The sequence below is a fragment of the Leopardus geoffroyi genome, chromosome A1, assembly GCF_018350155.1.
Source record: "Leopardus geoffroyi isolate Oge1 chromosome A1, O.geoffroyi_Oge1_pat1.0, whole genome shotgun sequence".
Taxonomy (NCBI): Eukaryota; Metazoa; Chordata; class Mammalia; order Carnivora; family Felidae; genus Leopardus; species Leopardus geoffroyi.
The window spans coordinates 101,049,242-101,305,433 of NC_059326.1; the positions used below are offsets into that span (position 1 = coordinate 101,049,242).

At 43.9% G+C, this 256,192-nt stretch overlaps 1 protein-coding gene across 2 annotated transcripts; it reads left to right on the forward strand.

The window, feature by feature from the left end:
- Positions 1–15,259: 15,259 nt before the first annotated feature.
- Positions 15,260–123,396, forward strand: PRDM6 (PR/SET domain 6). 2 transcript variants are annotated; one of them, XM_045486975.1, is made up of 8 exons: positions 15,260–16,216; positions 16,707–17,328; positions 26,302–26,609; positions 89,297–89,424; positions 93,005–93,129; positions 105,568–105,910; positions 114,369–114,545; positions 122,366–123,396. In XM_045486975.1, the coding sequence occupies exons 2-8, from the start codon at positions 16,722–16,724 to the stop codon at positions 122,478–122,480; spliced, it is 1,803 nt and encodes a 600-aa protein (XP_045342931.1). In that variant the 5' UTR covers positions 15,260–16,216; positions 16,707–16,721; the 3' UTR covers positions 122,481–123,396. The 2 variants fall into 2 exon arrangements, with proteins under 2 accessions (XP_045342931.1, XP_045342936.1); XM_045486980.1 differs by lacking the exon at positions 15,260–16,216 and having other exon boundaries at positions 16,613–17,328.
- Positions 123,397–256,192: the final 132,796 nt, after the last annotated feature.

Below are 256,192 nucleotides of genomic sequence, written 5' to 3' on the forward strand. Positions count from 1 at the left end.
GACGCGGGGCTCGAACCCACGGACCGCGAGATCGTGACCTGGCTGAAGTCGGACGCTTAACCGACTGCGCCACCCAGGCGCCCCACAATTAATAATTATAATAACAAATCCCACAATCTAAAGGCAAAGGATATAAACCGAGTTCTTTCTAAAGAACATTTAAAACTAATGTAAAAAGATGTCTGTTTTCAATAACAAGTGGTGTAAGTAATACAACTTCATTGAGAAGCCCATTTCCCGGATCAAATTGGCAAAGATCAATAATTTTGATAACACCGTTAATGAGAATTCAGGAATAACTTTTATACATTGCTGGTAGAAACCCATGAAGGGCATTTGGCAATATATATACATCAAGATGGCAAGTGTTACACACCCTTTGAATTAGCAATTCCACTATTGGAAATGTGTTCATTGAAAACTGTACATACTTAACAACCAACTCTCTACCCAAAATAAGGAAATGCCTTTTATGTGTAGATATTGCCAGATTTTTTTTTTAACTTATTTCTTTTGAATGAGAGAGAGAGAGAGAGAGAGAGAGAGAGAGAGAGAGAGAGAGATTGAACGTAGTCAGGAGAGGGGCAGAGAGAGAGGGAGGGAGTGAATCCCAAGCAGGCTGCATACTGTCAGCTCAGAGCCTGTCGCAGGGCTCAATCTAACCAACCAAGAGATCATGACCTGAGCTGAAGTCAAGAGTCAGATGCTTAACAGAGCCACGCGGGTGCCCTGATATTGCCAGTTTTATTCTTTTATTCTTTAAAATATATTGTTAAATTGGCTTACATACAACACCCAGTGCTCATCCCAACAAATGCCCTCCTCAGTGCCCATCATCCACTTTCCCCTCTCCCCCACCCCATCCACCCTACGTTGTTCTCTGTATTTTAAGAGTCTCATGGTTTGCCTCCCTCTCTCTGTTTGTATCTATGTTTGTTCCCTTCCCTTCCCCCATGGTCTTCTGTTAAGTTTCTCAAGATCCACATATGAATGAAAACATATGGTATCTGTCTTTCTCTGCCTGACTTATTTCACTCAGCCTAATACTCTCTGGTTCCGTCCACATTGCTACAAATGGCCAGGTTTCATTCTTTCTCATTGCCAAGTAGTATTCCATTGCATATATAAACCACATCTTCTTTATCTATTCGTCAGTTGATGGACATTTAGGCTCGTTCCATCATTTGGATATTGCCATTTTTAATGGTATATAAATACTTCTATCAAGGTTAATTTCCAACTACTCTCCTACCATCAACCAGAGCTCAGAGTTCCTGAAATTGTAACAAATGGCCCTCAAAAGCCTATGCGAGCCTGCAACACTACACCAGTAAATATTCATCAGAATATGCAAAAGAATATGTGCAAAATTGTGCCATTATGTGTAATAACAAAGATTTGAAACAGTCTAAATGGCCATCAGCAGAGAACAGCTTAACTAATGATCAGATCGTAACATTATTTTAAAAAATTGAGACAGCTCTTTATTCATAGATACGGAACAATCTCTAAGCTGTATTTCTTAAGTTAAAAAAACCTAAGGTACAAAGCAGTGTGCGTTATTTAACATTTGACCAAAAAGTGGGGGGTACATATGAATAGGATGTCTTCAGGAACGGTATTTAAGAAACTAGAAACATTGATTTCCTCAGGAGAGGGGAAACTGGTCACACACACACACACACACACACGCACACACACACACTGATCAGGACTCTGCTGAACACTCTAGGGGGCTCTCTGCAGATTTCTGTGCCTTCTCTATGCAGTTGTCTTTTGAGCCCTCTGTTCTGCAGATTCCAGCTACCTTGGACTCCCCCACATCTTGGCTCTGTCTCCTCAACTCCGCAGGTGTGCTGGTCTTCACCTCATTGACTCCTTTGTCAAGGCAGTAGGCTGGGGCAATTGTAGACCTTAACTCTTCTGCTTTCCACTTCTGAAGGATCACAGTCCTTCACTGCCTGGTGTTCAACGTGTTGACAACTATTGTTGTACATATTTTGTTGAGTTTCTTAGTTGTGTTGACAGAAGGGTAAACTCAGTCCCTGCTATTCTGTGATGGCTGGAAATAGAAGTCCAATAATATTTTTAGAAAGAAATATATAGAAGAATATATTTGTGACCTCGGGATAGGGAAAGATTCCTTAATGAAGCATTAAGCATAGATCATACAAAAATGATTAAGATTTTGTATTTAAGGGGCACCTGGGTGACTCCATCTGTTGAGTGTCCAACTTTGGTTCAGGTAATGATCTCATGGTTCATGGGTTCAAGCCCTGTGGCAGAACCTGTGCTGACAACTTGGAGCCTGGAGCCTGCTTCAGATTCTGTCTCCCTCTCTCTCTGCCCTTCCCCTGCTCATGCCCCCCACCTCTCAAAAATGAATACACTTCAAAAAAATTTTTTAATAAAATAAAAATTTGTATTAAAATAAGGCCCCATCAAGAAAGTGGAACTGTGAGTCACAGAAGGGAAGAAGGTATCTGCAGTGCATACAGTAAACAAACGACTCATAAGCAGACCAAATAAGAGGGAGAAAAAAAGGAGGCTTGCAAATCAAGATCTAAAAATCAGATAACCCCAGACAAAAGTCTTGCAAAAGTCATTAATGGGCACCACTCAAAAGAGAAACTCTAAAGAGCCAGTGACCATACAGAGTGGTGCTCAACTCATTAGTGATCAAGGAAATGCAAGTTAATATCAAAATGTCAAAATTTGCCAATGTAGACCAAAAGAAATGTAAAAACTAACAACTCCAAGGGTTAACAAAATATGGTATAGCAAGAAATTTCTTTCTTTGCTTGCAGGAGTACAAATTAATGTAACCGTTTTGGAAAAGAGTTTGGTACTTTCTAGCAAAGTTTAAGATATATAAACCTCAGGATCCAGCCTGTCCACTCATGGGTCTATACCATACAGAACCTCAAGCATACATGTAACAAGATACAGGTTTGGCAATGTTCATAGCACCATCTTTCAAAATAGTCATATAATGAAAACCATTCGCAAGTCCATCAATCTAAAATGGATAAATTATGGTGTATATTTTTATGATACGTGACATTAAAAATCAGTGAGCTAAGTCACATACAACAATGTGAATAAAGCTTAACTTTATAGCTTTGAGCAAAAGAGGCAAGGTTCTAGAGAAAGCATTTGGTATGATTCTATTCACAAAATTCACAAAAATTCAAAAAATCAAAAATTATTTAGAGATACACTCATTTTTTAATGTTTATTTATTTATTTATTTATTTATTTATTTATTTTGAGAGAGAGAGAGAGAGAGAGCAGGAGGGAGGGAGGGGCAGACAGAGAGGGAGAGAGAGAATCCCAAGCAGGCTCTGTACTGTCAGCATGGAGCCCGACATAGGGCTTGATCTCATGAACCATGAGATTTAGACATGCACTCTTAGGTGGTAAAACTGTAAATAAAATAACCTAAATGTTTCCCTTAAAAGGTAACTCATATCAAAATGAATACTCCGCGAAATGATACCTGAGAAGCATTTAACCCATTACTTGGTGCATAATCTATGCTCAGTAAGTTTTAGCCAAAAGTATTTACCTCTGTGCTAAAACCCAGTCCTTTTCCTGGCAAACAGCATGTACTTGAGTTGGGGGTGAGGATGTGTTCAGGTAGCCAATTAAGTCCAAGATGAGTGGCCTCATGATCAAGACGGTGACCTACTACTTAGCCTACTTGTTATAGACTCTACAATGGCATCCATTTCTCCTGAGGCATTTCTTTTTGTATGAAATATAAGTATTCTCAATCATGATTATTGATTTCATATCCAGATGCTTCTTACAGTCAATGAGAAAACATATTCAGCCAAGGCAAGTAAATGTGCATTTAAGAGATCAGCCCAAACACTGGAATGAGTATCTCAGGAGCAACTAGGGTCAAGGTGCAAGAGAAAGGATGAGATCTCTGGTGGAGGGGAACTCACAGGTGCCACAGTCTTGACCACAGAGTCTCCGTATGGCTAGGGTTGCGGTTCATAAATAGTTAACCATAGTGTCTCCACACCATGTGCTCATTCCTGAGCGATATGGTTTTTTTTTAATTAATTTATTATTATTTTTTAATGTTTATTAAAAATAAAGAGAGAGAGCATGAGCAGGGGAGGGGCAGAGAGAGAGGGGGACAGAGGATCTGAAGCCGACTCTGTGTTGACAGCAGTAAGCCCAATGCTGGGGTTTGAACTCACCAACTGTGAGATCATGACTTGAGCCAAAGTCAGACACTCAGCCGACTGAGCCACCCGGCCACCCCTGAGCCTTATGTATTAACTGGAGTTACCCCTAGGATACCAAAACACAGAAGCCACAAAATTATACATAGGTTTTTAAAAAGCGATGCGCATTGTAAGCTATAACATATAGAGAGTGCTTTCTGTGTCCTAAACATTTTTCCAGGACTAAGGTATTGAATGCTCATGACACTAAGAAACTACAGATGGGGTCCTTGAGGTACAAAAATGTTTCAATAACCTATCAGAGGTCACACAGTTGCCAATTTTAGTGTCAGAGCCACGTTGGAGTCCAAATGCCACTAACTCTGCTGTCCAGGTATACTGCCTATGTAGACACTGTATGTCTTCCTAAAGCATGAAAACCCTGGCCTCGGCACCGAGGTATCGACAATAGTTAACAAAAATTGAGAGTCCCCAGGTACGCCTAATTAATCAACCCTTCCGTAAACCACACTGTGAATCACACTGTGATGATTTGGAGGTTTGTGTATGAGGTGAGATTGCATTTGGCTGCAAGCAGAGGGTTTTTTGTCTTGCTTAACAAGAAAGCTAGGGGCAGACAGTCTAAGGCTCGGATTGTAGCTCAGGGATACCACACGGGACCTGGGCTCCTTCTGCATCCTGGCTTTTCCCTGTTTTGCTCGTAGCTTTCTTCTTCAGCAGGGATACACCTGTACCTCCACTCATTATATTTGTGCTTGAGGACAGAGGAAATGGGGAAGAGCAACAGACAAAAGTCAGAAGTCTAAAAGGCGTGGCAGCTCAAACTCTTGTCTTTTTTTTTTTTTTTTTTTTTAAAGTTTTTTTTTTAACGTTTATTTATTTTTGAGACAGAGAGAGACAGAGCATGAACGGGGGAGGGGCAGAGAGAGAGGGAGACACAGAATTGGAAACAGGCTCCAGGCTCTGAGCCATCAGCCCAGAGCCCGACGCGGGGCTCAAACTCACGGACCGCGAGATCGTGACCTGGCTGAGGTCGGACGCTTAACCGACTGCGCCACCCAGGCGCCCCATTGTCTTTTTTTTTTTAATTTAATTTTATTTTTTTTTAATTTTTGAGAGAGAGGGAGAGAGAGGGATAGAGTGTGAGTAGGGGAGGGGCAGAGAGACAGGGAGACACAGAATCCAAAGTGGGCTCCAGGCTCCTAGCTATCAATCAGCACAGAGCCTCAACACGGGGCTTGAACCCACAAACTGTAAGAACATGACCTGAACCGAAGTCAGACGATGAACCACCTGAGTCACCCAGGCATTCCTGAAGCTTTTTCTTCTTAAAAGCATTCTTAAGAGCTCTTTGGTGGCTCAGTCAGTTAGGCATCTGACTTCGGCTCGGGTCACGATCTCATGGTTCGTGGGTTCAGCCCTTGTGGGGCTCTGTGCTGACAGCATGGAGTATGGAGCCTGCTCCGGATTCTGTGTCTCCCTCTCTCTCTGCCCCTACTCCCCCCTCCCCTCAAAAATAAATAAGCATTGAAAGAAATTTTAAGAATTCTTAGAAGTTTTACCCAAGGATTTCTGCTTGGGTCGACTCAACTGCCTCTAAGTCAACCCTAGAAGGTGAATAGGGAAAAAAGCGTTGTGCAGATTGCACATGGGAGCTGGGTTGGTCAACCACTGGTGTGGGTCACACAGATTACTTGGCTCTCAGAGCCAAACTCGTTCATTACAGCTCTGCTCCTAGTAGACATTTATGGTGGTTTCAAGACAGAAGGCCAAGTACAACAAGGAACGAATACAGATTTGCTGTAACAACTGTGGGCTTTTCAACGGCAATATTCCCTATAAAAAGGGACCTGTAGCTATTAGTAGGCAAAGCCTTCCTAGGGGAGGGGCCACCTACTTTAACTTGTTCAGCATTCATTCATTCATAAATCTTCTAGTAATAGCACCCGGTTTTCTTTGGAAAACGATTCCTGTCCCAGTCTCAGTCTCTGGATTTAGTTAGGACTACTGTCCACGCTTGGACAGTCAGTACACTCCATTTTCCTGGCTGCAGTGATCATTAATTCAGGGTCAGCTGGGTGACTCAAATCAGCCCATGTTAAGACGTTAATACCAGAACTCTTGTTGGAACAATTGGAAGGAGTGAACTTTTCCCCTGGGATTGCTATCTGGAAGATTAAATAAGGTGAACTTGGAGTTGCTGGGGGCAACCACATGGCAGGTTTTACATGAAATTAAAATCACAACAGAGGAAGCCAGAGCCAAGAGATAAAGAGAAAGACCTAGACTTCATGTTGTTGTTTGAACCCCTGAATCCATCTAGACCTGAAAACCCATAACTGGACTTTGGTTTTTAAGGTTATTTATTTATTTCGAGAGAGAAAGGCAGAGAGACAGAGAAAGAATCCCAAGCAGCTCCTCCCTCAGCAAGGAGCATCAATGTGGGGCTCGATCTCACAACTGTGTGATCATGACTTAAGTCTAAATCAAGAGTTGGAAACTCAACCGACTGAGCCACCCAGGCGCCCCAAACAGGCTTTTCATATGTAACCATCAAATACTCCGTTGTTTTTTTTTTTTAGGTTTATTTATTTATTTATTTTGAGAGAGAGAGAGAGAGCAAGCACAGGAGAGGGTCAGAGAGAGAGGGAGAGAGAGAATCTCAAGCAGGCTCTGCGTTGTCAGCACAGAGCTTAATGCAGGGCTTGATCCCACAAATGGTGAGATCATGACCTAAGAGCCTCAGTGGCTCAGTTGATTGAGCTTCTGACTCTTGATTTCAGCACAAGGCTTGATTCCAGGGTCATGGGATCGAGCACCGCGTCGGGCTCTGCGCTCAGTAGGGAGCCTGCTTAGGATTGTTTTTCTCTCTCCCTCTGCCCCTCTCCCCTGTTTGCATGCTCTCTTTGTCTCCAATTGAAAAATGAATGAACGAATGAATAAATAATCAAACAAGTAAGTAAATAAATAAATAAAAAGAAATATATAGCCAGACTATATCATCGGAGATTCTTCAAATCCCAGTGGTCCTCTGTCTTCACACACACAGCACACGGTCACTCAGAGAGTCATGTGAGGTTCATCCTCTCCTTTTTGTCTGGGAGGAGGGAGCAGAGGGACCCATGCCAACCACTTTCACAACTCTGTATCTGGAAGTCAGAAGACCAGTAGTGCCAATAATCAAATCACAAGTAGAATGGCATCAACACAGATGAAACACTGCTAAACGGGTGTGTACTTCCTTCCATTCCCTTTCAACAAAGAAAAATGTCATCTTGAAAATGCTTGCACTTGCCATACAAAGCTTTTTGAGGGCTGGCCTTGCGAAGCAACCCTTTGAAAATCCGTAAGAGGATGTGACCAATAGAAGATCTTGTAGGTGACAAAATAATAGTGATGAGCGTATTGAAGAGATTTATTGGAATGCTTGGCTGCCTCTGCCGGCTCCAAGATAAACATTTGTTTGAGGAAACAATGGTGAGAAATGCTTCTGTTTGAAAAATGGTTGCTTATGGAGCAAACATTTGATGTTGAAATCTATACTTAAACTGTTAGGTTGCTGCCAAATAAAATACTTGTCCACCCAAACATATGTTTGAATTGAAAAATGCTTGCCAGTGTAGACAGACAAAAAGGAAATGCCCGAACCTTGGCCATACTTAACAATATGTTTAAAAGTCACGTTGTTAATTACTGATTTTTTCAAAATGTTAATTTTCCAATCAATGTTCCAGTGTTACCTGTCAATTACTATATTATAAAGATGAGCTAAGAATGTATTCCATGTTCGTGCTTAGCCTTTTAAAAGTTTCACTTAAGAATCTGGGAGTTTTGCCAATAAAAAAATGGTTATTTTTCTTTGAGTCTCAAGAATCTTGTCATTTTTGTGTAATATATTTCTTTGTTTTCTTTTTGCCGAGGAATTAGCCATAATTAGTCTGTAAGGATCCTTGGGAAATGTATCTGCATATTCTAAAATATTTTCAGGGCCCCTGAGTGGCTCAGTCCATTAATTGTCCAATTCTTGATTTCAGCTCAGGTCACGATCTCGTGGTTCGTGGGGTCAAACCCCACATCAGGCTGACGGTGAGGAGCCTCCTTGGGACTCTCTCTCTCTCTGTCTTTCCGCCCCTCCCCAGCTCTCTCTTTCTCTCAATAAGTAAATAAGTAAATAAATAAATATTTTGAAACATTTTCCTACATGATTTTTTACTTCAGAAGTATCTTTTAAACTTACCTCAGGCCTAATATCCTAATATATATATATATATATATATACATATATATATATACATATATATGTATATATGTATATATATATATAATATTTATATATTTATTATTGTACTATTATATTAAGTTATATATATATATTTTTTTTTCTAAAGCTTATTTATTTTGAGAGAGACAGAGACAGTGCAAGTGGGGAGGGGGCAGAGAGAGAGAGGGGGACAGAGAATCCCAAGCAGGCTCCGCATTGTCCACGCGGAACCCAATGCGGGGCTCGAACTCTCAAAACTGTGAGATCATGACCTGAGTCGAAACCAAGAGTCGACCAAGAGTTGAAGGAGTGGGTTGGAGAGTCATGGACTGTACCATCCAGAGCCTGGAAATAGCATTGCTGAACTTACTGAACTATGGTCCCGTGCACCTTCTGTGCCGATGGCTGTATACTGGAGCTCTCAACAGTTTTCACTTACCGTACTTGTGAGATGATTGTCAGATTTAAACCTGAGCATATTAGGTCAGGAGATTCTCATAAAACCATTTTTCTGAATCTGGACTAGGACTTCAGCGCCCCCAAGGAGGTGGTGCTTGGCCCTTGAAGGAGGGCAGTCAGTCATTCCATTGTTATTCTCCTGAATGGATGAAGGAAAGACAGAGGAGCCTCCCAGTTTATTTTTGGTGGGTCCTTTCCTTGGGCGGCTTGGCTCAGGCAGTTCTCCTGTCCTATAATGCTTTTCCTCACTTCCTCTCCCTGCTAGCCAGAATGCAGGCGGTCCTCATAGTCCTTCTCGTTTGCGAAACTTTGCTTGATCATCTCCTGGCCTCAAGCAATGATGGCTTCCTCTCCTGAACTCTTATGTCACCCACTGGCTCCAGATCCTGGAGATCAGAGAAGGAAAGTGGGGACTCCGAAAGTTATCCCCGGAACATTGAAGGTAGGGGCACTGCAGATTTATACTTTTTTTTTTTTTTCTTTTAAGATTTTTAAAATTGTTTACTTTTGAGAGAGAAAGAGCACCAGCAGGGGAGGGCAGAGAGAGGGAGAGACACAGAATCTGAAGCAGGCTCCAGGCTCTGAGCTGTCAGCACAGAGTCTGATGTGGGGCTTGAACCCACAAACTGCAAGATCATGACCTGAGCCAAAGTTGGACGCTTAACCCAACTGAGCCACCCAGGAGCCCCAGAAACCTGCACAGGTTGCTTTATCTTGGTCTAAAGGCAAGTTTTTCTGGTTCCAAAAAGGAAACTGAGAGTAAGTTTTATGTATCTAGCTAGCTAGCTAGCTATCATCTGTTTATCTATCTATTTATCTATTTACTTATTTGCTGGGAGGCTCTTATACAGAGAACATAGACTCGCCAGAAATAATACAAGAGCACACTTTAGTGTCATCCTTTGACCCCCTAACTCAGAAGAGGGCAAGAACACCAGTCCATCCAGGAGAGAGTATGATGAGGGGGCAGACAGGACTCCCAGGGCTCCCACAGGGGTGTGTGTGTATGTGTGTGTGTGTATACACATATACATATATACATATATATATATGTAATCCCCTAAGGTGTGGGTCCGATTTCCTCAGGCTGCTCTGGGACAAAATCTCCAGGGCTCCTCATGAACAGGGCTAACTAGAAGCCATCCTGGTTCCTAGACCGCCGCCAGGCATTTAGGGGGACCCAGCAGGCACTAGGAAGCACCGACCCTCAGAATGCCAATCAACCAAAGCATATGTTCCTAATTTCAAACAGATGCGCTGCAATATGCTTGCCTCGTCCTGATTAGAACTTAAGGCCTACGGGCTTCAACCAGTTGAGGCAATGCTCTGGTGACCCAAAGCAGCCCGTGTTAGAACCAGGTAGCATTTGCTAGAAGAAATCAGAGGAGATTGTCCCAAAGATCCCTGCCCGTAGTCTCTTGCACATAGTAGGTGTCCATTAGACAGTAGGTATAGCTGTTAATTTGTAGCTAACTTCAATTGGTCTTATCCTTAACAGATTCTGGGGAAGAGGGAAGAGCAAATTGGGGGAAATGGGTGAAAAGTAGATAAAGAAGGAGACAGTAAAGGAGATACATGAGTTTCTGAAGGGACAGTTCTCCGTGTCTAATTATTTCTCTTTTACTCGTCAAGACTTGAAAGAGGGGCTGGTTTTCATTCCTTGGCTATTCATGAAATCTTTAGGGGACCGAACTTCCCCAATATGTTTTAAACTTACGAGGCCTTTGTAAATAATAATAGCTGACTTCCCCACAAGCAGAAGGGATATCTTTAAAGGCTTTCCCGGGAGAATGATCCGGCCCTGGGGGACTGGTAATGGACGGGAGAGCCTTTCACCTCGAGGTCAGCAGGTCAAATCCAAATCAGGCCTGGGGTGGCTGCGAGGCATTGTTTGAGTGACAGCTGTTGGGAAACCCTGGTGAAAGGCGCTGGAGGGTTCGGCTGCATTTCAAGTGAAGTGAACAGGTGCTGTCTGCAGTAATTTTGGCAGAGGATAAAAGAGAGTGGTCAGAAATAGGCCAAGCTTGGGCTCCTGGCCCCAGAGGCCATCTCTGACCTGGCAAAGCGAGGCGCTTGCTTTCCCAACGCAGTCATGACAGGAGGCAAGCTGAGGAGGCAATGGGTCTGAATTGCCAAGGCCTCAGAGGAACAGACAGTTTCAGGCTTCAGCATTTCAGGAGAGAGCTGGCTTCCTCCTGGGGAGTTTTCCAGTCCCTTCCACTCCCCACCCGCCACCAACTCTAGCCCTGTGTCTTCCCTCTCACACCCTTTCTTTCCAACACACTGTTTGCTATCACTGAGTAAGGACAAACCAGCCAAGATGCAAAGGGGTCAGTGGGAAGATGGCAGTGATTCACATAAGTGGCGTCCATTTCCTTGTTTTCAGTTTCTCTGTACATTTTACGCACCATACATCTTAGACTCACAGAGGTGGGGTATGAAATAGGTAGTAGAGAGGACATCAGAATTGGGTAGCTCCTTTATGAGAATCCTTAGGATGGAAAGCCACAGGAGCCCCATCCTTTTGTTTGATGTTGAAGAAACTGAGGCCCAGGGGGGTTGGGGCAGGCCACTGTGTAAGGCTCTAAGTGGCCAGCAACAGAGGGGACTTGCACTGATGTAAACAATGAGCAGATGTATTTGAAAGGACACTGAGGCGCTCACAGCATCTCGGGGGTGGGGGTGGGGGGGCAGGTGGGAACAGAGAGAAGCAGGGGGAGCCAAGTGTGGCCAGAAGCTGACAAGGCAGAATCCTTGGCGGTTCTTTAGAGGAGGCCCCTTTTACCAAGTTAGCCCTGGGGCCCTGAGGATAGGGCCAGGAATGCCCCACTCCACACACAAAGCAGTCATCCCCTTACCTTTAAGTATCTATTCAAATTTCACCTTGGAAGGGGTGCCTTCCCATACCACCCTATTTCAAATATTAACACCCTTTATTGATCTTCATTGCCCTTATTAGCATCTCACAACTCCTTTACTTGACCATAAACTTCATGCAGATGTGGACTTTGTGATTTGGTTTTGTTTGAATGCCGCATTTCAGAAATCCCCATTTCTGAAGGGGTAGTGCCCATGGGAAGCTGCCTGTGCCCCTAGGAATGGAGCTTCCTCTGGGCCGGTTGCAAAGTTCCTCTGGGAACTTCACAGGGCCAGGGGAGGGGGTTGGCTAGTCTCTATCCAGAGATTTCCCCCTTTTGCCTGCATTCCCGGGTCCTCAGAAGGTTCTTCCGATGTTAAAGCGGGGAGGAATGGGGCTTTCTGAATAAGGGCGAGTGAACGGATGTAGACACAGGCAAAGGAATGTTGGAGGCCACGGTCCCTGGGCTCTTCGGATGCCACATTTTCTACCAAGTTTTTGTCAGCACGCTAGAGGGACCTGTCCGTGAATCTGGCCGAACAAAGATTCCTCCTAGCTGTGTCCAGCTCTCTCCATTTCCCTTTTCCTCCTCCTTCCTTTCACCTGCAGCTGGATAGTTCCCCCCTCCCTGCCATTTCCCAGGAAAATAAATCTCTGGGAGGAGGCGGGAGAGCGGGTCTCAGAGAACCCTTCTGAATAAATGTCTATATTAATGAATTATTAACTCAGCCATCCATGACCTTAAACCTAGAAGCGGGAGCGCCGAGGGCAGAGAGCTGCTGAATCCTTTATTGGAGTCCTGTCAAAGGCAACCGACCATTTGTCCCCCTCCTCCATCACGAAAAAAATAATTAATATGAGAGGCAAACTTTAAAATTGTGTGTCAAACGAAATCAGATAGAGGGTCTCCCTGACCCAATCCTCTTGTCGCTTTCCTGCCCCTTCCTGGCACTCCCTCCCTACTCTCCCCTCGAGCTCCCCTCTTCCCCTCCCAGCGAAGGGTACAATGGGCTTCCCGAGAATAATTTTCAGGAAGAAAAAAAAAAAATTGCTGGAGAAAATGATGAATTTGGGTAGTTAATTTATCGATCCCGGCTCCTCTTCCCACTTGTTTTATTTTAGAGGTCATTAATCAATGAAGAAAAACACCACCGTGTCCCCCCGTTTGCATTTAATACACTCACGCTCCTTATTTATTCCTCTGGAACAAATTCCCAGCAAATATTCACCCATCGATTTGGGAGCGATGGATTTTTATAAAGGTTTGATCGCTTCCTAAGTGGTCCAAGTGATTTGTTTCCGCGGTCTTCTTCTAAATAATGAAGAGGAGGGGGGCGGATTTGGGGGGTGCATGTCCTGGCGACGGGTGGCCTCACTTTCTAAACACCCCCACCCCCCACCGACGAGATGGGCCAGGGCGAGCCGCGGGCCCAGGATCAGCCGGTGGGTAGGGGGTGGGGTGGCGGCCTCCGCAGCACTTAGTACCCCGGGGCCACGGGCGGTCGGGACTACACAGCTCGGCGCCGGGGGGTGGGGGGACCGCGCTGACCTCTGTCCCAGCCCAGCCCCTCGGGCCTCCTCTGCGTGAGGGCAGGGCCCCGCCCCGCGTCGTGGGCCCACTAGGGAGGCACAGGATTCCCGCCACACTCCCCTCCAGACCTTTGTGTGAGCTCCTGGATTCCCGGGCCTTCTGAGCGCTCGCTCTAACTTCCAGTCACCTCCTTCACGCAAGTTCCCTAAGGCCTCTGGGCCCTAGGGTCCCTTCGCCCTGAGACCCGCCTACTCCCAGGGCCGCAGGGGGGCGGGGGCGAACCTGATGAGTCAGGGACTCCACACTCTGGCCTAGGAAGAGGCTGAGGCTCCGCTCCAGTCCCTGCTTCTCCCCTTGGCCCTCACAGCAAGGGAAGCCCAACCTCCCTGGAGGTGCCCCTACACCCCTCTGGCCTCGGTCTCGAAGGTGAGGGTAGAGGTTTGACTAGGGTGGGCAGGAAAATACACGTGTCGCCTCACTGACGCGGTTTCCATCACGCACTAGTGGCGGGACCTTAGGCAACCTACTTTCCGAGCCTCAGTGTCCCCATCTGTAATATGGGGTTAATGATAATGTGTTCTCCGCGCGGTTCCTAGGCGGAATGAACTTGAAGCGCCTACCCGCGCCTGGCCAATCCGAAGCTCTCCCTGACCGATCAGCTAATCTTGCTACGAAGGGGACCCCCCCCCCCCCCCCGGCTTCCCAGGGTGTGGGCGGCAGGAGGCCTGGGGGCGGGACGACAGTTGTTGCAACTAACTAGCGTCTCAAAATCTCGAGATTTTCAAGTTTGTTTGGAGGGCGGTATGGGGAGGAGTTCTCCGAGACGGCCAGCCCTGGGGACCAAACAGTCGAGCGTAGCCGGCGTGGCCCCAAACAAGGAGGCGGCGGGGCCGCTGCCGCAGCGTCCGGGCTCCCCGTCTCTCCCAGAGAACAGAGAAGCCTCCTCGTTCCTCAGCAATGAACCGGGAGAGTGTCAGAGAGAGACAGCTTGCCCCTTCTCCCGAGGGCCGGCAGCTACTCTTCGGCAGTTCTTCCAGCAAATTAATTGAAACGGGCCTGGAACTTCGTAGTCTCCTTCCGATGGGGTTGTTCAAAGCCCGCGCTCAGAGTGCTCGGTTAGCCTCGGGGGTCCACAGCACGTGGGTTTTCCCTCGTGGTGTTGGCCTTAAACTTGGATACCATCAATCTGTCCAAGAATGACTGATGACCTTGTCACAACGACGCCAGTCAAAACATTTTCGGTCCAACTGTGTTCCAATCAGCGTCGAGGCATCCTCCGTGAGACCCGGACAAAGTCTAAACAGCGCGGTTCCCAGGCTCAGGCGACAGGAGTGGTGGGAAGACAAAAAGAAACCAGAAGAAATCAGTAAGGAGTGGCTATTAATTGTTCAGAGTGGCGGGTGCTAAATAAGTTGGCTTGTTTGGGGAAAGACAAATGTCATTTCTTCCCTCTGAGTGTGGACAGAACTCCGGCGCCCGAGCGGGTCATTTTCACACACCCTGTCCGTGCCCTACCCCCACCGAGCACTGCCACTGCCTGGAAGGGCAGGGGGCTGGTGCCCAAATCGTGGAGATGAGAGCGCGCAGGGAAGGGCAGCGGGGCATTCCAAGGCACCTGGAATGGTCAGAGTGGGGGTGGGGCTGCTCTCCCAGCCTGCACCGCCGACGCCACGTTTGGGGCAAGAGACTTCTGCACGACCCCCCGGGGCAGCCCCTAGCAGCAAAGGCAAAAAGCTTCGCCGGTGACCGGGAGCAGTTTAACCAAGTGTAACACAGCCCGGGATACTTGTCACCGCTGCCCACAAGGAGAAGGAGCGAGTTCCCCAGGCAGACCACTCGAGAGTGGGTGGGCTTAGCGCTAAGCCGTGTGACACTCCACTGCGGCCGCCTCCCAGCTCCGCGGCCAGACTTGAGTCCCGCCAGGACTAGCTGCCCTTTAGAGACCCTCGGCCTCACGCCCACCAGCTCACCAAAGCCTGCCTTCTCCGCTGCAAACTGAGCGTTTCGTACCAGTGCGCAACCCGCCCCGCCCCTGCCTCCCCCGGCCAGGATATCTGCTGAGAGTTGCGTGTCGGGCTAGTCGAGCAGTTACTCCTGGAAAAACTGAGCCGGACAAAAGCGCAAACCCGGTACTGGGACTTGGTCCACTCGCCGGCTGGGCGCGCCTACTCCGATGCGGACACCCGAGCGCGTGAGGAGATGCATTCCGGTTTTCGTGTTTCCCCTGCTTTCAGGATCAGGGCAGTGAGCTGGTACCTAGAAAAGACTTATCATGGGCAGGAAGAGACAACAGGAGAGCGGGAGACGTCACGCCAAAAAACGAGCGGGGGGTGGGTGGGTGGGAAGGCGTTGGAGGTATCTGTGCTGGAGAGGGGCACAGGCCGTGTGTGGATCCAACCGAGTTAGAACTTCCTTCTCTCCCTCTCCCCTCCCCTTCGTTATTCTGGCCTGCCTACCGCCTCCCCCCACTCTCCATCTCCACCTCTCTCTCTCTCTCTCTCTCTCTCTCTCTCTCTCTCTCACACACACACACACACACACACACACACACACACACACACACACACTTGTATTTTGTGCTGTCGTAAAACCCACGTGTCCAGCCGGGAGGCTGCCAGAGCGTGGAGCCGAGGAACCGGGACGCGGCGGCAGCCGAGCGCAGCAGCCCACCGCGGCTCCGATCCGCGCCGGATCGGCCCGCGCTCCCGGCTGAACTGCTCTAGCGCGTTCCGCGGGCCTCCACGCCCATCTCTCACAGCCCGGGAGGGTTCCGGGCGGTCAGATCACATCTTGGGCTCTCCCCTCCGCGGCCCAGGGGCATGTAGCGCACCCGGGGACGCACACTCTCCCCCACGCCCACCGAGACACACGCACGCACGCACCCGCCGGCGGCTCGGAGTTTCCAGGTAAGGCGAGGCTCGTCTGGGGCCGGTGGTCTTGGGCCCCGGGGATAGGAGGCTGGAGGTCCCGGGCTGGGGGCGGGGGGCGAGACTGTCCCGCCTCCTGGCGCCGGAGGCCAAAGCCGCTCCGGCTCTGCGCCACTCCGGCTCGGGTCGGCTCCGGGCGCCTGCTGAGGGCGGGGGCTGCGTCCTGCCGCCGAGTTCTACGGGCGAGCGCCCTTGCGCCGGGCTTCAACAGTGCGCTGCGGGAGCTGGGCGCCTCGGACTGGAGGCAAGGCAGGGTGCACACAGCTCCCTTCGCGAGGCGCCGCCGCTTCAGAGTAAACTTTGCGCCCCAGCGGAGTTGGAAAGAGGGAGCTGGGGAACCGGGCTGCCGCAGGCGGAGCCCAGGGCTGAGCCCTTGCTCCACGGTCTTGGCGGTCATCCTCCCCGCCCCTCTCGCACCCAGCCCTGGGCCCGGCTCAAGCGCACCCTCCTCTCTGCCCTCTGCCCCCAGCTTGAGAGGTCGGACATGCTGAAGCCCGGAGACCCCGGCGGCTCGGCCTTCCTCAAAGTGGATCCAGCCTATTTGCAGCACTGGCAGCAACTCTTCCCGCACGGCGGCAGCGGCGGCCCGCTCAAGGGCGGCGGCGCCGCGGGTCCCCTGGGCGCGCCGCAGCCCCTCCAGCCCCCGCCGCCGCCGCCGCCGCCGCCGCCCCCGGAGCGCGCAGAGCCGCCGCCGGACAGCTTGCGCCCGCGGCCCGCTTCGCTCTCCTCCGCCTCCTCCACTCCGGCTTCCTCCTCCAACTCGGCCTCCTCTGCCTCCTCCTGCGCCGCCGCTGCCGCCGCCGCCGCCGCCGCCGCGCTGGCGGGTCTCTCGGCCCTGCCTGTGGCGCAGCTGCCGGTGTTCGCCCCTCTGGCCGCCGCTGCCGTCGCCGCGGAGCCGCTGCCCCCCAAAGACCTGTGCCTCGGCGCCGCCTCGGGCCCGGGGCCTTCCAAGTGCGGCGGAGGCAGCGGCGTGGACGCCCGGGGCGCCCCGCGCTTCCGCTGCAGCGCGGAGGAGCTGGACTATTACCTGTACGGCCAGCAGCGCATGGAGATCATCCCGCTCAACCAGCACACCAGCGACCCCAACAACCGTATGTAGCCGCAGCCCGCGCGCGCTCTCCAGGGGCGCTGGCGCCGTCGAGCGCGGGCGCCCATCGGGGAAGCGGGTCGGATGACCGGGACTCCGGGTGGTGGGCTGGCCCAGGCCGCGGCTCTGCACGTCCCAGACCGCGGTGGCAAAATTTTCCCAACGTTAGAGAAGGAAAGAGAACGGATGGGATGCCGGGTGGCACTTCGGGGTTACCTTGTCCTCCTCCCATTCCCTGCCTCGCAGCCCCAAGCCTTTAAGACCCGCGCTGCTCGAGGACCGGACTTTCAGATCTCCGCCCTCCCGCGGGATTGTGCCCGGGGCCGGGAGGGTCCTAGCAGCGTACGCTGGGGAGTGTGGGAGACGGGCTTCGCCTGGCCTTAGCGGGACACGGGAGGGACTCTCAGCGTTTCTGGGGCGCGTGAATCCCAGGGCTTGGGTCTCCTTCTGTCTGCCTTCTCTCTGGAGTTCACTACATCAGCTCGTTTTCGGGCCGTGGGGTTGCAGGGGACCAGCCGCGAGCTGCTGGCTGGCCGGGCCTCGCTGGAGTAGGAATTTTGGACGACGCTGGGTCAGTCTCTCCCTGCAGGCAGGCATGATTCTTGGATCTTCTGTTTATTTAGAAAAGGGGAAAAAGAAAAATTGCCAACTGCTTAATGAGAAAACATTTCCGACTTCAGGGTAGGGTGGTTCCCTGCGGATCCCGCGTTCTCCGTGCACCCTTGATCGTGTAAACGTTCGCAGTCCGTAGGCATGTTTGGTGGTTTACTTCTTTCTTTCTTTTTTTAAAAATTAAGAGTGACAGTAGTTAGTTTCGTACAGTGCGCTGTCTTTGTTCCCGAGTAAATGGCAAGTGCCTAATTAAAGCTGGAAGTTCTCTTCCCCGCTTCGATCCTTCATTCAAAGTTTCAGACCTCACCAGTACAGGTCCATTGGGAGGTCTTGAAGCAAAATTCTAGATGAAGACCAAGAATGTGCATTGCTTGGGCTCTAGTTATTTTCGTAATATCAGAAGTTATGATATGCTTACACCTAAGGCAGTTGGTGTAAGTGCTAAGTGTACTTCCAGAGTCTCTGGAGAGCCTATTAAAGCAGGTTAAGAGAGTCAGGTGGAAAGCGATACAGGATTCCAGAGATCGGCACTCACTCAGCTATTTTCATCTCATTTCTTCATTTAGTTTCTGTATGAGGAAAGTGGATGATAAACATGTATTATCATTCTCCGCTGGAATAAGTCCCCTCTTGCAGAATGTCTCCCGCTCCAAGAACTTCTTAATTCGTTGTAAAAACAAAATAACTCCGGGTTTTAGCGAAAGGGCTCCTGGTGTCGCTACTTTGATGAGAAAACACTGGACACGACCCTAGCGATGGAGGTATTTTAGTCTTTTCATAAGAGATGGGGATAATTTTTCTGATGGAGATAATTACAACTAACAAAAAGATCAGTTGTATTTACTTTTTTTCCTCTCTAGAGTTTGAGGCTAAAGTACCAGTTTAAAATGAGGGTTTCAACTCGAATTTGCCCTGCAGTTAAGACTTTTGTATTTCAGAGCTTCAGAAAATTTTGGAAAATTATATTGTCCTAGTGGATTTCAAAAAAAATACTTATCTCCTACTGAATTTCTTGAATGTGTTGTTTTCAAAGCAGTTCTTTAAAAAAAAAAACAAAACTGTGAATTAAGAAAGACAAGAAATGCTTTTTGGAGAAGATATTTTCTGACCGCTAAGTAAAACATAGTGATTTTGGGCTTAGAGTGCATCATCGAGCTTGCAGTTTCTCTTCTGAATTAAACGAGTATTGGAAAAAAAATGCCAGCAGTACACCCCAAAAGCCCAGGCTGTGCCCTGAGCTCCTATACTGTTTGCAGAGCAATCTTGAGGTTCAGGGCATTTTCACCAGAGAAGAACCTAGATCAATCAGAGAAAGAACTGGGATAGATTGCTAATTAATATGTGGCTCTTGAACCAGTTTATTGCCCAGGTAACTTTTTCCTCTGGCTGGAGGAGATGATTTATGATTTATCTAAATTATTCCTATCGTGTTAATCTTCTGGTATCCCCTTTCGAGTGGACTGGACGGCTTCCCTGTGCCAAGCGCAGGGGAAAACAGAAAACACAAAGGGAAAGACAGTCAGATCGTCCTATTAGAGTTACACTTCACGTCTCTCCCTAATTAAGGGGCAATTGAGAAAGAAAATAGAAAGCTGAGGTCGTTCTGTGTAATGCTGACGGACCAGGCCTGCCATTCTATCAGAAACTTCTCTGGGCAAGAGCCCTCGCTCTTTTGAAACCTTGGGATGTGTTTTTGCAAAGATGGAGTGAGAAGTGATTGAGTTTAATCTAGCGAGCGGATCAAAACAAAACAGAAATGCAAAGAGTGGGAAACATTTTTTCCCCCCTGCCTTAGATGGGGGGAAGTTTCTCAGTTACTTGAAAGATGGTGAAAACCACAGCTTCGCCCCATTCCCAGGTTCTAAGTGGGTGGGGGTGGGGGGAGGTGGGGGGAGAGGCAGGCAGAGGGAAGCGCCTATTTATCCTGCGGCTCGTTTTCCTGGTTTCCTTGTAGCCTCTTGCCATCTTCCTCTAAAAGAATTCTGTGAAATGACCACTCAGCATTGCTTCATTTTATTACTTTATATTAAAAAGGATATTGGGACATTTTCTCTTTTTTCTTACAAGGCAAAGAAAGGGACCTCCTTACTTCCCTTATCCCTTTAGAAGAGTAACCCTTTGCCTGGGAGAAACAACCCAGTAACACATAGGAATCATTAACAGTCCTTTGACCTTGAAACTTTATTGGCATCTTTGGCAAATGCCATAGAGAAGGTCCTGTGGCTTTCTTTCACACACACACACACACACACACACACTTAAAAACAGCAGAAACTGTAAAAGCTAGCCCCCCGTAAACTCTTCCATTGTATTTCTCTTATCTAACTCTGTGGGTTATTTTATCGCACGATTGAAGTACTCTTTGAACTGACTCTCCCAATGCTTCTTTGCCGGGTTTTCTTCTCACCGTCCTCACACCGGTCGGCATTGTGTAGTAGAAAAGGAGGATAGGGTCTCTCTTCCTTTTCTTCTGTCACTGCCCGCATTTGCTGCCTGGTTGCCCGAAGCCATTGATTATGTCAGGCTCCTTCGCTTTGGCCTCTTGTGGGGTTCCGGGAGCTGGTGCGTTGCTTAAGACCCCATCACTACTCTTGCAAGGTAGCGAAAGGCGGCCACAGGGCGCCCCTGGTGTTTGTACGAATGATACTGGGCAGTCTCTTGGTCGGGCTGATTGCCTCCTCACATACCTTTCATGTGAAGATGTTCTTTTTTGTGTGGGAAGGGAGGTGGGAGCTAAGTCCGCCCCGAGTGTCTCCGCGTGGAGTAGGGCACTTTGCAACTTCCCCAGCTGGAGGTCTCTGCCTCCTTCTTTTTCAGAGGGAGCCCTGCTGCGCAGGGAACAGTAGTGGGAACAGCACTGGCAGGTGCCCAGGTGTAGGAGTAGGGTGCAAAGCATTCCAGTTGGTAGCGCCACCCTTTCCTAGCGCTTGGGGAGAGGGGCTGTGGGAGAGAAAGAAATCTGGGGTTTGTCCTGTTGAGGGGTTAGAGAGCTGAAAGAAGGGTGAGTATTTTCTGACCTTCCCCGATCTCTTCCCAACCGGTTGGGACACGTAGGTCCTGTTTTGGGGAGCTCCCGAGCCCAGTAACCCCCCCAGTGGCGTCCTCCTGCCACCCAGGCACCGGCTTCGCTACCCCCGCCCAGCGTCCCCGCTGTCAAGCGCCTGCGACTTAGATTTCAGACCTGGTCCCTGGTGGGAGGGAGGCTCGGAGTCAGTGTGTGGGCTTTTGTGTTGTTCTATTTTTCTTTTTCTCTTTTCTCTCTTCTTGTGTGCAGGCCCAGCCCCATCCCGTAACACACATGATTTAGCTATTTTACATTATTCGTTATCTAGCGCCCTGAAACCGAACATAGAGCCATATATTAGATTGAGGTTAGGAGTGGTGGCGACTGTTTATTTAAGGTGATAAAATGGTCCATCAGCAGTAATCTCCATCGATATGTGCCACCAGGAGATGAAGGATGAGGGGACAAGCCACAATTAATTGCCCTATAGTTTTGTAGGAGAGAGTGGAGTCGGCCCAGGCCCGCTTCGATCTCCTCTCCCTCCTATTCATCATCTCCGCAATGTATATGGCGGCCTCGCAGGGGCAGGGGCCGACGAGGTTTATCTCGGCCCAATATTCTCTCGCCCGCACACGCTGGCGCTCCCATTTAATTTATTAATACGGTCATCGAAAGACAAATAAAATCCACATTGCCTCCCCCCTTCTTTCTCTCCCGCCCCCTTTTGTCTCTCCCTCTTGGTCCCTGGGCCAAGCCGGCAGCCAGGCGGAACAGGGAAAGCCCAGCGCGCCCGCGATTCGCGGGGAGCTGTAAACTCCCCTCGGGAGAGTCCTCGAGAAGGTTCGGCGCGCCCACATTCGTCTCCCCTTCCCGGTGGCCGGGCTAACCGGCCTCGCCTTCTGGGTGTGCCTCTAGAGCCCCTCGGGGGAGCCTAAAAGACCCCTGCAGGGTGGAGGCACCGATCCGTGGGAGGGGCGGCAGTGGCGGCGGCCCCTTCTGGTTTTCTAGGAAAGGCCTTGGCCGGCCGGAAGGGGCAGGGGCCTGGGCCTGGGCGTTCAAGGTTCAGACTTCGGTGCGGGGAGTCCCCCGGCGGGCCTGGCCGTGCCTCCCCTCCAGGCACGGGGCTGGCGTGGGAGGACGCGCGGAGAGCGCGGGTTGGAGTCCCGGGGGCGTGCGCCCCGGCGTGGGAGGTTCCGGCCTGCAGGGCTCAGCCCGCCCCCCGCCCCGTCGCCGCACCCCGGCGACCCCGCGCCCGCACCCCGAGCTCTCGCGGAGCTGCCAGCAGGCGGCACTCCCGGGGCGCCTCCCCGGGCGGGATCGATGGGCGCCCGCCCCGCCGCGCTCGGCCTGCGGGACCGGGGGCCGCGACCTCGGCGGCGGTCGCGGAGGATTTATAGCTTAGCTGTTACCGCCGCCCAGGCGGAGAGGCCGGCTTCTCGGCGGTTCCTCCGTTTCTTTTCCAGAGGATGAGTGAGGGCGCAGGCGAAGGCGGCGGCCGAGAGGCGTCGGGGAGCCAGGGCCTAGTGTGGCGGGGGCTTCCCGCGGGTCCGCCGGCCTCTCCAGACAGCAACACAGTCCCGAAACGTGTTAAATTTCACCTTTCCTAGAACCAGAAATGAAACACCAGAGAAGAAAACCATGGCCTGCTCGGCCCCCTTTACTTACTCCATTTTCATTTGCACAAGTAGTGCACGCACTCGGAAAAAGATTCAAACAGCGTGCTAGGGTGTGAGATGAAGAGTCAGATTCTGCTCTTCATTACACTGGGCCTGGCCTTCACAAGTCAGTAGGGAGGTCTGGAACCTGGTGACACATCCTTCCCTTATTCAGGGACCCATCAACAGGAGCACTAACAGATCTATTCAAAGTAGAGGAGGGACCCTGGTCTCTTCTGTTGCCTAGTGCTAAAATGGCATTTCAGCCTATCTTGCTTGGAGAATCTGATAGTCGTTCTCACAGATGGAGAAAACACTTTGCAAATAATAATTATGAACTGTACAAAAAATTACCCTAATTCTAGGAGAAACGAGGAACATGCATTTGCTTGCTCTTTATGAATACCAATGGACTTGCATTTTATGTATTGCTTGGTAGGGAATGCTGCGTGTAATGTATATATTAAATGTATATACAGCATATAAAAAATTCATCTTGGGGGGTGCAGTTTGGGCGTCTAGCTAGCTTCTCCCTCAAACCTTTTCTAGGTGTTTATGGCTTGTCTCTAGAAAATACTCTCTGAGTACTACGTCACATGTTTTAAGCTTCTTCAGACTCTTTTGGAACTCAGAGACCTAAGCCAGGGGCCAATTATTTTCAATGGCAGAGGTTTTGTAGAGTAAAAAACAACAGCATCAGGATAGAACTGTGTTTAGATGTAATTGGTCAACTTCTCTAGCAGAATATTTTGATGCAACCTGAAGTGGTTTCTAAATTAAGACTCATGTAATTAGAGTGGATTGGCCTCCCTAGCTCTGCTGTGGACTTCACACACAGGTAGTTTTCTCAATACTGGCAGACACTCAGCTTTTGATTCAGCAAAATGCCACTACTGGGTTTTTCAACACCTGCTGGAGGCCAAGGAAACATAGCAAGTGGAGGAGAAGTAAAGCTATCTAAAGAGGACTTCTTAAAGAAAGGATTAGCCAGAGTTTTTCCATGCATCACAAATAGTGGGAGTGTGTTTGCTGTCTGTGGGGGTGGTGGCTGGAGTTGGTACTTTTCCTCCTTATTTTATTACTGATGTAGTTGGTGTGATATTGAACGTGGTGGAGACGTTGGAAGTTGACAGAATCTCTGGGGTTGGACTGATAGGGAGTGAATACCAAGAGCTCTTGCTTCTTACCCTGGTTCACTGAGCCAACCAGAAAGGAAAGTGGGTTAAGCAACTCCCTGGGGTGATTGTATTTTTATTTTTATGGGCCTGTTGCCTTTGCTCATTGTCATTGGTTTTAAGTTCTTTTTTGCTCAGGTGCTGACCGGTCATCTCTGAGGTCCGACACTAAAATTCAAAATTGTAGACATCACCTCTTCACTTTTCCGTGCTTCTCACAGCCCCAAGCCCAAGAGTGTGGGAGAGAGATCTAGAAATCTTTGTAATTGACCGGTGCTAGAGCAAATTTTGCATCTCCCAAAGAGTGCTGTCAGCGAAATAATGCTATCGATTGTGAGTTTGGGTAGACAGTTCTCCCAGCTTTTGTTGGTCTCCCTAGATGTTTAGGTCTGGAGGCTTTGGAGTCAGGCAAACCTGACTGAATCTTCCTCTACCACTTTCTAGTTTCTGAGCCTTGGTCTCATGACATTGCTCATGAAGCCTCAAACTGCATCATCTGCAAAACAGGCATCATGATAGGGTGATTGCTCGGCTCAAGATAGGTGTCTGGAACACTATGCGGCGGGTGACTTTGAGTTTTTATTGTCTTTCTTTCCATTCCGCCTTTGTCTTGAAGTTTCTGTTTTCACAATCAGAAGCTTAAGAGGATGTGTGAAGTGTATCTGGAAGGGCTGACGTATGGTAAGTGTAGGACTACCTTCCATCTAGGCCCTGAAGTCAAAAGCAGAGCCTGACGGTATTTACATTAGTGTCTGTTACTGGAAGAGGGAGCTTTTGTGCGATGGAGGTCCAGAGGCATGGACGCTTCCTGCCTGCAGGACCAGGTTGTTGCTTTTCACTTGAGAGGCCTGGGGATGCCTCCAGGGCGCTGCAGTCAGAGGGTCCTGTCATTTCCTGGGCTCTCTTGGAAGGAGTGAGGGAATAGCTGACTGAGGGGAAGGCGCAGCCAGCTGGAGCCCTTCTCCACGGAGATAGGATGCCCACATGATGGTCACCCCTCAGCTTGCTGTGAAACAAGGGGGGTTCGCTCACCATGGCTGGTTGCCATTAGGGGTTCCTTCCTTGATGATCCACTTTGTCCAAAGTTACGTGGGTGTTTCCTCTGTTTGAGCACGGAGAGGGCACACTTAGGGTGATCCACCAGGACTGGCAGCGACCAAAGCTAGGCGGAGGTGCTTTGAGACCCCAAGGATGAGCCGTCACCCAGTGCTGGCGTATCCACTGGTGCCCCAGCTCTCGCCTGAGAGCATGCTCTGATGCTCGGTGCCATAGGACTCCGTTGTGCCGGGGCGCCGCGGGTTCCCCGGGGAGGCCGGGTCGCGCAGGCGGGTGCCCAGGCTGCCTCCCTGAGGCAGGTCTGCAGGGCCCTGGGCGCAGACACCGCGGCTCCGCCAGGCCCATTAATAACCCGGAGGGCGCTGCGATCCGACAGCGCGGTCGCCGCAGGCCCTGCTTCCCGCGGCCGCCTGGCCTTTTCCCATCCAGTTTTTAGTCGAGGGACACTGGGTATCCACAGGTCCCCCGCCCAGAAGGAGGGTGAGGGATCCCCTTGGCTGCTGGCCGCCCTGGGGAACGTTGGCGAGAGACCTCTTCACAACAGCTTTCCCTTCGCTTATAACTCAAGATAGTCGCATTTAGCCTGGGGATCGGCCGTCTGGGCGGGAGTTGGGGCCCTCTCCACCGAGCCATTATTCTGATCCTTAACGGCCCATTATCTTGATCCTTAAATTTGCTCTTCGTTTCTTTTTGGCTTCTGGGAGGAGTTTGCACTCCAGGACAGGTACTCCAAACCTGCCAGAACATTCCCCTTTTCCACCCGTGCCCTTCTGGCTGGAGTGGCCAGAGCGAGTGCTGCCGGGGCTCGAGAGGGACCCCAGCGCCAGTGCGCCCTCTTTGGCGGTTGTCTGGGGTTTCGGCGCCACGGGAGCCAAGACCGGCTCCGACCTCTGGTGTGGGGGTCCCTAGGAGTAGGAAGGACGCTCTGTGCTAGGTGGGTTGCCCACCTGCCCTGGTGATTCTAGAAGTATTTTCTTTAATTGTAGAAGGTGGAAAACCAGATACGCCCGGGTGATCAAAGTGCAATCTGTTGAGACAGAAGACAGAGCAAGAGACACGCTCTTTTCGCGTATTAAACACACCTGGAAATCCGGTAGAGCGAGAACACCTGGGAACCGAGAAAGGGAAGTGGGAACTAGAGACCGACGGGAAGAGGGGGAGAGGGACAGACCTAGAGGACAAGACGCGAGCCCTGGGCTCCGCAGAGACGGCAACGCCATCCTCACCTACCTCGCAGGGCTTTGGGGGCGCCCCGGGTCTCGACTCCTACCAGGCCGATGTGGGTGCTGCGATTTCCAGGGGAGAGGTGCATATTTACTTCTCCCCCTGTTCGCAGTGGCCTCACCTCCCTCGCAGGTGGCTTACCTGGGAGGGGGATGTTGTTGTCCCCGGGGGTTTACCCGAGGCTGGGCCGCCTGGAGCGGCAGGTTAACCTTCTTCCTTCCCTCCCTCCCCTCCCGCCTGTCTCCCGGCAGGTTGCGACATGTGCGCGGACAACCGCAACGGCGAGTGTCCCATGCACGGGCCGCTGCACTCGCTGCGCCGGCTCGTGGGCACCAGCAGCGCCGCGGCCGCCGCGCCCCCGCCGGAGCTGCCCGAGTGGCTCCGGGACCTGCCGCGGGAGGTGTGCCTGTGCACCAGCACTGTGCCGGGCCTGGCCTACGGCATCTGCGCGGCGCAGAGGATCCAGCAGGGCACCTGGATCGGGCCCTTCCAGGGCGTCCTCCTGCCCCCGGAGAAGGTGCAGGCCGGCGCTGTGAGGAACACGCAGCATCTCTGGGAGGTAAGTCACTCGCCGCCCAGCACCTTGCCAACCAGCCGGAGCTCTGGCCGGCAAAGAGCCTGGCCCTTGGTGGGGGCAGGGGCGGAGGAAGGCATTTTTGGGGAGAGCCTCCCTTTTTCTCCAGAAGGTAGTGGAGAATAGATTTCTCTGGTCACCCAAATGCCCAATATCGGCAGCACCTGCAGTAAAGAGGTGCGCGCAGCCAGGAAGACAGGGGCTCCAGGTTTCTGAAGTTGGAACCCCCTTAACAGGCCTCTACTCCAGCTAGTCTCCCTGGATCTTGAGAAAACGAAAACGCAGGTGAGGTGATAGAGCAGAGGAGGGTGGACATTGGGGGTGTAAGCTAGAAGAATCTGGTGCCCCATTCTGAGCTCTTCCAGGATGTTTTTTGGGCACTGGGCAAGAAGGAACATAAGCCTGACCAGGAGGAAGAGAGCCAGGCTCCTTTTCCCAGATAAAAACAGTTTTGTAAACCCTGAATTAGACTGCAACATGTTTCGTAACTTCCCAAGTATCCGAAGGAAGCAATTCCTGTCGTGAATGAGAAATCACAAGTTCTGCTTCTTCTCTGACAAAGTACAGTTCCACAGTCTTCAACAAGACAGGAAATCAAAACATAGGAAAACTCGGAGCACTTTGATATCACCCAATTAATGGTAATACTTCAGTGGCACAATCTTATCTCACGCTATTATTTAAAAATACACAGTGTACTTGAAAAATGTTAATCTGAGATTCCTCCCCAAGCTTTATGGTTGATTATCGAGATCCAGTTCTGAAGAGGCAGATTCTTGGCCATAGGTAATCCCCCCCCCCCCCAACCAGTTGTAGCCATCTCTCACCCATGGAGTGATTTATGAAATACAAGATGCTAGAAGTTTTACTCTTAGGGCAATATGTAGATCTTACTGAGGCCAGGCAGTGCAATGGAGTGGGAACAGCCAGAAAACAAAGTCTCTCAAGTGCCAGCGGCCAAGTTGGTGTGGACTTTAAGTCCCCGTTCACGGTCATTTCTACAGCAACGTGTCTCACACGCTTGGTTCGCTGGCCTGTCAAGATGGGCATGCTCATTGTGAGAAGCCCCATGGTCAGTCACCAAAACTCGGGAGACTGAGTAATCCACTCGGATTTTTGCTGAGCACTCTGGCCAGCAGTACCTTAGGGCCTGGAGACACAGCATTGTGAAAAACAAACCCGGCCTCCAAAACTGTTACAGGGCTGTTGGCGATGGGCTGCTGGGGCCTGTGTTTGTAAAACCTCCTTGGAAGGGGGAGGAGCTAAGTGTATGAGCTCCCAGCGCACTGGCCCAGGATGACCACGTGGCAGCCATGGGTGGCCTAGACCTTAGAGTTATCTGCTAGGGCTGTGGGCCCAGGTTGCAGGTTCCATTTCACTCCTAAACTGGAAAACAGTTACACGTTTTTCATCTTTCAGACCAGGATTCTTGAACAAGGGGCAGATTTATGTTACCAAATAGTGTTTTCTTTTGTTTTGTTTTTTTTGTTTTTTAATAGAAATTTTCACAGGAAAACATGGTGGGAGAAAAATGGCTTGGTACATGGAGCCAGGTTAGGAGTTAGAGCTCTGGGGATTGGAAAAACTGACAAGTGGGAAATAATCAAAGCATCTGGTTTGGAAATATTTCCCAGTTGGTTTTTGTTTCTGACTAATTAGTTGTAACCTCCAGTGTGGTTTAAAGTTTATAAAACACTTCCAGGCACTTTTCGTGTTCCAGTAGTGTTATTAGGAGTGCTAATATCATAGAGTTAAAGGCCTGCCAGTACTTTTCTGAGATCTTAAAGCAGTTGTTCAATGGTACGGATTTGCTCTATGTGCACATGTTAAGACTGAACACTGTTATATTGCCCTCGGTTGCCTCACGTTTTGAGCTCATCTATTTTTAGAGTGCCAGGGGACAAAGCCATAAACATGAAAAAAATCCCATCGTTCATTGTTGTTTTTTTTCTCTTTTTGGTTTTTTTCTTAAAGGATTTGGATTCTTGGTATATTGGCTGGAGATCACTTCACATATAGAGTAAAATGATAAATCTTAATACTGAAAACTGTAGAGTCTTTCTCTTGTACCTTTCCTTGTACGTGAAGTTGAAATTGTTCAAATAAGGAGTGGGACTTGAGGGTTGTTGTTGTTGATCCCTCAGTCGATAGGAAGTGCGTCTTACCTGTAGCTTCAGGTATGTGAGTTGGTTCTGTGTTATAAAAAAGACTTGCTGGGAGTATGCACGCATAAATGATTTACGGGCCCCTCTTCCTAATTTCAGGACATGATCTGTTTATTTTTATCATCTGTAAGAACAGTTAGAATAAGCAAACATTGAGGGGATCGAAGGGATATTAAAACTGCAGCCGTGCAAAATATATCTGTCTCCTGGGAGATCCTATAAAATGTGACAGACTGGGGCCAGGTAACTTAGTGCCGATGTCCATTTGTAAGATACAACACTTACTTTAATGGGTTTCAGGTTTTTATTAGTATAATTTTTTTTAAGCTATAGAGTCTGAGTTTGTTAATTTTAAGCATTATGATTTATTTTTCTGAAATGTGCCGATTTGAATTTAGTGAAATTTATAACAGGAGATTCCAAATGGTGTTCCTTACATGTCAGCCTTTGCTTTCAAACCTAAATTCTACTGTGAAAAAATTTTAATCACTGTATGATTCGTATTAGGAAAGAATCAGTAATCGGGATATACGGTAGATCGATAGGAAACTTTTGGCAATAATTGTTTCATGACTCATGTAATAATTATCCATTGAAAAAAACACATTCTTTCAGATATCTTCCAGAATCTCAGGTTGACATAAAACAGATCTTTAAAAACTTAAAAGCAGTTGAAGCATTACCATTTCATTTTAAAAGTCAACTGAAATCATTTCTCTTCTCACATTTTTTCCAAGTCACTGGCTGATGAAGAAATGTCTTTATATTTAGAGTTCAATACTCAGGTCCTGATGGATCTTCCCAGGGTTACTTATCTTTATTTCAGTACAATAAATGGATTGCTAATCTTTTCCCGTCACTGTTTCCAAGTAGATGATGGATTTTTGTTTCAGTTTACAGTTCATTGTTTTTAGTATGGCTGTACTTTATTATACACATGAAGGCTTATTACAGAAACAATCAGATTCACCTTAGTTACTCCTTTTGTTTAATCATTAAAGCCTCCATTTTCTTTGTAGAAAATGGCTCTTTAATATTTAACATACATCAGCCATGGAGAGCTTGTCTGATTGTTTTGTCAGTGTGCTATCATCTTTTAGTTAATATTTGCTTTGTGTGTAACCCTGGTTCTTAAAAATAGAGCAATTTAAAGAAAGTTAAATATCATTCCGTTACCTTCTATATATTTTGACTCTTTGGGGTACTTACGGAAAATTCTAAGAGTTTTTCTTTTCTCTCTGTCTCTCTCTTTTTTAAGGAAGAAGTCCAAGTGATTTTTTTTTTTTTTTTTTTTTTTTTTTGGTGTGTGTGACTTAAGGAGATTAACAAACTGAAAGCCAAGTTGCTAGTCTTTTTCCTGGGGAGGGGCTGGGTACAGTTTCTTTTAGAATCAGATTTTAATGTGTTTTACCAAAAATAGTAAATTCAGATAGTTTAAAACAAAAACATTACAGGATGGCTTAAACAATCACTCACTTTGCTTATAGACATTTATTCCAGTAAGAGTTGGATACATGGTATATTTCTAGCTACTTGGCCATAATGAGAAAAATCTTTCTCAATATTTTGCAAAGAAAACATAGTCTTTCTCAGCAATTAGGTCTTATTGATGAGAGTGAGATAATTTTGCTCTAATGTGTTTTCTAATAAAGAAGTGAAAAGGCACATTTGATTCTAACATTTATGAAAACATTATCTCAATTATTAATGTGCCCTTTTTCCCTAGAGATAGATTAATCTAATTGCACATGGTTTCCCCTTTCTGCTTAACATCAGAATTTAATATGACTGGACCTGAGGAATGTACATAGTGTAAACTTGAAATTCTATTGGATATAAAATACGGAAGTTTAAAATAAAGTTACCATTTAAGATAGGCCAGAATTGCTCAGGCCTTTCAAATCAAAGTCTGATTTAACAGGAAATTTTCGTGACAATGACAAAATAGATTACACTTATTTTCACCCTGGAAAAATTGTTCTGCTCATTGAAATAAGGTAGTGACTTGTTAGGATTACAGTCAAGGAACTGGAAAGGGCTTTAATTTTATAGAACCTGTCTTTGCCTCAGTAAATTTGAGTGTCTCCTTTTCATTTACACTACGTGAAAACCTTTCATTATTTTTCTTCGGAAAATCAAGGGGGATAACATAATGCGGGTTTTTTTTTTTTTTTTTGTGGTTTGATTTTATGCCATGATATTCTAGATTTAATAAGAGGTTTGCTTTTAAGCAAATGGTCTATTTTTCATCATTACCATTTAGCTTAGGTCAAAAGACGTTGATGAAACCAATATTAAAAATATATTACATGTTGCTAAATGTTTATATTTCACAACCATCATACATAATTGGTACTAGAAGGAAATGAATTGATTTCATATTTTAAATGTATTACTTAGCTTTTTATAAATACCCAATTGCATATATAGTACTGTACTCATTTGTATATATTTAGATGTTGGAAAAAAAATCATTTCAAATGAATCATTTCAAATGAAATTAAAGTCATTTAAAAATGAAATTGAAGTCATTCTAAAGTTGTTCCGGTGATAGTACCATAATTATACGGTCCATATTTTTGCTTTATAGACTTTGACGCATTTGGCCTGATTCACCAAAGCACTAGGGGATAGAATTATGTGGCTGTTCCAGTTATAATGAAGTAGAAATTGTGTTTCTTAGTGATTTATCATTTCATGTGATAGACTGCTTGTCAGCTTGGTTTTGAATATGTCAATTTCATGAAGTCCAAATATGATTTCTCCTTAAAAATAAACTATAGTCATAGTACTGTTAGGTTTTAAATTTGCAGAGTAACAGCTGATGTATCTCTTTGGCTTTGCCTCATTTGATCCGAAGATGTCTTTTATAGTGGTGCCCATTTGATAGAGTGCGAGCATTTTGTAGTTTTACATACACTGTAAAACCATCTGCCGCCTCTTGGAATCGTTTCCAGCATTGTGCTAAAAATCAAAACTTAGGACTTAACGTTGGCTTCGAAAAGGGCCCTTACAGTCCTGGTCCGTTACATTTACATATCGCCCTGCACAGTGCCACTGGTGGTTTTCTGGGTCTGAAAATGATTCTGCTTTAAGAAAAATAAATATGTAGAGCAGCCGTTTGGAAATTCTCACACTAGTGAGGTTTAATCTAAATATGCGTGTGACACGCCAGTGATTTAACTGCAAATATTTTATGAAGAGTGATGTGTTCTGTATCCATGGGACTATATTTCTCATTAGTTCATTTTATCTGTTGTTTACAGATGGCTTTTACTGATGGCATTTTGGCTATGTGAAGAAAATAATTCATAAGTCTCTCGTGTCCACAACTGCATCTTTTCTTACATCCTGTGATTTTTTTTTTTTTTTTCCACACTGACTTAAAAACAGGGTCAAGAAGTTGAAATCCCAAGCTCAGAGGTTACTGGACAGATGAAGTCTGTCCTCCCCAGTGGTAGCAAGTGAGCTGATGAAAATGTGGCTATGGTAACATTGGGCTGAAGGAAGCTTGCTGGGGAGCCTCTGTCTTTTACTGTGTCACTTACGGCACTTTTAATTATTTGAGTAAGTCTGTTTTGCTCCCCAGAAATCACTTAGAGTGGTAGTATAACCTTATGGATTTGTTAGCTGAGGAACCACATCCACAATATCCAAAACCTCTCGTTCTGCCGATCTGAAGAACGCCATGCCTAGATCCACTGCTGGATTGCACCCCCCCCCCCCCCGTCTCCCTCTCTCTCCCTTTCTCCCCCTCCCTTTCTTTTTTAGAATCTCGTAGACTCCAAGATTTCATGGGTCCCGACATTCCTTGTGTATTTACACAAGAAGTACAGACTCCGGTACAACTACTTAGCATAAAAGCCAGAGAAAGCAGAGCAGGGTAGACTTTTCCTTGTAAGCATTAGCCACCTCGCTCAGATAAGTTACAGAATTCCATTATCCAAATTGTTACACATGTGTGACAGAGGTTGACCTTTCGTCATGTCAATCCTTTTTGCGTGGGCCCCAGGCTCCAGCCTAATGGCTCAAACCCTGATTTACTCACTGTAATCAGGGCAGGAGGTCGAGCAGTTGTCAGGCTGCCTGTTCGTACTCTTCTCGGAGCCCGGTTGAAGGCTGTTAACACAAAGCTTTTCAAAGTGAATTTACAACCCGCACCACTGACAGAGGCCAATCAGTGCACCATAAATGTCAGGTTAGTGAGATTGAGCAGTAAGTGAAGTACTGACAGCACACTATTGGCTGGAATCAATTGGCCAAGGTTTGACTGAGGAGCGCGAGCTACGTGCCTTGGCGGGCGCAGGGCAGGGGCTCAAGTGCGGAGCCTGGCTTTCCAGGTGGGAGTCCGTAGAGGTACCTGGGAGCAGGTGCGTGAGGGTTGAGACGCCGCCCCGTTTGTTGGGGGCGTAGGGGTGTAGCCAGCCTCGTCCGTGTTGATGGGCTGCGCGGTGTCTGAGTTCACGGCGGCCCCCGCCTGCTGACTCTGAGGCTTGGAGGAGAAGGGCCCGGCGTTAGACACAAAGGGGCAAGAGGAGAACGATCACGGTGTGGTGCCTTCAGAACCAGGGGACGCGTGCAGTGCGGTCCTGTGCGGCTAAAAGGTAACGTGTTCAGACTCCACAACCCTAACAGGGATTTCCACCAAGGCGCCGACCCACACACGAGCCGCCTCTTCTGCCCTTCTGGAGGCTGAGGGATGTGCAACTTTCACGGAAGTCACTAATGAATGATTATGGGTTGAGGGCCTGAATATCCATGAGGTGTGGTTTCCCCACCACACGGAATGTTTTTATCATTTTGTGTAATGACAGCCTGGACAACAATTCATTTAGCTCTGAAGGCATCAGCATTAAAATGGAGGAATCCATTAAAATGCTGTACGCAAGGATTTATAAATTAGGCAATTTCCTTGATTATTGCAATCATTTACAAAATTGATTGTTGCAGTGTGGTATAGACAGATTTCAGCAACTGTCATTGACAACAAGCACATTCTCTGATATCTATGGTTACTGGTCACTAAACCAGGTCACTGTCCCTCACTACTCCCTCTCTCCCGCTCCCCCCCCCCCCCTTGTTGTGTTTGGTCACAAGGTCAGGCAGACTTGCAGAGAACCTTAAAACTCTAAAGTTTGAGTTGCCTTCAGAAGAGACCCACTTGGGCTGTGAGGGTGGGTGCAGGTTGTTGTGATGGTCGTAGCATTGTTTGCACGTGTGAATTCTAGTTTTGGAGCCGCACCAGGATGATTCTCATGTGCCTCAGGTCAGTAGTGGAGATTTTGAATTGAGGCCAACCCAAAAGGAGATAATTTTTGCAAATTGCAGCTGTAAATATTTGTTTGATTGAAGATCTAAAAGTCAATAATGTGTTTTATTTGTTGGTCCTTAGAGTTCTAATTATCCGATAGATATATCGTAGAGTCACTGGATTTTAGGTCAATTAATTCTGGAAGGCATAATAAAGACATTGTTACAAGCGTGAAACGCTCAAAATGCTGCAGATTTTCCTGTACGAGGACACACACAAAACAAGTCGACTTGGTGCTTAATCACTAACCACAAACCACAGAGTTGCCTTTATTCGTGCAGTCTCAGACACGGGCATGCCCAATGTGTCTGCAGAGCTCCAGCCAATGAAAGCTAGCCGTGCGGTTTATGCTTAGTACCAAATAACTGACTTCGGACATTTGTTTTTCATCATCATTTTGTTTTTAATCATAATTTTTCCCTTTTGGAACTCTAAAAGAAACCGGGGCTTGTAAAATAATAACACTTTGGAAAATTGTTTAACGCTGTTGGGAAGACAAAAACGTTTTGGTTTGTCCTGATTTGAAGACATCAGTATTTGATCTCATGGTGGTCTTTGTTTAAAAGGGAAGATGCTGTGTTTTAGGAAGTCCTATGGCTTGGTGACACCTTGCATCTATTTGGGTATTGTTGGGTCAGAAGTCAGAAGTTCCTTTTCATTTTTAATTAGTTGTACTATCCATGGCTTCAAAATTCAGCAGAGAGGCAGTATTTTCATTTCAGTGCCTCGATATGATTGCCTCGTTTTTATCCAAATGTTCTTTTCCACAGGTATTTCTGGTTTCTGTTAAGACTCAAAAGCCATGTGACTAGATCTGTTTTGGGTGAAGTGTGAACGAGGCACTCACTGTTAAAGCTGTTTCTGCCAGTGCCCTTGTACATGAATTTAATACACCAAAATCTACAGCGTGCAACTGTGAAATGATGATATGGGGCTAAGCCCATTTTATTAAAATGAACAGTGTTTTTCACTCTCTGTGATCATTTTAAATTAAAGCTGCCTCCGGTAATGAAGTGTCTTCTATGTAGAAACATTCAGTGTAATCTAATTCAGCAGAAACTTCTTAAGTGCTTTTTAATTGGAATCAAATTAAATGTAATCAAGTCATGTTTTCAGGGTCTTGTAAAGCACCGAGACCTAAGTGTTGTTAGCAGGCTTGGGAATATTAATGTTGATCACAAATTTAGTACAACACTACTAAATTCTCAGAGGTCCATGCAAACTCCAAAATGGTAGATGACCAGTACATATATGTTTGGTTAGAGTACAATGCTTTCGGAATCTATTTTGTGTGTCCCCAGGCTAATACTGAGGTTCCTCTGTGATACTAAAAAAAATACAGAAATCCTTGCTGGGAGATAAAATCCTGAAAAACTTGGGGCTCATGCAAAATGCACTTAATTTCAGTTTGTTGCAGTTAATTGCAGTTTATAATTTGACCTGCATAATCTACAAAGTGGAAAATCTGAAAATTAAGCTTTAAATGATGGAAATGAGATTTTCTACTGAAAATGTTTAATGTTCATCCTAAGCAATTCAAACTACACAAAAGTATACGCTGGCAGTAACTGTTGTTGATGGTTTTTTTTTTTTTTTTTTTCAAGATTTTATTCTTGTTTTCAAGTAATCCCTACACCCATCCGTGGGGCTTGAACTCGCAGCCTCTGAGATCAAGAGTCACGCGCTCCACTGACTGAGCCAGCCAGGTGCCCCCCCACCTTTGTCGATGATTTTTATAATGGCCTTTTGGGAGATGACTATGTAATATAATGCGTATTTATTTCATTGAAATCACAGTTTTGGTAAAAATATTTGTACACTGTCATTGATACTGCAAAACAGATCTTGAAAGCCGCCGCCAAAAGCACTGTTTTTCTCAGATCTTCTGCAGTGGTTAAATTTGGCTCAGCCATGAATAGATTTTGGTTTTGTGTCTAGTTGCGTCCTTCCCTCTGTGTATTTCTCTAGGTAGGAAATTTCCTTAACAGTCTGCCAGCCTTGCTGTATTATAGAAACACTTCTTGTGATATTTTTGTATGTTTTTAGTGCATGTCTTTAATATGACCAGAGGCTTTCTGGAGCCTGTAGGGAGGTTTTAATGGTTCTCAGAGGGGAAGAAATTTCTGTGTTCCTTTTTATACGTGGAGGTGTTAACAAAAAAGGATCGGATTGCTTTGAAATGCTTTTCTAAGTAGGAAGACTCATTAATTTACCGACTTGCATGTTAGACTTTAGGCAAACTACTAAATTTCTTTGTGTCGCCGTTTCTTGTATAAAAGAGTCCTGCACTATTGTGCCAGTTAGAAAGACCGTATGTATGGCTTTTGTATAACAAAAGGGATTTTCTGTTTCAATTGGGATTTTTATTTTATTTTTCACTTGGGATTTTAATAGTAGCCTGTAAGTTTCTACTGTACTCTGCACATAATTATAATTTCATTATTTGTTAAAGTGAAACCGTAGACTATGACACACAGTTTGAATGGATTTAGTTGCAAAATCAGGCTTAAATAATATCTAAATGCACATTTATTTAGTGCTGCTTATAAGGAAGAAAGGATTAAAGAGATGCCATACGACATGGGTGAAAAAAAAATGATTAGATGACTTTAATTTTTAAGACTACCTTTCTAATGGAGAACAAAAGGATAACTGTAAATATTGGACATGTAAAAAGAAGTTTCTAGGTGTGTGATTTCAGTAAGTCAAATGATTGCTCTTCATCCTCACAACAGAAAACTGACTTGCAGTATGAAATGTGAGGGGAAATGACTGAGAAACATCTAGAAAGATCACAAGGAAGCCCCCAGACCTGAAGGTCCTTTGACCGTGGACCTCACGCCAGGAGCAATTCATTAGGTTAGGTTTGACACTGGGTATTGAATTCCGTATAGAACAGCATCTCACTGCCTAGCATATGGTGGCTTGTCAATACATATTAAATGACAGCAAATCAACATCGTGGCACATTTGCCACTGTCCATAAAAACGTGTGTGCTGCTGTGTGTGTACTGGTGAATACTGACTTACTGGCACACCGTGCAAATTGTGAATCTGTCAGTGTTGACCCTGTGAAAAGCAAGAATTCTGAGTAGCGGTTGCAATTGGAAACTGTTATGTTTGGGGTGCCTGGGTGGCTCAGTCAGTTGAGCATCCGACTTTTGATTCATCTCAGGTCATGATCCCAGGGTCGTGGGGTCAAGCCCTGCGTGGGGCTCCATGCTGATGATGGAGCCTGCTTGGGCTTCTCTGTCTCCCTCCTTATCTCACCCTTGTCTGCTTGTGTGCACGTGCACACGTGCTCTCTTTCTCTCTCAAAATAAGTAAACACTAAAAAGACAATTTTGTTTTATTTTATTATTTTTATAAGCAGGCTCCATGCCCTAGCGTGGAGCCCAATGCAGGGCTTGAATTCATGACCCTGAGGTCAAGACCTGAGCTGCTATCAGCAGTTAGATGCTTTTTTTTTTTTTGAAATGTTTGTTTATTTTTGAGAGAGAGAGAGAGAGACAGAGATCGAGTGGGGGAGGGGCAGAGAGAGAGGGAGACACAGAATCTGAAGCAGGCTCCAGGCTCTGAGCTGTCAGCACAGAGCCTGACGATGGGCTCGAACCCATGAACCTCGAGATCATGACCTGAGCCGAAGTCGGATGCTTAACCGACTGAGCCACCTGTGCCCCAACAGTTAGATGCTTAACTGACTGAGCCACCCAGGCGCCCCAGGAAAATGTAGATGAAAAAGTCAAAATAAGATAAAAGCAGAGAGGCAGGCAAACCTTAAGAGACTCTTAAATACAGAGAATGAACTGAGGGGTGGTGGTGGGGGATGGGCTAAATAGGTGACGGGCATTTAGGAGGGAACTTGTTGGGATGAGCACCGGTGTCCTATGTAAGACATAAATCACCGGGTTCTACTCCCGAAGCCATGACAACCCTGCATGTGAACTAACTTGACTTTAAATACAAAAAAAAAAAAAAAAAAAAAACACCTCAGATGAAGAAGTAAAAATCGAAACACGCTCTGAAGAACAAAAATTTGTTCTTTAGGTTGAGATTAATATTTTTAAAAATGTATATTCGTTTTTCATGAATCATTTCTCTTACGGCGTATGGAGTTATTACTTAGATGTCACTCAGGGCAGGGGTGATGTTCAAAGTATTTGACAACCAATGCTGTCCCATAAACCTGCGTGCCTGCCACTGTATCGGTGTCTTGGGTGTGGCATAGAGGTTCTGAATCTAGCAGAGTTAGGTGGGCTTTAGCAAAGCTATTAAATACACAATCAGTGGCAATAACAATCTATTAACAGGTATAGGGTTTTTGTTTTATAAGATAAAAAGTTCAGGAGATGGGTTGCACAACTGTGTGACCATCCTTTACTAAACCGTACCCTGAAACATGGTTAAAATGGGGGCTCCTGGGTGGCTCAGTCAATTAAGCCACACACTTGATCTCGTGGGTGGTAAGTTCAAGCCCTACCTCCGCCGTCAGCGCGGAGCCTGCTTGGGATTCTCTGCCTCCCTCTCTCCCTGCCCCTTCCCACTCGCAGTAAATAAATAAAGTTTAAAAACATAGTTAAAATGGTAAATGTTATGTGGATTTTACCCCAATTAAAAACGAAGAACGATCTACATTTTCAGCGATTTTTCTTCTAGCTCTTCTTAAAGTCTAGCTTACGTAAGAGTTTTCAGGTGTAGGGAGCCAAGAAAAAGTCACCCTAGGGTCCTGCCCCTAAAAGATTCTGGTTCAGTCCTCCTGCACTGGGGACCCAGCAGTCTGTTTTCTTAACAAATGTCTCACCGGCTCGTCCAGCTGCACTTTAAGCAAACAGAAAAAGCCAGACTCCACCTTTTTCTACCTTACTCCTGGGGTTGTCCGCTTCTCTTGTTTGGGCTCCCCTTGAGCAAACCTGGTCTAGTCTCGTTTGCTCCTATGTTAATTCTAGTCTTGCTTTCATTCCTGCTGCACCTGAACTAATCTCTGGGTATTTCCCATCTCCTCCCTTACCACCCCCTCCAGATAGATAGGTGGATAGATAGGTCGATAGATACAAGTACTGCTAGACGTAACAGACAGCAAAATGGACTCCCGTGACTTTCCTCTCTTTGTATCTTTTGGAAGTCTGCCTGGCCAGGTGTAAGGAAGCGAGCAAAAAGGCAGAAAGCTTTCCACAGTGTGTAAACCGCAGTGTGTCATTAGCCCCTAGGTAATCAAGGCGTGTTTCAGAAGGACGTGGCTTCCTGGACGGCAGGCATTCGGTGCTGCTGGCTAGGGCCAGAGCTCCAGCACTGTCTGGGTCTGAGCCGTGTGTGACGGCAAGCAGACCCCCGAACTCCCTCTGCTCCTCCCATCGCTGCTTTCCTCCCCGCGTCACCTGGCAGCCCCTTCTGTGCAGTCCTCTACCACGTGGAGAGACCATATGGTCCTTGTGTGACATTTGCCATTTGCACAGTCTGTAAAGTTTCCATATGCCAACTTCATTCTCCGGGTCTGCTGATCTTTTCCCATCTTTTGCCTCCGCCTGCCGTTTCTGCCCGTTGATGGAGGGAGGTCTGTGGGCACGCAGCCTGTTGTCGGGTCTGCCCTTCTTACACTTACCTCCCCTGTTCTTACGGTTTCTTCCTTTTTGTTTTTAATTAAAAATACTTTTTTTTTTTTTTTTTTTTTTTTTTTTTTTTAGCATTTGTGTGTTGAGAGAGTGCGAGCAGGGGAGGGGCAGAGAGAGGGAGTCACAGTATCAGAAGCAGACTCCAGACTTTGTGCTGACAGCTCAGAGCCCAGTGTGGGGCTCGAACCCACAAACCGCGAGATCGTGACCTGAGCTGAAGTTGAGGCCACGCAGGCGCCCCTCTTCCCTTTTTTTTCTTTTAATGTTTATTTTTGAGAGAATGTAAGTGAGGGAAGGGCAGAGAGGGGGACAGAAGATCTGAAGCAGGCTCTGCCGACAGCAGTGAGCCCCATGCGGGGGTTTGAACTCAGGAACAAACTGTGAGATCATGACCTGAGCCAAAGTGGGTTGCTCAACTGACTGAGCCCCCCGGGTGCCTTTCACTCATTCTTACTGTTTCAGTTGCCTTCTCTGAGGGATGGCTCTCACGTTCCAGTCCCCACGCTGACCTCTCCTAAGTCCTGGATTTCTTTGAGACCTCGCTCTTTGGAGATGTAGTTACACATTGAGTGTGCTGACTGCCCTCGTCCTACATCTCCCCACAGAGGTGGCCCTTTATCCTTAACCTACAGTGTTCTCTTAGCCCTTTTTGGCCGATGAGCCCAACACTTTGGAGTCCCTCTAATGGTTTTTTTTAAATGTTTATGTTCCTGGCAACCAACAGGGTATCTAGCACACAAAAGGTACTTAGTAAACAGTGTTGTTCTGATAGCAATAATCAGAGCTAACACAGCTCCTCTGAGACTGTGAACCAGGCGCTATGCTAAAGAGCTCTGTGGAGCTGGTCTTAATTCCTCCTCAGAACATCCTGGTGAGGTAAGGACTATTGCAACTCCTTCTTCAGATGAAGGCAAAAGAAGTTAAATTACTCACCCAAGGTTGTATGTAGTGAAGGTAGGACTCCCCCTGAGGTGGTGTGGCCCGTAGAGTCCTTGCTCCAAACCATTCTGTTGTTAAACTGCCTGCTCCCTTCCACTCTGACCCCTGAACTGCCATTACGCTATGGGGCTCCAATGTCTGCCACAGACTTCTCCACACAGCTGACCCTAGCCTCTAGGTCTGCATATGAGCTTTTCCTCCTTGGTAGACAATGCTTTGGCTTCTCAGACACAGCCCAGCTGCAGCTTAACAGAGACATGGTACTTAGTCTCATGACGTGCTTGGTCCACCTTGGGTTCTAGGACCATTGGTGCCATGTTTATTATGCTAGACAATTCAAACTTCCCAGCCTTCAGAGAAATAAATTTACTGAAATAAATTTACTGAAATAAATTTACCTACATGCGTGAGGTGTCGTGCAGGTCACAAAGATGGGCAAGATGAACTCTGCCTTCAAGGGCCATAGAGTGGTAGGACCGTGAGTAATTCCCCTTGGAAACAGGAGCGAAAAGTGCTTTTTCAGAGAACAGAGGTGGCTTCCTGCTTGGAGCCTCAGGGAAGGAGGAGAATTTGACCCGGGGACATAAATGGTTAATACTAAGGGAGGCAGGTGCTTCCTGGGAGAAGATCAGCCTCCATCAATGGGTCCACAGTCCTTCCTTTCCCAGCTATGTTGCCTCTCTGTCCTTCCTCTCAATGAACTGCTTCCTGTCCTCTGGTATACCAAGATGGTATGCCAGAAGGCTTGCCCTTCTGTGGTCAGCCTGCGTCTTTCACTTTTTTTAGAGCCACAGTTCCCAGGAATTCATTTTAGCCTCGTTCTGGGTCTCCACCACCCTATTCACTTTCTCTTGCCTTCAGCCATGCCCTTAATAGGTGTTGAAGTTTTGCTTTATCACCTGATGTTACAGGTCCTCACTTGGTAAGCTCATATTTGGGACTTACTTACACTAAAAAATATTTGATTGTTTATAATTCAACTCTGATTGGGTGTTCTGTATTTTACTTGCTCACTTTGGCAATCCTATTAAGGTGACAACTGAAGAGAGACCTCATGGAAGAAGAAATGATCCTTGAGATCGTTCAGGAAGGCCAGCGTGCTAGAAGCCAAGGGGGTTTGGAGAGACATGGTGGGGGATAAAGTCAGAGGGACTATGGGAAAAGACTGCATTTTATCGTGGGTGAAGTAGATCTTGAGGCAGAAGTAGCCTGAACTGAACTGTCCTCTGTGTTATAAAAACGTTCTTCTGGGGCGCCTGGGTGGCGCAGTCGGTTAAGCGTCCGACTTCAGCCAGGTCATGATCTCGCGGTCCATGGGTTCGAGCCCCGCGTCGGGCTCTGGGCTGATGGCTCAGAGCCTGGAGCCTGTTTCCGATTCTGTGTCTCCCTCTCTCTCTGCCCCTCCCCCGTTCATGCTCTGTCTCTCTCTGTCCCAAAAATAAATAAACGTTGAAAAAAAAAATTAAAAAAAAAACACACACACAAAAAAACAAAAAACGTTCTTCTGGGTGCTGTGTGGAGAAGGCTCTGGTGGGGCAAGGCTGGCTGCTGAGGGCAGGAGCTCAGTGGACAGGGTGGAGAAGTGGATTTGGAGTTAGGGGAACATTTGGTGATTTCAATCTGTAGGGCTCCTTGAACTCAGCCGGCGAGGGTGGGAAGGCAGAGCTCTGACTGGAGGAAGGCTAGTTCTATGATTGCTAGTTCTCTATGCCTCTGTGAACTGCCTCTGTAAAAGTCTTATGTGGATTAAGGACCGTGTAGGCTGGTACAGCCACAGATGGCCTCATCTCATTTCCATCCCCTGCCATTAACGTCACAGGTCTTCACTTTTGCCCCTTTGGTGGGTGTGGCAGTGAGGCAGTAGTACAGCCAGCCTTCTTAAGCGCTTTGGAATCTGTGAACCATGAGACGCTGAGAGACTCCACTTGAGGTCTATGCAGAATACCTTCCCCAGAGGAGGGAGGGATGCTTCACCTGACTCACCCTGGCGTTGCCTCAAAACTCACCTTTAGCTCCTCTCCTGTGCAGCTGTCTGCATGCACAGGTGCGTGTGAACATGCACACGTGCTCGGTACTGTTCTCTTGGCTTTTCGCCGTGCGTCTTCTGATGTCTTCGTATTTTTTTCCGATTACAAAGGGTAATGAGCGAGAATCTGGAAAACGCAGAAAAATACTTGTGAAAACACGAGATAAAAGAGCTGTAAATAACTTGGTGTCATTCGTACTGCAGTTAGGATTTTCTTTTAATACATGGATAACAACATACTCTTTGCTCTTAGCATAAAACCATACGCACGTCCCCCATGTTGAAAATTCTTGGAGGATCACCTGAGTGGCTCCGTCGTCAAAGCATCTGACTTTGGCTCAGGTCACGATCTTTGGTTTGTGAGTTTGAGCCCTGCTTTGGGTGAGCCCCGCTTCTCTCTCTCCCTCTCTCTCTCTGCCCTTCACTCATGTTTTCTCTCTCTCTCAAAAAAAAAAAAAATCAAAGAAATAAAAACAAAATTCTTTGCATGTATATCCAATGATTTTTATGGCTGTATACTTTCAATATGGTTGAATCCAGTTGAACATTTGTGTTGATCCTTCCTCCCTCTCTGCCTCCTTCCCTTTTTTCCTCCTTCCCTTCCTCCTTCCCACCCTCTCTCCTTACTTTGAAAATATTACTGATCCTTTGGTCTCCTGAGTGTATCGGCTCAAGCTTGCCAAAATACCTGCAGGAAAACACACACATACAGAGAAACTCTTTTTTGTGCAAACAGTAAGAATCCTAAGAACGACAGCAAATATTTATCCATCACTTTGTAGTTTGAAAGAGATTTCATAACGGGCATGCTGATTTTATTGCTGTGCCCTCTGCAGCGCAGGGAGCGCTCTGTCCCGCCCGGTGCTAGTGACATGGGGAGGCTGGATCCACGAGGCCAGGCGGATCTGGCTCTTTTGACCCGTGTCAAGTGGAGCTTTCCATCTGTCCAAATGTTAGGCTGGAACTAAACGCCTCCACACAGCGATGAAATCCCTAACAAATGTAGTGACAGTGCAGAACATAAGGCCTTAATTTTTTTCAAATTGCTTGCATTTACAGTGAATTCAATTTGAACGGTAAGTCACCTCCGTGCGAATGACTCACGCGCTTGTTATTGTGAGCTTTGTTTTGCAGAGTACACAAAACAGAGAGAGAGGTGGGTTCACAGAGCGAACCCAGCCAAGGTAGTGGCGACTCGTTTCCAGCTGAGAAAGTTGTTCCGTGTCTTTATGCATGGTGCATTCTGGGACTGGAGTTGCACAAGGAAACGGAAATACCTTTTAAAAGCGCATTTGGTCCACTGTCCACAGGGGCAGTTGGAGGGGATAAATATGCAGACGAAGCTTACTTAGGTAGCAAAGTGTAAAAGTGGTTTTTTTTTGTCTTCCGGGACGTTTCACTTCAGGTCCGCTGAAACCCCTTTTCCAAATCCAGACTGTTGGGGTTCTAGAGAGGGCAGCGAGATTAGGCCTTGCAGACTGTGACAGAAGGGAGGAAATGATTTCCAAAGCAAATCACTTCCCCACTGTAGAGAAGCCTGGAGAGAAACAGTAAGGAAATGTCTAGAAAACAACCATATAAATAGCTGATTGCTAAAATATTTGGATAATTTTGAGAATAAATGCAGGCTAACATTTTTGGACAGTGAAATCAGCTTTTCATAATAACTCTGTCTCCCAGCCAGTAATTTCCTTGTTCTCCCTAATTTATTTCACTTCTCTGTAGCTGGCACATTCCTGTGTTCCGTACCTCAAATACACCAGCTTTCCAGCTACCAATTTCTGTTGTGAGACTCTTGCTTCGCTTCCTGTTTTTATGCACAAACTGGTTCTCGCACGGAGCTGGGGGTTGGGGGCGAGTCTCTAGAGCTGAAAGAGATTGGCGCTTTCTGATGACTTTCTGAGCAGTACCTCCGGGGATGCCCAGGGTCCTGACGCTTTATTTAATTCTGGACCCAGGTCTGGAGTAACTCTCGAGTTAAGCAACTTTTAACAGTCTTAGAGCTCCTGATAAGGGCAGTAGGGACTGGGAGAGGACAATAAATAGACCCAGGCCATCTCCACTGGAGGTTAATGGCACAAGTGGTCCCTGCCAGGTTTGTACGGCCCTTGAAGGCAGTGGGTCATTCAAGGTGCCTTTGGTTTTTGGCCTTTTATTTTTTCCCCTGACCAAAGGAGAGGAGCAGCGGTGACTTCTACTTCTGAAAACTCTGTTTAGCGGCCTGGCACGATGGAAATTTTCATGCTCTTGACTTTGGACCACAGCAAGTTTGTGTCTGGAAAGTTTAAAATGGGTATCTTAGAGACACATCAGAAAGGACTAGATAACCAATAGAAAATAGGGTGGATTTCATTTTGGTGCCCTGTCACCTTTCTTGTTTGGGTAGAGCCACTGATGGGTTTTTCTCAGATTCACCCTGATGGCATGGGATCACTAATGACAGACTTTCTCTATTTTAAACCTTGCTAGAGCCAGGAGTTCCATTCAGAGCAACTGCGGGCCAGGCTGCACAGGGCTGAGTGTGAAGCACGAGCAGTGTTTGCTTTGCATTGTATGCTTGGTGACCGAGAACTGGACCAGAAATTGTAGAGGTGTGCCCCAATTCTGGAGGACGAACGAGAGCCATTCGGCCCGTCCAACATAGGTTCATTTATCCAGGATGTATTGGATAAGCTTCTCTTATGTGCTGGGCTCTGCCCAGGGTCGGTGGAGGATGGTGTTGTATTTGAAAGACAGCGTTTGTGCCTGGGAGGAGCTAACTGTCTGTAAGGTGTTGAAGGGAAATAGACAAGTCAGAGGGAGTATCGGTGGGCCCCTGATGATGAAAATGCAGAGGAGACCTGGGGAGGTGAATGAAAGTCCACCTGGTGAGTGCTGTCACCTCTGGAGGCAGGTTTGCTGGCACGTTTTTCTGGGATGAGTGTACTGGGAAGCCTAACCAAGAGGAGAGACGGAATGTGAGAGGGGATGAGTAGGGACGACCGGAGGAGGAGTAAACGAACTGTTGGTGTCTGAAAGGTCGGCTTGGTCCGTGGGTCGCTCTCATGGAGGTGATAGAAAGAAACGAGGCCGTAGACGCAGGAAGGCATACGAGTGAGCTGCTTGAAAACTGGTGCGAGAGTTCAGATTTGACATGTGCATAGGAAACCACGACGTGTTAACTTGGGAAGGGGACTTGAGGCTGGCTGGTTGCAAATGAAGAGGGACATGGGTTTGACTTGACAGGTAATGTTTTCACAGGCATCGCGATAGGTAATGGAAGTCTCACCCGTATCTGAGATCTCCCCTTCATTGAGATTGATGGAGACTGCGGTAAAGCTGGGACCACCCCTTAACGGCAGCGGATTTCAGTGACTAGAGCCCAGTGTATGCTACACACAAGCCGTCAGTCCCTGTGCACGGCCCTTTTAGGGCAGTTGAGTATCGCAGTGTCTTAGATTTGGTACATAACTCTTAGTAACCTCTACTTAGATGGACAGGGAAGCAAGATGGCAGGGGAGCAAGGAGTTGTATAGCAGTGCTTGAAGGGGGAATAGGAACCCCTCTAAGGTCTAGAGAATTCTCTGGGTTAGAAGCTTTTTTTTTTCCTTCCCCTTTCTGATGGTGATTGTGGTACAATCGCTCACTGGGGTGTATGATCTTCTGTTGGAGCAAAGAAGAGTATCTTCTGCTTTGTGCCAAATGCGTGCATCTTGTTAGGTTCAGGATGGGCTTGACTCTGCCCGTCTGTGGTCCTTCAGCAAACGGCATAGACTGAACTGTAAAAATTTAAAGGAAGAAAACAAGCACAAACCTAGAAAACTCAGCTGTCTAGGAGCCCGGAGTAGAAAGATGTGTGTTGGGGGAGGAGGGGGGGTGGGGTTGGGGTGGTAGGGGAGTGTTCACATGACCCTTCCAGGAAAATTTGGATAATGGACTGAGTGACTAATGTGTAGCGGGCAGCGTTCACTGTTATTATTTCTTACACACAGAAAACAAAAAAGAGAAACCATCCTAAAGCAGCTGCAAGCTAAAAGGAGCAGTAGGAGCTATAACTTTTTGAGTGAGTGGAGATCACACTAGGGCAAACCCATATGACACGTAAAAACATGAAGGAATGAGAAAACAATGGGTGATCCAGGTTAGGTATGGGGAAAGACAGGACTTGGGCAGTGGGATCCTCTGAGAAGACAGAGCAAAGAGTGCTGTGGGGTAGGGGTGGGAGTGGGGTCCCAGGGACATCAGCTGTCACGCAGGTGCTGGGTACAGGCGGGCTCTGCAGTCCTGCCACCTTTGGGGCCACCGACTTCTTTATTCCTGCTACAGTGACCAGAAACTTCCGTGATGATGCCTGACCCTGCCCCCTCTTGGAATTAGAGGAATGCATCTGTTTGCGGGCTGGAGATTAGAGTTTGGGGCTGGGGGTGGGGGGCTACAAGGAGAGCTGTCTTTTTGGGTGGCCTCACAAGACATGCTTCAGACCCGAAGCTGATACTTCAAAACTTCCTTCTCTGATAATCTATAATATTCTGTTTTTAGAACTACACTGTCAGCGGTGTTGGAGGGACTCCTCTCAGATGATTCATCCATTTAAGACGAGCAGTAATATCTCTTGTTTGGAAATTAAGCAACAGAAAGGAATTCAAGGGGGCCAGCTAAATATGGGCATTTTAAATGAAAATATATCTGTGGTTATGCTACCAAGTTAAGTCAGATGGGTTTTATTCCAGCGTCTATATACAAGGTTAAAAGATTATGTTTGAATGGTTTCAGTTTGTTTTTCATTTGAAAAGTTTAAGTTGAGTTAAAAATTGTTAAAAGTCTGTCCTTCACAGTATCTTCTAGAGTGTCGATACACGGGAGGTACCTTGTAACGAGTTTTTGGTGAGTTTTGGGTATGTTTCGTTTTATTAGAAACCTTTGTTTATTCTCATTGCACCTTGTTCCAGAAAAGACTTGAAGCGGCTCAGTAGAAAGTCTGAGTTTAGAGATGGATACATGTTTGAGATGAAACCGAGAAGTTCTAAGGAGGAACACATGTGCATAATTTAACATATTCTAGATAACCTCTTGATGCTGGAATGTGGTATATCCAAACAGTGTTGGCGAGGTTACTTGATGAACACCTTCTCTGGGAGTTGTGTTGTTTGTTCGTGTGTGTGTGTGTGTGTGTGTGTGTGTGTGTGTGTGTGTGTAGAATGGAAATGTTACCATGATGGGATGTTTTTTGCTCCATCATCTGGACACAGTGTCACATGGGGGTAGAGGGAGATGGGCAGTCTCAGGGTGAAGTCTCCTGACAAGTTGTGTAATGCTAGATTTCTTCATTCCCCCCCCTTTTTTTTTTTGTCTTATTAAACAAGTATTTGGTTTTTATTATCAAAAATACAGGAAAAAATGTTAATTCCCACAATCTACTACCTGGAAACAAACTCTAACATTTTACATGTATTTTTTTTCTAGAAAACTTTATATGCATTTACATGTGTGCTTTCTGCTGACTTTTTTTTTTTACTTAAAATTATTACCTACACATGTCCTAGCATAATTAATACTCTGCGTAATCATCCTGTGTAACATATCGTCTATCAAATGAATGAGTCACAGTTTGCTTAACTGTTTCCTTATTGTTAGATGTTTAGTGTTTTTGTTGCATGTAGTTTTTCGTTATTTCACTGAACACATCTAGTAATGTTAATCTTTTGGAACTAGAATTTAGACTTTTATATATTGGGAATTATTTTTTCTCTTTTTGGGTTATAGTAATAATGAATATGGTAATATATGATAAATCAGGGTTTATGAAATATGGGTCCGATTTTGGTGATCTTTGGACTTCATAGGGCTGTCTTTAGTATCTGGAGTTGATGTTTATAAACATTAACTGCTGATGTTATGCAAATGCTAATTCCAAAAATGTGCAATTTCGTATTTTATGCAAGAGCGAGGTCTGGAAAAATTGCTTTAGGTCCAGTTTTACAAACCGAATCGCTTTAATCCACAAAGGGGTGGTGTCCAAGCCACTGGGATGCTTTTTACTCTCTTAAGTTTTTGTAGAATTTTAAGTATAAAGGAGTAAAGTAAGTAAAGAGAAAGAGTGTAATACATTCTCTTATTTCCAGGATGCATTTCAAATAATTTTTCTTTTTTTTCTTTTAAAATTTTTTAAACTTTTTTTTTAAGTTTATTTTTGAGAGAGAGCATGAGTGGGGGAGGGGCAGAGAGAGAGGGAGACACAGAATCCGAAGCAGGCTCCAGGCTCCGAGCTGTCTGTACAGAGCCAGCATGGGGCTTGAACTCGAACCCACAAGCCGTGAGATCATGACCTGAGCGGAAGTCGGACGCTTTACCAACTGAGCCACCCAGGCGCCCCTCAAATAAGTTTTCTTAACGTTTTTGTTTCTTCTGTTCTCTCCCACTTTTTTTTTTTTATTTTGTTATGTGTTTTTTTGTTGTTGGAATATTGTAAAGTAAATCTCAGATACAATAACGATTTACCTCCAAATACTTACCTATCTCTAAGAGATACATATTAAAAAAAAAATACAGTATAACCACGATACCATTATCCTACTCAGCAATATTAACATGTTAATATCAGCTAATTTCCATATTACATCATTTCCCCCATACATTATTTTACAGTTGGTTTGTTTGAATAACAATCAAAACAAGATCTTTACATTACATTTTGTTGACCTATGTCTCCAGCATCTTTTAATTTCTAACAGCTCATTAGTTGGGGAGCTTTTTTTTGTCTTTTCTTTTTCAATGAGAATACTTGAGTCCTCTACTAAATCAGAATCAGCTAAGCTACTAAATCAGAATCAGCAGGAACGTAGTCTGATGGTCTGCATTTTATAATAGCTCTCAAGGCGATTCTGATGGACAAACAGCTTTGAGAACCTCTATACAAGGGAACATATTTCAAGACACCTTAAGATTGAGTATTTTAATAAAGAAGTAAACTTTTTGAAATGTAAAAAATCACTCTTTGTATGTCCTAGTTTGTTTATTTTATAAATGTGAATGCTTTTTTACTGGATTTCCCCCACGTGGGACTCCCTTCTTGTACGGATGATGGTTGAGAGGCTCTATGGAGTCTTTCTACAATTTGCATCATATCTATAGTCATCTATCTTCCCTTGGCAAGAAATTTTAAAACTGAAAATACGCAGGAAATTGGGAAGAAATACAAATTACCTACAGTCTCCCTGCTTGGTGGTAACCACTGTTAGTATTTTCACTATTTTTCGTTCTAGTCTTTCCCTAGGACAGTAAAACCTTAAACCTTTTAAACCTTAAAAAACAAAGCGTAAACTCTTTGAAAATTTTTGTCACTCTCACTCATAATATATTGCGAATGCCTTTTCAATGACCATACATTCTTTATTGTACTTTGAATGGCTGCCTAGTAGTCCATGATTTAGGTGTGGTCTAATTTTGGATTTTTGTCTTCTTAAATTTTGTTATTCTGTGTGGATAATGGTCTTTTAAAATGCATATATTTTTTCTTGCACATTTGTGATTATATTCCTCATTTAAATTTCTATATTTCCGAATTAAAATGCTTGTGCATTTCAACAGCTTTTAATTTTGCCTAATGTTGCCTTCAAATGAGTTAAATCAATTTACATTCCTCTGAGTGGATGAGGGAGGATTTATTTTTCCATGCAACCATTCACATGTCCTTCTCTCTTTGGTGTTAGTGTTTTTTTGTTTGTTTGTGTTTTTAGAATGAGAGAGAGAGAGCATGCTAGAGAGAGGGGCAGAGGGAGAGAGAGAAGGAATCTCAAGCAGCTGAGCATGAAACCCAACACAGGGCTCTATCCCATGACCCTAGGATCATGACCTGAGCCAAAATCAAGAGTCGGACACATAACCGACTGAGACACCAGGCACCCCTCCTATCACTGGCTTTTAATATAGGCCCTAGCTTATGCTTTCTGAGGCACATCATATCTGATGATGTAGTATTTGGGCCTGTGACCATTGTAGTGTTAGGAGAACACTTGGAGGTCAGTTCAAAAGCCCTCAGCTCTCATTACAGGGATAAAGGATGATTGGAACCATGTAGCTGGCTAGTAATTTTTTTTTTTCATCGAGTTTGACTATTTTAGATATTGCATCATTGGCAGAGATAATGAAATGTTCAGCTTCTGCAGGTGGCTGCATTTCATGGGTAAGTAAAATGAATCCAAAATAAACAAATTTTGTCCATTATCTTTAGGATCCTTGGGGTCCAGGTCTCTAGAAAAAATATTTGACAGTTGGTTGCATGGTTTTCATTTTTGTTGCCCTTTGGTCTCTCTCTACTCTACATTTACACCGATGCTGTAGTTAGTGTATAATCCCTCTCTCCTCCTGTGCAAACTCTGATCCCGCTCTGATAGAGTTTGAAACTTTAGCCCCATTTTAATCCATACCCTTCGATGTACCTCCCGATTTCTTGTCTGGTTTTTCTGGCTGTCCCCAGTCCAGTCTCTTGCCTGAGATGGGAGCTCTGTGGGCTCGCATTGTTGCAGAGTGACTAAAAAAAGGGGTAAAGTGGAGAAGAAAGGGGCAGACAGCTGAAGTTTGGGTAGAGGAAAGGGAGAGCCGGAATATTTGAATATTTTGAAAAATGGAAGAGATCCACAGTTGTGTGTGGATTAAAGCCCCTCTACAAAGCTCGCCAGAGTGGAATGGGCAAGGTGAGGGAAGATAGGATCTTTGGCAACTTTCCGCCTGGGCAAGAGTCGGCCAACCTTGGAGACTGACCTGCCAGGCTGGGTGGCTATTCCATGTGTGTTGAGGGCAAGTTGAATGGTGCGTCTCTGTTCTGTGCTGTGATTCTCCTGAGCAGCTACACCAAAACACTTCACTTTTGCGACTGTTTGTAGAGCACAACAGGAAGAGCCAATCTGGTGGTTTTCTAAATAATTATTTCAGGGTAGATGGCCAGCAGGATAATTCAGACGCCAATGGAAATGATTTTATCTTAAATTGTCCACTTTAGGCCCTCACATTGGTAGAAAGAATGTTGCCAAATTGCAGTTTACTTTTGGGCTGTTTAGACACACTTCATATGGTGCTTTGTTTAAAAGGCCTCAGAGTATTTTTATGGAAGTATTTACAGGAAGTTTGGTCTCAAGGGCACAAAGGCAAAAATATCATTACCTCACTGGTGAATGTATTTATCCTAATCTGCTTTTTAAGACAATAGCCCAACTTTGGGCACTAAGTGGAATGGTCCTGGTCTTTGACAGAGCATCTAAGTCAGAAACTTTGCTGTTTTTGGCAATCCCACGGTCTTGATTTAGGTGGGACAGGGATCAGGGATTAAAATGGCTCTACCCAGGAGGAAAGGAGACAAGTCTGACAGCAATGAAAACCAAGGCATTTCTGCATCCAGAAAATTTATGGTTAAGACCAGGGAAGTCTGGAAAGTTAGACAACTGTGTCATTTATTAATTTATCACCCTGTGCAGCATGTTTTACTTGAGAAGAGTGATGTATGATCTCTGAAAGGGTACGTCTTCAAGCTCAGGGTTTTTTTTTTTTTCTTCATATAAAGATACTCTACTTATGTTTTTCTAAAACAGAAAACTGAAGGAAAAAATCTATTCTTTTGCCTCTAGATTTGTGAAAAAAAAAAAATGTAGTTTTTCTCTGGCCACATTGTGTATATCCCAAAATTTTGATGGCAGAACTTCATCATTGCAAATATTTCCCTGGAGACTGAGTGCAGGCAACATGTAAAACTTAAAAAAAAATTTTTTTTAATGTTTATTTTTGAGAGGGAGAGACAGAGACAGAGTGTGAATGCAGGAGGGGGCAGAGAGAGAAGGAGACACAGAATCTGAAGCAGGCTCTAGGTTCCAAGCTATCAGCACAGAGCCTGATACGGGGCTCAAACTCACAAGCTGTGAGATCATGACCTGAGCCAAAGTCGGATGCTTAACCAACTGAGCCACCCAGGAGCCCCCTGCTTTTTTTTTTTAAAGCCTTATGCTGCATTTTCCTGAAAACTCTCACTATCCTCTGCCCAATCCATGTAACTACACACACACACACGCACACACACACACACACACACACACACACACACACGTGCCCAGAGACTCTTGAGCTCTGGGTGTCTTGTGTGCTGCTCACCCAGCTGGGCTTGTAGTACATCTTAGATCTTGGTGACTCACAGTCTATTTGTTTTGTTGCCTCACTGAAGTTGTGGTGTCATCAATCACTCCATTTTTTAATCATTTGAGTAGCAAACACCCCAAAGCATTAAAGTTAAACAATGTTAATGGGGATTTACTTTGGATGCCATTGTTTTAATATGACAAATGGCCATGCATCAAGCTGCGTAGCACGGTTTATTTATGCAGACATAATGAGGCCTTTGAAATGAACTATACACTGAGCCATTTGCCAGAAATTCAAAGCCTCGTAGACATGGTCCCTTCTCCAGTCTTCGTTCTCCTATGTGCTTGATAGGTTTCAAGCAAAACGTAAGCTAGATGAACATTCCTGGTTGGGAGACATGGTAAGTGGGCTTAGGAGAGGAATCGCCTGGTGTTCAGAATGGAACACTTCCTCCTCCAAGTCTTTGGCCTTTTTCGGGACTTTCAGTAGGACAGACTTGAAAGTTAGAAAAAAAAAAAAAAAAAAGGTTTTTTGGTTCCAGACATGTGAAGAAGAGGCATTTTCCAAAAGTGGTCTCAGTGAAGAGAACGGGAGTTTCAGGCTCTGAAGAACACTGAGCTGCGCCGTGCGGGTTCTAGAGAGAGACGGCAGGAGGCCCCTTCTAGGAAAGCCTGAACAGCATGCATGTGCTCATTTTCAGGTCTTAGTGAAGGCCCTGAAGGGTCCTTGTCCCCACGATTGTACATTTACTCTGCTGTGCTTATGTTTGTGTGTGTGTGTGTGGGGGGGGGAGGGGGTGGAAGATGTAGGAGTACATTTAGTGCTGGGTAGATAGTACTTGATGTTTTTAATTGCTGACGCTTCAGCAGCCAGCAGGTGGGGACTTAGTGGGCACAGGGGACAAGTCCAGGGAGTGAGGAGCCAGCCTGCAGGGAATCTCGCAAATTCACATCAGCTTCTCAGTCTTATTCATGCATCACTAGGCCTGATCTTCCTCGTTAGTCTCAGAGGGGGTTGTGTAGTATCAACAAAGGTAGAAAAAGGGACCGTGATTCCACGAGTTACGTCGCATTTGTGGCTATTACCATGTCTCTTTCATTTTTTTTTAATGTTTATTTTTGAGAGAGACAAAGCACGAGTGGGGGAGGGGCAGAGAGAGAGGGAGACACAGAATCTGAAGCAGGATCCAGGCTCCGAGCCATCAGCCCAGAGCCTGATGCGGGGCTCGAACTCAAAAACCGTGATATCATGACGTGAGCCAAACTTGGACGCTTACTGAGTCACCCAGGGGCCCCATTATTACCATATCTCTTGCTTGGTGTGGAATGTCAAGGAGATGGGTGACTGCTTCAAAGTTGGAAATCAGGGAGTTGCTGACCCTAATCGATCGTGATTTTTCAGGTGAAGCTTTCAAGGTAGTATCTCTATATTCCTGGAGCGCTGAGATCATACTGGCGGTGATCAGGGAACTGGCACTATTTGGGATGAGCATTTTTTTCTGGGCTCTAGCTAATTAGTTATGGAAACGGTCTCGTGTCAGCCTCCACCATTGAGCAGTAAATTTCACTAAAAAGCCAGACTCCCAAAATGTCAGCCACCACCGGTGTCTTAGATTCCATTTTAGCCAAGTTTTGGCTGTTGAAGCGGGATGTATTTCCTAGAGGACAGATGATACGTATTCTTACGTTTTCTTAGAATGTCAGAAATAAGATTAATTTTAAGGGGAAAATTCCTAGCCAGTAAAGGTTTTTACTCCTGTCCCTACTTTGGTTTCCAAGAAAAAAATCTTGGAGCTGCTCATCTGATTCTACCCTCCAGAGACTTATTATGATAATCATGATCATAATCACTAATAAGCTTTTTGTGTTTTATAATGTGACACAAAGTGGCTTCTACCGTTGGTGTAAGGAAAGTTGATCGCTGTTTATTGTTTTTGTTATTTTGGGAGGGTCACTTTAACTGAAAAGCCAGACTCTCTAAATTTAGAGGTGGGGTCTTTCTTTCTCTTACTTTCCCTTACTTTCTCTTACTCCTATTTTTTTAAATCTCTTTTTCTTTTAATTTTTTAAATTTATTTTTGAAAGAGAGTGAGAACGCATGCGCATGCATGTGGTGGGGGCGAGCAGAGGAAGAGAGGGACAGAGGATCCAAAGCACGCTCTGTGCTGACAGCAGAGAGCCTCTTGTAGGGCTCGAACTCACAAACCATGAGATCATGACCTGAGCGGAAGTCAGATGCTTAACCAACTGAGCCACCTAGATGCCCCTCTCTTACTCCTGTTTGCTGGAATCACTGGGAAAATCTTGACAGTTGAGGTTGAAGGAAAAAAATCAAGAGGTTGGGAAAAAGTTCCCATGTCCAAGCCTTAGAACTGTCAAGTTGATGGGAGAGGGTCCGTGTGTCTTATCGTCATAAAAAGATGGTATGTAACCTCACTTAGAGGGAGAAGCGACTTTTGGGGGGTTGAAACAATGAAAACATGGTTAGTTATGAGACTTAATGCTTTTCAAGATTTGTTAACGTTTAAACCTATGCCTGGAAAAATCTGTGAATGAAAATAAAGCCAGGGATTTTGATCCTAAAACATTTTTGGAAAAAAGATTTTCTTAAGGGATTTCTCAGATAAAATGTTAGTATAAAGCCATTTAGCATCACGTTGAATCCAGAACTTAGTGTACAGATTATTATTAACAGCATCCTCACATGCAGGAAGGACCTCCTCGGGGTATTCACTTAAGCCATAGGTCTGCCTTAAATCTGTAGGATCAAGGTCTCTGGACAGCACCTTGCATTGTGAACAAGCACAAAAGCATTTGAGGACATTACATAAAGGTCGTGGTCGGACTTCCCATGTATCTTTCCTTGTTCAGGGCTTCACTGAGAATGCATTTGCAGGATGATACAATGAATAAGGCCTTAGTAGTCCTCCAGGTTGGATCAAACCCTGACTGCTTCACGTGACCTCAGACAAGTCGCTTTTAACTTCCCTTCCCTTTAGTTTTCTCATTTGTCACATGAAGATCACCAGTCTTTTTTTTTTTTTTTTCTTTTAACGTTTTTTTTATTTACGTTGAGAGAAAGCATGCATGCCTGTGGGAGAGGGGCAGAGAGCGAGAAAGAGAGAATCCCAAGTGGGCTCCATGCTGTCCGCGCAGGGCCTGACACGGGTTCATCCCGCAAACTGTGAGATCATGACCTGAGTCAAAATCAAGAGTTGGATGCTTAACTGACTGAGCCCCCCGGGCGCCCTGAGGTGATATCACCAGTCTTCTCTAACTTTGAGGATTTAACAAAACGGAAGTTCTATGAACTTTATAGCTTGTTGTTTCTCACCTAGTACGTTCTCTGTAAATGTTTCCTTTTCTTTATTGCATTCAAAAAGAAATCTAGAGTACGGAGTTCTCTTCCACTTAGGATCTGAGTCAGAGAGAATCAGAAAATGCAGTATTTCAAAGTAGGCAATTCCTATCTATAAAAATATCACCTGAACAAATGAATGAATGAACTGTCTGCTTCCCTTCCTTCCTTCCTTCTTTCCTTCCCTCCTCTTCTCTCCTCTGTTTCTTTCTCAATAGCAGTTAGCCCTGGCACGTATTTTGAAGTATCAGGAAATCCTCAAGCGTGGGGAATAACTAATTACTTCGTACATGATGCAGTGCTTGTGTGTTTTTGGATTCGAATCAGATACACAGGATCTCTTTTTTGTAATGGCTTTATTTAAATTGTCTCATTTATTTAGGGGTATTTTTTAAATGATAAAGTCTGTGTGTTCCATTAAAGTGTTTATAGTACTAAGAGACTAAAAATTGCATTTGAACCAGAGGATAGTCAGTAAGCAGTTACTAATTCTCTCAAGGAATGGGCTGAGAGGTTGATACAGCTACAATTCCATTTGTATTTCTTTATTTGTAATAGCACAGAATATTTCCTGCTACTCTGTTCATCATGTTAAAACTGATCGCAGTGGATGTTAACAATACTTACCATGTGCCAGTCGTTATTCTGTGTACTTTTCACACATTGTCCATCTTAACCCTTGCGTCATCCCTTTGAGGGTGGTTTAATTATTCCCATTTTGTACGTTGAAAACTGAGGCCCTGAGGGGTTGTGTCTATCATGACACCATGATGCATTTTAGTTATACGTTTTAATACCTGTCTTTCTCAGTCGACTGAATGAAGGCATCTTGAAGTCAAAGGTCCTATCTGACTCAAATGTATATCCTCAGGTTTTGATAAATATTTGCTGAAAGAACAGTGATGATAAGAGTGATTTATCGATGTTGAGTGCTTATTATGTGCCTGGGACACGATCAGACGTTGTCCATTCAGAATGATGGAAGTTTGGGGCTCAGCTTTGTTCCCTAGTAGAAGTATGTCCTGGAGTGATTTGCTTAGGCTTCCTGTGTCTCAGGTCCTTAAAACGCAACATGGGCATCATAATAGGAGCTTTTTCCATAGGGCAGTTTGGGGATTGAGTTAGTACATAAAGCACCTGGCAGCCTGTAAATATCAACTATCATTTTCATCTTAGGCACGTCTCATTCCCAAGTATGCATCCACGCTAGAAAACAGCTATCTCTCTTGAAAAAGGTTTATCTGCCTTCAAGTAAGAATTGTGTATATGTGATTCGTACTACTTGATGATTCAATGTACATAGACATAGCAAAATGATGCCTGCGTGTAATCAAGCCACTGTATCACTACCTCACATAGTTACCATTTTTTGTAGCTGTGCTGAGCACACTTGAAATCTCTCTTGGCCTGTTTCCAGCGTTAAGTAGAGTGTCATTATTAAGTCTAGTCACCATGCCTGTACATTAGCTCTCTTGGGGTCACAATTAAAAATGTTCATGCAGGGGCGCCTGGGTGGCGCAGTCGGTTAAGTGTCCGACTTCAGCCAGGTCACGATCTCGCGGTCCGTGAGTTCGAGCCCCGCATCGGGCTGTGGGCTGATGGCTCAGAGTCTGGAGCCTGTTTCTGATTCTGTGTCTCCCTCTCTCTCTGCCCCTCCCCCGTTCATGCTCTGTCTCTCTCTGTCCCAAAAATAAACGTTGAAAAAAAAATTAAAAAAAAAAATGTTCATGCAAAAAAAAAAAAAATGTTCATGCCGAGAAATCCACGCTCCCTTTGTTGAATTGCTCGAGCTAAATTCCTACATTGTGGTCTTTTCAGCGCTAAGAATCCCATCCATGAGTGCATGGGGTGCCTAAGTGTAGAGAAACACCTCAGGCCTTTGAAAATTAGAATTATTGCTGGCTCACCCTTCACATAAGTGGAATAAACACAATCCACTGTCCAAGTGACAGACGAGTTTTGTGGGTTGACTTGTTTTGTTTGCCCTTCCTTAACTGCTCAAAGAGAAGTTTCCCCATTCTGGATGTTCAGTAAGTACTTTCTAATGGGTTTTCCTTGTTTAGTTTTTCACAAGAGTAGGTAGATCATCCCCGTATCTTTGGTGGAGCGCTCTTGGAGTGTGTTGACATTTCAGGAAGCTTTGGATGTTTCTAAATGCATCTGTGTTTTGGGCTAAGCGGTTGGCCCAGACTCCGAGAAACGTGTCTGCACAAGATCCTTTCCAAGTATGATCTCTTAACATGATACAGTTGTGGCTGTTCACACACGTGTGCATATATGGGTTGGTATCCTGTACGGACCCTTCCCTTTTTCTTAACGTCCTTATTATTTTAGGGGTTTTGATTATGTACGAAGTATACTCTCTCCCAGACATAATAGCTTTCTGTTAATGTTTTTCTGTTCTTTCCCAGCATGGCAGTTTTAGAACTTCACGTTTGCTAAAGTTTGAAAAACTCTCACAGGTCATCTTTAACCAGTATTATCTAGACCATTTGCTGACGACAGATGTTTTGTCCATTCAGTTCTCCTAGAGCATGAAGTGCATGATAGTCCTGTAATTATCTCCCTCGTAAGGGGCCTTGTAAAGAGAAGGACACACTGATACTGATGACAGAATTTATGTTCTGGAAGGAAGATAGAAAGTCAGCAACCCTGGGGGCAGGAAGGCTGTGAATGTGGAAGTGAAAAGAAGACACGCCGGGGTTGCAGAAACCATATTAATCATATTTGTCATAATGTCTTTTTCCATTTAAAACAAAATAGTCTTATTAGGGGTTATGCATTTTGCCAAACTAAGAAGAGAGTGGTAGGAATCTCATAAATTCTTCCCGTATAATGTGTATTTCGCCTGTGAGAGAAATAACCATTGTTGATAGTACTACCAGGCTTCTCCTTTTGAAATGGAATCAGACTGAAAATATCCATTGTAAAAAACAGGAAAAAATTCGTTCTAGTAGTTTATTCTGCTTCCTTTTGGGCGGGGTGGGGGGGGGGGCGGTGGGAAGAAAAAAGACAAAGGAACAAAGCACAACCAAAATACTCCTTTTCATTAAAAGTCAGAATTAGCATTGCAAATACAATCCAGAACTTCAGAGCTGTCATTTTGGGTGAACCTTTTGATAAATTGGATCTTGATATTTACAAAATCTATTAAAACACAACCAATAGTGCGTGTGTTTATATGTTGACAAGATGATATACATCCTGAAGGTCAAGGGTGATGTGAACTGTTATGGTGTTCTTGTCAAAGTAGCTAAAAAAAGGGGGGGGGCTCTTTAAAGAGTTTTGATGGAATAATGGCTTCACCACAATGGGACAGCAAATGGAAAGATCATCGTGAACAAGTTGGATTGATTTGAAACAAAATCTGTGATGTTCATCAATCAAAAAAAAAAAGTTTCTCTTCCTTCTGTAGCATGTTAAAAAAACTGGCAGCTCAAATGGAAAAACAAATAGTGAAATTAAACAGAAAAGCATTGATTTAACTGCTTGGGTGGTTTATCCGAATGCCACAACGAACTTTTCATTCTGTCTTGTCATTTATTAATTAGCATGTTTTAATCAAACCAGTGAAGGATCACTTTATAAAACTTTCGGGCTACTTCTGTAGAAATAGTTCCAAAACTGAAAGTCACTTTGTCTTTTTAACAAATGTCTTTTCTCTGATTGTCAGCCAACTTGTAGTTCTTTTTCCCTTGTAAAAACTCAAAATGTATCTGAGAAGGAAATGTTAGGTTTACATAATAATATTTTTCCTAGCGTGATTTTACCACTGCCTTTGGGTCCCTTGTTCTCCTTTCTTTAGCAGTGGTAATGTCCGTAGTTGTTAGAGACTTTAGCTCCAACGTGTAACACCAGAACGAATGTAGATGCATCAACGGCAGTTAAGTTTTTCGGTAGAGATCTTGATTGGAGTGCCTCAAACTAGCATCTGTAAGAAACGGGATAAAAATTGTGTGTGTGAGCTTCAAAGCAACAGATTAAGCTTTAATGAAGAGGGTTTGTTAACAGGCTGTTGACAAAACATGAACTGATCTAAATGGGGAGATAGATTTAGACATGAGATCCCCTCCTATTTAGAGAGCATTTTAATTTTTATGTATTTTAGATTATGGAAGCACACACAGAAAGCCATTTTATGAGCGTGTTGGAATTTATTTTTGAAAGGAGCCGGACTTTTCCATGTGTCTGCCATAAAATGGATTAATTAAATGAAATTAAGCAGAAATGTACATAGACATGAAAATTATTAACCTCACATCTCCACCAATTTCAGTGTAAGTTTTCTGCAAAACGGTACGTGGTTTTGCCTCCAGGAATTAATTCTCTGAGTACTTTTCAATAAATTGGTTCATCTTCAGTTACTGCTCATGCAGAGATATGGAGTAGAATGTTACGTAAGACATCAGTGTTTTAAGAAGCTAATCATACTGCAGCACGGGTACATTTCACCTGCATCGGTTGACACATTCCATTTCCATGGGCGGTAAGGACAAACAGATCTTACAAAATAAATCCCCCCAAAATGAGAGCAGAAATAGGCTTTAAGAAGTACGAATCTGTGTTCTCCTTAAGTTAATTCAAAACTTTGGCTGAAAACACATCTCTCTGGTTGTCTTGATTTAAAAGGTCCACCCAAGGGCACCTGGGTGGCTCAGTCAGTTAAGCGTCCAACTTGGGCTCAGGTCATGATCTTGAGGTTCATGAGCTCGAGCCCCATGACAGAGTCTGTACTGACAGCTCAGAGCCTGGAGCCTGCTTTGGATTCTGTGTCTCCCTCTCTTCCTGCCCGCCCCCCACCCCTTCTCAAGAGTAAACAAACATTAAAAAAAATTAAAAATAAAGGAGATCATGGTCAACCCAGAATTAGCTATTGCTAGATGGTTTATATAGCCTGCAAGCCATAGCGAAGGTAACTACATACAATAATTTTGAAAACACAACTTGTCATTCGAACATGAACGAAGCTACCTTTGCCTGTGTGCCTTCAAAACCTATCACTCATCCTCTCCGATGAAGTACCAGCAACTCATATAAAAGCATTATTGGAAAATCTTTAAGGTAATACAGGGTTGTGAAAGGCACATGCTGAAGAAGCTAAGGCTGTTCCCCAGAAGGAAAACAAAACAAAACAGAAAGGATCACAGTCTACAAAAGCGAATGCAGAAATTTCTCCCCCAGGGTGACTCTACTCTTTGAACATGTCCCAGAGCTACAGTTCAGCTTCTTACTAAAGACCTGTGGTTTTAATAAAACTTCATGGTGTGTCCATTAATGGTTGCGATAGATGGGATGTTGGTAACGCAACATTACCTCAAACCACCCTCAGTTCCCTAGCTCAGAGTCCTAAGAACTAGATCTAAGCCACTAAACTGTTACTAAAGCTGATTAATCACCCCTGACTGCTTCGAAATAAAACAAATGATTTAAGAATTAAAGTTTCTGTATCCCATTATCAAACTCATTAAGTCATCTCAGACTGCCGAATTTTGGATGAATTTCTAAATTCCTAAGCATCTATTCATGCACATTCACCACCCTCCAAACACAGACTGTCCTCTCTCTCTCTCTCTCTCTCTCTCTCTCTCTCTCTCTCTCTCTCACACACACACACACACACACACACATTACACAGACTGTCCTCTCTCTCTCTCTCTCTCTCTCTCACACACACACACACACACACACACACCCACACCCATGTTACACAAATCTTAACAAAACCAATCCCTTTGGATAGCACAGTTCAACATAATTATTTTAGGGTTTCATTAGCTTGTTTTGTTAACGGTCACATGGCTTTGGGATATTTAAAAATTTTTAATTACTTTTCCATTCTAAGTAAAGGAAATTAAAGTATTGGGTTTGCAGTCTCTGATCATAACCAAAAAATGAAACTTTCTGGTTAGGCCAGGAAGCCTCACCGTGGAGATGGGGACACATGGGTTTTGCAAAGGTCTCTGTAAATGGTAGGGAGTAGGTTTTATCGTGAGTTTCAAGGAAGACTTAAATGAAAAGTCCATATTTTCAGCCCTGTGCTTCTCGGAAGTCAGACCTCTGTCTCCGTTTGGAAATCATTCCACTTGTATGTTTCAAGACTATGATTGTATGGCTACAGTTTTGAATGTATTCCTTGGCGCGTTGTGTGGTGTAACGTGAACCATGTAGATCCTAGTGGGAACCATGCTCCTTCTATTTCGTTTCTTCCCTGACCGTTTTTCTGTGTTTGTAGGGTTCCTGTTGGCGGAGACAGCAGGAAGCTATATGAGGCTATTCACCCGGTATAGTAGACTGTTTTAGTAAGTAGATACCTCAGAGCCCAGAGTGTTGCTAATTGTTATTATTTGCTGTTCTTTTGTAGAGAGAATGAAAGTGTAAAAAGAAAAACCAGCCTAATTAGAAACTACTTAGGTAGCCAGTAAATCTAAGAGATTACAAATATATTTTAGGACCCTCGTGCGAAGCTATTTGGAAACATTTTGGCCACAATTTAAAAAAAAATTAATCTTTTTGGTGAAAGAGGCTAGGACTATAATGCTACTTGGCTTGTGTTTTTGCTCTGGTTGTTTGTAGTGTTATTGAGAGGTTTCCTGTTGCTGACCTTACATATGCAAATTTATGCAAAGGAATACCTGTTGTAGCATATTTCCTTCTCATTTCCCAGCTCCTCTTGACTTCCCCGTGTGTGTTCTCTTTTGGTAAAGATAATGTCCCCCCCACTGCTCCACTCATACTCTCAGCCAAGTGTCCACGGGGACCTCAGCAGCTGAGGGGCACCCCAAATTTGGTGTGGTGGCAAGAGCCCACACTCTGCAGCCAGGTTCCTGGGACTCCAGTTCCCAGCTACATCACTCCCCAAACAACTCTCTCACCTTGTGCGAATTACTCCTCTTCATGCCTCAGTTTCTTATCTGTGATAGAGGTTGGCAGATGGTTGGGAGGATTAAGTGAGATAATGCATGATGTGCCTTTGGAAACTGAAGGCATGCGCTAGATTACGCGTATGCTCTCTTGCCCCATTACGCTCATTTCCAGATCACTTACACATTTGTGTGCACGGAGGGTGAGAACAAGAGAGCACCGGATCAGGAGTCCAGAAACCTGAGAGCTGGATCTGGTTCTGCTCTTGATTGACTGTGCAAGGAGACCATGCACATCACAAGAAGTCCCTGTATCATCAGGTTTTAGAATTTAGAGGGGACTTCTCAGGTTATCCAGATATTTGACTTCTGTACAGGCAAACCAGGAGATCCACAGAGGTTGAAATGGCTTGCTCTGTGACACACATACCGAGGGCAAAGCTGGCCATGGGCACTGTAATCTTTCTTTCTCTTTTTTTTTTTAATACAGTTTATTTATTTATTTAGTTTTGAGGGTGGGGGGGAGGGAGAGAGAGAGAGAGGGAGAGAGAGAGAATCCCGAGCAGGCTCAGCACTGCTAGCACGGAGCCTGATACAGGGCTCGAACTCACGAACCATGACATCATGACCCGAGCTGAGACCAAGAGTCAGACCCATAACTAAGCCACCCAGGTGCCCCTGTAATCTTATTTCTTAAGCCTTTACCAAAGTGTGGCATGTTGTATTCAAAATAATTTTAGGTAGTATGCAGAAAAGTGGCTTTTAATATACCTACTATACCAAACACCACACTTTTATACATGTTGTTGCTTTTGAGGACGCCAGTGTGAACAGACTGATGCGAAGTCATTTGAAGAAGAATACTAAGTACATAATGGTACCGGGTGTGTGAAGACAAAGCAAAACTCATACTGCTGATGCCAAAGTATTGGAAATGCTGCCTCCTCCGGGGTCAACCCCATCCCTTTCACATACTGCTTGAGGCCAGAGCTCTATGACAGCCCAATGATTTCTGTGATTTAAGTTTTTTTTTTTTTTCTCCTTCATGGTTATATATACAAAGAGAACAATCTTTAAAAATTTATTTTTAGTATTTTTTAATGTGTATTTATTTTGGAGAGAGAGAGAGAGAGAGAGCAGGGGAGGGGCAGAGAGAGAGGGAGACACAGAATCCGAAGCAGGCTCCAGGCTCTGAGCTGTCAGCACAGAGCCCGACGCATGGCTCGGACTCATGGACCGTGAGATCATGACCTGAGCTGAAGTCAGGCGCTCAACTGACTGAGCCACCTAGGAGCCCCCACAGAGAAAAATCTTTTAGGCTTGAGGAGTTTTTCCTGTTCTCTTAACTTGTTGTTTTGTTTTGTTTTAAATAAGAACATCAGCGAATATTGGCTAATGGTATGACATACTATTCTGGAATCCTAAGTGCACAGGGGAAGCGGTAGTTGTTGGCAATAGCAGCAAGCTGAGGGAAGTGTGAAACGCACTTTAGAAGGAAAAGGCAGATATGAAAACCAAAATGTCAGGAATGGCTCTGATAGAGGGTTATCTTATCACATGCATATGAACATTTACCCATTCGCTTTCAGCAAAGACTGTTAAGCACCTCCGTGGTCTCTTCTCCTTATCTCTGTGTACATACAGGTAGACCCCATTTCACACAGTGGCTGTACTTTCGAAGTGTTGTAAATACGTTGACTTGTTTCTTCTATTCGAGCCACACTTTCGGGTTCTCCGGAAATTGGATGTTGTAAGAAACACTGGGAGAGCATTTTGTCAAGCAGGATCACCCCTTTATGTCTTGTAAGTTTGGATTTTGATGCATCACATTTTCTTAAAGCAAAGCAGACAGAATCAGAATGTCCAAAGTTCGGGATATAGGAGATAACAGGTACCTGGTTTTGTTTCCATCGTTTGTGCTGTTTGCTCTTTATTTGTGAAGGCATGGAGGGAGGCCCTCGGAAATGTCAGCTGGTCCCGTGGAGAAGAGAGGCATGGCTCCTAATGACTCCTGTTAAGCACCACGCTCCCTTCCCCCCCACCCCCACCCCATCTCCACCTTTAAAATGCACTTGAAGGTCATTTTTTCAATGAACGAATATTCTAATATTAAATTGCAGTTAACTTTGGCAGATGAGAAAAAAAGGAGAAAAAGCTTATTTTCTCTCAAAGGAGAGATCTAGCCTGGCTGAAATAAGCTTGAAAGGATACTGTGGAGGGGCACCTGAGTGGCTCAGTCAGTGAAGCGTCCCACTCTTGATTTCAGCCCAGGTCCTGATGTCACTGTTCATGAGTTCGAGCCCCTCATCGGGCTCTGTGCTGACGGTGTGAAGCCTGCTTGGAATTCTGTCTCCCTTTCTCTCTGCCCTGTCCCTGCTCACTCTCTATTTCTCTCTCAAAAATAGATAAAAACTTTAAGGCTACTGTGGAATCTCTTGGTAGATGCGGAGTCCCATTCCTTTTGAAGGTGTTCTGTGGACCGATCTAATAAGGACCGTTCAGAAGGAGCCCAGCTCATAATTACAGCGAACGCCTCATGAAGGTTAGGTCCTGCTGTTGTGTTCTTAAATTAGCACCCGTTCTGTGTGTGCGTGGTTTGGCGTGCTTCAGAGCGAGGAGGACGTGGACAGTGTGGGCCATAGGACCTTTTGCTGTTCTCAAAAGGTTCCTTGGAGAATTCATTCCCTCCTCACTGCCATATGCTGCACCCATCCTTGGGGACACAGGCTTCACGCAGTGCCAGCAGGCTGTGCTCAACCTTGGTGACATATTTCTATGGAGTCACCACACCTGGTGTTTTTGGTTCCATTGACTGATCGACCCAGTGCTCAAAATGTGCAGACTTGGACTTGGGGTGCGGTATTGAATGGAAAGAAGGTAGAGATTCTGGAATCAACCTGAGCTGAACTCAGTAGGAGAGAGAAGAGTGTGAGGGATGGGCTGGGTGACAGGAGGGGGGAGGATGAAAGGGGGAAGAACGCATGGCCAAAAGGATGCTGCAGGAACGGGCTCCATTTGACATAAATGTTTTTATGATTTGTTTGTGAAAAGGTGCTGACAGAACTCTAGCCCTTATTTCAAACGGCACTAAGCCCTGCATTTGATGTTTTTTAAGAAAAAGGAACTGTGTAATTGGTAGTCATAGTTTACATTAAACCTTTAAAAATACTCTAAGCACTGTGGCAAGCTCCTAAGACTTTCTAAGTGACATCATAATTATATCATAATTACTGTGATTGATGATTGATGAAAAAAATGGGCTACGTTCTAAGATACTGTAACATCTTTAATCTCAAATTATCTGTGCTGGCCAAATTGGCTTGCCTGTATTTTCTTTCACAAAACATTTGGTCTCAATTGTAGTTTTCTTCCTTTAAAAAAAAAAAAAGTAAAAAGGTCAGAAAAAGTTCAAAATGACATGATGGAATATATATTTGTTTGGAAAAATGATCTGGTTATTGCCATGGCAGCTATATTAAATTTTTAGGGTTATGTGATATAGTTTTTATATTAATACCATCTTTGAAATTTATTTACATGATGTAACAGCTCTGATGGTTACATTACATCCTTGAAAGCAAAAATGTACAAACTAGCTAAGATTTATGCAGCTTCTTAGCAAGATAAAATTATTCCGTTTTAAGGGGAAAAAAGATACTCGTTGGGTTTTAATTATAGCGTTTAGAATATGACATGTGTTTAATTTATTGCGAAAGAAATGCAAAGATGGTTTATAGAAAGAAAATTCTTACCTAATAAAAAACGGCACATGTCTTAGTAAAGCTGTATAATTTTGCTTTGGAATGAAAGCAGTGGTCTGAGAAATGGGTTTCATGAATTGAGACGGTCTTTTGTGTTCATTCCCTCTTGTGTGTGGAATTGTTATACGTGTTTACTCTTGCTCAAGCTTTGGTTTCTAAAGAGCTTAGCGATCAAGAGAGGACACGTTGTTCTTTTTTTAACGAAATTCTAATTTGGGGGATTATTGCTTCTAAAGTTGTTTGGAGGCCTCTCTTCCTTCATCAGACATGGCTCCTCCCTTGTTTAAAAAAAATTATTTTTATTTATTTATTTTGAGAGAGAGACAGAGCCCAAGCTGGGGAGGGGCAGAGAGGAGAGACAGAGTCCCAAGTAGGCTCCACACTGTCAGCTCAGAGTTTGATGCAGGGCTTGAACTCAGAAGCTGTGAGATCATGACCTGAGTGGAGATCAGGAGGAGATGCCTGGGACGCCTGGGTGGCTCAGTCGGTTTAGCGTCTGACTTCGGCTCAGGTCATGATCTCGTAGTTCATGAGTTCAAGCCCCACATTGGGCTCTGTGCTGACAGCTCAGAGCCTGGAGCCTACTTCAGATTCTGTCTCCGTCTCTCTCTGCCCCTTCCCCACTTCCTGCTCTGTCTCTTTCTCAAATATAAATAAAACATTTAAAAAAATTTAAGAAAAAGAGCAGACGCTTAACCAACCGAGCCACCCTGGCATCCCAACATGTCTCCCCTTTGAAAGTGAAATTCAGGGGCGCCTGGGTGGCGCAGTCGGTTAAGCGTCCGACTTCAGCCAGGTCACGATCTCGCGGTCCGTGAGTTCGAGCCCCGCATCGGGCTCTGGGCTGATGGCTCAGAGCCTGGAGCCTGTTTCCGATTCTGTGTCTCCCTCTCTCTCTGCCCCTCCCCCGTTCATGCTCTGTCTCTCTCTGTCCCAAAAATAAACGTTGAAAAAAAAAAAAAAATTTTATAAAAAAAAAGAAAGTGAAATTCAGGGGCGCCTGGGTGGCGCAGTCGGTTAAGCGTCCGACTTCAGCCAGGTCACGATCTCGCGGTCTGTGAGTTCAAGCCCCGCGTCGGGCTCTGGGCTGATGGCTCAGAGCCTGGAGCCTGTTTCCGATTCTGTGTCTCCCTCTCTCTCTGCCCCTCCCCCGTTCATGCTCTGTCTCTCTCTGTCCCAAAAATAAATAAACGTTGAAAAAAAAAAATTTTTAAAAAAAAAGTGAAATTCAGAATCTGAGTCAAAACATTTTTAAAAAACGAAGTCATTTAGTTTAGGGAGTTAATTCTGAGTTATTACAATTACAAGGGTGAGTATAGAAAATTAAATATTACTGCCGAAGTAGAGAAAAGTATAAATTTTCTGAGGCTTCTCGTTATTATACTTCCTTGGTTTTATAACTCACTTTTGAGTGATTATACCCCAAGCACAGAAATTTTCTGTAAAATACATATCCAATTCTGATTGGATATGTATAGAATAGAAATAATGTTATTTTCCCCCTTTAAGCTCTTACTTTAACTTAAAAAGAAATACCATATGATCCATTGAGCTAAAACTGAGATGATTTGGAAATTCATCTTCAAGTTGGCCTGTGCCTCCATTAATACTGTAAACATTATTGAATGCCTTGGCATTTACATTTTTGATAACTGTATTTAAGTTAATAAAATTGTATAGAGGCTTTTAAAAATGGGTTAAAATTTGGTGCTTTTAATATGTAAGGTAATGGGGTCATTGAGCTATGGAAAAAAAATTTATTTTTCTAGAAATTGTCTTTGTAGTTGCATCGTGAGGCAGTACCCTAAGCCCTTTACGTGCCTTATTTTCCTTAATCCTTACACGCCCTGTGGGGTGGTTATTCTCTTTTTACACATGAGAAACAGAAATTAAGTAATGTGCCTGAAATCACCCAGCTGAGGCTCCTGATTCCTGCTCTGCCCAGTTCCACTTCATTAACACATCACACTTGGGAATTGAAAATGCTGTCATTTTCTTGTGTAGTTTTTCAGAAATATTGAAGTAGTGGACATTTGTTGTGGAAAGGAAAACCTGAGCCCACCAGTAGAAAGCAGTGAAAATGCTGCAGTTTACGGAGCACTTACTACGTGTCAGGCACTTATGTGGATTTTCTCACTTCATCCTCGCGGACACCCTTGGAGGTCGCCCGAACATCTTTCCCGTGTTACAGATGAGATCAGTGCTTTGCTCAGGATGACACTCGTGATTGCTGAATGCAAGATTCGTACCCAGGCTGTCTGATTCCACTCCTGTCGGGTCTCCTTTTCACTAAAATCGAAGAGCATCCGTTGCACGTTTGTGGAATTGAATTCACTTGCAAGTCCGTGGAAGTTAAAAGAACATAATCGTTGAAAAGTTGATTCTTGCTTGTATTCTGCCGGTTGGAAACTATAGATGGCAACTAAATTTGCACAGGTGTAATAAAAAAGCCTGGGTCTTAGGGTTAAGTTATCCTGCCCCTCTCCGGGGCTTCCAAATATTTTCATGTCTGCTTAAAATGGTTGTATTATGGCTTTTATCCTGCTGGATTCCAGCTGCCAAGTATTTATATTTAAGACACGTTTTTACATAGTTGTCATTTCACAGGATCATACGTGTTGGGCTGGGGCGTCTTCGTCTAATTTAATGTCCGTGCTTCTCAGTGGAGGCTGTGGAGGGTCAGGTTAAGTGTGACCTAGGGCACAAAGTTAGTACTGCCAGGCTTAGAATTAGAGCCCAGGCTTCCTGATCTGCAGCTCACCTAACAACAAATCCCCTAGGAAATATAAAGGCATAAGCCAAAGGAAGATAAACAGTGCTTTCATTTATAAAAATTTTACAGGTTACAAAGCAAGTGGTTCTACCGGGTGGAGTGATTTAATGTGAGCGTAGACTTTCTCCTGAGTAGGAAAAAATGGCGGCATCAAAGGGTTTGATCAAAGCCGGAAGGGAATGCTTTGGAGTATTAATAACTATTCACTCACTAAATCCAGCAACAGGCAGTGCTTAATGTTCACAGAGCTGAAACGCTGAGCTGCCTGATGTAATCTGGGCCACTCACATGATCTCTACCCTAAAAATAACTGTCTTAGGAGCTAAACCAACCTAAGGACTCTAGTCCAGCTTGCTCTTCCAGGGCTCCTGAAAATGTGATCCAAGGTTTACGCACAACCAGCACGTCAAAACACATCTGCAATCAAAGACAAAAGGAAGGTACCGTAAAAGGACCATGGGAAGGCTAGAGTCTCTAGATCTGGAAGGAAGGAAATGAGAGTCAGGTCTGGTGCTTCAGAGACTGAGAAAGCGATCAGACTCTGAAGAGAACCTCCTCAAAAGTACATAGGACACCCCAAGAATTCTAGCTCATTTATTATTGGTGTTCTGATTTCCGTCTCTCCATTCATACTGTCCTAACTGAATGTGTGGAATTTGGCAGTAGTTTGTGTGTGTGTGTGTGTGTGTGTGTGTGTGTGTGTAAACACACCCCTTTGAGAATCCCTGAAAACTCTGAGCCTTCTTCCAATAGATTCATACACACAACCAGCATCTTGCTGAGACTTCCGGGTGTTGGTAGCCTCACCTGAAACCTCTTTAAGGATTCCGTTGTGAGAGATCTCTCAACATTCATTCCTTTTGCCCACAGGTGCTTCCTGTGGAAAGAAGGAAATCCTAAGTCTTGTCTAAAAATGAGGAAGCATACAGGTTATCACAATGTGGTAATTAGACGGGTGCTTTCTTTGGGTGTTGACGTTAGTCATACCTCTGCTCACCAGAGGATTTGCAAACCTGGTGCCCCAGACATTGAGGTTTATTGGATCTCTTGGTTGGATTTCCGGGGAAGCATGCCTTGTGGACTGGACTGCCTCTCCAAGAACACAGGGCTGTCTCTTTGAGAGAAAACTCTGTGTCCCGTCCCCGGCTGCACACTTGGCGGGTCTCTGGGCCCAATGGCATCAAAGGGGCTTTATTAACAAGTCCACACCAGCGCTGTTCAGAGAGGCCTGGCCGCTTCCATTTCTTGAGGCCCTTGACGGATCGAAAAGTGAAAAAAAATGCCAAAACAGGGGTTACGAAAACAGTGGTGTACTTTAAATGTTTACCTTCAACAACTTTGTGCTTTTAATACCAGAAACATAGAATTGCACTATTCCTAAGTTAACTACAGGCTTTATAAAAGTGTCCATTTATGGCTGACTACAGAGGACGTGCATTTAGAGTGTGCAGAAGAGGCATCTCTATCCTGTTGGTCTGTTTCTGTGATTGTGTCCATAACCTCATTGGGAGGTGACTTCAAAGGTCTAAATTTGAGGCTCTTGGTGAAAGTAAGGCGGAATGGCCTGGCTGGCAGCCTCTGGAGAAAGATCCGTAGCAACCTGTTCCAGAAGGTCCTGGGTTGTTCCTGTCACCAGAATTCCTTACCGTTTCCTCTGAGATGCCTTTTTCTTTCTTTTTTTTTTTTTTTTTTAAGAAGTTTATTTATTTTTGAGAGAGAATCCCAAGCATGTCAGCGCAGAACCCAACGCGGGGCTCTGTCTCACAAAATTGAAACCGTGAGATCATGACCTGAACCAAAACCAAGAGTCAGATGCTCCGCTGACTGAGCCACCCAGGCACCCCTCCTGTGAGCTTCTTTAGATGCCTGAGCTCTTGTACTGGGGCTCCAGCTGCACAGTCAGCCCCCTTGCCCTGCATCTATAAGAGGACACACTTTGGACTAAGTGTGACAGGGGAAGGGTGTCAGGAAGGGGTATCTGTCCCCCCCCCCCCCCCCCCCCCCCGCCATGACTTCAGCCCTCGTTAGGGTATTTGAAATTCCTTTAAGAGGGCACACCTCTTTGAAGGATCACTTGGAGATAAAGCTCAAAATGCACATATTCTTTCTGGAGTAATACTTTGACCTAGGTTCACAGCTCCCAGGATCCTAGTGAGGGGAGCCCTGGGCCTGGAAGAGAGGGCTTGAAACCTGTTGGAGGGAGAGCCACAGTTACCTTGAGGGAAGAATGGGGATAGTGACAGCCCTCAGCAGGGGCCAGATATGGGGGTTGGGGTGGGAGGAAGAACCCACATTTGCAGAGAGGCAGGTATGCCCAGCTCTGGTAGCCTCTGGCCGTGCCCTTGACAGAAGTCTCCATCTAGGCAGCCTCCCCTCTGCAGAGACTGTTGGGCTGTTGTATTCTATTGTCTGTTTTCTCCCTCTCTTCCTCCCCCCTCCTTCCTTTTTGAGGGAGAGAGCCCTGTAAAAGGGGCAGAGAAAGAAGGAGAAAGAATCTTCAGCAGGTTCCATACTGTCAGCACAGAGCCCAAAATGGGGCTCACTCCCACAAACTGTGACATCATGACCTGAGCTGAAATCAAGAGTTGGATGCTTCACTGACTGAGCCACCCAGGCGCCCCTGTTGGGCATTTTTAAGAGAAATGTTAATTTTGGCCAGTGAGGCAAAAAAGCACACACTTTCAGCCTACGTTGCATCTTTTAAAATTGTCATAGTTGGGTTCAACTCTGCTTTTGCTATGTGGGTCTTCCCAAAGAACAGATAGACGTGGTCCAGCACTTAAAACTTAGTTACCTAGAAGGCATCCTGTCCTTTGACCTATATCCTTCTGACTGTGGGTTCGTCTACATACCCATCCACAAAATGGTCCACACCTCTATCGTTACATGCATCCACACCTCTGTCCGTACCTCTGTCCACACCTCCGTCCACACTTGTGTGCACACCTCCACCCACACCTCCACCCATATCTCCATCCAGCCGTCCAACCAGCTAGCCAGCCAACCCACCAACTGATATTTGTTGAACACCAGGCACTACGGTATGCCAGGCTCTGTGTTAATCACTAGGAATACTGTGGCAAATATGACAGAGTTCGTCTCTGCCTTCATTGAGGTCAGAGTCTGGCAGATTTTAATCAGATGTTTGTTCAAGGCTGCCTTCACCAGTCCAGAATTTGGTTAAATAACTACTTTGAACTCCTTTTTTTTTGCAAAATAGTAATGGATTACCCTTCCTCCCCGTAGGAACCCCATTTTATGGACATAAAATGTCCCATGGTTATGTGGCGAAATCTACAGATTGTGGTGCCAGAATAAATGTCTTCCGATTTGCTTTTTGCGTGTATGTCTCCTGTTGAACTGTAAATTCCTTGAGGGGTGGGGACCGGGCCTTAAGTTTTTCCTGCCCTGCGCCGAGCATGGTTGCTGGCACATGGTAGCTGCATACTAAATGTTGAAACAGCACTGTCTGGGAGATCAGGTGCCCACATTTGAGGCTCACTATTACATCGCCTTCTGTCCTGGGTGCCTCATCTCCTGGATACTGATGGGAAGGAGCACTGTGGCAAACCACTGTATGCATTCATTCCTTCCAGACAGATGGTTCTGAGAACCCCAGACCCTTCCCTCTCCCAGGGATGAGTCTGTCTCTTGCTCTAGGACAGACTTAGGTTTCATTCATTTTTTTTTTTTTTTTTCCTGCGAGCAGTTATCTTTGGAAGACAGCTGTCTAAGGGCCCAACCTGGGGGGCCAGGCTTGGTCTAGGCCGCTTGTGGTCTTTATACTCCCACACTTTATACTCTCGAGTACTCTCACTCTGGATATTGGCTGCATCTCTGCCATTGTCCTCTGATCCAGGGTAAGATGGTCTAAGTTGAATGTGTTGCTCAGCCCTGTCTTGACTTGACGTAAGGAATGTCTCCTAAATCATCTAAGGTCTGAAAATATGTCTTTTGCTCTGGCCGCATGGTCATTTTCCCCTTAATAAAGTGTGTCTGACAATCACACTTTATTGGTGTGGTGAGGAAAAGAATGTCGTAGACTTGGGAAAACATAATAATTTAAGGAGTGACACATTTCAGTGAAGAAATAAAGCCGTAGACTGCTCTGAAAAGAAGTAAAACCATAGGAAACCATTACGTCATTGGGACAAACATTCAGTGCCTTCAGAAAGCTCTTGACTAAAAAAAGCAGGTGAGCTCTAGGGCCTGGTGTGCGTTGGGACTACGCATACATGGAAGTAGGTTTTCTCCCAGGGACATTCCCTCTACAAACATTCCCTACTTAGTACCTTGTAAGTATTTAATGTGATTGCTAACGTCGCCGTTTGCGCCTAGGCTCTGGTCCAAGCTGCTTCTTGGAAATCATACTCCTCAGTAGCTACCATGCTGAGCTGTAAAATTAGTAATGGTTTTCACCAAGGCCTGTATGGTGTCATACTCAGTAGAATTTATAAACCAGAAATTTCTACTCCAGTAAGGGTTGAATACTACTCCTTAAGACCCACTGCACGAACCATAGCTCCTTCAGATCACACTGATAGTATTTCTGGGATTATTTTAACAACATAAAGTTCCTCTTTCTGGGGCCCTTGGGTGGCTCAGCCAGTTAAGCGTCCGACTTCGGCTCAGGTCATGATCTCATGGTTCATGGGTTCGAGCCCCGTGTTGGGCTCTCTGCTGACAGCTCAGAGCCTGGAGCCTGCTTTAGATTCTGTGTCTCCCTCTCTCTCTCTGTTTCTCCCCTGCACATGCTCTATCAGTCTCTCTCTCTCTCTCTCTCAAAATAAAAAGAGACATTAAAAAAACAGAGCAAACATTAAAACTTTGGTTATTCATACTCATTCAGAATAATGGGCATAGGTTAAAGCAAAACTATGCTTCATTGGGGCACCTGGGTGGCTCAGTTGGTTAAGCATCCGACTTCAGCTCAGATCATGATCTCAGGGTTCGTGGGTTCGAGCCCTGCATCGGGCTCTGTGCTGACAGCTCAGAGCCTGGAGCCTGCTTCAGATTCTATGCCTCCCTCTCTCTTTGTCCCTCCCCTGCTCTCTCTCTCTCTCTCTCAAAAATAAATAAATGTTAAAAAAAATTTAAAGTTCCTCTTTCCTATTTCCTTGCCCTTTTTTAACACTGATCCTTTCTCACATGTAGCACATTGTTGTGGTTGTTTATATCTTTCTCGAAATCCACCTTTCAGTTATGTGAGAAAGGAGGACGAGTAACTGAGCATGTGTCCCAGCCGGGGTCTGAGATGAGTCACACGGGTACACAGCAGGACTCTGACGCTGGGCACTGAGGTCCAGTGCTGCCGATCCCTTTCCATCTCCGCAAAATGAAAATGAGAGAGAAGAGCCGGAAAGAGAGGGTAGAGCGGGGAAGTGTGCTGTGTTACCCATTCATTTCAGTATACAGAGAAAAGCATGGTGATAACGTGTCCTGCCCTTTGTTTATAGCACGCACAGTTCATGGCAGCAGTCTGTATAACCCCCCCGCTGGCACTTAATAACTAGGAGAAGATACAGGCTTTCTTGATTGCTTAGATCTAAATGTTTATTCGAGCTTTCAGGAGCATTTTCCTTCATTTACAGAGTTCTCTCTGATGAACGAATATCCATTTAAAATGTGGGCTCTGTACATATGAAGCAGGTTTTCACAGGCTCCAAATTTACTTCATTTGTAAACATATTTAGTGGAGGTCAGGGCTTCTTATTGGTTGCTTTGATTAAAACTGGGTTTTTAGGGGCACCTGGGTGGCTCACTGGGTTGAGCCCCCGACTTCAGCTCAGGTCATGATCTCACAGTCTGTGAGTTCGAGCCCCATGTGGGACTCTGTGTGGACAGCTTGGAGCCTGGAGACTGCTTTGGACTTGCCGTCCCCCTCTCTGCGCCTACCCCACTCATGCTCTGTCTGTCTGTCTGTCTCTCTCTCAAAGATAAACATCAGAAGAAAAAAAGATTTTAAACTGAATTGAGGCAGTTTTTAAATGGGTAGATTGTGACAGTTCATCAGAGACATTCGTGCTGATACTTTAAAAAAATTTTTTTAATGTTTATTTTTGAGAGAGGGACAAAGTGTGAGCAGGGGAGGGGCAGAGAGAGAGGGAGACACAGAATCGGAAGCAGGCTCCAGCCTCTGAGCTGTCAGCACAGAGCCCGACGCGGGGCTCGAACCCACGAACCGTGAGATCATGACCTGAGCCGAAGTCAGGTGCTAAGCCAACTGAGCCACCCAGGCGCCCCATCGTGCTGATACTTTTAAAAAAGGGTCGGGGTAGGAAGAAATTGCTGCCTGAAAATATTTCCAAGGCTGTCCTCGGCACCCGAGGATTAACCATCTTTTCCTTCCTAGCGTTGATGTCGTATGGGCACTGGAGACAGCTGTGTGCTATGGATATTATTGCTGTGATGGAGGAGAGGGAGAAAGATAGGATTGCAGCAGAGCCCGTGGATGGCACCAAGCCAGTGCCCTGAAAAATGGCAGACGTGTCACAGCTAACAGCTGGATGCAGAACTATTTCTCTTTAATTTGGATGGAGAAAATTTTTTTCACAGCAGGGCGCTCTCCAAAGAGTACAACATCAAAGAGGGCGGGTCTCACCAGTCAGACATGGGCTGGCTCCAGGATGGAACAAAATGAATGAACTGTCAGGACTTTCCAGCGTAGACCGTGCTGCCAAGTGAAAAGTTAAAGGTTCAGTGGCTTGTTCAGATCACAGACAGAGTCCTGATAATGGAAGCCTGATTCCCCCGAAGTCTTCCTCTGATCAACAGACAGGGGATGTCTGAAGAAGACTCCAGATTGATGGATGGCAGGCCTCCTATCGACGGCCGCCGCTGTCCTCGGAGATAAGTGGGATTCACCCAGTGCCCTACCGCTCGGCTCCCGGGAGTTCTTGGGTCTCCGGGCGGGAATCTCCCCAGCTGCCCATTGTCTTCTTCCCGCCCGCCACTTAGCAGCGGCTGGCCCGCAGTGTGACCAAAATATCCATTTGTGTGGCTTCACATGGCCAGCTCTCGGCTGCAGGCTCCACGAACACCACCACGGGTGTTTTACAGTTTATTGACACTTTTCAACTGTTTTTCTGATTACCATATTTCAGTCTTGACGTATATGTTAGTATTATCTGCAAGCTCCACATAAACCTCTAATGATTTTCTAATATTTCTGGAACTTGATGAATGGGAATTGACAGAGTACAGTATATAGCTTTATATCAGCATTACTGAAAATACAACAACGGTGTATATAACCATTACTCATTTATTTTATGGGGCGTTTATTACTTGACCTTTGAAGCCTCGTCTTAAAATCTTGGCATTCCAGACATTCCAAAATAGGCCAAACCAAAGGGAGAGCAAAGGGTTTGCCTTTTAGAAATAACAGCACAGTAAGTTCATTCTAATGGAAGGAGGAAGGAGAAATTGTCGACATGAGAAACCCATAGTTAGATATCTGAGGTAAAAGCTGAAAAACTGAACACGAGTAGATACGGGCACACGAGCCACTTTGTGCTTGAATCAAGAATCTTTCCTTCTAAAATAGGCTTCTTCATCTGTAGACTTCAGTCTCACCCAGTTTTTTGATGTTCTGTGTCATCATTATTTTTTTTTAATTTTTTTTCATGTTTATTTTTGAGAGAGAGAGAGGCAGAGCATGAGCGGGGGAGGGGTCGAGAGAGAGAATGAGAGAGGGAGACACAGAATCCAAAACAGGCTCTAAGCTCTGAGCTTTCAGCACAGAGCCCAGCGCGGGACTCAAACTCAGTAACGGCAACATCATGACCTGAGCTAAAGTCGGGTGTCCCCCCACCCCCCACCTGCCCACCGGGTCATTATTACCCCTGGAAGGAGAGTGAGTTTTCACAGAACTGGGGAGTTGTATCTCTCCTGAATTGCATGGTGGCTTTGTGTCAGTTTTACTAACAGATTAAGTAATTCTCAGTAAAAGGGCGTTTGCTCTGAAAATAGGGGTTTGTTTCACACATGACATTATTAATTGTTATGTACATTTTTATGAGCCTCACTCGGAGAATTTCTGATGCTTTTAAAGAAAATGCTTTCCATTTCTCCCTGATAGAACAAACGGGAGATGATGGACAAAAGCCATAAGGGAGTGGCTGGCCTGTGACTCAGGGGGCATTTGTCCTGGTCACTTGTTAGTATAGATGGCATGTCTGGGGGCAAGTCCTTTAACCCTTGTTAGCCCAAGGTTTCTCGTCTGTAAAACAGAGTAATGGTCCATCCCACCTGCTAGGTCCGTTAGGAGGATCAAATAAGCTTAGGACAGTATGTTATAAACTAAAGTACCATGCAGATGTGTATAATGCAGTCATTCGCTGCTCATTTTTTGTGTTAAGGAGGATGCAGATTCACTCCTCATTTTTTTAAAAAAATTTTTAATGTTTATTTACATTTGAGAGAGACAGACAGAATGCGAGTGGGTTAGGGGCGGAGAGAGAGGGAGACCCAGAATCCGAAGCTGGCTCCAGGCTCCGAGCCATCAGCACAGAGCCCGACGTGGGGCTCAAACTCATGAGCTGTGAGATCATGACCTGAGCCGAAGTCGGTTGCTCAACTGACTGAGCCACCCAGGTGCCCTGATACTCTCTTCATGTTTAAAGCATTGCTCAGTGGACTCTTTTCTCAAGCTTTGATCTAGCTTGATTTAAAAATCTACGCTCAAAGAGGTTGGGAGCCCACAGTGCCGGGGTTCCTGCTGTCTTCCTCTCGAGACTGGGAGGCAGTGGCCCAAAGCCCTGACTCACAGAGCTCCCTGTCGATCTGATGCTCTAGGCTGCCATCCGTACATGCCCCCTGCTCCTTATCCAGTATGCTTGATTGCTCAGACGGCTCGCCTAGCTTGATTGTGTTCAGTGTTCGCAGAGGAACGAGGCGCTCGCTATACGTTGGGGCCTCCCCTGGCCAAATAATGTCACTGACTTCAGAGGTCAAGCAGTGCTACGTAGTAGGTGATGTTCGATGAGGGGGTTTTGGGGTCTCGAAGCCACAGTTAATTAAAATGCATGCAAGGACTGCCTGTTCATTATAAATAGGCTCCAGGTATGTTCTGAAGGCGGTGAGGTACCTGTGTCTTTGGGATGACATTTTTGTAACCCTGCATTAAAACCAAAGACTGAGTAAGCTTAGGAGATGGGAAATTTAGCACTGAAGAGGTACTTCCTTAGCGTTTTCTGTGTGGTGTTCTCATCCATCCAGCACTTTAAAATACTTTGTTTTATCGTTTAATGGGCTCATCTGGGAGATAAAACTAGAATATCTATTTTGGGTTTTTAAAATTAATTTTTTAATGTCTGTTTATTTTTGAGAGAGAGAGAGGGAGAGCCCGCGCGCCCACATGAGCAGGGGAGGAGTCGAGAGAGGGAGGCACAGAATCCAAAGTAGGCTCCAGGCCCCCATCTGTCCACACACATCCTGATGCAGGGCTCGAACCCACGAACCGTGAGATCGTGGCCTGAGCTGAAGTCGGACGCTTAACCAACTGAGCCACCCAGGAGCCCCTAGAATATCTGTTTTATTCATACACCTTGCTGGTGTCGTTTTGGATCCATTTCTTCTCTCTTTCTGTCTTTCAGCAGAAGTTGATTTCCTGGTCTGTGTAAAGACTCGCATAAGGTGCCTGTGGGTAAATTTAAAAAGCAATTACAGTGTATTCCTGCCCTCCGTGAGCTTACAGGCTGGTCAATCCTAGCAGCAATGAGTCTGCTTACATTATACATACTATCTTGTGGTGAGGGGCCACCATCTGGTTGGTTGGTCATGTTTGGCTGAGGTTTCTTAACTAATTATAGTGATGGCCTAAGGATAGCAGATGTTCTTATACTGAGTGCCCAGCTCTGGTTTAAGAACTTCACATACACCGGCCCATTTGATTTTTATATTCACCTGTATTTTTTTTAAGTTTATTTATTTATTTTGAGAGACAGCATGAGCGTGCATGGGAGAGGGGCAGAGAACAAGAGAATCCCAAGCAGGCTTCTTGATGTCAGCCTGATGTGGGGCTCGATCCCACAAATTGTGGGATCGTAATATGAGGTGAAACCAAGAGTCGGACACTTAGCCAGCTGAGCCACCCAGGTGCCCCTATATTAGCCCTTTGATGTAGGGACTATCATAAGCACCATTTTTTCAACGAAGGTCTCAGCATCTTCAAGAGGTTAAGTCACTGTCTAACGTCACTTGGTTACTCAAGGGGGAGCCAGGCTTAGAACTCCACATGCCCTCCCCAGTTGCTCTTAACCAGAGTGACTCCTGTGGCATGTTTTCCCTGGTAATACTTAAGAAAGTCTCCCTAACAACCATACTGTTGAAAGTAAGACTTTTGATTTAGCAGCAGAGGTATTCTGGTTTGTAAGTGTTCACGGTCAAAACAGTGAAGAATTATTCTTTGTGGCATTAGTTGTGTTAGCTCTCCCTGAGCCACAAAATACTTGCTCCCTGCCCCTCCTGACCTAGAGGAATCCCACAGTAAAACGTTATTATGCATCTTGGCAAACAATATATTTTTTCAATTGAGGCTCTCAAATCCCTAATACACTTGCTTATTGAAACCTTGCTTTTCTGAATTTTACAGAAAGAGGGGGCCAGATGAAGGCACTGTGGAGAACAGGCAGAGAAGATAAGAGAAACCATCTTTTTTTTTTTTTAATGTTTATTTATTTTTGAGACAGAGACAGAGCATGAACGGGAGGAGGGGCACAGAGCGAGGGAGGCACAGAATCCCAAAGAGGCTCCAGGCTCTGAGCTGTCAGCACAGAACCCGACGCGGGGCTTGAACTCACAGACCGTGAGATCATGACCTGAGCTGAAGTCGGACGCTCAACCGACTGAGCCACCCAGGCACCGCAAGACAAACCATCTTTGTAGCTCTTCTTCCCTGCGTCCTCTGTGTGCTTAGGTTTTCAGATCTGAACCGAAAACCCCCCAAAGACCACTTCTTGGCTCTTGTTGTAACAGTTGTTGATTACATTTTAATAATCACATGCAATGTGTCTTTGTCTTTCATAGAATTGGCAGAAGTTAGGTTCAAGGAGGATGTAATATTTTCTCTTAAAAAGCCCTGGTGGATAGTGTTCGGAACGGAGTTTAATTGCATTTAGCGGTGATTTTTTTCCCTCAGGCTTCGAGTAAAAGCTAAGATCTTTAGGAAGCGGCAGAATTATTGTGAAAATTCATTTCCGTTCATTGCAGCGTGTTTTGAGGTCCTCCTCCGGGCACGTGCCAGGCCCTGTGTTAGACGTTTGGGCATAAAATATGCTCCGTCACGTCAGCCACCCGGTAAAGACTGAAAGTGGCTGGCATTTCAGTGCACAACCAAATGCTGGTGTCTGGGGCCTGGGCACAGGGACAGGCCAAGGTGTGGAAATGAAGGAGGGGGGCCAGAGTTGTCTCCCTGCTCACTGAAAATTGGCTAATCGTTTTCCTGTAAAACCTGGGGATCTTTTTTTTTTTCCTTTCCATGCCAAAGTTCAAGGACCCAGGTTCTGGAAGGAACAGATTAGTATTTATGCTATTATAATGCATGGTCCTTTGGTCTGCAGTCACTGGCTCTTTTCAGGGTACTTGGAACAGTGGATGAGGTGACCCAGGCATGGCATCTCCCAGTGGGAAAGCAGAGGCATGGAGGCTGGAAGAAGGCCTGGAGATGAGGTCTCCATCTGCCACCGACTAGTAGTCTCGCTTTGTCTAAGCCACTAACTTTTGGAGCCCCCATTTTCTTAGGTCAAACCTGATCAGTTTGGAACAGATGGTCTCTGAGGTCCCTTCCAAATCTGATTCTCCTGGGCTTTAAATTTAGCCAAGGTACTCAGCGTCCTAGCAGAAGAATGGGCGACCGAAATCTTCACGGAGGTCTGTCCACCGTAGAAAGTGCTCTGCCTGTGGTGTTTTTTCAGACAGGTCCCCCCAGTTCACTGCGAGCCCTTGGTGATGTCCCAGCAGCCGCCTCCAAGAGCAGGGGTGAGGTTAGGTGAGCTGGCTGGGTGCTTTCTGGTGGACTTCCTTTTTATCTGTTTTTATAGTGAAATTACTTTTATAACTTCTTTGACTTCAAGGGGGTCCTTTGGTTAAAAAGATCATTGAAAGCCTCTGCTGGTAAGAATGAAAGAAATGAACCGAGCTCTCTCACTCCCTGGAAAACTACAGCACAGAAAGCTTGGATCCCAATCAGATGGGCTTCTGGGCCGCACAGGCGTAATGAATGTTTGCCGTGTTTCCAGGTTATCAGTTCAAAAGGGTTTCCTTCAGAGTGCCCCCAGCTGTCACAGACTTGATTTTTAGTTGTACCAATAATTCCTTTAGGGCTGGGATTACAGACTGAAATGCTTCATGAGGCCAAGCTGATAAGTAAATTACTGAAGTTGGGAGCATGTATGACAATAGGGAGTGGTGCAGAACCACAGAGCTGGCCTAAAGGGGGTGATCTTTTCTCCGCCTCAGTGGATTATTGCCAGAGAGTGGGGACTCACCTTCTGATTGTACTTTTTGAGAACAGTTGGAAATTTCCAAGTTTTTAAAACACGGTGGAAGAAAAACCAAGTTGGCCACGTGCCCAAGTCCAGCCCGAGAGCCCGCTGGGTTTGCAACTCTTGCTTCAGAGAAACTGATGGCTCAGAGCCACCGATATGTACGAATTACTGTCATTCAGAAGGAGGTTTTACTGCTTTTTATAAATTAAAAATGAGCCCAACTTACTTGCTTCCTTACATTGTTTCTATGATGATGATTATCATTAAATGTAAATTGGGGGGCGCCTGGGTGGCGCAGTCGGTTAAACGTCCGACTTCAGCCAGGTCACGATCTCGCGGTCCGGGAGTTCGAGCCCCGCGTCAGGCTCTGGGCTGATGGCTCAGAACCTGGAGCCTGTTTCCGATTCTGTGTCTCCCTCTCTCTCTGCCCCTCCCCTGTTCATGCTCTGTCTCTGTCCCAAACATAAATAAACGTTGAAAAAAAAAATTTAAATGTAAATTGGCAACATTCATAAATGACAGAGCCGTGGACAAACCACTCAGGATTAGGATGTATAACACAACCTGGGTGGATTTTTTTAAAAAATTTTTAAGCTTATTTATGTGTTTTGATAGAGCACGAGTCGGGGAGGGACGGGGGGGTGTGGAAATTCCAAGCAGGCTCTGTGCTGTCAGCTTGAACTCAGGAACCGGAAGATCATGAACGTGGATGCATTTTTTATTGCTCTTGTTGTCCTTTAAAGTAGACTCTTCTTCTAGGACCCTAAAGTCATGGGAGACAGTGGGTGCTTCCTGGTATCCAGGGTTGAAATAAATACACACCTTTCACACGGTGGTTTTCATTTGATGTCATGTGTGGTTTGTAATAAGCAAGAACGTGTGGTCATTCTTTCCACCATGTGTGGCATCCCAGTAAATATTACTGGATTGAAAACTGCAAAAATCCCCTTAAAAAGGTAAGAATTAGCGTTCACCCTTACTTATCTCTCCAGTCGCATTGATAAAAGAGAAAAGAGAAAGCACAGACCAAAAATAATGGTTTTAAAATAGCAACAACAAGGATCACAGAAGAAATCAGGGGCTGTTGACATAGTCGTACGTACTCCAAACATTTTCCTAGGAAGATAACACAGATAACGTTTTAACCTTGGGTAATATAGTCAGCTTCTCTATTTTAACAACACATGCAAACACCCGACTGCAAAGAAATGAATGCCTAGGTTTTCATTTATTTTTCTCTCTCTGATTTTTTGGAAAAGAATCAGAAAAGCATAAAGTATAATATAGAAATGCCAGTATGTGGGCCAGCAAAAAATAAGTGTTAAGATTTTGCCATATTGGCTTCAGATTTTTTTTTTTTTTTAAGAAAAATGAAACTTTTCAGGTAAATTCCCCTTATTTTACCTCCATTCCTTTTTCCCCAAGGCCAGTGCTCTCATAAAGTTATCATGAACCCCTCCGGTGAACCTTTTCAGAATTTTACTGTATGTATCTTTAGCTCTCACTACTTGTATATTGCAGTATACGCTTTCATGAAGTATGCTACTGAGTGTTGTATATTTTGAGATGTTAACAAACAGTATCATGTGTATCAATCTGCAGCCTGTTTTTCCTCAATCTTTCTTTGTTACTGTTTTTTATCTTATCTTTATTTATGAGAAAGAGAGACAGAGTGGGAGCAGGGGAGGAGCAGAGAGAGAGGGAGACACAGAATCCAAAGCAGGCTCCAGGCTCTGAGCTGTCAGCACAGAGCCCCATGCGGGGCTCGAACTCATGAACTGCAAGATCATGGCCTGAGCTGAAGTCAGACACTTGGCCAACTGAGCCACCCAGGTGCCTCTATATTTTTATTAGAGAGAGAGAGAGAGAGACAGACTCAGAGAGAGAGACTCAGAGAGACTCTAAAGCAGGGTCAATGCCCATTGCAGAACCCGATTCAGGACTTGATCCTACAATCCCTGGGATCACGACCTGATCCAAACTCAAGACTTGGGCACTCAACTGACTGAGCCACCCAGGTGCCCCTCAACTCTCTGTTTTTGATATTTATCCATATCAACTAGATCTGAATACAAACAGATCTAATTCATTTCCTTTAAGTGTTTTGTACTATATCATTGGGTAATTAAAGCACAGTTTGTTTTTCTGATAAAGGGTGTTTCCATTATTTCTCATTATTTACTATTACAAACAGTGCTACATTGAATGCCCTTGGACTTGTCTCCTGGGGCACTGGGATTTCAGTGGGGTAATTTCCTAGAAGTGATATTGCTGAGTCATAGGATTTACACATCATCAGCTTTATTTCAATATTGCCAGAGTGTTTTCCAATATGACTGTGCTGTCTTACACTCATTTTCAGCAAAGCTGGAGCTACCTTTCTAAAACCAATATGCCAGATACACTTGGTGTAGTTTGGAGAGTTTTCTACTTGAAAATTTTACTTCAATTCCCACCAAGTACCGTGTGTGTGTGTGTGTGTGTGTGTGTTTTACATGTATTTCCTCCACTTCCACACGGTTATTGGTTTGACTTCCTTAGAACAGAGCATGGGGCACCTGGCTGGCTCAGCCCGTTGAGCATCTGACTTTGGCTCAGGTCATGATCTCACAGTTCGTGGTTTTGAGCCCCTCATTGGGCTCTCTGCTGACAGCTCAGAGCCTGGAGTCTGTTTTTGATTCTGTGTCTCCCTCTCTCTCTCTTTCTTCCTCCCCTGCACGTGCTCTGTCAATCTCTGTCTCTCTCTCAAAACAATAAAAATAAGTGTTAAAAAATAAAAGAACAGAGCAAACATTAAAACTTTGGTTATTCATACTCATTCAGAATAATGGGCATAGGTTAAAGCAAAACTATGCTTCATTGGGGCACCTGGGTGGCTCAGTTGGTTAAGCATCCGACTTCAGCTCAGGTCATGATCTCATTGTTGATGAGTTCAAGCCCCACATCGGGCTCTGTGCTGACAGCTCAGAGCCTGGAGCCTGCTTCGGATTCTGTGTCTCCCTTTGTCTCTGGTCTTTATCCACTCATGCTCTGTCTCTCTGTCTCTCCAAAATGAATAAACATTAAAAAACAAAACAAAACACTCTGCTTTATTCAAGTGTTCTTCCAGAATGAGTCTTTCCCTTAATATAAATTTCACTCTCTTACCTTCATTCTCACTATTGGAATGAATAGAATTTGTGACCTTGTTGACATTTTCATAGATCTTGAGAGGATTGTCTAAACACTTTATGCATGGTTTCTTTTGAAATGGCATAAAAACAAAATAAATGTTGGTATCAGCATTAATTGATATCCTTAAATTCCTTAAGTTTTTTTTTTTTTTAGACCTACAGGTATCTAAATTTTCATTTTACTGTCCCCCAAATATAGATGTTAATGCAATGTCCAAGAACACCTTCTTGAACTGGGAATTGTTGCTCTAGCTTGAAACTTGTTGAAACATTTCTTCACTTCTAGTTCCTTCTGCCTTTTTTTCTTTTGATTTAACTTTTTTATTTTTTAAAATTTGCTTCCAAATTAGTATGTAGTGAAGCAATGATTTCGGTAGATTCCTTAATGCCTTTTACCCATTTAGCCCATCCCCCCTCCCACAACCCCTCCAGCCACCCTCAGTTTGTTCTCCATATTTATGAGTCTCTTTTGTTTTGTCCCCCTCCCTGTTTTTATATTATTTTTGTTTTTAGTTCCTTCTGTCTTGGAAAAAGAAAGTTGGGCCCTGCCTGATACAGTAGATGGATATAGGTTCACTGTCCTTGTATAGTTTGGTTACATGCAGAATTTTGCACATAGTGCGTCCTTTAAACAACAAGAACAACAACAACAAAAAACACCTGAGCTCTTAAACGGAAACAAAGTTGAACTGATGATGGATGGTGATGATAGGGCCCAAGTGAGTACCTAGGGCTTTTCTTAGTTCCTGCTCAGTGCTCACGTTTGGGTATCTTCGTTTTCCCGCTTGGATTCCCCTTCTACTCGAGGAATGAACAGAAATACGTGTCACTGCCTTCTGGCCCTTGTTTCTTGTTCTAGAAACACTGAGTTTAAATGTGAACTCTTGGGTGGGGGGCGGGGGGCGCCTGGGTGGCTCAGTCAGTTAAGCATCTAACTCTTGAGTTCAGCTCAGGTCATGATCTCACAGTTGGTTTCTTTGAGCCCTGCATTGGACTCTCCGCTGACAGTGTGGAGCCTGCTTGGAGATTCTCTCTCTCCCTGCCCCTTCCCCCCTCAAAACAAATACATGTTTAAAAACCTTACAAAAAAAAAAAAAAAGATAAATGTTCACATTTAACATCACAGACCAGAAGGGGTCCAGGATGATCTTGAGCCAAGTATACAGGCATACATTTTCGGCCCCTCTAAAAACTTTGGTTGGGGACCACGAACCAGGACGAGGAGGCACTGGTCATATTATGATGAGCCCCCTTGAGGAAATGCCACGTGCTGTGAATATACGTTGTTATGATGTGACATTTTGTGACATAGTCATGACATTTATTTCGGGGGGACTTAGGTGAAACAGATGGTGTCACTGAGGACTGTGGTATAGTGCACGAGGAAGGTGACTCGGGCTGATGATGGTGACGGTGGAGAGAGAGAGAGACCGTTCTTGGAAAGCATGTAGGAGGCAAGTTCAACTCCATTGGGTGATGGCTGGGCACTGGGGGCTGAGGGAGAGAACAACATCAAGGTCGAATGAGTTTCTTCAACTCTGGGGGCACGGCTATGGGATCTAACAAAGTACCTGCGATTTTCGTCACTTTTCCATTTGAATTAGCGTAAAGTCAGTATTAGCGGAAGCCGGGGAGGCACAGCCTCATGTCCTATGCTACGTTGTGTGATGTTGGGAAAAAGCCTGACAAATAGCCACCTACTTTTCCCCTCAAGGCAAGTAGCAGTTCCAATCAAGCAGGCAAAAATGATGGGATTCCTGTAGTCACACTATATTTAACTTGGGGGGATTTTTGCTAAGACGAGAGTATAGGGAGAAACCTTTTTATACCCATTTTCAAGACTGACTGGCTTGTGCCTGGTGTTCATATGAGCCAGCGTCCAAGTGACACCCGTTACACGTAAATACTAGAGTTTCATGTGCTGCTGATGAAATGGGCTAGAAGCACCAGGGAGAATTGTCCTCCTCAAAACACTTCATAATTGTTTTCACTCGCAGCTCTCAAGGGAAGTTGGTTCGTGGGGGAAAGGATAGGGTAGAGGGGCTGGGTCGTCAACATTTCTGGCTCCATTTTAGGTAAACATTGGTGTCTGAGGAACTAATGGCTTTGTTCAGCGTCCCACGGGTTGTCAACAGCAGACTCACGGTTGAGACTTTGAATCTCGGAACCAGCTTCCTAAAAAGGAAAGCAGAAACCACCGCCACATAATACAGTGGGATCTAACCTAAATGCAAAGTCCGTCTTTAGGTGGTTCAGGGAGCAGATACATCTACCTCATGAAATGATTCCATTCCCTTGCCCTCATCCTCAAACTAGGAATTGCAAGAAGTCATTAATCTTAACTATAATATAATCCAGGAGTCTCTTTATTCTTCTCAGGCGACATTGATTATCAGTTGTGATCGCCCTGCTGCGCTACCCAAAGCTTCTCCAGCAGTTGCCTCCATCAGATTGATGTCTTGTCTTTGAGGGGTGGGGGAGTTAGTGGAGAGGTTGGGGGTGGAGACAAATGAGCAAAAACAACAACAACAACAACAACAAAACCCAAAAACCAAAAAAAAAACAAGTCATCTGTTTTAAAATGACTAGAGATAATAAAAGAAACTGTCATCACTAAGCCCTTTGGCCCCCAGCACAGAAATGCTGAGCTAAATTAATCTGAATCACTGTACTAATTTTAGTCTCTAGCGTAACCAGTGAGGCTCTCTGTAAGACTTGTTCTCCATGTGTGTTTGGAAGAGAGCAGTGGAAAAGGCTGATGAGAGGGTAAGAGACATGACTTCGAGGATGCTGTGGGCAACACTTCAGCAATTACCAGGATCCCATCACTATTTTATTTGAAAAGGACCAGTCGCATCATGGTTCCTTCTGAGAACTGCACCCCTTGCTTCCCAGATGCCCCCTAGGACTGGGATTCCCTTCTGGAATGGCTGTATGTATGTAAGCCCCCAACCTCACACCCCTCGAGAGACCACATCCTCCAAGGTCCCCAGGGCTCACCTGGTTTCTGGAAACGGGAGCTGATGACCTCTGTGGTCGGCTCAGACTCTGCCTGTGCTGGGTTGGCTAGTGTTATGCATGAGACTTTTTGTCCCATTGTCCTTGCCTGGTTTGAAACAAATTTCATTTCCTTGTATGTGATCTTTAAGAAAATTTCTTTTAATGTTTATTTTTTGAGAGAGTGTGCACAAGCGAGGGGGGGCGGGGAGAGAGAGGGGAACAGAGGATCTCAAGCAGGCTCTGTGTTGACAGCAGACATCCTGATGTGGGGCTCGAACTCACGAGCTATATAAGATCATGACCTAAGCCGAAGTTGGACGCTTAATCAACTAAACGGCCCAGGCCCCCCTCCTTGAATGTGATCTTGAAAGAAGAGTTGCTTAGAATGACCTCAAGCAGTCATTAGTAGACTAACCTCAGTTAAGACATTTACAATCCCTAAGAAATAGTCATTCTCTGCCCCCCCTTTGTCTTCTTGAGGGTCTCTCTTTTTTCATGGCTGCCCTAATAGTTTCAGGTGCTGACAACAGCAGTCCCATATTCTCTGCGAGGTGAGAGTCCTTTTATTTCATCTGAATGAGAGCCTGTTGTGTTTTGTTTTAACCAGTTCTCTGCACGTCTATAACATTCCACCTGCTTTCTTCCCCGGGGTCGCCCGGCTCGTCTAACAGACGGTTACTGCATCCCGAATGCCTTCGAACAGTTACGTGTTTGAGCCCGGGGGCCTCTCGTGTGGATGTTCCAGCCATGTCAGCATGGCCTCTCCCTTCAGCTTGTTTTGTTTATCCGGCAGCTCATTACTTAGGAGTAGCCTGTCAAAATAGGTTAAATATCCTTTGGGAAACATGGTCACTCACATCCTCGAGATACCAGAAATATGTTGAATACAGGGGAAGATCGGCTTGATAAGAAAAACGGGATCGACTTGCATCACCCAAAAATATTTTCCTGCTATTCCGGTTGAGTTTCCGAGAACATCAATAAAGCTCTAGCGAACCTACAGGCCATAAATTTCTGCAGCCGACGCATAAAGACACCAAGGGAAGCAGGGAAAATGATTGCTGATGATTCGTTCTAACTACTTGACCTTCTGACCTCTTCTCTAGATATATGACCAAGATGGAACACTACAGCACTTTATTGATGGTGGGGAACCTAGTAAGTCGAGCTGGATGAGGTATATCCGATGTGCAAGGCACTGCGGAGAACAGAATCTAACAGTAGTTCAGTACAGGTAACGTATGTACCTTGATTTACCACTTCAACGTAGCTGAAGCCCTTTGGCTTGCGTGTACAAATTCAGGCTTGCTGCTGGTTTTAAAACCCTGCAGAGTCCTGCAGAACCCTGTGAGGACTGGCAGACATTGTTTTCCTAGGTTTTTGGAATCTCCTTGGTTCTTGCAACCACACTATCCCGAGAGTTCAGGAGTGAAGATGCTCCCGAAAGGGCCTCTTTTACTCGGTGCACGTGGTGTAGTTACTTCCACACCACTGCCTGAACATCCACAAGTGCCTGAATGAGCTGGGAAAACTTGCCGATGCGGGTTGATTCCCCCACAGCCGGTGTGTGCCTGCGCGTAGATAGGAGTTCAGAGATGCAGCCCAGATCCCGTGCACCCTGCCGTCTTTACTCCCTCGGGAAACAGTGTCATTTGCACAGAGACGTGGGAGGCCAAGAACTAACTCTCAGCCTGCTCCAGGCTGCTTTTCCCGAACTCTTCAGCTCAGCAGCCATGGCTGAGCCAGAATAACCCATCCCGGTCCCTCAAAAGGTGTCAGAGTGTTTGGCTTTGGCCCTTTGACCATTCAAGATACATGTCGGGTGCTCAGGCAGTTCCAGAACGTGGAGAAGCCGCCGGTTCCCTGAGAAGTTTGGGCAAAGCCCAAAGGGTAACAGACACAAAGTGGAGCCAGCCTCATTTTCCAGAATCCCGTTGGGAGGCCTGTGGCTGGGGCGGGGTGGGGGGAAGGTGGGGAGGGGCATGGGAGGGGCAGAAAAGCAAGGTGGATTCCCAGATGCCCTGCCACATCCGCTCAGTACACCTGTTGGTCAAGCATTTCCACTTAGTGCTAAAGAAGGCTGAAATGGAGATGGGAACACAAAAACAGATCACAGAGAGGGGGGGGAAAAAACCCTTTCCTCAAAATCCCTCGAAAACATGTGCCGTATAAATATATGACCTCAGTTATAAACAGCCATGTTCCCTTTAGAATCAGAAGCAACTGGTTAGCTTTATTAGGCACCACAGACACATCAAAGCAGAAGGTCCTATACTCTGCAACTTGGCTTCTTGCCTGTGGCTATTTATTTTCTTTCTTTCTCCTTCTTTTTTTTCTTTTTTAGTTTTTAAACATGAAACTTAAAAAAAAAAAAAGGGCTTTATACCCCTCGTAGGTATAAGGCTGCACAAATCTGGCTGGCTCTCCGAAGGTCTCCAGTTCAAAGGGAACATATTTGGGCAGCATGTGACTCACTGCCATGGTTTCCTGGGCAGTTATATTTCATTAAATAATGGTTTCAACGAAACCGTGCATGACGGTATTTGGTTACTTGACTGCAGCCGCATTTCTGTCATGAAGTTTTTATGAAAGCCGGAGCTAGAAAATTAGTAAAGGTTGGGTTTGTCCCTCCAGCAAGAGATAGTCTGGCCGGTTCCGTACTGAGCACCTGGGGAGCTCTTGAGGCAAATTCTGAATTTGGGGGAAACAAGAAACCCCTGAAGAGTAAGGCAGTTACCTATCTGTCAGTAGTAAGTGGATTTTACAGCTAGCCTTTCATGATAGTGCTTCACCTTCTAGATCTCTCTGCCGATCTGTTTTCGATTACTTCGGATCTTTCTAAAATGAACTACAAAAACACAATTTAAAAAACTGGCATCCATCACCAGTGACCACGTCCAAGAGTAAGAAAATAGAAAAGTTGGACCCCGAAGAGCCAGCTTAATTTTTATTGTACATGAACGTCCTCTTCACAGAAAGTCAGCTGGTTTAGATTCATTCTGTTATGATTTGTAATATCTAAATGGAATTTTCTTCAAAGCGCCCTTGATTGATTGACCCTTAGCTGAACGTTTTGTTTTTATTTTGAGGCTGACAATAATGTTTGTTGGCGTGTGCTGTGCTTCAACTGCGTTGGGACGCCATGAGGCTATCTTTATGAGTCATCCAACCACAATACTAAATACATGTCAGCAAAGGAAATATTATCTGAAGAGGGAAAAATTCCTTTGATGTGCTTCAACATGCAGAGATTTCTGCGAGTTTTGGAAGCTTTGCCCGCTTGTAAGGAACGGTGTACCCTTACACTTTTTTTTTTTCTTTTTTTTTTTTTTACCCACCCCTCCCTTTCGGCTTACTCTGTGCCTCAGAAGACCACCCATTGCTTGAAAACAGTTCTGTTCTTTCAGCGGCAAAGTGTGTCATTTGGTTTTTAGCACATTCATTTGCCGGGCGCTGTGTTTATATTAAGGGAAGCCAAACCGAGAGATGAAATGTTACAAGGGTGAAGTACAAAGTCGACTCAATTTTTCTCAAGTTAGGAGATGCCGGTGATTTATAGCTCGACTCCAATTTTGATTTTTTTATGTAGCAGTGGAAAGAATTAATAAAATGCACAGCTCTTGGAGATGCGGAGGGAGGCAGGGTGGCGAGGTCCGCACAACTGGCTGGAGTTTTTGTCAGATATTCATAGAATGTTGGGAAAAACATTCTGCTTAGTTAGCAGTGCCCTCGTGAGACAGAATGGCAGCAAGTAAGGAAAATAACAAGATAAATGAAATTTTTGCAGCTGCAAGTAAAATATTGAGAATCTGCACTTTTTTTTTTATTGATCTTTATGATCCTATTGCCAAGAGCCACTTTGTGGTGACAAAATATGTTGACAAGTGCATATCTCACTGCCATGAAAAATGTGGAGAAGGATTTGCCTTATGTCTGCAGTGTTCTACAAGGAGCCAATTGCCCTGCCAAGGCCATTCCTTACAGAAAGGCTAAATTTAAGGCCCACCAACCCTAAACACTTTTATCTTGAACTTGAGGCTAATATTTGTAGCAATTCTTCATTGAGGAAACCAGTCACGGTCTCCTCATTTTTTTTTTTTTTAATCTGTAGGTTTTTCTTTACAGTACCAAAGCTGTTTTAAAAAATGTTTATTTCTTGGTGCCTTCACTCTGTCATTTCAGAGGGTAATCTTTCAGCCAGAGTAAAGTGCTCCCCTTGTATTTAATGAATTTCCATTCGTTTTCCCCAGAAGAGGGGTTTTCTCTTCTCTTGTGTCAAACTTGAGAAGATAGGTGATGGGGAAGATTTTTACTTTCTTCCGTCCTTAAATCACAAAGCCGCTTAATTTTATTACGGATTTGGGGACTCCCATTGCCACGTTGCAAGAATACGTGTAATGCTTTTCCTTCAAAAAGGAAATCAATGATATTAATTGATAGATGAAGGTGAGGCACCAGTATCTACAATTTGCTGAGAGATGGAATTTTCTCATTAATCTGAGATGGAGTTTTTTGTTTTGTTTTTTGTTTTTAATGAGCCCCTGGCTTTATGCCAGCTCTTGGGCCCTGTATGTGTCTCTTCAGCCAAGATGTTCTGTGGAGGCACATTGTGGAAATAAACTGTAAGGTGTTTATTATACCAGGGTAGAGGGTGTAATTGGTTGCTGGGAATGATAGGGTGGGTGCAGGTTTTATTGCAAACAAATTGTTTAGATGGAGCCGGGCAGAACTTTTTCGGGGCAATGAAAATGTGGAGGGGGGGGGCACCTGAATCCTACCTATTACTAAGCTGGGTTTTCTTTTGTTTTGAATAGGTCGAATATATTCTACCGAGCCTGTATAGATATTCCCAGGGGTACCGAGCTTCTGGTGTGGTACAATGACAGCTATACGTCTTTCTTTGGGATCCCTTTACAATGCATTGCCCAGGATGAAAACTGTAAGAATTTCTTTTAGCTCTGAATTCACATCTCAAAATACTTATTTGAAAGCTAACCATTTAAGAGTGTTGCTTGAGACTCCTGAAATCCAATTCACCCTGATACGTGATGCAAATGTGCACGAGTCTGTTCCATCATTTTCTTCTCCTGCTCCTGTCCTTTGCTTTTTTACAGGGCATCTTATGTAAGCCAGTCCTTTCCTCACCTGTATTTATTGTCAAAGCCATTGTCATAGTTTTAAGTAGTTGCTGGTAGCAGTAATGAGGCAGCTGGTATTTAAAAAAAAATTTTTTTTTTTTATGTTTACTTACTTTGAGAGAGAGAGAGAGAGAGAATGGAAATGAAAATGAGAATGAGTCAGGCACAGGCAGAGAGAGAGAGGGAGACACAGGATCCGAAGCAGGCTCCAGGCTCTGAGCTGTCAGCACAGAGCCCGACTTGGGGCTCAAACTCACAAACTGGGCAATTGTGACCTGAGGCAAAGTCGGAGGCTTGACCGACTGAGCCACCCAGGTACCCCTGAAGCAGCTGGTCTTTATTGAGCACATACTCTGTGTCTGGTACTGTGCTTGCCACCGCATGGGGTTACCAGAACAGCACAAGCTGTAACTCCTGCTCTGCAGGGGTACACGATCTTGCCAGAGTCACATCATAGGCAAAAATAAGATAATAAGAAAACGGTGCTGTCTACTTAGGGGTCAAAGCCCTCTAGGCAACTGGGGGTGCTAAGTAGTCATTGGAATGAGAAACAGTAGTAAAAATCATAGACACATGACTGAGGAGTTTGTCTTTGCAAATTTCCTAGTCTAACATGAACTATTTAATTTGTATCTTTATTACCACGGTAGTCGTTATCTCTAAAAAAAAAAAAAAAAAAAAAAAAAAAAGTCTTATCTAGGCAAACAGGACCTGGGAGCCATTTTTATTAAAACTTTTATTTTTGTTTTTATCAATTCTTTGCAAATTATTATAAGGCGATTTCCAGGATTTGGAATAGAATTAGGTAATGCTGATGCATTTCAGTGAGAAACACTGGTTTCACTGACACCATTTTAATAAAAAAAATGGTGTGGCAATAAAGCCACCAAACTGATAACGGCTAATTGCAGTGAACTAATAATTTGTCATTCTGTAACAGAAAAAGGAGCAGAGAGCACAGATCTATTGAAGAAACTTCAGTTTGGAGGAAAAAAAGTGTTATTTTTCCTTTCCCACTTAATTTCTCTCTCACACACACACACACACACATACGCACACACACACACAAAGACCCCCCCCCCCAAAAAAAAAAAGTTTGTGTTACTCCTGATAAAAGTGCTGCTGGTCAGATATTTCTTTTTCATGTTGTCTTTATTTTCTTTGCCAAAAAAAAAAAAAAAAAAATAGAACCTTCGGGAAGCGTATTGCCATCAAATTTCTCTTTCTACTTTAACCCCAAACCAATCTCCAATCAAACAATGAATCTTTGGACCTATAGTACATTCCTCTTACTTCCCAAGTTTCCATTGGAAAGTTTCTTTTCTGCAGTGATACTTGGGTTTGAAGGAGTGTCTGTTTTTGTAGGAGAAAAATCTCAATGTTGGACATGGAGTGTGTGGTTGGTGTTTGAGGCAGAAATGGACAGGACACCAGAACGTTCTATCTTCTCAGGACGGCTCCATGCCCCTGCTTCCCCAGACTAGACCAAAGTCCATGTACAGAGAAACACCAGTTTCCGGCCCTCTAGCCTGCTGACATGGGCCTGTCCTGTGAACCTTGACGTAACCTCACCTTCTGAAGTGTGGAAGTTGATCCAAAAGCCTTCCAGAAATCCCGTAAGGTCTGCTGTTCGCTCCTTTACCACAGCCTGCTACAGACTCTGAAGATGTTATTGTGGTGTGTGTGTTGAGAAAGTTCTGAAGATAAGCTTATTGAAGCCTAGAGTTCTCAGGTACCTAGGCACATAGTCCAAGGATGTGTTCATTCATTGCGCAGATGCTCATTGAACACCCATAATGAGCTAGTGTCTTCGTAGGCGCTACAAATGCAGCAGCCAAAAAGCAGATGGGAATTCCTGCCCTCAGGGCACTTACATTCTAGTGGAGAGAGGCACAGTAATGAATGAATGAATGAATGAATACATGGCTTGTCAGGTGGTACATTTTGTAGAGTGGCCAAAGCAGGGGAAGGGGTGAGGCATGCCAGGAGTTGTGAGTTGTGGTTTGCAGGAGTGAGCGGGGAAGGCCCTCCTTGGAATGTGCCTTTGGGGTGAGATTGGCGAGGGAAGGATCAGCCACGTTTGCTACTTGGGAGAAGAATGTTCCAGGCGGCAAGATGAAAAGAGTAAAGGCCCCATGATGGGGATGTTTCTGGCCTGTTGGAAGAGTATCGTGGAGGTTAGCACGGGTGTTGTGGAGGGAGTGAGGTGAGGACGAGTTAACTCAGATGTGGGGTGGGACCGGAGCGGGGACCCTGTGGTGCCCAGGAGGCCCCTGTCGGAAGCCTGGCTTTTCCTCTGTTCGAGGGCCAGGCGAAGGGCGCTATGGCAGAGTTCTGAGCCGAAGAGTGAGATGTTCTGGCTGCAGTGGTAACAAGATTACGCTGGCCCTTGAGTGGAGACGAGACAGTAAGGGCGGAGGGTGGAGCAGGGAATCCAGTTCCAGGCTCCTGCAGGACTCCAGGGGAGAGGGGGTGGTAGTCTGGGCTAGTATAGACATGGTAGAGGTGGTGAGAAGTGGCTGGATTCTGGAAACGTTTTGAAAGTCAAGCCAGGAGTGCTTCCGGACACACTGGATGCTGAGCGAGAAAGAAAGGAGTCCAGGATAACTCTAAGGCTTTGGTCTGAGGAGCTTGAAGAAAGGAACGGCCAGCTACTGAGTTAGGAGTCAGAAATGGAAACCACCGTGGAATTACTTCTATTTAAAAAAAATAAATAAATAAAAAGCTTATTTACTTATTTTGAGAGAGAGAGAGAGAGAGAGCGTGCGTTCATGTGCGCAAGCAGGAGGGGGCAGGGGGAGAGAGAGAGTGTCCCAAGCAGGCTCCACACTGGTAGCGTAGAGCCGGACTCGGGGTTCACACTCAGGAACACAAGATCATGACCTGAGCAGAAACCAAGAGTTGGCGGCTCAACGAGCTGAGCTGCCCAGACGCCCCTAAGTTTTAAAAAATGGTTTCAGGTTATTTACTTGTTTTGTTGAGAAATAGTACACATGCACGTGAGGGGGAGCCATGGAATTACTCCCTAGGGAATGCATTTCTTACCCTTGATGTGATCTCTGGGGTGGCAATCACACATTTGCAACATTGCTTGCACTTGGTGTTGCTGTTACATGGATGAGACAGATGTAGGGGTTGGGCTGGAGGATGTCGGGATCTTGTGTGCCATTCACAGCCACCGACAACAGGGATCTGAGGGTGCACCCTCTGGTCTTGAGATTCATTGCCGCAGTGTCATCAAAAGGGTACTTTCTGGAAACACCGGATGCTTTGCTTTTTAATCCTTCTGTCTCATAGAGTCCGACTGTGTAAAGCACTCTTGAGGTTGCTGATTAGAGTATTACGTTAACTCCACCGGGATAGATGTTCAACCATTTATTGAAATCCTTGGAAGACAATGTGGAAAACTATAGCAGCCTGAAGTATCGCGGATTCGGTAGATAAATGAAGCGGCTCTTTTGGGTGTTGAGTTCCAAGCTCAAAGTGAGGGTGGAGGGAAGCTTCAAGAAAATTAAGTCATTGACTTAAACGCTCACCAGTGACAATCCCCTTTCCCCCTAAGGGTATTATAGGAATTTTATTTCAGTTCCTGTCTCACAGTCATATATCTGTCATGTGATTGGCCACCCAAGAAACCAGCAGAAAGCTTCATCAGATAGTGTGGGGGAGATATATGACCGTAACTCTGAGATGGATTCCCATTCCGCATGATTCACGGAGAGGGCTGGGAGTGCTTTATAATGAGGGTTCCTTATTCTGCACAGAGAAAATACTCTGTGTGATTTAAAAGCACAAATGTGTGAGAGGGCATGGGCAGATAATTTAACAGATAGCCTTCCACAGCCCTGAGTAATTTAAATCATCTCAACTGGATTAGCAATTCTAAGACCATTTTTATCCTACGGAGCGAGCCACAAAATAAATTAGGTACCTTAAAAAGCTTCTTGATACTAGAGACAAAATACCTGCACAGGGCCTCCTTCTAGTGCTCTGCACACACCAATTACTAAATGCCCACCCCCCCCCTCAGATGAATATTGACAGTTTTTTTTGCCATTATTTGAAGGGATTAAACGTTTCAGCCAGGTTTTTGTTAATGAAGTTGATACATGGCCCAAGACATTCAAGGGAAATATGATTTTACTTAGCAAATAATACTTATTAAGCCCTTTCATTTATTAAAATATCATTTTCTTCCCATGGTTCTTTCAACAATGAAAGTACACATTTCCTATTGAGCGTGTGCGGTGGGTTCAGGCCTCAGTGACTGCCCCCCTCCAGCGGCAGCTGAGAGGCAGTGGGGGCACACTCAGGTGCCCAGACAAGCCCCCGAAAGCCGCCTTGCTGCTCAAAGAGAAGGCATCGTTTGACACAGGCATTTGGGTTCTGGAAGCAATTCCTATGTTATTTTCTTTGTAAAAAACCATGGTTATAAATGTAATAGAGCTCCAAGCAGAGAGCCGCTCCATCCACCCTAGACCTTCCAGAAGAGCCCGAAGGAAAGCCTGTGTCGACAGATTGCATCCGCGAGAAGGAATGAGGCTCCCCAAAGCTTCCAGTGGGGGATTAGCTCCTGCGGAGTGTAAAGACCAGAGTGTATTCATATTCATTTCAGAGGAAGTGGAAAAAAAAAAAAAAAACAGGGAATAAATGTTAAACAAGTCTTCCTGCTGCTTTTTCTGTCTTGGCAAGGGAAGCCAAGGTAACAGAATGTGAGAGGCAGTGGCCGAGGCAGTGGGCGCACTGCCCCCTTCCGCTCCCCTCTTCCTCTTGATTTTACAGAACAGAAAACAAAAAGGGGCACCTCCGCCTCATGCCCCTTACCCTGTCACACCACCAAGAGGGAGGCGCTAGGCCCAGACTCAAGCTTACATCTGGAAACACGGAGGAGTTTCCATTCCAGTTGGGTCCCGCAGGGCCATCTGTGTGCCAAGCCCCGTGGGGAGGATTGTGACGAGGTAGAGGAGCTCAGACCCTGTCCTCAAGTCTAGAAGAAAGCACTGGAACACACAGCGTACCAACCAGATACAACACGGGAACCAGGTGATATGGCCACGGCTGTGAGCCTGAGCTCGGGGGGATTGGGCTGAGCATTCATGAGGTTGGTAGGAGTCCAGGCTCCAGGCCCTTTGATTACCATGGGCAGCTGGGATTTGCCTCTTCACTTAAGCCCGGGAACTAGAAGTTCCTGTTCTCTCCCTGACTGAGGACTAGAAAAATACTACCCACAGTCCTGGAAGCCAAGGAAACGTCCATCTCAGGCCATTGGTAAAAGCAGTGCCTGGGGTGCCTGGGTGGTTCTGTCAGTTGAGCATCCAACTTCAGCTCAGGCCACGATCCCATGGTTCTTGAGTTCGAGCCCTACAGCGGACTCTCTGCTATCGTTGCAGAGCCTGCTTCGGATCTTCTGTCCCCCTCTCTCTGCCCCTCCCCTGTTCGTGCACGCTCTCTCTCTCTCAAAAACATAAAAACAAGCAAACAATGCCACACTCTAAAAGCCAGCCCTGGCTATGGGATGTTGTGGGGTTGATTTTGTACTGCCTGCCTGGTCTGGAAACCCTGGGCCAACAGAGATTGGTCAAGAACTGGAGAAACCTGTAGGGTGCTAAAGGAAGCAAAGAGAAGTCACCCCCTAGGGATGCCTCGGTACCTGCACAGGACTCCCAACAGCAGGCAGCAGCTGCTGAGAACGCATCTGCAGCGAGAAGTGACAACACAGGGAAACCCACTGTTGTCAGAGATTTGGTCTCTTTGGGTGCTTTGGAATGCTCTGGGGGTACCACCTAGATCCCAACCTTGTTGTTAGATTGAGGCACTCATTCCCCTGGTGGGGGGGAGATTAAGGGGCTGCCGGCTGTCAGAGGAGTTTGTCTCCAGGAAGTACCTTCAGCCTAAGAGAGCCACTTTGCCCTTGGTCCTGCTCCCGCTCTGTGTAGCCCATGTTCAGTGACTGGGCATTGTGGGTGGAGGCTACCAGGGACTGGTTCCCTTGCCCCAAAACAGGACGCCTGTGAAGGACCTCCATCTCCAGAATTGTCCCGTCTCCTCCCTGGACAGAGTTCTCTTGCCTCACTTCCCTAGAGGTATTGATCCCAGGAGCACTCCTCCGGGAACCTCGTGCACACAAAACTGCAAATCTGCGTTTCAGTGCCTTTCCCCGGGGGACCCGATTTAGGTGTTCTGAGATTTGTGTCTCCAGTCCAGATCTCTGTACTGATCCCCGCATTCCTATCTAGTTGTGTGCTCCGTATCTGTCCTGGTATCGGACCGGGGTGCCCAGCTGGGCACATACCCCTGAAACCATTCTGCCCCTCCTCTAGTTCAGTAGCTCAGCCCCATTCATCCAGTTCTTTCTAGAAATCTTGGCATCTCACTTTTAGTCATCCTTCTATCTAATCACTTACAAAGCCCTGTTGATTGTATATTCTGGGGTTTTTTAAATTTAAGTTTATTTATTTACTTGTGAGAGAGAGAGGAAGACAAACAATCCCAAGCAGTCTCTGCGCTGGCAGTGGGACTCGATCCCATCAGCCATGAGATCATGAGCTGAAATCCAGAGTCAGATGCTCAACTGACAGAGCCACCCGGGCGCCCCATGGCTTGCCATTACTCTTATAATGGGTCCCCAGGTCTTTAATATGGTAGCCTAGGGGCCACATAGAGTCTCCAGAAAGTATTTCCTATGGTTCACGTCCCGTTTTACAAAATTAGAACTCGCGCGTCATTAGACTGGCCATGACCCGTTCAGTTTGTTACAGACCCTGCGTCCTCCCTTGAGCTCCTTCTCACCTCAGCCTGTCAGGTAGACCCCATAGCAGAGCTGCCCATGTTGCATCCTCTCACATTGCCTTTTGTTCCCCCTTCCCACCTGTCTGACACCTGTGTGCCTTTTGGGACTCACATTCAAGGTCACTGCCTGAGAGAAGCTGTCCCACACCCCCCTCCCCCCACCTTTCCTGGCACCTCTTCGTCTCTCTCATAGCATGCGTCACACTTGGAGCACCTGTGTCTTGTAAGTGCTCACGTACACGTGCCCCCCCGCGCCCCCCCCCCCCCCCGCCACGTTTTGTTCTTTTTCTTCCTTCTGAACCTGGGAGATGCCTTACAGTTAATGGTGCAACCTGCAGTTAATGGGATTTTAGATTTGACGAAACGGAGAACTTACTTGCAAAAACCTTTTGTTTGATAGCTCTCTCACTAGAGTGTAAGTGGTCTGAGGACAGGGGTTGGGGCTTGCTTTTCGCCCCGTACCCACGGCACCAGCAGCTCACGAAGTATTGGCGGACTGAATGAATGGACAGAGGGTGGTTGTACGGATCCTGCATGGGCCCCTCTCACTGTTGTAATTTTCCAGGGTTTGCCAAGTTCGTGTTCTTCCTTGACTCTATACCCTGTAGGGCTTTGCCAGTTTTCCCTCTACCCCCTTAATCTTTGTCTGGTAGAAGGAAGAGATTTTCCCAGCTCACTGTGTCTTCGTGTGGAAACCCCTCATTTTCTAGGCCATTTTAGTTCATCATCTCTGGGCCTTTTGCAGGCGTCTGCAAGGTCTGTCACCTTTCTGGTCATTTTGTTCATACTTTTGGATTGCCATAGCCCATGGGGCTCTAATTTAGGAAGAATAGTCTTCTGTGTCCTTTAAATCCTTCTTTAAAAAAAACTGTAATTTGTAGATACCAAGAGTCCTATGAAAGTGTGCAGGAACTCTGTGGGACAGTTTAGAGATCACATATGGTTGCTTTTGTGATAATTATTTCTTCCCGACATTACTTTCTCCTCTCTCTACGTTACGTGCTCATTTGATTCATTTGTACGGACGATTCAATTGATTCACTCGTACAATAAAGGATCCCACACCAAAAGTAGAATATAGAGTGTAGAATATAGAGTGTAGTTGCTACTTCTGTCTTGAAAGCATATTACCTATGCTTTGTGGTGTCCCAGAGAAGGAAATAATGAGACAGGGCGTAATTTTGTTCCAACCATCTTTACTGTTACTGCCTCATATTACTATCATTACCTCTGATCCCAAATGTCCTAGATTATTTTACAAACTGTTAATGCGTTTTTATCACCCTGTTGACATTGCCCATTAGAGTTAAATTCATTTGCTTACCCATTCTCGTGCTTAATATAAAGGTGAGGCAACCGTAACCATTTGTGAAAATCTATGAGGTTATTTTCCAAGAGAAGTTGGAAGTCAGAATTCATAATCTATACTTAAAGTATTCTTTATATTAATTTCCCCAGAGTGAAGTTTCTGGCTGGTTACCCTGCTCTCGTGCACACTGATGACATCTTCAATAGACAGTCTTTCCACTGTGTCTTCCTGTTAGTCTGCCATTTCCCAACCTGCAAGAACTTAGTGTTGCCTAGGAATGTGTGTGTTCCCCTGTGCCTTGTCTCTTCCGGATAAGTTATAAACAGGGAACACAAAACGAGTTCTACACTGATCTGTGACAATGCTGCTTTTATTTTTTACTAACAAAGTGCTAGAGCGCCCGGGTGGCTCAGTCGGTTAAGCGTCCGACTTCAGCTCTGGTCATGATCTCGTGGTCTGTGAGTTGGAGCCCCGCGTCGGGCTCTGTGCTGACAGCTCAGAGCCTGGAGCCTGTTTCAGATTCTGTGTCTCCCTCTTTCTCCTCCCCTGCTCGTGCTTGGTCAAAAATAAATAAACGTTAAAAAAAAAAAAAAAACTAAAACATTCCTCCTGATTTTGCAGTACCTGTTTAAAGAGTAACATTCAGGACGCCTGGGTGGCTCACTTGGTTAAGCATCTGAGTTTCGATTCAGGTCATGATCTCACAGTTTGTGGGATCCAGCCCCACATTGGAATCTGTGCTGACAGCATGACAGCACAGAGCCTGCTTGAGATTCTCTCAGTCTCCATCTCTCTCTGCTCCTTCCCTGCTTTCTCTCTCAATCTCTCTCTCTGTCTCTGTCACACACACACACACACACACACACACACACACACACGCAATAGATGAACATTAGGGGTGCCTGGCTAGCTCAGTCAGTTAAACATTTGACTTCGGCTCAGGTCATGATCTTGCAGTCCATGAGTTCGAGCCCTGCATCGGGCTCTGTGCTGACAGCTCAGAGCCTGGAGCCTGCTTTGGATTCTGGGTCTCTCCCTCTCTGCCCCTTCCCCACTCATGCTCTTTCTCTCTCAAAAATAAGTAAACATTTAAAAAATTAAATAAAAAAATAACGTTCTGTGTGCAAAGATTTTCTTTTGAAAGTCTGAAACATACGGGCAAATTTCATATTGATTATACATTTTTGCCTCAGAAGTTGAAATTATGTGTAAATATTTATATACAGAATATAGACATATAAACATGTATATGGGTATGTATCAGTATTTGTATAGTGTATATGTATATATGACATCTATGTTTATGTTTATCCTATATTTGCATACGTGCCAAACCCTATACTACCTATAAAATGTTCTTTTTAATTTTGAAACACAGCTGGTGGGTGATGAACAGTCTAGGAGTGTGTCTAGAAAAAAACGACTTGGCAGTTAGAAGGCTAAAGCTTCCAGCTCAGATGTGTCCTCTGTATGTTTGACCCTGGTCGAGTTACAGTATTGGACCTTCTGGGGCTTCAGCTTTTTTTATTTGTAATTAGAGAGGGTTGGATTAGATCAGTGATTTTGGAACCTGATTGTACATTAGAAGTACTTGAGGGAGCCTCTAAAAATGCACATGCCCAGGCCCTACCAAGAGCTTGTGATTTAATTTTTTAAGTGTATTTTATTTACTTATTTGAGAGAGAGCTGGGAGGGACAGAGAGAGAGAGGGAGAGAGAGACTCCCAAGCACTGCCAGCACACTGCCTGCACAGAGCCTGCTGTGGGTCTTGAACTGATGAACTGTGAGATCATGACCTGAGCCAAAACCAAGAGTTGGATGCTTAATGGACTGAGCCATCCTGGTGCCTATGTGATTTTAACTTTTTAAAAGCCTCCCCTGTGAGTATAAGGTGCATTCAACTACATAGACTTCTTCCCAGGTCTGTGAATCTCTTTATTTTCCCTTCCCAAGACAGGACGGGCCATGCCGACAGAGTCCTGTACACCGAGCTGTTCCTTTTATTGGATGCGTGTCACAGCTGTGATTGTACAGAACACTGTCTGGGTTGGAAGGCCCTTAGTGGCAGCCCATCATCCCCCATGAGTCTCTGCATATGGTCTCTCCCTGTCCTCTCAAGCGTGGAACCTCCCCGTGTCCACGGTCCACTACCATTTTCTCTTTGTAGTCGAGCACGCTTGAGTTTGCATGGTACGTGGGCATCTCAGTGATGGTCTGAGGGAAGGATGAGAGCCCTCACTTCGTATGTGTCCTCCCTTGTGGCCTTGAACCAGTGGCCAAGGGCCATAGGTTACTTCCCACGACCCATCTTTTTGCCTGTCAACCTCTTCAAATTTTTTGGCCTCTAATTTTCTTCTTTGGCCACCCTGTGGCTTTTTTTTTTTAATTTTATTTTAATGTTTTTATTTATTTTTGAAGGAGAGAGAGAGAGACAGAGCATGAGTGGGGGAGGAGCAGAGAGAGAGGGAGACAGAATTCGAAGCAAGCTCCAGGCTCTAAGCTGTCAGCACAGAGACTGATGTGGGGCTCGAAGCCACAAACTGTGAGATCATGACCTGAGCCGAAGCCGGACGCTCAACCGACTGAGCCACCCAGGCACCCCTCGACCATCCTGTGACTTTTAATCTCTTTGACCCCTGAAATAACCAGTTAATACATTTTATTGCCACAGTACTGACTTAATACAAGAATAATAGTTTGAAAGCATATTCCTAATCACCTTTCACCCTGTGGGTTGACCAGCGAGTGCATGATGTGGATTATTAGCACCGTAACAACTTAAAGAAAAACAGATTTCACATGTATTAGGTTTCCTTCCTCAAAAATGTGTCTTACTTTTGCTGCTTTTACCACAATTCCAGTTTACATCCATCTTCCTTCATTCCAGTGTCTTCCCTAAAATAAGAGTAATGGTGGTCATCGTTGATGGATACTTCCATTATTGCATTTCCATGTCATGACGGGGTTTAAAGATGAAGCCACTGCTCTTAGGCCTCAACATCTGTGGCGTGGCACCCGTGGCATTTTCTACATTCTGTGCATTAGCTTAAACCCTACGGGGACCATTTTACATCTTACCAAGGACGCGGTTGTAGATGTCAACGTTCTGTACTTACCACTGGTCGCAAGAGTATTAAAGAGCAGTGTGAAAATGGAGGCTGTCTCAACCCCTTAGCCCTGCTGCAGTTACTTTTAGGATTATGACTCCCACTGTCCTCATCTTACAGATGGGGAAGCTGAGGCACAGGGCGATTTTGAATAACTTAGATGAGATGACTAAGCTAATACAAGGCAGAGTCAGGATTCGAACCCAGGTCTTCCCAGTCCCAAACCCGGGTTGCCAGCACTATGCTGTGTTGCCTTCGACTCTGACCTTAGCTACTGCACCCTGTCTGTAAGTCCACCTGACTCAAACCCTTTTTTCTTGCTATTTCTGTACAGAAACGGTCTCTGTCTGTTTCCTAGACGTGACGTATTTATTTATTTATCTGGACTTTATAGAGCCTCTGAGGTTTACCTCCTCTTGCACTCCTTGTTCCCATGGGGTCGAGAACCATGCCGTTTGGTCAGCCTGTCTCCCTCACCATCCTACTAAGGTGCCAGACTATTGTCTCTAGGCATCTTTCACCTCGTTCCCTTCATCTTTCAGCCGGTTTTTCTGGAAAGTCGCATGCTGGCAAGGTTCGGTGGAAGGCCTAAAATCCTGAGAGCCCAAATCTGTCTTCTCAGACATTGCTCGGGGTTGCCTTCTGTGGGCAGAACCCCCCCCCCCGCCCCCCCGCCATTCTCTCCCCTCTCTTCTCCTTTTGCCGTTTTTGCCTTCTCGGCTCTCTCCAAGCCTAGGGTGCAGTGTGGAGCCTCATTCTGGAGTCTTTATGTCTCTACCCGTAAGTGAACTGTGAGGCAAAGACGATGTGTAAACAACCCTGAGCGTATAGTATGTGCTTAATGAAGAGGCACTGAGTGAGATAGGAATTTGTGACATTAGTGCTTTCTTTTCCCCTTCAAGTCAAGTAATTTGGAGTCCAGAAAAACGAATGTTGACAATGGTGATGTAAAGGAATTTTTAGAAGCATGTGTAATGGTGCTTCTTGGAAAGGCTCACGAAACTGATCTTCTGACACTCTTCCTGTTCTCCCAGTAAACGTCCCCTCCACGGTCATGGAGGCCATGTGCAGACAAGACGCCCTGCAGCCTTTCAGCAAGAGCAGCAAACTGCCCCCGGCCGCCCAGCAGCGTTCTGTGGTTTTCCCACAGACGCCGTGCAGCAGGAACTTCTCTCTCCTGGATAAGTCTGGGCCCATGGAGTCAGGATTTAACCAAATCAACGTGAAAAACCAGCGAGTCCTGGCGAGCCCGACCTCCACGAGCCAGCTCCACTCGGAGTTCAGTGACTGGCACCTTTGGAAGTGCGGGCAGTGCTTTAAGACTTTCACGCAGCGGATCCTCTTGCAGATGCACGTGTGCACGCAGAACCCCGACAGGTAACCCCGACTCTTGGCCGCTCCCCTCGTGTTTGCTCAGTGAGACCCACTGCCTGCCTTCCGCCAGGCCCCAGGCGCCTCCCGCGGCCGCCCACGACGGGAGGTGTGCGCGCGCGTTCTGGAAGGTCAGAGATGAGTGGCGGGGCCACTGATGGACTCTTGACTGTGTAGCCGGGCTACGGGAACGACAGAGGTCGCAGGGAGGGACCTTGCTCTCGCTTTCCAGACAGTTCTGTCCGGGTCTAAAGGGGAACAAAGCAGACGGCGCATGTATGAATATCGTAGATGGAAAAATGAGGTCAGGAGCATTAGAATCCTCTCTGTCTTCCTAAGATAATATAGTTGGCTGCCTTGCTTGCTGTCACAGGCATTTCAGGGTTCACCTCCAGTGTGCCGTGGGTATGAACTTAATTAAGTACTAAGAGGTAATGAATTGGAATTTTTTGCTTAGTACTATTTTTCTTCAGAGCGTGCAAACCCATAAATCCTGCAAAGCTGTCAAAAGGAAATACCTACTCTGCTAGTGATGTGGAGGAAAACAGATGCCACTTATTCAATAAACTAATATCCACACAGAAGAAAAATGTTGACCAGATACCTCAGAGTCAAAGTTGGTTTGAACGTTTGTCAATAAAGAATTTTATGGCCATGAACTGAGGATGAAATTTAGCTGAACAAGTGAATTAAAATTTCAGGTGCTTTGACGAGTGGCACAGTAGATATAATGGAACTATTATTTATGAATCAAAACTCGTTTATTCGACAGTCTTGAGAGCCGGGAGCGCAAAAGACAAAAATCAAAATAATTCAATAAGAAAGGACCGTGCTTTCTCTCCCTTTCACATCCTGTGAAGATGTGATTAAACCCCAAATATCTAAGAATAGCCTGGAAGAGGCACTTGGAAGATGAGATGAAATAAAACATGGAAAATGATTTTTTGGAAGGAAGATACGAGGTTGGAAGCACGTCTTCTGAATTATTTTCTTCGTTTGGCCACTGAGTAACCTTAAGCCCCTCTGTTCTCTTTGCCTTATGTGACACCCCTAGCTGTCCCCTCCCAGCTGAGCGGCATATGACAGCGTACTGGCGAACCTGGCAGGGACACAGAGGGTGGAGATGTGCTGGGAAGGGGGTGGATGTGTTCTAAAATAATAAGAAGAACCCCTTTTAGTATATAGATGCACATTTACATGTGTCTTTGTCCTTTGTGCTTTTCTAGAAACCCCTTGCCAAGCATCAAGCATCGCTGTAATTAATTAATGTTGAAATGGTTGCGTTAGGGTTGTTAAGGTAGCTGGGCCTTTCCAGTCTTTCACTTTCCAGGGAGAGATCCTGGTGAAACTGTCATCAGACCTCTGCACGTGTTAGTGCTTTGGGCTTTAGAAGTGACCACAAAAGTTGTGCAAGTGTTTTCCCCACTCAGGAAGGGTTTCCTTTGAAAGTTTCTCTGTTTTGCAAGTACGCATGTAGCTTCGAGATGCTTCTCTTCCAAGTTTGCAATGCATTTTAGGAGTTTTGAAGCCTAAAAGAGGCGTTAACTTGTGTTACTAGGAACTTGCGTTCAGACGTATGGATTCGTTAGTGGCACAGATACGTTGTTATCATAATAATTAAATGTGCAAGGTAAGATGAAATGATAGTTGAAAGTTTCTGGGTCCTGAAACACCAGGCTTAGCTTTGAGTATGATTTGATTTCATGCTGAATATCACATAAAGCAATAAGAATATGTTACAGTAAATGGATACTGAAACAGACTATTTTGTCCGACCCCAGTTACACTTGGAAAACCATATGCATATTATGGTTTAAGTCCCTGTGAAGTCTGTCCCATCAAATAATACTGTCATGATTTGTAAAACATCTATGTAAACTGTCAGAAAAACAGCTGATGAATTCAGAAAACTTAGATACACCAAATACATGTGCAGGAGGGGTTGTTGGGTGAGCGCTGATTTAAAGTGAATTGAGAGTTACTGGCAGAAATCCACATGGCATGAGTTTTCCATTCTGTGCTAGACATTGCCGGGCTTCTTTGACTCAGATGCCCAGGTGTGGTGTGGCCAGGCCTTCCCAGATGATGCACAGTGATGGGTGCTTGATGTCCAGGTACATAGCCAGGGTGGGATCAGATGACTCAAGCAGCGGGTACTTCTCTCTTCCCTGTCTTTGCTCTCTGTTCAGACATAGTCACCATCATTCACGAATAAGTTGAATTTAAGAATTAGGACTTCAAAAAAATTAGGCCCTTCATAGGCAAAGTAATCAAGTTCGTGGTTTCTTAGTAACGATGAGGCAATGCTTAAATTACTCCATCATATCCGAATTGATTATTGGAGATACGGGCAAAATTGGGGAAGATACCCACTCACTTCGATGCGCTTGTTTTAGGCACCTGATTTGCTTTTTGCCTATAGTACTGGGATAGCTCTTTTCAGTTCTAGAATCTAGAATGCGGTCTTTGCACCAGCAAGTTTGGAAGTAGAAGATACTCTCTATAATTCTTAACCACATGAGTGAATTGCCAAGAAAGAGGAAGAACTCACTTTCAGTATCAAATTTGTGTATGATGGTTGTGAAATTTGGAGCTTTTTCTCTTATTTTCCATGACTTATTTTCAGACTTAGAGCTGCTGAGTGTACATATTTTCTTCAGTTATTGACTCCATAAATCCGCCGGCTTTCCATCTTTGGCAGTTTGTGGCCATTCAGCCGTATACAGTGATAAAGCTTAGAACCTTCCAGTCAGACACCATTTCCCCTCTCTTTGAAAAACGCACACGCTTATATTTTGATAGGAAAATTGTGCTAGAAAACCAGGGGCAAAAAAGACATCGAAGACAAAGTCAGAAGGTAAACAGGTTAGAGTTTCAAACACATCCAAATTTGAAACAGGCCCCAGAATCTGAGGTCCAAAAGATTTTTCACTCAACGGACTGAATATTTGGCCATGAAACCCAACCCATCTGAACCTTCATCAAAAGAGACTGTGTGTGTCTATATCCGTGAGCTTTTCCATGGGAGAGACCATCAAAAAGTCTCTGCCTTGATATAAAGGAAAAAGATCCGGGGACGCTTAGAGTTGCCAGATCGCCCTTTTTCATGACCACGCTGTTTACACTAAATGCAGAAACAAATTCCATTTGCCCTAGCCAGGTAAGAATTAGCACTCAAGGTCAAAACACATCCGTGGGGGTCCTGGGGCCACGGAAGTGTTATTTCTCGATTCCGTTCTGTTAATACTTTGCAAACAGACTCCCAATTCTTGTCTTCCTTTTTCCCAGGCTACTAACTTTTTCTTTGCCCTGAGTGGATTCAAAAGGAAGAAGCTGTTAGCATCTACACGCCCCAAGGGTTTATTTAGGAACTTCATAAACACTAGGGGTTTTGCATTAGCTTATGACCTAGGCCAGGGCAGCTGAAATCCCTTTTGCTTGAACCAGGAGTTAGAAATCCCTTTTCTCTTCTGTTTTTCTGCTGCAGAAACCCTCAACAGTCCTACTGGGGGGGGCTCCAGAAAGGGGTAAGCAAAGCCTTCAATCTCAGTGGATTATTTTTTGATGAACCTGTCGTCTTTTTTTGTCTGCAGAAAGTATCTTTCTAATGCTTATCTTTATGTTGCCTCCTTTTTCTTTTCTCCTTGGGTTTTTTTGGGTTTTTTTTTTTTTTTTTTGGTTTTTTTTCGTGGCACGTTTGCCTTTTAGCCTCCCAGCTGAACCATCAGCTGCTCACATTTGTGTCGTTTTGAGTATCATTGTTTGTAACTGGATGTGGTGGTACCAGAGGGGAAAGTAACCCTAGAAGGTGCTCTTTGGTGGGAGGAGCCTGGAGATGATCCATCACCGTGATCGTGATCGTTTGTTTTCAGTGTGTCCATGTTCTTGTGTTCCTCTGTCCCCCTGCCCCCAAACGCGAAGCTTCTGTTCTTTTTAGGGTTTCGTGTTCTCCAGGTCCTTTTGGCTCTGAATTTTCGCCGCTTTCCTGCAATCTTTTCCTTCTTACATACAGCTGCATTTTCTTCTCACTCCGCATGGCCAGCAGTGACCTAAGTAGCACTCCCTTTGAAGTTCTGGAAGACGTGCACGTGGGCGGACTGACGTGGGGCAAGGAGAGAACGTGGCCCCAGCTGAACGAGTTTTGTCCTGGAGGCTTTCATGCCATGAAAGAAAAAAATCAAAGGATTAATATTTTAAACCAAACCACACTTAATTTTGTTAAGTGCTTCATCCTTTTTCTTTGTGTACACAAAACCGATTACAGACCCAAAGTAAATGAATTGCACATTTTACTGGGGTAATCTTTGGTGTAGATGCTGCCAGTTACAGAGAATGCCAGGGGGTGTACAAAATTTGTCTTTTTGCTTGCTTTCTGCTTAAATGTGTACCAGCATCGATAGATGCTAACTAACTTGACCCAGGCTTTGTCTGGCTTTTAGTTACTTTTTTTGTTGTTAATATTTGTTTATTTTTGGGAGAGCACGGTAGGGGAGGGGCGGAGCGGGGAGGAAGGAGGATTGGAAGCGGGCTCTGTGCTGACAGGATGACAGCAGCAAGCCTGATGTGGGGCTCAGACTCTAGAACTGGGAGATCATGACCTGAGCTGAAGTCGCATGGTCAACTCCTGAGCCACCCAGGTGCCCCTGGTTTTTAGTTAGTTTGTCACTGCGTATGGGGCACCATACTCTGGTTTTTCATGAGGCTTTGATATTTCTACGTTGAAACTCACGAGGCTATTTAAGTTTGAAGTAATCAAAATGAGGTAAAATAGTGTGTCTAGTTCTCAGTCACCCTAATCACATTTCAGGAGCTGAACAGCTCCAGGTGGCTCATGGCTCCATGTCGGACAGTGTAGATAAAGAACATTTCCACGATCGGACAACAGTGCTAGATGTCTCCAGTAGTTAAAAAAAAAAAAAAAAAAAAAAAAAGCCATAAGCCTCTTCTGGTTGTGAAATGTCATCACTTTGTGAGGAATGCTTGTTGCGTATATTTTCAGAATAATGAAATGGTGTCTGTGTATGATGACGTGGGGGGAGAATCAGAGTGCTTTCTTAGAAAGTATATTCACATTTAGCTGTTCAGTCACCTAAGATCCTGGGAAGAGGGGAGCTAAATGCGGTGCTTAATGATGTCAGTCCTTCCATGCTTCTGCCAGTAGGACACGTCATAGGGAGAAAGAACTTTGGAGTTGAAATCGATTGGATCTGCAGGTTTAGGACAGGAAGCCTAACCTTTTGGCTGCACCTTGACATGTTTACGAGGATGTTAGTTATCAGAATAAAAAACAGAGTAACGGCAATGAATCCTGTGCCCTCAAATGACTTCTGTTGTAAACTGTGAGCCTTAATTCCTCTGGCCAGTTGTTCCAAAGAAGATTCCATAGCTGTGGTCATGTTTTCGAAGGCCTGCCCTTGGACTTGGAGATTTCTTTCCGTTTTGAATGTATGCCTACATCCTTAGGTGAAACCCTTTGATGCAGTCAATGTTAAAATCACTTTTGAATCTTTTCCTTTCATTCATACTTTTTTTGTGGGAAATAGTGAAAATCCAGGAAAAGAAGGAATCTTGTCTACTTGCTATATAACTTCCAGACTTTCTGAAGGCTAACTTCCTGTAAATTTCTAGGCTGAGAGGAACAATCTGTTATTAGAGTGGCAAGTCGAGTTCACATTTTAGTCCTGAACTCTACATAAAGTCAGCTTCTGCAGAGGTGACTGTAAGCATGTGGTATAAAACCTTACTCTTCAGGATATCTTAGAATGAAGGGATATTGCTTTGTTTCTTGAGATCAGTTCAAGTAAGGTTTGGTTCTCCATCTTGGTCCTGGATTTTCTTGTTGCCCTGACTTCTCAACTGTTTACCAAATAAGATTAAATGGGTCGTATTCTAATTAGTATGTATACTCGCAAAACCATGGAAGGCTCTCCGTGCAGGGAACTGGCTGGTGCTCACAATACAAGATGGAGGTCATGTTGTTGATGCTACGTCTTGGGGGGCTGTGTCTTGGGACAGATTCTCAGGCTGCGCATGTTGGTTGATTGTCTGGAAGCAGGACCAGAGCCTGATGGGATGGTAGAGAGCAGGTAAATCACTACGTCCCTCTTAGTGGAGAGACGAGGAAACCATGAGGAAGTGGACTTATCAAAGTCTCACAGCTGACTCAGGCTAGGGGCTGAAGCAGGACTCCCCGGTGCTGCTTTCCCTGTCGTGCAGACCCTTCCATGAAGTCAAGCTAAATTCCACGAAGTTTTTAAAGTTGTGCCTTAGGTCACTGGACACCTAGCAAATGCCTCTCAGGCCATAGTATTGGGCAAAATGGATGTGTGAGAATTCTCTTTGTCTTTCCTTGGTATTACCTTGATAATAGACTTCAGGATAAGCCTCCCCATGGTCATTTCCACTCTTCTGTGTGTAAATCTTCGCAACTGTGACTATTAACATAAAAAGGATGGATTGACTCCTGACTATGGGAAATAAATCACCCCAACTTTTGACAGCAGAGTTAGAAAAAAAAGAAAAGAAAAGATTAATTGGCTTTATTTAGTGGCTTATTGTTTATTGTGATAGCTATTAAAAATAGATAACCAGAGGCTAATAACTGTTAATGGTCCCTTCACTATTAGAAAAATCAATTGTCAGTGGATATAGCATATATTAATAAATTATTTTGTTTATAATCCTCAATAGTTTAAAAAGTTCACTCCTGAGAGAATGATTTCTTGAGGAACACTTTAAGGTTAACGGTTACTATAAAGAACAGACTTGGCAGGCAGACGTTTGCATTTACATATCATTTTAATGGCTTTCAAAGCAATATTTAATAATTGTAATAAAGTGCACGTGCAATTTATCAAGATTGATAAACTCCTTTACCAAGGACGCTTATATGTATTTTTTGAAACTTGTTTGAGAGCAGTTAAATAGATTTCTAAATGTAAGTAATTAAAATTGTATAGTATTGAGTTATTGACCAATCCTGGACTATTAATCAAGCTAAAAAATTCTACAATCAGTGCTCAGCGTGCTGAAGCCTGGTAAAATAATAGTATTTGTGTTCAGTGAGGCAAGTAGCCACAATTAAGCACTTCACTTGACAAATGAGAGGGTACACTTTATTTTGCACTTAATTGAATTGTTTTACATGCTCGCTTGCCATTGTCTCCTCGTCCTTCGTTTTGGTTTCTGGTCTTTGGAGCCTACGCATTTGTGAAAGCTAGAGCAATTAAATCTGCTTTTGCCATTGGCTTTCTAAATGCAGCCAGAAACGTCTGGGCCACAAAGCAGGGCTTCGTGAGTGCCGTTAATATCGCTCATGACAGATTATTAATTTTCCTCACAAAAATTTTTATAAATTAGAGTTCCATCAAAGAAGGATGAGAACTAGTTTTGTGAGTGGGGAGAACTCCCCAGGGTTTCTATCACTCACCGGACTCTGCTTAAGTGAGCAGCAGAACTCTGGTAGAGCAGACAGAAGTCTAATGTCTTTTATGAAAACCCCAAATCGATTTACTTCTCGTGAACTGGAAAGAATGTTCTCTGATAATCTCGCTAATTATCAGGTATTTGTCACAACTTCCTTCCATTGGCTTTCCCATCACCGTCCTCCCTCTGCAGACACAGGGACATCCTGTCATTTCTGTGCTGCTCTAAATCGTTGCTTGCCACGGATTAAACTGGAGAGCTAAAGTTTAAGAAGATGACCCACAATGGACAAATATTAGTGTATGTGTGTGGGGTGTGTGGGTGTAAAGAGTACCAGTCAGGACTTTTGTCACAGACAAATTGGGGTGCACACCGGTGTTGACACACTATCAAATGTCTACGTTGTAGACCCCAAGGCAGTTGCGTATTTATTGAAACACACAAGCAGCTTGCCCACTTCTCTGCATATTTACCTCAGAATAAAGTCCTAACAGCCTGCGGTGACCTTGGCATCGAGAGTTTATTTCCCCTGAGGACAGTTGGGCCTCAGTTTTCTGAACCGACAGAGATAGTAACAGCTGCTTTCCCTGCCCCTGAGGATTATTGTAAAGATTAAACTACGTAATTGTTCGTAAAGCACTTTGAAAAGTTAAAAGTGTCACGGAATCATGAGAGACAATTCCTATCTTCTCTGGTAACGTTCCTGCTTAATCACGCCCGTACTCTCCGTGCTCCCCAGAGCGCCCTAATATTTGCCTCGGGTGGGGATAAAAAACAAGAAAGCGAGGGTTCTTGAAACGGGATGGTTGATACCCGCAAGGAATATTCGTTTGGGAATACTGATGTGTCTCAGAAGCTCCGTGAATTGTGTTCCCAGGGCCACAGGTGCAGTCTTGGGGACCCAGCCGCCAAAGCCTTGGGTGCGGTTTTAAAAACAGAGAAAATGTCAGTGGAAAGTTAAGGCCCTTGCCTCGTGACGCTGATTTTCGCCGACTTGACACAGACAGTGATGACCAGGCAGTCTCTTTATTTGTTTCAGACCTTACCAGTGTGGTCACTGCTCGCAGTCCTTTTCACAACCATCAGAGCTGAGGAACCACGTGGTCACTCACTCCAGTGACCGGCCCTTCAAGTGCGGCTACTGCGGTCGTGCCTTCGCCGGGGCCACCACCCTCAACAACCACATCCGAACCCACACTGGAGAAAAGCCCTTCAAGTGAGTAGAGCCTGACCCTTCACCCCCCCCCCCTTTTCTCCTAGCCTTTTCCAAGAGCCAGCAGACCAGCTGGCACGGTGCCGCTCAGCTCAGCCAGCGGGTGGAGAAGGTTTTGGAAGGTGAGCATCCAGGCTCTGAGAGGACTTCCTTATTTGGTGGTTGGCATTAAAAGAACGATGGGGCGTCTGGGTGGCGCAGTCGGTTAAGCGTCCGACTTCAGCCAGGTCACGATCTCGCGGTCCGTGAGTTCGAGCCCCGCGTCGGGCTCTGGGCTGATGGCTCAGAGCCTGGAGCCTGTTTCCGATTCTGTGTCTCCCTCTCTCTCTGCCCCTCCCCCGTTCATGCTCTGTCTCTCTCTGTCCCAAAAATAAATAAACGTTGAAAAAAAAAAAATTAAAAAAAAAAAAAAAAAAAAGAACGATGTCCGGAAGCCTATACCCCTGATCCTGGCTCAAGCTGTGCGGCCATGGACACAAGATGATGTTTTCTGAGTCTGCTTCCTCATCAGTAAAATAAGGGAGAAGGAGTAGGTCATTTTAAGATTCTAGTTCCTAGGGGAGCCTGGGTGGCTCAGTGGGTTGAGCGTCCGACTTCATCTCAGGCCATGATCACGCGGTTCGTGGTTTTGAGCCTTGCGTCTGGCTCTGTGCTGACAGTCCAGAGCCTGGAGCCTTTTCAGATTCTGTGTCTTTCTCTCTCTCTGCCCCTCCCCCACTCACACTCTGTCTCTCTTTCTCTCAAAAATAAACATTAAAAAAAAAGAGATTCTAGTTCCTGAGGGTCTGTGCTTCTAGAATTTAAGCAGAGAGCCCCTACAGTGTCCTCTTTTGGCCACCAGCAAGTTTATGACCGTGGGTGAGGTGACCCCAGTTTAGGACATTTAAATAGTGATCTCTTGGGGAACTTGAACGTTTTAGGATTCTGGTGAACTATTTCCTCCTCTTCCCCATCTGTTAAAGTGGTTTGACTCCGTGACAGTGGCCAACCTGTGGCCTTTCCAGTGTGTTCTTTGGATCTTAGAATTACGATATTGGTGAAATAAAACAAAACAGAACCACATACTGGGCATGTCTGAATTCTTGAGGATTCAGGCAATGTGGGAAGAGGTGAGAATGAATTCCGAGGGCTTTGGCAAGGTAAGAGCATCTGAGTGAAAGACTGTTTCTAGATACGGCACAGTCATGAAAACAGTGGACATCTGAATCATGCGAGGTGACCTGTTGGTTCACTCACTCGTTCAGTCGTTCATTTATCCATGTACGTATTCATTCATTCAGCAGATACCTACTGAACATCTTCTTTTGTACTAGGTACCCACCTAGTCATGGAAGATACAAAGGTGAATGCATCTCCACTTCCCGGTCTTTGAAGACCACATAATTTATGGGGGAAGCCCAGTTCATAAACAAGTATGATAACATAGGGTAAAGACTGCAAAAGTTAAGAGCAGGAAAATTATATATATATACATACACACACACACACACACACACACACACACATAGTGCCACAGGATAGCACAGAAATGGAGGAGTCAGTGCTGTCTGGGAGAGATGATGTTGAAGATATGTCTTAAAGGATGAATAGGAGTTTTCCAGATAGACAAAGGAAAGAGGTATTTCTGGCAGCCCAAGTAGGTGGAAAGGCTTGGGAGTGTGGACTAGCACATTGGACTTGGTCTGGTCAGTTGTCTCTAAGCAACTTCTCCTGTCTTTGTGATGAACTCTGCTGTTCATCCCTCTTTGTCTCTACTCATTTGCCATACTGGCTTTCCGTGGTTAAGAAGGAGGATTAAAAGGACTTAGACGTACAGCCTATTCATTTTCTTTACGACAAGTTCAAGCCAGAAGGGAAATAATTGAGGCAATAAGAGATGAATTTTGCTCAATCTCCGCCAAGGAGTCTTGTAGGCTCTCATTACCCATAATTTTACATTTGGACCTATTGGCATGGGATGTCATTGCCATGGTGCTCAACCCGAGGCTGAGCTTGTCTCAGGTGGCACAGTCCTGCTGGCCCGGGTCCTGCCTGCCTTGGTGTCTGCCATCGGAGGGAGGACTCATCAAAGATGGTCGTCTTTGCTTACCTCCCATGAATTAGTTACCTTTATTCATCATCCTTAACTCGTTTTCATCCTGGCTTAATTTATGATATATATTGGTAGTAAAAATAGTTTTGATTGTTGTCTGTGTACATAGGTGTAGCTTGTTGACTGTGCAAAAGCATCTGGCTAAGGGGGATAGGAAGAGATCTGAAGTCAAGCCTGCATTGCCCCAGCCAAGCTGGACCCTCTAGGGCTGTGATCGCCCAAATGGACCTCTTTTCTTCTAATCTCCCCTCAGGGCCAGTGGTTAGCACAGGTTCTAGAGTTTGGTGTACTCTTTCCTTGCCCTCAGTCCTGACCCCTCAGAGGGTTAGCACGTTCTGGCTTCATCACTGCCCTGGGTGTGGAAGATGATGGCAGCACATTTCCAGGGCCTTTGAGCAAGAGAGCTTTGCAAAAGCAAAGATGTAGGATTGACGATGCTTCCGGCCCCTTACATTAGAGAGGGCAGCCGGACAGACACAGTGCCAGGAATCAGATTGATTTTTATCTTGTTGCTGTGTAAATAGATTTTAGTAATTAATTGAAGAGGTTTCAGGGTCAAAATGCGAAATAGATTTCTATTAATGTTAAGGTGTTACTTATGTGTAACCTCGTTGACTCCAACTCAATTTTTTTTTTCTCTAACATCCTGTTTTTGTCATGTTTCCAATAGCGTTGCCATTTTAACTTACTTTGAATTCATCAGGTTAATATTTGAGGGGCTTTAATAATTGTATCATTTACCTTTCCAAGAGTGTGTTTTTGTGACCATCACGTAATTCCATCTGGAAAGCGAATTAAGAAAAGCATGAGAATTGGTTGGATTAGATTCTGTGTGTGTGTTTTAGTTCATTCTGCCTTTACTCTTATTGGGATGATAGCTACATGCTATATGTATGGTTGGGTAGTTTTTGTTTTTATGTGTGTGTGTGTGTATGTTTTTTAGTTTATCAAATATATATTCCTAGGGGAGAACTGAGTGTATGCTGTTTTTAATAGTGCAAGACTTAAACATCTTCTAGGAAATGGAAAACTAAATCCTTCAGTATATACAATCAGATCGTTCTGGATTGAACTATCCCAAGGGAGTTTTGGGAAGCTTCTCACCATTGCCCACAGATATCCATTCCACGGACATTTGTTAATATTATGAAGATACTCTTTTACAAGCTCATAAAACAAACATTCAAAAAAACCTTTGTTGCAGATTAGTCAATAAAAACGGATTTCACCTCAACAGTTAATTTTACTACTTCACCTAATGGGTATTGGCTTAAACAACGTTACAAAGAAGGAAAAGAACCTCGTAAAGCTGCAGAATCCTAAACTGTATACCTTGAGCAACTTGCACCTAGATACCTCCAGTGGCTCAGTCTCCAAATTGTCCCACCCGCCCAGGGCCCCGGAGGCTTTCACAGAATTTTCAGGAGCCTGCCATGACAGGGGAGAGCCCTTTCCAAGTTCTGAAATCTGCTGGGATGTGGGTTTAGGCAGATCAAGATTATTGCTGTCCAAAGAAGGCTGGAGAAGATACGGCGTTAAGAGATCAGAGTCTCAGTGTAGGATTTGCCTTGAAATCTGATTGGCTGAGAGCCCACTGAAATACTCCACCCCTCAAGCTGCAGGTAGATCGTGGGCCTGTTGGCAGCCAACTTGGGTATCTACTTAGAACTTCTAAAGTAAAAGAGCCCATAGGAAAAAAATACCTATCAAAGGAGCATGATGAAGGTCTTGGCTTTCAGTTTGTACGGTGACACTGGAAGTCATGGACAGTAAGGAGCAAAAGCAAGACATCATTTCATTTAACAGCATTTGCCAAGCTCTTTAGTGAAAAGAGGAAAGAAGGAAGGAAGTGAATTGGCATCTAAAACTTCTTTATAGTAAGGACTCCTTTTTCCTTCTCTATTACTAAACATTAACCATAATCTCTGAAGAATTTAGGGGGGCAGGGCTGGTTGGCTCTGCCTGGAGGACCCCATGTGAACTGCTTGATGCCCAGCTTTGGAGTCTGGGAAGACCCAAACTTCCCACAGGAAAGGTTCTTCTGTTCATGTCTGTTAGAAGCAGGGGAAAAATACTCATCCGTATGTTTTTGCCTCAAGGAAAGACAGATTGGCTCAGTATATACATTAAAAAAAAAAAAAAAAGATATTCCAAAGATCATCTAATATTTTAACAAGATTCATGCAGCAGAGCAAATAAAAAGAGCACATCAGTAAAGATGCATTGAGCACATCGTATGTACAAGCCCTGTGCAGTTCGGTCCAATCCAAGAAGCGTTTGGTGACAGTCTGTAGAGGCACGAAAGAGAGCTTCTTGGAGCTTCCATTCTGTATAACAGAACTTGACCTCATTTTGGCCTCTGTCAGTGTCAGGTCATGGTTAGGCTCCCTGTACCTGTAATCCAGTCACCTATCAGATTAAGTAAAGAATGATTTCCGATCTAAAAGGAAATCAAATATAACTAAGATACCCATATTCATAGAAAATTGGGGGTTTCTCTGTGCTGGAATATTTGGATGACTTTCCACATCATCGTTCGCGCAGTGTTTCTTTCGTGGCTGTGACATCCGCATAGTGAGGAAGACGTGTGGGCAAGAGCATTTCTTTGCTCCCAGCTCATTACCCCCATCGTGCTTTGCTACTTTTTCTGCTGCACTCCATGAAGTCCAGGGTTAGAGGTACCCGGTCTCCCATCTGTGATATAGTTCAGGGTTAATTACATGCCAACACGGATGAAGTCTGGCTTTGACTTGCCAGAACCCAGGTATTTACATGGAGTCCTTCTGATGAGTTTCATTAAACTATGAAAATAACTTGTGAATGGATTTTTTCTAAAATTAAAGGTGATGAATGTAAAATGGAGGCTCATTCCTTATTTAAAAGATTATTTTTGTATCTGATTGTCTTCATTTCCTCATTTGGTAAGGAATCAACCCACACAGATACACATATCTGCATGTATTTTCATTCACACTTGGAGCAGATGGCAGTAGAGATGATTTATTTTATTTTATTTTGTTTTATTTTACTTTATTTTGTTTTACTTTTATTTTATTTTATTTTATTTTATTTTATTTTATTTTATTTTATTTTATTTCATTTCATTTTACTTTATTTTCTTTTAGAGAGAGAGTATGTGCAAGCTGGGAAGGGGGGTGGGGAGAGAGAGATAATCTCAAGCAGGCTTCATGCTTAGCACAGAGCCTGACTTAGGGCTCAATCTCACAACCCTGGCATCATGACCTAAGCCAAAATCAAGAGTCAGATGCTCAACCGACTAAGACACCCAGGTGCCCCAAGATGATTTCACAGTGAGGATCTTGGGAGTCCTATAGACAGACTTAGATTTTCTTTTACAACAAGTTATTTCGAGAGAGTAAGTATCTAGGAGGCCAGTTAGGCACATGCTCGAGAGTAATGTAGTTCTCCTCTTAATGTTTCCGTCCAGCCTGGATATTTAATTATTACATATAGATGTACACTTGTGCCTTATATGAAGCAGTAACCTTCTCACTTGTGAATTCTTTATCTTCTCATATACAAGGTTAGAGGTGCAGAAGTGTGACCCAGGTACACGGTCTTTCCTTGCAATTTTCAAACAGTTTTCTTTGAAATGGATTCTGAAGCTTCAGAATTTTTTTTTTTAAAAGGAATATAATAATTTGAAAGTTGGTCAGCCGTGAAAGGTAGTATATTCTGACACGCTGATCCAGTAACTGATCGGTTCTCTAATAAACGATCAGCAATGCGATAACATGTCACCAGCCCTTCGGGAGCCCCGGCAGAGAGGATGAGCTAACCATGGACGCTAATGAATACACCAAAAATCATTAGCTGATCAATACTTCTGAGTTATTTTCATTGAGCTGATAGGTCTGATACATTAAAGCTGACATTATACATTTGTCAAGATCACAGTGCAGTTTTTAACAGTGGAACGGGCTGCTAAAAATATTCCCCGGAAGACAATCAAAGAAACACAACTTCTTTACCCTGACACGTTCAGATGGAACGGGAGCCCTGAAAAATCCAAGCGTGATGGTCAAGTCCCAGGCTCCCAGCATTAAAAAATGTACAAGAATCCCCAAAGTGGATGGATATGTTTTATTTATTTATTTATTTATTTATTTATTTATTTATTTATGGTAATTATCTCTGTGGCTAGTTACTTTGTATATAATGTACTAATAAAAAGAAGAGAGGACTGTCCCCCAGATAATGGGGCACATGGCATATGATGGAGCAGTGAGGGCTTTGTCTTGAGAGCTTTGCCACAATCCAGTCATGCAGGGACCTGAGACCAGTGACTACATTAGTTAAGAGAGGGACAACAGTCAGGGTGCCTGGGTGGCTCAGTCAGTTGAGCGTCCCATTTCTGCCAAGGTCATGATCTCACGGCTCGTGGGTTCAAGCCCGACTTCAGGCTCTGTGCTGACAGCTCAGCGCCTGCAGCCTGCTTGGGATTCTGTGCCTCCCTCTCTCTCTGCCCCTCCCCCGCTCGTACTCTGTCCCTCTGTCTCTCTCAAAAATAAGCATTAAAGAATTTAGAAAGAGAAGGAGGGACAACTGTCTGCGGCTCTTCTGAACAGCCTTTCCTTCAAATGATTGAGAAGAAGACACTGAGGGGATGGCTGTGGTAGCCACTGTGCCCTAATGGGTGCTCGGCCAGTGCTCCAGGCAGCCCATGCATGCAGAGTGGTGACAGAAAATCACTGTCTATGCCCAGCTTGCTGCTAGGGTTTGTGTGTGTGTATAGTCATAGACCCCAGCCAGGAATAGCAACCACCACAGAGAAACTAGAGACCACCATTGGCGGTTGTGTGTGTGTGTGTGTGTGTGTGTGTGTGTGTGTGTGTGATAGGTTTATGTAGATTGAGTGGCCATCAAGGTAGTCAGTGTGTTGCATAGGAGGTGGGTTGAGCTCAGGGTCTCTAGGTTACAATCTACTTTTAAAACTATTTTATTTTATTTTTTAACATTAAAGCCAGGAGATACTCTTGGAGCAGGATGCCACTTTGCTCCTCATCAGACACACTGACTCCTCACTATGGCCCACGGTTACCTTCTTTCTACCGTACCTTCTAGAGGGCTGAGCCTCTTGAGCCACACAAACACGGGTCGATCCTGAATTTTTCTGTCTCCCATCCCACCCGCAAACATTCTTCTCGCCCTGAGTTTGCTCGCGCTGTGATACTTCTGCCCAGAAACAACCACCCACACCCACCCCCTGCGGTCGCCGCGGACTAATATAGTGTTTCCTCCACACCCCATGTTCGGAGGTGACACGGGATCTTTGGCCGCTACGCCGAGGGGAGTAGAATCCCCGATTTTAAATTAGCAGCAGGTGAAATTCTATTTGTCATCAATTTCTCTTTGGGGTTACGGAGCAGAAAACTGCAGACAAGCTGCTGCTTTGATGGCTCACTCCTAAAAATCTCTTTTTGTTCTTTATCTATTTGAACTGACAGTGATCAGAGCTGCAGCAGGACAGGGCTCTCTGGAGAAATCACCTTCCCCCTGCCTATTGACAGGTCCCTCTGTTCTGCATCAGACGGGCTTTGTCCCGTCCCGGGCATCCAGGCCTTGGAAGGAGCCACCAATTAAACCTCTTGAGCCGGTAAAATCTGAAGCCACTTTGGAGTGTCTGTTCTCATTAGGCAGGATGAGAGGAAGCCCATCACCCTGCAGGCCCCCGCTCCCCGGTCTCAATTTTCTCTCTTGCCTCCACCAGGTGCGAGAGGTGTGAACGGAGCTTCACGCAGGCCACGCAGCTGAGCCGGCACCAGCGGATGCCCAATGAGTGCAAGCCAATAACTGAGAGCCCAGAATCAATTGAAGTGGATTAACTGATTGACTGGTTGGAATTAAACTGCAAGCAAAGTCATGATTAAATGTCATGGACACTTAAGCAAAACCAAAGATTTCCTCTGAGCAACTTTCAATCAGTCCCAGAAAACCAAAAGCAGTAATAAAATAAGTAAGATGTTAAAGAGATATTGATCCTGGCATGGAAGTCAGACCAGGAAAGAGATTATTTATTTATGACTAGGGATGAGACTTGTTTCAGTGGACCACAACCTGGGACGGTTCACGTTTCCAGTCCTCCCGTGTATTTGCTTTGTTTCTAAAAAGCTTTTTTAAACTGTAATTTAATACCAAAGGGAGGAATCGTGTGGGTTCTTCGGCTCACACTTGTGACTAAGAATGCACAGGGACTTCTTTCTCGTTGCACCTTTTTTTTTTTTTTTTTTTTTTTTTTTTTTTAGTAGCATGATTCAAGGGGACCCACGTTGTACAGCCCTCCTTCCTGCCGTTGGGGTTTGCGTGGCCCGATTTGGCCACCCCAGCAGGACCGCACAACCAGAAGCCAGAGCCTCCGCTAACTCCTTGCCACCGTCAGCCCCGCGGGTGGCCCGTGTCTGTGTTTTCCACGCTTGTTTCCAAGGCCCTTTTTACGCCACTCCTTCCGTCCATCCGTCCACCCGGCAGCCTGACCTTGAGGCAGAGGAGCCTTGAAAAGGAAGAAAACGGTTCGGTTTCAAGATTGAAGGGGGGAAAAAAAGTGGGGAACTTACTTTGTCTTGTCAAGATCTCAGAAACATTTAAAATGTACAGAGCTTCATAATACAGTATATCGTTCCGAAGCAGCTAGTGGAGAAGATTTTGTTTTCAGTAACATTTTAGCTTAAAAAAAAAAAAAAAAAAAAAAAAACACAAAAACAAAAAATAAAGTTCTTCGGTACGAAGCCGAAACATAAGGTATTAGGCTTCCAGGAATTTTTTTCATTGTGTCTATGAAAGTGTTGAATACGTGAGCAGAAAGGGTGCCCGGCCCCATTGTCAGTGCCCTCTGAGGTAGTTTTGTCTTCTTTCCTCCAGTAGAGGAAGCCCAGGAGACCCCTTTCCTCACTCCTGAGTGTCAGGGGAGCGTTGCTACAAAAATAAGGGAAAATAGCCCAGACCAGGAAGCAGTGAGTAGAGGAACCGGGGACAGGGTTGTGATTAGAACAGACCACACAAGAACAGCTCTTTTTATCAGTTGGAATTACCTGTTCATCTCTTCTGGCCCTTGATAATACTCTTCTCTCATCGCTAATCTGTTGGAAGAGCAAAGATGGTGTACATAATTTCACCCCCCTTGATTGAGCACAAGAGAAGTGAGTGAACTTGAGCTAGCCTTTTGGCAGTTCGACAGTGGTGCCTGGTCACATTGGGTCCACACCCCGCGAAACGATCCACTATCAGGAAGAGCGGGTGGCCACTGTACTCGTGTCCGTGAGCTCCCAGCCTCGTGGTGGAGCCCAAGTCTACCTTGTAGGTGTCTTGATCGCGTGGTAGCAGGACACAGCCTTTTGAGGAACTCTTTGTCTCTTAGCCCTCCCCCGGTCTTCCCTTAACAAAAACACGAGACACGGAACTGGCTGCCAGAAGGCAAGGGTACTCCTGTATCGTGCGCCTGATTCTGTCCTCATGGATTTGCTTCTCAGAAAATCTTCCTTTACTTTTAACTTTGCCTCCCCGCCCCTTAGCACCCAACTGCCACATTTAAAATGGGTGTGGAACAGGGCCTCATTGTGTTTGTAATTTATCTATATATACATGGTTAAAAAAAAAAAACAAACTGAATCGAGTAAATTTGAAGATCTGATTGGCTTTATTAAAGGATTCATGAACTGGACTGTGTCCCATCTGGCGAGCAGAGAGATGCTTCCAGGATTTGGACTAAGTAGGAGGTTTTTATAGGAAGAAAGGAGGGGGAGGAAGTTATCAGCAAAAGAAAAGGAAGGGTTCTTGCAGGTCACGACATCTTTTTTTTAGGGGGAAGGGAACTGGCAGGATTTTTATCGTGCAGGTTACTTCGCTGGTCAGGAAATTTCAGATGGACTCATAAAAGGTCACATTCGTGGGTTAGGTTGAAACTGTAGTTAAATCGTGGTTGATTCTTGTGCGGGTGCAAATGACTCCATTTCAGGCTTGTTATTTGTCTTTTTAACAATATATTTATATCTCAAAATAATCTCTAAGATTGTGGGCTCCAAGGAGGAATTTGAGCAATCCTGATCTCCATTGTCAGATAGGACCTAGGATGTTCTCTTGGTTCTTTCTGGCTTTTTGTCGAGCAACTTGTAAGCATCCTGTGCTGCCCTGTAAGTTTTGCTGATGAAAAGTATTCCCTCTGGTAGATAGGAATGTGTTTTGTCTCATAGTTTCTTGTCTTAAATGAGGGAGGCATTTGCCAAAACTGCGTGCCATTGGGCACGGTGGAAAGAACATGGAGCCTTAGTAACCTGAAACCTCTAGGAACATGTCAGATTGGCTGTACAGAGGAGGAAGCTGTTTCATTTATTAAAGATGAAACATTTGGCTGTACATTTTGAACGTGACGCGAAGGGACTCACCTGTATGTCCCCAACAATTTTTTTCCCTGAGAAAAATCGCTCTGTCATTTACCGCATTTCGCAATGAAACACACATGTGCTCTACTCAATTCCCAGGACCTCCGCATGCAAGATGGAGAAAAGTTCACTCCTCCCTTGTCTGCCATGGGAAGTTTCTCTCTCTTTTTTTTTTTTTTAAACATTTATTTATTATTTAGAGTCAGAGCATGATCATGGGAGGGGCAGAGAAAGGAGGAGACACAGAATCCAAACAAGGCTCCAGGCTCCAAGCTGTCAGCATAGAACCAGATGCGGGGCTTGAACTCACAAACTGTGAGATCATGACCTGAGCCCAAGTCGGTCGCTTAACCGACTGAGCCATCCAGGCGCCCCTGCCATGGGAAGTTTCCATAACTGTGGTCTCTGCCACTCTCAGGGTTTTCCTAGCTGACCCCGAAGTCCCACTTCATATGGCAGCAACCTTTTTAAACCAGAAGATTCTTCTAGCTTTCTGCTCCATTGAAGCCTCTTTTTCTCCTTTATTGGAAAGGGAGACGTTTGGCATGTCTTTTCCACCCAACTTGGTCAGAAAGATTTTCTCTTTAACAAATAGAAAATCGAGGACAGCCCTAATGTTCACATTGCTGAGCCGTCCTCAGTTTCTAGCAGACTAGCCCAGGCTGTCTGTTCGTAAGACAGGCCTCCACCTGTAAATTGACTTGAAGTCCTGAAGCAGGTCCAGACATTATTTGGGTTATAAATGCTTTTAATGGAGGTATGTGCCACGGAGGGGATTTCTCCCTAATATCTCCCAGCTATTGCTTGAGCGTTTGTACTTAAAAATGATAGATACTCAGGACGCTGCAAATGGGTGGCAGAAACTGCAGTCATAAATTTTGCCAGTTTCCCTTCTTAGCAACTTCCTAATTCATTACAGTGTAAAGAGCATAAAAGCTCGGAATCGCTGGGACGGGGGTGGCTGTCCGCCGAAGCGGTATTTGCCTCCTTAAGCTTTCCATGATTACCCTCTTCTATCATTGGGGGACACTTTTTATTTCCAGAATAAGATGTACTATCCTCGCACATGCTCATTTGTCTAGCTAAGAGCCTAAGCCAAGGGGAAATGCCAGGTGGGGCTGCAAAAGTAACATTTCTAGAAAAATCTCAGTAACTGGAGGTAAAGTCACATATTTTCCCCAGGAAATGTGCATGATTTTTTTTCAACCTAAGCTTTTAGTTTTGGTTGTCTTTACCTTTCAAAGTGACTTTTTTTTTTTTTCAACGTTTATTTATTTTGGGGACAGAGAGAGACAGAGCATGAACAGGGGAGGGTCAGAGAGAGAGGGAGACACAGAATCGGAAGCAGGCTCCAGGCTCTGAGCCATCAGCCCAGAGCCTGACGCGGGGCTCGAACTCACGAACCGCGAGATCGTGACCCGGCTGAAGTCGGGCGCTTAACCGACTGCGCCACCCAGGCGCCCCTCAAAGTGACTTTTTAAAAGGGGAAGATCTCCTTTTACAGAGTTATTGTGTGGATAGTTAAAGCCGTAAAACCAGATTTGTATAGTTTATATAATTTGATTCAGTTAGTAAATATTTACTGAATTTCCATTCAAGTGTAGCCTTTTGGGGGGAAAATTATGTGGATAACACGACAGAAAACATGATGACACCACTTCTGTCCTCACAGGGCTTACAGTTTATTGTAAAAACTGAAAAACTTCATTCTGATCCAGATGTACAAAGATTTACTGCCATTTACCAACTCATCTGTTTTTTCGTCAGTTGATCAGTTCCTAATGTTGTTCGTTTACTCAAGAAATATTTAGTGAACTCTTATTTTGAAGTTTAAAAAAAATTTTTTTTTAATTTATTTTGAGGGAGAGCATGAGTGTGTGGGGGAGGGACAGAGAACAAGAGAGGGAGAGACAATCCCTCCAGGCTCTACACTGTCAGTGCAGATCTCTTCCCAGGGCTCGATCCCATGAACCATGAGATTGTGACCAGAGTGGAAGTCAGACACTTAACCATCTGAGCCACCCCGGGTGCCCCAGTGAACTCTTTATTTTGTATAAATGCCCCCTTTTAGGTGTTCGCTCTAAGTGGCCTTATTTAAGTGATTATTGGTGAAAGAATACAATTTTCTCGTATTCTCCCTCATAAGTGGCTGGCTAATAGCATGGGGATTTTAGTCCTTTAGGCTGTTATTTTAGTGAAGTCACAGAGGTTGCTACAGTTGTGAGCCTCAGATGTCAGTGCAACTGGGGACCAGAGGGTAGCATATTTCAAAAGAAATTAAGATGTGCCACTACATTGTCTTTGGCTGACCCACTGGGCTACTTAGCATCCATATCGAGGTACCAGGACTGGAGTCCAGAGTCTTAGGGTTTTTACGGCCCTCTTCTAGGATAAGGGAATAAATACGGGCTGGACGTGCTCAGGCAGGGAATGCGGCGTCCCCTGCGTGCGTCTGAGCGGCCTCATTGGTGACAAGCCTTGGCAATGCAGCCCCCGTCCCCACTTTGTGGCTGTGGTGCTCTCAGAGGTGGCGACCCCTAAATGGTACCCGGGTGTCTTAGCACATCAGTATGGACACCCACCTTTGGTTTAAGAAGAGCAGTTGTTTGGTTAAATTTGGTTTTGGACCTCACTATCCATCGCTTCGTGCAGCTAATACTGGGTGGTCTTCCTCTTCCATGAAACCACTTTCCCAGGCCTCGGGTCTCTGGTGTATCATTGTGAAATTAATTGGTAGTAACGGGTTGCAAGAGTTGTTCCTGCAAGCAGCTAACATTTCATTGCGTTTTGTGGAAGAAATAGCATCATTGCTGTTATTAGAGTGCCCTGTGCTGTAAAAACTGAAACACAGGTACCTGTTGCGTTGTTTAAAATAGGAAACGTGATGCATCTAAAAAAGCAGGACATTTCTGGAACAGCCTGAGGTCAGTGGGTCCCTCGGAGGAGGCCCAGGCAGCCTTGTGTTTTAGGAGCGAATCTGTCGTTCTCTAATTGAGGCTACATATGCCTGCAGGAATCGGGCACATAGCAAACACACTTTCCGAAAAGTTCGCTTCTCTTTTCCTTCTTCGATGTGCATTTAATTTTATCTCCCATAACCTTTTCCAGTTCCTGACATCAAATCCTAAAAGATCCTGAGAGATGTGCTGCTTTGAGTGATAACAGCATGTTCCAGAAATGTCATTCATTTGTCAGGAGCCTTTCAAGGCAACGAAGTTCGGAGACGTTTTATGAAGCGACTGGATGTTTGGGTACTTATCCAGCCAAGAGTGTGAGGTTTCCCTATCACTAACACCTATCTGGACTACTACCAAATAACAACGTAGAGTCCCGGGAAGAGCCACATTTCAGACTTTCTCAAGATTCGATTCTCCAAACCCAACGATCAGCTGTCAGGAACAACTGGCCAGGGTGAACCAAACTGAGAAGGATATTGCTTTCCTTGTGGAAGGCTTGTGTCAGACGTTGAGCCTGTAATTCATGGTCGTGTTTAACAATGCCAGTATTTATTTAGTTTCTTCTTTTTAAGTAACGCGTGTCAGATAGTTCATCGGATCAATAGGAAAAATGACAAGAAACAAAAATATGTCAGAAAACAGAGCACAGACATAAAACTATTGAACTACCTTCCCTCTGTATTGAGAGGCAACCGTTGTGCTTAGAAAACAGTCTGTTGACTAAGTTTTAATAGGAAAATAAAATGAACGGGTCGCCTGGGTGGCTCACTCAGTTAAGCTGCTGACTTTGGCTAAGACCACGATCTCACAGTTTATGAGTTCGAGCCCTACATTGGGCTCTCTGCTGTCAGTGCCAAGCCACTTTGGATCCTCTGTCTTCCTCTGTCTGTCCTTTCCCTTCTTTATCTCTCTCTCCCAAAAATAAATAAACATTTAAAAAATTAATAAAATGAGCTTCTTTTCCACATGTTGACAGGAATAATGATAGCAACTTGTATTGTGCAGTCACTGGTAGGCACCATTCTAACTGCTTGACATGGATTATCTTACTTTAATCCTCAGTAACTCTGTAACAAAGACACTATCATTTTCCTCTTCTCATGTGTGCTTAATCTTAGCAGCTTCTTTACCATTTTCCCCCCTCCAAAACCACACAACAGTAATTTTCTAAGAGGGAAAACCTCTATTCAAAGCCTCTTTTTGAGAACAAGAGTTTTTTAAAATAAAAAGACACAAGTGTCATGTGTTTATAAAACGTGTTTCTAGAAACAATGCTGAGTTGCTCTTAAAATATGTGTCATTGTAGGGGCGCCTGGGTGGCTCAGTCACTTAAGCGTCCAACTCTTGATTTCTGCTCAGGTCATGATCCCAGGGTCATGGGATTGAGCCCTGAACTGGGCTCTGCATCGAGTGTAGAACCTGTCTAAGATGCTCTCTTTCCTTCTGTCTCTTGACTCGAGACTTGCACACCGCTCTCTTAAATAAAAACAGACAAAATGTGTGTGTGTGTATACACACATATATACACATATATATATACAGATATATATACACATATATATACAGATATATATATATACACATATATACATATATACACATATATATACAGATATATATACAGATAGATATATACACATATATACACACGTATATATATACAGATATATATACACATATATACAGATATATATACACATATATACAGATATACACATATATATACATATATATACACATATATACATATGTACAGATATATATACACATATGTACACATATATATACACACACACATATATATATATATGGGTGTGTCCGTGCAGGTGCTCATTTTGTAATCACCAAAGCTGTCCTGCTGAACAACAAATTTTCAAATATCCCATTGCTGGCAGGCATTGTTTTTGTTTTTCCAAACTCGCAACTAAAAGTCCGCCTTAAAAAGAATCCTCTGAAGCCTGTGATACACATTGGAAACAAATGGCATCAGGCAGGAAGGCAGGTTATGTTGGGCCGTGGCCAAAGGAGAGCTGGGCTAGAGCACTATTGACAAGCGAAGACACATCGTGAATGGGGCTAAGTGAAATCTCGTTTTCTTTCTTTGTTCTGACTAAATGCAAAGTGAGTTACTTTTCAGGCATCAATGGAGTAATTATGTAGCTGTGTCCATTAAGAATATGAGCTTGAGTGGTTAGTTTGTTGGTTTCAAGCAGCCAGGGACAAAGATGGGAGTCCTTATAGGTTTGGTTTGTCAAAGGTATAAACAATATAGGTACATGCGTGAGGTACTCAAGGAACCGGTTGACGTTCGTAGCCACAACCTAGAGACTCCTTTTGAGGTGGGTTCGAAAAGTAAGTTGACAACATTTCTCCATGAGCTGACTTTCTTACGAGGCAGTTCTTTATCACGGTATAGAAACCACAGGGTAAGCTACGTTTTTTCCAAATTCAGATTCCTATTAGAATCTTGTTGGTCAAAATGATGAACAGGTTTCCCCCATCAGTGAAACATGGTGGGTTGCAGTTGGTATTTCCTTTCGTACAAAACATCTCTATTGCTGCCTTTCTCCCCCAAAGCTTGGCGTATCACTCCTGACTGGAAACAATCTTGATAGAAACTTCAACCAACTGGAGGTATATTGCTACAGCAGAATTCTGTTTATGTTTTGTTTTTGTTTTTTTTTTTAATCTTCCTACAGTAGATGATCACCACATGTCAGGGAGAGCAGCCATGTGGACCAAATGTCCACCTACTCACACTGTGGATCCCCATGCAAGCATTTTCCAATTGTAAAAATCCACCCTTGTAGACTTACTTTCTCTGAACAATCCAGTACGCGGACTTGAGTTTTTCCCAACTTGGAGAGAATACAGTAGCAAAACCAGAGGCAAAATCCTTCTGGGAAGTTCTAAGTCCTCTGTGAAAGACGCTTCCTCCGGTATAAATTGAGTCATGTGGTGACTCCGGCATGAAGGAAAGCTTTGGCTCAGATCAGCATAATTATTTTGGAAACCTGATGTCCCCAAGGTAATTTATTTTGTTCTGTCAAGGGAAGGCATCCAGCCTGTAGCATCCTACTAGAAATGTGGTATTTAGATGCTGTCAGGGCACTGTGTAAATTTCCTTGGTATGCTAATTTTAAGTTTATTGTGAATGTTCCCCACTAGAATAGAGATCTGTCTCTCTCTCTCTCCACCTCCCCAGCAAATAAAATGGGTAGGGTTAGCATTTAATTTCAGTTGTTGTTTTTGAGGTTTGGAAAGTTTAAACAAGTGAGTCAGGAGAATGAGGAGAGAAGCTCACTGTGGTATCGAATGCTTGCTGTAAGGACTGCTCGCTTATAGGATGGATAGGACTGACTGTCTTGTAGTTAGAATGGTAAACAATTTGTTTATGCTTTTACATCTTATTAAATTCACATCTTAAAAAAAAAAAACAAGTACAAAGGACCAATGAGATCATACATTCAGCTGTATTCTTATGATAGTCTGTCCCGGGATTACATTGTGTTTAAATGAGAAGCAGGCACACATTTAGAGATAATTGACAAAGGATTGTAAATACATTGGATTCATAAGACGTGCCTGTGCTGACTTGGATGTGCCTGTGGGCTCTGCCTTTCCAGCCCCATGTTGGTCACTTCCCCAAGTGCAAGCTGTTTGATTCTAGAATCTGTCAACAAACTGATTGGGTGGTAGGCGTCAACAAATTCTTCTTGGGAGAGTGTAAGCTAGAAAATGGAATAAGGAAGCTTGTGGAACTGGCTAGCAGAACGACTGTCAAAATTCATTCCTGTGGTTACCTGGGTCTTTTAGAGGTGGCTCTGCCCCTCGCTTCTGGGCTTGGTCGCTCACTTGCTCAACCAGGTTGGGTCCACTATCAAGGAAACTTAGTATGCAGAGGCCCGGCCACAGATGTAGACTTGATTTTTTATCTCTGGCCTCCATTAGCCTCAGAGTAGCCTGGGTCTGTGATCCTTCTGAGTGTCCACGGCCTCAAGGGCTCACAATCAGAAAGCCACAGTCAGCTGTTTGATTTACCTCTTGTTGTGTTAGAGAATGAAGTTCCACTTGACTCAGAAAGAGTATGTGAACTTCAAGAAACATCCAGGAAAACACTGAGGCTGGAGTGGAGTGACAGAGGGGAAGGTGGTAAGGGGCTAAGGTCAGCGAGGTAAAGGGAAGTGGACCATGAGAGCCTTGAAGGCCACTTGGGAGATCTTGAAGACTCTTTCCCCTGAGTGAGGTGGGGCAAGGTCTGCTTGGAAAACATCACCTGGCTGCTCTTTGGACCACAGAATGTAAGGGCATATGGGCTGAAGATGGGAATTGATTATGAGGATACCTCACTAGAGGGAACAGGTGGCGGGCAGAATCTCCCGCAAGGGGAGTAGTGGTCAAGACTGCGAGAAGTCATACAATTCTGGGTCTATTGGGATGATTTGTGGATGGATTGGATGTGGAATGTTAGATAAAGAGAGGACTCAAAAATGACTCCCAGGTTTTGTGGCCTCAGCAAGTGGAAGATTGAGTTTTTCGGTTTGGGGGATTTGTGTTCCTTGTTTAGGTCGCTCATCCTTTCTGTAAGCATCAGGATGACTCCTGTATCATAAACATGGAAAGGATCGTGCACAGTAAGCAGCTGTGCCATGAGGATGCTGACTCTCTGTGCGTGGCCAGGCTCAGCAGCCAGCCCCAACCCCGGGAACTGGGTTGAAAAATAGCCTGCTTCTTCTGTCACACCACATGGATATTCCATTGGCCCAGAACGACACGCAGATGTTTCTTGAGCAAAAGATTACCTCAGAAGTAAAGATCTACTTTCAAAAGAGCAGTACCCTGCAGCTATAGGACATCTGAGTCTCCTTCTGGAGATTGTTTAAGGAAAGTGTGCTCTGGGAACACACATGGGACCATGTTTGTGCATAGCTTGCTTCTCTCGTTAGTAGGCTCAGGTCCATACCTCTTGGTGGGAGGAGGGCAGGGCCAGCTATGGGTGTGGGGGGTGCAAACTGGGTTGTGGTTTTCAGCCTCCTGGTACGAATAGTTCTAAGTAGTTTTAACTAATGGGACAACCCATGTTATTCATCTGTTCACACAGTCATTTAGCAAATTTTTTTTTTTTATTTTTTGGTTTATTTATTTTGAGAGAGAGCACAAATGGGAGGGGTAGAGAGAGAGGGAATCTCAAGCAGACTGCACTGTCAGCACAGAGCCCAATGCAGGGCTCGAACTCATAAACCATGAGATCATGATCTGAGCTGAAATCAAGAGTTGGATGCTTAATCGACTGAGCCATCCAGGTGCCCCACAAATACTTTTAAAAGATGCTTATGTATAAAATTGAATGGGACCTGGTAGGTGATAAAATCTGGAAGAGAGAGAAAGATATGTAATCAAATAAAATGGTAGGTGGTAGGAGGTCATATGAAAACTGTCAGGGACAGATTTGAGGGAGTAATCACTTCTCTTGCAGGAGACTTTCAGGAAAGTCTGAGGAGTTGCTTTCTGAGATGTGTCAAAATGGAGACAAGGGTTTGAATTCCCTACTAAACAGCTATCACAAAAACTGTTGATGTGGGCTCATGCCTAAGATCCATCACTTGCATTGATGGCTATCCACTGTTCCCTTCACTGGGACATGTGTGTCATATGTGAATCAAAGATTTTTCCTTTTATTGAATTTTTGCCATTGTTTCCATCCCCTGGGTGGGTACTACTTTTGCACATGGAAACTAGATAATTCACCAATAGTCAACAACCAACCAATGGCTCATAGCATTGAGCTGAGCTCTGGATCTTCTTACCTTTTGGGGTTGATGGATTTCTTTGAGAAAGTGACTGCTTCACAGAAAAACCCAGAAACACACCAAGCTTCACATTGAATTTCAGAGAAGGGGGGCCTGGATCTCCCAGCTTAAGGACCTGATTCTAGAATGGCGCATTCTAGTCATGAATTATATTTTCAAATGATGGAGTGAAAATAAAAATAAAAGACTCCTAGGTGATAATAGAGACATGTATTTCTTGATTCTCTACCTGAAGATTCTAGGGAATGAGGAACATCAAGCAGGGTTGATTGATTAACTCTTCTAGCAAGAGCAACAGGGAATTGGGTGTGTTTTACTGAACTCAAGAGTTCCTCTCCCTGTTTATGACTCAGTATATGGCCCATAGAGACCCAGAAAGAAAGCCAGGCCACATCAACAGGTTAGAGAGGCCATTTTGTTAACATTTAAGAGGACAACTCAAGCGAGGTAGGGTTTCTTCCCACCTGTTACCAAAGATTGTTCCCTTTTCCCATCGCCAAACTAAAACCAAATCTGTGTATACAGAAATTATGTACCACATGCATACAATTGTAAGGGAATACTAGCTATTTGGAATCCAAGTTACAACCAAAGTCAATTAGCTAGTATCTATCCGAGCATGTAAAATGCAAGTTTAAGTTTAAAATCACCGTATAATGAAGTGGGTAGTGATCTTCCTGTCAATTTTTGTTGCCTTCAGGTAGCCTGTGCATGCACACACACAAACACACACACATATACACACATAAATATTTTATAAGGGTTAACAATCTGTTTTATCTTGAACCTCCTTAATGAAAGAATTTCAAGGGGCACTTGGGTGGCTCAGTCAGCTGAGCATCTGACTCTTGATTTTGGCTCAGGTCATGATCTCATGGTTCATGGGATTGACCCCTGCGTCGGGCTCCACGCTGACTTCTCAGAGCCTGCTTGGGATTCTCTCTCTCCCTCTCTCTCTGTCCCTCCTCTGCTCATGTGCTCTATTTCTCTCAAAATAAAGTTTAAAAAATATTTTAAAAAATTAAAAAAAAAGAATTTCAAGCTACCACAGACATTCCCTTCTGAGTTTTTACCATCCTCTTTCCCATTTGTAAGGAGTTGAATGGTACATGTCCCCTAGCTCCTAACCAAAAAAAAAAAACAAAAAAAACAAAAAAAAACCACAGAAAGGTGTCCACCCACAACCTGTGAATGTGACCTTATTTTGGACAAGGTCTTCATAGATGTAATTAAGGATCTCAAGATAATCCTGGATGATCTGGGTGGGTCCTAAATTCAATGACCTGTCCTTAGAAGAAACAGAAGAGGGAAGACACATAGAGAAGGTCATGTGAAGACAGGGACAGAGATGGGAGTGATGTGTCTACAAGCCAAGGAATGCCAGGAACCCCAGACACTGAAAAAAGCAAAGAAAAATTCTCCCCTAGAGCCTTTGGAGGGAGCTCAGCTCTGCTTACACTTTCATCTCAGACCCCCCCTCCCCGCCCAAGAACCCAGATCTGTGAGAGCATAAATTTCTGTTGTTTTAAGCCACCAGGTTTGTGCTATTCTGTGGGAACCTAATATACTGTGTAGTTCATAACCCGACATCTTGCAAATAGTGAGTGATCAGATTTACTCTTGGGAAATTTTCTCACCAAGGTAATTTAATTTTCTCTTACTCTCATTGGTCAAGAAGGCTTGTCACTTCTATAATGCACAGTGACGACATTCTCTAATGATAGCCGTTCTTGACTTAGTGGAGTATCTGCTTTGATACAGAATCTGTGTTCTGCTGACTCTCAGGGTTAACAAGCTCTTGTTCAGGCTTTTACTTACCGTCCCTTGCTTTTCAAACTTGTATTGTCTGCAGAGCATATGATCGCAAAAAGCATACAAGTAGCCCATTGACTTTAGGTATATTTCAAGAGTTGTCATGTGTTTTAAATAATAAGAGTTAAAAATTCAAAAACAGTTTTTTAATGTAAACTATAGAAATAATAGCACCTAAAATTGTTCTCCGGTTTATCATCCTGAAAAGTAATCTGATCATCTGACTCCATGGTGGATAGCTTGAGGCATATTTCCTGTATCTCATCAGTTTCTTTTCTTTTTCTTTCTTTTAATTTAGCAACACTTAATTCCAGGGCCCCTGGGTGGCTCAATTGGTTGAGCATCTGACTTTGGCTCAGGTCATGATGTCACAGCTTATGAGTTTGAGCCCTGCATCAGGCTCTGTGCTGACAGCTCAGAGCCTGAAGCCTGTTTCAGATTCTGTGTCTCTCTCTTGCTCTGCCCCTCCCTTGCTCATGCTCTGTCTCTCTCTTTCTCTCTCAAGAATAAATAAAACATTTTTTAAAACCTCAGAAATACTTAATTCCAATGTTAAGTTATTGGCAGTGATAACAGGTCTTTGAAGGCTCTGTCTGAGTTGTCTACATCAGATTGTGCACAAACCTGGGAGTTAAGAATTTTCTTTTTTTTTTTTTTTTTTTTTTTTTTTTTTTTACTGAGGGGCTCTTGAGTGGCTCACTTGCTTAAGTGTTTGACTTTGGGTTATGATCTCACGGCTCATGAGTTCGAGCCTAGCCTCGGGTTTTGTGCTCACAGCTCAGAGCCTGGAGCCTATTTTGGATTCTGTGTCTCCTTCTCTCTTTCCCTCTCCCCTGCTCATGCTCTTTCTCTCGTTCTCTTTCTCTCTCAAAAATAAATACATATTAGAAAAAGTATTAAAAAAATAAAATTAAAATATATATATATATATATATATATATTTTTTTTTTTTTTACTGAAAATTACCTTTGGAATGGGGTCAAAATCTAACCTGAAGAAACTAACACTGTTTCGAAGTTGAAATGTTGAGATACCAGCTCAAGAGTTAAAAGCAAGTGGTTTCCTAATGCACTCTGGCTGTGCAGGTGGCTGTGGAAGGTACTTCTTCCTGTTCTGTTGCAGTATTTGTTTATGATTTTAAAATGTGTCCAGTCATACATCTTGAATTTTCTTCTCCAACAAATGATAACAATGATCATGTATCAGAAAAGCTCTTAGCATCAAGATGTTTGCATCCCAGTTTTGTCTTACTAAGAATTATGGTCTAGACTTAAAAATCATGATATCTTAGGACTCATTGTAGAATTAGAGTGTTTTCAAATTGCAAAGCATGTTATAAGCAGTTCATAAAAATACAGCTCACCAATTGTTTTTTTAATATCAAATTTATTGTCAAATTGGTTTCCATACAACACCCAGTGCTCATCCCAACAAGTGCCCTCCTCAATGCTCATCACCCACCCTTCCCTCCCTCCCACCCCCCATCTACCCTCAGTTTGTTCTCAGTGTTTAAGTGTCTCTTATGCTTTGGCTCTCTCCCTCTCTAACCTCTTTTTTTTTTTTTTTTTCCTTCCCCTCCCCCATGGACTTCTGTTAAGTTTTCAGGATCCACATAAGAGTGAAAACATAAGGTATCTATATTTCTCTGTATGATTTATTTCACTTAGCATAACACTCTCCAGTTCCATCCACGTTGCTACAAAAGGCCATAGTTCATTCTTTCTCATTGCCACGTAGTATTCCACTGTGTATATAAACCACAATTTCTTTATCCATTCATCAGTTGATGGACATTTAGGCTCTTTCCATAATTTGGCTATTGTTAAAGTGCTGCTATAAACATTGGGGTACAAGTGCCCCTATGCATCAGCACTCCTGTATCCCTGGGGTAAATTCCTAGCAGTGTTATTGCTAGGTCATACGGTAGGTCTAGTTTTAATTTTTTGAGGAACCTCCACACTGTTTTCCAGAGAGGCTACCCCAGTTTGCTTTCCCACCAACAGAGCAAGAGGGTTCCCGTTTCTCCATATCCTCGCCAGCATCTATAGTCTCCAGATTTGTTCATTTTAGCCACTCTGACTGGTGTGAGGTGATATCTCAGTGTGGTTTTGATTTGTATTTCCCTGATGAGGAGTGACATTGAGCATCTTTTCATGTGCCTGTTGGCCATCTGGATGTCTTTAGAGAAGTGTCTATTCATGTTTTCTGCCCATGTCTTCACTGGATTATTTGTTTTTCAGGTGTGGAGTTTGGTGAGCTCTTTATAGATTTTGGATACTAGCCCTTTGTCTGATAGGTCATTTGCAAATATCTTTTCCCATTCCGTTCCTTTCCCATTCCGTTGGTTGCCTTTTAGTTTTGTTGATTGTTTCCTTTGCCGTGCAGAAGCTTTTTATCTTCATGAAGTCCCAATAGTTCATTTTTGCTTTTAATTCCCTTAAATGCGCTAAAAAAAATGCATCCCTTGGAGGATAGATCTTGGGGGGAAATGTTGTGACTCATTTCAGTGGTCTTTCACTTTGCCTCTCCTTGTATTCATTCGCCTTGCCATGCGAGGCTGTATAGTTAACGGCCACTGAAGAGTGGATGTTTCCGCACCTCTCCAGTCTGGCTTGGGTTTTCCCTTGTTGTCAACAGCATGTGGCAGAAGTGAGCATGTGCCACTTCTGAACCTCGCCTTCAAGAAGTTTTGGGTGTTTCTGTTTGCCAAATTCAACACTGCTGCCAAGCTAATCCCCCCATGGTTCCAGCTACACGAGCAAAACATATATTATAGCAGGCCACGAAGGTTTTTGTGATTCGTCGTGATGTGGAATGACTGCGGCCAGCGATAACCGATACAGTAGCCCACGCAGCCAGTGTGGGCAATCAGGATGCCTGCATTCACCCCTTTGTTGTACAGAACATCGAAAAGACATTCAGTGGCTGTGAGTTGATTACAGTTACAATTTTCATTATTTGCTTCAGCATTTAATTAAGATTTAGAGCCATAGTTTTTGGCCACCCACTGTTCTTTGGGAATAAAGCTGGGGACGGATTGACACGTATTTGATGACTAGTATTTTACTTTTTTATTCTTGCGCACACATGGTTTAGCATGCCACCAGTACTCAAATGAGCGTGCCTTTTCTATTTATGTCATAACTCAGCACGTAATCGTTAACCAAAAACGTCTCTTCGTCTGTAGTGTTTGCTTTCTGTGTTACAGCAGAAGCCCTCCTACGTTACTCCCTTGTATATGTATATGTGTATTACATTGTACATCAATGTCTTTGTCTGACTGTAAGGTGGAATTTCTCTTAGCGCTAGCATTGTATTTACTTATCTGACAAACATTTATACAGCAGGTATCGTGCACCAGGCCCTGCCCTGAGTGCTCTCTGTTACTGGTTTACTTAATCCTCTTTTGCAGCTCTGAGGCGGTACTTTGATTATCCCTGTTTTACACATAAAGATCCTGAGGCACAGTAGGGTAAGGACCTTGCCCAAGGTCACCCTGCCAACAAGGGGCAGAACTCCGATGTGGGGTTAGGCATTTTGGCTCTGGAGTATGTGTGTGGTTTTGTTGTTTTTAAAACTTTTTTTAATGTTTATTTTTGAAAGAGAGAGACAAAGTGCAAGTAAGGGAAGGGCAGGGGGAGAGGGAGATACAGAATCCGAAGCAGGCTCCAGGCTCTGAGCTCCAAGCTGTGAGATCATGACCTGAGCCGAAGTCAGACGCTTAAGCGACTGAGCCACCCCGGCACCCCTGGAGCCTGTGTTCTTCATCGTGACCCGTGATGGTAATTGCTTCGCTGCACTTTATGTCGTGGCTGCTATGTGATGCCCACAGTGCCATTTGAAAAGGGAGCTTCTTCAATAGTTTGTTCTGCTTCCTTGCCAAACACGGTATCAATCAATGAATATATAGCGGGCTTTACAAGTTTATTGGCAATGGTGTGACTTGTTTTGCTGTAGACTGCCATTTTGAATGATGCCTCTGTACTTTTCATCTCTCCTATGCTTCAGCAGCGTGATTGTCAATTTCTTACTGCACAAAATTATTTTGCACTTGTCCTAGAAAAATTCTGTTGGTTTTTCGGATAGGTGGTTGTGCTGTGTTTAAAAGTAAGGAGAAGGCTTGAGTTGTTTCCTAACCCTATATGACAGAATTTCATTAACCTAGTGTATGAGAAATGGGTAAATGGATAAGTGATCTTACACAATTTAATTTTCAGATATTCTCTACTGGGATTCACTCATCCCGGCCCATACAGACATGTATTTGATATCGGTCCTTGAGCTCTGGTGATCATTTACATTGATGACATTATCCTGAATTATAAAATTTTATTCTTTTGGTACTTTAGCACATATGCCACTGTGGAGTGTGTGTGTGTGTGTGTGTGTGTGTGTGTGTGTGTGTGTATGAATTGGTAACAAAATGAGGCATAATGGAGAAGCAGCAGGGGTGAGAGTCATCGGACTCAAGCCAGATTGCCTGAGGTCAGATTCCAAATCCAACACTTAGGAATTGTGTGACGGTGAGCCTAGATACTTAATCTCCCTCTGACTCAGGTTTCTCGCCTATAAAATGGGAAGAGTGGTAAGAATCCCTCCTGGGATCAGTCTGAAGAGTAAATATGTTCACTCGCAACACTGTGTGGCATGCAGTAAGTGTTCTGTAAATATTTATCATGTAACAAATAAAAACGTATGTCCAGCAAAAATGAAAAACACAAATTTAGCTTTTGTAAATATTAACATGCAGATATCATGAAGGACTGGCCCCTGTTAACTGCAGGTTAAACATGACACATTGGCTGCCTGCAATCCTAATGGTGCGTGTGTAACTCTTAGGAATATAATGGTTACTGAGGACAAAAAGGGATTTTTACAAAACCGTAATCGATGTTACACTGCAAATTTGTGTCATGGGTATAAACAAAATTGTTTCCTCACCTTTTCCAGTGAAATCATCAAATTGCCAAGGGACTGCATTCCAGCTAGTATTGCTGTGTAATCACTTATCTTAAACCTCAGTGACTTAAAATGATCTTTATTTCTTCAATATTTAAATTTATTTTTGAGAGAGGGAGAGAGAGAGGGACGGAGCGAGCACACAAGCAGGGGAGGGGCAGAGAGAGAGGGGGAGACCGTCCCAAGTGGGCTCTGTGCTGTCTTGATCCCACAAACCAAACCGTAAGGTCATGACCTGAGCCAATATCCAGAGTCGGACGCTTAACCAACTGAGCCACCCAGGTGCCCCTTAAAATGATCTTTTAGTTTTGCTCACAGTTTTGTGCATAAGCAATTCGGGAAGGGCTCTCCTGAGCTTTTCTTGTTTGGGATCTCTCAAACAGTTGCAGCCAGTAGGTGCATGGGGATGGGTCATCTCAAGCTCCCCTGAGCTACGTCTGATGGCCCTGTGGTGTGGCTGGCACTTCATGCTGTCAGCTGGGAGCTTAGCTGGGGCTGTTGACCAGAGTGCCTGCACGTGGAGTCTCTAGCAAACTCTTAAGGGAGTTTGATGTGCTACATGGCGGCAGGCTTCCCCCAGAGTGATCATCCCAAGAGAACCAGCGTTGGATTCTTTTGGTTGAAGCCATTATGAATCTGCCCAGATGCAGAGGAGGGGACATTGACCCCCTACTTCTCGGGGGAATGTATAAGAATTTGGGTGCCTTGTTTTTAAAGTGACATACACCACTTAATTGAATTCCAGCAACTACAAAAACTCGCAGGAACATTCCTCTGCGATATGTATGTCTGGATTATTCAATGCCAGTTTCTTTCTTCCTTTCTTTTTTTCTTTTAAAAAAAAATTTTTTTTTTAACGTTTATTCATTTTTGAGACAGAGAGAGACAGAGCATGAATGGGGAGGGGCAGAGAGAGAGGGAGACACAGAATCGGAAACAGGCTCCAGGCTCTGAGCTGTCAGCACAGAGCCTGACGCGGGGCTCGAACTCACGGACCGCGAGATCATGACCTGAGCCGAAGTTGGCCGCCCAACCGACTGAGCCACCCAGGCGCCCCCCCCCCTTTCTTTTTTTCTTAAAGGGCTAATCTTTTCACCTTTGAGCCATTCACAGAGATTTATTCTGGGCCTTTCATAAGAGAAGTACCCTAGGGCCAAACAAAGGGAACTGGGAGATCAGCTAACTTCAAAAGTGTGAGGAGAATGCAGGGAAATTTCTTGCAAGTCATTGACAGAGTGTTCATCTCAGAGCTGGGAGCTCTCACTGGTCCTGCATCCATAGGGTGTTTAAACAGCTCCCTGTATGGACTGCATCAGAATGAATAGCGGTTTCTTGGCCTGGCCCTTCTTCAAGTGAATTTTGTATATGACTCTGGAAAAAGGATTCTTCTTCGCCCTGCATTCCATTTTGTTCCCCCTCATGTACTGCCCGCCCCTCAGTGGGCGCCGCCTGTGTGATATTTCCCTGGTTCTGAGCTTTAAAGTGCCTCTTGGCTGAGCTTTTCTTTTTTTAGGAGCAGGGAGGGACCTGACCCACTGAGTCCCAAATAGGAAGGCACCGCCCACATAACACAGGCCAGAAAGCAACTACTCGAAGAGAAATTATTCTTAGATGAATCCATATGGAAATGGGCCAAAGGCTACAGCTGGATGACTTCTGTCTTCAGGTTTAGAAATAGTTTTCCCTCTGAAAGTTGACATTGTCCATGGGACAGATATATTTGGCATCTCCCATTGCATCTGACTGAGGGTAACTTGCATACATTTGTTTTGGGCCTGAAAGTGAAAGGCCACTCATCCCTCACATGAGGAAAATAAACTGGATTCAGTGTAGAGGTTCCTTGGGTCTCATGAAGTGAGGCTAGACGCATCATGGCTAGGTTTGGTTCATTTTCTTTTAAAAGATAGTTTCCCATAATTAAGGGCTTGCCTCCTACATCCTGGTCTACCTCCCACCTTGTAGCGTGTTTTCCATTTAGGAGAATTTTTAGCGTGTTTTCCATTTTCTGGTTGGAGCTGTTTCCATGTGCATTTTAGACCCCGTTTTGTTTTGGTGGTGCATGTTTTATGCTTCCATGGGCTGCGTCTCTGTGAACGTAAGCCAGGCAACTGAGAGGCAGGGCCCAAGTCCTGGCCCCCTGCCCCCACCCCTGCTTTTGGCAAGAGAAGCCTTAAGGAGTGAGAGCTCACCCCAGCTGACTTTTCAGGTGCCCAGAATCTTCCATTCTCTAGCATTTTCTTACAGCCCTTTTCCTTTGAGCCCAGTTTTGAAAGCGCTCAAGCTCCGCAGGCTCGCTCTTTGTCCATGAACTTGAGTCTTACTGGCTCTGTGGTCTTCTGGCGAATCACAACGCCTCCTTCCATTAAAAACAAAGAATATAAGATGAGGCTAAGAGTCTCTTGCACATCAAAAAGATCTTCAAGGCAACATTTCAGAAATTGCTGATGGCTCAGCCCAGATGGAGTTCCGGTCCCTGAGAAAGACAGGAGTATCTGGAGAAGCAGGGAGTGAAGCTCGTGGAAAGCAGCGTCTTTGGATTTTCCGCATGCAGCCTCACTGCACACATCATCCGGCTTCAGCCCGCCTTCTGTCCTCACCTGTCTACTTGAACTGACACTGCGTTGCAGCACAGCCCAACTTAACCCACGAGGAGACTTCAAATTCTCTTCATTCCCCAAATGCATTTCGTTCAAAGTAAATCTTCTATTTTCTTTTCTTTTTTTTTTAAATTTTTTTTTAACGTTTATTTATTTTTGAGAGAGAGAGCATGAACGGGGAAGGGTCAGAGAGAGGGACACACAGAATCGGAAACAGGCTCCAGGCTCTGAGCCGTCAGCCCAGAGCCCGGCGTGGGGCTCGAACTCACAGACCGCGAGATTGTGACCCGAGCCGAAGTCGGACGCTTAACCGACTGAGCCACCCAGGCGCCCCTTCTTTCTTTCTTTCTTTTTTTTTTTTTACTGTGGTAAAAGATACATGATATTTACCACGTGAATCAACTTCAAATGTAGAGTTCAGAAGCATGAAGTACATTCACGTTGTTGTGCAACCATCGCTCCCATCCATCTCTGGAGCTTGTTTTCATCTCACACCGAAGCTCTGGGCACATTAAACACTAACTCCTCACTCCATTCTCCCCTTAGCCCCTGGCAACCACCATTTCACTTTTCCTCTCTATGAATTTGACTACTCTCAGCATCTCAAATGAGTGGAATCGTGCAGTGTTTTGTCCATTTGTGACCGCCTTGTTTCACATAGCATCAGGTGTTCAAGGTTCATCCGTGATGTAGCCTATGTCAGAATTTCCTTCCTTTCTGAGGCTGATAACATTCCATTGTACGCACATGTTGCTTTTTTTTTTTTTTTTTTAGTCCATTTATCCACCAATGGACACCTGGGTTGTTTCTACCTTTTGGCTCTTGGGAATGATGCTGATGGGTGAGCAAATATCTCTTGAAGATTCTGCTTTGAATTCTTTTGGGTATATACCCAGAAGTAAGTGGAAAGGTAGATCATATGGCAGTTCCATTGTAATTTTTGGATGATTTGCCGTGCTGTTTTCCATTGTGATGGCACCATTTTGCTCTTCCACCAGCAGCGCACGAGGGTTACAAACGTGCACATCCTCTCCAACACTTTCTGTTTTCTGCCTTTTTGATTTTTTTTTTATTTTATTTTTGAGACAGAGAGAGACAGAGCATGAGTGGGGAGGGAGAGAGAGAGAGGGAGACACAGAATCCAAAACAGGCTCCAGGCCCTGAGCTGTCGGCACAGAGCCCGACGCGGGGCTTGAACCCACAGGCCGTGAGATCATGACCTGAGCTGAAGTCGGATGCTTAACTGACTGAGCCACCCAGGCGCCCCAATTTTCTGCCTTTTTGATGGTAGCCATCTTACTGGTGTGAAGTGGTATCTCATTATAATTCTGATTTGCATTTATTTCCCTAATGGTCAGTGATGTTAGGGGCTTTCACATGTGTTTATTGGCTGTTTGTTGGATCTTCTTTGGAGACACATGTTTTCAAGTCCTCTGCCCATTTTTATTTTTTATTTTTTATTATTTTTTTTAATGTTTATTTATTTTTGAGAGACAGAGTGTGAGCAGGGGAGGGGCAGAGAGAGAGACAAATACACAGAATCTGAAGAGGCTCTAGGCTCTGAGCTGTCAGCACAGAGCCCCAGGCGGGGCTCGAACTCATAAGCCGTGAGATCATGACCTGAGCCGAAGTCGGATGCTTAACTGACTGAGCCACCCAGGAGCCAAAACCTCTGCCCATTTTTTAATTGGGTTAGTTTTCTTGTTGGGTGATTAGAGTTTGGGATAGTCTGGTTATTAACCCCTTATTGGATGTATGATTTGGATATATTGTCTCTCATTCCTTGGGTTGCCTTTTCATTCTGTTGATGCTTCCTGTGATGCACAAATTTTAAAAATCTTTACAAAGCCCAGTTTATCTCTTCTTTCCTTTTATGCCTATGCCTTTGGTGTCTTATTGAGGAAATCATTGCCAAATCCAATGTCATGAATCTTTCTCCTATGTTTTCTTCTAAGAGTTTCATAGTGATAGCTCTTATGTTTAGGTCTTTGATCCATGTTGAGTTAATGTTTGCTTATGGTATAGGATAAAGGTCCACATTCACTCTTTTGCATATGGATATCCATTTTCTCCAGCACCATCTGTTGAAAAGACAGCCTTTTCCCCATTGAATGGTTTGGGCACCTTCGCCAAAAATCGTTTGACCATATACGTGAGGGTTTATTTCTGGGGTTTTTTTTTTTCAATGTTTATTTATTTTCGAGAGAGAGACATAGAGAGCAAACTGGGGAGGGGCAGAGAGAGGGGGAGACAGAGAACCCCAATCAGGCCCCACATTGTCAGCACAGACCCCCAAGCAGGGCTCAAATTTGTGAACTGTGAGATCCTGAGCTGAGCTGAAATCAAGAGTTGGATGCCCAACCTTGACTGAGTCACCCAGGCACCCCTGTTTCTGGGATCTTAAAGTAACTCTTGACCCATTGGATTGTGTTGATGATCACAGAATTCCCTTCAGTGAATTCTGCTCTTTCAGAACAGAGGTCAGACGCTTCTGCCCCCAGGATGTCCTAGAATACTTGGATTCACCTCACAATCAGTTCATTCACCCATGAGTAGCGTTGGGGGGGGCATAGCACTTCTTCCTCTATGAAAGATTTATATTATATTTTCTTTTATTCTTTTCTTTTTCTTTTTGAGAGAGAGAGAGTGAATGGGGGAGAGGGGAAAGGGAGAGAATAGAGAATCTCAAGCAGGTTCCATGCTCAGCACAAAGCTCATTGTGGGGCTCGATCCCACCATCCTGGGATCATGACCTGAGCCAATATGGAGAGTCAGACGCTCAACTAGCTGAGCCACCCAGATGCTCCAATGTACTACATTTTCTAAGTAAATGAGTTAACACATCCCTGAAAATGCTGGTGGACCGAGTTAGGAGGGAGTGTAGTGACTATGCCATTATACAGGTGTCGAGTGTTAGAAGGTGGGAAACATCACATGCCTTCCTATTGGATAACGGCGCGGAGTTTGGGGAAGCCTCCCTTACCAAGCAAAGTCCAATCTGAAAGCCGAAGGACAATCAGAGTTATTGTTCTTAATTGTCTGCAGAGTTGCAGGAAAACGTGTCAGGCAAGGGAACAATATGTAACAGAGTCTTCTGTGGCCTTCTGAGTATGCTTTGATAATACAAAGGGCTGCGCAGAATTCAAATGGCATTTCCTTACGTGTCTCCCTCCCTAGGCCCAGAGTTCCCTAAGGCAGGACCGTGTGATACTCACCTGTGCATCTTCAGCGCCGAGCATGGGAACACCTGCCCTCATGGGAGTGTAGTTCATGCTTATTTATCAGTGAATACTGAGCATGTGGCTTTGGTACCTGACAGCTCTTAAGCCAGACATGACCATCTGGTAAAATCCTGACTTTTGTGGAGTCCCTGGTTTTTTTTGTCTTCATAGCTACCTTGTGAGATAGGCACCATTGTCTAGTTTAGAGACAAGAAAACCAAGGCCCATAGAAAGTTCCTCGTCTCAGATGACACAGCTGTACGTAGAGAAAGCAGGATACGGACCCAGATCTCAGGAGACTCAGAACTCATGTTCTTTCATGCTGCCTCATTTGTTTTGCTCAGACTTGTGAGGAGGGAAACTAGCTTTCACGGAGAGCCTCGATATTATGCAGGGGCTTGATATGTGTCATGATAACTACTAACTTTTACTGAGCCTTTAGTACATACTCAGCTCTTGCAAACACATGCAGGTCTTTTCTCGTGGAATTCTCGCCTCAGTCCTATAAGGTAGGGCCTTTACTTACCAGTTTTTACCAGTGAGAGAACTTGAGGCACCAAGAGTGTGGCATCATCAGACACCATGCTGGGTCTTGTCAGCAATGGTAGGAGGGTGGTTGTCATTTATTTTTATTTTATTCTATTTTATTTTATTTTATTTTATTTTATTTTATTTTATTTTATTATTTTGGGAGAGAGAGAGAGCTCAAGCAAGTGGGAGAGGGACAGAGAGAGAGGGAAAGAGAGAATCCCAAGCAGGCTCTGTACGGGGCTCGAGGTCACGTACCGCGAGATCATGACCTGAGCTGAAGTCGGACGCTCAGCTTGATTTATTTTAAAGAAGAGGGATCTCACAGGGGTTGACATTGACTGTCTTTGCTCTTGGTTTTAAGTCATTTGTATTAGATGGATTTTTTCCCCCCTGTCAGTCCCTTATCTGCCTCCAAATAATCAGAAAAATCACTCAGGATGGGGCAGAATCTCTAAGAAATCCCTCCTCTCGAGCAGAGGCTGAGTCATTTAAACCAGCAGTCCTTCTGTGGGGTCTCAGATGTTTGATGTTCATTCGGCCTTTGGAGGGTTGATTAAGAGCCCAGCAAAAAGCAAAGCTTCAGAGCTTCTGTGTTCTGAAAGGGTCCCTTGACCCCAGGCACCCCAGCGGCCGGGGCAGACACAGCGACCATGATTTATGGATCAATAAACAGAGTCCTTCCAAACCACGTTTGCCCTCCTTCAAGGGAGTGAGCCGTGAACTTTCTGCATGTAAAACTTCTTTCTCTGGAATATTTTTGTTTGTTCTCGAGAACAGCCTTCGTAACAGGGCTGGGAGGGGAGCCTGGTGGTCGTGAGAGCAAAGGATAGTGTGAGGGATTTTGACCAAAAAGAGAGACTCAGAATCCTCACAGGCACAGACACCACGCATTTGGACTCAGAAGGTTGGACCCAATCAAACACCATTTGTGTTCTTTTTGTTTTCTTACAAACGGACAGTGGCTGTTGGTTCGTGTGGTCCCCTGAGGAGAGGAATTACACATGTAGGAAATGGGATTCCCCTCCCTCCTGCCTTCCTCCCCCCCCCACACCCCCTCCCATGCTGTCGCCCCCCCACCCCCTGCCCTCTCCAAAAAACCACTAAACCTTTTTTGAGCTCCATGATGCAATGTGATTTTTTTTTTTTTTTTTTTCTGGACAGAAAAGCAACAGTTGTTTCTTTCTCAACTATTTCTTGTTCCAAGACCTCACAAGGCGTGAGGAGAATAACTTCCTGAGGGAAAAAAGCATTTGAGTGTCTGCATCTAAAGATACACAAATCTAAGAACTTAATGGGAGTGGGGTGGAGACAAGAAGGAATGAAAACAAAAGAAAGCCATTCCTGCTACAGGGAAATTAGAAACCAAAACCTTTGTTTTGTTTTCTTTTCTTCCTTTTTTCTTTCCCTTCTTTTTTCCTTTTCCTTTCCTCTCATTACCTTTCCTTTTTCCTTTCTTTTCCTTTTTCCTTTCCTCTCTCCTTCCTTGGTTTCTTTTTCTTTCTTTCTCTCTTCTTCCCTTCTTTCCTCCCTTCCTTCTTTTTCTTTCACTATTCCCTACATCTATAAATAACTCTATAGACTTTACATAAGTTCAGCTTTCTTCAGCCTGACCAACATTCCAAGGCATTCTTTTTCTTTTTCTTTTTCTTTTAAAGGTCTGGGTCACTGATTATGGAAGTTGGGATATGGAAGATTCTTAGGATATGTTATTCTCATAAATTCTAGTCTGACTTGTTGTTAAATTATAAATTCTTTTAAGGCATATTTTCCTCCAGTTTCAACTCCAGTGAGTTTTCCCTGTCTGCAGTACTCAGATTACACACAAGCGAGCCCTAAAGTGGAGACGGCAGGAGGAGGGTAGATAAGGGGTAGGCGTCACATCCAGAAAATTCCTATAGCCACGAACCTTAGGGGCGCGCAATTAGCAGCCTTCCCAGGAAGGTTATACATCATGTCTAGAGCTTTATGTTAAAATGACTTTTTACTTGAGTCATTTGTTAGTCCATTACCAGTTCTCCTATCAGATTGCATTTCATCTCGTGTTAAGTCAAGGTAAGCCGGCACTTAAAAATGGACTTCTTCATTGCCGTGCCTGTTCCAGGCAAGGTGGAGATGTCCGCAGCATTTTGCTTGATGCTTTTCCAGGAGGCTCAAGAATCACATCCTTTTGCGGAAAGTATTCCCTGTGGATTGAATCCCAGAGTCTCCCGCGAAGATGTGCAGGGTACATATTGTGTACTAAATGCTGATTTTTGTCTTCAGGGTTCAGCTCATTCTCCTCCAACTCTAGTCTTAAAAGGATCTGAAACTGAGCGACTCTGTTGTTCATCCTTCAATCGTTACAAACACAAAAAGCAGGAGAGAGATTCCGCCTTCCTTATAGAGGAGCAAAGGGAACCTGCGTTAAAAAAAACAAAAACAAACAAACAAAAAAAAACCACATGTCCTTGTACTTGGAGGCCAATTGGATCTTCCTTATATGATGACTTTGCTCCGTTTCCAAGCGGTGTGTCCTTTTATGGGGGCACAGGGGAGGGCTGGTTAATTACCAAGGCTTCACTGGTAGGAAAACTGAGGCCTCGTATAATTTGTTTTGTTTACGGCGCGAAGGTACTGTTAGGTTCTTGTGCTGCCCGGGGCGCAGATGGCCACAGTGTTGGGGTGAAATCCTGCCCTCCACAGGCCAGGACCACATGTGTCACATCAATTACGTTCCTAATGCTCTTCCTCGGTACCCCTGTGTTTCCAAAGGCTTAATGCACCTATGAGTAAATGATTTCTTTCCACGACTGCTTCAAGTGCCAGAAGGCAAGAGAAATTTAAACAGACCTAAGATCAACACTGTGAGTTTACTTGGCCTCCCCATCCACCGACACTGCCATAAATTTCTTTGGCTTCTTAGTTGGGAATTTAAAAGGCCTATAGTCTTGGCAAGGTTTATATAACAATGTTTCTTCTATATGGATTACAAACTTGCAAAATCCCAGGCAGTTGTGGGGTATCGTATTTGGTCAGTGGGTCAACCTGAAAGGCCAACAGAAAAACTCAACACCCGGTCCAGCCGCACACTTTTTCTGGCTTTGGCCTGGTTGGTGGAAACAGCTTGGTTGGCTCCTGCTCTGACAGGGTCAGGAGCCCGAGTCTTGAGGCCTTTTCTTTTGTTTTCTTTCCCCCTGCCCCCCATTGGGGTTTCCTACACCAGGACGCTGTCTTCTGTGGCCCTCACAGAGCCAGGGGCCCTGAGCAGTGCTATAGATGTAGGAGCCTGTGAGAAATGTTTTGTCGGGACGTTATACGCTCCAGTGTCATGAGGCTCTCTCAGAGAGGCACTCCTCAGAATGCAGGCATGCTCGAGAACAGGAATGGCGCCGGTTTGTGCTGAGGGTGGCCCTCGGAGGCATGGGGTTCGTCAGCCAGTCGAGTGTGCTTGGCTCTATCAAAGGAGCCTTTGTGATAAGAAGGTGCCCCTCCTTCTCTGCCTGACCACAGTTTCCTCTTCAGATGGGCCTGCTGTGGGAGTTATATATGCCTCTTGTCCCAGGTGTGGTGGTTAGCCTGGAACATTCTTGCGCAGGGCTAGTGGGTGGGTCTTGTAAATGTCTTAGCTCCAAGGGGAATGCAGGTGTCCCTCGCTAAAACCGGAGAGCATTTCATTCGTGGGAAATGATCCTTTTCAAATGAAGGCCTCTCCTCAAAACACGTATCACATTGTCTGCTTCGTGCAGGGACACTAATAGAACAGTGAGTGTCCGTGTTGAACGTGACTCCTGATGTGCAAAGAGCTGTATCTTAGGGGCAGAAGGCCGCGAGTGTCAAAGCTGACCGGCAAGCGATGAGCCTCCATATCCAAGTACCAGAGTGATGTATGTACCCATAGGAGACCCTTACCCTTTCCCTGCCCCCAGGGAAAGCACCCAACTCTGGGACTTGACTCTGGCTTTGGACGGACATTTTGAGTTTTGTACTCTTAGCTAGAAAAATTGTGAAGGTTGATCTCCTCTCATTTGTCATCCAAAATGGGCTGCAAAGGAAGTTGCCAGCCAGCCAGCCTGCCCAGCAAGAAGGGGAGGGAAGGCCAGGAAGTTCTTGGGTTGAAGAACGGAAGGAGGTGAACTTGGCATTGTACCAAGACTTACCTTAGTAGAAGAAAGCCGAAACATAAAGATACAAAAATGTTGCCGGAGACCAGTTGGAAAACCTTGGTTCACAGTACTTGGGCAGAGTGAGACGTGTCAGGAGAGAAATGACAGACACTGAAGTAATGCATGGCTGCACAGGTGTTTCTGGTTTGTTCAGTCATAATTCAAGGTCCAGACAGTGTTCAATTAAGTCAAAGGCTTCCATTGAAAATTGATTCAAGGCTATATACTCTTTATGCGTCTACATCATCCACCTGGGAAACTCATCGCCTGGGGGTTATTATTCTTTAGGTCCAAATGAGGAAGAAAAAAAACTTAGTAATTGGGACTGCAGTTTAGATCAATAACTGCTAAAAATTTTTAAATATTTTTTTAATGTTTATTTATTTTTGAGAGAGAAAGAGAGAGACAGAGCACAAGCACGGGAGGGGCAGAGAGAGAGAGAGGGAGACAGAGTCTGAAGCAGGCTCCAGGCTCCCAGCTGTCCCCACAGAGCCCGACACAGGGCTTGAACTTACCAACTGTGAGATCATGACCTGAGCTGAAGTCGGATGCTTAGCTGACTGAGCCACCCAGGCACCCCAACTTCTAATTTAAAAAAAAAAATAGTTTTTTAACTGTTTAAAAACTGAAATCTCAATAGAAAGCAGATACAAGTGGAAACGGGTTGGTTCTGGAGGGGTATTTGCATCCCCTTTGTTCCTGAGACACCCATGGCTCCATAGAAAAGAATGTGGAGATGGGTGTTTTAGATAATTATTTTACAAACTAAATTGGTAGGAGAGCCTTGGAGCACGTAAGCTCAATCAACTGGCTCCCAAGGGGCCATAGCTAGCAAAGCTTATAGCCTCAGCACTTCTGGAGAGGAAGCTTCTGGGTCTGGTTTTGGCATGCATGGTGATGTCACGAGTGAACAGGGTTAACGTGACCAGCCACCCTCATTTCCTCCCCGCCTCCCCTGCAATATGAAAGTCAGCCCGTGCACCAACACGCCAACAGCATAAAAAATGTTGAGTCTTCCTTCTCTCGAGTCTCTCCTGGGCTGGGAATACCTGTTAGGGGCACTCTCTAATTCCGCAAGTTGCTGGGGTCTAGTAGTAACCCATCTGCAAGGTATCAGAAACAGATTTTTTTTTTTTTAATTTTGCCTATTGAAGATGTCGATAATCATGCCATACCATCGTGGAACTCTTCTCACCCCAAATTCATTTAGGTCTGCGGAGACTATTAGCAAAAGAAAAAGAGGACAGTTAGGGTGATCTTCTGACTTCCTGCATACACCCTTCCTGAGGGTTGCATGTCTGTCCCCCTAATTTGGGATGCGATTAAAATGGATTGACTTTCTTTTTTAAAAAAAAATTTTTGTAATGTTTATTTTTGAGAGAGACAGAGAGACCGTGAGTGGGGGAGGGACAGAGAGAGAGGGAGACCCAGAATCTGTGCAAGCAGGCTCCAAGTTCCGTGCTGTCAGCACAGAGCCCGACGCGGGGCTCGAACCCCTGAACTGTGAGATCATGGCCTGAGCCCAAGTCGGACGCTTAACTGACTGAGCCACCTAGGTGCCCCTAAAATGGATTGATTTTCACATCGAATTCTTTTGCCCCGTGTCACCCCTCAGTTGTGTGTGCGACACCCTACTCCCCTTACCTTCTGTTCCACTTGTAACTCCATTGCTTTTGGAAGCCAGGTTCCTGTGGATTCTTGAAAATACAGATTCAGCCCTGGAATGGGGTTAGCTGGAAGTGAAATAAGCAGGTTAGCTAAGGAGGTACACATCTTATCTAAAGGTCTGTAAATCTAGTGTGCATTTCCCCTTCCTAATAAATTTGGAATCCTCTTATCTCTCCAAAGGTAGGAGAGATATCGACAAGATGACTCTGCCTTAGAGAATTGCATGATTCTTTCCTATTTAAGATTTTGTTGCACTTCACAGTTGACTGTGAAAATGTGTAATGAAGTTTCAGTATATATGGAAATTTGACTCCAAAGTCAGTATTTAAGGCAAGAAATGTTTGTAGTGTAATCATCCTTGACAACCCCTTATAATGCATATAAAGTACCATAATATGTAGGGATAAAAGTTTGCTATATAGTAAAACACAATATATGATAAAAATCACTCATGCAAGAAAAAGCCATATAATACTTCTTTTCTTTTTTTTAATATTTATTTATTTTTGAGAGAGGAAGAGTGTGAGCAGGGGAGGGGCAGAGAAAGAGGGAGACGCCGAATCCAAAGCAGGCTCCAGGCTCTGAGCTGTCAGCACAGAGCCCAACCCGGGGCTTGGACTCACGAACCGTGAGTTCATGACCTGAGCTGAAGTCAGCTGCTTAACTGATTGAGCCACCCAGGCGTCCTGAGTCATATAATATTTCTAAATGCGCGAATGGACAGACCCCATGTGAGTGCATGTGCCGAGCTGTCGAGAGGGAAATGTGGGTGCAGGTTATGCCCTGCTCTCACAGGTGTGCGTGTGTGTGGGCCACACAGGCGTTGGGGCTGGTGCTGAATAATTGCTCCGTATTCACATCCTGCCATTCCCAGTCTTTGTTTATCCATCATCCAGTCCCATTTTTATGGTCCCCATTCTTTGCAGTATCTCGTAGCTTTTTGGCGTCTGATTTACTTCCCTTGCGACGAAACCTAAGAGGATACACTCTTTTATTTAGCTTAGTTGTCAGGTTTTTAATGCTTTCTTCTGATCCAAAGGGCTCGTTTTGGTAGAGAGAGTCAGAAACCAGCCTCGTAAAAGGAAGGTGAGCACATGTTTGGACCAAATACAAATGGGTGCCAATTTCAGGGCTCTTGTCTGGCATCGGGGTGAAGGCGGGGTAGGGACAGGTCCCACCTTCCACATGAACTGGATTTAGATGTGGTTACACTCCCAGTGCTGAGAAATAGGCTGCCAGCCCTTCTCCCAGCGTGCCGGTTAAGGGGAATTACTTGAAATCTCAAATGAGCTTTTGTTTCTTGGCTCTTGAGGGCCCGACAGGTTGGAAAGGCCTGCCCACCTGCTTGTAAATGTTCTTGTTGCCTCTGGCACTGACCTCTCCAGGTTTCTGTTGCTCAGAAAGAAAGTTAAAGTTCACTACATTTACACAGTGTTTTGCAGCCCGAAAGGCACACTCACATAATTTTTCTTATTTGACTCTCCACACGACCCCGCGCAAGTCACTGTGGGCTAGGGTTGTTATCCCCACTTTACAGATGAGAAGACAGAGCCTCAGAAAGGCTGGATGGCTCCCCTAGGCTCCCACAGCCAGTGAGTGGTGGGGCTGAGGCTGGAATCCCAGCCTTCGGGTGACTTCCCACTTTCCAGGCAAACTTTTCATTTATGATCTTAGGAGGTCTGCCTCTCTCTTGTGGGTGCAGCGGGTTGTTAAGGAGAAAATGGTTTCACACGGCACTCACGGAGAAGGTGTATTTCTCAGGCTGCAAACTTGTAAGAACTGTGGGTCCATCCCTTGGATTTCTTTCTCTCTTCACCTGACAACCCAAACACAGTCTAGTTGATTCTGACGTCTGATCAGTGATGTTAAGGGTAGAGTCAATCCCTTAAGGGTTGTGTCTATCCATATTGTCTGGCTTCCGCTAAGATGTGCCATGTTCCTTGGCTCTTAGCTGGTCTTCCCCTCTTCAAGCTGGCATCTAGTACAATGAATGATGCCTCACCAGACCCCAGACTAGAAGCCCCAGACCCTCGTCCTGCATGGGCTAGTTGCCCTGGCCTCAGGACCTCCTGAACACATTGTTTTCTCCTTCTGTCTCTCATTCCCACTGTCTGCTCACTTTGACCGGCATTTAGCTCACTTTGCAGAGGCACAGAGAAAAAAGGCATTCTGTGTGGGTTGGCGTCCCCTCAGGACCCACGGTGGGAAACAGGCCCAGTTCTCTACACACAATTGCACATCCCCCAGCCTGGGCAAAGTATCCGCCCCCATCTTATGGCTACTCATGAATTTCTCAGCTCGCTCCCTCTCTCTCATCAGCTCTGAGGATCCCTATTTTGAGTAAGGGTGAGAGATTGAACCCCAAAGAGATTCGTTCGGTTTGATAGTTGTCACTTCTTTTGTCATACTCAAGGATAAGCCGCTTTTGAATTTAAAAACTCATCATTTGCCCCTTTGTTCACCCGTCCTGTCTGAAATTGTTCTCTGGTGGGGGCTAATGGTCCTCATGGGAGATGCCCGCAGGGTCGCAGGACTAAACACACACACATATGCACAAAGGAAAAAACCCGAACAGGCTTAATATATCAAATTATTATCTCACCACAGTTAGAAGTATATAGAGATTTGATACATGGCTGTTAAATAGAAAACATATACGCTCATATAACTTTAGTTCCCTTCTCCAAAAGCCAAAGACAAATGGTCCATCAAAAGGTTTGTAAAGTTACAGCTGAAACAGTCTTGCAAATAATATGTGCCCAAGGAACCTCTAAAACATGCATCACGTTAAAGGGCAGTGTAAAAAGTGGAACCCTCAGAAGTGAATTTCACATTTGGTGAAACCTTGGTATTGCAGGCTGAAAAGTGGGAAACTCCAAATGGTCAAGCTTCAGTGCTAATCACCTCTGCAATAGCCATGTTTAAAAATTGTTAGTAGTTTGTCAGTCCTGAACGTGGATTTTTAGTGTTGGGAAAGAGATTTCCCAACACCTAGAGATGAAATTTATGTTATATGTATCACTAAATAAAAAATGCAGAATGACATTTTTGAGGCATACTGGTGGATGCAAAATTGACTCCGATAAATGCAGCGTATGGCTGTCTTCCAGCAAATACTTTCAATGCTAAAGAGTTCCATACACTAGATTCCCATTTTCAAAATCGCATCATTTTACTTAGAGCGTTTCTGAAAACAGGTACAGCCACTTCCAATCAGCTGCCTGGAGATAATTTAAGATTCTCTTTCCATTAAGTTGTAAAAATTTGACCAACGCGTGGCAGAACTTCATTGCTTTGGTGTCTTGATCTAGTAAAATCCCTGTTTCCAGGACTGTCGAGGATTATGCCATCCGTTGCTGCGGGATGAAGGGGGGCGAAAAACCCACCCTGAACTTTTCCTACAGTTTGGAGCCACATCATTTGGAAAACAGAGATAGGTCTTGGGCCAAGCTCTGAAGCTCCCACGACTGCATGCTTGGAACAGGAAGCTTCTCTATGGCTGGAGAATTGATTGATTGCTTGATATTTATTGAGGACCCGTGGTGGGTTTGGTTCTCGATGAATATGAACATGTCAATAGTTTTCTTTCTCAACCAGAAACATGATGCCTCAAGATGCTGCCTTAAGTACTTTCCAGACCATTCTACCTGGAGTCCTTCCTATCAGGATGCATATAAACAATAAATTAAGTAAATTATCAGAAGTCTGTTGTCCTTCACCTGCTGACCTCAAATATGTCTTAGTCCTGAGTTCAACCCCTGACCACAATTGGAGTTGCCTTTCATCATCAGTCAGGTCTATGGGAGCCAATCCTGCCCTGACCTCCATGGCAACCATTGGTATATTTCAGAGCAAACGTCTTCTGAAATCCAAAGGAATCTTATCATTTCTACCACAGGCAGGAACAAGAGCCCCAGGCAAGGTACACCTAGCGGATGGTCTGTTCTTCCAAAATGACTTCCCAGGAGGATTGCTCTCCTGTGGGTAGATGATTTCATTAATTGGTGTTTAACTTATAAGTCTGAGTTATTTATTGTAAAACCAAATAGGGACCATATGACTTTGAAGATCTGATCAGACCGGGCTGTGTGGGCCAGATACTGAGCAGAGCAAGCTTCCCAGCATTAATCTGTCACAGCCCATTTTTCACTTGCTAAATCAGCTTTATGCAAATATTCCCCCAAGCCTGGAGGCTCACCTATTCATGGACTCTTCTCCCTCACCTCCAACATCTGTGGATCTTTTAAGATAGGGGCACATAAACTTAAGTCTTCAGATGTGCACTTAGAATTCTAGAGTAGATGGAAATATTAGCAGTCATCTTGTTTAAACCCTGATTTCACATATGGTGAAACTGAGGGGAAGTGACTTGCCCAAGATCACAGGGCCAGAATGACACCAACAGGAGAAAATTGCTATTGTGTGATTTACACCTGCGTAGTGTGAGAAAGAGCCCAAGGCCTTACCTACCCTTTGGAAAACACCCTTCTCCTCCCAGATGCTTGCCACCCCTCTCCCCCAGATCAGCTTATTGGATGGGTTATTAAGGGAAAACATAATATAAACAAACCAGTACACAAAAAGTAATACACATCTTGGGAATTGCCTATGCTTCTACTCAGAAATAACTACTGTTAGTAGTTGAATGTGTGTACTTCCACTCTATTTTTTGTAAGATTTTTAAAAAATGTTTTATTTATTTTGAGAGAGGGAGAAAGAGCATGAGTGGAGGAGGGGCAGAGAGAGGGAGAGACAGACTCCCAAGTGGGCTCTGCCCTGACAGTGCAGAGCCAGATGTGGGACTCGATCTCACAAACCGTAAGATCACGACCTGAGCCAAAATCTAGAGTCAGATGCTTAACGGACTGAGCCACCCAGGTGCCCCTCCACTCTATTTTTTTTTTTTTTTAGTTCTTTAATGTCTATTTATTTTTGAGAGAGACAGTGTGCGTGGGGGAGAGAGAGCTGGGGGAAACACAGAATCCGAAGCCGGCTCCAGGTTCCGAGCTGTCAGCAAAGAGCCTGAAGCAGGGCTCGAACTCACAGACCGTGACATCATGACCTGAGCCGAAGTCGGCCACTTAACCAACTGAGCCACCCAGGTGCCCCAGGCCTCCACTCTATTTTTAACCAGGGGATAGAAAGCATATGAATTTTTATAAAGCTTTGATTGCATGAAAAAGGGGAAAGTCATAGAATTAGTTATGAGATTACTTGCAAAGTTTTTTCAACAAATACCCCTGAGATTTTGTACTTGTTATATAGGAAACCCCAGGCTGTTTAGGACACAGTTCTGCCCCTGGCCTATGTAAACCTGGAGTTCTTATTTGAGTCCTGATTCTTTTATGATGAACTTAGGTCTCTGATTTTAGAAATAGTGTCTTTCTGTCACAAATCTTGTCCTGTGGGTATCTGCTCTACTGGTCCAGTGAGTTCTGACACCAGCTACCCAGAGTTAGACTTTACAGGTTGAAGGCACCATCCTTCACAAGACTTCTCTTGGTTTGGATAAACTCAGGGTCTCCAGGCCACCTGCACTTTTGACAAACAGACTGCAAATTTAAGGGTTTCCCCAACCCCCTCAGGTTTGATAATTTGCTGGAATAACTCACAGAACCAGGAAAGTGCTTTACTTGTGATTACGGTTTTATATGATGAAAGGATACATATCAGAACCAGCCAAGAGAAAAGATACACAGGGTGAGGTCCGGGAGGTTCCCAAATGGAAAGCTTCTGTGTTCTCAGGGAGCATTGCCCTCTGACACATTAATATATGACAACCAGGGAAATTTGCCACAGCTCTGATATCCAGAGTTTTTATTGGGGTTTCATTACACAGGCATGACTGAGTGAATCGTTCACATGGCTCAATTTCCCGTCCTTTTCCCCATTGATGGAGCTGATATCACATGCCGTAAAGCCCCACCCTTTAATCACATGGTTCATCTTTCTGGCATCAGCAGCACCGTCCTGAGGCACCTACCTCATCACCATAAACCAGAATGTAATGGGGCAAGGGCACACACCACGAATAGCGTAGATGCTCATCACTCAGGAAATCCTAAGGGTTTAGAGGCTTTCTCCCAGGAACCAGGGACAAAGGTGAGCCAGATTCCTTATTACTTGGGTCTGCATAAAGCGTCACTCCTTCCTTTCATGCCCTCACCTCCAAAGCATATTTTTAACACTGGGTCAAGAAATGGGTTTAACTGATAGGACGTAGGAGTGGGTACAAGTAGACATCAATTCTTTGGGTCATCTGAGTAGCCAGAGATCTTGAACGTTAAGTGCCCATCAGCATTATTCCCCATCTGTGGGGAGCGGAAGTGGGGTTCTTCCCAGTCAGGGTTCTTAATTCAAGACCTCTGATAGACAGACCTCAGCTAGTGATTGGGTCGCCACACCCCTGATTTTCTCAGTTGCTGGAATGCCTAAAGGCGTTGGTCTCCTTTAAAATTTGTATTCTCAGGGTGCCTAGGTGGCTCAGTCCATTGAGTGTCCGACTCTTGATTGTGGCTCAGGTCATGATCCCAGGGTCCTGAGATTGAGCCCTACATCAGACTCCATGCTCAGCGTGGAGCCTACTTAAGATCCTTTCTTTCTCTCCCTCTGCCCCTCTCCCCCATTCTCACACACACTCTCTAAAAACAAATAAAACAACAAAAATTAATCAAATCAAGTCTGTACTTCTGTCCCTCAGTGGTGATCTTGATCATGAAATTAGGCACCTGGCAAGCCCTTAGGCTGAGCCTATGGTAAGGAGAAAACTCTCTTGCAGCTTCACTCCTGAGCTGCTGTTACTATTTTTTTCTTGCTAGATGAGTGTCTCCTCATCCCACTTCCATGATGCTAAGAGAGAAGAGGTATATTTTTTAGGAAAGGGTAGTGCAGGGTAGATGCTGGAGTGGGGTGGGGGCCTGGGGAGCATCAAGAAACACACACTTCTGTTTCTGGAATCAAAGTCACCAGCAGGTCCTGGAACTTTCCATTCTTTTTGTCTAGCACTCCCTCTAGTGACACCAGAGTCCTCTCGTGTTATATAATTGGACACATGGCAGAAAGTGACAACCATCTTTAAGAAGGCATCACATGCTACAGGTTTAGAAAAAGGAGTGATTGCTTTCATTTAGAGGTAACGCATGACCTGGGATCGAAATGCCCAGAGTATAAGAGAAAGTATTACACTTGCTGGGACCTGGAAAGAAAGAGAATTAGGTTAATAAAGTGTTAACCATTGTAATTGAGATTCTGACTTTATAAAGAGGAGTCATGGAGGTTAAGTGTGAACAGGATCCAAATTTCACGATCCATGGAAGGCCAGGTCAAGGATAATGGAGAGCCAATAATCTGTGTTCTGTTCTGAGATTTAGTGCTTTGTCCTCTGACGTCTGAGGATCGTGGGCCCGACCTCATTCATCCCCCATCCACCAGGAAGGAATGTATGCAAACTGTCCTAGGCAGATGCATGTTTCTCCAGTGATCTCAAGGCTCTGTAGGAAAGAAAGTACCATTGGATCATGGGCTGCCTCCAAATCCATGCTTTGGGTCTGTATCTGAGCCTTCTTCATTTGTGCATGGGAAAAAGTTGCATAAAATTGGGCACTGATAACATGTGGCCACGCCCAAATGCCAACTTGAACATGGAAAACAAGGTTTCACAGACTTAACTCAAAATGCCTCTCATGTCTATGCAGAGAAAAACTGGCCAACTTAATTCTGTTTTGATTTTCCCTGATGTGTGACTTGATCTGTGGGCTGGATTTCCAGAGTCACAGTTATGCCAAACCCCATTAGTGCTTAAGGCATACTCATGCCCAAATATGGATGTCTCGTGTTTTGTGTTGACCATGTGCCTGGGCCCAACTGTCCAATCCAGGACAGACTCCTCGCCAGGGCTCTAACAGACACAACATAGACAAGCATTATGTGATGTATAAACAATTTTGCCTGAAATGACAGCATGTGAATAGCTCAGCTGGTAAATTTGTGAGCAGGGAGTATGATGTAGCCTGTGAATGGCAGCTCCTAAAATTGCGTTCTGGTTGTTTCCTGCAAGCTTTCATCTCAGCCTGCAGAGCAAGGATAAGGAGGTGCTGGACTCCTCTTTGGGGCTCCTCAATTCCATTGTCTTCAAGACAGAAACCAATAAGGAATAATATGATAGAAAGGAGACTAGAGACTAAAAAAGAAGATACAGAAAAGGAAGGAGGGAAGGAGAGAAGATGGGAAGGAGGGAGGGAAGAAGGGAAGGGAAGGGAAGGGAAGGGAAGGAAGGAAGGAAGGAAGGAAGGAAGGAAGGAAGGAAGGAGAAACAGACTCAGGATGAAGGAAATAGAATGGAAGTAGGAGAGAGGGAAGGGGGAATGGAGAGGAACAAAGAAGAACTTAGGTAGGAACAGAAATAAGGAAACCCCCTAGGACTTAGGTGAGTCAAGCAGGGCTCACCACCTGTTGAACGTGGCCTCCATTACAGGAGATGTTTCAGGAGAACTTTGGAGAGGCCACAAATTCCATCGCATTGAGAAAGGCTGGATGGATTGTGTTCTTCCTTCCCACCCCTCTAGTATGGTTACGTGTAAATCACTCCAATCCAATGGGATATCTGCCAGTGTTGACTTAAGAGGATCAATACCCAACACTGTGCTAAGTACGGATATTTGTACTGGGTTTAAATGCAGGGCTTCTAGAACGGCAGTCTGGATGTCTACTTCATGATGTTGCTGGCCTGGGTATAGTTCAGCTCCACAGTACCCAGAGAAATTAGTCAGAGATAGTCAATATCTATGTATTATTCGTGTGTGTGTTGGGGAGAGGGTTATTTGGATTATTTCTCCTTTCTCTAAGCCATGCCCCCCAAATGTCTCAATATGTAATGTTGCCTGATACATGTATGAGTGAAGTTTGTCTCCTGTAAAGTTTTATATCTGCCTACTAAGGTCCACATTCATTTACCCGTTTACTCAAACAAACGGTATTGACCATTGAATATTTATTTCTCTGTACTGGTTGGTCAGTGTTCATAGGGGAAAAGCTCTCAGCTTTCATAGACTTGCACGCTAGCTAGCTTGGGTTCCAGGTTGCTTCTTTCTACTTCCATTACTTAGTCATATAGACCTTTTACTACGTAGAGACCTTCCCCAAATAATTCTGTTGCATCTTTAAAATCTCGTAAAATTATTCCTTCCAGCTTCACCATGCAATATATTTGTTCATTTACAGTTTCGGTGGTGGGGGTGGGGGGAGTGGTTCAGTCAGCAGTTGGGGCTGATGATGGGCTCTCCTCACTAAGTGTGCGGTGTTTACCTCTCCAAAACTTCTTTCCTCATCTATAAAATGGGTATGAGGAAAAGGTTAAATGAAATAGGCCCCTAGGGTCCTTTGCCCATGACTGGTCCTACTAAGAATCCAAAGATACCTCCCCTCATTCCACCCGAGTGTGGGGTAGTCCCAGATGGCATAGTCATCTGAATGATGCAAGAAAAATATGGACAGGCTAGAGCACTGGGCGGAAATTACCAACAAGGACTTAAAAAGGATTGATCATAAAATCTCCTCTTAAATGAAAAATAATTATTTAAATTCCAATCGATGAAAGGGGCTCCACAGTGGTGAGAGGCTCTATGAGCATCAGTTGTCTAAAGTCAATGATCCTTGGGGGCGCCTGGGTGGCTCAGTCGGTTGAGCGTCCGACTTCGGCTCAGGTCACGATCTCACGGTCCGTGAGTTCGAGCCCCGCGTCGGGCTCTGGGCTGACGGCTCGGAGCCTGGAGCCTGCTTCCGATTCTGTGTCTCCCTCTCTCTCTGACCCTCCCCTGTTCATGCTCTGTCTCTGTCTCAAAAATAAATAAACGTTAAAAAAAAATTTAATAAAACAAAGTCAATGATCCTTGGATAAGGCTTGCCACTAATCACTGGAGAGCTCCTGGGTGCCATTCATAGATGATGATTCCAGAAAAGAGAAGTAAGTCAGGTCACGGCACCCCTAAATTATGGCATATGTTATTGTGCTGAGGTCTGAAAAAGTGCGAAAAAACTAAAAACATTCAGAGGAGGGAGAGCCAGTGGGTACAGGATCTGGAAGCCTGCTCTTCTGGAAAAAAAGTTTAGCACATTATGAATAGCATGGGCTTTGAAAGCAGAAAGATAGAAGTAGATTCTCGCCCTAGATGCCCCTCTTACTAAATGAGTCATCTTGAATAAGCTATTTAACTTCTATAATTTCTTCATCTTTACAGGGGATGTGAAATGAGATAATGTATTATATTTGTTAAGGTTAGCTCAAATGCTATTAAGGTAGGTCTACCAAGGTAAGACCTACTAACAAAAAACTCTGACTTCTCAGTGACCCACTGCAATTAAAATTCATTCCTTGTCCATATCACGGTCACGTGTAGGGTCCTGCCTTCCATGGGCTCATTCAGGGACCTGGGATCCTTCCACCTTATAGCTGCATCTGATGATGAGGAGAGAGGCCATTTTCTTTTTGACCCCTTCAGTGGGGAAGTGACACATATCATTTCCAGAAATATTCTGTTGTCAGGAATTCAATCCTGTAGCCACACCTAACTTCAACGGATTCTCAGGAGTATATATGCTCTGTGCCCAGGAGGAAAGGGAACGAAGTTTGGTGAACATGCAGTGGTGATGGTGACTGCCACAGTTCAGCCTGTGGTCACTGGTTACCCACCTCCTCCTTCTTTCACACTCCCCTGTTTCCCAAAGGAGACGACTCCAAATCCCACCCAGTGAGAGCATCTAGCTTGGAGTCCAGGATCTCTGGAATGTCTCATCCTTTCTGTCAGTTCTAGAAGAGACTCCTCATGGTCTCGTGCTCTGTGGAAACCCTCTGTGCATTGTTCTCCACTGGGGTGCTCTGGCTTCACCGTCTGAGAGCTTGCCATGCCCCTTCACCTCCATGAGCGCCCCTAAACTGGGCATTGACAAGTATCCCTTGCAGGGTATTTGGCTTCCCGGTGGTGTTAAATTCAGGGGCCTGAAGGATGTTTAATAGTTAAGCAATTCAAAGAGTTTCTACTTTTGTGTTTTGGACCCAGGCTCAGAGTTTCTTTGGCCATAGAACGATCTCAGAAGCTTATGAGGCTTGTGATCTCTTTGCTTCCTGACTGATGCTGGTAACCTTGTGCTGGTACCCACACACAGAATTTTCTTGTGTATTATTTTCAGAGTTTTGTATTTCTTCACTTTATGTCCCACGCCTCTCTTAATTAAATGGCAGCTTCACTGAAGTTTCCACATAAGTGGTGTCATATACCTTTAATCTGGCTTATGCTCTAGGACTGAGTCACTTTGTTCAACGGGGGAGTCTTGCTGGGTCCTTCTCACCAAAGCGTTCTTCAATTTAATCTCGTACCCTTTGGGACCTGGAAGCAATTGACCTTTCCAACCTTGTGAGGTCCTTGATCCCTGGACTTTCTCTATTCCCTCCAACGTTGCTTGAAAGTTGGCCGATTCCTTCCTGAGCCTTTTTCTTTCTTGCAATACCTTGCTAAAGCCAGCTAGCGGCCGATGCACGCCACCACTCTGAGCCTTTCTATCCTTTCTGGGGCCTCTAGAACTGGCTCTGAAGTCACTACCACACATTTCAGGTTTTTGTTATGGGGGCACATGACTTCCACGGTATTAGTTGGGGCAACACGGGCCGCTGTGACAGATAAAGTTCAAATTCTCAGTGGCTTCACACAGGAAAATCTATTTCTTACTCGCACCCCCAGTCTCTTGCAAGTGTCATGGTGGCTGTCTCTGCACGGGGCCACCTGCCCCCTCCGTGTTTTTTGCCCCCACCCAACCCTAGGACTTCAGAGTCCTCTCCATCGTTCAGGCAGATGGCCAAGACATCTTAGTACAACGGGGAAGACAGTCCCACTCCTGACGACACTCACAACACACAGTCCATATTGGTTGCTGTTTCAGTTACCACATCCCTTGAAAACAATTGATAAAGGACATGGTATGTAGTTTTAGCCTGAATTAAAGACTTAGGGACAACATGAGAACAGTTGTCACATGCAGTGTAAACGAGGAATCGGGCTAATTCCACGTAGCTCCAGAGGGCAAAACGGGGAGTGGCGGGCGAATGTGACAGATTTCCATGTAAGGTAAGGAGAACTTTCTTATAATTAGGGATGAGTCCCCAAAGGCAGTCCCGCTTTGAAGATAGCAGGTGCTGGGGTGCCTGGGGGGCTCAGTCGGTTGAGCCTCCGATTCTTGATTTCTGCTCAGGTCATGATCCCACGGTTCATGAGTTTGAGCCCCTTGTCAGGCTGCATGCTGACAGCACGGAGCCTGCTTGGGATTCTCTCTCCTCTCCCTACCCCTCCCCTGTTCTCACATTCTCTCTTTCTCTCTCTCTCTCTCTCAAATAAATAAACATAAAAAAATAGCAGCTGCTGGGGTCTGGGAGTGTAAAAGCAGCGGCCAGTGCCGCATACCTTGGAGGGAAGATTCCTGCTTCAGGGACCCCTTCCAATGGTAGGACTCCCGAGGCCTCTTGCAACACAAATATTTCATTTTCTGTTTCTGAGACAGTGGACAGAAGGGACTTTGATGGTTGATATCTCCAGCAGCGTGTTGGCCTCTGAGATGATCTCTCCTAAGCTAGTAACTACAGTTGCTGCCTTTGGAAGAGTCCACTCCGTCTTTGTTCATCCCCTGTTGGGAAAACGTTCTATCTGCTGTGTGTGAGGGCTGCTCAGCACCCCAGGAAATTTCCAGGCGAGCCCCTTGAATTTTTTTTTTTTCAACGTTTATTTATTCTTGGGGCAGAGAGAGACAGAGCATGAACGGGGGAGGGGCAGAGAGAGAGGGAGACACAGAATCAGAAACAGGCTCCAGGCTCTGAGCCTTCAGCCCAGAGCCTGACGCGGGGCTCGAACTCCCGGACCGCGAGATCGTGACCTGGCTGAAGTCGGACGCTTAACCGACTGCACCACCCAGGCGCCCCTCCAGGCGAGCCCCTTGAGCCCCATGGTGCATTTGGTCACGGCAGGAAATGGGTTGTATCTTATCCTCCCACCCACCCCCCCAGTCGTTGAGGCCTGGGCGGTATCCTGGAACCTTCCGTTTCACTCACTGACGCATCTGACCCATCACCAAGTACTTGCTCTTCCCTTTCCTAATGTTCTGCAAATCCATCCACTTCCATTCATTCTCGCTTTCGTCACCCTAGAACAGGCCACTGCCAGCTCTCACCAGCTTCCCTCTGATTCGGTTTTCACTCGGGAGCCAGGCTAAGCCTTTCCATACTCACCCTCAGCGTAAACCGTGGTCCCCGTCAGCAGTACGAGAACTGTTAGAGGGCTTGATTTTTCCTGACCACTTTTCTCTCCATTTCGATGGCCCATCCTTCCTGGCTGAGATAGCACCTTATCCTCAGGTATAATGCTTGAGGGTTTCCTGGCCTCCCGGAATTGGCGGTCTTAGGGCATCATACAGACGTTCTCCGGAATGAATATTGCCCACACCGCTCTGCCCTCCGGGCTCTTGCTGCTCAAAGTGTGTCCCCATATCCCCACTGTTCTAACACCTGCTAACCACCCGCTTTCTCTCCAACTCCAAAGGAATCGATTATTCTAAGCTGGAGGGACGGCCCCATCCTGATTTGCCTTCTCCCTCCAGACCCTCTAGGCTTCTTTTTACAAAGCTCCAGGCTCCGCTGAGTGCTTACTTAGGCTTTTGCCAATAAAAGCCAGAAATTTTTGCAGGGTGGATCTTCTTACTACCCTGCAACCAACCCACCTCTCCTGGTGTAACGGGAAACACAGTCAGATATCTGTCATAAAAGGAGAAGGATCAAGAGGAAAATGCTAGGAAGACGAAAGAAAGCTTAAGCTACTATTTCAAAATATTCTCAGACCCCATGTGCCAATCTGTTTGTGTCCCGTCCCCACTTAATTGATTCCTTTTGCCCTTGGGATCAATTTCAGGTGGTGTCTTATGGTCTTGGGGGCCTCTGCATGACGTCATCCCTGCCCACCTCTGTGGCTCCTCTTACCCTTGTCCCTTCTGTCCCAGGCACCCTGGCCGGTCCTCCCCGCCTGCTGTAAACCCAGCCTGGGGTCTCCCAATTCACTGGTCCCTGGCCGGAAATGCTCCCCCCTCACCTGGCCCCTCCCTCCCCTGGCCGACTGCGAGCAGGCTCCAGGCGTGGGTTACAGCACACGCTCCGACAAGATTTGATCCCTTATTCTGGGACCTCACAGCAGCCCCTGAGCTTCTCCTTCCCCTCTGCCATGTGCGAAACGATGTGTTGTGGTCCTTGTTCAATGTCAATGTAAGTTCCTAAGGCTAATGATGCTGAGCGTGGTAGCACAGGGCCTAGGGCCTGGGGGGTTGATAAGCACTCCAGTAACGCCTTAGAGAGCCATCTTACTACTAGGTAACACAGTGCACCTAAGGGCTGTAGGGTGTGTGTGTGTGTGTGTGTGTGTGTGTGTGTGTGTGTGAGAGAGAGAGAGAGAGAGAGAGAGTGAGTTTGTCTTCTGGCCTATCTGTGCCCTGCCCCCTTCTTTACCCCCTATGGAGCTATAAATCAGGGTTTACATTGAAACCAAGCCCTTTTAGGAAGCATTTTCCAGACACTGTTGGACTCATCCTTGCTAGAGACTTACTTTTCATTCAGAATACTCTCATGTTTATTCTTGGACTTCTTCCTACAAACGTCTCCACAGTCTAGTTTCTGTGGCAGCAGAGGAGGGAGGGGGGAGCCCGCATTTTTGTTCACAGAAGCCATGGACCCTAGAGTGGCAGGGCTCTGGGAGCAAGCATGTTGAAGCTCGACTATTTTTAGGGAGTGTACATTTGGTTTTAACACGTTGGGAGCCTGTTGCAGAGATCTCTGCTGTGTTAAAGGAAAAGAAAGAAAGAAAGAAAGAAAGAAAGAAAGAAAGAAAGAAAGAAAGAAAGAAAGGAAGGAAGGAAGGAAAAGAAAAGAAAGAGAAAAAAAAGAAACAGGAAATGAAAAAGTCAGCAGACAGAGGGTCAGACAAAGTTCCAAAGGCTTCCAACATCAATATTTTTTTTAAGGGAGAAAAAAGCCAACTTTTTTTAATGAAAAGAAAACCCTGTTTTATTAACTGATGATAGCTTTATGACAGTTGTGTGATCTGGTCTATAATTTCTAAGTCATTCTTGAATTTGTCCCTCCGGAATCTCCCTTACAGTTGCTCAGAAAGGAAATCTCGGAAGCATGATTTCTGGGCTGCAAAGTGCCAGCCAGGGCTGGGGGCACAGTTCTGTTCACATGGCCAAGCAGCTGTGAGACGTGTGCACGAAGACATTCCCATACCCTGGTGCCACACCCTCCTAGGGAACTCGCTAACATCATAGTGCAAAAAACAAAGTAAAATTGCTCTTGTCCCACCACATAAATAATCCTTTAATACTGTTCCAGGAGAAATTGTCTCTGTTTTTCTTTTTTCTCTTCCCGTCTTTAATGAGTTCCCTTTAGGCTGAATGAAGCCCTAGATATTTCCAAAATGGGACACTGAAAATCCTGCATTTGAAAAAGAACAATGCAGGCGTCTTAAGTTGTGGTTTTCCTAAAAATAAGGACATTTGGAAGAGAGAATCCTCTGAAATTATGAAGGTATACATTGCAACCGCGAGGTCATTTCTTCTCTGATGGCAGATGAGTGAGTGCTCTCTATGGCAGGGAGAAAATTCTACTTAAATAAAATAATTATGGATTTGAAAGAGTCTTGTATACAAAGATAAAAAGTGCACTAGGATTTTAGGGGGCGCTTGAGCGGCTCGGTCAGTTGAGCCTCCCACTCTGGCTCAGGTCATGATCTCTCCGTTTGGGAGTTCGAGCCCCACATCGGGCTTGCTGCTGTTACCCTATCAGTGCAGAGCCTGCTTCTGGATCCTCTTTCCCCCTCCCCCTCTGCCCATCTCCTGCTGGCTCGCTCTCTCTCTCTCTCTCTCTCTCTCTCTCAAAAAATAAATAAAAACATTGAAGAAAAAAAAAATGCACCAGGATTTTACTCTCACTTCTGAAAATTTATCTAATGAAAATCCTAAGGTTGGAGAAAGCTTTATTCACAAAGATACCCAATGTAATTTTATTTAAAAGAGGAAAACAATCTAATGCCTTTAGGTAAAGCATTTGCTTAATGCTATATTGTGCAACTATTTAAAATAAGGGGTATGGGGGGGCGCCTGGGTGGTGCAGTCGGTTAAGCGTCCGACTTCAGCCAGGTCACGATCTCGCGGTCCGTGAGTTCGAGCCCCGCGTCGGGCTCTGGGCTGATGGCTCAGAGCCTGGAGCCTGTTTCCGATTCTGTGTCTCCCTCTCTCTCTGCCCCTCCCCCGTTCATGCTCTGTCTCTCTCTGTCCCAAAAATAAATAAACGTTGAAAAAAAAAATTAAAAAAAAAATAAATAAAATAAGGGGTATGGGGCATTAATAAAGGCATGGGAAGTTATGTTATAATGTTAGAGTGTAAATTAAAAAAAATTTATGTATATTTAATTTTGAGAGAGAGAGAGAGAGAGAGAGAGAACATGAGCATGAGCAGGGGAGGGGCAGAGAGAGAGGGAGACACAGAATCGGAAGCAGGCTCCAGGCTGTGAGCTCTCAGCACAGAGTCCGATGCGGGACTCAAACCATGAATTGTGAGATCATGACCTGAGCCCAAGTCAGACGCTCAACTGCCTGCCACCCAGGCACCCCCAATGTAAAATTTTAAATACGGTGGGCCTGCAAACATTTACAACCCAACAATCATGAATAGTGAAAAGAACAGACCCAGATTTACTAACATCGCAATTTGTTGCTCTTTGAGGAGTTTGGACTCGAGGTACTTTTTCCTTCTGCTTCCCTGTAGTAGGTATGCAGTGTTCCAATGAAGGGGGGAAAAAAAAAACCCAAACAAGTGTGCTTTTCAGGATGCCTGGGTGGCTTAGTCAGTTCAGCGTTAGACTCTTGATTTTAGCTCAGGTCATGATTTCACTGTTGGTGAGGTCGAGCCCCACATCAGCCTCTGTGCTGGCAGTGTGCAGCCTGTTGGGATTCTCTCTCTCTCTCCCTCTCCCCCGTCTCATGCCCGCTCTCTCTCTCTGTCTCTCTCTGTCAAAATAAATAAATAAAAATTTTTAAAAAATTAAAAAACTTTACTTTTCCAATAAAGAATTATCTTAGCCTGATCTTTTCTTCCACTCATCCGCTGTAGGTACTTGGCAGTGAAGAGAAATTAAGTGAATCATTTTAAATTCTCATCTTCCGTGTATTGCTGTCTAGTTATAAAGTTAAAGGGTAAAAGTTAACAGTAGAAATATGATAAAAGATGTACTTCTATTCTTGAAATAATGCATGCCTACTTATTTTTCAAAAGAAGAAAAATCTTATTGGTAGTTTACATCTGGGGTAAGAGTTCCATGTGACATGTTCACTGGGGGAGGAATTTCCTGCCTAGTTAACTTTATCTGGTGTCTCACGTGTAGACTGATGAAACAAGTTTAGCCAGAATAATTATAATAAAAATCATAACAATAATAGCACCAAATCCCCAAATGCCTTTTGTTCTTAAGCAGATAATTTCCAAGCAGTTTCTATATAGCGCTTCATGAAGTGTCACAAAATCTTTAGAATTGCTTCCATTTTGGGGTGCCTGCGTGGCTAGTCCTTTAAGCTACCAACTTAAGCTCAGGTCATGATGTCACGGTTCTTGAGTTCGAGCCCGGCGTCGGGCTCTGTGCTGACAGCTCAGAGCCTGGAGCCTGCTCCAGATTCTGTCTCTTTCTCTCTCTGCCCCTCCCTCGCTCCTGCTTTGTGTCTCTCTCCAGAGTAAATAAACATTAAAAAAAAATTCTTTTTAGGGGCGCCTGGGTGGCGCAGTCGGTTAAGCGTCCGACTTCAGCCAGGTCACGATCTCACGGTCCGTGAGTTCGAGCCCCGCGTCGGGCTCTGGGCTGATGGCTCAGAGCCTGGAGCCTGTTTCCGATTCTGTGTCTCCCTCTCTCTCTGCCCCTCCCCCGTTCATGCTCTGTCTCTCTCTGTCCCAAAAATAAATAAACGTTGAAAAAAAAAAAAAGAGAAAGCTTAAAAAAAAAAATTCTTTTTAAAGAATTGCTTCCATTTTATAGGTGGAAAGAGGAAATCTTCGTATGTACGTTATCAGGCTTTGGGAAGAATGTCATTTGTAAGAGCACTATCTAATTTTTTTCTAAATAACATGCACACATGTAACCCAAACATGCTGTTACCACATTATAGAAACAGAACATGTTTGGTTTTGATAACTGACCACATTAAAAGAATTGAGAGTCACATTGGTGAAGATGTAGGCATACGTAGGAAAACTGCAAACTTCCAGCAAAATTAGGGAGAATCTTGAGTAATTCAACCCCATAAAGAATGAGTCCTATCTACTCTCAACTTAGCTGTTGATAAGTTAGAGGTCTCCTTTTGTGCAGCTGAAATGTTCTTTCAAACTTGGCTGATTTGAACATAAGGTTGTGAAATCCTTTGGACTCAGGCATCATTTACCTTTTTCTTTAGAATAAAATAAGATAGTTAAACATAGCTCACTTTGATAGGAATTGTATCTACGATTGTGTTCTTTCATCTGAGATCCACATGGACCGAGGGAATTGCAGGATAATAACTAAGTAAGAATTTGGTACAAAGTCTCTCTTAAGAAGATGATCTTGGGTTAAGGCCACCCTTCTCCCTGATGATTATGACAATGTGAAGGGAAGGAACAAGCAAGTGCCTCTTGAATGTGTGATCCGGAATCATTGGGAGGAATAAAGGGGATAGCCTGGTGCGGGTCAGAGCGGCGGGGGGTGCTCAAGAAAGAGAAGCATCTGGTATCAGGCTAGATACATCAATTTCTAAACCACGTCTCCCCCTCACATTCTCTAAGAAACAGCCATTTCTGCTTCATGACTTGTGTGCCCTCCAGACTAAAGGCAGAGGGCTGGACTCCATCATCCCCTGAGATCCCTTTACCCTTTAAACCCTACAAAGCTGACCCTGGCTTCTTTCCCTGTCAATGCCACTGTCAAACACCTGGCAGAGACGGTGCTCTTAGGGGCCTATTTTTTGACTCCCAGGATGGGAGAAAACAGTCACACGTGTTTAACAATGTGTGGGAATGCCTTGGTTTTGTTCGTCTGACTGAGACCTAGAATGGCAGGGGTGGCTGGATGCTGATGCATTTCCGAACGATCCCAGAAGTCTTTGTCCATGTGGCCCTGCTACAGTTTGGGTGGGTTGTAGTTCTTCTTTTCCTTGTCATCCTTGCGCTCTTGAGGTGGAGCTTCTCCCAGATGGAACAGAGTCAGAAGCAGTGGCAGCAGGGAGGACCATGGGGTGGCTCCCAGCACATTTAGAATATGTCCCAATCCTACTTCCCAACATAGATCCAAGGATTTTTGAAGTCGACGAAATAGACCCCACGTGGGGAAGAATTACTGGACAGCCTGATCCCTAAGTTCACCATTTTCCTCAGCTCTTCCAGGACCCATCCAAAAGTTTGCCATGCCTGCCCCTTGGTCTTTGCCCATCAAAAATCTCACCTAACTTGAAGACCCAGTTCATTTAGTTTATTTTATTTTTTTAATATAATTTATTGTCAAATTGGCTTACATACAACACCCAGTGCTCTTCCCAACAGGTGCCCTCCTCAATGCCCATCACCCATTCTCCCCTCTCCCCCAACCCCCATCAACCCTCAGTTCTCTCTATTTAATTAAGAGTCTCTTATGGTTTGCCTCCCTCCCTCTCTGTTTGTAACTATTTTTCCCCTCCCCCTCCCCCATGGTCTTCTGTTAAGTTTCTCAAGATCCACATATGAGTGAAAACATAAGGTATCTGTCTTTCTCTGACTGACTTATTTCACTCAGCATAATACCCCCCATTGCTATCCACGTGACTCCAAATGGCAGGATTTCATTCCTTCTCATTGCCAAGTATTATTCCGTCGTATATATAAACCACATCTTCTTTATCCGTTCGTCAGTTGATGGACATTTAGGCTCTTTCCATATTTTGGCTATTGTTGAAAGTGCTGCTATCAACATTGGGGTACAAGTGCCCCTATGCATCAGCACTCCTATATCCCTTGGGTAAATTCCTAGCAGTGCCATTGCTGGGTCCTAGGATAGACCTATTTTGAATTTTTTGAGGAACCTCCACACTGTTTTCCAGAACGGCTGCACCAGTTTGCATTCCCACCAACAGTGCAAGAGGGTTTCCGTTTCTCCACATCCTCGCCAGCATCTCTAGTCTCCTGTTTTGTTCATTTTAGCCACTCTGACTGGCATGAGGTGGTATCTCAGTGTGGTTTTGATTTGTATTTTCTGGATGAGGAGCGACGTTCAGCATCTTTTCATGTGCCTGTTGGCCATCTGGATGTCTTTAGAGAAGTGTCTATTCATGTCTTCTGCCCATTTCTTCACTGGATTATTTGTTTTTCGGGTGTGGAGTTTGATGAGCTCTTTGTAGATTTTGGATACTAGTCCTTTATGAGATACGTCATTTGCAAATATCTTCTTATTCTGTCTGTTGCCTTTTAGTTTTGTGGATTGTTTCCTTCGCTATGCAGAAGCTTTTTATCTTGATGAGGTCCCAGTAGTTCATTTTTGCTTTTAATTCCTTTGCCTTTGGAGATGTGTCCAGTAAGAAATTGCTGTAGCTGAAGTCAAGACCTAAGTCAACTTCTCTCTTCTTCTCAAAGCCTTCTGTGATTCCCCACAAGTCAGAAGGAACAGTTTTCTCTTTTTTTTTTTTTTTAATTTTTATTTATTTTTGGGACAGAGAGAGACAGAGCATGAACGGGGGAGGGGCAGAGAGAGAGGGAGACACAGAATCGGAAACAGGCTCCAGGCTCTGAGCCATCAGCCCAGAGCCCGACGCGGGGCTCGAACTCACGGACCGCGAGATCGTGACCTGGCTGAAGTCGGACGCTTAACCGACTGCGCCACCCAGGCGCCCCAACAGTTTTCTCTTTATGTTCTCATTGACATGCCCTGTATTGTACCTTAGGACCTGTGTTGCATTAACCTGCTGGTCTCTATCATGATCCAGTAGTACGCTTCACCCCCACTGGGTCACCAGTAAGCTTCTGGACAGAAGTGACAGTATGGCGTTCAGCTTTGAAACCTGCCTGGGGCTCACTGGAACTTATACACAAGAAGTCACTCTGGGTTTATGGAGCTTTAGTACACACGTTCACTTCGCACAGGGGTTTCCAGTGAATTCTTCCAATAATGGGCCTTTGAAGTGAGCTGAGGTTTAGCCACCTCTGAATGGTAGCCTAGATGGAACCCGGAAGCCAGAGGGAGTGCCCAGTGGCTGGGGGAACAGTTGGACTCTGAAGTGAATGGATGCTTTTAGCTCCTTACCTCACCGGTGCGCCTCCGGGCTGTGAAAAATTTTCTCTTTGACATTGTAAGCTCCCAAAGGGTGTGGACCGCGACTGCTCTGCTTACGTAGGCCAGTACCCCATGCGTAGGGCTATTTAATAAATATGGTTTCATGATGATCACTCTCACAGCATGAGTCTGGGGTGCACATGGTGTGCCCCAAGAAGCTGACTCCTGGCCGTGGCCTGCCAGACAACAGCACACAGACTGCGCATAGTAAATAATCTTTAATGAATGTCCCTTCTAGGCACTGTGACCCTGCACCAGCTTTTGTGGGAAGTAGCAGGAAAACAGAAGTTATGGTTCCTCCCTCGAACCTTCTCAGGGTCTGATATAAATCTTCATCCAAGGATTTGCAGAAAATGAGGCCAGAGTCGAAGAAATATATGTCTAGGCAGGAAAGATTTTAATCAAGATTGCAAAAATCCACATGGTCCGTCGCGGGAGTCTTTACGCCAACGACGTTTGCTGCCTCATTGTGACTTAGGCAAGTCGACACCTGCAGTGAAGAGTCACCGGCATATATGTATTTAAGCTTATTTGTCGGAAGAATAGCATCTGGAAAGCAGTGTCTTTTCCCATGAGTTCAGTTCTTTCGCCAAAAAAACCCCACAACAGTGGCAGGAGTCTCTGTGTTTCTGCCATAAGTATCTCCGTCAAAATCTACTAAGTTCTGCTTTAAAAAGAAAACTCACAGAAGTAAAAAACATTGTTTGCTTCTTGTGCTCAGAAAGGCTATGTTCGGGGCACCTGTGTGGCTCAGTCGGTTAAGCGTCCGACTTCGGCTCAGGTCATGATCTCACAGTTCATGAGTTCAAGCCCCACGCTGGGCTCTGCGCTGACAGCTCAGAGCCTGGAGCCTGTTTCCGATTCTGTGTCTCCCTCTCTCTCTGCCCCTCCCCCTGTTCACGCTCTGTCTCTGTCTCTGTCTCTCTCTCTCTCAAAAAAACATATTTTTAAAAAATTTTAAAAAAGAAAGAAAGGCCATGTACCCCCTGTCTACCTGACTGTTTGGGAAGAGTGAATATACGATTTTTCTGTTGTGTCATCACAAGTGAGTCCCCTCCAAAAGGAAGCCAAACATAGGATTTTCTGTCTTCTCCCGTAACGTTATTCTTCAGCACTGTTCAAGGGCCTTCATGTTTTATGGGTGAATTTAGAATGCAGAATCTCGGGGCGCCTGGGTGGTGCAGTCGGTTAAGCGTCCGACTTCAGCCAGGTCACGATCTCGCGGTCCATGAGTTCGAGCCCCGCATCAGGCTCTGGGCTGATGGCTCAGAGCCTGGAGCCTGTTTCCGATTCTGTGTCTCCCTCTCTCTCTGCCCCTCCCCCGTTCATGCTCTGTCTCTCTCTGTCCCAAAAATAAATAAAAAACGTTGAAAAAAAAAAAAAAGAATGCAGAATCTCTGGAAACATTTGTTAACCTGGGGGGCAGGAACACACGAAGAAATTTTCTAAAGTATCTACCCTATGTCCTGGTCGCAGCATGCGTTGTTGTTCTTCCAAAAATGCCGTCGTGTCTCCTATATTGTCTTTAAGCTTCTCAGGTGAGCTCTGAAATTCTGCGATGCACCATGCCGTGTGCTCCGTATTCGTGAGCTTGCTTTCTCCGACAGTAACCCTTCAGACAGGTGTAGTGGGCATTCTTTGTGACCAACCAGCATCTGAACTCCCTTGCCCTTGGAGTGCTTCCCAGCCTGAGGTCTGAGCAGGGGCAGAGATTCACTTCTTCCTTCTATAGAAGCTGAAAATGTACTTTTCCAGCTTCCCCTGCAGTTGGGACACAGACAAGGGGTTTAAACTCCACCAGGCAGATGTACCTGTTCTGGACTTGAATTAAGGAGCTAATGGCAAAGAAAGGAACAGGTACTGCCTGAGACATCTTCTATTCGAGAGAACCACACCCAGATTCCAATAACAGAAGTGGCTCAGTGGCCAGGGGGCAATGGGTCAGTGGTGGCATCTTCGTGGGACCAGTGTGAGGCATGACTTTGGACACAGATCTTGGCTGTGCAGGCTGGGGCATGTACAACTTCTCAATACCCTTAATACAATCCCTTTCTGTTTACGTTGTCCAGTGTTGGTGTCTGTTGCTGAAACTAGGAATCTTAACTGAGACACAGGTATGTTATTAACTATTGTTATAATTATTATTAACCCTGCTTACAGATATAAATTCTGAGGCTACAGATGTTAAGTAACTTGCCTGAGGTCTAACAGCTAACAAGAGGTAGACCTTGGATTCAAAGAGAAGTTTGCCTGACTTCGGAGCCCTTGCCCTTGATGTCCACCTCAGTGTATCCCTGGGATAGTATGCATGGCCACGGAACGTTCTAGACCTCACAGTATTGCAAGTGTCTGCAGGATGGTAGGGCAGATGCCCTCTGTGCGATCTGGACTTCACACTTTAGAGCACAAGAACTGACATTTTCTAGGCCCTCTTGTACTTGATCGGTGTCATATCCTATTGGTACTCGGAGAGGTAAGCATTGTTACCTCCATTTTATAGCTGTGAAAACCAAGGATAAGTAACTAAGGTTGTTTCTTGCCCAAGGTTCCATGCTCAGTTCCAGGTGATTCTGATACAGTGAGCACCTCCGCCTCTGGTGTCTGCTCACAAATCCTAGATCCATACTGACTACAAGTGATGGCGCTTTTTGTCTGTCCGCTTCATCTCACATAATAATATGGAAAAAAGGACATCATCATTGAAGGTTTGGGGCCTAGAGATTCTTTTGTCCTGATTTAATATTCTTGATCCATCATTTTGGCTGTTTGATAACGTGGTTCCGTTTTCCAAGTGGAAATATTTTCTGCTGTTCAACAAGAATTCATTTCCTGTGTTTGCCATGAGACCAGATTCCAATTATATATGTGTTTGCCATGTGAGAAGCTGGTTGTCCAGCACTATTTAACGGATAGCCTATTCTTTACCCACTAACTTGACCTGGCCCTCCCGTCATGCCCCAAGTTGCCATGTAAGTCATATGCCCATCTCTGAATAGTTAAAGCTATACACTCTGTCCCCCAGATTTTGATTTTTTTTTCAAGTCTAAATATTTCATAATGTCTGTTTGATTTTGACCATGAATTACTTAGAAGTAAGGTTTTTAATTTGCCGAAAGTCTGTATTTGTGATGCGTTTAAGTGTACTATTGAGATGGCCAAAGATCAGAATTTATTATTGTGTAAATGCTCTTTTGATTTTGATTTCTAGTTGTGTTACCCTGGGGTATGAGAGGGTGGTCTGTTTGACATGGTGCTGCTCTGTCCATTACAGTAGTCACTTGTGACATGTGGCTAATAAACATTTGGAGCTAGTCCAAATTGAGATATTTGCCATATCATGAGTCAGGGAGGGGCAGAGATGAGGAAGAGAGAGAATCCCAAGCAGGCTCAGTGCTCAGCTTGGAGCCTGACATGGGGCTCTACCCCAAGACCGTGAGATCATGACCTCAGCCGCATTCAGGAGTCAGACACTTAACCCACTGAGCCTGAGACCGAACCACCCAGGCACCCCTTATTTTCACATTTGAAAAAAATGCTTATTTTTGTGAGAGAGAGCGAGTGGGGGAGGGGCAGAGAGAGAGAGGGAAACAGAGGATCTGAAGCAGGCTCTGTGCTGTGAATGGGGCTCGAACCCATGAACCCTCAGATCATGACCTGGGCTGAAGTCTGATGCTTAACCGATGGAGCCACCCAGGCACCCCTCTTTTCGCATTTTTAAATATGGCTACTAGAAACTCTAAGCTTATATATATGGCTCACATTATGTTTGCGTTGAACAGCGCTGATACGGATTTTTTTATATTTTTGACGTTTGGCTTGTGGCTTTTCATTTGGTCCATTTTTGCAAATATCCCGGTGTACTTGAAAGGAATACAGACTGTCGGCAGGTACTGGGCTCTCTACAAGTTCATTAGCTCAAGCCTGTTAACTGAATTGTTCCTCTCTCATATCTCAAATATCCTGACTAACTTTTTGCTTCCTTTGTCTATCAGGTCCTAAGAGTAGAACGTTAAAACCCTCCAGTGGAAATGTGCGTTTCCTAATTTAATCTTGCACGGTGGTGCATTTTTGCTGCCCGTATTTTGAGGTTGTCTTGTAGGTGCATATGTTGTATTTCACATCTGCAGGTTGTGGTATCTTCTGGGTGATGTCCGCCCCCTCCCTACATTTCTTGATATTTATGTTCTTTTAGAGGCTATTCGAAATGTTCACATGTGATCTCTGCAGTTAGTCAACACTGGTGTCTTCTTCCCATGCCTCTTGAGAGCCTCAGGTTGCTGAATCTCATGTCAGTACGGGTCCCTACCTCATCTTCCCTATGACTGCTTTCCAGCCTTTGAATGCCACTCTGTCGTTCAGACATTCAGAAGTAGACGTTGTATCGCTGTTTTTAGAGTAGTTATTGCCCATGTGTGCCTAGGTTAAAACTTTTACGCCTTCCTCCTCAATCCTTCCTTCTGTATTCAATTTTCTTCTTACTGAAGACAACCCTCAGGGGTTCTGTGACTGTCGTGTGACTGCTGAGCTCTTGATCACTATCTGAAATATTATTATGTTATCTTTAGCCAGATATTGTGTTTTCAGATGATTATTCTTCCAAAGGGAAGGGGAAGCAATCTCTCTGGTAGACAGAATAACGACTCTTCAAAAATGTCCATGGCCACATCCTAATCCTTGGAACCTATGAATGTATTTTATATGGCACGGGGACTTTGCAGATCCAATTAGGATATTGAGACACGGAGATCAGCCTGAGCGTCCAGGTGGGCCTGGTGTCATTCTGGTAAACCTCTGGTAAGAGGAAGGCAGGATAGGAGGAAGCAGGCAAGGAAATGTGATGATGGAAGCAAGGGGCGTGTGTCTGTGACTGTGAGCAAGGAAGGGAGGAGGGGGGGGATAGAGGGGAAGGAGATGAAGAGATGGAGTGAGAAAGAGAGAGGCCGAGAGAGACAGGTTACACGATGCTGCTCTGTTGGGCTTGGACGATTGAGGAGGGGCCACAAACCATGAAGGCAGGAAGCTTTCAGATGGTGGAAATGGCCAGGAAATGGATTCAGCCCTAGAGCCTCCAGTCGGAACCTGTAGCCCACTTAGACCAATTTCCGACGTCTGAACTCCCGAACTGTAAAGATAGTAGATGTGTGTTGTTTTAAGCCATTAAGTTTATGGGAATTTGTTATAGCAGCTGTAGAAAATGAATAGAACTACTATAGACTGTATTATGGTAAAAAGGAAAATGGGCAGATTGGGTTCAACATAATGAGGCCACAGAGGCTATAATTAGTGAGCTCATTATCACAAGGTTATTTCAGTTTAAAGATAGGATTCTGACCTTTTATCTTTCTTACATTTTTTTTAATAGCCTGCTCTGTTTGCTGATTTACCCCCCAGCCACCTGCAAAAAATGTCTGAAGTAAAGTTGGAGCTTTATAAATATTTGAGGCATGTGTTGAAAATAGAAATGAATGAATAGTAAGTTTTCTGTCATTGCAATGGCTCTTCCTTGGTAGGTAATGTGTCTTTCTCTTCTGGTTATTTTTTAAACTTTCTTTGGGATTTTGCTATGGCCTCTGGTATGCCTAGATATGTAGTGGCTCTTTTTATCCTGCTGGCCTCATTTCTTTCCTAACATACGGATTCATGTCTTTCCTCCATTTTCAGAAAATCTTGCAGCTTTTCAGCCATATCAGCTCTAGAAGAATGAGATACTTTTCTTGCTATTTAAAATAATCTTTAGGGGCGCCTGGGTGGCGCAGTCGGTTAAGCATCCGACTTCAGCCAGGTCACGATCTCACGGTCCGTGAGTTCGAGCCCCGCATCAGGCTCTGGGCTGATGGCTCAGAGCCTGGAGCCTGTTTCCGATTCTGTGTTTCCCTCTCTCTCTGCCCCTCCCCCGTTCGTGCTCTGTCTCTCTCTGTCCCAAAAATAAATAAACGTTGAAAAAAAAATTAAAAAAAAATAAAATAAAATAACCTTTAAAATACCTGCATCATTTTATTTGGAAAAGTATGTGTTTTTTTAAACAAACTTAAGAAAGCTGGAAATGCCAAGACCACCGAAGCCTACGTCACAACCTCCTCTGACGTAGTCTAGAGTTAAAATGAACAGACACAATTGCCTGCTACAGGGAATACGTAGAGTTCCCCAAAACATTCATGGTCTCAAGGCTGCCATCTTTGGAAACAGGAAAAACAAACAAAGAAACAAACCAACTAACCTTCTGAGTGTTCCAGGAAGGTTCTTCACTTTTGCTAGTAAACTAAGTTCGAGTTTTTATAATCTTATTTATCTAATTGAAGACTGATAGCTCCCCTGGTACTCAGCCTTCTTTAAAGCTCTTCTGGGGGTCTATTCCCATTCTCTTGACTTTCTGTAGTAACTACTGATGAAACACGTGGGCACTCGTTTTCAGCTAACTCTAATGGTAACAGATGTTCTGTTGGAAGTGTTCAGGGCTGGGGCACCTGGATGGCTCATTTGGTCAAGTGTCTTGACTCTTGGTTTTGGCTCAGGTCCTGATCTCACGGTGTCGTGGTTCTGAGCCCCACATCGGGCTCCGCGCTAACAGCGCAGAGCCTGCTTGGGATTCTCTGTCTCCCTCTCTCTCTGCCCCTCCCCCACCCCCCCACTCACGCTCTCTCTCTCTCTCTCTCTCAAAATAAATAAATAAACTTAAAAAAAAAAAGTTAGAAACTTTCAGGGCTTATGATAATTTAGTTCCACATGCCCGGTCTTTCTACTGCCTTTCTCAAACTTGTATGCAGGTTGGACTTCTGCTTTTTCTTCCACGTGCTTCTGAATCTGTCCCTTTTATTTTTTGTTTCCTTTCATTTTTAAAACCTCTCTGAGCTACTCTGTAGGTAATTCCCCCAAATCTGTCTTTTTTATTAGCGCTTTTATTTTTAAAGGAGTGGCCCGTCTGGTTTAATTTTTAATTTCAGTACCGACGTTTGTATTTCTAAAAGTTCCAGTTGGCTTTGTTCAAAATCTTTTAGTTAATTCAATTGCATCCTATTATTTCTTCCTGCTTTCTCATTCCTTCCTTTATTTCCTTAACCATTTTAAAGTATATTTTAATTACTTTAACATGTTGGAGGTCTATCCTATTAGTTATGTCTGCTGACTCTTAGTTATTGTAGATTATTTTCTCATTGCTTTGTAACTTTTTCAGAGGGACTCATGATTAGTAGGGATTTTTTTTAAGGGAATACAATGCACCCTAGATTATGGAAGTATCCTTATAAAGCTGTTTGCTTCTGTGGGGTGTTCTTAGAACAGCTTTTACACTAAATTTTCAGATTAATATTCCCTGATACATCGTGATATAAAATCAGACAGTATTTGCAATTGACCTAGACTTCAAGTTTCTCTTTTTTACTGGGAGACATTTGAGCTTTCTAACTGATTCCTTTTATTCCTGGAAAGAAGGTTTTGTATTGTTTCATTTGTTTTGTTTGTTTATTTATTTTGACAGGGAGAGAAAGAGAGGGGCAGAGAGAGGGATAGAGAGGGAATCCCAAGCATGCTGTGCACTGTCAGTGCACAGCCCCATGTGGGGCTCGATCCCACCAACTTTGAGATCAAGACTTGAGCTGAAATCAAGAGTCAGATGCTTAACCAACTGAGCCACCCAGATGCTGTTATTTCTTCTTTTTTTTTTTTTTTAATAGAGGGACATTCCTTTGAGGGATCCCTGCTTTATAAAGGGTTCTCACTAATTGTTGTTCAATTCATAGAGACTAATGCATGGGCTTTAAAAGCTCATCCTAACATTTGGCATCTACAGCCAGATACAATATTTTTCCAAGTCACCATGGTATCAAATCAAGCACACTAGGCTGGTACCTGACTGGCATAAGAGGAAATTCTTATATGAAATAGGGGATGGAAGAGTTGTCATTTAGTCAATATTCTTGCTCAGGCTTGAATTTCTGTCTGATAAGTTGGATTATTTATGGTGGCTAAAAGAACGAATAATACATTCCATATTGATGTGAACCTAAGGACACGTAGGAAAAAATGTGTTTATCTTGGGGTTGGGTTCAAGAGTCTTCTTAGTGTCTTGAGCCCATGACCCAACAGCATGGAGCCTGTGACACTGGAGAAATGTCAATATAGTCAAAGATCTAATGTTAACAATAATATAACTATAATCTTTCCCCACTCTTTGGAAGAACCTCCTTGCTCAAAATCTCTAAGCTGAGCTGTTCCCATCGGCCATTGTCTTGAATGTGAACTTGAAGGTTCTTTTAAATTCCTCTGCCATTTCTTTCTAGCCCACGTATTCACTAAAGTTCTGAGTAGTCTGCACAAAGTTGTCTTTTCTTTTTTCTTTTCTTTTCTTTTGGCTCCTATTAAAAGACTGTGATTTTTTGGAGTCATTATAAGATCAGATTTTTTCTTTTTCCTTTCTTTTTCTTTTCCTTCCTTCCTTCCTTCCTTCCATCCTTCCTTCCTTCCTTCCTTCCTTCCTTCCTTCCTTCCTTCCTTCCTTCCTTCTTTCATTCCTCCCTTTTTGTTCCGCTGAAATTCTGAACCTGGTGTCTGGGTGTAACTAAATTACTGGCAACAAATTGGGAAATAAGTCATTGGAAATCCCTCTCAGCAGCCATTGGACACATCTTCCCCTAGATTCTCTAGATTTAGAATTCTGTTATGAGATAGTTTTTCCTAAATGTTCTTTTACTGTGTTTTACAACATTATCTGTTTTCATAAAATGAAAGAAAAAATTATTCAACTGAGCGATATCCCTATGACTCCTGCTATTTGTTTCAAAGAGCAACAGTTTAATAAAGTAGTGATGGCAGAAACTAAGTCCATTGGCTTTCACTTTTCCTAGCTAAATGTAAATACTCTTACTCTAATTATAACAGAGAGGTCATTCCTAAGGAATTACTAACCTTTAAATGATATGAGATAATTATTCTCAAGAGAATCGAACAAATTTGTAAGACAAATATAGTTGAAATTTCAGACATCAATCTCTTTTTTACCATAGCCTGGGAACAAGGGAACTATGAAATATAATTTTACCCCAAGGTCCAACAAATAGACTGCATGAAAATGATTCCCTGGCCTGCCAACAAAGGAAAAAAAAAAAGGAAAAGAAAAAAACCCTTTATTTTGGTGCATAGCCTAATACTTGTGCAGGGTGTTTTTTTGTTTAAATAACAAAAATTCCCTGGAGGAGAAAAATACGTCTCTTCCAAATGAAGAATTTTAAAAATAAATTTATGTGTGTATTTTAGGAACCATTTGCTTTGTGCTAGTCAACCATTGTGACTTCGTGTTGAGTCATTTCACTGTGTAACCAATAGAATATTGGACTGGTCTTCTCATTTAGAGTAGCATTGGGCTTGCTGAGTCTCTCCCAATTTGCCACTAAAACGTACATTGGAAGAGACAATGAAGACTTTGGAAGAGGTGAAACATACACTATCGTCAGACAGTGGAAATCACAGTCCACAGACCAAACCTGAGAGGCATTTCCTTTAGATTCAAGACTAATTATCCTAGACTTAAAGATGAATAGTCCACCTCGACAAACAGTAGTAGTGGAAAGAGAAAAAAAAAAATGTCCCTTAGTACCCACCTCAGAATCTTGGAAGGGAACCCATTTATGGCAAATATTTCCCAAACTGGAGCATCTAGTATCTTAATCCCTACAGTATGTCCCTTTTAGGAACAGGCACATGGTCACAAGTGTGGGCACTCCTGCAAAACACATCTCTTTTTGGAGATGAGAAAGTAAGTTAGCATTATTAAGTTTGTGAGAATTCTTGCAGAATAAAAACGTCTTTAATTCTGTTTAACTTAGAATTTCTGAAAGGCGTTTTTCATACAGTCCCCAATTTTTTTTCCCCTGTGTAATAAAACCTTAACATCCTATAACACCAGTGTTCCAAGGAGTATGATTTGAGAATGCTCCCTGGATACGTAGGTGCATAGGTTATGCTTTTGAAATGCAAGAATATCATTTCCCGTCCTCTCATTTTATGTCAAGTTTGAGACAAAATTCTTTAAAAATAACTGAATAAGTATCAGGGGATATTGTGGTAGAAAAAAGCCCTAAGAATAGAGGAGACAAAAATAAAAATAAAGCAGTATGTAATGAAGATGAAGAGTAGTAAATTATACAAGGATTTTAAAGGGTCGTATATTCACATATCCAGCAAATACAACTTAAATGCAAATAATACGGAAAAAATTTTAACTAAGCCAAGTTATTCTTTTTTTTTAATGTTGATTTATTTTTTGATAGAGAGACAGAGTGCAAGCAGGAGAGGGGCAGAGAGAGAGAGGGAGACACAGAATCGGAAGCAGGCTCCAGGTTATGAGCTGTCAGCACAGATCCCAACACGGAACCCAAACTCATGAACCGTGAAAACATAACCTGAGCCAAAGTCGGACGCTTAACCAACTGAGCCACCCAGGCGCCCCACTAAGAAAAGTTATTCTAAAGTTCATATGGAAAAATGGACAAGAAAGAATAGTCAGAAAAGTCGTGAAAAAAGTGCAAACAGGGAATTAGCCTAGCCAGTTTGGCCTTTTTATTGTAAAGACAGCATGTAAAACAAGGTCCTTTCGGCAGATAGATTGCTCTCAGTGGAAGAAAATAGAAGATCCAGTTCACAGGCCAAAATACGTAAGGGAATCCGGTATATGAACAGGTAGCATCTTGGAGTGCCTGGGTGGCTCAGTCAGTTAACCATCTGACTTTGGTTCAAGTCATGATCTCGCGACCTATGAGTTCGAGCCCCGCGTCGGGCTCAGTGCTGACAGCTCAGAGCCTGGAGCCTGCTTTGGATTCTGTCTCCCTCTCTCTCTGCCCCTCTCCAGCTCATGCTGTGTTCACTCTGTGTCTCAAAAATGAATAAACGTTAAAAAAAATTTTTTTAAAGAAAATGTAGCCTTTTGAATTAGTAGGAAGAAATATAAATCCTTATATATTGCTCACTATGTCCCAACGAGCGTCAAAGCACTTCGCACGTATTGAATTACTTCATCCCTGCGACCACCCTGTGAACAAAGTAATATTAGTAACCTCAATTTATAATATACCTGAGGCTAGTAAGTAGAGTTTGAATTCAAAACCAAGTTACAAATCCTGTGCTTTAAACTCTTACACTCATCAAACTGTTTGTTTTTTTTTTTTTTTCAACGTTTATTTATTTTTTTTGGGACAGAGAGAGACAGAGAATGAACGGGGGAGGGGCAGAGAGAGAGGGAGACACAGAATCGGAAACAGGCTCCAGGCTCTGAGCCATCAGCCCAGAGCCCGACGCGGGGCTCGAACTCACGGACCGCGAGATTGTGACCTGGCTGAAGTCGGACTCTCAACCGACTGCGCCACCCAGGCGCCCCTCATCAAACTGTTTTATAAAAATATTCATCAAGGGTACCTGGGTGGCTCAGTTGGGCATCCTACTCTTGATTTTGGCTCATGATTTTGGCTCATGGTCATCTGGCTCTGGGCTGAGGGGAGTGCTTAGCATTCTCTCTCGCTCCCTCTGCCCCTCCCCCACTCATGAGCTCTCTCTCTCTCGCTCTCTCTCTCTCTCTCTCTCTCAAAGAGTAAAAAATAAATGTTCATCAAATAATTATTCTTAAGTGAAAAAAGGCTTGAAGATGTAGATACAGAATGACCTCAAAGTATATGTATTTTCACATAATGGTGTATTTACTTATTGTGTATTTATGTGGAAATAGCAAGAAGGAAAAACTATGGTTGGTACTTTGGGAATTATAGGTTAGCCTAATTTTTTTTTTTTAATTTGGAACTTGATATCATTTCCTGATTTTTTACAGTGATGTGGCTTTTATGATTGGAAAGCATAGAGATAGTAAGAAACGGAACAAAACAAGATTTGGAGAGGAAATATTGTTGTATAGTATAAGATATAAAATAATATGTAGTGAAAATAATATACATTTACCTTTTGGCTCAGACCGCAAAATTGGCATTCACTTTTAAGATAAAATGTGAAACTTTAAAAAACTGGTTGATGAAGACGCCAAGCTATACCCAGGCCCTTGGTTACTCCCAGCTGTCATTATTGGCACGTTAGAGAAAGAGTTTGAGACGCTCCAGAGTAAGGCTAAGAATGGTGGAGTTACATATCTAGGGTGTTAAAAAAATAATTACTACGGGGACTCCTGGGTGGTTCAGTTGGTTACACGTCTGACTTCTGCTCACGTCATGATCTCACAGTTCGAGAGTTCGAGTCCCACATTGGGCTCGGTGCTGACAGCTCAGAGCCTGGAGCCTGCTTCAGCTCCTGTGTCTCCCTGTCTCTCTGCCCCTCCCCCGCTCTCACTTTGTCCGCCTCTCTCTCTCTCTCAAAAATAAATGAACATTTAAAACATTAAAAATTACTATGATTTCAAAACTCTTTAGGCTAACGATATCAAACTGTTAAAATATCTATAATGGAAGAATGATCTCGGCCATCATTTTCTGAAGCCTGTTTCTAAAAATGCAGATTTCGTCCTGCCAAACAAATTCTTTCCGAAGGTTTACAGTGAGTTCTACACTTCTTGGTATCCTTCAGGCCCAACCCTAGAGGGCTACAACATACAGGAGTTATTTGAGAGGCCCTGATCACTGCCCTCTAATACGTAGGGAACCATCATAAGGCTTCTGAGATGGATATGCATTCACTTCTTTTCAAAAGATCCCTGGGGGGAGAGAGGTTGAATACGTCAGCCGTGAGTTATCTGGGGACATGGTGATATCGAGCTGTTTACCCCCACAGAGGTTTCTGTGGCCCCTCTGTCCTCTGTAAACTGAGTCTGTGGTTTCCGCCTGCCTCCTTCAGCCCCATCACTTAGGATGCTGTGTGGCTGGCATCGGTTTTCTTGTCTGTCTCAACTCCCACATTTGCAAACGTCTCGAGAGCACATTCCATATGTTCTTCTCCATATCCCGTCTGTTCGCCCAGAGGAAGTACTCGTCTTTTTTTCAGAGAAGGAACGAAAGAGTTAATGCCTTTTCATTCCACGCAAAAGTGAACAGTTAGGGGTGGATCTCAGGACTGGTTTGTCCCAAACCAGCGGGTCTAAGAACTAAGTTCGCCTAGAGACAAACTCAGAAATCATGAAATTGGTGAGGCACCTGGGTCACTCAGTCGGTTAAGCCTCCAGCTCTTGATTTTCGCTCGGTCATGATCTCAGAGTTTGTGGGTTCGAGCCCCGCATCGGACTCTGCATTGGCAGTGTGGAGCTTGCTTGGGATTCTCTGCCTCTCCCTCTCTCTCTCCCCCTTCCCTGCACGTGCTTGCTCTCTCTCAAAATGGATAAATAAATAACATTTTTAAAAAGTCATGAAAATGATATCACATCTCTCTAGAACCTAATAATTGAAAAACAATTTTCATTTTCACGTGAATTATCTGTTGAGATAGGCAGGTATTACCATAAGCATTTCCTTAGGTTCCGAGGGATGAAATGGCTTGTGGGCGTTGATAACGTCTCGAGGAGTTTTGTCCATTTGGGAAAAAAGACGAGAATCTCTTTGGTGGCCTGATTTTTAAATGACCCTACTTCCCATGATGGGTCAGGGGGTGGAGAAAACAAGATAATAATTTGGAAGCGTAACTTTGGCAAGTTGAATCTTGGGTGCCACTCTAAGATACTATTCAATTATGTCTCGTATACCATCCAGATTTTCCTATTGTGCCTTCAGCTCATTTCCTCTTGCTCAGGCTTCAGTAAAAACATAAAGAGTGCTGTTCTGCCCTCTGTCCGGGACCCCCACCGAGTCACTGGTGAGTGGATGACATTGTACATGCTAGGCCTTAGCTTTAGGACCTGTCCCAATCAGGACTGATGTTCCTGTCTAGCTTCTCTGTGTTGAGGCTCTTTTCATTGCACAAGAAAGAAATTTCAGGAGCTCAAGAGACACAGAGAGACAAGGCAAAGGATTTCACCTGTTACATTGCATAGTAAATGCACTGTCCAAGTAATATGTAGTTATTGCCATACTGTTTATGGTCCTCTAGCAGAAAGTAAACTTCCCCTGGATCTGAGTCCATGTCTGAGTGATGGCAGGAGGTGAGAGGTGCCTGATGCCTGCCGATCGGTCTGTGCTGCAGAGGTGTCCCCACACCTGTGCTGCAGAGGTCTCCCTGCACCTGTGCTGAGGATTTCTCCCCATACCTCCAGAACCTGATGGAGGGGAGAGAATGCGGGCTACTTTTGTAACCACTCTGGGGGATTCAAGAAATTGTGGCTTTATGATGAAATCAAGCGAGTACTTCCCATGACTCAGTCCCATTAGACCTTTGGGCAAGTCCACTTCCAGGAAATTCTATTAGATCTTCAACTCAAGGCATGCCTCTCTATGCATGGATAGGGAAATAAGCATTCTCTCATGCAAGCCCGTGAGAAATCTAAAAAACAGCCTGCGATTTCACGCTATGAGTTTTCCGTCACTGTAATCCTGCAGATATCTCACACTGAAAAATTACGCGCTCCTTCCCTACCTTACATAGCAAAAATTGCTGCCACGTGGTATTCTTTTCCAATAAGGAACATTGCTTTGCATGTCTGACGCTACCCAGGGAACTTGAGGTCCCGGGGGCGGGGGGAGGATTTTCCCAAAAATCTTCTATATCAGCCTTCTCTTTTAAATAACATTTCTCCCTAGGAATTGTAGGTTCCGTCCCATGTCAGTAAATGGGCCCCTAATAGCCCTCCATGGCGAAGTTATGACTTATCCCCAAAGAAAAATGCTGCCTTGTGAGCCTGTTTTATTGAGGCTAAGAGTCAAGTCATAAAACATCAGCCCTCACATCTGAGTGCCTGTTCACTAAGACACTATTTATTTGTACATAAATATTTGTCTTTTCTTCGCAGGGGTCTAGTTGCTTGCATATTCAAGTAGACCATATGTGTAAATTTAAAACGTCCAAAGTGTTATAATGGGAATGTAGATTAGGAACTGATTATTTTGGCTGCTGGTTTTTCAATACATTAAACAGCTCCTTGCTTTATCTACAGTATACGTGCAAAAGCAATTCTCACGTTGAGAAATCATGTACATCTCTAAGCATTAAAATAAAAGGTGACAGGGGTGCCTGGGTGGCTCAGTCGGTTAAGCGTCTGACTTCAGCTCAGGTCATGATCTCACAGCTGTGTGAGTTCGAGCCCTGCGTCGGGCTCTGTGCTGATGGCTCAGAGCCTGGAGTCTGCTTCAGATTCTGTGTCTCCCTCTCTCTATGCCCCTCCCCCAGTTGTGCTCTGTCTCTCTCTCTCTCTCTCTCTCTCTCAAAAATAAATAAACACTAAAAAAAAATTTAAAGTAAAAGATGACACACCATACGGGTCTTTTATTGTTTTTGAAATTTTATGCTCTTAAATTAGTCTTTATGTCTGTGTTAGATTTGGGCCTTAGGAAAGAAAACAATTAGCTTCTGTTCATTTGATATCATGAAAACATTATGGTGAATTAAAAGTAATGTGGAAATATGTACATTAAGCCCTTGAGAATAGTGCACATGAAAATCATGCAAGGTCAGGGTGCCTGGGTGGCTCAATCAGTTGAGCGTCTGACTTTGGCTCAGGTCACCATCTCACAGGTCGTGAGGTCGAGCCCGGCATCGGGCTCTGTGCTGACAGCTTGGAGCCTGGAACCTGCTTTGGATTCTGTGTCTCCCTCTCTCTCTGCCCCTCCCCCGCTTGTGCTCTGTCTCTCTCTCTCTCTCTCTCTCTCGAAAATAAACATTAAAAAATAATGTTAAAAGATAAAATCCTGCAAGGTCCTTAGGAAGTCCTGTGTGCTCATGTGTCCATCCATCTATTTACTGTCCCCCCGTGGTCTCTGAATCTCTAGGGTTTTTCCAGATGCAAGTTGTAACATTGTCTTCTCTTTAAATTACTTAAGAAACAGTCATGTTTGCTTCCTGACTTCCACTGATAGAGCATTTGTATTTCCCGCTGTGGAAATACAGCTTCTGATTCCTCCCGTGCACACACAAAGTTACTTCTCAAAGCAAGCCCAGAGGTAGGCGGGGTGTTTCCCTCTGATTTCATTTTTTTCTGGGGAGGGTCTCTGGAGTGAAGCTGCTTTCCTCAGAAACTCCTACCAGCTTTGCTAAGGCACCAAGATAGTTTATGAAATCGATCTGCATAAAAAGTAGACGGAAATAAGTCTATGCTGTGTTTCATAGGGAAAGTTGTAAGCAGTCTTGTCAAGAGGGTGTTTGAACATATTCATTCATTCTGTTCCTTTCTGTCAGGTGTTGATAACAGGCTCATTACACTTAAGTTGGAGCTTAAATGTGGAATGTTGTATTTGAAAAGAAGGTGCTGAAAGCAGTTCTAAAACTTCTTTATGTCTCGGCTAAAAATAATTAAATGGAAGAGAAGAAAAGTAACGCTGTCACCTTTGTGTCAAGTCAGCTTACTGTGGGCTCTGACACAAAATGGAAACCGGAAAGGAAGTGCAGTATAGCCCTGGAGAGTGAAATAAATATGATGTTGGCTCATTCTGCACCCTTCGCGAGGATGTTGATGGAAATTGCATGTGAGATTCTAAGGACTAGATGTGAGCTGCCACTGGCTCTCTACAGGAAAGCCGGGTGAACCCCACTTACACAAAAAGACCTGTAAATTCCAAATAAATTTCAGGAGATTGGGGCTTGATGTTTGAGCCCAAAAAAACACAGTGAGACACTTAGGACAAGAAACCATGTACTGTTACCGTTGACTTCCAACTGGTTTGGAAAAGAAAACATGATACTGTGTTTATTGAATGTGAAGAATTTCTCGCAGAGCATAGGAGCCTAGAAATCTTCTGAAAGTGACGTCTAAGAAAAAGATGGCACCAAAAAGATAATAGTATTCTGGAAAAGACAAAACTATAGGGGCAGACACAGATCAGTGGTCACCAGGCGTTGAGGTAAGGAAAGGGCTTGACTGCAAAGGCTGACACACATTCTATACCTTGATGGTGGCTGTGGTTGCTGACTTGGCACTTCTCAAAACCCATTGACCTATTCTATACATCCCAGAGAGTGAATTTTAGCGCGTGTAAGTTAGCAACAAATTCAGCATTAAAAAAAAAAAATCACCCTAGCCAAAAGTAGTTTTGAGTTAATATTCAGGTGCAGAAGTTCATTACTACTTCTTTTTTTAATCTGACATGGTTTTTAACCCAGTGCAAGTGGAGGCAAGAAAGACAAGTCAGAGGGAAACTACTTTGTGCCTCTGGGTTTGTTTACCGTGAGTCATGAGGGGAGCTGTTTAAATTATTGTTGTGAAGAAAGTTGAAATACTTAAAATGTAGGGAAAACAAGTATAATAAACACCAGAATAGTCACCAGAACTTGCAAACGTTACGATTGGCTGGCATCAGACGGTTCTGTGTAAATAAAATAGAACTCTCTAGATAAAGGGGAAGTCCCTTTTATTCCCGTCTCCTGGCCAGCTCTAGCACACAGAGATGATTTGGAAAAATAATAAAGTAGAACGAAACTGGTGGGGACTCTGCTCCATCGGTAGAATGAGTTAACAACGTTCATCACACGATGATGGGGGTGCGTATCCCCACAGACCATGTCCTCGAGAAGGGCAGGATTAACACACACATGCTAACATGGAAAAGACTACCAAAACATCCGGTGACTAGTTAAGCCAGTGCTAAATGCAGTCCTGGAAATGCACACAGTTGGTCTGACGCCTGGCCTGGCGGGATCAGTAAACGTGGATCCCCATGACCAACATCGAGTATTTCCAGCTTCCTCATTCCCTTTTTCCAAAAACTCTAGCAACAGAGTCAGTCTGGTGTGGAGGGAAATAACAAGCCACAGCAGGTCTGTACTTAAGAGGATTAATAAAGGTTTTAGCTCTAAAGAGTATCAAACCGGAGAAACCACAAGAGAAAACCAATTTGGTGCTAATGCCGAATCTGCCATGTTAATTTAAAAGAAAATAACTGTAGATGGCTTTTCAAATTGCAAAAACTGCCAGAGCTGTCCAAATGTCCCCACTCCCTTTCTCCTGCATGCCTGGTGTCTGACAAGAAAATTGCTAGTCTTACTCCGAAAGAAAGCAATTATGGAACGGAGATGTGTCATATTATAGGCTGCCCTCGGTTACAGGAATAGTTTGCTTGCAGCATTGAGAAAGTCGTTCCAAATTGCTTTCTTAATGTTTTGTGGAACTCTTGGAGCCCCAGAGTAGCATATTAGCCTAACTTGTTTAATATGAGTCTATTTGTCTAAGCGCCTGGTGCCGTGACCATGGAGGCTGAAGTCATCTTGCCGTCAGCCATGGGAACTGTTGGTTTTCCCCCCAAGACCATCAAGAACAAGAATTGCTTCTTCAGCCCCAATTCTCTTAAGTGGTGTTCGGGACCCTTTACAACCAGACTCCGACTTTGAGCTCCTTTTTTCACTACCCTCAAAAGGAGTCTTTGGATCCAAATTTGCGCGCCTGAAATGCATCCTCAGAACCCCCACTTCTTGGTTCCTTTTTCTCCTTTCACTCTCTTGATGACTTCAGCCAGTCTCACAGCTTTCACTGTCCATCTGTCTGTAACTCCCCAAATCATATCTGTACGTCTCTCCTGAGCTCCAGACGCACGTACGCGATTGCCTCCTTGAAACCTCCAGTCCGAGGTCAGTGTCTCATTACTTAAAGTCTGATTCCACGTCAGCACCATTGCGTTACCTGGGAGCTTGTTAGAAACGCAGGATCTTGGGTTCCATTTTTGACCGACCGGATCAAAACCTGCACTCTAACAAGACCCCAGATTCGTATGCACATTAAAGTTTGAGAAGCACTGGTCTGTATCGTGATTAAGGATTTCGCATATTCTACGCTTCCGATTGTTATTTATTTTAGGTAACTATTCTATCAGATTTTCAACATTGCGCGGCTTGAGACCAAGACTCATTTTGCTTTATACTTGTAGCGCCTAGCAGAGGAGACTCTAACAAAGTAGATACACAGTGTGTTCCATTACCCTAAAATGCAAATGGACAAGTCTGCATGAAAGACTCTCACAGTTGAGTCTGGGCTGGAGGCAGAGCTAACTGGCTCGCGTTACCAGTCATGGACTGCCAGGGGCATCACCGCTTATCACGGTGGATTCGAAAGTTGTGATTGGCACTTGGTGACTGGTTCTAGAAGAAGGGACTGTTTGATGTTCCAGGATGTCGGTTAAGTCATGCTTTTATAAGAAGTTTCAACTAAGCGATACCGAAACAATCTCACGCTTTCTCTGGCTTAGTCAAAATGTGAATTTGTCCATGGAGCCAATTAGAGTGCCCCACTCATCCTGCTCTAGCCTGGACATCTGTATAATAATTGGGCCATGAATGAGGCTTTTCCTGAAAATATGTGTTTACCAACATTAGCCTGGGCTTGTGCTGGATCACACTGGGCCTGTGTTCTTCAGCAGAAAGAATGAATGTTCTCATTCCACTCTGAGCTATGGTGTTTCCTATTCAATTTCCCTGTTTGTTTCTGTATCTGATACACATTTAAGAGGATTTCACAGGAGCCACAGGATTTGTGAAAATCAATGGGTAGTAAATTTATTCTCAGACATCCTCAGAATGGCCCTCATTTGCATCAGGAATTGAACCGGGGTAATGAAAGTCCTAGCGATGGGGCTCCTCGGGTCTAACAGCCTCACAAGGGGGGAGCTGCAGGCCTCCAGCACAGGCACAGAGTCAAGTCACTTAGTGATAAGCTATCAGGGAAAAGAAGGCTGGCTCTGGAACAAGACTTCTGTTTTCATGAAGACTAGCATTAACTTATTTTTCTTGAGCGCCTGGGTGGCTCAGTTGGTTAAGCGTGCGACTTCAGCTCAGGTCATGATCGTGCGGTTCATGGGTTCGAGCCCTGCGTCGGGCTCTGTGCTGACAGCTCAGAGCCTGGAGCCTGCTTCGAGTTCTGTGTCTCCCTCTCTCTCTGCCCCTCCCCCACTGCACTCTGTCTCTCAAAAATAAACATTAAAAAATTTTTTTTAAATGAAATATGTTTATGTTCCAGTGCTTATTCTTCATAGAAATAAGGTCTCCTGCTAAAACATTACTCCTTTTTTTTTCAGTTGATCTTCTCTCTGAATTGCCATGTTTTACTTTGGAGCAGAGTTTCCCAAACGTGCCTGATGTTAAAAGCCACCAGAGGAGCTTGTCCAATGCTTGCTTTCCTGGGACCCAGCCCAGACCTAATTAAGGTCTCCTGGGGACTATCCAGGAGTGAGCATTTAAAATCAACTCTCAGGATGATTCTTTTTTTTTTTTTTTTTTTCAACATTTATTTATTTTTTGGACAGAGAGAGACAGAGCATGAACGGGGGAGGGGCAGAGAGAGAGGGAGACACAGAATCGGAAACAGGCTCCAGGCTCTGAGCCATCAGCCCAGAGCCTGACGCGGGGCTCGAACTCACGGACCGCGAGATCGTGACCTGGCTGAAGTCGGACGCTTAACCGACTGCGCCACCCAGGCGCCCCATGGATGATTCTTAATTGAAATCTTAAAGTATTCTCTTAAGTATTTATGTCTCTAAGTACTTTTTCGGAGGCAAATTAGAAAAGCTCCTGTTTCTTCCATCTATTCAGATATTTTTTGAGGGGCGTCTGGGCGGCTCAGTAGGTTAAGCGTCCAACTGTTGATTTCGGCTCAGGTCGTGACCTCAGGGTTCGAGCCCCGCGTCCGGCTCCGCCCCACTCTCTGTCTCCCTCTGCCTGCCCCTACCCTACTCATGTGTGCAGGGTTCTCTCTCTCTCCAATAAATAATTTTTTAAAAAAAGAAAGAAAACAATTTTTGAGTAATTTCTGTCTGGCTCCTGGGCCCCTGGTAAGCCCTCGAAAGATAAAGATGAATAAAACACAATCCCTGCTTTCAAGGATATCAAATCACGAGGGAGACAAAGCACATAGTAAGATACACAGAGCAAAATGTGGTGAGGACCATCTAGGAACTAGACAAATCCAGCCCTGCATTTTTGTCTATTTGAGGAAACAATAATTCTACAAATTTTTTAAATAGAGCCAAAACAAAATTTTTATGGGATTGGCATGTCTACCCCTCTGGGTTAAAATGAGATTCTTCTCTTTTTTTTTTTTGTTTGTTTGTTTGTTTGTTAATAGAGCCCAAAGAAGTTTGTAGCTTGCCTGGTACCTGGCACAAAATTGGCACTGAATAAATATTTATTGAACAAATTAATGAATAAGAATTCCCACAAAAGTATGCAATGCAAAGAAAACAAAGGTATTCTTCTAAACTGACTGGAAGTGACTAGGATTGGTAGGGCCTCAGGATGCTTTTTCCAAGGGTTCAAAGAAGAGAATTCTGAATCATCGCTCTTTTGTCCCAACATTGTCAAATACCTTGACTACCATGGAATGAAAGGTTGTGTCCTTCCTGTGAGCCCCTTTGTTCTATATGATTCCCACACGTGCACCATTGTGTTACCTGGGAGCTTGTTAGAAACACAGGATCTTGGGTTCCATTTTTGACCAACCAAGTCAGAATAGCATTGCTCTTACTTAGGGCTTCTGCCTGTTTTTGTTTCTTGCTATCCCTTTTTTCTTCCAAATGCAAACTATTTCATATGAATGTTATTTTTTCCAACCAGGGCATAATGTCTAATATTGGACTTTGCACCAGGGGAATACCTTACTAAACAGAGCCTAGGGCCGAATACTTTTTAGGCCTAGATTTCATTTTCCTGGAAAGAATTTCTAATCTGCTCTGGAGGGACTTTCAGTTGAAAGCCTTCTTGACAAAAATAAATACATAAGTAATAAAATAAATCTAACACTAGTTGCTCTGCTATCTACATTCCCATATAAAGAACTCCAATTGAACCAGGAAGGAACACAAGAATAATATTTGTGTCCTGTCATATCCTCCCTATTTTTTCTAAATAACTATATTCTAAGTGTCATAGTTAAAGCTGGAAAGCAATTAAAGAGACTGCATGCCACGCTGTGGTCAGCTTTCGAGAAACTGAGACGTAGGTAGAGTTCTTCTGACTGTGTACTTTTCTTCCCATGTCCGAGGGCTCCATTACTCATGAGCTTTGTGAACGAGTATTTTTTTCTTTCTTTCTTTCTTTTTTTAAGTTTATTTGTTTTGAGAGAGAGAGAGCGCGCGCGCGAGAATATGCACGTGAGCAGGGGAGGGACAGAGGTGGTGGGGGGTGGAGAGAATCCCAAGCAGGCTCCATGTTGTCAGTACAGAGCCTAACACGGGGCTCAAACTCATGAAATGTGAGATCATGACTTGAGCTGAAACCAAGAGTTGGCCACCCACATGCCCCAGTGAACCATTGTTTCTGCAGCAGGAATATTCGTACCCAACCCTGGTGCCTCGGCTCTCCAGGAAATCATGATAAATTGCTGTAGTCACGAGTCCCAGCGCGCTGGCCGTCAGTTTCCGTGTGGCGGCCATAGTGCCACAGGTGAATCAGCCATCTTGTGTGTGATGTCCTAGGGTTTCCCTCATGTAGTTGGACCTTCCAACAGGCAGAATATCAGCCTGCACAATGAGTATTTCCCCAGACTGTGTGGTCGCCATATGTAATCCCATTATTTCTGGATAGCAAAGAAAACCAAAATAGTAATTAAAAAATCTTCACAGGGTGAAATATTGATGATGGTGATGATGATAGCAGCTGGCATTAGGTAAACGTCGCCCAACAGTGTGCTGAGTGCCACACGTTCATTATGTCACAAAATCTCACAGACAGGACATGGTGCAAAAGAAGCGAGACACAAAACGGTATGATTTCATACTTGATACAAAGTCTAGAACAGACACAACTGACCGGTGGGGTTTAGCATCAGAGCCTAGGCAGAAAGCAATGGGTCTTCTGACGGGTCTGTTTTGGGAGATGAAAATTGTTCCATGTCTTGGTTGAAGTGGGTTGCTACACATCGGTATTCAATGGGACATTAGGCATCAAGGTTTTTCTGGTGAACTTTCTGCTTTAATGATCGTACACCTCTTCCAAGTGGTTCTCAGCCCCTATTTTTGCGTAAGACCCACCTGACGTGCTTGGTTACAGCGCAGATTTGGGGGCTCTTTCCAGCGTGACCAAATAGGACTCTCTGGGACTAAGACTCTGAATCCTGCAGCTTAAACCGTCACCCCAGCGGCTTTCTGAAGCAGAAATCCTGGGTGTGTGCCACCTTGCTAACAGTCAGGCTGCCCGCCTGTGGCCGGGTATGTTGAGGACCAGATGCATCTATCGACGGTTCTACAAAAATCCATTCCAGGCTCCTAGAAAAATCATTCAGAGCCCTCGAGAGTGGCAAGTGGCTGCGTTTCTGCGTTTGAAGCCACGAGTTTTACCTCAAGCCAGACAAACAGGAAACTGCTATGCATTTGCAGACGACCGGTAATCTCCAGGCCTTTTCCTGAGTAGTGCCTCCTGCCACTTCATTTTATTGTTACTTTTTCTTGTCACACATGCCCTGATGATGCTTTTTGTTTACCTGGGGCAACTGGTTTTTAATTGATTTTTTAATAAAGGTATTTCTTGCTCTCTTTCACTCTGATTAAGAACCATAGCATGATCTCATCAGGCCCGGACAAGTATTGATGGGCTGGCGTATCATGGGGCTAATAAAGAGTGTTATCCAGTATTTTTTAGTGACACATAAAAACTCCCTCATGAAAGATACAGGAGGCAGAGCATAATATAAATGTCATTCTAGAAACAGTGGTATGAGGGTGTGTATGGCCAGACATTAGTGATTTCATTAATGCACTAAGACAGGTCTCTCCCAGGGATAAGTGGTGCTGAGTGGGCGCGGGAGGGTCAGAAGGAACGCGCAGGGGACGCCATCACAGAACCAACAGCGAGCCCTGTAGGTCTCTAGGTCTTTCTAGATAAGCTGTAGCAATCTAATAAGATGCTTCTGATGAATACAAAAAGGGCTTCGATTCTCCATTTACCCATCTTCACCCCAAAACACTAGTTAAAATATTTCGGGTGGCTGAGTCAGTTAAGCGTCCGACATCGACTCAGGTCATTATCTCACGGTTCATGAGTTCGAGCCCCGCATCAGGCTCTGTGCTGACAGCTCAGAGCCTGGAGCCTGCTTCCTATTTTGTGTCTCCCTCTCTCTCTCTCTCTCTCTACCCCTCCCCTGCTGGTGCTTTGTCTGTCTGTCTCTCAAACACAAAATAAAATAAACATAAAATAAACATAAACATAAAATAAACATAAAATAAATAAAACAAAATAAACATAAAATATAAAACATAAAATAAATAAAACAAAATAAACATAAAATATAAAACATAAAATAAAAAAATAATTAAAAAAAATAAATCAATCAATAAAATATTTCAGAAGGAATGAGGTATTGAAAGCCAGAAGTGTTTTTGGGGGTGCCTGTGTGGCTCATTTGGTTGAGTGTCCAACTTTCACTCAGGTCACGATCTCGTGGCTCCTGAGTTCGAGCCCGCGTTCAGCTCACTGCTGTCAAGGGCGGAGCCTGCTTTGGATCTCGTATCCCCCCTCTCTCTCTGCCTCTTCCTGCTTGCACTCTCTCTCTCTCAAAAATAAATAAATCTTGTAAAAAATTGCTTTTGGATTTTTCTTTTTTTGTTCATTAAATCCTTAAATGCAATGTGATCTACTCCACTTCTTTGGTTTCTGACAGGGAGAAGGATTGAGGGTCTGAGAGAAATTTTCTGGAACATCCCGCTTCTGCTCCTGGATTCTGTTTCACAGAGAAAAGAAAACGATCAGAATGGGGGCACCTGGGTGGCTCAGTCGGTTGAGTGTCCAGCTTCAGCCCAGGTCATGATCTCGCGGTTTGTGAGTTCAAGCCCTGCATCGTGCTCTGTGCTGACACCTCAGAGCCTGGAGCCTTCTTTGGATTCTGTGTCTCCCTCTCTTTCTGTGCCTCCCATGCTCATGCTCTGTCTCTCTCTGTCTCTCAGTAATAAATAAATGTTAAAAAAAAAATAGAAAACGATCAGAATTAGCAAAAGAACCCCAGCTTCACCATGAAATGTCCAGTTTTAGAGAGTCTAGGAAACCCCTCGAGGCCAACAGGCAGGAGAGATTTTGAAGATTTATTCCCAGATTAATAATGTTATTCTGTGATATGTGCCCAGTCTGACCAAGTGCCCTGGAAGACAAAACATTTAAAACTATCCATTTCCTTCCAGAAAGAAACCAGCTGAGGGCATACACTGCATGGGAAAGCTTGCACGTACATTCTCACCCGCTTTCACACACCCTCAGGTTTCAAAGAAGCAAATACATAGCAGCCTTTCCAAAGAGTACGCTGTGAAAGGTCTTTTAAAAGTTTGATTTGTGAAAAATCCACTGAGAAAAACCACTTTAAAAACCACAGAGCAGGGGCGCCTGGGTGGCGCAGTCGGTTAAGCGTCCGACTTCAGCCAGGTCACGATCTCGCGGTCCGTGAGTTCGAGCCCCGCGTCAGGCTCTGGGCTGGTGGCTCAGAGCCTGCAGCCTGTTTCCGATTCTGTGTCTCCCTCTCTCTCTGCCCCTCCCCCGTTCATGCTCTGTCTCTCTGTCCCAAAAATAAATAAACGTTGAAAAAAAAAATTTTTAAAAACCACAGAGCATAATTTTCTTCTAACATCTCTGTCTACTTTCTCATTCGCCGTTGACTTCATTATTTTTCAGGGGACTCTGTGTTTAGCACGCAGGGACAGGCCAGTGGAATCTGAATGATTACCAATAACATAACAGCGTGACTCTTTTTGTACCTACAGGCTACGTATGCCTCTGGAAACTGCCGGTACGTGTGTGCACGCACCGTGTGGGCTTTCCTGCAACTTTGGAATGACGTTGTGGGTTGCATTACGGAACGTGGATCTTAGTCTGTGTACTACAAGTTACGGTGTCATGGACCGTCTGCCTATATTTAACACCTAATTGCGCGCTGTTTTCTTTCTCAATTTCTCGCCAACACTTCGGTCCTTCAGTTTTTGTTTTGCTTTGTTTTGTTTTGCAACCAGAAGCCCAGGAACCGTTGTAAGAATAAGTTCCAATTGGAAAGGTACAAAATGAGAATGACTCAGGGTTCCAGATGATAAAGTATCTGTAAATATCATAAAGCCATTGACTAAGACTTGATTCATTTTCTTTTTTTTTTTTTTAAATTTTTTTCATGTTTTATTTATTTTTGAGACAGAGAGAGACACAGCCTGAGCAGGGGAGGGGCAGAGAGAGAGGAAGACACAGAATTCGAAGCAGGCTCCAGGCTCTGAGCTGTCAGCACAGAGTCCGACACGGGGCTCGAACTCACGGACCGTGAGATCATGACCTAAGCCAAAGTCGGACGCTTAACTGACTGAGCCACCCAGGCGCCCCTAACTTGATTCATTTTCTCAGTCGCTCAACCGACTGAGCCACCCACATGCCCCTGCGCTAGCCACTTTAATAGACTATTTCCCTGTGATCTTCAAAACGACCCCAGGAGACCCATTTTACAGATGAGGAAGTTGAGGCATGAAGACATTCAGAGCCTACGGCCAAGATATGATAAAGCCAAGATTGAATCTAGGCAGTCTGACTCCGTGATCGTAGGCACCTGGCCCCCACTGCCCGAAAAATGTGTTCAGATCTGTCCGATTTGAACAGGATTCGAAATCTCGGAAGTCAGTCGTGAGGCTGGTAGACTTTTGGTATCATCCGTTCAACCCTGCCGGTTTTAGTTGAGCGCCTTCAGGCAGCTACGCTCCCAAGTCACCTTCTGCTGTCCTTTTTACTCTGCCACACCGCCTCCTTGCCATCCCACTTTATTTCTCCTTCTCCAAACTCTGTGACTTGAGCGTCTAGGGACATGAAAGATTAATAACCTTGGTCTGGACTAGGCCGACTGTGGGCAGGCCTTGTGAGGACTTTTCCCACACTTTGGTGCCAACAGGTCTCAGGCCTGAAGTGCTTACACCCCTGTTATGTTTTCTAGCCGTGGGCCTCTCTGGAGCCAACCAGCCCCACCGTGACACACTGAACGGGGGTTTTGAGGGACAGACCCATGGGATGCTGCCGCCCGGCTCGTCGGGGAGCCAGCTCCGGCTGCCTTTACCTTCCTTCTAAAACTAATGTCAGACCAGAGACATGCTGGAAACTTCCCAAGCTGACACTTTAGTCTATGTAACTAAATCCATCAGTGAAATACTCATGCTGTCTACATCATTTTTCCTTTCCTAGTGATTAGCAGCCAGAAAAAGTTTGTCTCGAGGAATTCACTTCCCCCAGGACCTTTTCAAGTATCACAGAGTTCACTAAGAAAAACGTGGGGCCTATCTCTGGGTCCAGAAGCGGGTCCTGCTAGTGAGCTCAGTGACTGTGGATGTGTGGCTTCTTTTCCCTGGACCCAACATCCTTCACTGCTAGACTTGGCTTAAATGGATTCAAAATCTCTTCCAACTTCAAGGTTTCCATGATCTTTGGTCAGCCTCAGTCAAGCTAAGTCTAGATTTGCTTTGATTTTCATTAATTTGCACGTTTATTCATTTGCTTGAGAATATTTTTAAAGTAACTGGCTTGTGCCCCGTGCTTGGGATACAGTGGTTGGCAAACCCACAGGTCATCAATCCATCTCTGTGTGATAAGTGCCACCAATGAAACATTCGGGGAGATAGGAGAGAACGTGATAGACTCTGACCTTAGCTGAGAGGCCAGGCATGGCCGTGGAGATGAAGTGGATGTTAGCTGAGACCTGAAGGGTGCGTTGGCCATCAGCCAAAAAAAAAAAAAAAAAAAAAAAGGGAGCGCCTGGGTGACTCAGTGGGTTAAGCGTCCGACTTTGGCTCAGGTCATGATCTCACAGTTCGTGGGTTCGAGCCCCGCGTCAGGCTCTGTGCTGACAGTGCTGAACGTGCTTTGGATTCTCTCCCTCTCCTCTCTTTCTCTCTCTCTCAGCCCCTCCGCAACTTGGGCATGCATTCTCTCTCTTTCTCAAAAATAAGTAAAACTTAAAAAAAAAAAAAAACAAAAACAAATGAACTTTGCAGGCAGAGAGGACAATGATTTGGACCACTCTGTGCCAGGCAGGATTTATGGAACCATTCAAAGCAATGAAAGAGCCCCAGTGGGCCTGGAATGTAATCAGTGAAGGGCATATGGTTTCCCATGGTCCTTATAATAAAGTCCCAACTCCTTGCCTGATTGTGGCTGTGAGACCTTGCCTACATCGCCAGCCTCACCTCATGCCACTCCACCTGTGACTTCTTCAGCCACATTGTGCTTCTTTTTCTCAACCATATCACTGCTGCTAGCCTCACGGCTTTGCAGGCACTAAGACACTCGTGCTCTCACCGGGCCCAGTACCCCCAATCCTTCTGTAAGCAGCCTGACTGTGACCTCTTCCCAGAGACCTGTCCTGATCACCGCGTCTCAGCTCTTCCCACCCTGTTAGTCTCTGGCTCTGAACCTGTTTGTTTCTGTCCCTGCACTTGGGGTCAAGGTTATTTTGTTGACATGTTCATTCTGCAAGGGCAGGTATCGTATCTGTCTTCATCTCTCATTAAGTGTTTGGGGTTTGAAGGTGGCTGGACGGTCAACAGGTTATAAAGTGCCTTACAGGGGCGCCTGGATGGCTCAGTTGGTTGAGCGTCTGACCCATGGTTTTGGCTCAGGTCATGATCTCACGGTTTGTAAATTCGAGCCCGGCGTCAGGCTCTGCCCTGACAGTGCGGAGCCTTCTTGGAATTCTGTCTCTCTCTTTATCTCTGCCCATCCCCTGCTCTCTCTCTCTCACTCTCTCTCTCTCTCAAAATGAATAAATGAAATTTAAAAAAAATCACTGACGGGGCACCTGGGTGGCGCAGTCGGTTAAGCGTCCGACTTCAGCCAGGTCACGATCTCGCGGTCCGTGAGTTCGAGCCCCGCGTCAGGCTCTGGGCTGATGGCTCAGAGCCTGGAGCCTGTTTCCGATTCTGTGTCTCCCTCTCTCTCTGCCCCTCCCCCGTTCATGCTCTGTCTCTCTCTGTCCCAAAAATAAAATAAATGTTGAAAAAAAAATTTTTTTTAAAAAAATCACTGACAATTTAAAAAAAAAAAAAAAAAAAGCCTAACAGCGCTGAGGAGCTTGGCCTCACCCTGTGACCAAAGGCACGTATCCGAGAGTCTCGCGGAGGACGTGACATCTCCTTGTTGGGCATGTAGGAGTGCTTTCTGGAAGCCAGATGATGGGAAAGAGGCAAGCGAAGGTGGAGGGAGACCAGGTGAGCTGATTGAGAGGGGAGAGTGGCTTGCGCTCGGATGGTAAAAGTAAGCAAGGGGGCCGGACTCCAGGAGTATTTAGAAGATGAAGGTCTGTAAGATTGCGTGATGTTTTGGTCATAGGTGTGGGGGAGAAGGAAGGGTGAGGAGGCCCGGGCTTCCGACGTGACTACATCCTTTTGCCAGTGGGAAAAGAGCAGAGGAAGAGAAGCAGGCTTGTAGAAAGACGTGAAGGATTAGGCTGCGGTGCCTGTTAGACGTCCCAGTAAACTATCTGTTCCAGGGGCTGTGTGATAGGTGGATCTGGAGCTCACAAGAGAGGTCTGGGCTTGAAGACAGCATATTTGGGAGTCTTGGAAGTTGGGAAGTGGGGGTGTCCTGAGAGGCAGAGGTAGGTCTGATGGGGAGGATCCAAGGGAGTAAACCGCTTCCGTTGAGAGCCATGATGGAGAAGTCTGGCAACACAGCCAGGTTCAATGGTGGCAGGAAAGCATATGGGGTTAATGATGATGCCCAAGAGCTTTAGGTCAGAGTGGAACACGTGTAAGGATTTGAAAGGGTATGGGAGAAGGGAGGGGTGAGAGATAGTGTCAGAGTGCACTCTGGATAGGTTGTGTTCATCTACAGTTTTTTTTTTTTTTTAATTTTTTTTTTCAACGTTTATTTATTTTTGGGACAGAGAGAGACAGAGCATGAACGGGGGAGGGGCAGAGAGAGAGGGAGACACAGAATCGGAAACAGGCTCCAGGCTCTGAGCCATCAGCCCAGAGCCTGACGCGGGGCTTGAACCCACGGACCACGAGATCGTGACCTGGCTGAAGTCGGACGCTCAACCAACTGCACCACCCAGGCACCCCTTCATCTACAGTTTTACCAACCGCTGCTGTCTCTCCAAATCCTCTGCTCAGCCTTTGGTTCTTTGCCACCAGATGAGGGCAAGCTAGTGTTTTGTTGTAATTATAACAGGCAGTTCTTCAATTTTGAGTGCACTTAACATTGTTATGTTAAGGGAGGGGCAGAGAGAGGGGGACAGAGGGTCAGAAGTGGGCTGTGTGCTAACCACAGAAAGCCCAATGTGGGGCTTGAACTCACGAGCCGTGAGATTACAACCTGAGCCAAAGTCAGACACTTAACCAACTGAGCCACCCAGGCATGCCCTGCCATTGGTTTTTCTTTCATTGAACTACTGGGGTTTTGTTGCTGGCTGCTGTTAATTCATTAGTTCTTTGTGTATGTGTTACAAAAATTTTGGAAATGACCTCCACATCCTTCAAAATAGGAGTTGTTACATACATTACAGAATACTGAGCAAACTTTAGAAATACTTCTTTAGGACTGCCTGTGCTCCTAAGATACCATCTCTGAAAGGTGCAGTGGATAAAGCAAGATTTAACACTGCACGTAAAGTAGGCTACCTTATGCGCAACACAACGTTTATTATATGTGTGGAATATTACCACACGAATACGTAAGAAATGAGGGAATTGGACGACCAAGGGGGCTAGTGTAAAAGCTAGATTGGCTTTTTATTGTAGACGCTTTGTGCTTGTCGAATTTTGAGCTGTGTGTATAGATTACTTGTTGAAAAATAACCCATTCCTTGGAAATGGGAACGGACTGAGTGGTTGTCAGTGACGCTCCAGAGCTGAGGCAGTAGTTTTCTGTCCTCGTGTGTATTTATCAAGTCCGGGAGATGACAGACAGCGGCGGGCTTTCATTTGAAACACTTTTCAGGTTCATTTGATCACTTTGAAGAGGGAAACTAAACAGACTTTTGGAACACTTTTCAAGTATCAAACGTGTTCTGTGTTTCAAAGGGTTTTAACTCACAAGTAGACCTTTCTCTGCACTGACAGTCCCCACTTCAAGAAACTAAAACAAGTAGCTTGTAACCGCCCCCCCCCCCAGAATAAGGATAAATTATGATTACTTCTGATCAAATATGGAATGTCAAGTCTAGAAGAAAGAAAAAGAAACTCTCAAACTAGAGTCTGTGTTAGTGTTTCCATAAAACATGCCATGTCCTATACATTGCAGAGTACCAGCTAAGGAAGTCTATTAATAGAAGTGGTAAAACAATACTGGGGGCCCTTAGGGCCCGGTCATTTTTAAAGATAGGAGAATGGATTCTTGGCTTTATTGTTTTAGACCTGTTGAAACACCTGCCAGCCGGGGCGCCTGGGTGGCGCAGTCGGTTAAGCGTCCGACTTCAGCCAGGTCACGATCTCGCGGTCCGTGAGTTCGAGCCCCGCGTCGGGCTCTGGGCTGATGGCTCAGAGCCTGGAGCCTGTTTCTGATTCTGTGTCTCCCTCTCTCTCTGCCCCTCCCCCGTTCATGCTCTGTCTCTCTCTGTCCCAAAAATAAATAAAAAAATAAACGTTGAAAAAAAAAATTAAAAAAAAAAAAAAAAAAAAGAAACACCTGCCAGCCGTACTTCTTATTTGTGAGGATTTTTTCCCATTACGTGTGGAAAAACATTTTCAAACAGAGTGTAAAAACCATTCAAGAAAACTCAAAGTCACAGCAATGAAGCTTGATAATGTAGTCCAGAAAAACTGTATTTACAAATTTGAAAATAGTCACTGAGGGCTTTTATTAACCCATAAGCTCCCATGCTGTGGAAAGCCCTAACTATGGAGGTAATTTCTATGAAAAGGATTGCCTGCAAGTACAAATCCTGTAGGTCAGGGGGGAAAAAGGTCAATTTCATAATAGTTCTCATAGGTTTAATTGATGAGGGTCTCAAGCATCATCCATCAGTCTGACAATGGTGTGTAGATACTGAAGGAGATGCTTCCTCATTCTAGGCTTCTGGAATCTCTTGATTGAAATACCACAGCCTAGGGATGCCTGGGTGTCTCACTTGGTTAAGCGTCAGACTCTTGGTTTCAGCTGAGATCATGATATGGTTTGTAAGTTTGAGCCCCACATTGGGCTCTGTGCTGACAGCACGGAGCCTGCTTGGATTCTCTTTCTCCTTCTCTTTCTACCCTTTCCTCGCTTGTGTGTGCACACGCGCTCTCTCTCTTGCTCTCTCTCTCTCTCAAAAATAAATAAATAAACTTAAAAGAAAAGAAATAACCCAGCCTAGGAATTCTTCAGAGGGACTGCCCTCCACCTTGTTGAGCCCTTCATTTTAACAGCTGAGACCATCCAAATCCACCCCAAGTATTGGGAGCATCCAGATGGTGGGACCTGGGAACCCTCCCACAATTCTTTTCCTCACTAACTGATCAGTTTCCTCAGGGATTCTTTCAGGTTAAGGAATTGACAATGGATATACGAAAATTTTAAGACAGCGCAAACAGAATGTGGTGGTTAAAGTCTTGTACCTTAGAACCAAAAGGACATGGATCTAAATCTGAGCACCCCTGTTAACTGTAAAACCCACTACAGAGGGTGGAGTGAGGGTTGAAAACCATAAGACTGTCACCTGACTCCAAAGACTTCTCCCTCTGAGACAGGCCCACCTCTGGGCTACCCAATCCAATTTCAGTGACATGCATGTGGTGTAATAATTACATGAATGATTAAAACATAGGAGATATGGAGACCAAATGGGGAAGCAGATGCCCCCCCCCATCCTGGGGAGGGGCGTGGAGGGAGGGCTTCAGGAAGAGGATCCACTCTGAGCTTTGCAGGGAAAGATAAAATGGGATGTGGGAAGTGACAGAATTCTTACACACCTAGCTCTGGGTGTGACAATGACTCCTCTATCATCTTTGGTTAGGTTGCTGCTTCTGAGGGACTTGGATAACCCCAGCAGGGCTGGGGTATGTGCTGTGTTTGTTTTAGCCAGGGCTTGCCACACTGATTGCCGCAGGGCAGGGTTCTCAGTCTTCTTCGTATATATTCCAGAACAACTTTGCCCTTCTCTGCCTATGGCCTCCTTCACCTCTTCCCAAGAGGAGAGACTATGCATGGACACATTGCAGGGTTTGGTGAGGCCGTGATACCATTGGGCAGGACCGCTGTGTGTAAGATAATTGCATCCCTCTTTCCTGATTCTCCCTGATCCCTGCCCCAAGCCCAGGTGTCCCTAAGCAGTGAGAGCTTTCAGCCGCCCCGTGGACTGTAAGGTCCTTCTGCTTCAAGTCCCTTCTGAGGCCCTGGTTTCTTTTCCGGGAGCTATGGAATGTAGGAGAAACTCCATAAATGATGGCTAGATTGAATAATGATCTGGCTAAGAGAAACTCCATCCTCTTGCTTATACATGCTGACTTTTGGATTAGTACTAAATGCTCATGGTTGTTGTGACATATTTTTGATTTATGATTTAGACAGGTGAGTTTTCTTGGAGCCATTGCTGGCATCAAAATTGGATTACAGCTACCTGGGTGGCTCAGTTGGTTAAGCGTCCAACCTCAGCTCAGGTCGTGATCTCAAGGTTCATGGGTTCCAGCCCAGCATTGGGCTCTGCGCTGACAGCTCGGAGCCGGGAGCCTGCTTCGGATTCTCTGTCTCCCTCCCTCTGCCCCTCCCCTGCTCATGCTCTGTCTCTCTCTGTCTCTCAAAAATAAATAAGTGTTTAAAAAAATTTTTTTTAATTGGATTACAGCTAAGTTCGCTCTCCTGGTTTATACCACTGTGGAAATGGATAGGTATGATGAACTTGTACCAGTCGGTTCTTTCCAGCCTCTGCTCCCATGATGGCTTGTAAATCCTTGTGTAGGCCACTGCTCTGTGCAGGGACTTGGGACTTGTTTCTCTGAGCTCGTTCCTGATTCTCTCCCTCCAGTCTTCCCAGTGGTTCCAAGGACACACATAAATGGGTCTGTGTTTCATAACCTAGGAGGCTAAAGAGCAGTGCAGAGAAGAGATGTGTCAAAAGACACAGAGCAACCAAAAAGTGGTCCTGGCCAGGAGAAAGCAAATTCTAGGGCTCTTGGACTCCTGTCTTACCCTCCTGACCTCAGTCTCTCTCTTGGAGTCTCCTTCCAGGTATCCACGTGGCTCACCGCCTCCCTTCAGGCTTATCTCTGCTTAAATAACAGAGAGACCTACCCTGACCTCCTTTTTGCAGCGTCTCTTCATCCCAGCCAGCGTTTTCTCTCCCTTCTCCTTCTCCCACTCCAGTTTTCTTCATAGCCCTTATCACCCCCTGACAAGTTCGATACTAATGTTTTGATTGCCTGTGAACTCTAACTAGAACCCAGTGTTTGTGAGAACAGGGACCTTTTTTTTTTTTTTTCACTGTTCTATCCCAACACCTGTGACAGCAGCTGGCACATAGGAGGCAGTAAACACTTGCCAGATCGAAGAGTGACCACCAGCTAATAATTAGTAAGCCCTTCTGCAGTGCTAGGCGTTTTATATGCATTCCTTCATCAGATTCTTAGACCAGCCTAATAAGACAGATGAGAGAATTATCCACATTGTACAAATGAGAAAGCTGCCACCGAGAGATCAAAGAGCTTGTCTAAAGCCAAATGGTTTATTAAGTAGTGAAACTTCCCTACAGTCAAGGGCAAGGTAACCACAGGTACTCCTTTCTTGACCACGGTACATTGCACTCAGATTCTACCTTCCCGATGCTCCTCCTGAGAATCTACTTTTTTTTTTCTTTTTTCACATTTATTTATTTACTTAGAGCATGTGTGGGAAGGGTAGAAAGACAGGGAGAGAGAGAGAGAACCCCAAGCAGTCTCTGCACTGTCGGCACAGAGCCCAGTGCGGGGCTCAAGCTCACAAACCGTGAGATCATGACCTGAGCCGAAACCATGAGTCAGATGTGTAACAGACTCAGCCACCCAGAGGCCCCATCTCCTCAGAATCTGTAGCAGAGATCAATCTAGCACAGTCCTAACTTTTGGACTATATTTAAAATATTTTTTCACCGATGACTTTGAATGTAAAAATTGCCACCAAGGAAAAGGCAAATATATTCAAATATTCAAAGAAGCAGGGAATAGGAAGAAAAGTCAGTTACAGGATCCACAAAGCATACGAACAGAGTAAATCTGCTCACAGATTTTCCTTATTTTTGTATTCTGTTACATGGCTTCAGAGAAATGCTTTGAGATGACAAGTTAGCTGACACCTTGAAAAAGCTCAAGCAATTTTCAAGAAACATTAGGTCCTGTGTCAATTAGTACTTGTAGTTGTATTTTCCTGGGGATGTGAATGCCAGCGTGATGGCAGAGGAAAGCTGTCTACATCACCCCCAAATATCTTGTCAAATCAGAATTGCCTTGTGGGCAATCGCACTGGTACCTGGAATTTTACCATGAGCTGTGACTCCGTCTCCTGCTAAAATACATCTCCTGAAGGAGATAGCCCTTTAGTGTTCTCTCTTTTATGTGAACGTGTCCAGTGATTTATGAAAAGAATTTTTTAACGGAGGAAAGGGTAGAGTACACATGAGGACGTGCCTTTCTGAGTGAGAACAGGGAACAGAAAACAGGGAGAAGAGAGAAAATGAATCAGCAGGTGTCCCCTACCTGGCACATCTGAAGTGTGAATTTTTTTTTTCAACGTTTATTTATTTTTGGGACAGAGAGAGACAGAGCATGAATGGCGGAGGGGCAGAGAGAGAGGGAGACACAGAATCGGAAACAGGCTCCAGGCTCTGAGCCATCAGCCCAGAGCCCGACGCGGGGCTCGGATTCACGGACCGCGAGATCGTGACCTGGCTGAAGTCGGACGCTTAACCGACTGTGCCACCCAGGCGCCCCTGAAGTGTGAATTTAAAGGAGTCTAGTAACCAAAGTAAAACTAATGAGTTTTATTAAAAAGTTCCTTTTGGTAAGCTGTTATAAGATAAGCGGAGACATGTTAAAATTGTGAAGGGTTTATTTGAGCATAAATTGATTGGAATCAGACCATATCCACTGTAGCAAATAGAAAAGAGCTCCAAGGAATTGTACGAAATGAAAGACTTTCATAGGCCGAAGGAGATGGGAATAAGGAAATTAGGTTTTTTATTAAAAAAAAAAAGCATGTTCGTTATTGCAAGGTCCCTTTGCTTTTGGGCATGGCCAAGGTCTCTCAGGTGGATTATCTAACTTGTGTTGATCAGAGATACCAGATCGACTGGTTTAAGATTCCATTTCTGGGAGAGCCAACACTAAATCCTTTCAGTGACGTGAAACTTAGCCTAAGCGACTCCATTTTGGAATGTTTTTAACAACTGTGAGAAGGCAAGGACTGGACCTATTCATTCAACCTGCATCCTCAGAACCTCATAAATGAGCCCAGCGCCTGGCATGTAGTACAAGCTTAGTACGTAATCTTTGGTTGGGCAAGTGTGTGATTCTTCGAAGACATTTCCCTCTTCCCTCCCCAACTCCTTCCTGTCCTCGAAGTGAAGTTTTACCTTCTTGCCACCAGCCCTCTGCCTGGGAAGTGAATTTCTCTTCTGACTGTGTCCAGCAGATATTTCCGTGCTGGATTGTAGGAAGCATTAATCATATATAGATAGTAAAGTCTATTCAAAAGTTGAGTTGAAAATTCGCTTGTCATCTTGTGTCATAAAACGTTTACCTTATGTCTGCACTTGGATTAGAAGCCTTGGAAAGGTAGAGGCTTCACAGCATTCCTTCCCTAATGCTTTTTACATAAATAGAGCTGGTGACTGAGTTTTATAAGGAAATGTCATCTTTCACTGTTAAAAGGAAGTGGAGAAACGAAGATGCCCAGGTATATCCTTTGACTGCTTTCGTGTCTCAAAAACACGATTTGAAAGTGCTGGATGAAATAAGTACATTTATCATTAACAACACACTGATCTCAACTGAATCACGTAACTGATTTTTTTTTAAGTCTTATCTATCTGGACAAGAAATATACCGTAATACATATATACGCAGGGCTTTACCTGAGAAAAGGAAAAGTGTATTAACTGTGGGTGCCTTAGTTAGCATAGCATTCTACTAGCCTGTCTTTTCTGATTTAGGAGAGCTGCATTTGATGCCCGGAAGGTTCCTGAAGCCATACTTTGCCCCTGGGTTATGTTGGACTTTGTAATACTGTGCCTCCAAATTGCAGAATTTGAGTATCTTTTTTTTTTTTTAATTTTTTTTAACGTTTATTTATTTTTGGGACAGAGAGAGACAGAGCATGAACGGGGGAGGGGCAGAGAGAGAGGGAGACACAGAATCAGAAACAGGCTCCAGGCTCTGAGCCATCAGTCCAGAGCCCGACGCGGGGCTCGAACTCACGGACCGCGAGATCGTGACCTGGCTGAAGCCGGACGCTTAACCGACTGCGCCACCCAGGCGCCCCAAGAATTTGAGTATCTTTTTGAAGTGGCCCTACATATTCTTCAGACGGGTTTCCTTCCCAAGAATCTCTTCTCATCACTACAGATAGACCTGCGGTTTTTCTAAGGCCACATCCCTTGAACTTGTTGGTGCCTCTTCAGAGCGTGTGAACACAGAGACCATTTCTCCACTTCAGCATCTACGTAATGAAAGAAACTTCCCACCACCCACTACCTTCTCTGTTGGGTTATCACAGGGTTGAAAGTTCATCAGGTCCCCCCCCCTCCCCAGTCCACTCCTCCCCTCCCCTCCCCCTCACCTCACAGTCAAATAAATCAATGAGAAGAAAAAAAAAAAGGGAAGAAAAAATCCATCACGTAAAGTGTCAGTAGGATATTGTGAGCAGATGAATGCAGATTTTGAGATTTTGCTGCAGATCAGGCCCTGAGCTCCTCAGCCCGGGCGCCATTCTGTTTGTTGCTTGACGAAATCAGGTTTTCTGGGTGACCCTGAGGGTTGCCGTCGTGAGAGTCACAGCATATCAAGCTCCCAATGGCCCACCTGCTTCTGTGGTCTGCTCCATGAATGAGAACAGAATGCACACCTCAAAAGACTATGCAAACTTACAAAAGAAGGCTTTGCTCTGGCTTCATATGTTGTAGTTGTGAGGCACTGTGGGAACGGAACTGTGTTTACCCTTCACATTAGAAACAACCCGAGAATAATTTTGTTCCCCTCTCTCCAGGAAACCTGCTGTTTGGGGTTACAGAGCAGGCTGCCACTCCTCTTGTCATTTCTTACCCTTCACCACCTTCTAGTACAGTCATGACTCAGTTTCCTTCAGGCTGTCTTCAGAGACTCGTGGAAGATCTCTCCCTCCAGAAAGCCAGCCCAGTAGGCACCAGGCGCCGTTTAAGAGCTTCCTCGGTCTTGAATCTTTACAACACTTCTCTGAGGCTGGTGCCTTTATCATCGTCCCATTTTACAGGTGAGGAGACTAAGGGAAAGTTAGGTCTTGTTCCAGCTAATAAGCTGAAAAATGGCAGAATGAGAATTCACACCCAGGCAGGCTGGAGCCAGAACCCGCGGTAGCTCTCTGAGCACCTTTTTTTTTTTTTTTTTTTTTTACTTCAAAAATACCTCACAGAGTAGACATGTACTCCCAGGCAACCAAACTCCCCTACTCCCATCATACTGTCCTTCTCCTCCCCTCCCCTCCCCTCTCCTCCCAGCTCCTCCCCCACCTCTTGTTGGAAGCAAACTTAAGGGTGCTATCAACTTGGATTTTTCACTTCAACTTGGACAAATAGAAATCCCATGCTTTCACTCTCTTTAAAACCATCTTAGATTTTTGTGTAACTTGATACTTGAACAAAGAACTCCTTGAAAAAAAAAAAAAAAAGCAAAGCTCTGTGTTAAAGTTGCATTATCCTCTTGGATACATGCGTTCTACTTAAGAGCTTACCATTCTCCCCACAAGCCAGTGTGGGGAGGAGGTAATATGTCTTTGGCTCTTGAACGCTGCTGGCCTCCAAACCTCATTATGGCAAGTCCCTTTTCGAAGCTGGGCTGTAGCTCTAGACAAATGGTTGTATGAAGTTTTAAATAAACATACAACATTTACGTTACGCTGTTTCTGGAAATGATTTATCGTCATTTCGTTCTCTGAGTCCTGCTCTCTGGACATAAAAGACATGAGCTTTCGCTGTTTATACAAACCAAATCCTCTGTTTGCTCTGATTAAGCATTCATGGGTCTTTAATACAGCACAGGCTTGAGATTGGGGATTATTCCCTTTGGGAGTGGTGGAATTAAATACATTAGCCAACAGAGATAAGCAAGGGCCCTGGAGTTTAATTGCCATTAAAACAGATATGGAGGGTAACAAAAATAGAAGTCAGGAAAACAGCCTGTATTCTCCTTCTCCGCCATGGTGGATCAGCTTCCAGGATTGTGTGACTCACAGCCTGTCAAAGCCTGCCATGCTAATGTCCTGGAAGATGCGAGAAAAAGGTGGCAGTTGTCTTGGGAGGCTAGCTGGTTCCCGAGTCCCTAGATGCTTTGTGCCCAGGAAAATGGTACTATAACGTGAGGGGACCTCAGCACTGCCCATGGTGGAGAGACTTCTGGTCTACCTGTGCTAGGCACAGTTGACCGTCAGTGAAACATAGTTAAATTAATCCCAACTGTCGTGTCTCTCAGAATGCGCTTGAGAAATACCGAGAGAAAAACCACGATCTTCTTTGGCCCCCACCACTGACGGGACAGAGAGGGACTTTTCAAAGTTAATTTCAGTTGGCAGCTTTTTTATTTTTCATAATTTCATAATTGGCTGGTCTGTCAGCAATTTTTTTTCCTTCTTTCTCTTTGTGGATATTGTAAATGGATCTTGTCACATTCCCCCCAGAAGCTGACACTTGCAGCCAGCCATGGCCATGGGATGGGCGACCTGTCCAGTTAACTCATACGGAGTAGATAGGATGGACTGTTTTGTCTTGTTTTTTTGAAATATCCCTCTGTGAGTCCAATAGATTTTCACCTCAATTTGGAAATCTTTAACTTTCCTGGTTTTTAAGTTTAAAATCAGACCAGAAGTGTCCCCTTCCGGGGCACATACGTTAAAATCGGAAAAACCAGCTGGGGGGGAACACAACCGAGTCTTGGCATTTTGAGCCATGAGAATTAACATAAACACCTCAGAGGAGTTTGTCAGGATGAGGGAAACCTTGAATTAAAAATACACTGGCTGATTTAATTTATTTGAAATTGGCAAAACTAATTCATAGTGACAGAAAGCAGATCAGAGTTTTCCTGACACCAGGGGAGCAGGGGAGGGCAGTGATGGACTGGAAAAGAGCAGGGGAACTTCTGGGGGTGTTGGAAACGCTCTACATTTTAACTGTAGGAGTTGGACGAATTCAACTCATAATACTATACACTTAAATTCATTCATTTTATTGTATATAAATGAGTTACTGAGAAGCCATGGAAAACCTTTCTGAATCCTCTTTTATTTTTAATATAAAAGAAAATGGTTGAACTCCTACTCACGGAGTCATTAATGGTAGAATGGATTTTTTTTTTTTTTTTTTTTGCCAAACAAAAATAATATATATCCATCAGCTTTAAGTGCTGTAGCTGACAGGCTGAGCTTTTCTCGCCAACTGCTATCTGAGAAGTTTCGGGCTGGCTCTCCCCCACGCTGCACATGGTTTTCCTTGCTGAATACGCTGGTGTGTTTCATTCTCAGTAATGGATCGCCAGGCACCCAAATTAATTGCAAGATGTACTTTAATCTCTCACACGAACGTGGAAATAAGTATCCATCAACTTTGTGCCCAGCACGTCGTTTTTATCCCCCCAAGTGGCAGTTGGGGACCAATTCTGGAAAGTTATCTGTATTTTTCTTCACGGAGGCCAGTTAGACGTGGGACTGGGAGGGTGCTTGAGGTCAATCCCAGCTCCTAAAAGAGAATGGAGTCTGCAGGATGCCAGAGAGGCCACAGTGGCCAGGTGCACAGATCTATGGAGCTGCTGTGGACGCGCCCTGGGTCCCCGGTCTGGGTCCCTGGGTCCCACCCCCCCCGTTCCCCCATCAGGCCCTACCACTCCCCTCCTTCCTGCACTTGCCTCGCACCGGATAGTCCACCCACCTCAGCATGCACCCTCTGCACCCAGCACTCTCCCCACTACAGCGGCTCACCACCACCCTGGATAGTTTAGGTTTGGGGATTCAACAGTTGACAGTGAGCATTCCCCTAGAGGAGAAGCAGCTAGAGCCCAGCCATTTCTCTCTGTCTGTGGTCCCTCAAGCTCTTGGAGTGTTTACACTAAACTGCAGGCCGGGGAAGAAAATTTACAGCCTTATCATGGAATTTAAGGTGCTGTTAGTTCGGGGGGTGTGGAAGGGGGCATGTGTCTCTCCCTAGCTCATTTTCCATGGGAGACTTTTGGCTTCATGCAGGCTGGTGGTTATTTTACTTTCTCTCCTCTCCTCTGCCTGAAGTTCCTCTTTGAAGATTTTCTGTCCTGTGTATTGGGATAACGAGGATTTATTTTTTATTTCTCTTCCAGTATTATTGTCAGGAGACGATCACTATTGGAAAGTATTCTTTTAAAAGCCACAAATTAGACTTAATCAATATAAAGATTGCTACAGATCAGTATTTCTCCTTTTAAAAACTTAGCATCTCTTAAATGCGGAGGAATATTTAGAGTATCCATAAGGTGTAAACACCATTGTACAGTGAATACGGAGTGTAAGTAAAGGGCAAGTATACTCTAACCATTTCCTTGTCAGATCTTTGATTTTTTGGTAAGATCTTTTCTTTTGTAAGATCTGTGATCCCTGTCCTCTCTAACCCTGAATGCTCCTTACTATCAAGTCACTTGACCATGTGTTTCCATCTGTAAAAACGTGTTGTTTGGATTTGTGCACGTTTTTGAACTGTATATACATAAGATCATAGTAAACCTATTCTTGGAGGCTTGATTTCAAGTAACATTATGTTCCTAAGAGTCCTTCCTTTTGCTGCAGGTAGATAGAATTCAGTCAGGTTAACTCCTGGATTTTTCCATTCTGTTGGTGGTGGACATTGGGTTATTCCCGATTGCTTCTATTTCATGAGTGCTGTTGTGAATGTTTGTACACATTTCTCCTGGTATGTAGTCTAGAGTTTTCTAGGCCTAGGAAATGTAGCTGGGTCATAGGTCTGTGCATCTTTATTGGTAATGCCTAATTGTGTTCCAGACTGGCCATACCGATGCACTTTCCATAGCGGTATATGTGGAAACTGTGCCTACCTTCCCTGATAATTAATATTGTCAGGCTTCTGGTTTTCTTGTTGCCAATTTGATGGTAACAAGATGGATCCTTACGGTGATTTTAACTTGCATGTCTCCAGTTACTCCTGAGCTTGCATATCTTTTCGTTGGCCATCTGGATTTCCTCTTCTGTGAAGGGCCTGTTTTCCATTGCCCATTTCCTCTTGTTAGTTGTGTATTTTGCAAATATTTTCTCTTGATTTGTGGCATGTCCTTTCACTGTCTTTATGGTAAATTTTGGTGAACTGAGGTTCTTCGTTTAATGTAGTTTATCAGTCTTTGTATAGATTTTTTTGGTCTTATTTGAGAAACTCTACTTTAATCCTAGGATATAAAGATAGTCTCCCATATTTTCTAACAGTTTTATAACTTCACTTTGTACATTTAAGTCTGCAACCCACCTGGAGTTGATTTTCGTACGTGGCATGTGGTACAGACCCAATTCCTTCTTTACCATGTGGATATCCAGTTGCCTCAGTAACCTTTATTAAAGTCCCTGAAATGTATTGGTTCCTGTCAAAAAGTGTGTGTGTGTGTGTGTGTGTGTGTGTGTGTGTGTGTGTATGTGTTTGTGTTTTCTGGGCTCTCTATTCTGTTCATTTAATCTATTTCTCTACCCCTAATTTGGTAACATACTGAATCATCTATTACAGTTTCATTGTAAATGGTGATAGCTATCAAATTCCCCTCTTGACCCCCTCATATTCCATGTAAATATTAAAATTAGCTTGTCAGTTTCATATAAAAAAACTTCAGGGATTTTTATTGGAATCTTACTGAATCCTAAATATCAGTTGGGGGGAACAGTGTAACTTTAATGAGGTTGAACTTTTCAATCCATGAACATGGTATATGATTTTATTTAAGCATTCTTCAATGTATTTCCAAAAAGCTTTATAATTTTTTTTCATGTAAGTTGTACCTCTTTTCTTTTTTTTTCTTTTTCTTTTTTTTTTTATCATTATTTATTTTTGAGAGATGGAGAGAGACACAGCATGAGTGGGGGAAGGGCAGAAAGAGAAGGAGACACAGAATCCGAAGCAGGCTCCAGGCTCTAATTGTCAGCACAGAGCCTGATGTGGGGCCCAAACCCACAAACCACGAGATCATGATTTCAGCTGAAGTTGTATGCTTAACCTACTGACCTACCCAGACACCCTTGTACACCTCTTTTCTTAAATGTATTCCTAGAATATACATATGTTTGATGATATATTAATGATACTAAAAAAAGAACTTCAGTGGTATAGAGAAATGGAATTGATTTTGTTGTCCTTTGATTTTTGCATCAAGAAACTTGTGATTCTTGATCTGTAGATTATTTTCTTTTACACAATAGTTTTATGTGGGAATATAGTTTTGTTACTTTCCAGTTCTTATACTTATTTATGTTTCTTGCCTTAACCTCGCTGGAGAAAGTTTGAATAGAATTAAGAATAGCAGGCAACTTTGTCTTCTGACTTTAAAAGGAACGCTTGCAGCATTTCACCATTATATGTAATGTTGTCTCTAGAAACCCTTTATCAGTGGTCAATAAATATAGCTCTATTCCTTCTTGGATAAGATGTTTTTATTATGACTATATATTCAATTTTGTTAAACATTTTTTCATTACTGAGATAACCACATGGCTTTTGCCTATTATTGTGATGAATTTCTGTAGTTGATTTTCTAATGTTAAAATAACATTGCAATGTAGGAAAAAAACTCAACTTGACCATGATATGTAACTTACTTTACATTATTGGGTTTGGTTTGCTAATAGTTTTCTTAGGATTTTTCTGTCTAATGTTCCAAGTCTTTATTTTGTAGAAGCAAAATAATTTCACCAATCTGTACCCAGTCTCAATGATACTGAAGCTTACAGACTAACTAAAAAACTATTTTCCACTTTGTGACCTGGAAATGTGTGCTTCATGTAAAAGTCTTTCATGAATATCCTAGAATCACAGTGAATGGTTGGTATTTCACCCCTCAAATTTATTCTGTACCTTTTGAATTTTAAACCTTGAATTCATATACTGAGCAACTTTTCAATCAACATGAGAGAAAAGTAAATTTGAAGGTGAGGGGTGCCTGGGTGGCTCAGTCGGTTAAGCCTCTGACTTTGGCTCAGGTCATGATATCTGAGGTTGGTGAGTTTGGGCCCCCTGTCTGGCTCTGTGCTGACAGCTCAGAGCCTGGAGCCTGCTTCAGATTCTGTGTCTCCCTCCCTTTCTGCCCCTCCCCAGCTTGCTCTCTCTCTCTCTCTCAAAAATAAACATTAAAAATAATTGAATTTGAAGTCGATACTTGAAGGTGATAGATGGAGATTAACAGTTTACACCTCGTTACTGAGTACATTTAGCCATAAAGAAGCATCCAGATTTTGTGTCTGCAGAAAAGATACAGCTGTGTGTGTGTGTGCGTGTGTGTGTGCACACGCACGTGCGCGTTTGCTCCCAAACACATGTGCTTATTAGATTGCTTTGCTGGCCTGGGTTTTCGTCACAATTCAATCATAAGCCTTTTGGGGAGAGGCCATACAGTCCCTTGTCCTAATCTGGTCTGCCCTAGTGCTCATGCTTTGTGCTCTGTCCAGGGCATCCGGTGCACTCCATAAATAGGGACCAATTGTCGAGCTCTTAAATAAACATGCTGTGTGGGTCAGCGGTAAAAGCCAGTGTCTCAGGCCTTCATGCTTCTCAACAATCACTTAAGATTTCAAAAACATTTGTCTAGCTTTGCAGTCAGGCTTCCCACAGGGGAGTAAACAACACTGAGCTAAAGATGCATGCTCTGGAAAACCAAGTCCGTTGCAGAGCCCTCACGTGAATTCCCAAGATAACATGTAGTGCGGGAGATAGGTTTAGTGTGAACCTTCCCCCAGCGTGTCTATTTCTACACGATCCGGTTGACTTTTAAAAGGAATCCAACCTTTCATTTTGTTAGTGATCCCTTTTGGTCTGGGATCCCTTTTATGGCAGTAGGACTGAAGCCCTTCGTCTTATTAGAAGTGTTAGTGGACGTGATTGTTTGGAAATGAGTATGATTGAACAGGGCCATTATGTGGAAGAATTTTTGAAAAGTGAGAGCATAGCTAAAACAAACACTATTTTTAAAGCTGGATCTATTGACCTTGGGAACGACAAAATCATCATTTACGGACTAACGCTGGACTGCTTGCCGTTTGTTCATTTGAACACCGGTGGCCGAGCACACTATTCACTCGGGCTCCAGAATCGGGTTGGCTGGTGATGGGACCCACTGCTCCCAGTCTAAAACTCTGTTCTGCACTTCTTGGTTTCCTATTACAGGGTGAAAGGTGGGGAGGGGCAGGAGAAAATGGCTGAGAGTGCAGGTGTCTCTCCAGGGATCCTTGAGAAGCCCTTGAAATGAACTCCTGGAGCGGGGGGAGAAAGGCTATATGTCACTGATACTGTGATTTAAAATATTGTAGTAAAAACCTCTAAGAGTGGGGTGCCTGAGTAGCTCAGTTGGTTAAGCATCTGACTCTTAATTTGGGCTCAAGTCATGATTTCGTGGTCATGAGATGGGGTTTGCTGTCGGGCTCCATGCTGAGCACAAAGCCTGCTTAGGATTCTTTCTCCCTCTTTCTCTGCCCCACGCCCACTCATTCCCTCTCTCTCTCTCTCCCCCTTTCTCAAAAATACATGAACATTAAAAAAAAAAAAGTGCTCAGTGCAAATGCCTCATTTTTACAGGCAGGGAAACGGCACAGGAAGGATGTCCTACGACTTGTTCAGTACCCGTCACTTAACTAGTTGATGCTGGAACTGAAGTGGAACCCCACATTCCTGACTCGCACAGGCCAGACCTTTGCTCTGGTCTAAAGATGTCACTGATTCACCTGGGCCCATTTTGAAAATAAGTTGCTTACTTGATCCTATTTGGTCTTGCACTGCGATGGCCAAGGGGTACTAATAGGTCACACATTTGGACTTTTTGTAACACAATAGTCAGTTGAAGGTCTTGAGCGGCGAGGATATTCGTTTTCGCGTGTCCTCCGAAGGCGAGTGCAGGATTTAGAGATGTCCTCAGAAGGCCAGATTCTCTGCATTTTTCTGCTAGACTGTGACCAGTCTGTTGGTTTTTGTCTTCCAATCCAAGAAGGCTCCTCTGGCTCCAGGCATCAGATTCACCCACCACAAGGCCGAAAATGGTGTGTGTCTTAATTACATAACTCTAATGCTGTTAAGTAACTATCTGTTGGCGAGGAAGGCCATTCCCAGGAGCCCCCGGGCTGCCTCTTCTGAGATCTCCATGCTCTAGCCCCGTGCTCTAGCTATGAGGAAGGTTGGGGAACTAATTCTTTAGTATTTAAGGGCTCTGGAGGGAGATGAGCTCTGCTAATCAGGAAGACAGAAGGCTGCAAGGTCGCTTGGTGAGACAACACAGTGACCGCCGCGTCAGGCTAATTTTCATCATCTCAAAACATCTGCTTGACCAAGGGAAGTTGCTGACTGGATGTAATACCGTGTCATCAGCACTCCTAATGGGTAGCTCCTCACCTAGGGGACTTACCCGGCCAGATGAAGTGGCCTATATTTAAAGCACAAACCGGAAACATGCATCTTGCTTTCCTTTCTTGTCCTTTTTGTCTTTCTTTCCTTCCTTTCCTTCTTGACTTTCTTCTTTGACGGCAGGTAGGCTTACAACAAAGTTGAGGGGGAGGAAGAGGGTGGGAATATTTCCCATAGACCTCCTGTCCCCCCCACCCCCCCAGCATTGTCAACATCACTCACCTGAGGGGTGCATTTTTTTTCAGGCCAGAGATGAACCCACACTGACAGTAAAATCACCCCAAGTCCATGGTTTACCTCAGCGTTCACTCTTGGTGTTGATGAGTGTATAGGTTTGGACAAGTGCGTAATGACCTATGGCCAGGACAATATCATACCAAGTATTCTCACTGCTCTAAGAATCCTCTGTGCTCCGCCTATTTATGTCTTCCCATCCCCAACTCAGCAATGACTGATTGTTTTATTGTCACCAGAGTCTGGCCTTTCTCAGAATATGTATTTTTATATTTCATGGAATCAGAGACACAATTACTTAAAGAAAAAAAAAAAAAAAAAAAAAACTATGTAGTTTCCCATCCGAGTACTAACCAGATTTCACTAATTTGTGGAATTTAAGAAACAAAACAGATGGACGCAGGGAGAGGGGAGAAAAAAATAAGATAAAAGCAGAGAGGGAAGCAAACCATGAGAGAGTTTTATTTTTTATTTTTTTATTTTTTTTTCAACGTTTATTTATTTTTGGGACAGAGAGAGACAGAGCATGAACGGGGGAGGGGCAGAGAGAGAGGGAGACACAGAATCGGAAACAGGCTCCAGGCTCTGAGCCATCAGCCCAGAGCCCGATGCGGGGCTCGAACTCACGGACCGCGAGATCGTGACCTGGCTGAAGTCGGACGCTTAACCGACTGCACCACCCAGGCGCCCCCATGAGAGAGTTTTAAATACAGAGAACAAACAGGATTGCTGGAGGGGAGGTGGGTGGGGTGATGGGCTAAATAGGTGATGGGCATTAAGAAGGGCCCTTTGCTGGAATGAGCCCTGGGTGTTATATCTAAGTGCTGAATCACTAAATTCTACTCCTGAAACCAACTCTATGCTATGTGTTAACTAGCTCGGATTTGAGTAAAGTTTAACAAAATTTTTTTTGGAAAGATGTAGTTTATATGAACTAATTAACACACAATTTTTACTTTTCCTCAGTGTAAGCTTTTTCTACATTTACAATCACTAGGTTGTTTTGTGAAGGCTAACAAAATCGATTGTGGACGTGATTTGATTGACTCATCTATCTGTGAAACTTCAGAACATATCACTAGGGGCAAAATAACAAATACAGGACAGAACATAGTAAGAAGAATCAACTGTCATTTTATGTCTTAACAAAATGGTGCGCTTGGTGGAGGCGAGAGAAACACAAATGTTGAGTTTTCCGGATTCCCTTTATCTGTGACCGAAGGTTCTCCATCATCTGTCGCCAGTAGATAGAGAGTATCTACTCCTCTTTTGCTGTTTACCTCCAGGAGCCTTGGTTTGATACTGTTTATAAGTTGTACTTTATAACTTCCCATCCGGGATCTCCATAAAATTAGCAGGATGCCTCTAGTCAAAAATGTCTGCTGAGGCGATAAGGCATAAACGTGGGACCTTTCTCTAATCCCCTCCTGTGTTATAAAACCCCTGCGGGCGGGGGCTCTATCACAGTCACCCTTGTGCAGGTCGCTGATGTTGGACACCGGCAGGTAGAAGTATGTCACCAAATGTTGCCAGCTTGTAACTATCCTGCCTTCCCTCCTCTTTTCTGCTACTTAGCCTTCTTTTCATCGTCCTCACTACATCCCCACAGAAAATGTGTCTGTCTCCTTTGTCTTCAACACATGCCTTCCCGCCTGACAGTAGGCGAGCAGGCGCCATTTAACCTTGCCTGTGGCAAGCAGAAAGAAGTGGGTTCGGAAGAAAGATTTCTTGACTCTGAAGGATGTTAAACCCTGACACAGGTTGATGGGAGAGGTTATAGTGTCTCTCCCAGAGACCGTTGAAAATAGAGAATATTTGGAATGATTCAGGGGTAAATCTCTACCTAGAGATGTAGTTTAACGTTCTTTTGCTTAAAATTTTTTAATGTCTACTTAGTTTTGAGAGAGAGAGAGCACGAGCAGGGCAGGGGCAGAGCGAGACAGGGAGGCACAGAATCCAAAGCAGGCTCCAGGTTCTGAGCCATCAGCACAGAGCCCGACGCGGGGCTCGAGTCCATGAACCATGAGATCATGACCTTTGCCGAAGTTGGACACTTAACAGACTGAGCTACCCAGGCGCCCCTAGTTTTCACAGTTTTAAAGCATACGTATGTACGTACATATTTTTCTTGTATAAAACTTACTTGTGTTCATTGCAGAAAATTAGTACAACCAAGGGGTTTATAAAGAAGAAAATAATCACCATAATCACCCCACCTAAAAAGAGCTACAGTTAATTTTTTAAGTGTATTCTTTTGTGTTTTTTTTAAATGTATTTACTCATACATTTATTCATTCAACAAATTTTTCAATAGGTACCTACCAGTATTCTATCCAGAAGTAGATCATAAATAATCACAAAAAAGAGGAAAATGGTAAAGTATAGTAAAAGGTGTTAAGGGCCTAGAAAAAATAGTGCAGATGAAGTAAGGTGGTCAGAGAGGCTGGGATAGAAAGGAGGAAATTACCTCCTTTTAATAGGGTAGAGAAATAGTTTTATTGTCAGTGATATCCTTTGTTTTTAAAATTTATTGAGGATATAATTGCCGTATAACATTAATTTCAGGTGTATGATGATGATTTGATATTGTATATACTGAGAAATGATCACAGTATATCTGGTTAACATCTGTCACCATATGTAGTTACAATTTTTCTTCTTGTGATAAGAACTTTTAAGACTCACTATCGCAACAGCTTTTAAATATGCAATACAGTATTAACTATAGTCACTATGCTATACATCCCATCCCCGTGGCTTTGGTATTTTATTTCTGAAATTTTTACCTTCTGACCCTTTTCAACCATTTCACCTACCTCCCCACCTCTGGCAACCACCAATCTGTTCTTTGTATCTATGAGCACACACAAGAAAGTGGAATTTTTTGTTTCCTTTTTTTTTCTTTAAGATTCCACATTTAAGTGAGTTAATACGGTATCTGTCTGTGCTTGACTTTGCTTCCCATGACCTCGAAGACCATCCATGTTGTTACAAATGGGAAGATTTCATTCTTTTTATGGCTAAATAATATTCCATTGTATATATATACACCGTATCTTCTTTCTCCAGTCATCTATCAGTGGACACATAGGTTGTTTCCATGTCGTGCTTATTGTAAATAATATTGCAATAGTCGTGAGAGGGTGCACATACCATTTTGAGTTAACGTTTTCATTTTCTTCAGATCGATACCTGGAAGTCAGATTGCTGGGCTATATGGTAGTTCTCTTAATTTTTGGAGGAACTTCTATATCATTTTCACAGCGGTTGTGCCCATTTGCATTCCCACCCAAGTTCACAGGCTTGTCTTTATCCTACATCCTCGCTAATACTCGTTATTGCTTGTCTTTTTCATACTAGACATTCAGACAGGTATAAAGTGATACTTCATGGTGGTTTTAACTTGCATCTCCCTGATGATTAGCAATGTTGAGCACCTTTTCATGTAGTTGTTGCCCGTCTGTCCTCTTGGGAAAAAAATGTCTTTCCAGATTTTCAGCTATTTTTTTAATTGGACTATTTGTTTTAGGGGGTGTTTTTGTTTTTTGTTTTTTGTTTTTTTGTTTTTTTGGTTTTTTTTTTTTTTTTTTTTTTGTTTTTTTTTTTTGCTATTGAATTGTTTAAGTCTATATAGGTTTTGGATACCAGCCCCTTCCTAGATACATGATTTGCAACTATCGTCTATTCAGTAGGTTGCCTTTTCATTTTGTTGACAGTTTCCTTTGCTGTGTAGAGGCTTTTTAGTTTGATGTAGTTCCACTTACTTATTCAGACTTTTGTTGCCTTCACTTTTGTATCAAATTTAAAAACTGATTGCCAGGACTGATGTCAAGGAATTTACCCTGACTTCTTCTTGGAGTTTTATGGTTTCAGGCTTACATTCAAGTCTTTAATCCATTTTGAATTATTTTTCTGTAGGGTGTATGAGAGTAGTCCAATTTTATTCTTTTGCTTATGGCTGTCCAATTTTTCCAGCACCGTTTATTGAAGAGGTCATCTTTTTCTCCTTGTGTATTTTGACTCATTTCTCATAAATTAAATGATCAAAAATGCACGGGCTTATTTCTAGACTCTCTATTCCATGCCATCAATCTATGTTTCTGCCAGAGCTTTGTGATACAGTTTGAAATCAGGAAGAATGATGCTTCTCAGCTTTGTTTTTCTTTCTCAAGTTTGCTCTGGCTATTTGGGGTCATTTGAGGATCCATACAAATTTTAAGACTGTTTGTTCTGTTTTTGTGAGAAATGCCATTGGGATCTTTTTTTTTTTTTTTTTTTTTTTTTTAAGTAAGCTCTACACCCAACGTGGGGCTAGAACTCATGACCCCAACATCAAGAGTCTCATGCCGTACCAACTGAGCCAGCCAAGTTTATTTCAATGTTTTCAATTTTTATTTGCCATTGGAATCTTGACAGGGATTGCTTAGACTCTGTAGATTGCTCTGGGTAGTATAGACATTGTAAAGAAATTCTGTGAATCCCCATGCATGGAAATCTTGCTACATATTTGTGGTTTTCGTGAATTTCTTACAGTTTTCACATTACAGGCACTTTACCTTCGCGACTGAATTTATTCCTAGGTTTTTTTACTCCTATTGGTGCAATTATGAAGGAGATTATTTTGCTAACTTCTGTTTGCCTTAGTTCATTAACAGTGCACAGCAACACAACAGACTTTGGATATTGATTTTTGTGTCCTGCAGCTTTACTGTATATGTTGATAATTTAGAACTTTTGTGTGGCATCTTTATGGTTTTGTCTCTCTAGTATGATCTTCATTTAGAGACAATTTCACTTCCTCCTTTTCTATTTGGATGTCTTTCATTTCCTTTTCTTGCCTAACTGTTCTGGCCCTGACTTCCCATACTCTCCTGAATGAAAGTGGCGACAGTGGACATCGTGACCTTTTTTTTGATCTTAAGGGATACGTTTACAGCTTTTTATCATGAAACACGATGTTAGCTGGGGACTTGTCATACCTGGCGTTTCTTATGTTGGGATAGATTCCCTCTACAATCATTTTATTGACAGTTGTTTTTATCATGAAAGATGTTGAATTTTGTCAGATGGTTTTTCTGCATCTCTTGAGGTGATCATAGGACTTTCAGGCTTTATTTTTTTTTTTAATTTTTTTTTTAACATTTATTTATTTTTGAGACAGAGAGAGACAGAGCATGAATGGGGGAGGGGCAGAGAGAGAGGGAGACACAGAATCGGAAGCAGGCTCCAGGCTTTGAGCCATCAGCCCAGAGCCTGACGTGGGGCTCGAACTCACAAACCGTGAGATCGTGACCTGAGCTGAAGTCGGACGCTCAACCGACTGAGCCACCCAGGCGCCCCTTCAGGCTTTATTTTGTTCACGTGTTGTATCCACATTGATTAATTTGTGGATGTTGACCCATTCTCCTATCTCTGCAGTAAATCCCCCTTGATCATGGTGTACTATATAGTTAATGTGTTGTTGAATTTGGTTTGCTAATTATTTGGGTGTTTTTACATCTGTGTTCACGAAGGATTCCTTGAAATTTTCTTGTGGTATCCTTGTCTGGTTTTGGTATCAGGGTAATGCTGGTCTCAATAAATTAGTTTCAAAAGCATACCTTCTTGGATTTTTTGGAACAGTTTGAGAAATATTGGTATTCTTTTTTTTAATTTTTTGAATATTTATTTTTGAGAGACAGACAGCAGGTGAGGGGGAGGCGGCGGGCAGAGAGACAGGGAGACACAGAATCGAAAGCAGGCTCCAGGCTCTGAGCTGTCAGCACAGAGACCGACGTGGGGCTCGAGCCCACAAACTGCGATTTTATGACCTGAGCCAAAGCCGTATCCTTAACCCACTGAGCCACCCAGGTGCCCCTCTTTTTTATTTTTATTTTTTTAAGATTTTATTTTTAAGTAATCTCTACACCCTGTGTGTGGCTCGAACTCCAACCCTGAGATCAAGACTCTCATGCTCTTCCAACTGAGCCAGCCAGGCGTCCCGGTATAGGTATTCTTTGAATGTGTGGTAAAATTCACCTGTGAGGCTCTCTGGTCCTGGACTTTGATTTGTTGGGAGGTTTTGGATTACTGATTCAGTCTGTCTACCAGCAATTTTTCTGCTCAGGGTTTTGAGCGGGGGGGATAGTTTAGGTTTTTGGGGTTTTTTGGTTTTTGTTTCCTTATGACTCAGTCTTGGTAGGTTGTACATGTCTAGAAATTTATTCATTTGTGCTAGGTTATCTAATCTTTTGCTATATATATGCTCGTAGAGGCCTGTTAAGATTTTTTCTATTTCTGTGCTATTAGGGGTAATGTCCCCTCTTTGATTTCTGATCTTATTTATGTCAGACTTCTCTTTTTCTCGATGAGTTTAGCTGAAAACGTGTCAATTTGTTTATCTTTTTAAAGAACCAACTTTTAGTTTTGTTGTTCTTTCCTACGCTTTTTTTTCTTCTTCTTTTTCTTTTTTTTAGTCTCCATTTACTTCCACCCTGATCTTTGCTGTTTCTTTCTTTTCTTTCTTTTTTTGTCTGAGATTTTTCTTCTTTACTGATGTAGACGATGTACTCCTATGAGCTTCCCTCTTGTAACAGCTTTTGCTGCATCTCAAAAGTTTTGGCATTTTGTGTTTCCATTTTCATTTCTCTCAAGTTATTTCTTTGATTTCCTTCTTGATTTCTCCTTTGGCCTGTTGTTCATTCAGTAGCATGTTATTTAATCTCCGCATACTAGCAAATTTTCTAGTTTTCGTTTTTTAATTGATTTCTGGTTTCTTATCACTGTGGTTAGAAAAAGATGCTTGATATGGTTTCATATGATTTTAGTCTTAATAAGTTTATCAGAACTTTTGTGGGGGGTGGCCTAAGATCAATACTAGACAATATGCCATGTGTGCTGGAAGAGAATCTGTGCTCTCAGGCTTGTAGATTGAATGTTCTGTATATCTGATACATCCCTCTGGTCTAATGGGTCATTTAAAGCCGATGTTTCCTGGTTTGTTTGTTTTTTGTCTGGATGATCTATTCATTGTTGTAAGGGGGTTTTAAAATTCACACACACACACACCCCCCCCCCACCTATTCAGTTGCTATCTGTTTCTCTCTTGAGGTCTGTTACTATTTGCATTATAATTTTAGATGCCTCTATGTCGATGCCACAAATATTTACAAATGTTATATTCTCTTCTTGGATTGACCCATTTAACTTTGTGTAATGCCCTTCTTTGTCTCTTCTTAAAGTCTTTCATAGAGTTTCTCTTTTGTCTAAGTATAGCTACCCCAGTTTTCCTGTGGTGTCTATTTCACGGAACATTTTTTCCCCCATCCATTCACTTTGAATCTGTGAGTGTCCTTACATGTGAAGTGAGCATCTGTAGACAGTACATGGATGAGTTGGGATTGTGATGTTAAGTGGTTTGATCAGGGAAGGCCTGATGGAAATGTATTTGAACAAAGATAGAATTTGGCTCATTACAAACACACAACTAGACGAGTTTGTTTTGGTGGTAAAGTTACTCTTTTAAACATGATTCTCTCATAGATGCACATTACCTTTTGAATGAGCCTCATTTTATGCAACCTTATGGTTGGACCCTTAAATCAACTCTGTTTATTTTTTCTGTGATATCTACTATTAACTATAATAGGCGTGATCTCTTTATTCACATACTGCAATTAGCAATATAAAGGTAAGATTTAGATCAGTAAAGATGAGGCAGCACTAGGGTAAAAATGTTACCTTTCTGAGAAATGATGCTGCGTTTTCCCAGTTACTTTCAATCCGTTCATGTGTTTTGAAAATAACATTTACTCAGATTTTAGCTCAAATCTCTATATCCATTGTTCACATTTTAAAAAACACAGAAAAGCAAAAGTAATATTGCGAGACCCGTGGTCACATCTTCCGCCATCCATCCCATTTTGTCACAATGCACTTACTTTGAATTTTTTTTTTTAACGTTTATTTATTTTTGAGACAGAGAGAGACAGAGCATGAATGGGGGAGGGGCAGAGAGAGAGGGAGACACAGAATCGGAAGCAGGCTCCAGGCTCTGAGCCATCAGCCCAGAGCCCGACGCGGGGCTCGAACTCACGGACCGCGAGATCATGACCTGAGCTGAAGTCGGACACCCAACCGACTGAGCCACCCAGGCGCCCCGCACTTACTTACTTTGTATCCTGTGAAACATATGGTTAGAATTTTCATGGAAATAACTGAACATTTTTAAAGTTTTTAAGTGTTTGACTTACAAATATATTTTACGTTGCCATTTTTGAAGTACTCTTTTACGACATAATTTTGTAGGAAATGTGTACACATGATAGTTGGGCCACTGCATAAACTATCCCCACTTTACCAACTGAAATGTCTGATTTATCAGTCTTAGAAAATCCTTTCACATACACCCTTGCACACAACTCTTATTATAATAAAGACCTCAATCTTTCATCTGTGTTCCAAATATTTTCCCTAGTTTGTTGCTTTCCTTTCGCTTTTATTTATGTTGTTTTTTGACTTGAAGAAATTAAATCTATCAATCCTATCCTTAAGGGATCCTTCTTTTATGTTTTTAAAGACCTTTAGCACCCTGAGGCTTTGGGTCTTTTTTTTTTTTAAACTCTTTTTTCCCTGGTGGGATTTATTTTGGCCTATGGCATGACATTTACTGAACTGCCTTTATTTCTTTTGGAATAGTTATAGCTTGGTTAACCTTCAATAGGCCTTTCTTGCCTTTATTTTGTTATTCTATCAGTCAGGACTGATCTGAATACTCCTTCAAACCATATGTAGGAGCAAAGGTGGTGCTTCTATGGACATTCCAAGTAGTGAGATCCCTGGGCATAGGCACCTGATGGGTTCCAAGAGGACAAAAACTGTTTCACGGGGAAGAAAGGAGTGTGTCAAATTGAAAAATGTTAATGAACCGGGTTAGGAAAAGCTCTCAATGCATAATTCCAGGGAAAAAAAAAACCTTTTAAAAGAACGCTGAATTTCAAAATGCCATTCGACAGCTCTGTAGGAGTTATTCAGACCAGATTCACAAACTGTGGCAAGCCGGGGTCTCCATTAGGATTTACTTAAGTGTATCAGTGAGTGCTCTCTTCTTGCTCTGAGAACATCAGGAATGTAATAGTAACAAAAGCTGCATTTGGTGTGCTCCTGCCGCCTGCGAGGCATTGAGCCAAGTGCTTGACACGTGGTGTGTATTTGATCCATGCAGCACTCTAGAAAGGAGGTGTCCTTAGGACCCCCCACTTCACAGACGAGGAAACAGAGCCTTAACAATGGAGACAGTTTCTCAGATCACACAGCTCGCCGACTGTATGGAGAGGACTCCTCGACGTTTCCTATTCAAAATGTAATCAATGCAGTAGTAAAAAGAAAAACCGGGTAGGTCCTGACTGGATACATGATACGATGTTGGTAACTTTTGTTCAGTAGGATATGCCTGGAAAACTTGAGGCGGCTTAAGGTACCCCTGACCAGTAGCAGCTGTATTTGATAAATGAGTGATATTGTATAAAGGATATTCACCCAACAAGAGTTGGTGTTACAGAGCAACCCCTTCAAAGGAGGTCATTGCCGTTTGGTGCCGAGAAAGCAGAGGTGCTAAGAGGGCACGTAGCAGCGTTGTTACTTAAAACCATGACTTCTAACTCTGCCATCAGTGATTCCCCTGATGTACACAGTGCAAGTTTGGAGGATTTCCCTTAGGAAACTTATTTGATCCAAACCTCAAAGTATTATGACAGAGGAGGGGATTCCCCCAAACTTATTTTATGAGGCCAGCATCGCCCTGATGCCAAAACCAGAAAAGGAAGCATTTGGAAAAGAGGACTGCAGGCCACTGTCTCTGATGGATATAAATGCAAAAAATCCTCAGGGAAGTACTAACAAACTGAATTCAGCAACATATTAAAAGCATCATTCACCATGATCAAATGGGATTTATCCCTGGGATGCAAGGATGATTTGACATGAAGAAATCAATCAGTGTGCTGCATCTCATTAATAGAATGGAAGAAAAGAATCCTGTGAACATCTCAGTAGATGCAAGAAAGCATTTGACAAAATTGAATGTTTGTGAACATAATTTTGTCAAATTAGGCATAGGAGGAACATACCTCCACACGGCAAAGGCTGTAATATGATAAGCCCACAGCTAACATCAGACTCAATGGTAAAAGGCTGAAAGATTTTCTTCTAAGATCAGAAACAAGGCAGTGATGAAAGAAATTGGAGAAGACACACACGGACACACACACACACACACACACACTCACACACACACTGAAAGAAATACCATGTTTATGGATTGGAAAAATTAATCTGGTTAAAATGTCAGTACTGTCAAAAGCCATCTATAGATTCAGTGCAATGCCTATGAAGATTCCTTTTTTTTTTTTTACAGGAGTAGAAAAAAAGACTCCTCTAAAATTTATATGAAACAATGAAAGACCCCAAATAGCCAAAGATAACCTGAGAAAGAAGAGGAAAGCAGGAGGCATCCTACTCCCTGAATTCCAGCTATACGATAAGGCTATAGTCCTCCAAACAATACGGCACTAACATCAGAACAGTCAAATAGACCAACGAAAAGAATTGAGGGCTGAGAAATTAACCCAGGCATATATAGTTAACCAGTATTTGACAGAGGAGCCAAGAATGCTCAGTGGAGAAAAGAAGAGCCCCTTCAATAAATGGTGCTGGGAGGGGCACCTGGGTGGCTCAATCGGTTGAGTGCCTGACTTCAGTTCAGGTGGTGATATCGCAGTTCATGAGTTTGAGCCCCACATCAGGCTCTGTGCTGACAGCTCAGAGCCTGGAGCCTGCTTCAGATTCTGTCTCCCTCTCTCTGATCCTCCCCCCGCTCATGCTCTGTCGTCTCTGTCTCTCAAAAATATATACAAACAGTAAAAAATGGTGCTGGGAAAATTAGATAATTACATGTAAAAGAATGAAAAATAGGGACACCTGGGTGGCTCAGTTGGTTGGGCGGCCAACTTCGGCTCAAGTCATGATCTCGCAGTCCGTGAGTTCAAGCCCCGCGACAGGATCTGTGCTGACAGCTCGGAGCCTGGAGCCTGTTTCATATTCTGTGTCTCCCTCTCTCTGACCCTCTCCCATTCATGCTCTGTCTCTCTCTGTCTCAAAAACAAACGTTAAAAATTAAAAAAAAAAAAAAAGAATGAAAAATAAACCCATATCTCATGCCACTCCCCCACATTAACTTGAAGTGGATTAAAGAATTAAACATAAGATGAGAAATCATGAAACCCCTAGAAGAAAACATAGGAATAAAGCTCCTTAATATAGGTCTTGGTAATGATTATTTGGGTATGATACCTAAAGCACAAGCAACAAACAAGGTAAACTAAAAACCTGATTTAAAGCAAAAGAAACCAGCAACAAAGTGAAAAGACAACCTGCAGAGTGGGAAAGAATATTCGTAAACCATGTGTCTTTAAAAAGATCACTACAATTGACAAACCTTTAGCTAGATGAAGGGGGGCCAAAGACTCCAATATCTAAAACAAGAAATGAAAGAGGGGACATTAATATTTTTATATAAATAAAAGGTCCTATAAGACAGTGGTATAGGGTCACCTGGGTGGCTCAGTTGGTTAAGCATCTCATGCTTGATTTCTCCTCAGGTCATGATCTCACAGTTTGTCACTTCTGGCCCCCTATCCGGCTCTGTGCTGACAGCGCAGAGCCTGCTTGAGATTCTCTCTCTCTCTCCCTCTGCCCCTCCCCTGCTTGTGCTCTTTCTCCGTCTCAAAAATAAATAAACTTAAAAAAAAAGACAATGGTATACAGATTTGTGCGCAAATAAGCTGGCAAATCTAAATGAAAGAGAGAAATTCCTAGAAATACACAAACTACCTAGACTGAATGATGAACAAGAAGAAAATAAACCTATAACTAGTAATGAGATTGAAGAATCTAATGAAAAGTTTAGGACAAACGGCATCATTGGCAAGTTTTATTCAGTATTTAAAGAAGAATTAAGCCCCATTATCTGCAAACTCTTCCAAAAAATTGAAGAAAATGAAAAACTCCTAAACTCATTCTCTGAGACAGCATTAGCCTGATAACAACACCAAAGACAACAAGAAAAGTAGAAACTAATATCCCTGGAAAGCACTGACATAACAATTTTCAAGAAAATATTAATGAACAGAATTCAGCAACACAAAGGATTATAAACTATGACCAAGTGGAATTTATTCCTGAAATATAATGATGGTTCAGCATATAAAAACTAACCAGTATAACAGACCACGTAAAAAAGAATGAGGGAAGAAAAAAATGTATCGTCTTGATGGATGCAGAAAAAGTAGTGGACAAAATTCAACACCCTTTGAATTAGAAACCAACAAACTAGGAATGGGAGGAAACTACCTCAACTTAAAAAAGCCCCTGTATGAAAAACCCAGAGCTAATTTCATACTCAATCGTGAGAGATTAAAAAGGCTTTTCTCAGCTTGTGAGTTCGAGCTGCTATAAGAGCTAGTAAATGAATTCAACCACATCAAAGTATACAAGATATGCAGGGACAATCGGTTGTGTTGCTATACACAACCAATGATCCAAAAAGGGAACGAAGAAAAGAACTCCATTTACAATACCAACAAAAAGAATATTTAGGAATAAATGTAACCAAGGAGGCGAAAATCTCGGGCTACAAAACTACAAAGTGTTGCTCCAATAAAAGGTGACACAAATACGGGATAGAATAAAGAGCTTAGAAGTAAACCCTCACATATACAGTCCATTGATCTTTTTCGCCAAGGGTATCAGAAGCATCAGTAGAGAAACAATAATCTTTTCAACAAATAGGGCTGAGGAAACTAGATACCTATAAAAAAAAAAAAAAAAAAAGAAAGTGAAGCTGGACCCATATCTTCCACCCTGTATATCACATTAAGTCAAATTGGAATCAAAGATCTAAATTTAAGAGCTAAAATTATAAAACTCTTAGAAGAAGACACGGGGAAAATCATTACAACATTGAATCTGGCAATGATTTCGAGGGTATGACACTAAAACCACAAGCAGTGAAAGAGAAAATAAAATTGGAGTACCTCACAATTAAAAATTTAATTAAAAAAAAATTTTTTTAACGTTTATTTATTTTTGAGACAGAGAGAGACAGAGCATGAACGGGGGAGGGTCAGAGAGAGAGGGAGACACAGAATCCGAAACAGGCTCCAGGCTCTGAGCAGTCAGCACAGAGCCCGATGCGGGGCTCGAACTCACATACCGCGAGATCGTGACCTGAGCCGAAGTCGGACGCTTAACCGACTGAGCCACCCAGGCGCCCCAAAAATTTTATTTTTAAAAATTTTATTATTAAAAATAATAAATGGTGCCTGGGTGGCTCAGTCAGTTAAGCGTCTGACTTCGGCTCAGGTCATGATCTCATGGTTTGTGAGTTTAAGCCCCGTGTCGGGCTCTGTCAGAGCCTGGAGCCTGCTTTGGACGCTGTGTCTCCCTCTTTCTCTGCCCCTCCACTGCTCACGTTCTGTCTGTCTGTCTGTCTCTCTCAAAAATAAATATTAAATTTTTTTGGGGCGCCTGGGTGGCGCAGTCGGTTAAGCGTCCGACTTCAGCCAGGTCACGATCTCGCCGTCCGTGAGTTCAAGCCCCGCGTCGGGCTCTGTGCTGATGGCTCAGAGCCTGGAGCCTGTTTCCGATTCTGTGTCTCCCTCTCTCTCTGCCCCTCCCCCGTTCATGCTCTGTCTCTCTCTGTCCCAAAGGTAAATAAACGTTGAAAAAAATAAAAAAATAAAAAAAAATGGAAAAGAACTTGAACAGTCTTTTTCCAAAGAAAATATACAACTGGCCAGTAAGGACTAGAAAAGATGATCAACATCAATAATTATTAATGTGATTTCACATCAAAACCCCGAGGAGATGTCACCTCACACCCACTAGGACGGCCACTGGGAAAATAAGACAGAGTAACAGGCTTTGGCAGGGATATGGAGAAGTGGGAACACTTGGGCTCTTTTGGGATTGATTATTAAATAGTATAGCCACTGTGCCAAACAGTATGGCATTTTCTCAAAAAATGAAAAGTGGGACAACTACCCTGTATTTGTCAGGGTTCCACAGAGAAAGAACCAGTAGAGGTTTGCAGAGAACAGAACACAAGGAGAATTATTATGAAGAATTGATTCCAGATTACAGAGGCCAACAAGTCCCACGATCTGCTGTCTGCAGGCTAGCGTCCCTTAAAGTCCTGTGGCATGGTTCAGTCTGAGTCTGAAGCTCTCAGAACCAGGGCCACCAATGATGTAAATCCTAGTCTAAGTAGAAGATACGAGGCCCTGTCCAGCGCAAACAGTGAGGCAGGACAAAAAGGGATGAATCTCTCCCGCTTGTGCCTTCTGTTGTATTCAGGGGCTCAGTGGATTGGATGATGCCCACCCCCTTTAGGGAGGCAGTTTACTGAGCCTGCCAATTCAAATACTAATCTCAGGTGGAAAAAGATTCTGACCTAGGTCACAACATGGATGAGCCGTGAGGGTAATGTCCTAGGTGAAATCTGCCCATCAGAAAAGGACACATATTGTATAATTCCGCTTATATGGGGTAGCTAGTATAGTCCGATTCTCCAGTTCAAAGAGGTGGAAAGTAGAAAGCTGGCTGCCAGGGGCCAGGGGAACAGGGAGTTCTTGTTCGTTGAGGGTGGAGTTTCAGTTTTGCAGGATGAAAAGGGTCCTGGAGATGGATGGATGGTGATTATGGCTGCAGAGCAGTGACATGTATTTTGTGCCAAATGTACACTTAAAAAATGGTTAAGATGGCTAAAATAAAAAATACTACTAATAAAAACGAAAATGAAAAAATTTAGATAGGGACACCTGGGTGGCTCAGTTGGTTGAGTGTCCAACACTTGATGTCAGCTCAGGTCATGATCCCAGGATCATGGCCTGGAGTCCCAGGTTGATCTCCACACTAAGTAGAGCCTGCTTAAAATGCTCTCTCTCCCTCTGCCCCTCCTCCACTTATGCACAAGTGTCCTCTCTATATCTCTACAATAAACATTTTTTTTAAATGGTTAAGATGTTAAATTTTATGTTGCGTGGTCTACATAATTAAAAAAATAATTTTAACACAGAATTTCAAACCCCACTTGCCCTTCCTGAATCTGAGTTTGCATTTTAACAAGACCACCCCTTGTTTTGCATGCATATTAAAATTTGAGACGCATCTGCCTAGAAAGGCATCCACGCTGGGTTGCTCACCTCCACCCCACCCCCAACACACACGCAGCCACACTCTGTGCCGGTGATACCCCCACAGGCAGGGGTTAATGAGAATGAGCAGAACTGACCCACATAAGAGCTAACTCGGGCATTTTATGTAAGAACTCTGGAGATAACGGGAGGAAGAAGTTGTTGGAACTCTGAGTCATCTACCCAGAGGAGGGCACTGGGGCTTCTCTGTCCTTTACTTTTCTCTCTTTATTCCTCCCCAGTCTGACCAGGGGATCGAGTGTGAAGGTTTCTGGGACACTTACTGTAAAGTTTGATAGTGCCTGCCAGAAGCAGACTGTTACCTCATTGCCCTGTTGAATGCTAAATTACCTTTAGACTCACCATTCATAACCTACTGAGCAGGGAGGGGCAGACCAGGTGAGGGACAGTAGGGTGGGGACAGAGAGCAGTGGCCTGCGTCGCTTCCAGCTGTGTGGGGATCCCATAGGTCAGGGGATGCTGCAGAAGGGAGCTGGGCCTGAGACCACTTGCTGGAACCCACCGAAAAGCCACGAATGAGAGGCTACAGGTTGTAGCCCCACCCACACCCCGGGGGATCAGAGTTGAGGAGGGTTGAAAGAGGTCAAATGGAGCTGGATGCTTCATCTCAGAGAACAGTACAGCAGAGGGTCTGCAAATTCCTCATTTCTCCCTCCCATGAGGAAACCTCACACACGGGACCCAGGAAAGTGCCACCTTTGGACCTGCCACAAAGAGCGTGTCAAACACCAGCCATGTTAGAGCAGCCGCAGTCCCAAAACTGGAAGATAGAATCGCAGCCGGACAGATGAGTGTGTCTCTTTCCTTCCCTCTCTCACGTCCTCCAACCTATGAAAAAAGGTAGAGCCAGGAAGAGGAAGGAGGTGGAGTTTGCTAGAAACTAACCTGAACCAGCGCTGAGAATCTCCCAACTGAGAATCTCCCAAGACCGAAACTTGGTCTTGGATAGAATGGGGTGGAGGTTCATGAGTGAGTAATGGAGTGATTTGAAAGAATTTTTTTTTCATTAGGTAATACATTTCTGCGGTTCAACTTTCCAAAGTAACTAAAGGTTGCAGGGTGAAAAGTCTACCTGCCACACCAGTGCCCCAGCGAAATAGGTGCTCACTAAAGGAAAGCCAGCGTACTCAGTCTTGGGGATCCTTCTGGAGAGAGTCTGCGCGGGCACAACCAACAATGAGTGTTCACCGTGTTGGTTTTTCCACTTAAAAGTACAGGAAATGACTACAATGAGATACCTCTTACCCACCTACCAGAATGGATCAAAAAAGATTGACCCGAGGACGTGGTGACATAAATGTGGTAACTGGAATCCTCATATATCACTGGTTGAGAGTGTAAAATGTGACACCTACGTTCAAAGTGTTTGGCAGTTTATAGCAAAGTTAAACATACACTGTTCTCTGACTCAGCAGTTTTACTTGTTGGCATCCACTCAAGAAAATTGAATGCAGATGTCCCCAAAAAGACTTGTACGCGTTCTTCATGTCAGCTTTATTCATCATAGCCAAAAATTAGAAATCACACAAACCCACCAACAGCAGAATGGACAAATTGTGAATATTCACACAGCAAAATACCACTCAACAAGGCTGAAAAGGAAAAGAGTGAACTGCTGACGTATGTAACAACATGGATGAATTTTAAAAACATGGGAGTGAAAGAAGCCAGACATTACATGGTAGGATTCCATTTACATGAAATACCAGCACAGGCAAAACTAAGCTATGATGATAGAAGTCAGAGTAGTATTTCCATTTTGTTGGGATGGGAGTCAAGAGGAGCAGTGGATGCTGCCTTCAAAGGTACACAAGGAAATTTTCTGGGAGTGGTGGAAACATTTTACCTCCTGATCTGAGTGGTGGTGCCATGGGTGGATATATATATATATATATATATATATATATATATATATATATATATATCTTTGTGTGTGTGTGTGTGTGTATGTGTGTGTGTATGTATATGTACATATATATATATATATATATATCTTACTGTATATAAGCTACGTATTAATGAAGTATCAGAGGGGAGCCTGGGTGGATTAGTCAGTTAAGTGCCTAACTTTGGCTCAGGTCGTGATCTCATGATCTCATGGTTGGTGGGTTCAAGCCCCATATCAGGCTCTGTGCTGACAGCTCAGAGCCTGGAACCTACTTCAGATTCTGTGTCTCCCTCTCTCTCTGCCCCTCCCCCACTCATGCTCTGTCTCCTCAAAAAAAAAAAATTAAAAATATTTAATGAAGTATCATAAAAATATGAGAGCTAATATTTAAAAAGAATGAAATTTACATTATATATGTGTGTGTGTGTGTGTGTGTGTGTGTGTGTGTGTGTATATATATATATATATATATATATATATATATAATTTATTGTCAAATTGGTTTCCTACAACACCCAGTGCTCCTCCCAACACAGGTGCCCTCCTCAATGCCCATCACCCACTTTCCCCTCTCCCCCACCCCCCATCAACCCTCAGTTTGTTCCCAGTATCTAAGAGTCTCTTATGGTTTGCCACCCTCCCTCTCTGTAACTTTTTTCCCCCTTCCCCCTCCCCCATGGTCTTCTGTTAAGTTTCTCAGGATCCACATATGAGTGAAAACATATGGTATCTGTCTTTCTCTGTATGGCTTATTTCACTTAGCATCACACTCTCCAGTTCCATCCACATTGCTGCAAATGGCCATATTTCAATCTTTCTCATTGCCAAGTAGTATTCCGTGTATATGTAAACAACATCTTTATCCATTCGTCAGTTGATAGACATTTAGGCTCTTTTCATAATTTGGCTATCGTTGAAAGCGCTGCTGTAAACATTGGGGTACACGTGCCCCTATGCATCAGCACTCCTGTATTCCTTGGGTAAATTCCTAGAAGTGCTATTGCTGGGTCATAGGGTAGATCTATTTTCAATTTTTGGAGGAACCTCTACACTGTTTTCCAGAGCAGCTGCACCAGTCTGCATTCCAACCAACAGTGCAAGAGGGTTCCCGTTTCTCCACATCCTCTCCAGCATCTATAGTCTCCTGATTTGTTCATTTTAGCTGCTCTGACTGGTGTGAGGTGATATCTCAGTGTGGTTTTGGTTTGTATTTTCCTGATGAGGAGTGACGTTCAGCATCGTTTCATGTGTCTGTTGGCCATCTGGATGTCTTCTTTGGAAAAGTGTCTATTCATGTCTTCTGCCCATTTCTTCACTGGATTATTTGTTTTTTGGGTGTGGAGTTTGGTGAGCTCTTTATAGATTTTGGATACTATCCCTTTGTCCGATATGTCATTTGCAAATATCTTCCCATTCCATCGGTTGCCTTTTAGGTTTGTTGATTGTTTCCTTTGCCTTGAAGAAACTTTTTACCTTGATGAGATCCCAGTAGTTCATTTTTGCTTTTAATTCCTTTGCCTTTGGAGATGTGTCAAATAAGAAATTGCTGCAGCTGAGGTCACAGAGGTGTTTTCCTGCTTTCTCCTCTAGGGTTTTGATGGTTTCCTGTCTCACATTCAGGTCCTTCATCCATTTTGAGTTTATTTTTGTGAAAGTGGTCTAGTTTCATTCTTCTGCATGTTGCTGTCCAGTTCCCCCAGCACCATTTGTTAAAGAGATTGTCCTTTTTCCATTGGATACTCTTTCCTGCTTTGTCAAAGATTAGTTGGTCGTACATTTGTGGGTCCAATTCTGTGGTCTCTCTTCTATTCCATTGGTCTCTTTGTCAGTTTTTGTGCCAATACCATGCTGTCTTGATGATTATAGCTTTGTAATACAGGCTGAAGTCTGGGATTGTGATGCCTCCCGCTTTGGTCTTCTTCTTCAATATTAGTTTGGCTATTTGGGGTCTTTTGTGGTTCCATACAAATTTTAGGATTGCTTGTTCTAGCTTTGAGAAGAATGCTGGTGCCATTCTGATTGGGACTGCATTGAATGTGTACATTGCTTTGGGTAGTATTGACATGTTAACAATATTTATTCTTCCAATCCATGAGCACAGAATGTTTTTCCATTACTTTGTACCTTCTTCAATTTCCTTCATCAGCTTTCTATAGTTTTCAGCATACAGATCTTTTACATCTTTGGTTAGATTTATTCCTAGGTATTTTATGATTCTTGGTGCAATTTATTTCTCTTTCTGTTGCTTCATTATTGGTATATAAAAATGCAACTGATTTCTGTACATTAATTTTGTACCCTGCGACTTTGCTGAATTCATGTATCAGTTCTAGCAGTCTTTTGGTGGAGTCTGCTGGTTTTCCATGTAGAGTATCATGTCGTCTGCGAAAAGTGAAAGTTTGACTTCATCTTTGCCAATTTTGATGCCTTTGATTGAATTTTGTTGTCTGATTGCTGATGCTAGGACTTCCAACACTATGTTAAATAACAGTGGTCAGAGTGGACATCCCTGTCATGTTCCTGATATCAGGGAGAAGCTCTCAGTTTTTCCCCACTGAGGTAATATTAGCTGTGGGCTTTTTAAAATGGCTTTTATGATGTTTAAGTATGTTCCTTCTATCCCAACTTTCTCAAGGGTTTTTATTAAAAAAGGATGCTGTATTTTGTCAAATGCTTTTTCTGCATCGATTGACAGGATCATATGGTTCTTATCTTTTCTTTTATTAATGTAATGTATCACATTGATTGATTTGCGAATATTGAACCAGCCCTGCATCCCAGGAATGAATCCCTCTTGATCATGGTGAATAATTCTTTTTATATGCTGTTGAATTCGATGTGCCAGTATCTTGTTGAGAATTTCTGCATCCGTATTCATCAGGGATATTGGCTTGTAGTTCCCTTTTTTTGTTGGGTCTCTGTATGGTTTGGGAATCAAAGTAATGCTGGCTTCATAGAATGAGTCTGGAAGTTTTCCATCCCTTTCTATTTTTTGGAGCAGCTTGAGATGGATAGATACTGTATCTGCTTTAAATGTCTGGTAGAATTCCCCAGGGAAGCCATCTGGTCCTGGACTCTTATATGTTGGGAGATTTTTGATAACTGATTCAATTTCTTCACTAGTTATGGGTCTTTTCAAATTTTCTATTTCTTCCCATTTGAGTTTTGGTAGTGTGTGTGTGTGTGTTTAGAAATTTGTCCATTTCTTCCAGGTTGTCCATTTTGTTGGCATATAATTTTTCATAGTATTCCCTGATGATTCCTTGCATTTCTGAGGGATTGGTTGTAATAATTCCATTTTCATTCATGATTTTATCTCTTTGGGTCCTCTCCCTTTTCTTTTTGAGAAGCCTGGCTAGAGGTTTATCAATTTTGTTTTATTTTTTCAAAAAACCAGCTCTTGGTTTCATTGATCTGCTCTACTGTTTGTTTGTTTGTTTGTTTGTTTGTTTGTTTGCATTCTATATGTTTATTTCTGCTCTGATCTTTATTATTTCTCTTCTTCTGCTGGGTTTGGGGTGTCTTTGCTGTTCTGCTTCTATTTCCTTTAGGTGTGCTATTAAATTTTGTATTGGGGATTTTTCTTGTTTCTGGAGATAGGCCTGGATTGCATTGTATTTTCCTCTTAGGATTGCCTTTGCTGCATCCCAAAGGGTTTGGATTGTTGTATTTTCATTTTCATTTGTTTCTGTAGATTTTTAAATTTCTTCTCTAATTGCCTGGTTGACCCATTCGTTCTTTAGTAGGATGTTCTTTAACCTCCTTGCTTTTGGAGGTTTTCCAGACTTTATCCTGTGGTTGATTTCAAGTTTCATAGCATTGTGGTCTGAAAGTGTGCATGGTATGATCTCAATTCTTTTATACTTATTAAGGGCTGTTTTGTGACCCAGTATGTGATCTATCTTGGAGAATGTTCCATGTGCACTCGACAAGAAAGTATATTCTGTTGCTCTGGGATGCAGAGTTCTAAATGTATCTGTCAAGTCCATCTGATCCAATGTATCATTCAGGGCCATTGTTTCTTTACTGATTCTCTGTCTAGATGATCCATTGTTGTGAGTGGAGTATTAAAGTCCCCTGCAATTACCACATTCTTATCAATAAGGTTACTTATGTTTGTGATTGTTTTATACATTTGGGGGTCTCTAAATTTGGTGCATAGACATTTATAACTGTTAGCTCTTCCCGATTGATAGACCCTGTAATTATTATATAATGCCCTTCTTCATCTCTTGTTACAGCCTTTAATTTAAAGTCTAGTTTGTCTAAGTATGGCCACTCCAGCTTTCTTTTGACTTCCAGTAGCATGATAGATAGTTGTCCATTCCCTCACTTTCAATCTGAAGGTGTCCTCGGGTCTAAAATGAGTCTCTTGTAGACAGCAAATAGATGGGTCTTTTTTTTTTATTCATCCTGATACACTGTGTCTTTTGGTTGGAGCATTTAGTCCATTTACATTCAGTGTTATTATTGAGAGATATGAGTTTAGAGTTATTGTGATGTTTGTAAGTTTCATGCTTGTAGTGATGTCTCTGGTACTTTGTGGTCCTTGCAACATTTCACTCACAGAGACTCCCTTGGGATTTCTTGTAGGGCTGGTTCAATGGTGATGAATTCCTTCAGTTTTTGTTTGTTTGGGAAGACCTTTATCTCTCCTTCTATTCTGAATGACAGACTTGCTAGATAAAGGATTCTTGGCTGCATATTTTCCCTGTTCATCACATTGAAGATTTCCTGCCATTCCTTTCTGGCCTGCCAAGTTTCAGCAGACAGATCTGTCACTAGTCTTATTGGTCTCCCTTTACATGTTAGAGCATGTTTATCCCTAGCTGCTTTCAGAATTCTCTCTTTATCCTTGTATTTTGCCAGTTTCACTATGATAGGTCGTGCAGAAGATCGATTCAAGTTACGTCTGAAGGGAGTTCTCTGTGCCTCTTGGATTTCAGTGCCTTTTTCCTTCCCCAGATCAGGGAAGTTCTCAGCTATGATTTGTTCAAGTACACCTGTGGCCCCTCTGTCTCTCTTCTTCTTCTGGAATTCCTGTGATACCGATATTGTTCCATTTGATTGAATCACTTTGTTCTCTAATTCTCCCCTTGTAATCCTGGATTTTTTAAATCTTTTTCTCAGGTTCCTCTTTTTCCATAATTTTATCTTCTAATTCACCTATTCTCCCTCTGCTTCTTCAATCCATGCTATGGCCACCTCCATTTTATTTTGCACCTCATGTATAGCATTTTTTAATTCATCATGACTGTTTTTTAGTCCCTTGATCTCCGTAGCAATAGATTCTCCGCTGTCCTCTATGCTTTTTCTCAAGCCCAGTGATTAATTTTATGACTATTATTCTAAATTCTTGTCCAGTTATATTGCTTAAATCGGCTTTGATCAGTTTGTTAGCTGTCACTTCTTCCTGGAATTCTTTTTGAGGAGAATTCTTCTGTTTCATCATTTTGGCTAGTTTTCTGTCCCATATGAGTTTTAAAAGTTTGTTGTGTGCTCTGCACCTGTGAGCACTGCTATCTTAAAGGAGTGTCATACACTGTCCAGGGCCTGGCCATTCAAGTGGTGTTTTTTGGAGCGTGTTATTACTTGTTCTCTGTTGTTGTGACTTTCCTACTCGTAGTGATGTTTTGGACCCTCCACCAGATGTGCTTTGATTTGTTCCTTGGAGTTCCTATAATTTCTCAAGTTGTCCCATTTTCTTCCTGTTAGATTCAATCTCTTTTCCTCCCAGACTCTGGGGGTTCAAAGTCCTTTGGCTTCAGCACTTCTTGTTTGAGAGACGTGGGCAGTATGGATCCCCTTATTCTCCACCATGTTGGCCTGAAATTTGAATTTTCAACAGAGCTTTGACAGCTCAAAATGACTAGAAAGTTCTGACATCTGTCCATGATGTAGGTAAGTATAGGAGATATTCAACAGAGTAGAAGAAGTGAGTGCATAGAAATGAGGTGGATTCATTCTTCTGTTTTATTGAGTAAATTCTGCTCGATAAATCACTTATAATTTCATTATGGAACATTCTGTTACACATAAAATGATGCTGTAGGTTCTTTATGCAACACATAGTAATGAGTTTTTTTAAAAAGGAATATGAACAGCAAATAAACATTCAGGAGAACAGTCAGTGGGGAAAGAAAGGAGTCACTGGATTCAGAAAAGGGATCCTGAATTGACCCCAAATTCAATCTGATTTTTTTTCTTAAAAGGAAAAGATGAAAAACTAATAAAATGTTAATATTCTATATTTAGGGGGTGTCTTTAAGAGTGTTTATTACATTTGTATCTGTACCCATTATTTCAAATATCTCCTATTAAAAAATGGTTTTTATTTATTAATAGAGAATTATCTGAGATTTACTGCAAGCCATCACAACTTTATAGCCTCCTTGTAATGGTGTTAAACAGGTAAAGTGTGTGCTTGTGTATTAAACTTCATGAAGAATATCCAAGAAATTATTAGTCATCACCCCTGGGTTAGGAAAGAATCTTAAATCGACTATATAATCTCTAGTAGTGATTGAATATTTCTTTTCAGTGTTACTTATTAATAATGTAATTCAGTAAGTGGTTTAAATACTTTTAGGTATTTGTAGGTTCTAAAATGTTATAATGATACAGTTTTCTGGAAGGGACTTTATTGTCAGATCTGAAGACATAGTTTTGACATGGCACATATTTTGAGTAGTAGTACTGTATTAAAATTAGGGGAAAAAACATAAATATTATCCTGTTCCTTTAGTCAGCATTATACCTGTACTACCCCTTAAATGTAAAGTTACTGAATATTAGTGTATATGTGTTCTGTTGCCACTGCATTAGATTTTTCCCCGAGTTTTATTGAGAAGTAGCTGACATCCATCACTATGTCAGTTTAAGTCACACAGCTTGATGGTTTGATTTACATATATTGTAAAAGAAGTCCCACAGTAGTTAACAGCTAACCCACTGGAATTTCTGTCCCTTTCCCAGAAGACCCCTGACGACAACAGTGTCCTTACTCACTAATAGTTTCTCTGGGATGAGTGTTTGCCAGTCTGTGTTCTTTTTTTTCCCCCTTTTGATTCCTTCAATTCTGTATTTCCTTTTTGAATTCAATACAATTTTGCAAACAGTCTGAACTTCCTTGTGAAGAAAAGCAAATGTAAACTTGTACATAGTATCAGCTAACTTCACGCACAGTACTTTCCGTTTGTGGCCATGGCAGTCTGTGGACATACAGAAAAGATTTCTCGGTTTCTGCATTTTGTCTTTCAAAAAGCAAAGGAGGCTGTGATACATTAAACAAAGATTTAACTTTAAAATGGTTCAGGGCCGCCTGGGTGGCTCAGTTGGTCGGGTGTCCGACTTCAGCTCAGGTCATGATCTCGTGGTCCATGAGTTCGAGCCCTGCGTCGGGCTCTGGGCTGATGGCTCAGAGCCTGGAGCCTGCTTCGGATTCTGTATCTCCCTCTCTCTCTGACCCTCCCCCATTCATGCTCTGTCTCTGTGTCAAAAATAAATAAACGTTAAAAAAATTTAAAAAAAATAAAAATAAAACGGTTCAAATAAGCATTCTCCAATATGGTAACCACTCAAACCTCAGTTATGTGGAACATCCATGTAGATGGAAAAGTACATGCCCTAATATGGCTGAACAAATGTATTACCACTGCATTAAATAATAAGAACTAGATACCGTTGAACAGACAACCAAGAATACCATGGTAGCTATTATTTTTTAAATGTTTGTGAGAGACAGAAACAGAGACAGAGCATGAGCAGGGCAGGGGCAGAGAGAGAGGGAGACACAACTTCCGAAGCAGGCTCCAGGCTCTGAGCTCTCAGCCCAGAGCCCGATGCGGGGCTCGAACTCATGAACCATGAGATCATGAGCTGAGCAGAAGTCAGACACTTAACCACCTGAGCCACCCAGGCACCCCTGCAGCTATTATGTTAATATAAAAATTTTTGTTTTTAAGTTTAACAACTTTATCAAGACATGTTGAGGGACCCCTGGGTGGTTCAGTCATTTGAGCATCTGACTCTTGATTTCAGCTCAGGTCATGATCTCACAGTTTTGTGAGTTCGAGCCCCACATTGGGCTCTGTGCTGGCCATGCACAGAACCTGTTTGGGATTCTCTCTCCCCCTCTCTCTCTGCCCCTCACCCACTTGCTCTGTCTTTATCTCTCTCAAAATAAGTAAATAAACTTAAAAAGATAAAAATAAAATAAACTTTAAAAAAAGACATATAAAAGTGTGTACTTAAAACATACAATCAGAAAAGTTTTGATATGTATAAATCTGTGACACCATCACGTCAAAATAATGATTGTATCCAATACTACAAAAAGTTTCCTTGTAGCCCTTTGTTTTGTTTGTTGTTAAGTAATCTCCACCCCCAAACTGGAATTTACAGCCCTGAGATCAGGAGTCACATGCTCTACTGACTGAGCCAGCCAGACGCTCCTTCTTGTACTACTTTGTAATTCCTCTGTGCTGTCCCTTCCCATCCCTTGCACCCCAATACTAATGGATCTGCTTTCTGTGACTGTAGATGAATCTTTCCTTTCCAGAACTCTCTATAAATGTAGACATAACCTATGGGCTCCTTTTTTGTTGCATTTCTTGTACTCTCTGAATATACTTTTGATAATTATTTCGAGATTCATCCTTGTTCCTTGTATCAGGAAACTGATTATTGTGGAGTAGTGTTCCATTGGATAGCTATGCCCGTTTGCTCGTTCTGTTGATGAACATTCAATCTGCTTCCCATCTGGCTACAAATAACGGTCCTATGAACATTCATATACAAGTCTTTGCGGGACATATGTTTTATTTCACCTAGAAGAAGAATGGGCAATCTATTGAGTCCGTTGAATTTTAGTCGTTCTAATTGTTGTGTACTAGTAGCTCACTGTGATTTTAATTTCCATTTTCATACTTAATAATAATGAACCTCTTTGTATTCACTTATTGGACATTCATAGATCTTTCTGAGTGAGCATTTGTTCAGATGTCTTATCTTTCTAAAAACTGGGTTTCTTATCGACTTGTAAGAGCTGTTTATATGTTCTAAATACACACTCTGATTCAGATACACGATTTGCAAGTGTTTTCCTCCAAGTTGTGGCTTTTTTTCCCTATCATTCTCTAATCAGTGTTTTTGAAGAACAGGGTTATTAATTTTGATGAAGTTCTAATACCAATTTATTCTTTTATGGATTGTGCTTTTGATGTTATATGTAAGAAATCTTTGTCTAACTAAAAATGACAAAAGTATTCTCCCATGTTTTCTTTGATAAGTTTTATAGTCGTAGATTTTACATTTAGATCTACAAACCATTTTGAGTTAAATTTTTGGACTTTTCTACTTCATCGAGATGTAATTCACATATAACTTATTGTGTAAGTTTAAGGTAACATAATGATTTGATAGACATATATATATATTGCAAAATGATTGCCACAAGAGGATTAGTGAACACATCCATCACTTTCACGTAATGATTTTTTGTGTGTGGTGAGAACTTTTAAAATCTACTCTTCGAAACTTTCAAATACACAATGCACTATCGTTAACTGGTCACCATGCTGTACATTACATCCCCAGGACTTACCTGTCTTGTAACTGAATGTTTGTACTTTTTGACCACCTTCCCCCATTTCTACCACCCATGGCAACCAGCAGTCTGTTAATGTGACATCGATTTTCTTAGATTCCACATATAAGTCAGATAGAATACTTGTCTTTATCTGCCTGACTTATGGTACTTGGCATAATAACCTCACGTTTCATTCATGTTGCTGCAAATGGCAGAATTTCCTTCCTTTTTATGGCTAAGTAATCTTCATCTGTTGATGGACACTTAGGTTGCTTCCATGCATTAGCTATTGTAATGTTGCCATGAATATTCAGGTTTTTTTTCTTCGAGATAGGGATTTCATTTTTGTTGAGTATGTACCCAGAAATGGAACGCTGGCTCCTATGGTAGTTCTGGTTTTCATTTTTTTCAGGAACCTCCTTAGTGTTTTCCATAGTGGCTGCACTGATTTATGTTCCCACCACAGATCACGAGGGTTCCCTTTTCTCCACATTGTCACCAACATCTGGTATCTCATCTTTTTTTTTTTTTTAAGTTTATTTATTTATATTGAGAGAAAGAGAGCGGGGGGGCGGAGGCAGAGAGAGAGAGGGAGAGAGAGAATCCCAAGCAGGCTCCATGCTGTCAGCACCCAGGCATCACAAGTACCTCTCCTTTTTGAAAGCAGCCATTGTGACCAGTGTGAGACGATAGATCATTGTTTATCTATCATTGATTTACATTTCACTAATGATTAGTGATGTTGAGCACCTCTTGGCCATTTATAGGTCTTCTTTGGAAAAGTGTCTATTCAGGTCCTTTTCTTGTTTTTAAATTGGATTACTTGCAAGGGTTTTGCTATTGAGTCATGTTCCTTATATATTTTTTGGGTATATATTTTTTATTAAAGTATAGTTGACACACAGTATTTCATTTCAGTTGCACAGCCTACTGATTCCACAAGTCTATACCTTATTCTCTGCTTTCTACAAGTATAGCTACCATCTCTCGCGATACAACACTATTGCAGTACCTTTTACTGTATTCCCTATGCTATTCCCTTCCTCCCTGCAACTTATTCATTCCATAACTGAAAGCCTGTACCTCCCACTCCCCATCACCCATTTTGCCCACTGTCCCCATTCCTCTGGTACCCTTCAGTTTGTTCTCTGTATTTGTAGGTCTGTTTCTGTTTTTTGTTTGTTAGATTTGACAAATAAGCAAAATGATATGGTTTATGTCTGTCTGACTTATCTCCTTTAACATGATACCCACTGGGTCCATCCATGTTGTTGCAAATGACAAAATCTCATTCTTCTTGATGACTGAGTAATATTCCAGAGAGCGTGTATACAACACATCTTTACCCATCATCTATGGATGGACACTTAGGTTGCTCCCTTATCTCGACTTTTGTAACAGTGCTGCAAGAAAAGTAAGAGTACATAAATCTTTTCAAATTAGTGTTTTTATTGGCTAAATACACACTGGTGGAATTACTGGATCATATGGTATTTCTGATTTTAGTTTTTGAGAAACCTCCATCTTGTTTTTTCCACAGTGGCTTCACGATATACATTTTCCGTGAATGAGGGTTCCTTTTTGCCCTCATCCTCACCAACACTTGTTATGTCTTGTCTTTTTCATCCTAGCCATACTCATATGGGTACGGTGGTATCTCATTGTGGTTTTGATTTCCATTTCTCTAATGATTAGAGACGTTAAGCATCTTTGCATTCATCTGTTGGACACATGTATGACTTTTTTGGAAAACTGTCTATTCAAGTCCACTACTCATTTTAAAATTGGATTATTTTTATTGTTTGCTGTTGAGCTATAGAAGTTCTTTTTTACATTTTGGATGTTACCCTTTTATCTTGGAAATATCTTCTCCCATTTAGTAGGTTGCCATTTCATTTTGTTGATGGTTTCCTTTGCTGCAGCAAAGGAGCTTTTTATTTTGATGCAGTCCCAACAGTTTTACTTTTGTTTCCCTTACCTGAGAAGACCGATCTAGAAAAATGTTGCAGGGCACCTTGGTGGCTGAGTCAGTTAAGTGTCAAACTCTCAATTTCAGCTCAGGTCATGATCTCACAGTTCATGAGTTCGAGCCCCTTACTGTCAGTGCAGACCCTATTTGGGATTCTCTCTGTCCCTCTGCACTTCCCCTACTCACGTTCTCTCTTTCTCTCTCTCTCTCAAAATAATAAACTTTAAAAACTAGAAAAATGTTGCTAAGATCATTGTCACACAGATTACTGAGTTGTTTTTTCCTAGGAATTGTATATTTCAGGTCTCACATTTAGGTCTTTAAATCCGTTTTGAATTTATTTTTGTGTATGGTGTGAGAAAGTGGTCCAGTTTCATTCTTATGCATGTAGTTGTCCACTGTTTGCATTATTTGTTGAGGAGAAATCTTTTCCCATTGCTTGTTTTTGCCTCCTTTTTTAAGATTAATTGAACCTAAAATTGTTGGTTTATTTGTGGGCTATTTTGTTCTTTTGATCTATGTGTCTATTTTGGTGCCAGTACCATACTGTTTTAATTATTATAACTTGGTAGTACATCTTGAAATACAGGATTTTGGTACCTCTAGTTTCATTCTTTTTTCCTCAAATTCGGCTTGGCTCTGAAGAGTCTTATGTGGTTCCATGCATATTTTACTTTTACTTGTTTTAGTTCTGTGAAAAATGGTGTTGGTGTTTTGGTAAAGATTGCATTGAATCTGTAAATTGATCTGGGTAGTATGGATATTTTAATAATATAAACTTTTCCAGTCCGTGAGCATAGTTTGTCTTTGCATTTGAGTCATGTTCAGTTGCTTTCATCAGGGTTTTATCATGTTCACAGTACAGGTCTTGGACCTCCATGGTTAAGTTTATGCCTAGGTATTTTATTATTTTTGGTACAATTATAAATGAGATTGTTTTCTTAGTGTCTCTTTCTGCCACACTGTTATTAGGGTACAGAATCAGAACAGATTATTTCTGTATGTTAATTTTGTACCCTGAAACTATACTGAATTTATTTTAATAGTTTTCTGGTGGCATCTTTAGGGTTTTGTACGTATTGTATCATGTCATCCACAAATACTGAGTTTTACTTCTTCCTTACCAATTTGGGTGCCTTTTGTTGCTTGTTTGATGGCTATGGCTACGGCTTCCAGTACTATGTTGAGTACAAGTGGCAAGTGCCTTAATTCCTCACCTTAGAGGAAAAGCTCTCTGTTTTTCATCATTGGGTGTGATGTTACCTTTGGGTTTTCATATATGACCTTAATTATGTTGACATATGTTCCCTGTAAGCTCACTTAGTTGAGAGTTTTTATTCTGAAAAGATGTTGAATTTAGTTCAATGAATTTTCTATATTATTTGTCATGATCATATGATTTTTGTGCTTCATTTTGTTAATGTCATGTATAACATTGATTGACTTGTGAATATTGAACCATCTTTGCATCCCAGAAATAAATCTCACTTGATTGTGGGGAATGATCCCTTTAGTGTATTTTTGAATGTAGATTGCTAATATTTTGTTGAGGATTTTTGCATCCATATTTATCAGGGATATTGACCTGTAATTTTTCTAACTTTCTTCCTTCCTCCCTCCCTTCCTCCTTCCCTCCCCTCCCCTCCCCTCCCATTCCTTCCTTCCTTCCTTCCTTCCTTCCTTCCTTCCTTCCTTCCTCCCTCCCTCCCTCCCTCCCTCCCTCCCTCCCTTCCTTCCTTCCTTCCTTCCTTCCTTCCTTCCTTCCTTCCTTCATGTGTGCATCTTTGTCTGGTTTTAGTATAATGGTAATGCTGGCCTTATAGAATATATTTAGAAACTTTTCTTCCTTTTCTATTTTTTGGAATAGTTTGAGTAGAATGATTATTCACTTTTCTTTAAATGTTTGGTAGAACTCTCCTATGAATCTATCTGGTTCTGGACTTTTGTTCTTTGGGAATTTTTGGTTACTGATTCAATTTCTTATTAGTTTTTGCACCTTTCATAATTAGTTTGTTCCTGATTCAGTTTTGGAAGATTGTGTGTTTCCAGGAATTTATCCACTTTTTCTATGCTGTCCAATTTGCTTGTATATGATTTTCTGTAGTACTGATAATCCTGTGTGTGTGTGTGTGTGTGTGTGTGTGTGTGGTGTTGGTTATTACTTTTCTTCTTTCATCGCTGATTTTATTATTTGGGTCCTCTCTCATTTTTCCTTGCTGCATCTGGCCAAAGGTTTATCAGTTATGTTTATCTTTCGAAAGAACCGGTTCTTGGCTTCACTGATCTATTCTACTGTTTTTTAAGTTTCTAATTTATTTGTGCTCTGATCTTTATTATTTCCTTCTTTCTAGTAACTTTGGATTTTATTTGTTCTTTTCTAGCTCCTTTAGGTGTACAGTTAGATTGTGTACTTGTGATTTTTCTTGTTTCTTGTATCACTGTAAATTTCCCACTTAGCACAGGTTTTGCTGGATCCAAAAGATTTTGGACTCTTGTGTTGCCATTTTCACTTATCTTCATATATGTATGTATATATGTATTAAGGATGTTTTATTCTTTATATTTAGAGAACAAGTGGATGAGCAGGGGAGAGGGGCAGAGGGAGAGAGAATCTTAAGCAGGCTCCACATTCAGTGCAGAGCCCTTTGCAGGGCTCGATCCCACAACCCTGGGATCATGAGCCAAGCCAAAATCAAGAATCTGATGCTCAACCAACTGATTCACCCAGACACCCCATCTTTATTGTTTTTTAAATTTCTTCTTTGCTTTTTTGTTGGTCCATTGGGTCTTTAGGAGCATGTTGTTTAGCTTCCATGTGTTTGTAGTTCTTCAAGTTTTGCTTTCCCTTGTAATTCATTTCTAATTTTATAGTGCTATATAGTTGGAAAAAACGCATGATACAATTTCAGTCTTCTTAAATATATGAAGACTCTTTGTGGTCTCACATGTGATCTACCCTGGAGAATGTTCTTTGTGTACTTGAAAAGAACATGTATTCTATTGTTATTGGATGGAATGTTTTATATACATCTGTTAAATGCAGCTGGTATAATATGATGTTCAAGGATACTGTTCAATTTTCTGCCTGCAGGTCCTATCCTTCGATGTAAGTGGGGTGTTCAAGTCTTCTAACTGTGAGTATATTACTGTCAGTTTTTCCCTTCATGTCTGTTAATATTTGCTTTATGTTTTGGGTGCTTCATTGTTGGGTCCATAGATAATTACAATTATTACACCCTTTGGTTTAATTGACCCCTTATCATTATGTAATGCATGTCTTTGTTTTAAAGTCCATTTTGTGTAAAATAAGTATTACCATGGCTTTTTTTTTTTTTTTTTTTTTGCTTCCATTTGCATGGAATATCTTTTTCCATCCCTTTATTTTCAGTGTATATGTGTCCTTAGGTCTGAAGTGAGTCCGGTAGGTAACATAGAGTCTTGATTTTTAAATCCATTTAGTTACCCCAAATGTTTTTTCATTGGAGCATTTAGACCATTTACATTTAGAGCATTTGCCATTTTGCGAATTGTTTTCTGATTGTTTTTGTAATTCTTCTCTGTTCATTTTCTTGCTCTAGCTTTGTGATGAATGACTATCTTTAGGGTTACACTTGACTTTCTGAGTTTGTGTATTGATTACAGGTTTCTGACCTATGGTTACCACAAAGTTCATAAATAACATTCTAAGTATATAGCAGTTTATATTAAGTTGACGGTCACTTAAGTTTGAACATGTTCTAAGAGAATTTCATTTTTACTCCTCCACGTTTTATGTATAGATTGTCTTTTTTCCTACATCTTTGTATTTTGTGAGTCCCTTAACTAATTTTTTAGGTATAAATGATTTTACTACTTTTGTCTTTTAACGTTTATACTTGTTTTCTAAGTGATTGCTTTACTACTTTTATTGTATATTTGCTTTTACTGATAAAATTTTTTAGTTGTATAATTTTCTGGTAATTATGGCCTTTTCTTTTCCCATTAAAGAACTCCCTTTAACAATTCTTGTAAGACCAGTTGAATGGTGAACATCTCCTTTAACTTTTCATGGTCTAAGGAAACCCTTTCTCTCCTTCAATTCTGAATGATAACCTTGTTGAGTACAGTATTCTTGGTTGTTGGTTTTTCCCTTTCAGCACTTTGAGTATCTTGCGTCACTCCATTGAGGCCTGCAGAGTTGCTGCTGAGAAATCAGCTGATAGTCTTATAGGGTTTCCCTACCCCTTAACCAAGAGCTTCTTTCTTTGTTGCTTTTTAAATTCTGTTTATCGTTAATCTTTGGCATTTCAAATCTGAGTCATGGTGTGGACCTTCTAGGGTTGCTTGTTTCATACCCTCATGCTTCCTGAACATGGATGTCTGTTTCCTTTCCCAGGTTCAATAAGTTTTCAGCTGTTGTTTCTTAAAATCAGTTTCATGCCCCTTTCTCTGTCTCTTCTCCTTCTGGAATTCCTGTAATGTCAATGTTTATTCAGTTGATGTTGTCCAAGAGATTCTTAACCCATCCTAGTTATTTTTTTTTCCCCTCTTTGCTGTAAGCTTGGGTGCTTTCCATAGCCAATCTTCCAGATTGCAGATCCGTTCTTGTGCATCCTCTACTCTGCTATTGATTCCCTCTGCTGTATTTTTCATTTTAGTTATTGTATTCTTCAACTTTGGTTCTTTTTAACATATTTTTTTAAATTTTTTTAAAATGTTTTTATTTATTTTTGAGACAGAGAGAGACAGAGCATGAGCAGGGGAGGAGCAGAGAGAGAGGGAGAAACAGAATCCGAAGCAGGCTCAAGGCTCTGAGCTGTCAGCACAGAGCCTGACACAGGGCTCGAACTCACAGACTGTGAGATCATGACCTCACCTGAAGTCTGACGCCCAACCGACTGAGCCACCCAGGCACCCCAATATTATTATTTTTTAATCTCTTTGTTGAAGTTCTTACTTCATCTAGTTGTTCTCTGTAGTTCATCCCCTCTTCTCTCCAGCCTGGTGAGCATCTTCATGACCATTACTTTGGACTATTTATTAGGTAGATTGGTTGCCTCTGTTCTTTTTAGTTGTTTTTCTGAGGTTTTGTCCTGTTTGTTTGGCACACATTCTGTTGTGTCCTCATTTTGCTTGACTTTCCTGTGTGTATTTCTATGAATTAGGAAGAACAGCTACTGTCCTAAACTTAGAGGAATGCCTGTGTATGATGGTCCCCTGTGTAGATTGTGTGCCTTGTGACTGTAGCTGGCCAGTTGGAGCTGTGGCTGCTGTGGGCTGGGAGTCCTGGGGCACTCCATGCTGGGGCTGTTCTGGTGGGATGACTGGAGATGTGGGGGGCATGGGCCAGGGCCTTCCTGGGGCTGTCTGCACAGAAGACACTCTGGCAGGACAGCTGAAGCTGGAGTGCAGGCTGTGGTGTCCTGGGGTGCTCAGTTCAGGGGGTACCCCGGCAGGGGGACTGGAGCCAAGGTGAGCACTGTAAGGAGCACTGACCAGTGGTGCTGAAGTGTTCACCATGCTGAGGTCACCTTGGTGGGATGGCTCAGGTTGGGGCAGGCTGGGGGCTTGGGATTTACCGAGGTGGCAGGCCAGCCCGGGCTCGCAGACCCCACTCTCCTCCACATTCTCAAGGTGGAGGGGGAAAGGAAGCCCCTCTGATCCAGAGAGTTCCAACAGCTCCTCAGGGCTGGTTCTTTTATATTCCAGTTACCCTGTGAAACCAGGGCTCTTTCTCCTGTGCCCCAGGACAAACAGTTCTGCTCCGTGTCTCAAAGTACCATCCCTCTTTACTGCGCTTTGCAGCATCAGGGTGGGTGTTCTCGCAACTGTGTCTCCAGCTCTCCTGCAGTTCTCTGCGGGGTCTGTCTTTTGTCGTTTGGAAGCTGTTCAGTCAGTTCTTCTTCAGGAGGAATTCCTCTACAATAAATATGTGTACGTTTGGTGCCTTGGTGGAGGAGGTGAGTTCAGGGTCTTCTCTGCATTTCAATATAAATTTTAGATTCACTGTCTCAATTTCAACAATAACAAAAGAACCATGATGGGATTTTTATAGGAATTATGCTAAATGTGTAGATCAACTGGGGGAGAGTGACGCCTTAGCAATACAGACTCTTCTGACCTAAGTGGACGTCATGTTTCTTTACTTACTTAGGTTGTCTCAGTGGTGTTTTAGTTGTACCTATGTAGGTCTTTCAAATGTGTGCCCCATTTATACCTAAGTGTTGCATATTTTTATGCTGTGGGGATTGTTTGCTGGTAGTATATACAGATACAACTGATGTTTGTAGATTTTTACATGTTGATCTTGGATTTTCCAACCTTGCAAAACCGACTTAGTAGTCCTGGTGGTAGTTTTGTAGATTCCTTTGGATTTTTTTTAAGGTAATCAGTTACATCATCAGTAAACAGACACTCAGACCTTTATAATT

What these genes read in the sequence shown, in the direction of transcription:
- PRDM6 (XM_045486975.1), top strand. Translation starts at nt 16,722, where the DNA reads ATGCTGAAGCCCGGAGACCCCGGCGGCTCGGCCTTCCTCAAAGTGGAT. An exon ending in TGCACGCAGAACCCCGACAG is followed by an intron (nt 105,911 to 114,368) that starts GTAACCCCGACT and finishes TATTTGTTTCAG; the next exon opens with ACCTTACCAGTGTGGTCACT. An exon ending in ACTGGAGAAAAGCCCTTCAA is followed by an intron (nt 114,546 to 122,365) that starts GTGAGTAGAGCC and finishes TGCCTCCACCAG; the next exon opens with GTGCGAGAGGTGTGAACGGA.